At 38.2% G+C, this 204,319-nt stretch overlaps 2 protein-coding genes across 3 annotated transcripts; one reads left to right on the forward strand and one right to left on the reverse strand.

The window, feature by feature from the left end:
* Nucleotides 1-97,744: 97,744 nt before the first annotated feature.
* Nucleotides 97,745-192,947, reverse strand: hk2 (hexokinase 2). Of its 2 annotated transcripts, XM_067439452.1 has the most exons (18): nt 192,738-192,947; nt 176,585-176,747; nt 168,367-168,515; nt 164,870-164,989; nt 164,669-164,764; nt 150,046-150,145; nt 143,297-143,480; nt 138,878-139,039; nt 128,680-128,913; nt 118,127-118,431; nt 112,893-113,041; nt 112,240-112,359; nt 109,765-109,860; nt 109,447-109,546; nt 109,127-109,310; nt 103,522-103,677; nt 101,683-101,919; nt 97,745-98,796 (listed from the first exon to the last, which is right to left on the reverse strand). In XM_067439452.1, the coding sequence occupies exons 1-18, from the start codon at nt 192,798-192,800 to the stop codon at nt 98,655-98,657; spliced, it is 2,760 nt and encodes a 919-aa protein (XP_067295553.1). In that variant the 5' UTR covers nt 192,801-192,947; the 3' UTR covers nt 97,745-98,654. The 2 variants fall into 2 exon arrangements, with proteins under 2 accessions (XP_067295553.1, XP_067295554.1); XM_067439453.1 differs by lacking the exons at nt 164,669-164,764; nt 164,870-164,989; nt 168,367-168,515; nt 176,585-176,747; nt 192,738-192,947 and adding an exon at nt 151,395-151,532.
* A 5,856-nt stretch (nt 192,948-198,803) lies between these two features.
* On the forward strand, nt 198,804-202,628 carry figla (folliculogenesis specific bHLH transcription factor). The gene is made up of 4 exons (XM_067440263.1): nt 198,804-199,257; nt 200,743-200,892; nt 201,168-201,257; nt 202,278-202,628. Exons 1-4 carry the CDS (start codon nt 199,024-199,026, stop codon nt 202,461-202,463), a joined length of 660 nt encoding a protein of 219 aa, XP_067296364.1. The 5' UTR covers nt 198,804-199,023; the 3' UTR covers nt 202,464-202,628.
* The last annotated feature ends 1,691 nt before the right edge of the window (nt 202,629-204,319 follow it).

The following is a 204,319-nucleotide window of genomic DNA, read 5'->3' on the forward strand; positions in this document are numbered from 1 at the left end:
TGCAGAATACTGTAATATGATATATAATATATATATATATATATATATATATATATATATATATATATATATATATATATATATATATATATATATATATATATATATATATATATATATATGATAAATGTAATGATTTATTTTAATAGATGAATAAATAATAAGATTGCACGTGCTTAATGTATTATATATTATATACAGTCTTGTTCAAAATAATAGCAGTACAATGTGACTAACCAGAATAATCAAGGTTTTTAGTATATTTTTTATTGCTACGTGGCAAACAAGATACCAGTAGGTTCAGTAGATTCTCAGAAAACAAATGAGACCCAGCATTCATGATATGCACGCTCTTAAGGCTGTGCAATTGGGCAATTAGTTGAATTAGTTGAAAGGGGTGTGTTCAAAAAAATAGCAGTGTGGCATTCAATCACTGAGGTCATCAATTTTGTGAAGAAACAGGTGTGAACACTTGTTGAACATGCATTTGAAAGCTGAGGAAAATGGGTCGTTCAAGACATTGTTCAGAAGAACAGCGTACTTTGATTAAAAAGTTGATTAGAGAGGGGAAAACCTATAAAGAGGTGCAAAAAATGATACGCTGTTCAGCTAAAATGATCTCCAATGCCTTAAAATGGAGAGCAAAACCAGAGAGACGTGGAAGAAAATGGAAGACAACCATCAAAATGGAAAGAAGAATAACCAGAATGGCAAAGGCTCAGCCAATGATCACCTCCAGGATGATCAAAGACAGTCTGGAGTTACCTGTAAGTACTGTGACAGTTAGAAGACGTCTGTGTGAAGCTAATCTATTTTCAAGAATCCCCCGCAAAGTCCCTCTGTTAAAAAAAAGGCATGTGCAGAAGAGGTTACAATTTGCCAAAGAACACATCAACTGGCCTAAAGAGAAATGGAGGAACATTTTGTGGACTGATGAGAGTAAAATTGTTCTTTTTGGGTCCAAGGGCCACAGGCAGTTTGTGAGACGACCCCCAAACTCTGAATTCAAGCCACAGTACACAGTGAAGACAGTAAAGCATGGAGGTGCAAGCATCATGAAATGGGCATGTTTCTCCTACTATGGTGTTGGGCCTATTTATCGCATACCAGGGATCATGGATCAGTTTGCATATGTTAAAATACTTGAAGAGGTCATGTTGCCCTATGCTGAAGAGGACATGCCCTTGAAACGGTTGTTTCAACAAGACAATGACCCAAAACACACTAGTAAACGGGCAAAGTCTTGGTTCCAAACCAACAAAATTAATGTTATGGAGTGGCCAGCCCAATCTCCAGACCTTAATCCAATTGAGAACTTGTGGGGTGATATCAAAAATGCTGTTTCTGAAGCAAAACCAAGAAATGTGAATGAATTGTGGAATGTTGTTAAAGAATCATGGAGTGGAATAACAGCTGAGAGGTGCCACAAGTTGGTTGACTCCATGCCACACAGATGTCAAGCAGTTTTAAAAAACTGTGGTCATACAACTAAATATTAGTTTAGTGATTCACAGGATTGCTAAATCCCAGAAAAAAAAAAATGTTTGTACAAAATAGTTTTGAGTTTGTACAGTCAAAGGTAGATACTGCTATTTTTTTGAACACACCCCTTTCAACTAATTGCCCAATTGCACAGCCTTAAGAGCGTGCATATAATAATAATAATAATAATAATAATAATAATAATAATAATAATAAATTTTATTTATAATGCACTTTATATTAAACAAAATCTCAAAGTGCTACAGAATTTAAAAAACAAAAAAACAAAACAATGAACAACAATAAATAAATAAAACCGAAAAATAATATAAAATAAATTAAACAAGTAGCAAGTCAATTAAAAGCTCTGCTAAAAAGGTGGGTTTTAAGACCACGCTTAAAAGTATCTATAGTCTGTGGAGTCCGCAGGTGGTCAGGGAGAGCATTCCACAGACTGGGGGCTGCAGAGCAGAAGGCCCGATCCCCCATAGTACGGAGATTGGCTGTGGGAGTTTTGAGGCGATACAGCGAAACAGAGCGGAGGTTACGAGTGGCTGTTTGTGTGGTGAGGAGTTCCTTGAGATAGGAGGGAGCATCACCATGGATGCACTGGTGGGTAAGGAGAGAGATCTTGTACTCGATCCTGAACGACACAGGAAGCCAGTGGAGTGATTTTAGAATGGGGGTGATATGGTCGTATTTGCGCACCCTCATGAGGATCCTAGCAGCGCTGTTCTGAATACACTGCAGCCTCTGGAGATTTTTGCTAGCGATGCCAATAAGGAGCGCATTGCAGTAGTCCAGCCTGGAGGAGATAAAGGCATGGACAAGCTTCTCCGCATCAGCCAGTGATAGAATGGGACGAAGTTTGGCAATGTTTCTGAGGTGGAAGAAGGAGGTCTTACACAGGTGTTTGATGTGCGCTTCAAAAGTAAGCTGTGATTCCATTCTGACCCCCAGATTCGTGACTGAAGTGGAAAGAGGAATGACCTGATCAGAGAAAGCAATGCTGGTGATAACGGACTTCTGGACCTGAAGTGGAGTGCCGACTAGGATAGCTTCAGTTTTGGAGCTGTTTAGCTGCAGAAAGTTTTGCTTCATCCACGCCTTTATCTCATCCAGGCAAGTGATCAAAGTGGATGGTGTGAGGTCAGCAGAGGGAGATGAACTTGTCCTAAAGTAAAGTTGAGTGTCATCAGCATAGCAGTGAAAAGAAATCCCATGCCGGTTGATGAGACGGCCAAGGGGGAGCATGTAGAGTATGAACAGGGTGGGTCCGAGCACAGAGCCTTGAGGGACACCGCAGGTTACATTGTGTGACAGGGATGTAGCTTCTCCTAACGCAACATATTCAGTTCTCCCAGTGAGATAAGAAGAAAACCAGTTGTGGACCGAGTCAGAGAGACCAATGGTGGAATGTAAACGGTGAAGGAGGATGTTATGGTCAACTGTATCGAAACTGTATCGAAAGCTGCAGTTAAGTCCAGGAGGATGAGAAGGGATGGGGAACCAGCATCTGCCGCCATCAAAAGATCGTTTGTGACCCTGACCAAAGCTGTTTCTGTGCTGTGTCCTGAGCGGAAACCAGACTGAAATTTCTCATAAAGATGGTTATGCTCCAAATGGACCTGAAGCTGTGCAGCAACAACTTTTTCCAGCACCTTAGAGAGGTATGGGAGGTTGGAGATGGGCCTGTAGTTGTCATTAACATCTATCATATATCCAGAATGCTGGGTCTCATTTGTTTTCTGACAATCTACTGAACCTACTGGTAACTTGTTTGCCACGTAGCAATAAAAAATATACTAAAAACCTTGATTATTCTGGTTAGTCACATTGTACTGCTATTATTTTGAACAAGACTGTATGAAGACGTCAAAAAAGGTCTCTCTCTTCATCCCTGGGGGACAGTATGAGAAAGTAGCTATTCCAATACAGAGATTTATGCTTGTGGTAAAATAACTTGTGCATTGAGTTGAGTGAGAGCGAGATTGGGTGACCAAGTTTAAAGAAAAGTTTCACATTTATAGATAATTTGCAACAATCATAGGACCGTAGTGAATGGGACTTGGTGGTTCAAATTAAACCAAAAAAGAATTCCTGTTGGTTAAGTTTTATTTACCTTTACCAGATAACTTTTATCCCAGTATGTGAATATAGAAGAATGAAAAGTATTTAGCTGTATTGCACTCGTTATCAGTAAGATAGATTACTGTCTTTCTTTTCTGCATACTGCAATGAAGAACTTGCTTTGCTAAAAATAGAATGAAGGAACTGCTGTAGTCAGCCAGTGACATTTGATAACTAGTGAAGAAAATGGTTAGAGAATGGAATTTAGAAAAAGAGCTGAGTGCTCAGATACAACTGGAATTAGAAGATATACAAGTTCAATTTGATTCATGCAGATCTCTGAGTGTTCAAATTTCAGATGGCTTCAATGGCAGTGCCTTGACCACTGGAAGCAAGTTGGGAAAAGGTGAAGACACGGTTGCAGAGAGAAGAAGAGAGAGTGGGTGATGGGCTTTTTTCAGCTCCCCTCCTGAAAGGAGAAGATGACACTTTCCAAAAGGTCAGTATGGAAAAAGTGCAGGGAAGGGTGAAACTTTCACTTGAGGCTTTCCCGAGGACAGAGACAATATCCTGACATGCAAAACTTTGACAAGATCAGTCAAAAGCTAAATTGGAGAAGAGGCTGAGAAACGACAGAGCCTAAGTTCCACTCGACAACACCAGGACTTCGCAACGGGCCTTTGAGTGACATTAGGCTGATGACACATGCAGATCAACAGCCAAGCAGCTTTAAAAGACTGATGACCTATACAGAATGACTGACATCGATTCCCTGACGTGCGGCACAGGTGCGACATCTACAATGATCACTCTAGAGTCTGCTTCAAATTTGTTAGTTATGATATTCACTTAATTCATCTGGATAATTCACTGGACTCATAGCAGTTCTTTGTATTCTCTGCTAAACTAACCTTCTCTGCTTTTCAGTATAGGCCCCAGTCCAGCCCTATGTCTGATGGGGGGGGGGAAAAAGAGAGAGAAAAGAAAAACACAGTGCATTGACAGACAATAGTGGGTGTTCAACTCACCTAATAGTTACAACTGAGGCTGGATTTGGTATAGTAAGGGCAAGTATGTTAAACATCTAGGGCTAAAAGCATAAAATATGTATTCATTGGTTAAGAAAATATAGACACAAGATGTCTCACAGAAAAATATGGTAGGTAAACTGAATGTTGGTCACTCCATCTTGTTTAATACATTTAACTTTAACTAGAGCTGGATTAAATAATTATAACTCCAAAGTCAAAAACATGAAGTCAGAATGCTGTCATCAGTGGGATAACGAGATAAAAATATTATTGGCCAAGGATCCATGATAATGAAGAGATCTCCAATATTCTTATCAAAGAAGTTCATGAGCAACAACAAAAAGAAAATTACAAACTTAAAATGAGACGAACAAATTATCAAATGCACTTGAAAAAATTACAATCGGCCATCTCAACTGTATCATAACTAGGTCTACTATCTATTATATTTTGTGGTTCATGCACAGGGAATGCTACAGTGCCTATCTTCAGACCTTGTGGCATTCCTGATGTTCCCCAATTAGAACACAACCTGTTGAAGCAGAAACAAAGATACATGATGTGGGTGTGATTGATGGCCATGGGGTGTGAGTGAGTGAATGAGAGAGAGGCTGCATTTACACTGCAGTTCTTGATGCACAATTCCGATTTGGTGACTATATCCGATTTTTTTGACGACCCGTTTACATCATCTTTTCAAAAGCGACCCGTATCCGATATTTGCATTTACACTGTACACTGGCAAAACAGCCCAAGACGTTTATAACCGGTGGAAGGAAGTAAAACAGCGCGATATGCAATGGACGCAGACAAAATAATTGCACAATGTTTTGCTGTCTGCACTGTTCCACACATCTTTAAAGTCGGCAAAACATTTCTCTCGTAAGGCGGAGAAAAAGAGGAGAGCCCTTGACTGGGTTGCCAGGTTTTCACAACAAAACCCATCCAATTGCAACTCAAAACTGTGTTAAAGTAGCCTAATTCCGCATGAAAACTGCAGACTTGGCAACACTGGATTGCAGTTTGTGTCCACCTGAGTTGACGTCATTCGCCTTTTTTCAATGAAGTACGACTCGCATTTACTGGGGGATATCCGATTTGACCGCTTACATGGCAGACGCTAATGCACGCATCCAAATCATATCGGATTTATTACCACATATGAGTGAGGCCTGAATCCAATCTGAGGATATTGGAATTCATCCGTTTTTTTTACTGCTTACACGTTCTCATGTCATATCTGATCTGTGCCACATGAGAGGAAAAAATCGGAATTGGGTCACTTGAACCATGCAGTGTAAATGGGGCATAGTGTCTGAAGAGACACTAAGGCAAAAATATATTTTGCCAAACCAGCTGTATCTAAATTTAGTATGTGGGTCCACAGGGCAAATTATGCCCAATAAAATAATGACCATGGATGAATTTGGTTAATTTCAGTTAACTGGTCAATACTTTTGGGGGGAAAAAGAGGGAAAAATATTGCCACATTTGTTATAATACCATGTAACTTGAGCAAAGTGGGTTGAGTGCTTTCCATATGCATAAGAAATTATGAAAGAATAATGAGACTCAAAACAATTAGATAACTTAGAGTTGAATTGGCTTATTGTAAAGAATAAATTTGAAACTCTGGGGAAAATGGTATGAGACAAAAATGATTATGAATAGGGGTTCAAGCCCTGCTAGTGATGTAAGTTGAGAGCCCTAAAAGGGGACAGGACAGCGCTCAGCCTCACAAAAGCTTACAATGGGACAGATGAGCAGATGATTTTAATATATGTTGTTGTCACTAACAAGAAAAGGTTTAGTCTCAATTATAGGTGACAGGAGCTCAATTCCAGGAAGGAGTCCAGTATGATCCAACAAAAAGAACCAGTGAGTGTGCATTGTGATCTCATAAGAAGATTGTGCATTGATCACCAGAGGACACTTTAGTCCATGCTTCTCATCTTAAAATACATCAACCAGCTTCAGCATTCCCACATACCATGAAGTAGGGGATACAGAGCGTACTAGTGACGTCTCTCCCTTACCAACGAGGGAAAGCCCATTGCAACGACTCGCAAAGAGTCACCCTGGTGAAGAGATGCTAACAGAATGATCAAAGCTTTTTAAAGCAGATGTGGGTCAGCAAATGGAAAAAAGGGGGATAGGCTTGACGAGAGACGCACAAATGAAAGGTTGCAGAGTGTTGAAAGCTCATAAGGAGCTATGCAAAACTGAAAGAATCAACCCAGAATTTCAAATGTTATACTTTAAATCTCAACAGACTAAGTAACAACTTAATAACCCCAGTAAAACAAGAATTGATTAAAGAATAAGAGAAAGCAATGTAGAAGTGCAGGTGATGAAAACTTATGAACAAGCTTATGAACAAGATCCTAATATAAAATAGATGAATCCAGAAGTATACCTAATAAATTTCAGTCTAAAATTAAAACAAAGTTTTAATTAGGACTATAGGTATTACCACAAATTTCAATTCAAAAGCTTGTAGCTTGATTAAGTATGACAATATGATACAACTAATTTGAATATTTATCAAGTAGTGCTTACAGAACCACAACCATAATTGAAAGATTTTATTCAAATTTAATAAAAAGTAGGCCCTTATAAGGCAACAAAAGAGGGCCAAAAAGATATTTGCCATTCAGATAAAGGACAAATTGTTGCAACAACCCTTTTGAACATTCTCAGATGTGCATGGTTTGTGACATCTCAGAATGTTGAGGGGGGGATTAAGATATTATATGATAAGGAAAGATTAATGGATATTTATAAGATAAGGAAAGATTAGTTGATATTTATAAGCGATGTAAGAAAATTTTCGGTCTGAACTGTGAACATTTGTGCCAAAATATCGAACAAAAGTACTAAAAGAGAAAAGTAATTGATTGATGAACAAACACTTAAATTACACACAAGCGAATTTTATAATTATGTTATAAGCATAACTTTATAATTATGTTTCTACTTCTAATCAAGTTTTAGAGTTTTGTTAGTAGTAAAAAGGAAAAAATGATTGCTTCATGAGCAGCTTGAACTGAGCCGCTAAAGCAATCAGTCAAACTGCATTAAACTCAAATTAAAATGATATTTATTGTTAGATTTAATAATAAACAGACAAGAATTGAAACAATCTAACAAAGAACTAAGTGTATTGTGATGACAGATGCACAACAATATTCTGATCATTCATCATCTCAAAATGATTTTTTACTAAAAGTTTCATTCTTCAGATTAAAGAATTAATAAGACTTTATAAAAATAGGAATTGATCAAAAAGAAGTAAGATAGGTTACCTTGGTTTAACCAACAAGTATATGGATCAAGCAAAATTAAAACAGGCCAATTTATATTTACTATAGTCAGGAGATTTAGGGTGTGTTCACACTTGTCATGTTTGGTTCGATTAAAACGAACCCTGGTGTGATTGCTCGGTAAGTGCGGTTCATTTGAACATATGTGAACGCTGCCATCCGAACCCTGGTGCGCACCAAACAAGCGGACCGAGACCGCTAAAAAGATGGGTCTCGGTCCGCTTCCAAACGAACTCTGGTGCGGTTCGATTGATATATGAACGCAACACGGACCAAAGACATGTGAACGGACCAAAAACAGGACGTATAATGTCACAAGATGCGACGCATAATGCAGCTGATTTGACGACGCGGAAAGATCGGTGTATCCAAAATGAGTAACTTTAACGTTAGAGGGCAAACGTGGAGCAACGAGGAAGTGCCTAATCAATAGGCTATTTGGTCAGACGAGCATGTTTCGAAAATGCTAGAAAAAACACACAAAAAGCACACCTGGCTCTTCTCATCAAAGTTCCTGCGTTGCCCATTATTAGCAGGTACAGACGACAGAACGGCCGTCTCTTTTCTGCAAAACGGAGGAAATCCTGCTGCTGCTGAATGTTTTGAACATTTTATGAGCTCTTCATGAGTTCTGAGCGGGTAAAAATAATGCCACATGTACACTCATAAAATGCACGCGCGTGTAATCCGCACACAGCATTGTATTGAATGTTCGGTAAGCGAGCTCCTACGTCATATAAGCCGACCAATCAGGTTGTTACCGTCTCCCTATGTCTTTGGTTCGGTAACTTTAGGTTCGCTGTTAAAAATGCCCGTGTGAACGCTACGCGGACCAGGACTATTATGTTATGTTTTTGTTTTTTGGTCCGGACCAAACTAACCGAACTACAAATGTGAACGCATCCTTAGAGATGATGCTTTATCTGTGCTATAGAAGAACAATTACATGAAACAAATAGAATGAAAAGGCAAGATAGGCAAGACCTTAGTTGATTATTTATTATTGGTAGACAAAGTTATGATTAAGTTAAAAAGAGGCTTAAGAGCAGAAGTTAAAGAAAACTGGTTTAGTTTGAAGCTTAATTTGCTAAATTAGAGATATCTTTAAAAGTTGCAATATCAATAGGGGGTTATTGTTCTGCTGTGAAATTTTCATATGAATATCCCTAATTGTCAAAGCCATGGTTAAGCACATGGAAATGCTGAGAGGTTAAGATAATGAGACAACAATTAAGAGGGCAAAAAAAGTATATATGTTAAGATTCAAAGTCTGACAAACCAAATTGAAATGAACAAACATTGGATGTAGATTCGAGTATATCTAATGAGGACAAAGAAGACGAATATGAGAACAATGTCTGGGTTGAGGATGTCTACATTCCAAAAATAACTTGTAGTAGTATTATGCATTGATATATACTACATAATTGTGACAATAACTTACAAGGCTGAGCCAATTGTATGTTCATGCTTACAACAATAGTCTAGTGTTAAAGGGAGCAAAAGAATCTTTTACTCTCTTTGGAAAAAGAAAAAGAACGAAAAGGAAAAAATACACCTAAAAAAAAGAAAAATGTCTGAAAAGAGATGTTTGGTTCTGATGCTCATCCAGAGTGTTGTTGCATAATCTGGCCTTTGGCAATAAAGCGTGAGTGACTTAATTTAAGTCATAAGGTAGCATAACTAAGGAAGCTAGATTTTGAAGCTACACGTCTGGAAGAAAGATACAAAATTAGGGCTTCGGTAAGCCCCAGAGGGGGGAATGTAGAAGATTTTTGTCAAATAAGCTGTATATAAGACTATTAGATATCGGATATATGCTGAGGTTGTGTTTGCCCTGTATTAAGTTTGTGTGGACATTGACAACGTGCTTGAAAATGACATGTAGAAGATGCAGAATGGACAGAAAAAGATCTTGGAATGTGGTGACGTGTGAGCAGTGTTGGGTGTAATTTTATTACTTTTGTCCCTTGAAAAAGTAAAGTAAGGGATTACTCTTATTTTTTCTGTAATTTAATTACAGTTACTTCTGATGTAATTGAACTAAATACTAAATATAATTATACATAATTCAATAGTGGACTTAACATCAACATTTAAAGTCTAACATTAAAATGCATGTTTTTATGTATCCTTCTCACATTTGTAATACTTTGGTCAGTTAATAAGAGTAATTTATGTAGTGTTATATTATTTATTTGAATAAATTAAAAGAGAGTTTAATGTCTAACCTTGAATCGCTTAACTCGAGGTTGATATAGGATTTAGAAAGTAATTAAAAGTAATTAGTAAAAAGTAAGTAATTAAATACATTTTGGCAAGAGTAATTTGTACAGTAATCGAATTACACAATTGAAGATGTAATTAGTAACTACTAATTAATTACTTTTTTAGAGTAACTTACACAACACTGCGTGTGAGCCAGGAAACCAACTGGAAAACTAGCTGAAGGTTGTTACCATTTTGGGAAAGCAGCTATGGATATATGCTAGGTAGACCAAATAACTGGAGTTGTCTCCAGCAGGAGAGACTTGGCTTTGTTGATGAAAATAAAGTATTTCGGAAATCAAAAGATGTTTCGGAAATGATTTTTGCAAGAAGAAAATTTCCAACATATTATGCACCAAGGCCCAAGCCGATCGCCACCGGTCTAAGCCTCCCGTCTACGTCAAAAAGTGTGGCTTTTATCTATTCCTATTTCCGTGGCTTTCATCTATTGCATCTATCTTACGAATATTCCTTTGCATTCTGTTTCCAATAAACTTGCTCCTATATTCATTGGCCCATTCCCTGTCACCAAAATCCTTAGTCCGGTGGCAGTCCGCCTCAAACTACCTCCCGCGTACGGGAGAATCCACCCCCGTGTTCCATATTTCTAAATTGAAACCGGTATTTCATGTCAAGATTAATCTGCCTTCCCCCTGTGTTGCTTCACCGTCACCTAGAGCTTCCTGCATCTACCTGCCACGAACCACCAGAAACTGAGCTTTTTCTGTCATGTACTGTCTTACCAGTATCAATAATAAAGAGACCTTTTGCATTCGCTATTGGATCCGCGTCTTCATTTTCATTCTGTGGTGACAATGAATGCAGCAATGTACAGAGATATATTTGATGAAAACCTGCTCCAGAGTGCTTTGGACCACAGGCTGAGGTGAAGGTTCATCTACCAACAGGACACCGACCCCAAGCAAACATCCAAGATAACAAAGGAGTTGCTTTTGGACAACTCTGTGAATGTTCTTGAGTGACCCAGCCAGAGCCCAGATTTGAACCCAAATGAACATCTCTGGAGAGATCTGAAAATGGCTGTGCACGGAAGCTCCCCATCCAACCTGATGGAGATGGTCCTACCAAGGAGAAACTACCTAAAAATAGGTGTGCCAAACTTGTAGCGTCCTCTTCAAAAAGACTAGAGGTTGTAATTGGTAACAAAGTATTGAGCAAAGGCTGTGAATACTTATGTACATGTGTTGCTAAGATTTCAAACAAACTTTTCACATAATCATTACAGGGTATTGTTTGTAGAATTTTGAGGAAAATAGTTAATTGAATCAATTTTGAAAGAGACTAACATAACAAAATGTGGAAAGTGTGAAGCGCTTTGGATAATTTACGGATGCACTGTATGTTTATAACACAGGATATAGAGTGCCGTTTTGCCCGAACATCAGCACTATTGTGTGATAGCAGATTTTATACAACAGTGCAGAGTTTTTATATATATATATATATATATATATATATACACACACACACATTTAACTAAATAGAGCAGAAGAGATTCTGTGTTAGATCTTTCAAACTGGCCAGGCAATCGAATAATGGAAGAATGAATGCAATATAGCCATCTTTTAACTAAGATGCACCATCAATTGATGGAATTGTTCTGGAGTAGTTTGGACCCACACATTGCCCCGTGGACACCAGTGGGTAATTCTAGTTACAAACTAGAATGCTACAACCAGAATAACAGAAATGTTGGGACCATTTTATTGTTTTAAAATTGTTTTTTAATAAAATGAAAACCAAAATACTTTCAAATCACAAGCCAACATTTTATTCACAATAGAACATAGATAGCAACAAATGTTTAAACAAAAAAAAATTACACTTTAATCCGCTAAAGGAGCTCATTTCAAACTTGAGGCCTGCTACAGGTCTCAAAATAGGACAGGGCCATGCTTACCATGGTGTAATGGTATAAACCATTTGAAGACGCCTGGCATCAAGGTTATGAGTATCCAGCTCCAATCTTTAATTTTTATTTCGTTGCTCTCAAGCCTATCATTGCGCTGTCCAAGGTGAATACTGAATGTTGATTTTTGGTCATGATTGTAGGATAATGCATGAATAGTAGTATATAGTGCATTTATTATATAAATGCAGATATTAAGAGTGAAATATGAGTTAACATTAAAGTGTATTGACGTATTTTTTGTTTGATGATGCACCAAATGTTCTCTATAGGGGAAAGATCTGGACTGCAGACTGCAGGCCAATTCAGCACCTGGACTCTTTCTACAATGAAGCCATGCTGTTGTAATAGCTGCAGTATGTTGTTTTGCATTGTCCTGCTGAAATACACAAGGCCTTCCCTGAAATAGATGTTGTCTGAATGGGATCATATGTTGCTCTAAAACCTTTATATACATCTTTCATTATTCATAGTGCCTTCCAAAGCATGCAAGCCGCCCATATCGTATGCATGGGGTGTCGCTAGCAATGTTGGGCCCTATGAAAGAACATGAGATTGGGCCCCCTGTTGTACCAAACATACAGGCCAACCTATAACATTATTGTTGTCAGCCATTAAATTATATATACATTACTCAAACACAAGTTTGAGAATGGTATAATTTTAAAAAATGCTTTTAAAGAAGTCTCTTCTGCTCACTAAGGCGGCATTTATGTTATTAAAATACAAAAAGCTGTAATATTGTGAAATATTACTCAAATGTAAAATAACTGTTCTCTATGTAAATATATAGTAAAGTGTAATTTATTCATGTGATCAAAGCTGAATTTATCATCATCACTCCAGTCTTCAGAGTCACATGATCCTTCACTAATCACTCTCATATGATGGTTCACTGCTCAAGAAATATTAGTGATTATTATCAATGTACTTTTAGGATTATTTGATAAATAGAACATTTTTTTATTCTGTTTGAGAAAGAACTTAACTAAATTAATACATAATTTATTCAGCAAGGATCCATTAAATTGTTCAAGTAACAGTATAGACATTTAAAATGTTGCAAAAGCTTAATGCTGTTCTTTTGAACTTTCTATTCATTAAATTATCCTGAGAAAACTGTTTTCACTGATAATAATCATAAAGGTTTGTTGATCAAATAATGATCCCCATAATGATTTCTGAAAGATTATGTGACTTAAGACTGGAGTAATGAGGATACATTCAGCTTTGATCACAGGAATACATTTTATATATATTCAAATAGGAAAAAAAATTACATTGTAAAAATAACACACAATAATACTGTTTTTGCTCTATTTAGGATCAAATAGCTTACAAAAACATTTTTAAAATCTTACTGTTCTTTTGCAGTAGTGTAGCTATATCCAGGTCCTTCTCAAAAAATTAGCATATTGTGATAAAGTTCATTATTTTCCATAATCTAATGATACAAATTAAATGTTCATACATTTTAGATTTATTGCACACCAATTAATACTGATGATTTTGGCATACAGCTCATGAAAACCCAAAAGTCCTATTTAAAAAAATGTGTATATCATGAAAAGGTTCTCTAAACGAGCTATTAACCTAATCATCTGAATCAACTAATTAACTCTAAACACCTGCAAAAGATTCCTGAGGCTTTTAAAAACTCCCAGCCTGGTTCATTACTCAAAACCGCAATCATGGGTAAGACTCCTGACCTGACTGCTGTCCAGAAGGCCATCATTGACACCCTCAAGCGAGAGGGTAAGACACAGAAGAAGAAAAAACAAATTTTTTGGGCCAAAAAACGCTGCACAACAAGAAGAGGTGACCGGACCCTGAGGAAGATTGTGGAGAAGGACCGATTCCAGACCTTGGGGGACCTGTGACCGGAAGCAGTGGACTGAGTCTGGAGTAGAAACATCCAGAGCCACCGTGCACAGGCGTGTGCAGGAAATGGGCTACAGGTGCCACATTCCCCAGGTCAAGACACTTTGGGCTACAGAGAATCAGCACTGGACTGTTGCTCAGTGGTCCAAAGTACTTTTTTCGGATGAAAGCTAATTTTGCATGTCATTCTGAAATCAAGGTGCCAGAGTCTGGAAGAAGACTGGGGAGAAGGAAATGTCAAAATGCCTGAAGTCCAGTGTCACGTACCCACAGTCAGTGATGGTCTGGGGTGCCATGTCAGCTGCTGGTGTTGGTCCACTGTGTTTTATCAAGGGCAGGGTCAATGCAGCTAGCTATCAGGAGATTTTGGAGCCCTTCATGCTTCCATCTGCTGAAAAGCTTTATGGAGATGAAGATTTGGTTTTTCAGCACGACCTGGCACCTGCTCACAGTGCCAAAACCACTGGTAAATGGTTTACTGACCATGGTATTACTGTGCTCAATTGGCCTGCCAACTCTCCTGACCTGAACCCCATAGAGAATCTGTGGGATATTGTGAAGAGAAAGTTGAGAGACGCAAGACCCAACAATCTGGATGAGCTTAAGGCCGCTATCGAAGCATCCTGGGCCTCCATAACACCTCAGCAGTGCCACAGGCTGATCGCCTCCATGCCACGCCTCATTGAAGCAGTCATTTCTGCAAAAGGATTCCCGACCAAGTATTGAGTGCATAACTGAACATAATTATTTGAAGGTTGACTTTTTTGTATTAAAAACACATTTCTTTTATTGGTCGGAGGAAATATGCTAATTTTTGAGATAGGAATTTTGGGTTTTCATGAGCTGTATGCCAAAATCTTCAGTATTAAAACAATAAAAGACCTGGATCATTTCAGTTGGTGTGCAATGAATCTAAAATATATGAAAGTTTAATTTTTATCATTACATTATGGAAAATAATTAACTTTATCACAATATGCTAATTTTTTGAGAAGGGTGTGTGTGTGTGTGTTATATTGCACAATAACTGCTTCTCATCTCCATCACCTTCTCCTTCCTTCCTTACCTGCATAGTTGACCTGCACTTGTTTCATTCGCTTGTTTAACTTTTATCGTAACACAGATGTATAGTTAGCTAACTTGCACATCTCATCTCTTGCACTTTGTGACTGTTAACTAGCGTTGCATGTTTTTTTTCTTTGATTATTTGACGTTAAATGCATTATATTAGTCCCATTTACAAAAGCCAAAATTATAATCTTTTTATTTTTAGTGGTGAAAAGCATAACCTATTGAATAGACTATCGCAGTAGCCTCAGTTTTGATGACCGGACTTATATTTCGTTGTCGAACGTGAAGACATCTCTAATTTGACAGTTTACCATCTGATCTCACTCAGTGATTGTGGCTACGACGGAACCAAGCAGTAAATGGGGGGAGAGATTGTTTGCCTGACTGTATAGAGACCAAGGGGGTAATCTAGCACTCGGAAAGCGTTCCACCCATGGGGCGGCCATTGCTAACCAAGCCATCACCTGCTGTTAGCATCCCATTGACTCCCATTCATTTTTGAGTCACTTTGACAGTGAATAACTTTACATCTGAGGCGTTTAAAGACTCCATTTGTCCATTGTTTATTTATAAAGAAACACGACAATGTATAAAAGGCTCCATTACCTTGTATCACTATCGCCCCATAGGAGCTGTTTTTGTAAAAATAGGCTAACGATTGCTTCATGACCAACGCGACTCTGTCGCACAGTTGAGAAATTACCATATAGATAGGAGGAGACCCAAGCAGGCAATCTTTTACTGTCTATGAGACAGTCGGGGGGACATGGAGACAAAGTCTGATAAAGTCAAGGGAGAATAATGGGGAAAAGCCCATAGTTAGCCAAAAGCAATGGGACAAAACATTTAAACAACGTGATTCAGGTTTTACTTTCCACAACTACTAGAAGACCTTCAACTGTCAGACCGGTTGCTGACGTAACATCTACGTGGTCAAGCTCAGTCTGAGCCTGCACAGTTCGCTCAGTCAGCCATCAGGAAGTGAGTGCTTCTAATTGACCTCACTTTCCGCCGTTGAAGTGTATGGGGTCGCTGTTTCCATTTCTTTTACTGTCTATGATAGAGACAGAGCGTATTTAGGCCACGCCCACACGGGGGGGGGGGGGGGGAGACAATCCAAAGCTCTCCATTAACTTTGCATGAAGCGGTCGCCTCGTCTTTTTTTACGTATAACAAGTAACAGAACAATGTCTAAAAGCTGATATGTGACAAGGTGTGCAGCAAATAAGCTAAAAAACACATAACTCATAAAGTTTTTATAAGCTGTCGATCCCATAAAACGAGCGTTTAAGGAGACAAAAGTGCATACAGGCAATAAGACGTGAAGCTTCAGAGGCAAGAATGGGTCAGTTTTGGGATCCTGACACTCAGTATGTCTCAGTATGCCTACGTGTGCAGTAAACATGTTGTCAAATATCCAAATTTCAGTTTTATATATTATTTTTCCTGTCGCTGATTACTTTACCCTCCAGTGGGCGTAGTTCTCAGTCTAATATAACAAGTCGCGCTCTGACTCAAGTGCCTGTATCCACTTTTGTGTCCTTAAACGTTAGTTTTTTGGCTCAACAGCTTATAAAAACTTCTGGACAAGGAGGTCGCTTCCCACAATAGAAAGTCAACAGAGGCGGTTGGTTTGTTTTTCCCCCCGGTGGGCGTGGCTTTCAGATTATGACGCGTGCCACTCTGTCTCTATGCACTAATGTATCGGAGATGCAGGCTTTTGAACTGAACGCTGGAAGGTCTCCCTCCTCTTTAGCCTGGAGGACAGTGTCCGTGATTTCCTACAAGAATGTCAAATTTAGACTTGTCTGTCCATAGAACACTTTTCAAACTGCCCATTTTAAACGAGCCTTGCCCCACAGGACACAATGCTGCTTTTGGCAAGGCATGTTTGGTTTTCATTGAAGGAAATACGTTTTATCTTTTTGTTGGCCTGTGGGAAAATGTAATCATAAAAAAATACTCTGAAAAGCTGCAGATATAGCCATAATAAATTAAGGCAACTGATTTTTCATTTATTTAATGTTTATTGTTGTTTTTATAGGCAATAACTTAAGCTTTGTTAGTTCCAAGTTTAATATGTGTAATAAGTTTCCTTTCAATAAGTATTGCAATAAACAGAACCAGTCTGGCCCTCGTATATTTTCTAATTTTGGCCCACTGGGTATTTGAGTTTAACACCCTTGCATCTCTTTCTCAGAAAATAACCTTAGGGACACATTACAGAGGATCTTATCTGTTCGTCACCATAGCAATTTTAGTTAGGATCTTTAAATGTTCTGTTTAACTTGTCAGATCTGAAAGTAAGGCTTAAGATAAATCATTTCTTTAATATGACCTCCACTTCACCAATCTAATCTAATCTAATCTTTGGTGTCTGACTCTGATAAAATTTCACAGAAATGGTCTAAATTGGTATGTTTTTAAGAGTTTGATTGGATGTTTTACCTTTGGCGTTGCCAAAGCAACTAACTCCACTCCTACTCTAAACCTACCCACTCAACAATATAAAACACGTAACAGGCAAATAAATGTACACTCATAGTTTTTTATTGCAAAAACGGACCAGAAACAGTATAGAAGTATTAACTCATGTTGCATTCCAAGTCTTCGCAAGTCATACGATATCTTCATGTAGTTGATCTTAATGTTTTAATCGTTGAAATGATGATCGCGCTCCACACACGCACTCGTTCATATTTCTCATGATTCAAATGATAGAGATGACTCTTCAGCAAGACGCGATCGGTCACGAGACACACGAGAGCCAATGGCATTTTACAATCAAAGCTGACGCAGTGACGCAATTGGTCATGCAACATACAACAGCCAATGCTGTCAGACCTGACGTTTCTTCCGGCGGCAATATTTGAAATATATTAGGCTTGTTCGACTTCACCTAGCGATGCGCAGACCGATCGGCGGCTGACTTGAAGCAGTGCATGCCGGTTAGAAATTTTGTCCGACTTGAGACAGCGCCGACGGCACGTGACTGTGACGTGTGTCAAAAAAGTACCGCGAGAGCGATTCGAGAGCAGCCGGCTGATGCAGCCGCTGCAGATTCTCAAGGGGGGCTGCAGGTGGATGCTCGAGCTCTGATGACGACACAGCTGATCCACGATTGGCCGATTCACCGCATGACAGCGACCACGTGTGTTTCATGTTTATTCTAAAACCTTATGTTACACTAATGCTCACAAATCATTTATTTATAACAGTAAAACCTCTTTTCATGTAGTCGCGATGTTATATTGTAATGTTTATCAAACTAAAACTGATAAAAACCGTTGACAACACTTCAGTGTATGTATATATGTTGAACTTTAATCTTTTTCCAAGACGCTTTATTAAACAGTACATAAAGTATTGGATGAAAATATCATTTGAAACATCTGTGTATTTGAGAAATACTGCATTTATTTAACTTCAGCTGTGATAAAGTTTGCAAACACAGCTCAAGCGTCACCACGGGAAGCAGAAAGTGTCCGACTTCACGTCTCCGTTTGCAGCTCCTCCCCGCCTGCACTCGGCTACTCTCGCCGATCGCATCCATCCAGCCGCAGCCGATGTCGAACACACCTTACAATTTTCGCCGGATGGACTCGACGTTTCTGATTGTTTTGGGGGATTTTCTTTACACAAATCAATCGTTTGGCCTCGGAACACTTAGAATATTTGTAGTTTCTGAATATATTGGGCCTGCAGTATCTGTGTACCGGTATCTGCCTGTTATATCAAGTTTATTTATAATACATAAATGGGTAGGTTTAGGGAAGGGATTGAGTTACATGTTCAAAACATGTCTGAATAAAAAGAAAAAGAAATGTAAATAAATTATGCTGACTGAATCAAACTGACGGATATAAGGTGTTGGAACAGGGAATCTGTGTGTGGACCACGGATGCTGCCTGTCATTGACATACATAGGCATCACTTCCGTGAACCCATCACAGAATTTTTGGCAAATCCGTGAAACTACCACTGATTTTTGAGTTAAGGGTCCGTGCTGCTTTTACGGAAATCTGTGAGATCAGGTTGCTATGAGATCACACCAATTTAATTTGACAATCTGTGAGTGTTTCCTGAACATAATTCAATCTTGTTGATCCAACCAGTGCTCTCGCTGGTAAAATCAGTGCCCTATGCAGAGTTGACAGAACCTGATTTCACCAAGAACAACATGTTCCTGGATAAACATCTTAAAGAGTATGTCAAGTTTAGGCTTTAAACCAGGGTGCTTCTACACCGGCTATTCAACTATTATTATTTACCTCTGATTTTAGGGATACTTTAAGGGTTTAAGGGGAGGGAAATGTTTAGGATTACATTTTTGGACAGGAATGTAGTTCCAGGATTGACTCAGGAACATGTCTAACTCAGGACGTGTGCAGAGTTGCGTGAGTTTTGTGTTAAATGAGTTGTCAGTGTTTAATGTTATATTAGACATTTCAAAGAGGTAATGAAATTAGGTTTTTTTGGGTTACCATTGTGGTGAAGATGTGGGCTTGTGCTTAAGTTGAGCTGTAATAAACAAGTAAAAAAAAAATATATTAATAAAAAAAACAACTTGTCCCTGACATTAGTACAGTTATGGCTCACTGAATACAGCATCTTTGTATTTTATAGCCACCCACAGTCTAACCACAAGCTCTAATCTTCAGCACAATGGTAGCCAGAAAAATCAACATAACAGAAACTCTTGTAAACAGAAACTCTTGTAAACATAACTCAAAATTAAACATAGACAGGTCTTTACCTTTACTAAAATCTAGACACACCCTAGCAGCAGCAAATCTAATCTGCCCGTGAGTGTCGTCTAGCAAGTCTCAATACCCTTCTGAGCTGTAAACGGCAAACTCTTGTCGGGCCAATCACATCATGTATAGAGTCCGTGGGCGGGCCCATAATGACGACGGCCGAGTTGCGTATGCGTGCTTCTAGTAAACACAGAAACTGGCGAACGGCGGTCTTTCAAACCTTTGACCACGACTCTGGAAGACTTGGAGTTAAGTTTTTCTCTGAGAAAAGAACGGCACTTGAAGTCATTCTTAGAAAGGGAAGATGTGTTCTGAGTTTTGCCGACCGGATACGGCGAATGTTTAATCTGTCAATGAGCTCCGTTTCACCTTCGTTGCTCTGGTTAGTTGTAGCTCTATCCTATCGTGTGCAGAGGGAGTTTGAAAGACAACCGTTTATCCGCCCCTCAGATTGAGCCATGTCAATGGTGAATTTCCAGACCAAACATCTTGATGTGAGTCTGGCTTGTCAGGCTAACATTAAATAGCACTTAATTTCAAAATGTAGTCCTATCCAAAGCGTGTTGGAAACTAGAAATCCACTGCTTGGTTTTAGTCAATGCAACAAAAATGATTTATTCTTTTCCAATATAAGTGAAGTTATTACATGTAATTTCAGGGGGAGTATGCCCATCTACTCTTCCAATTAATATCAGAGCTCGGGTATAATATCCTCTCTGATAGCAGACAGCAAGCCAAATCTTACCACTTTCACTAAGATTATATGGGCACACAATTAACATTTTATACATTTAATTTGATGTAATGAAACTGAGTGCAAATGACAATTAAGTAAAAAATAAATTAAGTAAATTATCAAACCGCTAAAATCCTTGTGCATGATTATTGCATAGTTATTCCCTGTTTTCCACAGATTTCAGAGTTGTAACTGAGAAACACTGCTCTATATTGCAAACAACTTTTACAATTAAACTGTAGATTAGGATTGTGATTTATGGTTCCCCTTTCACACTCCATCTGCCCACAGGGCAAAAAACAAACAAAAAAACAACAACACCTGGCTTCAAGGATTCGGGGTGTTTTTACTGGACTTGCCAGATGCTGTTCTGCTTGACACTACCTTCATTTAGTATAACTAGAGAAATAGATTCTAGACTTGTTTCTTTCTTTAGACGTATCATCACTATGTTTTTTACTCCCCAGAGAACAGCAGGAACTGTGACAGTGGCCACAATAACCAGAGATCCAAAATCTCCCATCTCAAGGCTAACCCAAGAACAACAAGTCAGGCGTTTTACAGCTCAAATAGTAAAATATGTAGGTGCATTGGAAAATGATTCAATGTGAGTCAACGGAACTCATTTCAGCGCTTACTATTCTAAATCTTTCATGCTGTGATCGTGAATCTTCTGGAGGTCATGGAATAGACTACCGATCCTATTAGAGGAAGGTTATTTATTTTAGCAACCAACAGAAATCAGTTGTCAGAAATCAATTTAATTGACACAAAAATCTCTAAATGCATGTTTGATGAAATGTTCAACTCCATCAAGGTTAAAAAACATTTGAAAGCTTGAACAGGTTTGGAATGACACAGATGTGAGTATATTTCTATTCAAAAGCGTGAATTCATATTTTTTACTTTTAAATAGGTTTCATTCGAACTAACTAATGTAAAATAAAAGCACAAAATAGAAGCTGTTTTATTGATGGTTTCAGTTTTGAACCAACTGCATATCTATAAATAAGCTAAATAATTAACATAAGTAACACAATATTATATAATGGCTAGGTGCAAATACTAATCAAATCATTAATGTTCAAAATGAGGCAACAATTGCAAGAAAACGAGAAACGAGAGAGAGAGAGAGAGAGAGAGAGAGAGAGAGAGAGAGAGAGAGAGAGAGAGAGAGAGAGAGAGAGAGAGAGAGAGAGAGAGAGAGAGAGAGAGAGAGAGAGAGAGAGAGAGAGAGAGAGAGACAGACAGACAGACAGACAGACAGACAGACAGACAGATGTGTGAGCCAGAAGGTTAAAGAAAAGGATAAGTGAAAGCACATGTGTGCCCCAGGACAATAGCTCTGACACTCACTCCCAGCAGTGACTCATCTGTTAGACCCTCAGCTCATCACCTTTCTTGGACCTGTGCGTCACCCTGACGCCCCTAGATTATAGAGTACAGCAGCTCCAATCACAATGGACTTGATAGCAAAAGAGTCTCCTACAGAAACAACACAAATATGCCCATTAAGATGATTGCTCAAATCAAACGCAGACTGATTGGCTAATAATGAAAGGAGGCTCTTCCATTGACTAATATACTCAGAAAACCTCTTGAGTTATTTGTGATTTGTCTGTGGTTGTTTGTCTTTCAGCGCAGTTCTCGGTCATCCCTTGAATATTTTTCTTTTTGTGTGACACTTACAGGGAAAATAATGTCAGTGATTTTGACTTTTCTTGCTCCTTGCAGAGTGTGCAATGCCGGGAAAGAGGAAGTTAACACACACAGTTTCTGCCAATCTCATGTTAATCTTAATTACCTATAGAGTAGTATTGCATCCTTCATATCTCTGAAGAATCATATTTATAAAAGACAGATACGCTGTACCAATTCTTTCTGAAAAAAGCCGAACTTGTGAAGGCGTACAGTGGGCTGGGCTAAAGAATATTGCGCATACACTCCCTGGATAACTTTCAAGTCACTATAATATTTTTGTTCTCAAGATTATATGCACATATACGCTGACTCCCAAAAAAACACAGACATTTGGCACAGAAATACTGTCATCTGTCCAACTTCTTTTTTTGACATTTTGGCCATATTCAACATGAGAATCCAACTCTGTAAATAAGTCTGAATGCATGAAATAGCCTTAGATCCCTTAAGGAACGAATTGACAATAAATAAATAAATAAATAAATAAATAAATAAATAAATAAATAAATAAATAAATAAATAAATAAATAAATAAATAAATAAATAAATAAATAAATAAATAAATAAATAAATAAATAAATAAATAAATAAATAAATTGTCATGTCGTTCCAAACCCATTTTTATTTTCTGTGACTGATCAAACACAAAATGAGAATATCTAATCTGCTCTTTTCCATATAGCAAAAGTGGATGATGATTAATCCTTTTAAGCTTCATAAATGAGCACTCTAAAAGACATATGACAGCTCTGTGTGAGCCAAAACTCACAAATCTCATTCATGCTTGTGGTCAAAGTAAAACAGTGCCTTTAGATACATCAGACAACGCTTGACAACTTTGATGTCAAACGTCAATGGTTTTCATGTCACTTGACAAATCACAAAGCAGAAGGAGATCCGAGCGCCATGTAGCCTACCGTAGAAATGTATTTGTGAGCAGTTCAATTTTGGGCTGTTCCTCACACAAATCTACATTAGGCTGTACTAAATGACTTCAGAAAACTTGGAGTAGCACATACAGTAAGTTTTTGGTTCAATTTTCATTGGAGTATAATCATTTCACAGGAGTATAAATATGAGGAAACACAAAGGCCAAATCCATCACAATGAGTAAAACCAAAGAATATCATTCTGATGTGCAGCAAAAGATTCTTGAGCTTCACAAAACAGAAAGTGGCTGTAAGAAAATAGCTAAAGCATTGAAAATTCCCATTTCCACAATCAGGGAAATAATTAAGAAGATCCAATCAAGATGTTTGGAATCTGACTGGAAGAAGACATGGGTCTCGTCCAAATGTAAGGTGAGGAGGAGAGTTGTGGAGAGTGGATAAAGACTCCAAGGCTCCAAGACTAGGAGGCACAGCATGAGGTTTTTTTTATTTGTCTTCTTCTTTTTCAGGCTCTCTGCAATCTCGATGCAGATACTGTGTTTTTCCACAACCTGGCACTACACAATATTTTTTAGGGGTTTCTTTATTTAAATCCATCCTGTCTATGCTTGTTTTTTTTTTCACATGCAACACACACACACACACACACACACACACACACACACACACACACACACACACACACACACACACACACACACACACACACACACACACACACACACACACACACACACACACACAGGGGCGTGGGACACACACACACACACACACACACACACACACACACAAACAGAAACACAACAATAATTTAAAAAAATCAATGTAAGTTTCAGGTCATTGGTGAGCTCTCACACATCCTCTCTCCTCCTGCTTCTATCAATCTACACATTTTCAGATTACGCCCCCCAGTGTTTCTCTATCTCCATCCATCTCCCTTATAATTTTCACTTCTTGGTTTTGTGGATCTCTCACAGTTTTTTCATTAGGCACTAATGGTGGCGGGGAAAAAAACAATTCTCATGGTGTCTGTTTTAATGTCCCGATTGTATGAATGTAAAATGAGCACGTCTCTTTAAAACATTTAATGGGGTTATCTAGAAACCTAGAAAATTCTTTACTCCGTTATGCCAAAAAATCGTTTATATGATAACTTTTATATAAGGTGAAATGTTATAATTGATTGCATATATGTATGTTTCCATGTATAATTGGTTGTTCCCATTTTTTTCTAGTGATAGAGAATGTTTGATTCATAAAATGTCATTTAAAAAATGAACGGAAACTAAATAAATTAATTAGGGCCGGGACTTTAATAACGCGTTAATTAAGATTAATCAATTACGGGACTTTAACGCGTTAATTAATTACGCAAAAAAATAAATAATTTTAACCACACTTATGCTGCGTCCCAATTCACCTACTTATACTACGTCCTAAAAGTATGTACTCTTTTTGTGAAGAAAAGGTATATACTTTTGAGTGTGTAGCAGAAAAGTATGCAAGCTTTGGGACAGACTACTTAGTTACGTGCATCCCGTCACCGTTTATCTGCATCGTCAGATTCGTCACAGTTCAAATCCTCCACATTCAGATGAATCTCCTGCCGTATCGGAGAGAAATGTAGCCGCTCGTTGATCTGCCATTTGTGGGTCTTTGTGGGTCAGAGACTCTCCTAGTGAGTTTGCAGTTTAAATATAATGATGCATTTAAAAGTTAATGGCCAAACATGTCATTAAAAAAGTTTACAATGCTGCTGCAGGTGAAATATAATGTGGACAACACTGAATAAATATATTTTTGTCAGGTTAAATATTGATAGTTGGTCACTCAAACCCCTTTATCTAAACTTCTCTAAAAGGGGGGGTGAAATGCTGTTTCATGCATACTGAGCTTTTTACACTGGATTGGACTTAGACTTGGATTCCCATCCTAAACATAGACAAAGTTTCAAAAACTAATGTTGGACGTTTGAAGGAGTATTTCTTTGTCAAAAATACTCCTTCCGGTTTCTCACAAGTTTCTGAGAGTTTTTTTCGAGTATGGTCCTTGTATGGGCCATACGGGCTCTTCTCCCGGAAAGGTGCACGCACGCGCGTGACTAGAGCGAGAGAGGAAATGCACGCCCATAAACACTCGCTCAGGTGCAGATCCAGTCGTCCATGCAACACTTATGTCGTTATAGTCCGTGCCGCGCTCCACTTTATTCCTATGGGTGACATCAAGCGACTTCAACGCTTCAGCACAGCATTCCGGGAAGGCAGCGCTGCATTTGATCCACAGAAATGACAGGAAGCTTCACAACATCGCTTCAGTCGCGTCGCAAAGTGGATCTCCATGGTCACTGCTGTCACAGGACTTCACCAAATCATACCAAAGAAGTGTGTTTTTGACGGAGCGGTCCCAGCGATAAAGGTTCGGTCCTGCTTTGGAAGCAGACGGTGAGTAAAACTGCTTCAAATGTCTATGCTGTTGGCTATCGTCGCTGTTGGCATGTCCTCATAAACTGCGAGTAAACACACACAAATGTTGACACTAAATACAGTACATACCACAGAGACGGATCGTCCTGATGTTGCTGTTTCTCCTGTTCAATGTATTTCAGCCTCCGAATGATTCTGGATCATTACCTGTATTAGCTGAGAACGATAGCCATGGGTTTCTCCACGCTTGAGGACGTCACCGCTTGTCATTCTTTAGCTCCGCCCACACGATACGCCTCCAGGCGCTCGTTTTTTTTCTGAGCTCGAAAGACTCGGTACAGCCAATATTTCTTTTATAAATATAATAAAACTAAAGACTTTTCGGAGATATGAAGGATGCAATACTACTCTATAGGTACTCAAGATTGACTGAAACTGAGTGTTTCACCCCTCCTTTAACCGTCTGACTCGCACATCCATCATGTTTGTAGTTTTTTAATGCGTTTTATCCGCGTTTGTAGTTCTAATCGAATCCTCGTCCAACTCGCAATGGGTTGTGGGCAATATTAGCCGTTAGAGTGCCCATCGATCCATACTTTGAATTTGGACCGGAAATAGTAAACCATCCGGGAATCTTTGGAATACTCTTTTCAACATACTACGATTTGGGACATACTAATTCTATTTTCGAATACTATTTAGGATGGATAGTATGTGAATTGGGATGCAGGGTTATTTTTGCAACGCGGAACGTTTTTCAATGAATGAGTTTCGACGGACCGATTATACTGGAACACCAATTAGCGTTCACGAGTCACGACAACAACAAACCAGTCTGAACATGAACGAAGAAGCTGATGAGACCGCTTTGCTTGGCCCCGTGGATGGGAAATTTTGTTTTAAAAAACGAAAGGATGGAAGCGTCGACAAGAGCAGGGTTGTGTGCAAGCTATACAACAAGGAATTAGCGTATCACCGCAGCACATCGAGCCGCAAATATCACAAATATGCTTTTGCTAAACTTAATGGCAAACATTGCACTGGTCTGCTGGACTGAAATAAATAAAAAATATTTTGTTGATTAACCTTATGTATTCAGTCATTATTCAATGGTATAACTAAAAATCCATGGGAAAAATTACTTCTCATTGTTCTCAGGTCAAATATTTATATGCAATTAAAATGTGATTAATTTCGATTAATTAATTAATTAATTACAAAGCCTCTAATTAATTCGATTCATTTTTTTAATCGAGTCTCTGCCCTAAAATTAATTAAAACAATTTATAAAATGAGAACCCCTGAGAGGGGTCAAATATATGAAGATTCATTATATAAATGTCATTAAAATTGTTAAAAGCTGTTTTATATGTTATTGGAGCACAAATTTTGTATTATGTCACACACACACGTTTGTTGTTATGAATTGTGGTGACATTCCATAGCGTAATAGTTGTATAAATCCGCCTACACTGCCCCTGCCCCTAAACCTATCCAACACAGGAAACATTCTGCATTTTTACTTTCTCAAAAAAGCTAATCCTGTATAATAATACAGGATAAATCTTCAAAGTCATTCCTTTTATAAATCTATAAGCCTTTTGAAAAATGGGGACATGGGCATTGTCCTCATAAGTCATGTCATTATACACATTTGTGTCTGGTGCACTATCTTTGTGGTTACTCTCCATAGACGTAATGGTTTTACCGTACAAACTGTACATTATATCCACCTACACTGCCCCTAAACCTACCCATTACAGGAAACATTCTGCATTTTTACTTTCTCAAAAAAAAAAAAAAAAAAAAAACTCATCCTGTATGATTTATAAGCCTTTTGAAAAGTGGGGACCACTGGCTGGCCCCACAATATAGATGATCTCAGGTTTTACTATCCTTATGGGGACATTTGGTCCTCACAATGTTACATAACCACGGGCGCACGTACACACACACACACACACACACACACACACACACACACACTGCTGCTGCTGCTATTATTAATAATATAAACAGTCTCAAAGTGATATGTAGGGCCTCAGGGCAAGATAAACAAATAATAGTATTTTTTAGAATAAGACCCAGGATAAAAGCTATAAAAAAATGTCAATCATCTGTATAATATGCTAAAGGCGGAACAACAAAGGTGCTGCTTGACATGCACATTTGGTAAACATTATTGTGTTTCAGTTTTTGCAGACATAGCATGTGTCAGTCTTCATATCACTAAAGCCATATTCGGATGGTAATTTTTCTCTTGTGAGCTCATAATGTATTTTCATAATTTACAGGGGCTAGTCTGTGTGTTTATTGGCATCCGAATCCAGAATGTCAGTGTTGTTCTCGCACCAACTGCATAAAACTCTAAAATATAAAAAATCTACCTAATTACTTATTGTTTTTAGACAAACACCAAGGTCGTGTGGTGATTTAATTGCCGTCCGAATCCACATTTCTTCAAGAAGAGATCGCTTCAAAATTAAGTTTATATCCTTTTTGACCCCTGTGGAGTGTTTTATGTGTCTTTTATCTATAAAATAAAGACAGACATCTCACACTAACTTGACTCTTCTTTTAATAAACTTGTGAGTCCTATACACACATTGGGTGCTGCCCATTTCTTATTTGTGCATCCTCGTTTTCCTTTCCTAGATTTCTTTCCTCGCTTAAGGAATTAAATCAAGTGAAATGATATATCCTCGTTCCCTTTAACATCACTTTAAAGCGGCGTCAGTTAATGATGACTTCACCACTGGATTTAGTCAGATTCTTGAACATTAGAGATAACTATTTATATTGTGAGCTTCAGCCTCCACAAAATACCACATTTGTCCATATTTTAATTTATATTACCAGTTATTATTAGCAACGAATTCCAGTTATTAAATGCTCTTTATTTATTGTATAATATTAGTTTCTATTTGTTTCTCTATTTGTTATTTCTTCAGCTGTCAGTTGTTGTTATTTGACAAACATTTGTGTCTTGTAACTTACATCTAAACATAATAATGATGAATAAACTGTGGCACGATATGAAGGGGGAGGAGAATTCACGTTTAGTCGATAAAACACTTCCGCAAAGGATCCACGTGTGTATCCTCGCTCAAGACTCCTCAGGAAGTCTCACTCCTCCTTGATCCTCGCCTCCTCGCGGTGCAATTAGAGAATTGATTTAAGATCAGATGGCTGAGCTCCATTGATTTCTGGGTCATAGGACGGAGGACGGAGGAGTGAGGAAACAAGGAGGCATATTGAGAAGCACCCATTCTTTACATGAGGGCTGCGTTCGAAAACCTAGACTGCTGACTCGTTGCCTCGATGCCTCATCAGACATGACTTGTAAGGCAGTGTTTTGTGTATGAAGGCATCTCATGAAACTAATTTCGGACAGACTTTGAAGGCAGTGTAACAGTTTAATGATCTACAGCAAAATAGAGAGAGCGTTGGTGAGAACTAAACACATATTTAATTACTACAGTAGGGATTTCTCACTAGAAATGACATCAGAAGTGTAATATGTTGGTAAAAATCGTACATTACATACAAACTGACCCGCAAACGCAACTTCTGGACGCCATTTTTCCCCCCAGCTTAACTGTCACTGACTGGAAAGCACAGGATTGTGGGATATCAAAGGCAGCGAAGGACACATGTACGCTGCCTTCAAAAATCGATCAGATGAAGGTATCTCAGGAGATCTCTCGCAGCTTGATGCCTTCCTGTCTTCAAATGTGTCCTCCGAAGGCAACATTTTCCAGGTTTCGGACTTAGCCGAGGTTAACCTCCCGGTGTGCACCCTCTTCTCTGGGCCCCCTCAACAACAGAACATACAACAATAGTTCATATTGTCACATCCTTTCTCTCTCTCTTTTTTTTCAACTCAATTCCTGGTGCAAAGAAAGAACATTGTTTACTTATTACTCCTGTGTAGTAATTTAACATTTTCAATCTGACATTTTCATTTCTGACTTCCCTCTGTTTTTTTGTTTGTTCTGTTTTTTTGTTTTTTTTTAACTTGTGATATAGTCTTTTAAATATTGTGGTTTCTTTATAAGACGTCCTGCTTTTGTAACAACCGATGCAGGGAGGTCTGACTATTGAGTGTTTTCTGCATTTGATTTTCCACAGCACTAAGGTGTGATTGAGCATCTGCAGTTTCTGCCTGTTTTGTATTGTCAAAACCAACATTCTCTATTTGGTTGGAGACTCTGGGGGGGCATTTCATGATCCCCTCAGAGATGTCTCCTGTTCCTTCTTATAACACCTCCAGAATCCAATTGGATCTCGAGTCGATGGGCTCCACCACTGTCCCCTTTCTCCATATGTCATAAGGCTCAAATGGTTGTATTCTTACAGAGTCACCTTGTTTTAATGTGTCTAAGTCTTTGGCTGATCTGTTGTAGTATGTTTGTTGTGGTTGTTGATTTGTTGTCAATTCTCTCAATGAATTCTGGATCCTTGGTTGCAGAAGGCTGGGTTTTGTCAAGGGGGTAATCTAGCGCTCGGAAAGCGTTCCACCCCTAGGGGCTGCCATTGCTAACCAAGCCATGACCTGCTGTTAGCATCCCATTGACTCCCATTCATTTTTGAGTCACTTTGACAGTGAATAACTTTACATCTGAGACGTTTAAAGACTCCATTTGTCCATTGTTTATTTCTAAAGAAACACGACAATGCATAAAAAGCTCCGTTACCTTGTATCTTACACTATCGCCCCGTAGAAGCTGTTTTTGTAAAAATAGGCTAACGATTGCGTCATAACCAACGCGACCCTGTCGCACAGTTGAGAAATTACCGTATAGACCTGAGGAGACGCTCGCAGGCAATCTTTTACTGTCTATGAGACAGTCGGGGGGACGTGGAGACATAAAGTCTGATAAAGTCAAGGGGGAAGAATGGGGAGAAGCCCATAGTGAGCCAAAAGCAACGGGAGAAAATATTTAAACAACGTGATTCAGCTTTCACTTTCCACATCTACTAGAAGACTCACAGCTGTCAGACAGGAGGCTCACGTCACATCTACGTCCTCAAGCTCAGTCTGAGCCTGCGCAGTTCGCTCAGCCATCAGGAAGTGAGTGCCCCTAGGTTGACTTCATTATTTCGCCGTTTACGTCAATGGGATCGCTCGGTCCATTTCTTTTACTGTCTATGGGTTTTGTGGGTAGAAGTGTCTTGGTGTGACGGCTAAGCAACCTCTGTGCTGGGCTGGTTGATAATCCATGTGTTGGAGTGTTTCTATCCAGGATTGCTAGGTATGGATCCTGTCTTGATATTTGTGCTTTAAATATCAGCCTCTTGGCAGTTTTGACCGCTGTTTCTGCCTTGCCATTACTCTGAGGATAGCGAGGTGATGAAGTTATGTGCAGGAATTCCCAATGGTGACTACATTTCTTAAACTTGCGTAATAAAAACTGTGGGCCATTATCAGAAATGACAATGTCTGGAATACCCTGACAGGCAAAGTGATCTTTCAGCCTTCTTATGACAGTAGTGGATTTAGTCTCTGGCAGATAATCAATTTCCCAAAAATTGGAGTAGTAGTCTACTGTAATTAGATAGTCCTTGTTGTCGAAAGTAAACATGTCCGTGCCTACCTTGGCCCAAGGTCTGTCTGGCATATCATGTGGACAGTGTGTCCTTTGGCAGGACACTGCATGGCAGGTGTCATATTGCTGTACATGAGATTTGATCTGTTCGTTCATTCCTTGCCAGTACACACACTCTCTGGCCCTCCTAAGGCATCCTTCCACACCTAAACGAGAGATGTGTATTTGTAGCGTTATTTCCTCCAAAGCTGCTTAGGGATAACAGCTTGTTTGCCCCTGAAGACAATTCCATCCTGGCAGCTCAGCTCCTCTTGAAACTGGTAACAGTGACGTATTTCTTCTGGTGTGTCAGTTTTGTTCTTCGGCCAACCTTGTAATATGGCTTTAATCAGTGTCTGCAGAGTTTTAGTCCTCTTTTGTTACAGAGCGGATTAACTGAAGTCTGTCCACTGAGATCGGTAGGTGTTGTGTCATGTTAATAGTCTCTAACTCTGCTTCAACCGATCCAGTGGGTGTGCTCTCGGGCAGAAATGCTCTACTTAGAGTGTCTGCTAGCCACATCTCTGGCCCTGGAACATACACAACATCCACATCATATTTTTGAAGTCTTAGCATCATTCTTTGGAGTCTTTTAGGTGTACTCAGCAGTGGCTTACGCAGGATGTTCTCTAAGGGTTTGTGATCACTTTGTGCTGCTACTCTCCGCCCATATGTATAATGGTGGAACTTCTCTATCCCAAACCGTAGAGCTAATAACTCCTTCTCAATCTGTGCGTAGCCCCGTTCTGTGTGTGTTAATGCTCTGCTGGTGAATGCTACTGGTTTACCTCCTTGTATGAGTGCAGCACCAAGGCCTCCATCTGAGGCATCACATTGGATGGTAAGTTCTTCATCAGGATTGTAATACTTTAACACTGGTGCATTTGCGATTGTTTCTTTTATTTTACAGAATGCTTCTTCATGCTGCACGGCCCATCTCCATTCACAGTCTTTGCGGGTTAGCTGTCTCAGGGCCTCACACTGGTCTGAAAGATGTTTGAGAGGTAATTCACCATCCCTAGTAGTCATTGAACTCCTTTTACATCTGTTGGTTTCGACATGTGTGTTATTGCTCGAACTTTGTCTGGGTCTATTTTCAATCCATCTGATGTCAGGAGGTGTCCGATGTATGAGACTTCTGAGTTTGAGCTTGTCAGCATTTAGCTCAATATCCTTCTCTCCGCACCACGCTAAAAATGCTTTCAGTTTTTCATCATGGTCTCTCTCAGCTAATTCTTGTGTCTCTTCTTGTCCTGTAATGAAAACATCATCTGCAATGATATATATTCCTGGCAGGCCCTCTAGTGCAAATGTGAGCTTCCTCTGAAAGATTTCAGGGGCCGGACTTATGCCCATGGGCATACACAGCCATCGATATCTTCCGAATGGGGAAGAGAATGTGGTGAGATAGCTGGACTCTTCCTCCAGCTTGACATGCCAGAATCCACTTTTAAAATCGCACACTGTAAACACTTTGGATTTAGACAGTTCAGGGAGTATTTAATCTATAGTGGGTAGTGGGAAATGACTGCGCTTTAAAGCTCTGTTCAAGAGTCGTGGATCTATACATACTTGAGTCTGCCGCTGGGCTTTTGTATGACCACCATATTATTAATCCAATTCGTACTCCTCTCTACTGGTGCAATGATTCCTCTCCTCTGAAGATCTTGAAGCTCTTCCTTCAAAGGTCTCATCATGGACACTGGAACCCTTCTTTTTGGGAGCTGTACAGGTTTTACAGTGCTGTCAATATCAATTTTGTATTCTCCCTCTAGGCTGCAATTGCCTGTGAATACATGAGCATATTCAGTTTTAATCTGCTGTACTGACCACTGGCCAGATGCAGGGTTTTCTATTTTGACTATGCTGTCTATTGCAAGAATGTTCTCGTAATGTACTCTGATGAGCTTCATCGCTTCACTTGCTCTCTTTCCTATTAGTGGGACAGTACAGTTGTTATCTACCACCTGGAATTCTAGCCTGTACAGTTTGTGGTTTCTTACTTTCACTTTGAACTTTCCTAGTGGTCTCACTTTGCTTTGGTTGTACATTACTAGCACAGTCTTTGTATCCTCCAGTTATATATCTGGGCTCAGCAGATTAATATGAATTACATTACAACTTTCTCCACAGTCAATTTGAAATTTCACTAGATCCTTTCCCAGAAGCATCTCTGCGTACAGCTGTGTTTGCTTTTCCTTGTCTTTCTTCTTTTTGTTTATAGTCTCTGGGTTTGCTACACCAACAGTGAGAATGTCTTCATATTCATCACTATCATGGTCAGTCACTTTATTTACTGATGTATGGTTTCCATGTCTCAGTTGGGGTCTACATTTAACTGCAAAGGGATTTGCCTTTCCACACTTTTTACATTTCTTTCCAAATGCTGGGCATTTCTGTTTGTTCATTACATGCTCTTTACCACAGAATCTGCAGATGAACATAACGCTGGGTTGATGTCAATCTTGACGTACTCCTTGTCTGATGGCATGCACCTCTTCTACCGCTGCACCTGCTGCAACGGCTTTGCTGTTCTGCCACGACAGCTCCATTGCTCTTCTTATACGTATGCACGTCTGTAGTGTTAAATCTTTCTCACAAAGTCGACTCTCTCTCTCTCTCTCTCAATCCTTCGTTGTTAATTCCGCACACTATTCTGTCACGTATGAGTGAGTCTTTGATGTCTCCAAAATTGCATGTTTAAGCGAGCATTCGTAACTCTGTGACGTAATTATCGATCGACTGTTCACCTCCCTGGCCTTTCAAAAAGAATTGATAGCGTTCTACTGTCTCCTTTATACTGGGATTGCAGTGTTCATCAAAACTTTTCAATAATGTTTTTTACCGTTCGTGCATCCGCAGCTACATAACTCATGAGAGTTTCCAGCGGTTACCGACCGCTCTCGCCGATGAGGTAGTAAAACAATTTGACCTTCGTCTTTTCCTCTGCGTCCGACATTTTCAGCTCCAGGTAGGGCTGGGCGATATGGCCAAAATTTCATATCCCGATATAGCTCATTTGATATCCCGATAACGATATACATAGCGATATAGCAAATTTTCTGTTAATTCAGTTTATGAATAGTCTATACAAAATTGCAATGTGGAAATGCAGGTTTGAAATGATATCCAAAACTAATAAAGGTAGTATGGACTAAATTTTTATTTTATTTAGAACCTTTTTTTCAAGCAAGACTGTTGGTAAAGTTAACACCTGCCATTAAAATATTTCAACATATAGCAGCAGCCAACTTTTAACAGTAACACCACCCAGACTTCTCTTGCAGCACCATGTAGGTGTAAAGATGTTTCCAAGTAGTATTTTTATAGAGCAGGCAATAGAAAGCAACTCGGATCGAGTGTTTGCACTAACTCACAAATCCCGCGTTTCTCGACCGTGTATATTGAAACCATATCTTTGCAGATATGCTTGACAACAGCAGAAGCTGTTTTATTTGGCAGAAGCGCTTTTCTCTTAGCAGTGTGAACATGTCACAGCAGCGCAGAGCGAACACACAGAGTAACATCAAAACATAATTTAAATGTATCTAATATGATAAACAGAGTTGCTTTACCTTATATTCATGACTGAAAAAGTGGAAATAGTGTGCGCGCCCGACTGTGTCCCGTCCCGTCATAATAAAAGTCTTGGTGTTCGCGAGGCGGGTGTTTGTGTAACAATCGCTCCAGTGGTCGTGCTCAGCTCCACAACACTCGGCCCTGCTCTGCTTTACACTACAGTAACGTTAAAAACCGCATCTATGAACATGATTTCTGCCCATGTCCTATTTTCCACCGGCTGTGAGGTAAAGACCACATGTCCCAAGATGCTGCGCTCAAACTTGGCATCATCAAACTACGCCTTTGTTTAGAATAGGCACCCTCAAGTGGACGGAAAGTTGCATAGTGCACCTTTAAAAACAAATTTTGAAGTGTTTGATTCGCCTCATAGCTCATTGGCTTGGTTCATGACTTATTATAACAAAGACATGTAATATCACTATATGGGAGAAATGGAAAAACAAAAATAATTAAATCCGCCACTGACAAATGGGGCAGGCACTGTTGTACTCTAGTGCATACCTCAGAACTTTCATCAGCCAAACAAATTCAAGCATTCAACCCATAGCATAACTGAATACCTTGAATGAAAAGCAAATCATGTAAAGTGTCTGCCAAATGTATGTCCGTTAATTAAAAAAATTATACATTTCAAAATGGATTTGCATACTTTTGCAAGTCAGAGTGTGGAATTATGGTTGAATAATAAAATGCATATGAATAAAGGAAATTTGAAAGCAGTAAATGAAAATAATATAAAGTTACCATTATACCATTTCATATTACACCAGGACATCTATTATATAAAATATAGAAATAGCAGTCTTTATAAACTATGCTGTTAAGCTGACAAATGTATCCAAAAAATACACACAATACACTTTTGCAAGGACAAATCTACTGAAGCAACCTGGTGTTACTGAAAGTGCTTTGCTCATAGTGACAGTTCAAAGCTTGCTCCTTTCAGGGATAAAATAAGTAACTTTCACATTACCAGCTTCAGATTTAACCACTCAGCCACAAACACACTGGCCAACATTTTATTATAGAACTCAATGCCAAGATTTAACATCCAGAAAAACACACACTTTTTAATTTAATTACATTTTAAGAAAATGAAAAAATCAGGATAGTAGAAGACTGAAGAAAAACCAAACAACCAAAAATATTTAGTTTATCCTATTGATTAGCTGATTAATATTTTCTGAAGGATAACCTCGTCTCACTGAGCCTTTTAATTAAATACTATCCCATAATCATTCATTTTACATTTGCATTTATGCATTTAGCAGACGCTTTTATCCAAAGCGACTTACAACTCAGGAGTACAAGAAGCGATCCGTCAAGAAGAGGCAAAGAAACACAAAAAGTGCCCCAAATACCAAGATGTGTACACTACTCAGAGTAGCAAAAACCAGAAAAGGGAAGAAGAAAAGAGAAATAGAGGGAAGTGCGTTTTTAATGTAAGATTAAGCGCTCATAGAAGAGATGAGTTTTTACCTGTCTTTTGAATGAAGCGAGTGATTCAGTCGTGCTTATGGAGGATGGAAGATCGTTCCACCAACCAGGAACACTGAAAGAAAAAGTTCTAGAGAGGGATTTCATGCCTCTCTGTGATGGTACCACAAGCCTCCGCTCATTAGCCGAGCGAAGGCTTCTGGTGGGTGTGTAGACGCGTAGGAGTGAGTCGAAGTATGCGGGTGCTGAGCTTGTGGAAGATCCATGAGCAAGAGTCAGAGCTCTGAATTTGATTCGGGCAGCGAGTGGTAGCCAATGCAGAGAGATGAGCCATTTTGGGCTCATTGAATACAAGACGTGCCGCAGCGTTCTGGATCATTTGCAGTGGTGATTGCACAAGATGGAAGTCCAGCTAGAAGCGCATTGCAATAGTCAAGTCTAGAAATGACCAGGGCTTGGACAAGATACTGTGTTGCATGCTCCGTAAGGAACTGTCTAATTTTCCTGATGCTGTGCAACCCAAACCTGCATGATCGATTCAGTCCTATGATTTATGTTTTAGCATTAATTATTCATTTTAAATTCAACTGAAACAGATGATTCATATTTTACCACATTAAGCACATTTTTCAGCATAACTTACAAAATATATTTTTCTATTTAAGATTTTATACCCCCAGTGAGAAAGCCATGCCAACGTGGGCATGAAAAACTCCCTATACTTTTTTTTTACACTTTTCAAGTCAATTCACATGGCTGAGAAGCTTTGTTCCCTAAAGTATACAGTGCAAAGAGGAAACAGTTCTTTATATAATAGCTTTTTGATTTTATTTTAACCTCCACTTTCACTTCAACATTGCTCTGTCAACAAAACAGTGTTCTCCTTCCTCTGATTACGCAAAAATATGAGCTTTTATCTCTGTAGAAAAGCATTCATCAGAACATGTTAATAAGCACCTTGCAGAAAACGAGTGGGCCTAATTATCAGCTCACAGGAAGCGAAAGGAGAGCTAAGACTGTCTGCATACCCAGTAATGTTGAAACAGAAGATTACCAAGGCACATCTTTCCTAGTCATTAACCCCTCCTAATAATTTGATACATGGCTGCATGTCTGACTCCTAGAGATGGCTCAATCAGCTGATGGAGGAATGAACCATCAGCAGGTATGCTATACATGTCTGCCATGGCAGCCTATTACTCTTAACAAAATCATATTGTGTACAATAGTGTGCCATGACTCATGAGGCATTTACTATTGAGCTTACGCATTAGCTTAGCTACTCTAAGGGAAAGAAATATCGACCACTCAGGGTTGCTATCCGTCCTGTGGCTCGTCCCGTATTTACAGGCAAAATAACGTGTCCTGTATCAAATCAATACGGGAAACAATTTGTCACGCATTTTACATAGGTCCACGTATAGTTCAATAAACACATATGGATTCTGCAGTGTGGAGAATACTAATAGCAAATTTAAAGAGGTGATGAATTTAGAAATCAACTTTCCCTTGAGCCTTTGATATATAAAAGTTAATGGTATTATAAGTATATCCTGTAAGTTTCAGAGCTGAAAACGTCCTTGTTAGTAAAAGAAAAGCTTTTATAGACACCAGGCCCAGAAAACGAGGCTCTCTAATCAATGACATATCAGAACGGTGAAACGCCGCCTCTACAGATAGATGAGTACGCCTGCTTCTGAACCCCGCCCACCGACTCATGGAGCTAAACCAGCAATAAACATGCCGAAGATAGCAAGATAATCGCTTGAAAATGAGACAGGTCGATACGAGATTTGCAGACATATTGAGATTAAATCACAATGCTGTGCCTTTTATATTGGATCCGACAGGAATTTTTTTATATGTGATATTACCAATGTCCCGGGGCTATGTGTTTTCCAGATGGACTACCAAAACATAAGCATGTCAGCAGGCCGGTGAATCTTGAACAGTGACATAACATTCCTTTCTTGATCTGCATTGTTCACTCTCTTGCCTTGATATTTGAAGAACACGTGCCCGCTTGTGTGTGTGTGGTTCATGCTTATCCGCTGATTGGATCCGCCAAGTAATAAACAAAAATTGCGGGTGGATGAGATAAATCATTGTGTTAGTTTGATAAATACGTTTTAAAAGCCCTGCCAGAGAATTATTACGATTGTCGCTTTCAAAACAGTCCCTCACTTGAACGGACAAGGACAAGAAGTTCTCTAGATATAGGCTGAACAGAAAAATGTATCAATTGGTCTGTCCAGTAACTCATGACAAAGGCAAACTGCACACTTTGCAGAGAAGCATTTCAGGTGCTCAGACTGGTGACAGATTCATCATTTTAATGGATATTAATATAATATGCCATAAATTATAAGAGCTTGGCAGACAGAATTATTATATTTTTTTAAACATTAGATTAATGTTATTGTCATTAAATCATGTTATTATTAATTTATTATTTAGCTTTAATTAGGTTATATTATTAATACATTTAAATTGTATTAAAAATAGGACAAATAACTGCAAAATAATAATCATAATTTAAGTAGATTAATAAAAAGTTTTAAAAAAATGAATTTCAGTTTTGTCTAAAAAGTCAAAAAGTGACTGCTTAAAGGGACAGTTCACCCAAAAATGAAAATTCTGTTATCATTTACTCACCCTCTAGTTGTTCCAAACCTGTATACATTTATTTGTTATGTTGAATACATAGAGCTCCGGAGATCACGTCACCTATTCTGCTTAAGACGCCATTTTGGCGTCGTTCACTACGACCAATGAACTGGACTTCTTCTTTATAACAGAAATTTGGCTAAAGGTGGGAGATTCATCACCACTATCTGAACTGCTGCCTGAGGGATATGCATGTATAAATTCCTCTCAGCTGTCTGGTCGAGGGGAGGTCTAATGATTTATAAAAATAACTTTAAATGTCACGCATTCCCGACGGATTCCCAAGTTTTGAAGTACATTTTTTCAAATTGTAGCTACTTGTAGCTAATTGTAGTTACTGTTGCTCTAATATATCAACCCCCGAAACCAAACAAGTATTTGTGCAGGAATTTTCAGATTTTTTTAAAGCGAAATATCAACAAAATTTGACCCTTTTTTACTTTTGGGTGATTTTAATATACATATCTGCTGTGGAAATGATGAGCTTTCAAACTAATTTTTAAATCTGGTGGAGTCATTTGATTTGTTACAATGGGTCAAAAGCCCTACCCACATACAAGGGCATATGCTGGACTTGGTCTTGACTCATAATCTACAAATTGAGGATGTAAAGATCTGTGAGTCTAATTTCTCTGACCATTTACCCATTACTTTTAAGACTATTCAACCAGTGCACCAAAGGGACTCTGGGTGTTGGTCAAGGAAACAAATCAAATGTTGAATTTGCTGATAAACTTAAAACATCGTGTAACTCCACAAGGCTGGAAACGGTATTGCAGCATTTGGGTGCGGATGATCATTGGGAATTGTTAAAATCGAACTAGGTGGAAGTATTAGATTGTATGGCCCCACTAAGAATTAAAAAGCGTAAACATAAGAAATCCCTGATTAAATTAACAAACTCGTGCTTTGAGAAGGCAATGTAGACAGGCAGAGAGAAGGTGGAAAAAGAACAAATTACAGGTCCATTATGATGTTCTTAGAGATTTATTATTTAAGTATCAGAAAGTTGTAAGAAACTCAAAAAAATTATTTTGCTAATATTATTAGAGTTAATACTAACAATTCGAAGCTATTGTTTTCTATCAGAAATTCATCCACTAAAGGAATCTCAACAAAAGCGATCACTTTTTTCCTGTGAAGAGTTTCTTGATTTTTTTAGCCAAAAGATGGCTTATCAGCACTCTCAGCTACCCTTAGTGACAGTTGATTTACCTGATTATCCTTCATGCATTGCTGAGTGGAGGGTTTTTTAAAGTATAACCCAAATGCTGTTGGAAGATACAGTGAAAAAACTTAAACCTGCATATTGTGCAAATTTTAATACCCAGTCACTTGTTGAAACAGACTTTTGATTGTGTGTCACAGAGTTTAATGCACCTGTTTAATAAATGCCTATTGAGCGGTATATGCCCACAATAGTTTAAATATGCTGTAGTGACACCAAGATTGAAACGGCCAAACCTGGCATTAGATAATATGCAGAATTATAGACCAATTTCACAGTTGTCTTTTGCTTCGAAAATTTTAGTCAAACTTGTGCGGCACCAACTGCTGCCCTTTCTGAAAGAAAATAATATTGGGGAAATGTTCCAATCGGGTTTTAAAGCATTCCATAGCACAGAGTTGGTCTTATTAAAACAATTAAGTGATATCTTTCTTGCCTTAGATAAAGGTGATGATGTGATTTTGATGCTACTTGACTTGAGTGCAGCCTTTGACATGATTGATGATTCTGAAATCCACTGCCGCTTCAATATACCTGTGTATAGTGCATATATCCTTATTAACTTCATAATCAAAACCTACACACCAAAGTGTGCATTTGGTCTCTGAGGAGTGACTGAGGGTCTGGCCTAGAGATGTGTGATGTGTCACTAAACACTTGCAACAAGGTCGTGTGTTTGAGGCATCACACACCCCTAATGTCATGAGTGCAGTAACAGCGTTTAGCCTGGCTTCCAGATATGTAATATGGATTTGTCTTTCATTTCATTTTTTATATTTTATTCCTTTTATATTTGGTCTTGTGGACTTGTTGTTCTGGGGTGAAAGCGTCAACAAGTGACACGTCTGTGGAAACATGCATCAGATTAACTGACAGGTGTGGAAATTTACCATGACTGTGTATTGTCTCTGAGCCAATCAGAACCATCCACATTGCAGTAATGACGTGGATAGACCTTGAAAACGGAATAACTGTTGGGACAATTGTATGTACGATAGGGCAGGGCAACGAGACGGTGAGAGAGGGAGCGCGGCCTACGAACTCCTCGTGAGACTTGAAACTGGCTTCTGCTTTTGAAACTGCAAACTTTTCTTAAGTAAATTTTTCTTGAATTAATTGCACTCCTGACTCTTTGTCTTCATTTCTTCACTACTGGTCCTGGGTCATAAGCTGTTAACCTCTAACATCACAATATTCTTATTTCTCATCTTGAACACTTAGTGGGTTTAAAAGATACAGATACTTCTGTAACAGCCACGAAGTGGTAGGCCACGTAAAATCACAGAGCAGGGTCAGCACACTGGCACTCTAGAGCAGTGGAGACATGTGAGACTCTGTCTGGCAATCCAATGAATGAGTCTGGGTTTGAAGGTTGCCAGAAGAACAGTACTTGCCTGACTGCATTGTGCCAAGTGTAAAGTTTGGTGGATGGGGGATAATGGTTTGGGGTTGTTTTTCAGGGGCTGGGCATGACCTCCTTAGTTCCAGTGAAAGGAACTCTTAATGCTTCCACATACCAAGACATTTTGGACAATTTCATGTTCCTGCACAGAGTCTTGACTTCAACTAGGGGTGTAATGGATCGCAGTTGATCCGGGATCCGTACGGATCACAATCCACGGTTCAGCATGCACGTGACCCACAGATTTATTGCGCATTTTTTTAACTAAACTTAAAAAAAAAAAATTTAACTTGTGGGTTAATCTTAATTGTTTAGCGACCGCAGAGTAAAAGACAGTTTCTCTCCCGATATAGCTTTTTATGTAATATTATTCCTTTATACTCGATGCCGAGTTTCATTGAAACTACACGCAGCAGTCATGTATTCACGTGAATCAGTCAGCAATGACTAGAGGAGCAGAATAACTTGAAATCGCATGTCGAGAGCATTATGACTTCCCCCTAAAATATCATTATGACGGAAGAAGAGTGGTGGATAAAACTGTAACAGTAAGCACTTTGGCACGAGAAAGCCGTGGCAGTGCATCAAGCATTATCTGAAGCTACACCTGCTGACGCCGGTTTCAGACACGTACTCCGTTTGCGGTGCATATGCGGTGCGTATTTTTTTCCTACAGCTTTCACCCTGAAAACATTTTAGTGACACCTTTGTGGCTTGTTATTTGTTACATTTTACATTGGCAGCCCAGAATGTGATTGTAACACTATAATAAAAAGAGTGAAAATGTGATGTTGCACTTCAGCTTTATGTGACTTTAGTGAAATCGCTATACCTAAAGTAAATAAAATGCCTTATTTGATCCAGTGTTTCTCTGCACTCTCTTTTTAATCATTACAAATATAATGCAAACATATTTTCTTAGAATAGAAGATCTGCTGTCTCTCGCATCACATAAATTATCAATAGTTACGCATGTGGTCTTGAAGAGGATTATTTTTGTTCTGTCTCTCTTGACTGTCTATTTAGACTCGGTTTTGACTTGGACCTCTTTGGACTCTATCTCAAATCCGTCTTGACTAGAGACAATGTGTTTTTGAACAATTTTTTTCGTATTACTGTGAATATTTTTGAGGAAATATAAAAAAAAAAGAGCAAGACCAGAGCTGATCACACACACACACACACGTCTTTGTCTGTCTTGCTTTCATCATTGTACAGACAGCTTCAGGTTGCTGAATATTTAACTGCTAGCTGATGCAAAAGGTCCTGTACGTGCTACACCTGGACTTGGACTCGACAAAGTTGGACTTCACTACAGCCCTACCTCAACCCAGAAGAACGCCTTTGGGATGAATTATAGTGGAGACTGTAAGCCAGGGCTAACTGTCCATCAGTGCCTGACCTCACAAATGCGCTTCTAGAAGAATAGTAAAAAACTGCCATAAACACACTCCTAAACCTTGTGGAAAGCCTTCCTAGAACAGTTGAAGCTGTTATAGCTGCAAAGGGTGGGCCAACTCTATATTAAACCCTACGGATTAAGAATGGGGTGACATTAAAGTTCATGTGCATGTAAAGGCAAGTTAATCTACTACTCCCTTTTAGCATTCTATCAACTCGTACAGTGAAAATAGCAGCTGCACGTTCCAACCTTGGTATTGACATCTGCTTTAATGGAGCAACTCTTGTCTTCCCTAACATAAATGCAACAGCAGCCTCTTTCCGTTGGCAGATCATCTTTATTCAAGTCAAGCTCTTTGATTGTCTTTAAACTACGTTCCTCTCTAAGGGTGGACATAATGACACGACTATTACTCATCCATTTTGAAAATTGATTTCCTCCCTTGATACAAGCAGCAATACGATTCTGAGCCATATTGAGCGTTTCAGCTTCTCTAGGCAAAAACCAGAGAAACTGATAATTTTGCTGTGGTCTCTTTTTTTCCAGAGCTGAAGGTTTGAAATTTGAAGACCACAGAGCATGGACGTGTCTACCAACCATTCTTGGCCTAAAGCATGGAACAGTATGGAGCTTCTTGTTTCTATAAGATTCAGTTCTCTCAAAAGATGCTCTGTACATAAACTGGCTGAACTTCCAGGACAATGCACAAGAGTTGAGCACAAGCCTGCAAAGTAGCAAGATCATTTTTTACTGGCAATGGAAGGTGGGTGCCTTTGATTACAGACATCACAGAATAATGGGTTATTTTCTGCAACCTTTACTTACATGTCCAGTGTTCAAGCACCCATAACAGGATCTATTTTCTTTTAATATGCTCAGTTTTTCTCTGTGTGTCATGTTCTTTAGACAAGAACACCTTTCAGAATGGTAGCCCAGGAATAATACAGATAATGTGTACTTCAGATTGACAACTCTGAAACAGTATGAATAGCTGCAACAATTGCAAGACTTAGGGCTTAGCTTTGACACAAAGTGAAGAGGATGAGTGTCCACTATTTAGATCTCCAAACAATGGATCAGAAAAAAATGTTTACCTGATGCTCAATAAAATTCATTAAATCAAAAAACACGGCCCTTTTGTCGTGACACTCCAGGCAGCAGCCCTCCACTTTTCTCAAGGCAGCTTCATCACAATGAGTCGAAGGTTGGAATGGAATATTAATTTAGTCCATATGCTGTAAATATTCCATTACATTAGAACAGCGTCTCAGAAAAATTGAAAAAGACTCCAAAGCTAATGACCTTCTCCACATATGCTGCTGTTCCTTTAATTTCACTACCAAAATTTCCTTTAAGCATATTCTTTGCTCAATCATAAGCTATACATACTATACAAGAGGACAACAAAAATAGTTATAAAGCTGTTGATCAAGTTTGCATGCTTAAATCCCTCCTTTGGACGTATGATCAAATTGTCATTTTGAGATTTTGTTGCTGTAAAGGCACCTTTGGATTAGAGCATTTATTTGATGTACATGTTTTATATGCATCACATAATATGCATTCATTAGATCTTCTTCCTCACTCATTCCTTCACTTGATTCCAGCACATACAATTTAAAGTGGCGGTAGCTAATTTTGATTCTATTTGTAATTGTTCCTTTGCTATGCACAGTTTCTCCTTTTGTCTTTGGAGAACTTCTTTGGCCTCTATAAGATGCTATTTCTTTAAAGCAGCTACGAATTGCAAAAGTGCTGCCTTTTCAGCTTTAGCTTTGAGACGAGTGCAGTGCTTGAAGCTTTTGAAGAACCAGACGAGGAATGGGTTTTTAAAGCGAGATTTCAACAAAACAAAAAACAAAAAACTTTTTTTTTTTTGAACTACTGATAAACTCTTATCAGGATTTTGTGTTTTCATCATCATATACACCTCCAACATCTAATAACCATTGTTTGACATTAGTGATAAACTCATTATTCTCTTTAATTTTGCCAAAAAGCCTCCTTTGTTGCAGTTCATACTCTGTTTGAAGGACTGGCATTTCGTGAAGTGTCCAGCTGCGGCTTGAGCGTTCCTGTCATGAAACAACAATGCCTATTGGGTGTTCCTGGTAGCGCCTCATCGACCAATTGAGTGTTTCTCAAGGCACATGGGAATGATGTCATATGCGAATCACAAGGCAAGGACATACACACGGATAGCTCAAAATCCACACAGATAACACGCCACTTGGCTTTAGAAAGTGCTGTGTATGTTTACGCAAAGTCATGTTGATGTCATGTTGCAAGATGCTAGATTTTATTTTGAAGCTTCTGTTTGTGAAAAACTAGCGAATGTTGAACATATTAATCCAGACGTTGACATCTAGCAGTTCAGCATAAGAGACTGAGAAGAAGAAGGAGTTCCAGTCTGAGAAAATGGTAACCCCCGCCAGCACGATAAAGATTGGAACATATTCCGCAAGAACAAAGAAATATGTTCGTTTTCTTGAGGTGGCAAGAACAAGAACAAAGTTCGTTCTGGTAGTACATTCCATACTTCACGAGAAAAGCAGGTGCAGAACATCTGCGTTTCTCCGACATTTACCCGGGGCGTGTCTCAATCATCTCACTAGTTGAGTAGTGAGGGCACTGATCAGGGAGTCAGTCCATTGACTTATGTCCTAATCAGTGCCCTGACTAGTGGACTAGTGAGATGATTGAGACGCGCCTCCTGCCACTTTAAATGTCCAATCACACAATAGTTCTCGGACACCCGCAAGAAAGAAGTTCTGCTCAGGCGATGTGTCGAGAACAAGCTGCGAGAACTCCCAAAGCAGGGCTGTGAGAACAAAATTACGTCATTTTGTTCTCGCAGCCCTGGGAGCAAGAACTTTTTTCTCTGTTCTTCCGGAGTATGTTGTAGCCTTAACGCTCATTTGTGGCCGCAGTTGGATGATATTGGGCATTTTCAGCAACTAATTATGAGTTTCAATGGCATTTTTGCAGTGTTTGAAAACTCCTGAAATCTTTTTTTGCACATCAATCAACTGTTTCTTTGATAAAATTTCAAAGGACATTGGTCAAAGAATATCATTGACCCTTTGTTTAACTTTATTTGCTTGACTGAACTCGAGCTTGAGATAATGAAACACCCTTGTCATTTTCCTTACTGTTTTCTCTGTTTCAATAGTTTCTTTCAATAAAATCATGGTCATGCACACAGAAAAATAGGGTGTCAAAATTGTACGTTTAGCTTGTCGCTGGGGCAGTACCCTTAAAAGGACATATGTGTACCTGTTTTACTCCTAAAAGGTGCATATTAGTACCTTTGAGTACAAATGCGTACCTTGAGGTACTACTATGAACCTTTTTGTGGTAAAAATGGTACAACGTTGGTTCTTTTAAGGGTACTGCCCCAGCGACAAGCTGCTGTACCCCTAAAGGTACAATTTTGACACCCTATTTTTCTGTGTGTGCATTGATTACTTTCAACAAAATTACCTTTTCAATCATGCAGTCATCATCATTCATTTTTCAAACAATGTTTGTTGCCTAGTGCCTACATATTCCCTTAAAAGCAATAAGCAAGCCACAAAGCAAAGATAATAATACTAAACAGAGCGAGATCCACTTCAACACAACAAAATGCGGCAAACCGAAAGCAATGTCATGGCACTGTTGATGGCAGAACAACATAAGAATTTCAAATCCGCAATTCAAACTTTAAAAAACATCAATATCATAATCTCACAATGTGAAGGTGAAGGAGAGGATCACTCACCGGTGTTTCGCAGGACTTCAAGTTTGAAGCATTTAAATTTTGTTTTGTTCAGTTCAAGATGACAAGTCTCTGCCACACATCAGGTAAGCGATCCACACTCCAATAGTAGTCACTCACTCTACCACATGCGCAAGTCAAAACCTTTTTCCCTTTTCGATATACATTTCAATGCATTGTTTTCCATTTAAAGAAAAATATAACTCACAGTTTAGGATGTGGATCTATGGTAAGAACCATATGTTCCCGCCACCTCTCCCTTTTCATATAACCCACAGGAAGTTTAAATATCATGTGATATGAACAGGTGACCTACATCACTGGCACATGTGGCATCACCATCTAGTGGTTGACCAATTATTACATTTGGCTCCCACACAAACTGTTTAATTCACTTTTATAAGATGTTTAAACACTGATGTGTGTTCGCAGTGTGTGAGAACAACCAGTCCATAATGGTAAAAATCCACATCACAAACGAGCCGATTCAGATGAATCATGGTGTTCAGGGATGCGATAATTACAGACAGGTGTGTTGGAGCAGGGTTAGAACTGAAATCTGCAGGACAGTCCTCCAGGAGCAGGGTTGAACACCATTGAGAGGATCATTAAAAAATGTCTTTTCAATCAGGGTTTTTATTATTAGAAATAGCAGGCTACTTTAAGACCTTCATCTTTTCAATCACAGCCTGATCAATAATCTTTAACATAATTATGATTCAATATAAAAATAACACTATTTTACTTCCAGCTGGCCTTTATTAACTGTTTTGGAGATTCACACAGTGCTGCAAAACCTATAGTTAATTTAATGAAATATTTTCTCTCTGACACAACCTGGAAATGCAGAGATGAAGGAAGCTTTGTGCAGAGTATTTACCTTTCATGTGCTGTCCATTAGGAAGCATTTGGTTTGGCTGAAGTCCTTTGAGTTGTTCTCCCAACATCTAAAATAAAAGCATCACAAATAACAGAAAATACACAGCATCCTCTGGCACAGGGGTCCCTGTAACTCCCTCTCCAGTCAACAGATACGGACACAAGGCGTTCTTCTCTACGGGCATTTATTAGTCAAATTATGTCATCCTCGATGCCATCAAACATGCCGTGAGAACTAAATGAAACATAAAGTCACATAAGTTACAGAGATAATAATATTCTCACAGAGAATAGCACATTATTAAACAAACAATACAACTCCAGATAGACTGTTAATAAACCATCACACAGTTATACCTTACATTGATAATTACACATCAAATAACTATGCATACCTCGTTGGCCGCGTTAACTTCAGGGAGTGAAAAACAGGTAATAAAGGCACTTCTCTTCCGTGTGTCTCTTGGTGAACTTACAAATGTAATAATGACATTACCAAAGCTTTGCGAGCCGCAGTTAGCTCCGTATGCGCTAGCTGGTGCAACATCAATAATCGTCTGAACCAACCAAAACACAGAAAATAGTTCTGCTATACAAGCCTACAAAAACAAGTCAGCTTGAACACATAGTATAAAGTAAAAGAAATACAGATAAATATAAATATATTACGATATATTTAAATGTGGTAAATTATTAAATTAAACCTTTTCTTTTATGGAACTTAAATTAGGCAACTGTTTCTGCTGGCAGCTACACTCCCACCAAATCACTGGTGATTTTTATTTTTATTTTATTAACTTAATAAACATAAGATTCTAACTTAATCATAAGACTTGGTTTAAGTGAGGTAGCAACAACCAAGACTGCTTTATTCAGCTTCAATCAGGGTTACAGTCTTGTGGATAGGTCGTTCTAGGTAAGCCTGCTTTGTGATCCTCTTCCCTTTGTCATCTAGTGCTGATTCACTGATCAGCAATCGCAGCTTTCTCACACGTCCATCTTCACCAGGATACACTTCAGTGACCTTGGCGAGTTTCCACTCATTTCGTGGTGCATTGTCATCTTGCACAATCACGATATCGTTGACCTGCGCATTTCTGTGGGTTTTTTGCCATTTTTGTCTCTCTTGAAGATTTAACATGTACTCCTTTTTCCACCTAGACCAAAACTCATTGGCTAAGTGCTGAACTTTACGCCATCTTTTGCGAAGATAAAGGTCTTCCCTCACAAAGTCTCCAGGTGGTGGCAAGACTATGGAAGACTTCATCGTCAAAATCTGATTGGGCGTAAGAGGCTGCGGCCCAGCTGGATCACTCAGCAAATGTGCTGTTAAAGGTCGGCTGTTTATAATTGTCATTACTTCGTAAAGGTAAGTTCTCAAAGATGAACTGTCAAGTCTTTGGGATGCCTGATCTAGAATAGATGTCAACACACTTCGTATTGTCCTGATCTGCCTTTCCCAGGCTCCACCCATGTGGCTAGCAGACGGAGGGTTCATGACAAACTCACATCCCAATCGCTTGAGGCATTCTTGGTCCATCTCTTTAACCGCTTCCAGGAACTCACGTCTTGCGCCAACAAAGTTGGTGCCCTGGTCAGAACGAAGTTGTCGAACGTTACCACGCAGAGCAATGAGAGCACGAAGAGCATTGATAAAGGCATCAGTCGTCATATCATCAAGCACTTCTAAGTGCACAGCACGAGAACACAGACAAGTGAACAGCAGGCCATAACGCTTCATTTCCCTCCTTCCATCTTTAACGTAGAATGGCCCGAAACAATCCATCCCACAATATGTAAAGGGGGGAGTTGTCTCCATACGTTCACGAGGTAAATCTGCCATTCTTTGTTCCTCAGTACTCCTTCTGAACTTTCGACACTTGACACACTTGTAGATGTAGGATGACACCACATGACTGCATCCAAGTATCCAAATCCCGTTAGCCCTTAGCTCGTTCATTGTAATGCCACGTCCTTGGTGTTGCACTCGCTGATGGTAGTGGGCTACCAGTAACTTTGTTATGTGACTGGTCTTTGGTAAGATCGCCGGGTGCCTGATATGAGGGTGCAGAGCAGCATGCTCTAAACGACCTCCCACCCTGAGGATGCCTTGTCCATCCACAAAAGGATTTAGCTTTTGCAGGTTGCCTTTGGTTACTTCCTCATTGCACTGAAGACTGTGAATTTCCATAGAGAAGTTCCTTCTCTGGACAATGCTTATGATGGTAAGTTCTGCATCTTCTCTTTCTTCCAGGCTACTAGCTTCGTTAGTTCTTGATGTCAACCCTTTGAACTCTTTGACACATCGCTTAAGCCTAGCGATGGCTTTGACCAACCTCGTCCAGCTGGAGAACTTGAGAAAGCGTTTAAGCAGTGAATCTTCTGTTGTCAGTGTCTTATGCACAAAGACCTTACGAACTTCTGGGTCTTCAACTGCAATGTCTCCCACCTTACTATCTCCACTGGGAAGCTCTTTACACCAAAGAAAATCTGGACCGCTAAACCAGTTAGAAGCAATGAGCTCCTTTGCTTTAAGGCCCCTTGACGCATGGTCAGCTGGATTTTCTTCCGACGACACATATCTCCATTGACTTGGTCTGGTACTGTCTTTAATGCGCTGAATGCGGTTTGCCACAAAAACATGGAATCTCCTTGCATCATTGTTCACGTATCCAAGGACGACCTTGGAGTCAGTCCAGAAGAATTCCTGGACCTCTGCTATGTCCAACTCCTTTCTGAGCAGATCACTTGTACGCACAGCAACAACAGCTGCTGAAAGCTCAAGTCTTGGAACGGTTGTGACTTTCGTAGGAGCCACTCTGGCTTTGCCCATCACCAAAGCACAGTGAGTTTGTCCTGATGTCCCGATCACTCTCAGATAGCTGCACTCTCCATATCCTGTGATGCTAGCATCAGAGAAGTGATGGAGCTCATATTTCCGGTCTTCTGGAAAACTTGCTGGAAGGTAACATCGGTCTATCTTGAGATCACCTAGATTCTGTAGGTCCAAGAGCCAGGATTCCCATTGTGGTCGAAGATCATCCGACAATGGTTCATCCCATCCAACCTTGTCCCGGCACATTTGCTGAAGCATCTGCTTTCCGACTAGAACGAACGGTGCTACAAAGCCAAGAGGGTCATAGACAGACGCAACGGTCGATAACACTCCTCTTCTAGAGAAAGGTTGTTCACTCACCACTATTCTGAATCTGAACTGATCTGAGGTAATGCACCAGTTAACACCTAGAGCTCTCTCCATTTGGTACTCTCCCAAGGCTAGATCTTGATGTATTACTGTTTGAGCACACTCTTCTTTGGGGATTGATTCTAGCACCTCCTGACTGTTAGAAACAAATTTGTGAATGCGTAGCTTGCCATTGCTACAAAGCTGCCTCGCTTCACTGACTAGCTGTTTCGCTTCTTCTTCCGTTGACACACTAGTCAGCCCATCATCCACATAAAAATTTCGTTCAATGAAGCGGATGGATGCTTCACTGAAACGACCTTGCCCTTGTGCAGCAATGTGTTTCAGGCCATAGTTTGCACAGCCAGGAGACGAGGCTGCACCGAACAAATGCACTTTCATCCGAAAGACAGATGGTTCGAAGTGGTAGTCCCCATTCTCCCACCAGAGAAACCTTAGATAGTCTTGGTCTTCTGCTCTTACGTGAAATTGGTGAAACATACGTTCTATGTCGCACATTATTGCTACTGGACTTTTGCGGAAACGACAGAGAACACCTACCAATTTATTGGTCAGCTCTGGCCCAGTAAGCAGATGATCGTTCAATGACACGCCTTGAAACTTTGCTGAGCAGTCAAACACAATGCGTATCTTGCCTGGTTTTTGTGGGTGATACACCCCATGATGAGGGATGTACCAAACAGGGCTCTTGTTAATTTCTTCTTCAGGAACTTTCTCAGCATCTCCAAGCGTCATTGTCTCGTTCATGAATATTAAGTAGTCCTTGTGGTACTGTTTATCCTTCTCAAATCTCCTCCTCAAACACTTAAGGCGATGAACAGCACATTTCCTGTTGTCTGGCAGACTCGGCCTGTCTTCTTTAAATGGCAAAGGCATTTCACAGTGACCATCAGGCTTGATCTTAATTCCTTCCTCCATTATTGAAATGAAGCGAAGATCTTCTTGTGAGAAGTGAGCATCCTCCACGCTTCTTTCATTAAAGTCTGACTCCAATATCTTCACAACATTTGGCGGAGTAACTAACTCCTTGACTTGCGTTTGACATATGTATCGGACTTCACTTGTCAGATTGGCAGATGACTGAAGGCATGGCATTACTTGTTTGACAATAGTTCTGTGGCTGCATCCAATGGCATCTCCGTAGTCGACACAGGAACTACCAGGGCCAACAATACTCCAGCCGAGGTCGGTTTTTTGAGCAAAAGGCTCCTCATCTCTGCCTGACACAACTTCTCTGGGTAACAGGGCTTGAGAACAATTGTAACCTATAAGCAGACCAACGTCACAGTCAATTAAAGGAGCGATCTCGTCTGCAAGATGCTCTAGATGAGGCCATGCTCTTGCTGTCTTGGGTGTGGGAATGTGACTTAAATTGACAGGAATGAAGTCTCTTGAATAGGTTACTGGAAGAGTGATTTTCTTAGTTGAATAAAACCCTCTGATCTGCAACCCAGTTACCTTCTGACTTGGAATGACTGTACTTCTCGATGACAATGTTGAGAGTTTTAGTTGCACTGGCTCCTTCTGTGTGTCCAGAGCATCTGCCTTTTCTTTCAGGATAAAGGTGGTGTCACTTTGATTATCCAGTAAAGCATATACGAGAACTTCATGCTCTGGGCTACTTGTTGTTGACAACCACACTGGAATAACGGTGGACGTGTATGTTCCATTCATGTTTTGCACCACACGGTTTGAAGTGGCTTCCCTAGAAGCTTCCTTTGACTGTTTAGAATCCGTCCTTTCCTTTGACATCTCCTTCTCTTTGACCCGGTCTTCATGCAAACAGGTTGGGTGCTTCCTTTTACATGTGTCGCAGACACTCCTCCATTCACAGTTCTTAGAACGGTGTCCTGTCTTCAAGCATCCAAAACACAGTCCTTTAGTTTGCACAAACTTGACCCTTTCTGAAATGGACTTTTCTTTGAACTTTCGACATGTTTGAATGCCATGGTGTAATTTCTCACAAAAGACACATGTTTTAGGCTCTAGGTTTTCTTCTGAGCTGCTTACTAGCACCTTTGCACCAACATTTCGAGGCTTTGGGGTCTTAACCCTTTCACTATCACCAGACTTCAAAGCATGAAGAGATGTCACAGGGTTACATGCTATCTTGGCTTCTCTTGCAACAAACTGAACAAACTCACTAAAGCTTGGAAAATCATGGGTCGATTCTTCAACCGCCAGGACCTTTCTGTTCCATCTAGCTATGAGCCAATCAGGAAGCTTGTTGAGCATTCTTTGGTTTTCACTGCAGTCATTTAGGACTGCAAGACTCTTGATCTGCAACGATGCTGCTTCACAGCTTCGTAGAAAATCTGAGAATTCTCTTAGCTCAATGCTGTCCTTGGGTCCTATTTTTGGCCATGAAGTTATCTTATCCCTGAAGGCCTTGGCAAGCACAAAAGGGCTTCCATACCTTTCTTCCATGATGTCCAATGCTGAATAGTAGGCTGCATCCGTGCCTAGCAGGAAGTAACCCTCAATAGCCTTCTTTGCAGGTCCTCCAACATACTTGCGGAGGTAGTAGACCTTCTCATTCACTGGAATATTCTTCCTACCGATCAATGTCTCAAAGGACGTTTTCCAGTCTTTGTACCTTAGTGGATCTCCATTGAAAACAGAAGGCTCTGGTATTGGGAGATGGCTTGCGTTGATCGACTCTGTTATTGCTTTGGCAAGTGCTGTAGTGCTATCTTCTTGGTGAGCAATGGCAGCAGGTTGCACACTTTCAACAGTCTGTGTCACCATAGCAGGTTGCACATGTGTGGCGTTTTGTGGTGTAGCCACATGATGCACAGAAAGACTTCTTTGGGTAGTATTAGATTCTGTTTTCACATGCTTGCTGCTATGGAGCAACTCTGATATCTCTTCGTCCGAGCCCACTTCATGTTCGTAGACCTGTAGACGTGCTTTTGCAGCATTCATTTTCTTTACTGTCTCTAAGCGCTCTAACTGCCTGCGCTTCTCCTCTAATAAATTTTTTCGTGCAGCATTTTCTTCTTCTTGCAGTGCAAGCCTCTTTCTGTTTTCAACTTCGAGGTTCCCAAGCTCTTGTTCCTTAAGTTCCATGTCTTCTAATACCTTTAATGTGGCTTGAGTTGCAGCTAACTCTGCTGCAGCTTCCAGTTTCTTTGAAGAGGTCAGGCTTGATTGCTTGGAACTGGTGCTTGCAAACTTTGAACTTCGTGAACATATACTAGACCTTTTGGAGGTTGCGCATGTAAGCACTGAGCCAGTATCAGTCCAGTATACTTGTTCTTTGTAAGTAACTGGTATCTTTTCTCTTAATTCAAGAGAATCCTCTGCCTGTTGCAATAGCTTTCCTGAGACAGCATCACACGTGTCTACTTGGCGGCGCGTCTTGCCATCCGGAGTAGTGTGTTGGCGTAAATCTTGATAAGCTTGTTTTACACTTGTTGAAGCATTACTGATCTTGGTTATGTAGGTTTGCAGAATTTCAGTGGAGAATGTTCCATCGATTGCTTTCCTAGTCTCTTTTGCAAGAACTTTCCATTTGTCATAAGAGGAAGTAAAGCGATGTTGAAGCTTTTTAGTTTGGCTATTATACAGTTCTTGACCCTTTTCAGTGAGCTCTCGGGTTCTTTGGCTTCTTCTTAAACTTTCCTCTACAGCAGTTGGAGTTGTTACCTCAGTCTCTTTTGATGGGTGTGTATCTATATTAAGGTCTTTTAACTGCTGCTGTAAACATGTTGCTCCATTGTTAGCATCTGAGCCCTTTTCATTTGTCTCATACTCGTGCTCAGACATTCTGATATTTTTGAATTGGCACTTTAACACCTTTTGTTTAGTAGCTAAACTAAAAATGAGCTAAATAAAGTAAATGACAAAACTAGCTTAATGTTACCAGTTAGCCTTTGTTTAAATTATAATGATGTACCTTAACTTTACCTTTAGATTTAACCAAGTTTGTTTGTACAGTGTGCTCTGTTAGAAACTTAACAGTTAAGCTAACTGTTAGCTGATGTTAACTTATTTTCACTTAAACAGAATAAACACTTCTTAATAGCAAATTAACAATAATAAAAAAAAGAAATATTATGATGGTCTCTTTAAATAATTATTTACCCTTAAAATAGATCAACAGTAAATAACTTGGTGAGTTGAGCAATCACTTCCAAATGTAAACATGCACAATACAAATTAACATTTAACTTTTAGCACTTATAGAGCCCCTTTAGCAGTTGAAGGTTATTCCACTTCTTAATATTTAACTTGTTTTAAATATTCAACTTCTTGTAGGTTTAACAATGCAATGCTACCGGGTTCTGCTTGCCTCTTAAAGTTAACCTTGTATGCACAGTCTTATCTTTTGACGCTCACATTCAATGTAAACGTGCGTGCAGCTCCGTTGACGGATGGCAGGCGCGTTTCATCATCTCCCCCACGTCTCCACCTCGTGTCGAGCAGGGCGAGTTCTCACTGTAACTCCCTCTCCAGTCAACAGATACGGACACAAGGCGTTCTTCTCTACGGGCATTTATTAGTCAAATTATGTCATCCTCGATGCCATCAAACATGCCGTGAGAACTAAATGAAACATAAAGTCACATAAGTTACAGAGATAATAATATTCTCACAGAGAATAGCACATTATTAAACAAACAATACAACTCCAGATAGACTGTTAAACCATCACACAGTTATACCTTACATTGATAATTACACATCAAATAACTATGCATACCTCGTTGGCCGCGTTAACTTCAGGGAGTGAAAAACAGGTAATAAAGGCACTTCTCTTCCGTATGTCTCTTGGTGAACTTACAAATGTAATAATGACATTACCAAAGCTTTGCGAGCCGCAGTTAGCTCCGTATGCGCTAGCTGGTGCAACATCAATAATCGTCTGAACCAACCAAAACACAGAAAATAGTTCTGCTATACAAGCCTACAAAAACAAGTCAGCTTGAACACATAGTATAAAGTAAAAGAAATACAGATAAATATAAATATATTACGATATATTTAAATGTGGTAAATTATTAAATTAAACCTTTTCTTTTATGGAACTTAAATTAGGCAACTGTTTCTGCTGGCAGCTACAGTCCCCAAACGCATTCCTGGAGGGTCACTGTCCTGCAGAGTTTAGCTCCAACCTCAATCAAACACACCAGAACCAGCTAATCAATGTCTTACTAGGTTAAGGCATTGATTAGCTGTTCCAGGTGTGTTTGATTGGGGTTGGAGCTAAACTCTGCAGGACAGCGGTACTCCAGGAACGAGTTTGGGGACCCCTGCTCTGGCATATTCACTCACATTTCTTATACATAAAAGGTGAAACACTAAAAAGGTGTTTGAATCTTAGTTGGGTTGCTATGCCATTGTGGTTTTATAGTCACAGTATTGCTGGAAAATAATTGAAGTAAACAATTATATATTCACAGACATAGTGGCTTGTTTGTAGCCTGACAAGCCAGACCCACATCAAGATGTTTGGTCTGGAAACTCACCATAGACAGGGCTCAATCCGAGGGGCGGGATAAACGGTTGTCTTTCAAACTCCCTCTGCACGCGATAGGATAGCGCTACACCAACCAGAGCAACGAAGGTGAAGCAGAGCTTGCTGACTGATTAAACATTCACCGCAGGGATGGAAATTAACTTTTTGTCCACCGGCCACTGTGGCTGGTGGATTTCAAAATCTACCAGCCACTCAATGTTTTTACCAGCCACTTTCTTGTTTTTAACCGACAATGTGTAACTGCATGTGAAAAATTAATACTACAAGCTCTACAATACTTAAGCTGTTTATTTAAACTCAAATCTCAATGAAATACTGACATTTTTTCTTTCACTCTTATACACACACAAACCATGAACTGGTATACATTTCATTAAATGAGTAGGGCTCTATGTTCTCTCTCTTTTTTTTTCTTTTTTTTTTTTGCCCTGGATGTGGCATTTGGATGATTCGTGATCTTTTATGGCTTCCAGTTTTAGGTTTTTAGTACCAACAATGAAACTAGTTTTGGCATCTTCTGAAGCGTGTTGACGACACACCGAGCAGAACATTGTCAGTAGGGATGCACCAAAATAAAAATTATTGGCTGAAACCGAAGCACTAAAAGAAATTATGCCAATTATCGATTGCATTTATGGCTAATGCTATGACTGTGTAACCTTACTAAAAATCAAGGCATTGCAATTGCATTAATTAATATTAAAGTTTCAAATAATAAATCAATTACAAATTATGCAAATATTAATTTAGCACATTGCAACATCACACAGTATAAAATAAAATTCAAAGTAAAATGTTTAACTTGACCTCACTCATGTGTACATTAAATAATAATGTACAGGTCTACTGGCCTGCAGAAAGGTACAGAAATTTAATAAAGTAATCAAATATAAAATAACTGCATATTGAACTGTTTAAATGAAAGATTAATTCTTATTAAACTTACAAAAGCTATTCAATCAAGAGCAGTGAGTGATGTCCTTATCCTTTGTTTGACATTAAACATAGCAGTAAAAGCTACTGCCTCTTTAAGACCTGATAGAAGGATATGCGTCATCTTTCACGACTGTATAAAGTTCACTTAAGGCATATTCAGACTATGTCTGCTAGAATACTCATCAAGATGGACATGTTGACATACTTTTTGTGTGAGTTTGTCCGTTTAAGCACAAGACTTGAAAGAGAACTCAATATTTGCGCGCTGTGAGACGGGTGCGCGCTTCCGGATGACAGTGACGGACCTTCTCTCAGCGCGAGCGCGAGTTCTTATTCGCGTCTTCTGGCACTACATCCCGGTAATGACGGCGAAAACGACTGGTCATATTCGGACATACGGCCGCACTCGCATGCACTGAACACAGTTTATAAAGAGGGGAAACAGTATGCTATTTTTATTTACCCGCCACGGTGGCCGGTAGGTGAAGCGAGTTTACCCGCCACAACTCAAAATCACCTGGTGGCGGGTGCTAATTTCCATCCCTGATTCACCGTATCCGGTCGGCTAAACTACGAACACATCTTCCTTTTTTAAGAATGACTTCAGTGCCGCTCTTTGTTCTTTTCTCAGAGAAAAGCTTAACTCCAAGTCTTTCAGAGTTGCGGTCAGAGCTGATTCGAAAGACCGCCGCCGTTCGCCAGTTTCTGTGTTTACTAGAAGCACGCAAACGCAACTCGGCCGTCGTCATTATGGCCCCGCCCGCCGACTCTATACACGATGTGATTGGGCCATCCAGATTTTGAGGAACACAGCTCAGAATGGTATTGAGAGTTCCTAGACGACACTTGCGGGCAAATTAAATTTGCTGCCGCTAGGGTGCGTCTAGATTTCTAGGCTAGCTTGTTAGCATATTTTCTGCAGAGGTGGACAGTAACTAAGTACATTTACTTGAGTACTCTACTTAAGTACACTTTTTGAGTATCTGCACTTTACTTGAGTATTATTTTTTCTGGAAACTTATGACTTTAACTTCACTACATTTGAAAGACAAATATCGTACTTTTTACTCCACTACATTTCTATCAAGGTCCTCAAAGTCAAAAGTCATTTCTGTAGCAGCTTTTAGTCAATGGATGATTTTTTTTCTTCTTTAAAAGGTGTTTGGGGTTTTGCAGAACGCCTTCAGGAATCACTTTTGTAGGGTCACGTGAAATTCAATGATTTTCCCCAAAAAATGTTAACACTGATCAGTTTATAGCAAAATGGAAGAAGGCGGATGTCAAAATGCTAATTTTGTTGTGTATTCACATAAACAAAGTTGATTATGTCTTAAGTGAATGTAAACAGTTGGGAGAATATCAGATGTGTGTCAATGTATTGGATCTGTGCATTTGGCCTTAAAGTGACAGCGGCTTTGTAACTTTTATACAAGTATTTAAATGAGTTTAAGTTAGTCGTATGCTAGTATGTCAGTTGGAGCATCACTGACTGGCTTAAACTATGATGTCCTAGTGTGCATTTATATAACAATAATAAATTAATAATAATAATGCATTGACATGAAAATGGACATTTCCTTTTGATACCTAAATACTTTTATTACTGTTATTGTGTACTTTGTCCATCTCTGATTTTCTGAGAGGTAAAAAGGTGTGATCTTATATTTATTCTCCAGTATGATATTTGAAGGTTCACAGCAATTTCTCACGTTTTATACAGAATAAAATAAATAACTGGGTCACCTGGGTTTTGTGATGAAATAAGCTCATGATTCCAATCAAATTAATTATCTTTTATCAGCCCTGAAAGTGGTACACAATCTCTCATAAGGCAATTTATTTCAACAAATAAGATTCAATGATACATTTGTCAAACAAAATTATATATTGTAAACCTTCATAAAATAATAATAATAATAAAAAAATCTGCTTTCTCTATTCTGACTGCTTGATATACCTTACAGAACTAATTGTGCTTACATTTATAAAACTACACAAAGTAATTTTCATCAGGACAAACTTTTGACTATTGGCTTTGTAATACCTTGCTAGAAAGTTTTGAAATGTTTTTACATTTGAACGTTATATATGTCAGCTGATATTCTGAATACTGAGATAGCTATAAAGTGGTTGCTAGGGTGTTCTGACCAGTTGCTATGGCATAAAAGTAGTTGCTGGAGTGTTCTGTTAAATATGTTATATTCTTATAAATTCCAAAGAAACAAGCACACAGCCATCTTTAGAATTTTGTCTTTGAACTTAAGTTTTTTCGGTAGCTCTGTATAGTTCTATGCATCGCTGTCAACGTGTAATTAGCAGATGAAGTGGATTTACTTACTATCATTACTATCATACTTACTATCATATTACTAGCATTAACTAAAGTTATCATGAGCATTGTAATGTTTAAAGCGGACATCATAACAAATGTCAGTAGATTGGGAAGATTTTAAAATGAGTGGTTCATTCATAAATCCTTAAGAACTTACATGTGGAAATACAAACCCGAAGACAGAGCACAACAAGCACAGTGCTGAAGAGGGGAGGGGCAACATAAGGTCTACAGGATGTTCTGAGTGGTCGATATGGTGTTGCTAGGGCATTGAATTGCTGAAGTGTTCCTAATAAAGTTTAAATGCACATGCTTTATGTAATATGAATACCCTAAAAGAGAAAAAAATGAGAGTTGGTTAACATTCTGGCAAGGTTCTCGAAGTTATAAACAAACCCTTCAGCCAACTCAGAGTATGTTAACGTTTAACACGCAAGACATTCTCCTAAGGAAAAGAATGCCACGCTGTTTACCTACTTGCATATTGCCAATAATTTAATAATTATTCATCACTGTGAATAAGAACTATATATATATATATTTTGTGAGATATGAATTTTGGGTTTTCATGAGCTGTATGCCAAAATAATCAGTATTAAAACAATAAAAGACCTGCAATATTTCAGTTGGTGTGCAATGAATCTAAAATATATGAAAATTTAATTTTTATCATTACATTATGGAAAATAATTAACTTTATCACAATATGCTAATTTTTTTTAGAAGGACCTGTATATACAGTAGTACAGGCCAAAAGTTTGGACACATTACTATTTTTAATGTTTTTGAAAGAAGTTTCTTCTGCTCATCAAGCCTGCATTTATTTGATCAAAAATACAGATTTTTTTTTAATATTGTGATATATTATTACAGTTTAAAATAATTGGTTTTCAATTTATTGTACTTTAAAGGATCATTTATTTCTGTAATGCATTCCTCCAGTCCTTTTAGTGTCACATGATCCTTCAGAAATCATTCTAATATGATGATCCATTTTCAATGTTGGAAACAGTTCTGCTGCTTAATATTTTTTCATAACCTGTGATACTTTTTTATAATACTTTGATGAATAAAAAGTAAAAAAAAAAAAAAAAAAAAAAAATGAAGCAAATGTTTTAAAAATAGAAAAAGTTTGTAACAACAATATACACTGGTCAGTAATTTGGGGTCAGTATTTTTTTTTTTTTTAAATAAATCAATAATTTTATTCAGCAAGGATGTGTTCAATTGATAAAAAATGATAGTAAAGGAGATTTATATTATTTGAAAATATGTTTTTATTTTGAATAAATTCAGTTCTTTTGAACCTTTTATTCATCAAATATATTAAGCATCAGAACTGTTTCCATATTAAAATATTAAATAAATATTAAAATACACTGTAAAAAAATATTTAGAAAAAAAGTTACCTGGTTGCCTTAAAATTTTGAGTTCATTGAAAATAAAATTTTGAGTTAATACAATGAACATTTGAGATTCGACAACCTTTAATAAAAGAGTATTAAAATATTTTGTAAGCATATTGGGTAATAATGTGTGTGTTATTTCTGATGACACAGTGAAACATGCCAAATTGTGCTATTTTCATGATTTATCACATTTTTTATGTGGTTCAGATACAAACATATTTTGAGTTTCTATTTATTAAACTCATTTCCTTCATTGTATCAACTCAAATTTTTAATTTCAATAAACTTAAAATTTTAAGGCAACCAGGTTACTTACGTTTTTAAGTTAAACCAACAAAGACCACCACAATTTTTTTACAGTGTATAAAGAGCACAATAAGGCATCTTGTTTTCAGACAAGATTTTCATGAAATAATTAATGTGATTATTGCCGACTGGGATGAGGACAAACATGGTTCTTAAGGCTTGTTTACCCAGTGCCTTCAGCAACGTGATTCATTAGATGACACAAGAAAAGTCAGTGTGCAGTACAATGGATAATTAACAGATGATGAAAGCATCTGATTTTTTATTTCATATCTGATTAAATATGTTTGTTTAATAATATATCACATTTTTTAAAAGAAATTCTGTATTTTTGGTCAAATAAATGCACGCTTGATGAGCAGAAGAAACTTCTCAAAAACATTACAAATAGTAATGTGTCCAAACTTTGCAGACTGATTCTACAAACATTTGTGAAAGAATGGGTCGCACTCAGGAGCTCAGTGAATTCAAGCATGACACCGTGGGTTGCCCCCTGTGCAATAAGTTTGTGAAATTTTAACACTACTAAATATTCTATGGAAGTAATTGGGAACAACAGCAACTTGGTCACAAAGTGGTAGGCCACGTAAAATCACAGAGCAAAGTCAGCACATGCTGAGCCACACACAGAAGTGCACAGAAGTGGCAAACTTTCTGCACTCAATAGCTACAGACCTCCAAACTTTGTGGCCTTCAGATTAGCTCAAGAACAGTAAGTAGAGAGCTTCATAGAATGGGTTTCCATGGCTGAGCAACTGCATCCAAGGCTAACATCACCAAATGCAAAGCGCCGGATGCAGTGGTGTAAAGCACGCTGCCACTGGACTCTAGAGCAGTGGAGACGTGTTCTCTAGTCTAGTGTAACAAATCACGATGCTTCTCTGTCTGGTTTGGGTGGTTTCCAGGAGAACGGTACTTGCCTAACTGCACTGTGCCAAGTGTAAAGTTTGGTGAAGGGGTATTATGGTGTGGGGTTCCTTTTCAGGGGCTGGGCTTGGGCCCTTAGTTTCAAACCTTGGGTTCTGCCCTGGTTGCTGTGGCCTCTTTCAGCAGGATAATGCACCCTGCCATAGAGTAAAAATGGTTCAGGAATGGTTTGAGGGGCACAACAACGAATTTGAAGTGTTGACTTGGGCTATATATATTAGGGCTGTCAAAGTTAACGCGTTAATAACACGTTAACGCAAATTAACTTTAACGGCACTAAATCTATTAAGACGCTTTAATGCAGTGCGCATTTTCTGTTTGATTCATAGTCTGTAGTTGGAGAAATCAAGATAAGCCATAGACGTAAAGGATGCAGCAGCAAACATTAATAGGGAAAGAAAATGATTAGCCTAACATTAATATTCTAAATGATTAGCCTAACATTAATATTCTAATCCAAAAGTGCAGTTATTGCCTATAAGCTACCATATTTTCTGTTTAACCATATTAGACACCAGGTCGAAAGAAAAGTCTGTTTACATTGAGAACATTCTCTGCAGTCCGAGGGCGATGCACTGAAGATCACTTTAGCTCATGTCTGAGGTAAATCATTGACACATCACCATTTACAGTACATGCGTTATACTGGACTAAATGCATTACCATCGGCTAAAACGAATCCACAGGTTTCTTTTCTCCACAAGAGCGCTCCCGAGTCCATGTTCTTCACACTGTTCACGTGAGAATAGCGGCACAGTTCGGCGCGCACACGGAAAATAGCGGCAGTTCAATAGAGAGCGCGCATCTCTTAAAGGGGCCGCACTATATTCATACTCGTGCAATATGGACATCCTCCAGTGTGGTGTGTTACTGGGGCGCTCACAGATCCTCATGACAGCTTTCACATTACCAGTTTTTCATACAAACTGTGCCCTGTTCTGAACTAAACCGCCAGTAATACTGCCTTTATTTATATTCTTAAAATAAGAGAAATCACTGCTTATTATGAATTTTTAAGCTTAGGCTTAAGAGACATATATATGTGTGTGTGTGTGTGTGTGTGTGTGTGTGTGTGTGTGTGTGTGTGTGTGTGTGTGTGTGTGTGTGTGTGTGTGTGTGTGTGTGTGTGTGTGTGTGTGTGTGTGTGTGTGTGTGTGTGTGTGTGTGTGTGTGTGTGTGTGTGTGTGTGTGAAAAATGCTCAGCACAGCACCATGAGGTCCTCTCCTTTATGGCCAAGGGAAAATGGGAGGGGCTTGAATGGTCACATGATTACAAATGTGTTCTGTTGCCTAGATACGGGGGGATACACCCATAAGTATTCAGCCTTTGTCATGACATTTAAAATTGAGCTCAGGTGCATCATGTGCACTGTATATATAATGTTGTGTGCAAATTGTCAAACCCACTGGAGTCTTATCAATATGTCTAACATGCACTGAACACCTCTGGAGTAAACTACCCATGGAACAGAACCTGCTACTAAGCATGTTATGTCCAGAGAGTTATGTCTAGAAAAAGTTGTTATGGCTACTTACAACTTACCTTGGAAGTTACCGCCATTTTTGGAACTGCAAGTTGAGGTTTTCCACTTACTTATCCTTTAACATACCCAGGTATGTCACATAACCGACTTTATGGAAATACCCGTAGATGGTTCAGAGAACATTCAAACATAACGTTTGATAAAATTGATACAAAAGCATTTACATAACCAAGAAGAAAATGTTTTTTTAAACATTCGAAAATAATGTTTTCGTAACTTAATGGGAATGTAAATCCTTAGCATAGCAAAAACTTCAAAAAACATCTTTGTTAGTTAATTACACAGCTGTATAGAGGAGTTGCTAGGGATGTTGCTAAGGTGCATTAAATGATTGCAAGGTTAATTAAGATGTTCCTGGTTGTTGCTATGATGTTTCTATGTTATTTTGATATGACAACAGATCACATTAAATCTGGCAATAGTCTACTGGGAAGCCAAAGCATATACAAATATGTATCATCAAATCAAAACTAAATGTATAACAGTGGAAAGAGAGCGCAATAAGGCGTCTTGTTTTTAGACAAGATTTTCATGAAATAATTAATGTGATTATTGCCGACTGGGATGAGGACAAACATGGTTCTTAAGGCTTGTTTACCCAGTGCCTTCAGCAACGTGATTCATTAGATGACACAAGAAAAGTCAGTGTGCAGTACAATGGATAATTAACAGATGATGAAGGCATCGCAGATATCTGATTTTTAATTTCATATCTGATTAAATATGTTTGATATCTAAATGTTTGCTTTTACCTTATTGGAATCAAAACTGAAAATCAATAAGAATCAGAAACAACAACATGCAAATCCTACAAATCAACAGAATTGGAATAATGATACACAACCCTGCTATAGACAAACATTTTATTAACAATACTGGAAGAGCATTTGTTCATAACTTAGAGAACATTGCCAGGGCATGTGTTGGCACATCATTGAACATAAACAATTGTTTAAATAATAGCATAGCATAACATAAAATAACATTGAGACTATCCCTCCATGCATTGTTTGCTATTTGTCCCGTAGCATTTATTCTATTTGATAAGTACTGTAGGTGTGAAATAAGCGGGATAATGTACCTCCAGCCAGTTGTTATCTGCAATAACAAACAGCTGGATGTGCCTTATCCCTTATTCAAAGCTTACTTCGATGTAGACTTACATTGGAGGAGTAACATGAGCTTTGAATAATAACATCATATATCACAGTGGCTGCAGGGAGGCAGACACAGACGATGATAAATTCAAAATGATAGGTTTAAAGACACTTCTAGCAAACAGACAATCAGGCACACAGCCTGCACGCACAACAGTGAACAGACAAGGAGTGACTGAAAAGGAATAACTTATTGGAACACAAACTGTAACTAGCAAACATAGCTGAACAGAATGAACTAATAATGAAGGTACCGTGAACATACTGAACAAAGGAGCGCATGATCGAATCACAATACAAACAGATGAGACAATAATATAGCCTAGAAATCTAGACACACCCTAGCGGCAGCAAATTTAATCTGCCCGCAAGTGTCGTCTAGGAACTCTCTCTGAGCTGTATTCCCCTCACTCTGGTCGGGCCAATCACATCGTGTATAGAATCGGTGGGCGGGGCCATAATGACAACGGCCGAGTTGCGTTTGTGTGCTTCTAGTAAACACAGAAACTGCCAAACTGCGGCAGTCTTTCGAATCAGCTTTGATTGCGATTCTGGAAGACTTGGAGGTAAGCTTTTCTCTGAGAAAAGAACAAAGAACGGCACTGAAGTCATTCTTTAAAAGGGAAGATGTGTTCGGGGTTTTGCTGACCGGATACGGCGAACGTTTAATCTATCAACAAGCTCTGTTTCACCTTCGTTGCTCCGGTTGGTGTAGCGCTATCCTATCGCGTGCAGAGGGAGTTTGAAAGACAACCGTTTATCCCGCCCCTCGGATTGAGCTGTCAATGGTGAGTTTCCAGACCAAACATCTTGATGTGGGTCGGGCTTGTCAGGCTAACAATAATACACTTTGGGGTGATTTCTTTTGCAATCACCTAACACCATAGCAATGTGGCAAATGTGCTTTTGCAAAGGCAAAGAAAAGAAATAAAAAAATACAAATCAACTTCTGCTGGTGCATAATTCCAACATTTTAAACCGTGCATCAAAAATGAGGAAACCAGCATTTCACAGCTCTGCATGAGCGCTAAGCAAACTAGGTGACAGCAAGTGTCTAAAGTATTCTGAGACGTTTCTGCTCCTGACCAACTATGCAAAGCACACAGACCCTCTTTTCAAAAGCTGCCATCTGCAATCCTATTGTGTCACAGCCGAAACAAGAAAAGCCGAAGGACTTCCCTCTGTTTAAGAGATCCTCAACAGATGCAAATTATGGCGCATTCTGGAAATTGAAACTCAAAAAAATAAACACTGAGTATGAGTGATTGGCCCATTATCAAGGCCTGTTTTTATGCTTTGTTTTCATCACAAGCTGTGCCTTGTTTGTGCATATAATGATTTTTGCCTCTCTCAAACCAGATTATATGGTTCAATTAAATGCAGTCATTCTATGTTTCACTTCATTTGGATGAAACCCTGTTTCTTCCTAATCCTGTGCTCTGGGTCCCAGCCTCTGCTCAGTATTTTGTGAAATAATCAGCACACTTCAGACTTCCACTGGATCCTGCCCCCGACTGAAAAGGATGGAAACTTGCCAATTTTCCCCAGTGTCCCCTCATTATGCCTCAGCTCTAGATGTCATTATTCTACCTTACCTCCTGGAGTCTCTGTTCTTAATCTCCCAGCGGATAGCCGCCCTGGCCAGGTTTGCACTGGTGTCCTTTCTCCTGGGTGCGTGACACAGAGAAACTTTAAAAAAAAAAAAAAAAAAAATAGTGCACACCTGCCATCAAGAAAGCAAGAAAGCTCCTGTTGCTAGCATGGGGCACTGAATTTCATTGACTTGATAAAATAACATTTTATAAAAATGTATCTAAAAGCAGATTTGTGCTACTTTATTCTCTAGAGGGAGAATCAGCATAATGAGTCCACAACAAACACACTTTTGGTGTGGGAGGATTCTGAGACTGTCCTTCTCAGACACTCACACATGATAATTAAATAATAAGTGAAAATTTGTAATGAAAATCTCAGCATGGATATGTAAGGCCCACCCAATTGTCCCAACGATGGCTTCCGATAAGCAGGCTAATTTTATCTGACTCCATTTTATCATGACCTCGAATTTAGGTGTAATTTTTAGACTTACACTGTAATTTTTTATTTTTAAAATGTTATTTGGTCAGTTTTATAATAGTTTAACTACACATTTGATTATCTGTTTAACCCTTTATTGAAATGATACCTGTTTATCCGGGTCCCAATAACACTTTGAGTCTCGCACCGGCCGGATTATGAACTTTTTATCCCAAACTTGTCCGTTTTAATCATTGGAAAGACTAATATTCAAGACAGCTGTACCCACATCATACCCAGCTGTACCCACATTGCTAATTCTAGAATATATTAATCAGTCCAAATAGATCTGAATGCAGGACTATATCTAACCAGAGGCCATGACCATAACCATAGAAACAAGCGACCAACTTAACTTCATCTAATTGTAACTTCGCAAAACCATACGGTGGTTTCTCACGTATACGTAGCGTGAGCAACATTGCTCTAAACGGAAAACATATTGGGCCTATTAGCCTCTGTCTACAGTCTAAGTATATACTTAATTAATGCCAATGTGTTAGTTGGAGCTCTAGAACATCAGGCTGATGTGCCCCTCTGCTTCACCTAAACTGTGCTCTAGTCTGTTACTAACCTAAGCGTAGATTTGCTGTGTTATTGACTTAAAGGGGTACTTCAGCGCTGGGAAGATGAACTTTAAACTGGGTCATTAATGTAGTAGAAATGTGAAATTATTTTTGAATTTGGGGCCTTCTAGTCTGAGAAAAGACCGAAAATTCACAGCGCTTGTTCAGTCTGACGTTTTTTCAGTTCATGCCTTTGGAAGCTTAATTTTTAAAGAAATTAATTTGAGAAGTTAAAACACTTACACTGCTCAGCATAGCTCCATTTACATGAATGAGCACAATCATTTGAATATACTCCAGGGTTTGAATATACTCCACAATCATTTGAATCTAGCCTGTGCATACATAAGGTAACGTTGATTTGTGTATATTCCTTTAATAAGTCACAAGTTCACGCTTACATTAGGCTACACAAATAGAGCAAAGCAAATTAATTAGGTTAATTGTCTGAATGTGCTCCTCTTGATAAATATAATAAAAAATAATTTTAAGTAGTCTTACATGCATGAATTAGACCAATTTTTAAACATAGAAAACATCATGATCATGTGTAATAAACCATAATGTATGATGATTTACTCACCTTAGTTAATGTTTTAATTAAGGTATTGTTCATCCATGAAGTCATGAATGAAAGACTTTGAATTCCTGTTAGTTCCTGATCATTCATGAGATATTAATGCATGTGGTAATGCATAAGTCATGCATGAATTAAATTAAGGGTATTCATGTACCCTTACCTTAAAGTGTTACCATAATAATAATAATAATAATAATAATAATAATTATAATAATAATAATAATTATTATTATTATTATTATTATTATTTTAAATAAACGATTAGATGGTAGTCTATCAGAAATGGGGGGAAAAAACATTCTTAAATTATTGTGTACCTCTGTGTGCTAATTCAAAGTGATGCGTGGACATTATCTTTCAATCTTTCTCCTGTTGATTCTCCAGTTAAGGCTCATTGGGGATCTGGGACTGAGATGGGTCTTGTGCATGTTGCCCAATTGGGTCCCACCTGTTGACTAGTGCCATCCTATATGAAATCCATCTGGGCACATGAGGGCCATTATGGAAACCACAGAAAATATTAAGCACATGTTCAGCCCATTTCATACCCACATGGCCCCTACATATAAATGTTGTCATTATTAATTATTGTCATTATGCACCATGTGTTCATTCATTAATCTGACTCATGAATAAGTGTCTATGCCCACACTCGCTGATAGGAAATCATTCATTCATTCATTACAAGCTCATCACATTCAAAAGACTTGAGGGCCTTCTTGTCCATTTTTTTTAACTACGGAAATAGTATTTACGATAATTCCAGTAGCACGTGAAGGCAGCATCAGATTTGAGTGGTTTGAGTGATTTATCAATATATCTAACCTGACAAAGAGATATTTATTCAATGTTATGATTTCCACATTATATTCCATCTGCAACAGCATTGTGAATTTTTTGCAAAGATACGTTTGCTCATTAACATTTATGCATCATTATGCAAATTGCTAACACATGAGGAAAGTTCTCTGCTGACTGACTGATCAATGCATTTCTCTCTGAAATGGTAGAAAATGAAAAGAAATTCAAAGTGGAGATTTTAGCTGTGGCAAGATTATTAAAAAAGCAGTTTGAACAATGTACAGGATGCACTAAAAGTGCATTAATGCCATGAAATTCACTGTAATTTCGAGGTTTCAAAATGAGACTTTTCCGAGAGCTTCTACTTGCACCAGCTGAACACTGCAGGTTTGGAAGAGTCGCCAAAGAAACACTTAATACCATTTTCAACTAACCATTTAAAACAGAATAAAAGCAGCAATATTGTGAAATATTGGGCTATTAGGATTTGGTGCTCAAGTGAAAAGTTGAAAATGTTTGAAACAGTTTTGCTGATTAATATTTTTTTGTGGAAACCATTATGCATTTTTCAGGATTCTTTGAAAGAACAGCATTTATTTGAAATATGGATAGTTTTTAACATTATGAATGTTTTATTATTTTATCTAATAACGCATTATTATGAGAAAACATAATGGGAAAACTGCTAAATAGAATTATTTTCAGTTGTTGTCCCATATTTTATGGTCTGCAGTATATGATTTACTGTACTTACTTAACCTTCATGTAAGTGGGGTATTTTTTTCAGGAAGCATGGTGAAAAGACTCACACCCAAACCCAAAAGTAGCAAATGAATCCATTATGGTGAACTGGCTCAATGTCAAAAATGTCACAATAGCAGAAAAATGACAACAAAAGTAACAAATAAAATAATAATAATAATAAATAAATTTTACACAAAACCTGCCAAGAATCAGGTAACTGAATCTCAGAATACGGACAGGTAAAACACAGAAAAGGAAAAACACACAGTTCCCCATAGCAATTTTAATTTGGGTTAAAATATGCCCAAAGAGCCGGTCACAAGATCAGAGTCCCTCCTTCCTATAACAAACCATTCAGTTTGATTTAATTTCCCACTGTTCACCTACCCAGAGAGAAATGTTGTAGCATGTTAATCTGCCAGCCGTGGGTGTTTCATGCTGAGACTCCCCTCGTGTGTTTACGATTTGAATATGATTTATTTTTATTTCTAATCAAACTTATGATGATGATTTTTTTTTAAAAAGTCAAACGTGTCATTACAAAAGTTCTCAATGAAATATATATAACTCTGAATAAATATCTCACAGAACCCTCCCAAATTTGTATTCTGGGTTACTCTGGGTACGGGCCAAATTCTGAGCTCAGAGCCCTCCCCGGAACCATGCCAAACACCCATTAACTTTACTCCCTCTAAATTATTTGTAAGTCTGAACTTGTGAAATTGAAAGGGCGATTCTGAAATCCACTGCTGAAATCGACATACGTCGAACGTGACCGATTGAAAGGGAACTAAAATGAATGATATTGGAAATAATATATGTGACACTCCTATTCAAATGTAAGATATTTCTGAGGCCATTGACAAATAAAGCTCCAGGAAATGATGGTTTGACCACATAATTCTATAAGAAAAATTCAAATCATCGTTCACCATTTCTCTTCAATGTTTATTTAGAAAGCCTTAAAAAGGTTATTCTCCCACCGTTTATGACTCAGGGTGTTATAAATGGCCCTAAACCTCAAAAAGGCCAATCTCAGTTGGAAAATTGGCAACCTATAAGTCTTCTATAAAATTTTAGCCAGGATTTTTGCTAAAAAATAATAATAATTAATGTGTCCTAGATGATAATACAGAATAGATGCATGTCAATCAGGCTTTATGACAGACAGACTTATTTCAAACAATATTAGACTTGTTCTTGATACTTCTTCTTGAGTTCTTGTTCTTGATGTCATCTTGGATGACAGTTTTTTACTTTTTTTGATTCCATTGAATTTCCTTTTATCCTTAAATCTTTGAATATTTTTGGCCCTAATTTTATTAATGCAATTTAAACTTTGTACAATAATGTCAATGCTTCAATTAAATTACAACATGGTACGACTCATAGGGTCAAGGCTGCCCTATTTTGCCTTATCTTTTTCTGCTACCCATGCAACTTTTAGCCTTCCACATTCAAAATAGTCATTTGAATGGTATCTCTGTGGAAAAATCAATCAATTTTAATAAGCCAACTAGTTGATGACAACTCTTTTAAAAATTAAAAATAAAGATCAAGTTAATTTAGCCTTAGACAAAATTAGTTTTTTCCTCTCTGTTTCTGGTTTATGTCTTAAAGGGTTAGTTCACCCAAAAATGAAATTGATGTCATTAATGACTCACCCTAATGTCGTTCCACACCCGTAAGACCTCCGTTCATCTTCAGAACACAGTTTAAGATATTTTATATTTAGTTCGAGAGCGTATGCAAGTGTATGCACACTATACAGTCCATGTCCATAAAGGTAATAAAAACATCTTCAAAGTAGTCCATATGTGACATCAGTTGGTTAAGTAGAATCTCTTGACGCATCGAAAATACATTTTGGTCCAAAAATAACAAAAATTACAACTTTATTCAGTATTGTCTTCTCTTCTGCGTTTGTTTTCAAACCTCAAATAAAGATTAAAACGGTCATGAATCAGTGAATCGATTGATTCGGATCGCGTGTCAAACTGCAAAACTGCTGAAATCACGTGACACTGATGTTATATGGACAACTTAGATGATGTTTTCATTACCTTTCTTGACGTGAACAGCAAGAGTGCATACACTTACATTCAAAGGAACTAAATCTAAAATATCTTAAACTGTGTTCTGAAGATGAACGGAGGTCTTACGGGTGTGGAACGACATTCCAGAGTCATTAATGAAAGAAATTTAATTTTGGGGTGAACTAACCCTTTAAGCCACAATTTCGAACTTCGAAATAAAAAATGTAATCGTCGATGCTGCCAATGCACCAATGTCACATCCGTTGCTTGCCAAGCCAAAAAAAACACAAACATTAAAGTGCTGTGTCAACCTCTAGCTACAACCACTCAAAAGATATGTTCTGCAGATGCAGGACACCCATCGACTGAACTTGAACCCCTTCCTGTTTCACTCAAGCAGTGTTAATTTCATAGACAAATCATTTTGGAAAGGTGGAAACACGCCTCCTTCATGCTGCACACATCTAATACAGCTTTTCAGAATGTCTCAATCAATGAATAGCACACATTTATGCTAGGCAATTGTTTATGAACTAATGACTTCTGCCCATAATGGTAAGGATCGGAGACACACTGCAAGCGTGGCGTTTCTGCTGCGTGTCATTCGCGGGGCGGCTGCCTGGCGTTTCTCTGTCTTTGCACACCAGAAACGTGTCTGACGCGGCGGTGCTGCTGCTGGGAAGCCCTATACTTCATGCTAAATATAAATATATTGCCTATTGATACAGCAAAGACAACGTCGGCAGTAGTCTATTGACCATACATATCTATGGTATTGACGGCAAAATAGGCTACAGAATATTTCGTTCTGTATTGACAGGTTTAATATTTCAAAATCGATAATTATGTTGTTGTTTATTATTACAAGTAGGCCTATATCTGCACTTATATGTTAACCTAAAGACTTTCAAACATGAAAATGCCATTTATTAATATGTATTCGTGTCAAAATCTTTTCCTATGCTATTTTGCCTAGAAACGCTTCCAACACACTCCCGTGTCGCGTGAAAAATAGGCGTCTCTTCTATTTGAAGAATGCACACGTTTTCCGGGCGGCTCGGACCCCGCGTGAGCCGAGCAGCTGACGCAGGCAGTATGCAAGCGCTAACCGGTTAACATGGGAGCCGAAATAAAAACAGACACGCCACGCAGCCGAGACGCTCACGGCACGCTTGCAGTGTGTCTCCGGCCTAAGGGCCGTGACGTTTCCGGACAACCTGTGCTTAGCATTTCAGTCAATACATGAAACTGCATTTGACCATCTAACCAATCTAAGACGATTGTGTTTTTCAGAGGGATGGGCTTCATAGAAGCAGGAAGCAAATGAGCCGTTCAAAGGACAGTGGAGACAGCGGTGAGGTCAAATATAAGAAAAATACAGCGTAAAAAAAAAAAGGAAAAAAAAGAAGTATTAAGATATGTTATACTGCCCCCCATAAACACAACCAAGCCTAGAAAAAAACACCTCCCCTTACAATAATGCAAAAGCAGTAATTAAATGACAATTTAATAGCAAAAAAATGGCAATATTGATGTGCGCATGTCCAGTGCCCGCCGTTAACTCTTTCACCGTGCTGGGCAAAGTGGGATGACATCACCGTTTCGCAAAATATACAAATTGGCTGTACACACGAAAACGTTAGAGTGTTGTTTTCTGATTTATCCACTCTGGGGCTTGGTTTCAGAAAATATCGGATTCATGCTTCCAAAATGCCGGAAACATGGATGCGGTACAAAATGGCAGTGTGTATTTAGGCATTTACCTGTAATTAGCATGCTAGAAACACACTAGGAAATCTCAAGTAGAACTTATCTCACAGCTACTGTGATTTCCTTAATGTACATTAATGAAGGAGAAATGAGCAGCGCACATTTTGTTTCCTTGACTACAGATTGCTGGACCTTCAGAGAAACAGAGCTTCATGACCGTCACAGCACATTTCATTTGATTGTTTTTGTTTGTTTTGATGCAATTAAAGGTCAGATATTATATTCTTTAAATGTCTAAAATGGCATAGCAACCTGTGCTTTAAAACTAATTTAAAAATCAAGAATCAAATTGAATCGAACTGTGACCTTAGAATATTTAATTGAATGGAGAACCATCATGCCAAGCTGTTCGCATCTGAAGTGTCTGAAATGAAGGGGCTTTAAAGGGATAGTTCACCCAAAAATAAAATTCAAATTCAAATTCTGTCATTAATTCCTCCCCCTTATGACCCTTACCATTCCAAACCCACAATCCGACCAATTTTATTTAGTTGTTCGTTACTATTAGTAGTGACATTGTGCAATCTTGATGTGGGTCTGGCTTGTCAGGCTACATCAAAATCCCAATGTGAGGAAAACCAAGGTCCTTACCAAGGCCCAAATTTGTGTACATGATTTACTGATTTATGACCTATAGGGAGACAAATGACACACACCCCCTGTAACAAAATCTACTGCTCCAAAGTGTCAGTATTTACCCTGAGAGGTTTTAGCAGTCACAAATTCACAATACAGCATCACAATTGCTTGAAATCCAACAGGGCATTTAAAAGGAGCTGGAGTTCAAAACTGATATTTTAATGGATGCAATTTCTCAGAGCAGTCAAGGAAAGCCAAGGTTCTGTCTCAGAGGAGTTCATCCTCAATTCAGCATGACATATCCGCAACAGATCTGCCAGATTTCTTCTCCATTGTGGTGCTTTTGTGTTTAGTGTAACCTTTTATGAAAACCTTCATCAAATACATGACACAAAGAGCCTTGGAGTGCACAGTGAGCTCATGAATACATAACTGAATCAGCTACAGAAAATACTGGACAAGTCATTCAGGGAACCTCTTTAAAGGGATAGTTCATCCAAATATGAAATTTTGATTGTTATCTGCTTACCCCCAGGGCATTTAAGATGTGTGTTTGTTTCTTCAGTAGAACACAAATGAAGATGTTTAACTCCAACTGTTGCTCGTATAAGAGGTGGGTAGTAAAGAATTACATTTACTTCGTTACATTTACTCGAGTACATTTTTTGGGTAACTTGTACTTTTAGAGTATATTTAAAAATGGGTACTTTTACTTTTACTCAAGTACATTTCTTGTGTAAAAAATCACCAAGATGTGTGTGTGTGAGCTATGGGAGGCAGATCACCCGTTCCTTCTAGTTCATGTTTTCACTCCTAGATGTCAGAATAGTTATAAGAATAGTTTCATAATGATATAGCCTACTGTGTACACCAAAACGAACTGAAATCTCAGCATACAAGAATTGCAGCTCCAACCTGAAAAAAACATGTTGCGGTAAGTGTAACAATGTTCATTATATTTTAACACTATAAATGGTAATTTGGTAACTATGGGCACTTTTCCCTTATAGGGCTTGGGCGTCATGACGTCATTACTTGGCGTGGTGGCCATGTTGATGGCATCCTTTACTTCTACTCGGACTACTGCGCACTGTTTATAGACGTACTCCCTCTCAGTCGTGTGTCTTAATTTGATTATTTTGGCGTTATTTCAACTATGGTAAACCGTTGCTGCATTTTGGGGTGTAGCAGCTCAACACATAATCACCATATGGGAAATGTCGAAAATGGATTAACTATCCACCGCTTTCATGCTTGGAGGCGCAACCACGGACAAGAAGTAATAACAGTACGATGTGCAAAAAGCAAGAATTGTCACACAATCAGATGTTTTTCAGTGTTTATTTGCAAGTAGTGCAACCTGAGAACACAGAAATGTGGAATGCTTCAAGGTAAAAGGTTATAAAAAATAAATAAAAAATGCACACAGAAAACGGAGTGCAAGTTGTTGCACTTTATATAACGGAGTGCACTTTATATAACAATAATAAATACACTTAAAAAAAAAAATTCTTTCAATATTATATAAGCAAATAAATAGGTATCTATAAAATAACAACAAAAGACACAGAAAATGGAGGAAGTGCAAATTATAAATATAGTAAACAATAACATTGCAATAACAAATAAAAACGGAGGCAGAGCAATTTCTTATATAATAAAAATAATAATAATAATATATACGTTTCGGTTAGACTTTTTTCGATGGTCCACTTTAAACATTCTACTAACTATGTACGTTTTCAACAGCATGTCAACTAACACTAATTAGAGTATTAGTAGACTGGTAGGTTATGGTTATATGTGTTGGGGTTCGGGTTAGTAGAATAAGTTGAATTGTAGTTGCAAAGTTACTTATAGTCAGTAGAATGTCTGTTGGGGACCAACAAAATAAAGTTTTCGTCGTCGTCGGTGCTCCGCTCTTTCTTTGGAAATTCATGTGGATCCAAAACTTTAATAGTTCCGATTTTGTCTCTATAGCGGTCCCTGCCTTCCCTATTTAACTATCCCGGTAAATTCCACATCCGTTTGGGATTTTAACATGTTTTTTCTTTCTCCCAACTCTGCTTCTCCTCATTCGACTTGCTGTATGTTTACTTTCGCGAGGCCATCAACATGGCCGCAACGTCCCAGAATGCAGCGCGACGCCCAAGCCCTATTGTAATACTATTTCACACACTGTCCGTGTTTCCAACAATAATGAACACTAGAGGCAGAAAAACAGCATTTTTGTATCGCTTTGTTTAACCATAGTCCATGATTTGTAAACGAATACATTTTTGGATGTTCGTCTTTTCTTACCTATTAAGCTTGCTCGAAAGCTCAGCTGATACAGATTTGCAATGTGAAAAACTTGGGAACGAACCCTGTGAAGGACGATGATAAAAGAGCTCTAAGATGAGTTCAAAACACAAGCAAATAGATAGCCTAATTCGACGTCTTGCATTTATACACAAATCATTAAACACACACACGCACACACAAAAACACACACACATATATATAGTCTGAAATTCAGGGTTTTCGCTTCTTATCAATCAGAGTATGCATCTTTCAGAGTATGCAATCAAAGTAACTACACTGTTTTTTGTTGGTTAAACTTAAAGGGGGGGGTGAAATGCTGTTTCATGCATACTGATCTTTTTACACTGTTAAAGACTTGGAATCCCATACTAAACATGGACAAAGTTTCAAAAGTTAAGGTGGATGTTTGATGGGAGTATTTTTTTGTCAAAAATACTACTTCCGGTTAGTCATAAGTTTCGGCAAGTTTTTGAGATCATGCGTCCCCTTTGACGTTAATGGGGGCGGAATTTCCTTGTATGGGCCTTACGGACAATTCTACCGGAAGCGCGTGAGAGAGAGAGAGGGAGAGAGCGAAAGTAACAGGCTACGCCCATCAAAGCGCTGGCTTGTAGGATGCTGCACAGGTGATGTGCACATAACAATGTCACCAAAAAAGTGCGTTTTTGGTTGCCAGACCAAGACAGTCCTGCACAGATTCCCCAAAAACCCCGCGGTAAGGCAACAGTGGATGTAATTTGCTTTTCCGGATCAGCAACTGAGTTGCGCGAATGTTTATATCTGTTCGCTGCATTTCGGTGCCGACTGTTTCATAAACAAGGCCCAGCTCGACGCCGGATTTTCCAATCGCCTAATGCTGAAGGATGGAGCAGTCCCAACGATAAAGGTCCCAATGTTAGAACCGCAGGCGGTGAGTGAGACTGCTTCAAATGTCTGTGTTTTTGCCTATGCTCATCAAGTAGCCCAAACATGATCACGTATAGTTAATTGATCAATGGAGCATGCGATGTGTAGTGCGTGTACATTTGTTTAGCTGGCCACTATATGTGTAACTTTATGTTTGTGTATTGTAAAAGCACTCCAAACAACAATACACAAAGTGGGGGGAAATATGTTGAACTAAATAAGCACGCTTCTTCATTCAAATGCGCTACTATTCCGTGTCTTTCTATGTAAACACTAACTTAGCCTGCCGTGCAAAACCAGTCTGCTTACTGTCTACACAAACCACGCGTAAACAAACACACGTGCACAACTGCACTTCCCACATGTACACCTTCAAAGACAAAAATACGACGATATAATTCAAGTATAAATATGTAAATAACACAAGCCGCTAAGCATATTATATAGTTAGTGTATAACTTGTACCACATAGAGACGTCCTGCTCTAGTCGTTTTTGCTGCTGCTCCTGTTCAACTGCAGCCTCTGGGTCTGATTCCGGATCATAGATGTATGGCTGTATCTGATTAAAAGCCATATTTTTATTTTGAATAAAGTTTTTTTCCCGCTGTTAGGGATGACACAGCTTTACGACGCACTCGACTCAACACAATAGCAGCAGCGCGCACACGTCATTATTTAGCTCCGCTCACACGACACGCCCCCACCCGCTCGGCTTTTTTCGGAAAGACTCGGAACAGCGCATCTTTCTTATATAATTCTAAAAAAAATAAAGACTTTTCGGAGATATGCAGGATGCAATGCTACTCTATAGGTACTCAAGATTGACATGACACTGACTGAAACTGAGTGTTTCACCCCCCCTTTAACTTTATCTTGTTGGTAACCTGGTTGCCTTAAAATTTTGAGTTTATTGAAATAAAAAAATTGAGTTGATACAATAAAGGAAATTCGTTCAATAAATAGAAACCACATAAAAAATATGATAAATCATATCAACCAATATGCTTACAAAATCTTTTAATACTATTTTAATAAAGGTCGAATCTCAAAAAATGATCATTGTATTAACTAAAAAATTTAATTTCAATGAACTCAAAATTTTTAGGCAACCAGGTAACTTTTTTTCAAAATATTTTTTTACAGTGTATAAGTAGTAGTGGGAATTATACACGTTCTCATTCATTTTACTTTTTTTTTTTTTTGTCACTAACAATCTACAATGATTATGTAGGGAGCCAAAGTGAAAAAGCTCTAGCAGAATGGCTATTGTTTCTTACGTCAAATAACTGGTTACACTGGAAGACTAATTTATAGTTTCTACTTTTACATGCCTGACTTTCAGTTATGCAGTCAATAAAAAAAAAAATAGTGTTTGTACAGCACAGAGACTGTGATAACAGTATTGCAACTTTTGATGCAGCTATGAGAAATATTATGAGATTACAGGCGTACTGTGGTTACTTTTATTTTTTATTGCTGAACATTTTAAAAGCAGTCGTCTGACATTCCTTTAAAAGGGAAAAAGCTCGTCCTATTAAATCTCACCGACAACCTGTTATTTTATTTGACACTGTCAGAGCATTGCTTCTAAGCAAAACATCACAAATCAAGCTGGCTGCAGGAAAAATCAATTCTGTAGCACCACCAAATGTTACATTTACATTTAATAATTCAGCAGACACATTTTATCCAAAGCGACTTACACCAAGGGGAGAGCAATAGAAGCAACGAGACAAACAAGGCCAACAACCTGCAAGAGCTGTGAGAATTCTCATTTAATCGAGCACAGTACACAAACTTTTTTTTTGGACAAACAAACAGAAAATGTAACTGGATAGTTAAGTGCTAGTCTTTATTGGGTGCATTTGGAAAATATGTGTCTTAAGATGTTTTTGGAAAATGGCTACCATGAGACTCAGCAGCACAAATTGAGATCAGCAGGTCATTCCACCAGATGGCAACGGTCCAGGAAAATGATCGTGAGAGTGATTTCATGCCCCTTTGGGATGGAACCACGAGGTGCCATTCACTCGCAGAACACAAGCTTCTGGGGGTGTGTAAGTCTGAACAAGAGAGTCTAGGTATATTGGTACAGAGAACCAACGAACCAGTGCCTTGAATTTGATGCGAGTGGCCATTGGCAACCAGTGCAGTCTGATGATGACATGCGCTCTCTTTGGCTTGTTAAAGACCGCTCTCTCAAGGGTTTGATAGTGCATGCTGGAAGGCCAGCTAGAAGAGCATTACAATAGTCCAGTCTGGAGAGAACAAGAGCTTGGACCAGGAGTTGTGCAGCCTGTTCTGATAGGAAGGGTCTGATCTTTCTAATGTTGTATAAAGTAAATCTGCAGGACCGGGTTGTTGCAGTAATGTGGTCAGTGAAGTTTAACTGGTCATCAATCACATCTCCGAGGTTCCTGGCTGTCCTGGATGGAGTTATGGTTGATGAACCGAGCTAAATGGAGAAATTTTGGGTTGGTTGAGACAACAAGTAATGCTGTCTTTGCAAGATTATGTTGAAGGTGATGCTCCTTCATCCAGTCAGAAATGTCTGTCAGGCAGTCAGCGATACGAACACTGACTGAAGGATCATCTGGTTGAAATAAGAAGTAGAGTTGAGTGCCATCAGCATAGCTATGATAGGAGAAGCTGTGTTTCTGAATGACAAAGCCTAATGATGACATGTAGATGGAGAAGAGAAGTGGACAAGCACTGAGCCGTGGGGAACCCCAGTAGCTAGATGATGTGACTTAGACACTTCACCTCTCCATGACATCCCTGTAGGACCTACCTGAGAGGTAAGACCTGAACCACTGGAGAGCAGTTCCTGAGATCCCCGTCTTCTTAAGTGTTGACAGGAGGATCTGGTGGTTAACTGTGTCAAAAGCAGCAGACAGATCTAGCAGAATGAGCACTAAGGATTTGGAAGCTGCTTTTGCCAGTCTCAGTGCCTCAGTTACCGAGAGCAAGGCAGTCTCAGTCGAATGGCCGCTTTTGAAGCCGGATTGGTTGTTGTCCAAGAGGTTGTTCTGTTCAAGAAACATAGAGAGTTGATTGAACACAACTCGCTCCTTTGCAATGAAAGGTAGAAGGGATACCGGTCTGTAGTTTTCTGTCTCTAGATTCAGAGCAATGGGGTTACCCGAGCCTGCTTAAATGCTGTGCAAAAGGTTCCTGTGTGAAGAGAAGTGTTGACAATGTGAGTGAGTGCAGGAGTGATTGAAGAAGAAATAGCCTGAAGGAGGTGAGTGGGTATAGGATCAAGTGGACAGGTAGTAGGGTGATTGGAAAGGATGAGTTTAGAAATATCTGCCTCGGAGAGCGGAGAGAAGGATGGAAGCGTGTTCGTGTTAGTTGTTGAGATGTGCGTGTCAGTTTGTGGTGAGGAGAACTGGTTGCTGATGAGAGATGTTTTGTTTGTGAAAAATGCTGCAAAGTCATCAGCTGTAAGAGTTGATGAAGGAGGGGGAGAAGGAGGACAAAGGAGAGAGGAGAATGTTTTAAAGAGTGTGCGGGAGTCAGAGCAATTGTTGATTTTGTTGTGGTAGTATGTTGTTTTAGCAGTGGAGACATTTGTAGAGAAAGAAGAGAGTCCAGAGCGATGTTCACGGAGAACATCAGACAGCCAAGGTGGGGTGGGCTGGTCTGGATGAAAGGGGCCAAAAGCTGTCTAAGGAGGATGTTAGAGTGGTGCAAAGAGTGTCAGTAGCACTGTTAGCGTCCAATGCTGAGAACTGAGCAGGTGGAGGGAGTGAAGATGAAACCATAGAGGATAGGCGAGAGAGAGAGAGAGAGAGAAGGAGCGTTGAACGTTCCCTGCAGGTTATTTTTGGGTTTTATTTTATAACCTAAAGTTAAGTTTTCCAGAACGTTCCCTGCATTTTATTTTATAACCTACAGAGAACATTCCCAGAACGTTCCCTGCAGATTATTTTGGGTTTATTTTATAATCTAACCTCACTCATTGTCTCAAACATCCCTCCATACATAGCGTTTGTTCAAAGTTAATTTGAGTCTTAGGCCTATACCTACTCCAAAGCTGTTGAATGGTATTCTGCCCATAAATAAGGGTACGGGACCATTGAATGCTTGAATCTGATTGGCTGATGAACGTTGTGTGCAATAATTTTCTGGGAAACACACAGCAAACGTTGTTCCAGTCAGCTCTCTTGACCATAACTCACCTTGTTAACAGTAATAACGGAAATTACAGGACTAAAAAAAAAAAACGAAATAAAGCAACTTAAAGGCTACATATGACATTTTTTCACTAGCTATCTAATAACAGCATTGTTCAGAGACGCACACAGGTAAGATAACACATTACGTAATTCACACAAAGCTCTTGCTCTCTATAAAAAATAAAAAAATAAAAATCTCTCTCTCTCTCTCTGTGTGTGTGTGTCTGTGTAATAACTGCAGTAGAATGCTATCATTGCAATGCAGAAAGGAGGGCATTGTATAAGTCACTATTAGAAGAAAAAAAATGGCGATTTACAGTGGAGAGTACTACTGCAATTACTGCATTTGTCTCTTTGATTAATTCTGATGTTACTGAAGTATGTCCTTTTTGTTTGCGGTTAAAAGGAGCTTAAAACCTTTATTTGATATTTTGGAGAAGTTTTTTGCCTCCTTTAATGTGTTTTTCAATTAAAGTGTTTATTTGTGGGTCTAAATATGAGAAAAATATCGTCATAAGTCCCAATTGTTAAATTTCTTTTTGGGCCAAGTAAAATTGGCGATTTATACCACAAGAAAAGGAAAAAAAATGGTATGCTCCCTTGTGAAAAATAAATAATTAAATGGCACTTTCTGGAGAGTTTTGTGCAAAGAAATTGAGAAATGAGTCTTCCATGATATGTGAAAAACTGCAAGGTTAAGAGCATATACTTTGCAAGTTTGCATTGTTGTAGTAGCCTATCAACAGCTAGCCTATTAGGACATCTAGCATTTACATTACTGTTAATCAGTCATCACTTTGTATTACCATATGTTATAGTGACCCGAGGGTGAGTTGGACAGCCCATATAGCATCACCCGGTACTCGTAGTGACCTGAGGGAGTGATGAAGGCTGCCTTCCACTCGTCTCCTTTGCGGATGTGAATGAGGTTGTAGGCACTTCGTAAATCAAGCTTGGAGAAGATGACAGCCCCACGCAGCTGTTCCAAAGCTGTCGGGACCAGAGGAAGGGGATAGCTGAACTTGACAGTTTGTGAGTTGAGATGGCGGTAATCAAAACACGGCCTCCATCCTTCTTGGCCAAGAAGAAGAAGCTTGAAGCGGCAGGGGATGTAGATGGACGGATGAACCCTTGCTGGAGTGCTTTGTGCACGTACTCCTCCATGGCCTTCTGCTCCGGGATGGACAGAGGATAGACGTGGTCCTTTGCCAGAGTGGCCCCAGGCAGGAGGTCAATGGCGCAGTCCCATGGCCGATGAGGTGGAAGTTTGGTGGCCAACCGCTTACTGAAGACATCCTGGAACACCCAGTAAGCTGGAGAGATGGTCACACTGATCTGGGTTTCGGGACTCTCTACCGAAGTGGATTGTAAAGGAAGTGATGGTTGCACTGACGAAGATTATGTTTTTTTGCAGAGAGGACGATGAATACAACGATCAAAACAGTTCTCACCCCGTCGCAGGATATCTCCGGTGGACCAGTGGATATGCGGTTGGTGTAGAAATAACCAAGGGCGTCCCTTGATGGTGTCCGCGGTTGACTCCTCCAGCACCATGAACGTGATGGTCTCCTCATGCAGGTGTCCAACGTGTAATGTAAGTGTGGGGGAGAAATAGCGGACACGACCTCGGCCCAGCGGTTTTTACCTGAATGGTGGTGATGCGAAGGTCGACTGGGCAACATTGACGTTGAGAATTCAGGCTTTCAAGAGTTTGCTGACTGATGAAGTTCCCAGTTGAACCTGAGAGCTTGTGCTGAAACAGGGAAGTGGGAATTAGCAACAGAAACTGTGGTCTTGGTAAGATTGGCAGTAAGAGGTGGCAACTGGATGGTACTCACTGCTGGCCGAGAGGGTCACACCGTGCAGGTCATGATGCCATGTCCATCTCCCCCACAATGCAAACAGAGGTGTTGCGCAATTCTGCGTTGACGTTTGCTTGTGGACAGATGGTGCGTGCTGATCTGCATGGGTTCAGGTGCTGGAGGTGCGACAGATGGTGGGACGGGCGGAGGATCTACTGCGGGTGAGTGAATACCACAGGCAGACAGTCGATGTGAAACACGGATGGTCTTCTGGATGAGGCTTCCAACCTCATGGTGAGAGAGCATTGAAGCATGAACCCGCTGCAGTCCTCCGCCACGCTGCTGTATGTCGCTGGTCGGGCCATGGGACTCGCACAGGCTGCTGAAGAAGTGGTGAGTGACATAAATGCCGGTGAAGGTGAGCTAGCTGCTGGGGTGACGGTGGAAGTGTCTCAGTGAGGAGCGTACTGCGTGAACCAGAGTGGTGAAGTGGTCTGCGGTGCAGTCCCCGCCTGTGTCTGGAGAGCTCTGCATGAGGTCTGGTCTGCTGTCAGACACAGACAAGGACACAGAAGGTTATTGCTCAGTGATATTTATTAAACAGAGGTAATGGACACAGGATGAACTTTAAAGGTGAATCTTGACACAAATAGTGGGTAGACAATAACAAAAGACTTTCCTGGGTGAAGACAGATGACGAAGACGGTGATCCAGAGGATGACCATGGGGAGAACGAAGATGAACATGAGGATGATGAAGAAGATGGGCCAGTAGATACAGGTAACAGGAGTGTTGATCGGTGCAAGACCAGACAAAGACTGTGGGGATGAGGAGTGCTTTATGTGGGCCACTGGTGATGGTTCACAGGTGCTCAGTATTCAGGTGATTGGGAACGAGTGGGCGTGGCTGTGTCCGAAGGTGGTGGCTTTGAGGTTGTGACACCTACTCTTTCTGATGCCCATATAAACCCGATGGTCATGACCAAAATGTTTTATTTAGTATTGTCCAGAGTAAGATATTTTACAAAGATGATGTAGTCCACAAGGCAAAAAAATGTAGGCCTATAAAAATAACCCTTTTCAAAAGTTTATGAACCATTGATTCTCAATACTGTGAGTGGTTCCATGATCCACTGCTGTGTTTTTGTATTGTGATGGTTGTTCTTAACCTGTAAAGCCTTTGTTCATTTTCGGAACACAAATTAAGATATTTTTGTTGTAATCCGATGACTCAGAAAGGCCTCCATTGGCTACAATGGCATTTTATAACCTCTTGAGAGAGGAAATGACATTAGCCACGTTTACATGCAGACTTTTTTCATTCCGATTAAAATAATTCGGATTTAAAGATTTAGTGGACTGTTTACATTATACGTTATCTAAACCGATCTGGTGTTTACATGTGCTGACTTTCAGTCGCAATCATTTTGTAACATGCAGTTTGTTACAACATGCAACATGCGCATTACGGCTGCGACAAGGTTTTATTCCGTCCTCCACGCGGTGCTAACTCACACCGGGAGCATATCAGAAGCGGAGCGACTGGATGCGTGAGACCACGTGATTTGCCTGTCCAACGTCCATTTCTTGTCTCCTACCAAGGATATACTGCCAATATACATGTAATACGTTTGGGAGTCTGCATAGGGTGTTTACTTTGAAATTGACAGGGATTTTTGACTTTTATTTTGTATTTCTGGTGCGGCTTGAACACGTGTCCGTCAAAAATAGACTTGGGACCTATATTTAGCGAAGCGGCGCGGAGAGCCGCTTCTGGGAAGCTTTTGAAACGCGCCGCGTCGCAGCCGGTGTAAACACAAGCATTGACTAGAATGTGCGCGATCAGTTCCTGTAGCCGTGTCGCAGCTGTAATGCGCCGCACACGTGTTCAGTGTAAATGAGGGGTAAGATCCTGCGACATGGTGCTGAGCTTCAGTCCGGTGTGCGAACCGCTTCCTTTAGAAATGTCGACGCTTTCCTCTCCTGCAGCTGGAATGCGTTCACGATGCAATATCAACTCTCAACGACCACCAGGACTTATACGGTTTTATAAGAGGTGTTTATTTGTTGTAAAGTGTAATAATCATCTCAGAAAAATGATTTCTTCTGTCAGGCGCAGTTGAAGTAAAAAGTGCTTGGGACAAACGCTGTCAAGATGAGAGGGTCTAGCCAGGCTATGTCTGTGTCATTATTCCAACATTATCTTCATAACTTATATATAACTTAATAAAAAGTTTAACGTTACCCCTCAGAAAAATTAACTTTCCTCTCTTGTCAGCATTATAGCCTGTGTGTGAGCGCGGCGCGTGGTCAGTGGTGAAGGCACGTGCTGTGTATCATGTCATATAAAGACGCACACTCAAAAGTAATCGGGTCAGGTCGTTTACATGGTGATTTTTTTCATTTGATCGGTTCATGGAAAGGTTTATCCCACCTCTCTCAAACCATTTACAATTTCATTCGGTTTGAGCATTTTTATTCCGATTGAGTTGTTTATATGGAGCATTTTCATTCGTATTTGACTTTTAAACTGATTACAGTGCTCCATGTAAACGCACCTAATGTGGCCAATGGAGGCTTTTCTGTGTCATCGAATTACAAAATATGTCAAACCTCAAATATGAAAAATTACAAATATATCAAATATGTTACAAATCCAAGGGTTAGTAATTTATGAAAGCATTTTCCTTTTTGGATGAACTAACAAGAGCAGGGGGTTTAAAGCTTTTGAATAGGATGAAGCTGGCCCAATTTTTCGTATTATGTCTAAATATCATTAATTTGGTCCTGCCCTTTGGAAGCAACAGAAGATAATTTCGTGTTTCCTGGAAGACAAATTAAGTACAATTTACCTTGACCTTCAAATCCCCCGGCTCTTAATGTGTTGTTTCCTTCTGGAGCAGTGAATGTTTGAACCTTCTATTTAAAGGTCCCGTTCTTCGCGATTCCATCTTTCAAACTTTAGTTAGTGTGTAATGTTGCTGTTAGAGCATAAATAATACCTGGAAAATTCTAAAGCTCAAAGTTCAATGCCAAGCGAGATATTTTATTTAACAGAAGTTCCCTTTCAAAGCCTACAGCGAACGGCCGGTTTGGACTACACCTCTGCACTTCCTGCTGTGATGGCATCACTAGAACCATTTGTTGACTAACCCTCCGCCCAAAAGTACACGCAAAATGGGTGGCGTGGTCTTGTTGCTCTCCCACGTGGAGAAGAGCACGCATTCAGCGCTTGCATCTCCCAATTATGGTAAGAGGTGGGACCTTTCCGGGCACTAAGCTGCTGTCCAATCACAACACGGGAATCAACACGTCCAATCAGAACTCGTTACGTGTTTCTGAAGGAGGGACTTCAGAGAACAAGGAAATCATCAGGCCGTTTTTAGGACAGAGAAAACAGCGCTGTACAGATAAGTAAATTGTGTGAAAAATACTGTGTTTTTTTACACGCGAAACATGAACTCATGTTAAATTGCACACTGTAAACATTATCAAAGCTTCAAAAACACGCGAAGAACGGGACCTTTAAATTGTGTGTCCCTCAATTGTCCTCATCTCATTACCATACAGTCACTGCTTAAAAGGGTTCAAATGTGCAAAACTGAAATATTTTCGGGACCTGGAGGATTTTTCTGAAGAGCGTTGAGCAGTTTAACTGCTCAGGACAAACAAGGAACTCATGAACAACCATCAAAAAACAAGTAAAAATCATCCAACTTTTCTATTATGCAGGTAATGACACATATTAACCTCTGTGCCACTGTCCTTGTACAAGAACATTATATTTTAGTGAATTTCTAAAATTCAATTAAAAATGAGATTCATTGGCCTGCCGGGCTTTGCGAGCCCTGGCCCATACATGTTACTAGCTATAAAACGTTTTACTCACATAAGTGTGTTGCACCATTCCTGACAAATTCAAATCCAGCATCGACCGGAGATTTGTTTACAAACGATCCCTCAGTGAACTGAAGTGAACATGTCTTCTCCACGTGAGCTGGAACTTTAACTTTAAAATTAAAGTTAACATTAAAAATAAAGTTCAACCACTCATTCCTAATATTAGCATCCGAAGGAAGCTTATGCAGCAACTGTGTTCTTCCACCACCAGGAATATTTCTTGGGTGAAATAATGAACACAGCAGTCGTTCTGATGTTCCTAAAACCGAACATTTGATTCAGCTGCTCCTGAATAAAGATCTGTAACTTACCAGCTCTTCGTGTTTATGCTGCCCCTCCACAAGAAGTTGAAACACTTCACGATGAACTGCAGCTAAAGTTTACAGGGAAACGTTAAATTACGGCATGCTTTCTATGTGTGATGTTCTCAATATAATTCATAATCTCACATCTATAATGAACAACACGTTATGGTTATTGTGTTATTACAAACTGTGTACGCTGGTTTTAAAGTTAACGTGGATGTGGTACGTTAACACTAAGCTTAATTATGATGTTTATAACGGTGTCTGTTACTGTCTAAAAATAAATCGTGTTGTTTTTTCAATGCATTGATAATGTTACACATCAGTGACAAACTGACATTAACAGAAAAAAATATTTTATTGGCATTAGGTGTAACCTCAATCTGTCAAAGAACTAACTTATACATCAGTAAACACATAGCATTTGCGCTAACATTACCCTGCCAGTACATAAAGATAGATCAAAGTGACATTACGTTAACCAACCATTCAGAAACGTCCTGTTTAGCCTAAAATGTTGAATTTCGTTGGAGCTGTCGTCTTGTCCCGGTCTGACTCCGGTTCAAATTGATAGAGTTGATCTTTTTTACGGTCTATGATCTGTCCTCAGAGACTCAGGTAGCAGTTCTTTAGCCTCTGTTGTCACGGGCAACACTCCTCACGGGTCATTCTTCATTTAAAGCTGTATGCAGTGAAATGGCTTAGTGAAAACAGAGCTGTGAGAAACTGTGAGAACAGTTTTTTTTTACAATACTAATGAGATTTTTTTTATGTCAAGGTGACCAAAAATTCTAGAAAATGAATTAAAGAATACTTTTCTGATGTTCTGCAATTTATTGAAAAGGCAAAGGCTTTTAGGAGTGATAGAGATTTACTAACCAGGAAGTGTATCGGCTAAAGAAAATTCTGGCTAAACTTAAAGGGTTACTTCAGCGATTAGCATATGGCTTTGTATCAGCAGAAACCCTGGAGTATATTCAAATGATTGTGCTTTCCCCCCTCATATCCCCCTGAGACAAGAGATTTATGCATTTTATTCATGGAAAAATTCCTCCTATGATGCAAATTGACGATATTTGCATCATAGAAGGAATGTTTGGCCAGAGGCTAAAGACTACAGCCAGCAGAGGGAGCCATTTCCGCATGTTTTGAACCCGCGAATGAGGGATGGAGATTACACTCAGAGCTCAGCGCAGCTGCAGACACTCGTTTAAACGGAGCTATGGTGAGCAATGTAAGTCTTTTAACTTCTCAAATTCATTTCTATGAAAGTTAAGCTTGCAAAGGCATGAACTGAAACGCGCCAGACTGAACTCGCGTTGTGAATGTATGCCGCGAGTGTAGTTGCGATTACCTCAGCTCTCATCACGAGAGCTCATCAGCTCATTTATCTCACTCCTGCAGAGTGAGATAAATACATACATTTTCTGTCTTTTCTCAGTCTAGAAGGCACCAAATTCAAAAATAATTTCACATTTCTACTACATTGATGACCCAGTTTAAATACAGATTCATCTTCCCAGCTCTGAAGTACCCCTTTAATGCCCAACCAAGACTCAGTGCTAGTACTGAGAGTACATAAATATCTTCTCCTTTTTTTTCTTTTTTTTTGGGGGGGTTGTGCTCATTTTGTTTCTTTCCTTTCTTATTTATGGGGGACATTTTTGTGGCTTCTCTGAATGTGAATGGAGCTAGAGACATTGGGAAGAGATTTAAATTATACAAGATAATTAAATAAAAGAAAATTGATGTACTACTTGCTCAAGAAACGCACAGTGAACTATTAAATGGTGCTGACTGGGCTAAAGAATTTGATTGGTTTTGAGCCATTTGACTTCAGTCAGTGGTGGGGTTACCTATTCTCAAAGAATTTGATTCCTCTTTCGTATCAGGTAGAGGAGATTACAAAAGGCAGGCTTTTGTAGGTTTTTGCCCAGTTTGAGAATCGTTCTTTTATTTTCTATTTGTGTGTATGTTGCAGTTAATGCTTTGGAAAGAATGTTTTTTATAGATACTCTGGGTAAAGTATTATGTAATTGTAATCTTGAGGATTTTTTCATTGGGGGGGGGGGGTTCAATTGCACTGAAATCATCCTTAATAGAAATCATGTTGAACCACACATGCCCTCACAAAATGACTTATTGAATTATTAAAAACTTATGAGATTGTTGATGTTTGGAGAAATTTTCACGGCATTCAAAGGCAATATACTTGGGCCCATGCTTGTGATAATTTGTTCTCACTGGAAAGGTTGGATAGATTTTATTGTTTTAAACACCTGTTTAATCTTTTTAGAAGTTAATCTTTTTACAATTTGTCCAGTGGGTCTGTCTGATCATTGCCTGTTACAGTGTGTTGTATCTTGTAGTCCCATCAAGCCACAAAGTGCTAATGGGCACTTTAATAGTAACCTGATATGTGACAAACATTTTAAAGATATTTTTAAAGAGTTTTGGAATAATTTTTGAGCTACAAAAACTTCTTTTCAGTGTTTGCAGCAGTGGTGGGATATTGCAAAAGTACAAATCAAACAGGTTACAAGAGACATAAACAATTGAGAAAGAATTAGTAGAGTTTCAGTCGCTTGCTGAAAGTACAGGTAATTTGGCTCATGTTGATAACGTAAATAAGAAGAAAAATGTTTTATCTAAATTATTAGACACAGTTACACAAGGAGCCCTGGTCAGGTCACGCTTTCAGAGCATAGAATTGATGGATGCACCATCAAAAATTTTCTTTAAAGGGGGGTGAAATGCTGTGTCATGCATACTGAGCTTTTTACACTGTTAAAGACTTGGATTCCCATCCTAAACATAGACAAAGTTTCAAACACTAATGTTGGACATTTGATGGAGTAATTCAGGGTGCGCGCGCGTGTGTGACTAGAGCGACAGAGGAAATGCACGCCCATAAACACTCTCTCAGGTGCATATCCAGTCGTCATTATAGTCCGTGCCGCGCTCCACTTTATTCCTATGGGTGACGTCAAGCGACTTCAACGCTTCAGCACAGCATTCCGGGAAGGCAGCGCTGCATTTGAACCGATTTGAACGCAGAAATGACGGGAACCTTCACAACATCGCTTCAGTCGAGTCGCAAATTGGATCTCCACCGTTCACTACTGTCAGGACTTTACCAAATCATACCAAAGAAGTGTGTTTTTGACGGAGCCGTCCCAGCGATAAAGGTTCGGTCCTGCTTTGGAAGCAGCCGGTGAGTAAAACTGCTTCAAATGTCTCTGCTGTTGGCTATCGTCACGTGAGTAAACATCACTAAGCAACACAATCGCGTGCTTCGTCATTCAAATGCGCTAACGGACTCTATTGTTGTTCTATGTATAACGTTACACTAGTCTGACGTGCAAAACCGTTTTGCTTGCTACTGCTAAGGTTTAGTCGCATACAATAGTCCATAAACCGAATCATGTCCTCATAAACTGCAAATAAACACACAAATGTTGACAGGCCACTAAATACAGTACATACCACAGAGACGGACGTCCTGATGTCGCTGTTTCTCCTGTTCAATTTATTTCAGCCTCCGAATGATTCTGGATCATATCTATTAGCTGAGAACGATAGCCATGGGATTCTCCACACTTGAGGACGTCACCGCTTTGTGCTCTCGTCATTCTTTAGCTCCGCCCACACGATACGCCTCCAGGTGCTTGTTTTTTTCCAGAAAGACTCTGTACAGCCCATATTTCTTTTATAAATATAATAAAACTAAATACTTTTTGGAGATATGAAGGATGCAATGCTACTCTATAGGTACTCAAGATTGACATGAGATTGACTGAAACTGAGTGTTTCACCCCCCCCCCCCCCCCTTTAATTTGGAAAAAAAAATGGCCAAAGAAGATTTATACATACCTTAAGATCTGAGGGTGGGTCTTTGTTGTCACAGACCCCTCTGACATTCGAAAAAGAGCAGTTCACTTTTATGAAGATTTGTACAGAAGTGAACTTTTGCATGAGCAAACTGCTGGTAATGTCTTTTTTGAGAACCTACCTCAGTTATCTGAAGAGGCTAATGCGGAGCTCAGCAAAGCTTTAACTCTGGAGGAGTTAGAAAATGCTCTTCAAGGCATGGAATGTGGAAAAGCACCTGGAGTTGACGGTTTGTCAGTTGACTTTTATAAGTCTTTCTGGCCAGAGGTGGGCCCGAATCTGTTAGAGGTGCTGAAGGAAAGTCTGGCCAATGGGCGGCTACCCACAAGTTGCCGTAGAGCGATTCTCACCTTGTTGCCGAAAAAGGGAGACCTGAACGACATTAAAAACTGGAGACCAGTCAGTTTGTTGTGCAATGACTATGAATTGCTTTCCAAAGCTCTGGCCAATAGATTAAGAGAAGTTTTGAAGCAGGTGATTCATCCTGACCAGACCTATTGTGTACCTGGTAGACAAATATTTGATAATATATCTTTTATTAGGAATGGTTTGGATCTTTGTAAAACTCTTAACTTGGATGTTGGTTGTTTATCGCTTGACCTAGAAAAAGCTTTTGATCGTGTCGAGCATAATTATTTATGGGATGTTTTAGGTGCGTTTGGGTTTAGTTCTACTTTTATCTCAATGATTAAGGTTCTGTACAGTAATGTTGAGAGTATTTTGAAGGTCAATGGCGAAGTATGTGCTCCTTTTAAGGTTTTTAGAGGTGTTAGGCAAGGGTGTGCTCTTTCAGGCATGCTTTATGATTTAGCAATTGAGCCTTTTTTAAATAAATTAAGAATGAATTTGTATGGATTGCATATTCCAAATTGTCCAAATCTGTTCAAATTATCAGCATATGCTGACGATGTTGTTATTTTAATCAGTTGTCACAATGATGTTGATTTCTTGTTAAAATTGTTACAAAATTTCAGAGTGTTCTCTTCTACTGAAGTAAATTGGTCCAAAAGTGAAGCTTTTTTGGTGGGGAGATGGTTAAATGGAGAAGTAAATCTTTCAGATGGTTTATCTTGGACTAGGGAGGGGTTCAAGTATCTTGGAGTGTTTTAGGTAATGAAGGGGTTGTACAAAAAAACTTTGAAGGAGCTGTTGAAAAAATAGATGTCATATAGGGGCCGTATATTGATTATCAATAACTCCTGCATCAAGCATCCTCGCTCTGGCATTGGTTAATGTGTGTTGATCCTCTACCAAGTTTCCTATTCAAAGTTCAGTCAATTTCGATTATGTTGACAAATTACATTGGGTTCCAAAAGCTGTTTTATATCTGCCCAAGGAAGAGGGTGATCATGGTATTTTGTAGAGCAGAACTGCAGCTTTTCAGCTTCATTTTGTACAGAGACTTTTGACTGGACCAGTGGACTTGAACTGGAGATCAATAGCTTTTATGGTTTTTCAGTCTTTTGGAGGCTTAGACATGGACAAATCTCTATTTTGGTTGAATCCTAAAAAGATGGATTTATCCAAGCTTCCAGTTTTTTATCGTAATGTTTTTTTAGGTTTGGATTTGTTCATTTTACATTTATATTTACATTTATGCATTTGGCAGACGCTTTTATCCAAAGCGACTTACATTGAATTCAAGGTACACATTTTACATTTTTTTCTCAGTTCTTGCTTTCCCTGGGAATCGAACCCATGACCTTGGCGTTGCTAGCGCCATGCTCTATCATTTGAGTTACAGTGAAAGTTGTTCACTGTGCTAAGACCCTACAACATAAGTTCCTTACACTGGTTGTTAAATGAACCTTTAGTCTGTGGTTCACGCATGGACTTATCTCTTAAGGGCCCCTTCCACGCACTCAATGGGATTCTTCTCTCGTCTAGAATAACAACTCTTGGGCATCTATTACAGTCAGCTGGAAAGGGCTTCAAGAATGTTGATTCAGTTGCTGGACATTTGGGCCTTCACTCAAAACGTACAGTCACTAAACTTACAGCAGAGGAACTAAAGATGCTGGAGAAATATCATGAGGGGCTAATTGTTCCAAACTGTGAAGATCCTTTTCCTGTTTTGTCATTATCACCAAATAAAGATGTGACACTAATTGGTCAAGAGCCAGCTTCTGGAATTAAGTTGCATAAATTGGTGTGAAATCCTTGAACAAAATATTTTCAATAATAGAGTGGATACTCCCTGGCGGGATATTTTACTTTATCTCAGTTTTAAATCCGGATGTTAGTTTTTTTAAACCCTTTCTGTCTGTACAGAGAAACTGTGTTTCATACATTTATGCAGTGTTCTAGACTTGAGACCCTGTTCCCTGTTTTACAAACTTTATTTTTTGTGTTTTGGTCAGACCTTTTCTATTAAGATTTTTAATAGAAAAATCTGTGGGTTTAAATATGCTCAGAGAAAACGGTTTAAATGTCAACTCTTGAATTTTTTATTGGGTCAAGCTAAAATGGCTGTCTATGGTACTAGGAAAAACAAAACTGAGCGGAACATGAGTTAAAATTTATTGGCATTTTTTTTCAATTCGGCAAAAGCTAGAATCCTTATTGATTTTCGCTATTTTAAAGCCATGGACGATCTTTCTTTTGACTTGATTTGGTGTAATGGTGGGGCTTTGTGTGAGGTTGTTGAAAATAACATTGCACCTATCCTGCATTAATATTGTGGTTTTTTTTTTTTTTTTTGTCTAGATAACGTGTTAATAATTGTTATAAAGTTTTTTGAAAATCAAAAATATCTCTCTCTCTCTCTCTCTCTCTCATTGGGGGCCTTCTCTTTGGCTCTTTCTCTCTCTTTCCCTTTCTATCCCTCAGGCAACAGGAATATATTTTTATAATCTCATACTATTTTGTAACTCATCTATTTCATAACTATTTAAAGTGCAACCATAACCAGATTTAAATTCATTAAGATCATTAAATTCTTTCAGTCACAAATTATTTGCTAATTAGTTTTGATTTGGCATTGACTTTAAAGTGTTACCTATTACAATATAGTCACAGTAAAGCAACGCTCTCCCATATATTTTGCTATTGTAACTGTGCTTATTTCCGTTGTTGGTATAAGCTGCAGTGGGTGGTAAAGACGAGAAATGTACAGTTTTCTACAATCTTGCTGATTTTAGACATTTTAGTCATTCAGCAACCCTGCAGCCTGAACCACTGTAGGCGATCCACCCTTACACTCATGTAAACATCTTTTATGTGAAATATATTATTCTGGACAGTATATAAAAATAATATGTTTTTATTTTATTTTTTATGAGCCCTCTCGGTTTGTTAAAATTAGTCACATTTTCAGCAAGGGGTTCACATACTTTTTTTTTTTTTTTTGCTACTTTAACTGCTTTCTATTTAAATATATATTGAAATATAATTTATTCATGTGACAACAGAGCTGGATTTTCAGCATTATTCTTCCAGTCTTGAGTGTCACATGATCCTTCAGAAATCATTGCTGATTTGCTGCTCAAAAAAACACTTTTTTTGATACAAATGATACTGTGTGATTGCATAGCTTTTGTAAAAGAAAATAAATCAATCTCTGGTGATGCAGACACCAAACTCAATGTTTGTTACAAAACAACACACCATTAACATTTAAACGGCATTTGAGCATCATGCACATGTATGGTTTTTGTTTCCAGGGGGCTTTACTTAAAATACAATACTTACTAGAGCTGTTGACCAAGTGTTAAAGGTCAACCCTACAAATGTGATGCACATCACCTTTGCTTGTCTATAGCGTCTTTGAAGTGGTCTTTAGCATGCACACACTGAATATGTAAAAAAGGTTAGGTGCAGGTTCCTCAAAGAACATTTAAAAGCTGTCGAATATCAGACCTGATTTGACCTTAAAAATTCATGAGTTATTGTCCATGGAGCCCTAAAAGAATAAGCAGACTGCTCACAGTCACTGAATGGACATGAATACTGAGCAGAAAATCTGTTAGTTATTCATACATTCATACGAATCAAATCTAAGTAACTAAAAGTCTTTTGAGAAAATAGATGCACGTGTCAATGACAGAAACAAATATGCAGCATGCAAAGTTCTTAAAAAAATCAACAAGATTTATAAATATTTCATATTGAATTTTTAAAATGCTACCATCAAAGCATTCAAGATGCTGATATTTTGTATTTGTTAAGCAGTCAGATTCATATGAACAGCAATATGATTATAGGTTCATAACAAATTTTTAATTATTTCATTAATTAGGGAAACACTTGGTAACATGGTGATTTGACTGTGCCCTTGTTATATGTTGCATGTACTTATTGTGGTAATAACGATTATGCATAATTACATTAAAACCAAAATGCATGTTTAAGCTGTTTTAACTGAAAGCAACTTTAAAATCTTAAAATATGTCAGTGCCATTGTTTTGTCTCAAGAGTCACACCAGTGGTTTTTTTCCATGTAAGCTAAATCCTGGCTTAATCCTAACCCTGTCTGTGAAACCAGGCTGTAGTTGATGAAGAAATGTCTAATTACTGAAAGAGTAATTACCATATCAAAAGTGTTTCCCTTTATTTTACAGTGTTAGATACACGTACTTACCATAGTAATTACAGTAAATTATGCATAATCACATGCAACTAACCTCAACAAAACCCTAATACTTTGGATTTGGTACACTGTAAAAAAAAAAGAAAGAAAAAAAATTGGTTGGTTAGTTTTTGTTGGTTTAACTTAAAAAAGTATTACTTATTGGTTGCCTTAAAATTTTGAGTTTATTGAAATAAAAAATTTGAGTTGATACAATGAAGGAAATGTGTTTAATAAATAGAAACTCAAAATATTATTGTATCTGAACCACATAAAAAATTTCATAAATCATGTTTCACCGAGTCATCAGAAATAAAACACACACAATTACCGAATATGCTTAAAAAATCTTTTAATACTATTTTAATAAAGGTTGTCGGATCTCAAAAAAATGTTCAGTGTATTAACTCAAAATTTTAATTTCAATGAACTCAAATTCAAACTCTAATTTTTTTTCGTAATAATTATTTACAGTGTATAATATAATAACACTGTAATGACGACACCTTAAAATAAATTGTAACCCTTTATTTTAAGGTGTCTGTTACTACATGTACTTACTATAGGATACGGGTTTGGTAGAGGGTTAGTTGCATGTAATTATGGAGTATTTACTGTTTTTACTGGAAAGTACATGTAACATATGTAACAAGTACACTGTAAAATAATGTGTTACCAAATAGTGTTTTAATGTGATTTGAATATAGTACATGAATCATATGAACTACTGTTATTTGTTATATTGTTTGTAGTATTCTATATTTTTATTTGTTATTCATTTTTTGTTGTTACCCCCCCCCCCCCCCCCTTGTTGCACTTTGAGATTCTTCGGAATGAAAAGTGCATTATAAATAAAATCTATTATTATTATTTATTATTATTATTTTAAATTTCCCTAAATGGTTGGTTCTAGGACTAGAGCTGCATGAAGATTGTTCACAGTCCTTCTTTTGTTGTACTGATATAAGTTTTAGAACAAAATTTTCAATGAGTAAATAATGACCCAATTTTAATTTCTGCGTGAACTATTCCTTAAGTAAGTATTAAGGTCAGTCTAAATTCCCAAAGTAACCTCAACGGTCAAAATGTATATTCAAAAGTTTAGGGTCAATAAGATTTCCTTTTAAGAATGAAATACTTTTATTCAGCAATGGTGCCTTACATTTTTTAAAAGTAAAGGCAATCTATCCATCTATAGTTTTTAAAACTTCTATTCACCAAAAAATCATGAAAAAATGTGCACACACATACATGCACAAAATGTATCATTAAAAATGTTTTTTTGAAAACCAAATCATCATATTTCTAAAGGATTATATGATGCATTATATTACACTGAAGATGGAGTAATGATGCTGAAAAATGTGTTAAAATTGCCATTTTAAATCATAACATCTCATAATATTACATATATATATATATATATATATATATATATATATATATATATATATATATATATATATATATATGCATGCATGCCTTTGTTTGCAGACTGAAATTACTTAGAAAAGTAGATAGCCTGACATTTAGTGGTAGACAGCATCAATTCAGTCAATTGTTAATGCAGTCAGTGGTTATGTGTCTTTATTGTCTGACACCATTCTGATGAGAATTAATTTGTGCATTAATTTACAGAACTGTAAAATGAACCCAAACTACAACAAGCAATTCAATTATGGAGATAAATATGTGAAATCATATAAAAAATAAAAATACCAACTTGATCCTTTGATTACCAGACTAAAAGTCTGCAGAAGGTTCGTTACTGACAGTGACAAAATGGCACTCGCTCAAAATTTGCTGAAATATTGAAAATTGAAGATGAAAATTACACCTCACACCCTGATATTATCCACAACATGATAAACTGCCACGAACAGCTCTGATCATCAATTACATTCATCAATAACAGATATCTCACCGGGGCTGCAAGAAAAGACACAATTTAATGAATTCACTTTCACAGCGAGTCTCTTCAAATCTAACGGTGATAATTCCGCCTGTCATTTCCAACCCAAAAAGTGTCAACGCAATTTACAGTATATCGTACATTTAAAAATGGAAAGCCAGATTACATACTTCACTATTTATATTTTGGATTGCATGCACCTTTTAGTAGACCAAAATCAGTTTAGTCATCCCACATAAACTTACACTTAAAGACAAATTTCCAGCTCAAAGTGTCAAGTTAGCCCTCAAAAGGCTTTCACTTGACCGCGTTCTTTAAACCAGCACTGGAGCTTTTCAGAAAACTAATGAAATTAGCTTCAACTCAGTCTAGTAGCAGCAGGACTGTACTTTTGTAACAGGAACAGCAGCACGGACAAAAATTAAGATAACATCCTCACTTGAGAATTATCAAAAAATGTATTTAAAGTTAACAGTTCACCCAAAAATATAACAATTCTCTTTAATCACCTGCTTTACTTACAATTATTCCTTTAATCACATACATGCATTCTAGTTAGGTACAAACATAAAATACATCATTCACGAGTCCAAAGGTGAATAAAATCTCTTTGTGCATTTTTCAAATCAGTAACAATACGAATATATATCTGCAAGAGGATCTAGAATAATTATTTGTTTTTCTTCTGCTTGATTTTCCCTTTTTTTTTTTTTTTTTTTTACAAACAACCCCACCCCAGCACATTCCAAGCCCTTGCTAATTATGTCCTAAAGAAAAAAATAAATAAAATACATTCTTGTACAGACAGGAGTGTTGTTTCAGTAAGGTCACATTGTTGCACAGGAAAAAAATATATATATGGAAGCTCAGTACATCATTTTATTTCTTCCTCGTTATCTTTTTCCCTACATATTATTTTGTTCAGTCACTACTTTCTTGCATCTCTTAATCGACAAGCCACAGCCGTGATGAGGGCGGCACCTTTTCCGCTGCCATCTTCTGATTGGACGAGAGTGACCTCACATTTGGGCGCCAGGTCTCTTAAGGTCTCCCGCATGATGGTGGCGAAGCTGATGAGACAAAAGAGGACACAACAGGACTTTATAGCATTAGCAAAATCAGTTCTTTTGTGCAGTTACTGGGATGTTTTTGGTTTTCTTAGAGCAAGTACATTAAAAATCTGCACTTTTTCCACAATTCAATTTCTCAGTGTTTTTAAAGCATTATGTATATACTATTATAGAGAATTAATATGTTGAATTGGCTATTAGATATACATTTTTGGGTTTTAGTATATTATAGTGTTTATTCATATGCTGAATAAGCTATTAGTTTTACATTTTCAATTTTCATTTTAGTTTTAAAAATTCTGTTTTGGGATTTTGTTATCCTTTTATAAATATTCATATTTAGCTTTGATTATTATTTCATATTATATTAACTCCATCGAATGGCTTGACAAGTTGAAGCAGGGAAAGCACCAATTAACTTTTCCATTTTTAACAGCTAATCTAACCTTTAATCCTTTCTTTTTTCCCAGACTAAAAGCAAACGTAAATAAAGTTGAAACTGACAAGTCAGGACATATGCTTGACAAATCAAAACTCATCACAGACTCACTTTATTACAAAGCCTAAACAGTATGAAAGCGTCTCTTCTATAAAAAAAGATACTTTTTTTGCTTTTTCTTATTAAAAGTGCTCTTTTAATTTTCTTATGAAAACTTTTACTACCATATTCAGTACTGTTTTCTCAGCATCCAACAACGACTTGTCATTTTTGATTTATAAAATACCTATTTTCTAAAGTAACTTAAAGAGGTAGGTAAGCAGGAGGCTTTTTAAAACATTATTTTAAAGCACAGTATGTTCCTCCAGGGAGGTTTTAGGCTGTTTCTTTTACTCCTTTGATTGAAAACTTGACTTTATGCAGACATTTACACTTCCATCAAATTGTTAATTAAACTCCTGACATCACTGCAAGATAGCAAATGATTTAAAGGGATAGTGCTATCTAAATTAAATCTTTTCCTGCACCTTTTGAGGCCAGGGGATTGAGGTTTACTCGTACAGCTCTTACTAGCTGGCCTCAGTTACACTCACCCCCTAAACCTCACTCGTATCCGGATCACGGCACCAATGCAACAAGTCGTACTCGACCCGCTCCAAGCTGGATTCGAACTGGAGACTCTAGTGTCAGTCACTAGTATACCTCTGAAGTGGAAGTGAGGTTTACTCATACAGCTCTTACTAGCTGGCCTCGGTTACAGATGGAAGCTCAAAACCTCACAAATACTGTACAGTCTAGGAACGTCTGTTATTTATGGCTAAGCTTTGACACCTCTGCTACATTAACAAGCATCAATTTTAGATTGTCATTTCAGGCTATTGTGGTATAATTAAATGTTTCTTGCCTGACATGAGCCACAGGTGCTGGTCATATAATTAGAATATCATCAAAAAGTTGATTTATTTCACTAATTCTATTAAAAACGTGAAACTTGTATATTACATTCATTTATTACACACACTGGTATATTTCAAATGTTTATGTCTTTTAATTTTGATGATTATAAGACCAATACAAATAAAAAAAGATTGGAAATCTTGGCCAACTAAAAAGTATGTGCATGTACATATCGCATCTTCCTTTTCACAATACCCCATATATTTTCTATGGGGTTAAGGTCAGGCGAGTTTGCTGGCCAATTAAGAACACGGATATCATGGTCCTTAAATCAGGTACTGGTTGCTTAGGTACTAGTTGCTGTGTGCAGGTGCCAAGTCCTGTTGGAAAATGAAATCTGCATCGCCAAAAGTTGCTCAGCAGCAGGAAGCATAAAGTGCTCTAAAACTTCCTAGTGTACGGCTGCGTTGACCTTTGACCTCAGAAAACACAGTGGACCAACACCAGCAGATGACATGGCACCCCAAACCATCACTGACTGTGGAAACTTTACACTGGACCTCAAGCAACATGGATTGTGTGCCTCTCCTCTCTACCTCCAGACTCTGGGACCCTGATTTCCAAAGGAAATGCTAAATTTACTTTCATCAGAGAACAAAACTTTGGACCACTCAGCAGCAGTCCAGTTCTTTTTGTCTTTAGTCCAGGCGAGATGCTTCTGATGCTGTCTGTTGTTCAAGAATGGCTTGACAAAAGGAATGCGACAGCTGAAACCCATGTCTTGCATATGTCTGTGCGTAGTGGTTTTTGAAGCACTAACTCCAGCTGCAGTCTACTCTTTGTGAATCTTTTTGAATGGGTTTGGTTTCACAATCCTCTCTAGGGTGAGGTTATCCCTATTGCTTGTACACTTTTTTTTACCACATCTTTTCCTTCCCTTCGCCTCTCTATTAATGTGCTTGGACACAGAGCTCTGTGAACAATGACCTTTTTGTGTCTTGCCCTCCTTGTGCAAGGTGTCAATGGTCATCTTTTGGACAACTGTCAAGTCAGCAGTCTTCCCCATGAATGTGTAGCCTACAAAACTAGAGAGACTATTTAAAGGCCAGCAGGTGTTTTGAGTTAATAAGCTGATTAGCGTGTGGCACCAGGTTTCTTCAATAATGAACATTTTCACAATATTCAAATTTTCTGAGATACTGAATTTGGGATTTTCCTTAGTTGTCAATTATAATAATCCAAATGAAAGAAATAAACTTTTGAAATATATCAGTCTGTGTGTAATGAATAATACACAAGTTTCACTTTTTGAATGGAATTAGAGAAATAAGTACATTTTTTGGTGAGATTCTAATTATATGACCAGCACCTGTAATTTTTTCCTCTCTTTACTCTACGTCCCTCACAAAGCCCACATGCTACAAGTAAGATGTTAACCCAGAGTTAATATGGAAATTTAACTAAATCATTAGTGGCCGATATTATCTGCCAAAGAGATTAATGGTCTCTCTTTTTCTCTTATCCAAGCATCCTGCTGTGTGGCCACTCACTGTGGGTGGAGTTTGTAGAGCGTGCCATCCACTCCTACTGTGATGTTGAGTTGCTCGAGCCCACGGTTGCACCGTATCTTGTCCACCACAGCTGCCAGACCAGCTCCGCACAACTGCGCCGCCCGTTTGGACACCACACTGCAAACCTCCTTCACAAGAATACTGTCGTCGCACGTACTGCTGGTCAAACCCAAGTGCTGCAGGATGGAACGGACCTGCCTCAGTGCCAAACGATCGCTGTGAGAAAGAAATGGCTCAATTATGTTGATTAAAAAGAGACCCTTTTCAAAGGGTCTACTAAAAGAGGTTTTCAGTCTTGAAAGTTAACAAAACGTTTTCACATATTTGACATTATTGCAGCACCTCTGTTCACATCCTGTCAGTAACTGTTTAGTCGTTCTCTCTGAAGCCCCTCCTTTTGAAAAGCTAAATGTGCTCTGATTGGTTAACCACTTCAAGCGGGTTTCAGAAATGTCTCCTTACCTAAACAACGAGCTTCAACACTACTAACACAACTCAACATTTTTTGCATTTACCTTTGTGGGAATTACTTAAATGTGGAATATTGTAATGCAAATATTTTTATAGAGTGTTAACGAAGCGTTTCAGAAAGTTTAAAAGAGATGACTTTGGCCTGGTTTACATCTGATGTTAAGAGGTGTTTTGGTTGATTGGATCACAAGAGGCCATCACTAAATACAGGCATAAATGGGGTCTAAACTGTTTTGAGCTCATCCACTTTCGACTGGATTGTTTTTGTAGTGTAAATGCTCATGTGGTCAAATCTATTCAAACAGCCACAAAAAACCATCTACTGTCAGCCTACTGACTTAATGCGTAAACATTATGGGTAATGTGCTGGCTGGATGGGATTTAAACTTTATTTTCAGAAAACTAGTTTGGTTTAAAAATGAAAACGTACCAAACACAATGTTCTCTCACCATGCCTGATTTCTAACACACACACACACACACACACACACACACACACACACACACACACACACACACACACACACACACACACACACACACGTTGGTCTATGTGGTTTACAGGGACTCTCCATAGGCGTAATGGTTTTTATACTGTACAAACCGTATTTTCTATCCCCTTACACTGCCCCTGCCCCTAAACCTACCCATCACAGGAAACATTCTGCATTTTTACTTTCTCAAAAAAACATCATTCAGTATGTTTTTGAGGCCATTTGAATTATGAGGACATTTGATATGTCCTCATAAACCACATTTATAGTGTAATACCAGTGTAATACCCATGTAGTTATACAAATTTGTGTCCTTATAAACCACATAAACAGACACACACACACACACACACACACACACACACACACACACACACACACACACACACACACACACACACACACACACACACACACACACACACACACACACACACACACACACACACACACACACACAGAGAGTTCTCTGTGGTATTGTGGCTGTCAGAGCAGAAACTTAAGCTGCTCATCTCCGTAGGTTTTTCCATTGCTTCTTAGCGCATTCACATGTAAATTGTACAAACATGATCCTATCAACAAAAAATGCATCTTAATACCAGGTGTAAACAGGACCTTTGAGCTTTGCAGCTTTATATAAATAAACAAAATTTGCAACTGGTCCTCAGTTGGAATATTACCATTATAATTAAGCTTAACAGAAAACAGCAAATTTAATTATACATGGTAAGACGCTTTAGGCTCATCAAATAATATTGGGCATAATCAGCATGCTAAGAAGACAGAAGCCCCTGGGGCTCAGACACCATTGTAAAAAATTCATGCAGTCCTTTGCCGGACTGTTCTCACACACCTTTCAATCTGCGACAGGAACTTGGTCTCAAAGATACCTCGAGTTTTCAGTCTCTCTGAAAGTTTGCCACGGAAAAGCAGACCTTTGGCAGTGAAGTCCAAGAGAACGTTTCTGACTATCTCTCCAAGATACATCCCACTTATCATCTTCTCATACCTGAAAATGACAGAAACAATCAAGAAAATTATTCCTTGTCCCTCAAAATGCATATTGCTGTAAATGTTTGATGTGATGCATAGAAATATTGGATTACAGCTTTGCACAGGAAAGATTAGAAAGCGATGGCAATTCATGTAACATATAATTTAAGACATTACCACATTTAAGACACTGCGGCTATACATTTTAAATAGTGTATATTTGTGTAACATACAATGGAAGCACATTGGCAAGGCAAAAGAGGTACCCCACTGTTAGCACAAAAAATACACCTTAACCATAAATTCATTTCTGTGGTAATAATGTTATTGTTGATACAGCTTTGATTGTAAAGAACCTGGAACCATACTTTAATGCTCCACAGTAACCAAACCATTTTCATAATAAAAAAGGGCCATTTAAGCTTGCTTCTCTATTCGAATTTAGTATAATATTCTAGAGCTCAAGTACAAAAAAAAAGAAAGAAAAGATAACCAATTATGCTCACATTTAACTAAAGCTGACATTTATTCATAAAAACCAATATAGAGGTCAGAACATAACACATTACATTAATAAGAGTTAACAAGAATGAAATAAATAAATTAAATAAATGAGAAAGAAAATAATACTGTCAAATAAAAAACACTTAAGACTATTGGTTACCTTGAAGATGGGCTACAATTACTGAATTCAAAAAAAGGTTGAAAAAGGTCAAAAATTTAATTTAATGGATTCAAAAGAATTAAAAGAAGAAGAAAAAACTATATACAGCAGTTCTAAGAAAAAAAAGTATATGAACCTTTGTATAACATGTTTTCTGCATGAACTGTTAAAAAAATAGATTTGATAAGTCACAAAGAGAACAAATTACAACAAAAGAAAAAAATTACACATAAAAATGTTTTTGTTTTGTTTGTTTTTTTAATGCAGACTGTATAATAATATTCACCGATCAGGCATATGACAGGTGAAGTGAATTACAGTGATTGCCTCTTTATCACACTCCCTGTTAGTAAGTGGGATATAGGGCAAGCGTAAGAATTTGAGCAAGTTTGACAAGGGCCAAATTCTAATGACTAGATGACTGGGTCTGATCATCTCCAAAACTGAAAACCTGGTCTGCAGTGGTCGGTATCTATCAGAAGTGGTCTGCCACAAAGCAAGAATAGTTCAAGAATGGCTTGAGGAGCACAAAAACGAGTTTGAGGTGTTGACTTCAAATTCCCCAGATTTTAATCCAATCAAGCATCTGTGAGATGTGCTGAACAAACAAGTCAGATCCATGGAGGAACCACCTTGAAACTTACAGGACTTAAAGGATATGCTGCTAACATCTTGGTGCCAGATACCACAGCACACCTTCAGAGGTCTAGTGGAGTCAATGCCTTGAGGGGTCAGGGCTGTTTTGGCAGCAAAAAGGGGACCAACACAATATTAGGAAGGTGGTCATAATGTTATGTCTGATCAGTGTATGTGTGAAAAAGTAAAAAACACCCTTTAGAATTGTATGGTTTTGCGCATCAGACCATAATAAAAAAATCATGTGGTGGTTAGCAGTTTTAAGTTAAATTAAGTTTTTTAAAATCTGCTGCAGAATTTTTGTCTGGTTGATGTCTGGACTTTGGGCCTGTGCAACACCTTTATTCTTTTTTTTGGCCATTCTGTTGTAAATTTGCTGGTGTGCTTGGGATCATTGTCTTGTTGCATGATTTAGCCAAGCTTTAGCTGTTAGACAGATGACCTCACATTTGACTCTAGAATACTTTGGTATACAGAAGAGTTTATAGTCGATGGCTGCAAATCAAGCAAAAATCATCAACCGTCCATCAGCGTGATGGACAGTTGGCATGAGGTTTCTTGTATTTAGATTTCGCCTAACTTGGCCCTGTGCATTATGGCCAAACATACCCACTTTGGGTCTCTCTGTCCAAAGGACACTGTTAAAGAAATCTTATGGTTTGTTCAAATGCAACCAGAGTGGGAAATTCATTTTTTTGCCTACCATCCACAGTGGCTGTTGGATGCCCAATTTTACCAGCCACTTATATTTTTTACTAGCCACTTTTTCCAGAATTCCCAGTTCATTCCCTTTTTCCCAGTCATTTCAATGACAGAAATCAGAATCACTAAACACACAAATGTAGCCTTTATCTCAAACTGTCTGTGACTGTCAAAGTGCAAAATGGCTACAAATTTAACGTCAGCACAAGAACAAAATGTATGCAACTTAAATGAAATGCTCAGGAGTCAGGATTAGTCTAAAGCTTCTATACAGTAATTAAGTACATTCATTTGTGTGTATTTGACTATTTCAGCACAATTTGTACTTGCAAGCTTTTTGTGAGATGGCTCGTGTGTGTGTGTCTGCGTGTGCGTGTGTGTGTGTGTTACGGTCTCTTCTTGGAGAGCGTGCGAGTGCTGAGCAGTTTGGCTGCTAGACTTAAAAATGAATGCAAATGATAAACTTTAGTGACTGCCTCGATTGTGCAAGTGGCAACTCGTGTCAACTGTGCAGCTCGATGTTAGTTGCAAATGCGATGCGCTAATGTGAAGCCATTTGAGCACTTTGAGAGTGAGAGAGAGAGAGAGAGAGAGAGAGAGAGAGAGAGAGAGAGAGAGAGAGAGAGAGAGAGAGAGAGCGTGCACGCGGTGATTCACTCGCACTGTTTGTGAAATTACGTCTCACAGAAAGTTTTCAAATGACTTTGTAAATTATTTAATACAGAAGTATGAATGGTACCTCACCTTCAGCATTTTAATTATTTTACCCGCGCCGGAAAGAGAACTGTGCCGCTGCATGTCATGCCCTATAGCTCTCACGACAGGTGCGCGTCTTTGTGTCGTCAGCATTAGATCGGTTTCTTAGATCGGCCTTTTTAGACACCACTGATCAATCATCCCAATGCGATTATCGACCGATTAAGATCGTTTGCCGATCGATCGGAGCACCCAACCAATAAACATGTTTTACAACCCACCCGCCACTGTGGCTGGTATACACGGCAAAGTCACCCGCCACTTTGAAAAAATACCCGCCATTGGCTGGTGGCAGGTGCTAATTTCCCACCCTGAATGCAACTTTGAAAGCCATGCTGCCATGTTCTTTTTAGAGAGAAAAAGCTTTTTCCTGGCAACCCTTCCTAACAATGCATACTTGCCCTGTATTTTCTTAATGTACTGCCATGAACTTTAACATGAGTCTGAAGGGTGTCTTGTGATTTATCTGAGCATTACACTGTCTGACCTTGGGATGAATTTGCTGGGATGTCCACTCCAGGAAAGACTAGCAACGGCCTTCAATTTTTTCCACTAGTGAATAATCTTCCTCACTGAAAAATGATGGACCTCAAATTGTTTGGAAATGGCCATTTAACCCTTCTCAAATTGATGGCAGCAACAGTTCTTCTCTAAGATCATTGCTAATGTCTTTCCTCTTTGACATTGTGTTAACACACACATGAAGGCTTCAGACCAGCAAACTGCTAGAACTTAAGCTTTTATACTTGCCGGTAATCAGTTATATCAGATAAATTTTATCAGCAGCGCCAGATGGCTACTTACCCTCTTAATTCCTATGGAAGCAGCAAGGGTGTACTTAGTTTGTCACCCATGGCTTGTCCATTTTGTCCTCATTTTTGTTCAATAAATAAAGAAACAGTGTAATATGTCATGTTTTGTTTTGTTTTTCATCTGAGGTTGTATTTACCTTATTTTATGACCTGCTAGAACCAGATTTTTATTTTGTCCTGATGCATAAAACCATATCATTAATAGGGTGCCCTTACTTTTTTATATGACTAAATTACAATGTAAAATATATTTAAATAGAAAATAGTTATTTAAAACGGTTATTTTGGAACAGTATTTTAAACAGTTCTACACAGTATTTTAGATTTACTGTACTTTTGATCAAATAAATGCATCCTTGGGGAGCATAAGAGACTTCTTTCATTAACATTAAAAAATAAAGTCCAACATTTAGCTGTTCAGTACTAAGAACACAACACTCTTGTCTGTTTGTGCAGAAATAACATCAGTGCAAACTGATTTGGTAGCTGAATGTAAGGGCATCTGTCTGGCAAATGAATCCCAACAGAAGCTAAATGATGCAACAGGACAACAAACCAAAGTACATGAGTAAACCAACAGCAGAATGGCATCAACAGAAGAAAATACGCCTTCTGGCAACCTGACCGAGATGTTGATCTCAAGACAACATTTAAACCACATTTACACTACAAGTGACCCAATTTAATTTTTTTCCTCCCATGTGGTACATATCAGATCAGATTATTAAATTGAATTTAATTAAATTTCAGTTCAATTAAACATCTCTAGTTGACTAGCAGAGTATTCATTTCATTCATTTGTGTTAAATAAGAGGCGATCTGGAGCAGAAATGTGTTGCTTTTGAAATCATCCCGCTGCCGCTCACACTAGTACACACTAACTTTTACAGCGGATTTGTGTACAAGAATTTGTACTATATAATGATTCTGATACGACTCAATGTACTATGTACTTGAAATGGATATCTTGATATCATAATGTTAAAGTTTCGCCAAGTGTAGTGTAAATGCATATATTATATATGGGTCACTTTTAAAATAATTAAAAAAATAAAAATAAATAAAAACCACAGCTACATTTTTTATGACCAATTTATCAATCCATCCAATTCAACATTTTCCAGCATCTTAAAGGGACAGAGTTCACCTAAAGTAATAGTTTAATCATATTTATGTTGTTAAAAAGAAGTCTGATTTTTTTTTTTATATTCATTGGAAAACTTTTTTCCTAAACACACTTTGATTTTTTTTTTTAAATCATTCCATTACTCTCATCTCATTCCCTTTTGGTATGAATGTGTACATGTGATTTGATGGCAATGTCAAGACTTACTTACTTGCTTAATTATTTATTATTAACATATTATTACTTATTTACGTATCCATCTATATGTAACTATCTATATGTGTGTCTAAATGTAGCTTGCATAAGTAAACTAATGCTAATATGGAGAGAATGCAAAACTATCAAGATGAGTTTATAGTTTAGACCTGAACCTGACTACTTTTGGGACACTGACATCTGAGATCCTCTTGAAGTTGGTTTCAGCTGCGGGCAGTTTAGTAGCTAAACGCTGTTTCATCATTTAAAATGAACTCTAGGCACTGCACTAAGCTAACCTGAATCGAATGATCTAAGAGGTACATTAGGTTTAAATTCTGCAAGCATATCCATAATATATTTTGACTGAGTCATTTATAAATAAGTAATAGCTCTTTAAAAATCTATTTCATGTGTGACTGGAAGTCAGTGCAAAACCTAGGGTGATTGAAAACAGCAGAATTCCACATGAGCTACACCATCCTGGGCCTCAAATCTGAAACCCCAGATATGGCAAAATCCTCTAACACCAAGCTGACAACATTGCATGACGGATCCAGTTTTGAACTCTCACCGCTGTTTCCCAGGGTAAGTGGACTGATCATCCACAGAGCGATCAAACGCTGTACAAACGTCATCCAGCTCTCCACTGTCCCCGAACGCTCCCCACTCCATGTTCACACACATCAGGCCCTCATCTCCATCCACCAGCTCAACGTTTGACATCTCCTCCATGTAGCATGCGTTAGTCCCTGTGCCTACAGGGTAAAAGAAAAAGAGACACTTAAGCCGTACACAGATACACTCTCTCACACTTAAATATTTGGAATGATTTTAGAAGCTGTACTCAAACACATTTACAGTGTATCTAAGATATAAAAAAATCACACCCACCAACAATGAGACCAACTTCACATTGTGGGTCCTCGTACCCACACGTCATCATCGTTCCCACAGTGTCATTCACCACAGCCACCACGTCCAAATCAAATTCCTTTTAGGAAGAAAAGACAGACAGCGAAAGAGAGGTATTACCAGCGAGGCAGAGCAAATCCACCATCACTGCCTTTCATGACACGATTCATCTGACTGAACATCTACTAATTACATCTTGCTATAAAAGGCAGCATAATTGTGGCTAATAACTGCAGAAATTGCTTTCGCAGCAGTGCTGGCATCAGTAGAGTGTCAGCAGTAAGTGATAGTGCTCACCTCACTGCGATGGATGGCGTCTTTCAGAAGTGTGGCCACATCCTCTCCCTCGCACCCTGAAGCCTTGAAGCCCTTCGTCCACTTTATCAGGATACCCTGTGAGGAAGAGAAATGGAATATAGTGGACACAGGACATCACTGTAGACAAATTATTTTGAAAGTAAAAAAAAGTACAACCAGATAAATCTGATAAAACCTTATTTTGAGGACGTCACCTTTAATACAAATTACTTAAATAATACACATGCCACTTTTCATGAATAGGGTACAAATTGGTGTCCCATAAAACTGTTAATGTGAAAATGCACACACACACACAGATCAGGGATACCATTGTGTTGTTCCCGCTTTTGGTGCCCAAACAGCCCTGACGCCTCAGTGAATGGTGTGATGTGGTATCTGGTACCAAGATGTTAGCAGCAGATCTTTTAAGTCCTGTAAGTTGGGAGGTGGGGCCTCCTTGGATCGGATTTGTTAGTTCAAAACATCCCACAGATCCCCAACTGGATTTAGATCTGGGGAATTGGCAGGCTATGTCATCACCTCAAACTCGTTGTGGTCCTCAAACCAACAAACTGCGATGCGCTGTGTATTCTGACACCTTTCTATCAGAACCAGCATTAACATCTTGAGCAATTTGAGCTACAGTAGCTCGTCTGTTTGATCGGATCACATAGGCCAGCCTTTGCTCCTCACGTGCATCAATGAGCCTTGGCCGCCCACGACCCTGTCGCCTGTTCACCACTGTTCATAAATGCAGCATATTATTATGAAAAACGCTTTTCTGAAAAAGAACATTAAATAATGAAAAAAATTGATTTTTAAACATAGCAAAGTGTGTGTGGAAGAGGTATTAATCTGTAATAAAATTTTACAAAATGGATGATGAAAAATAATCCAAGGAGCTCTACAATAATTGTAGAATTGAAAGACAGCATCAACGGATGTCATGCCACCCCCACTTCATGTGCACAAACTTTAAATCCAAAAATACAATATTTAGGTTACAGCTGCATCTGGGGTGAAAAATTACTGACTTTATTAATTTATTATATTGTTATTTTCAGAGCTTTTAATATACTCCTATCATAAAAATAACTATTAACATTTATTTATTTTCAACAAGAATCCTATTAGTAAGGAGATCTCCTTACTAAAAATCTGAAACCAGAAAGAAAAAAAAATAGTTTTTGCTCAAAATGGTGTTGTTTCCAAACAAAGGGAAAAAATAAACATATATCGGCATCGGCCAAAATGAGGTGAAAAATATCGGCATATCTGAAATCGTCAAAAATCCAATATTGTGCATCCCTAATACTGTGTTTGACCCCCTTTCACCTTCAGAACTGCCTTTATTCTACATGGCATTGATTCAACAAGGTGCTGAAAGCATTCTTTAGAAATGTTGGCCCATATTGATAGGATAGCATCTTGCAGTTGATTTGAGGGATGCACATCCAGGGCATGAAGCTCTCGTTCCACCACATCCCAAAGATGCTCTATTGGTGGCCATTTTAATACAGTGAACTCAGTCATGTTCAAGAAACCAATTTGAAATGATTCAAGCTTTGTGACATGGTGCATTATCCTGCTGGAAGTAGCCATCAGAGGATGGGTACATGGTGGTTATAAAACGGTGGACATGGTCAGAAAACGATGATAAACGATGCCCAGTTGGCACTGAGGGGCCTAAAGTGTGCCAAGAAAACATCCCCCACACCATTACACCACCACCACCAGGCATGATAGATCCATGTTCTCATTCTGTCTACGCCAGATTCTGACTCTACCATCTGAATGTCTCAACAGAAATCGAGACTCATCAGACCAGGCAACATTTTTCCAGTCTTCAACTGTCAAATTTTGGTGAGCTTGTGCAAATTGTAGCCTCTTATTCCTATTTGTAGTGGAAATGAGTGGTACACAGTGAGGTCTTCTGCTGTTGTATCCCATCCGCCTCAAGGTTGTGTGTGTTGTGGCTTCACAAATGCTTTGCTGGATATCTCGGTTGTAATGAGTGGTTATTTCAGTCAAAGTTGCTCTCCTATCAGCTTGAATCAGTCGGCCCATTCTCCTCTGACCTCTAGCATCAACAAGGCATTTTCTCCATCAACTGCAAGATGCTATTCTATCAATATGGGCCAACATTTCTAAAGAATATTTCAACATTTCTGCCGCACACTGGATGTGTTTCCCTTTTCACACCATTCTTTGTGAACCCTAGAAATGGTTGTGCGTGAAAATCCTAGTAATAAATATATATATTTAATAATAATATTTATTTATAACTTCAATATAATTGAATGTTAAAAAATAACAAACAAATTGGAATAGAAGAGTTTAAACTCCATTTTGTACCCTATTCATGAAAATACAACTTTCAATGTAAAATCACCAAAATTCTCATTTTTAATCTATGGTTTGTCCTCATTTGGCTAGCTGGATAGACAAGTATGTGTGTATGTGTGGACTTGCCTGATCCAGTCGGGTCTGATGGCATGGAAATGAGAAGGTGAAACCAAGAGGCAGGGATGCCCCCTTCATACCCATATACTCCAAGAAGTCAGCTATACAGTGCACTATGTGATCAAACAACTGCAGAGAACCATTCGCACAGACACACACATACATACACAGGTGAAGACAAAGGATCATTCATGCACAAAGTCCATTATCTATGACATATATTTGTCATAATCTCCATTCATGCCATGCCGATATGTAACCAGAAATCAAGTAATTACAAGAGAACAAGTTTTGCTGCAACAAGTGTTTGGTTGTGCAATTTCAATCCTACAATATATCACTATGTATGCAGCAGGAAGCTAGATAGTACTACTCAAGTGCTGCCAATGACCACTTTCAAATAAATTGCAAATAGTTCCTTTCAGGTTCAAACACAGTGATATTTTATCAGGTGCATATACCTCTAGTGTGCTTGACTTGCAATCCAAAACACACAATATCATGATGTAATATGGTCCCTTTCCTTTCATTTCAGGAGCTCAGTTGACTTGCATTATTTTTTCACTGCAATGTCATCCTTTGGAAATGAAAGGAATCCACCATGTACCTTATTCGCATCTTGAATGGGTTTTAATGAAGTGGATTATGATTAGTGGATGTACCTCCTCGCCGGTGCCCTGCATAATGTCTTGGGGGATGGTGTAGATCTTATTATGCATCTCCACACTCCGTCGTTTCCCACTTCGAACACGCACCAAGAGCACCCTGAAGTTTGTGCCGCCCAGATCCAGTGCCAAGAAGTCACCACGCTCTGTAGAGCATGCACAATAGATTTAGAGACTGTAATGACTCACACGCGCACACATGATAGCGCACACACCAGCTTGCTCAGACGTGCACCAACACACCAATCTACTGTTCAACTAGGTTCTGAAGATTTAGAAAGGTCAAATTACAGAGATGGTACAGAGTAAATACAAAGGGGAAATTGATTTTTCTCATTCCAGTGAGGGTATTACTTACATTCCATTTTATATACTATATACTATATATATATATATATATATATATATATATATATATATATATATATATATATATATATATATATATATATATATATATATATTATTTGCACTATATTGGTCAATGCAGTTTTGTTGTCTTATATTCAGATTGGTCACAATTCTCCTATATCACGCCATCATGATCACATTATGATTTCTAGGAAATAAATAAGTACACTACTGTTCTCAAAGTCTCTCATGCTCACCAAGGCTGCATTTATTTGATCAAATTACATACAGCAAAAACAGTACAGTTGTAAAATATTAGAATGTATTACCATTTTCTGTTATATTAAATGTTTTTAAAGCAGCACTGGGTAACTTTTGCTCTCGGGGTCCTCCTAAAGTGGTGAAAATATAATGTCCTCAACTACTGTTGTAAGCTGTCATCCTACAACAGGGGATGCCATCGCGCGTGCATTTGTCGACATGATAACCCTGATAGCCCTGAACTAGTGATGTCGTCTCATAACCCGCGGACCCTGTATGTCTATTTAATGGTCGTGGGTGCGGGGCGGGTTGTAAAAATATATACAGTGGTGCGGGGCGGGCCAAATAACTTCATAAAAGCGTCCCGCGGGTCGGTGCAGCACTAACAGTTCCCCTGAACACTACAGGAGGAGTTCACATGCAGGTGTTCTTCTGGCGTCGCGTGTGAAATGTCTTCATCCCAGGTACAGTCAGTGGCATATGTTTCAGCATGTCATATGAATATAATTTCATGGCTTTTATTTTTTTCACATGCCAAATAATCGCGATGCTCACATTTTACAAGCCAGCGTCATTATAGGAGTCTATTGGTTACCGTTTTAAAGAATCTATATGATACTTCAATTCAATGTTTGAGTGGTAGGTAATCACCAAAACAATGACAGCATCGGTCGGGCACGCCTCCTTCAGCTCACGCAAACGAGCAAACGCTGGTCCAATGTTTATCCTCGTCCTGCCTTTAATCACATCACTTTTTCGTTTCCTCTTATTGCTTTCCTCCAACAAAACCTTTTCTTTCTTATTTGTCTCTGCTGCTTCGGACATGACTATATTATCCGACGAACAAAGTTGGGCTCGCACGTCCGAATTTAAGGAACTGTGGGTGTTGGTGGAAGTGGATGCCGTAAAGCAGTCGAATTTTGTAGTTCTTTTTGTTCTCATGTTGCTACCCGAAACCCGAAGTTTAAAAGTACGATTAAAAACTATACAGACCCCATCAAGGCATGGCAGACGTGTCATTCAACCTATTGTAAGTCGATTTATCATCACAAGAGTCTTGAAAATATATTATGAAGGTTAAAAAAGTTACCTAGAGCTGCTTTAAAGCAGAATTTTCAGCATTATTACTCCAATTTCAGTGTAACAGTATGCTTAAGATTTTTTGTGGCAACTGTGATAAAAAATTGTGGATTATTTAAGGAATAGAAGTTTTAAAAGAACATATGACATATACTGCATACTTTTCCTCCAATTTAATGCATCCTTGCTAAATAAAAATATGAATTTCTTATTTTAACATGTTACATTTTTTTGCTTTCATCGAGGTCGCTCTAAACATTAATCTAAACATAATGCTGAAGATGTATGGAGGACCAACCCTGCACAAATTAAAAAATAAATGAATGAATGAATGAATAAGTATGTAAATTAATAAAAACATAAATAGATAAATAAATGTGATAATAGGAAAATAAATAACAGAATAAACGACTTGATAAAATAAATATGATTCATTTTTAATCAAATACAATTTTGTATTATCTTATTTTCTGTTTTTATAAAAAATAAATCTTTTTAACTTTTATTTATTTGTTAATTAAATGTAACATTTATTTTTATATTTATGTGTTCATTTATTTTTTACATTTATTTTTCCCTCATGTATTTATTTTTACATTTATTGATCGATTGATTCATTTCTTTTTCTTTTTCCGTGTGCAACATGGAAATGAGGAGGGCGGTCCTTGTGCAGCTTCAGCACATCATTGGTTGAGAGCTCACCACAGTCTATGAAGCTCACGCACGCAGAATCAGACCAGCTGAGGAGAGTTGTCAGTAAATGACGGACGCATAGTTCTTTCACTAAACAAACGTATCGATGTTTCCAACAGTTTGACGCATTGAGAGATACGTTCCAGTTGTCCCGTCCTTATAGTAGTGATTTTGAACTCGGCAGGTTGTAAGCTCAGCTCTTGCATGTGTATACTATGGCGGACGTTTCACAAACAGCTAACGTTAGTTAGAGAGTTGCGCTACTTAGCGAATGAAGTCGAAAACAACGCATCAAATTACTGTTGTTAAAACTAGATGTGCTTATCGATTCTTTAGGAGGGTTATATTCCGATATGGATGTGGAAGTAAAGACTGAAATGTCGCCGCGATAATAATAGACACGCTGCAAAACACTGTATGTCCCAGCACATTCAAAACCCGTGAGTCAGACGGTAGCAAGGTGGGACGACCATCGCACTTTCTTCTGATAAGTACCATTGAAACGTATCTCTCAATGGGTCAAACTGTTGGAAACATCGATACGTTTGTTTAGTGAAAGAACTATGCGTCCGTCATTTACTGACAACTCTCCTCAGCTGGTCTGATTCTGCGTGCGTGAGCTTCATAGACTGTGGTGAGCTCTCAACCAATGATGTGCTGAAGCTACACAAGGACCGCCCTCCTCAGTTCCATGTTGCACACGGAAAAAGAAAAATAAATGAATCAAACGATCAATAAATATAAAAATAAATACATGAGGGAAAAATAAACGAAAAATGAACGCATAAATATAAAAATAAATGTTACATTTAATTAACAATTAAATAAAAGTTAAAAAGATTAAAATTGTATTTGATAAAAAAGAATCATATTTATTTGAGTGGTGTATATTTAGTGGTATATATTAATTTTCCTATTATCACATTTATTTATCTATTTATGTTTTTATCAATTTACATATGTGTATATTTATTTATTTATTCATTTATTTACTTATTCATTCATTATTTATTTATTTTTAATTTGTGCAGGGTTGGTCCTCCATAAAGATGATGATCATCAGGTTTTACACAACTACTACAAGACTATGCAAAAGGCTGACGTACAAAAAGCCGGGTGTACAATGTGCGATTTATAATAGTCCTTGTAATCGTGTTCCTTGTCAGACTGTACGAACCTGATCCCCGATGTAAGCCATGTCACACTGTAGGATCTCAGTGTCATTAATATCAGACTGTACGATAGTCAAGGTGCGCTAAAGATGGACGCACATAAGAAAACTCGTCCGGAGTTTTATATCATCAATCAATGACACGTTAGGTGACAGTGAGCTGCATTACACGCAGGATTGAGATGGTGGCTACAAAGCTCTCATTTGGTCATAGTTTGTCTTGAAAAACCGAGATATTTGAAGGTTGTCGTAGGAGAACTCACACTGCCGGATTGTGCGGCACTCACACTGCCAGAATTTCGTCTGATTTTAAATTTGGCTGCCGGAGAATTCAGTTTTTACTCAAATTATAATGCTAATAAAACAATATACAGTCAGACAAATGCAACGAAGATGTATTTTTCAAGTTTTTTTAAATCCTACAGTGAGTGGTGAATGAGGCTGAAAGTGTTTCTGCTTCACTAATGTCAGTAATCATTTTGTTGATGTAAACAAGCAGCAACGTGATACAGATACTACAATGGGAGTGAAGTGAGATCTGCGGTCTAGTGCAGGCAAGACAGAGGAGCAGTTCATGTTACCGTGAGCACTTTCTGTTCTTCTGTATGCTGGTCTCTGCCCACATATACTGTACACAGTCAGGGATGACATTTTATGAAATTATGCATGGAAACATTCTCAGAAATTGCTGTCATTTTAAGCAAGCTTGAATCGTGCACTGATAACTCTAAGTATAGGACGCTTTACACTTGGCAGCAATTTATATTCAATCCCTTTCCCCCTCAAATTCTCTGATTTTGTGGCTAGATGGAATGACATTCTAACGTGTGATCAGATCTTCAAAGCTGTTGCAACTGTTAAGCATACATTTTTGCAGATGTTTCCATAGAACAGATCATATAGTGGCAACATCTATCAATGGGTTTCAAGGAGGATCAGGGAATCAGGATCAGGCTCAAAAAAATTATGCATTGAATCTTCCAGAGCTTGTATGTAGCTGCATAAATGTCCAGATTAGAAATAAATTGCAAAACAAATCAATTTTTTTTTTATATTTATCAATCAATATTAATTACTGCTTATTGATATTAGTTAGTAAGGTAGTATTTAAGTTTAGGTATTGTGCTTTATAAGTAGTAAATAAACAGCCAATAGCCTAGTAATATGCATGCTAATAAGCAACTAGTTAATAGTGAGAATTGGACCCTAAACTAAAATGTAAAATGTAAAACAAATAAATCAATTAAATTCAAACCAAACAAATGCAAAGGAATTGAATATGTAAAGTGCAAAATTAATAAATCAGTAAGTAAAATGCAAATCAAATAATTCAATATGTAACATGCAAAACAAATAAAAAAGGTAAACCAATAAATAAATAATATATAAATAATGTGCCAATAACGTAAAATTATTAGGCGACATGCAGTATATTCCGGTCATTCTTCACACGTCAGTATATTTGGAATATAGTGTACTGTAGTGTACTGTTCATGTAATTTCATTGTGCTTTATGTTCATTTAGGAGCTCGGCAGATGATGCTCACTATGGATTGTTGTATGGATTACTAAGGTTTAAAAAAATATGTTTTCATAAAAAAATATGGTTTTGGAACACGCTGGTGAATCAGAGATTATAGATTTTTGACTTCTTTTAGTTTTGACTCGCTCTAACCTGTTCCATCCGGAGTTGAGCGCACAAAGGTGGGCAGCATTTTAACAGAGGCTGCGAGGTGTGTTTTTTTAGCCAGGCCTCGATTCATCTCCCCCTCCATCCTTTTCTTCACCCCCAGGAGCTGATCCCGATTGAGGCGCAAGGTGTCCAGGATACGCTGACGTTCTGCATGCTGCTTTGCCAACCGGTATGCCACGGCTGTAACCATGGCAGCCCCCTTACCGCTGCCATCCTCAGAGCGCAAGAAACGCACGTCGCAGTCAGGCACCAATGATCGAACCATTTTATTCAGTCGCCGGGCAAACCTAGAGAGAGAGAGAGAGAGAGAGAGAGAGAGAGAGAGAGAGAGAGAGAGAGAGAGAGAGAGAGAGAGAGAGAGAGAGAGAGAGAGAGAGAGAGAGAGAGAGAGAGAGAGAGAGAGGAGAGAGAGAGAGAGAGAGAGAGAGAGAGAGAGAGAGAGAGAGAGAGAGAGAGAGAGAGAGAGGGGCACAGGAATAAAATAACATTAGTTCATAATAAAATAGCAGATTGCATGGTAGAGTACATTTAAAGGTCTAAGAAAGACTACTTTGAGTGGTACTGTAATGTTTGCAATAGTAGTTTTGGTGAATCTTCAGCTATACAAAATGATATATGAACTGACGAGAAGACGTGAGGACCTGGCTCACAGTCTCTGCTCTAATTCATCCCAAACGTGTTCTATCAGGTTGAGGTCAGGACTCACCAAAACTCACTCATCCATGTCTTTATGGATCTTACTTTGTGCACTGGTGCGCAGTCATGTTGGAACAGGAAAGGGCCATCCCCAAACTGTTCTCACAAAATTGGGAGAATGAAATTGTCCAAAATGTTTCTTTCTCTGGGACTAAGCGGCCAAGCCCAACCCATAAAAAAAGAAAACCGTTCTCCTGGCAACCACCAAACCCAGACTCGTCCATCAGATTGCCAGATAGAGAAGCGTAATTGGTCACTCCAGAGAACGGTGTGCCTTACACGACTGCATCCGACACTTTGTATTGCACTTAGTGGTGTAAGGCTTGGATGCTGCTCGGTCATGGAAACCCACTTCATGAAGCTCTCTACACTGTTCTTGAGCTAATCTGAAGGCCACACAAAGTTTAGAGGCCTGTAGCTATTGACTCTGCAGAAAGTTGGCAACTTCTGTACACTATGTGCCTCAACATGAGCTGACCCCGCTCTGTGATTTTACGTGGCCTACGACTTTGTGGCTCTTTGAGTTGCTGTTGTTACCAAATGCTTCCACTTTGTTATTATACCACTAACAGTTGACCGTGGTATATTAATAAGTGATTTGCATGTAAACAATGAAAACTGGTTATTTCAATAAACTGATATTTCTGAGTTAACAGCTTACTGGTGTGCAAACTGGTGTGTAAACGTGCTCAATGATGATCTGGAGGAGTGTCCCAATACTTTTGGCAATATAGTGTATAAAATAACTGTACATATGTACAAGCTGTACAAGTGACAAAACTACTGTCTTCATTGCAATCAGTGAAGTTGTTTTCACTCTAATCAATATGACTGGCATGTGATGGCACTTGTGCACACTGCACAGCCAATCAACACAGACGCTTCTTGAGGAAAAAGTAGAGTCATCTCTGAAAGTGCCATTCACACCTTCAGTTCAAGCTGTTTGAACTTGATCTCTTTCTATGAATACATGTTTTGGCACCGCAGGTGATAAATCTGTGAACCCAAGTTGGGCCTGCCAGATAAAAATAACACCAGTAATTAATGTTGATGCACGTGGATTGCTTTAATTCTGCAGCAGATAAACGTCAGCAATAACCTAATCGCTGCTGTTGGTGTCTCACGCCGGTTTCACACTGCACGCGTAAGCAGCGCGTATTTTTTCGGCGCTCATGTTAACAGATTAGTTCAATCACACCGGCAACAGAGGCAGCGCTGCGGCGCATAGCAGGAGCAGAGCAGAAGCGTCAGTCCCGCGATCGTTTCGGCGCCAGGTCTATATTTGACGCGCTGCTCACGATGAATTAAAGCCACAGTACATTGTTCTGATCAAAATTAACCTGGTTAACATTAAAAATATCACATTTAACCATGAAATAATTTAGTGAAGCGTTCCGTGTGTTTCTCAGTCACCATATGACATCCGGCGCTGTGAAAAAAAACATTCTACATAAAAACCTGTCACTGCCATAAGTTTCTGCCTGAACTACAAAACTAATTTTAAATAATGTATGCCAGTTTAGCTTAAATTAAATATGAATTAAATTATGTATATATTATAACTATATGCTGGCATAAAAAACAGAAACAATAAACACAAGCATGTGGTGTCACAGGCAGTGTTCTTCAGAGTGCACCTGGAAAGACAGCACTGGACGGCACTCGTCTCATCGTGGAGGTTTAGAAGCACATAGTTCTCTATGATCCACACAATTTGCTTTATAAAGACTTGCAAGTGAAGGAAAAAGCACGGGAGGAAGTTGCAGCGGCTCTTGGTGCTGATGGTAAGTCGTTTTAAAGTGTTTTTGACAATCTTTCGTTGTCTCACGAACGAACAACTAAATATAGGTAAATAGAATATACACACATGAATATAGCACACATACAGTATAGACATGTAGATAGACTATGATGTGCGTTATTTTGCCATTTAAAAAAAACTTTTTTTTAGATAATTTGCTCATTTAGCCTACAATATATCATTAAGAAGTTTCCTCTTAGTTATTACAGTCATTTATGATTTATCTTTATGATGGGTAATGCATGTAAATTTGATGCCTATCCAATATTTCAAGACAACTTCCTGAAGTTTCTCTTTTTAGCAGTGTGCTTTTCATGGACATATAGTGCGATGGTCTTTCTTCTATCAAAAACTCGCACTAAATGAAATAAAAAAACATCCAAAACAATTGTTATATAAACGATTTTTTAAAATAAAATTAGCTTCATGATAAATCTTTGCTTTATTTCCATTTCAAATACATTAAAGAGAAATGCAACTACCCATTATAGAGTACTCTATACACAACCCGCGGTTCAACTGCGCGCGACAAACGCTGCCCGTGTGAAAGCAAAAAGTGTGCGCGCTGCTACTGCTTTACACACGCGCTGCTTCGGCGCTGCCTACGCCCTGCTTACGCGTGCACTGTGAAGCCGGCGTCACAGCAAAAATGTTTCATAAAAAAATATTTCATATTTTGGGGATTTTTAGCATCTTTTCATCTAATAATGAAAATGATTTTCATTCAGATGCAGCTTCTGAAGAAAACAAAATCCTAATTGATGATTAAACCTAATTGTTTATGAGTTATAAATTATATGTTTAATTAAATAAAATATTTCTTTCTAAAGCTATTTTTTTCTCATCGAACCCAATAATATCTTTTAGGGGTAATTTCTCAGCCAAACTGGATGTGTGATTCATTTGTGATTAATTAGATTAATTGGTGGATAATGGATGGATAGATGAAAATTTGCAGAACATAAAATAACATATTTTGGAGAATGCTGGTAACCAAATGTTTTTGGTCAGTAAATACCTACATTACCTACGTACATTGACGTTGTAGCTTAAAAGTTTACATGTAATACATTTTATGTTTAAAAAAAACAATTATTTCTAAAGCAAATTTTTGTAATGTCTGTTATATTTTTCTCATGTCACACAATAATGACTTTCTTTTACAATAATGATCTTTTTTGGGGGATATTTCAGATTAAGCAATTTTAATCGATTAATAGCCCTAATATGTGTATGTGTGTACACACAAACACACACACACTGCCCCTAAACCTACCCAGGAAACACAGGAAACGTTCTGCATTTTTAATTTCTCAAAAAAACTCATCCTGTATGATTTATAAGCCTTTTTAAAAGTGGGGACCGCTGGCTGGTCCCCACAATGTAATATAAACATGGGCGGGCGAGCACACACACACACACACACACACACACACACACACACACACACACACACACACACACACACACACACACACAATGCCTTTTATTTCTAAATGATGACAATGTTTGATGTAAAAAAAACTTTCTAACATTATAAGTGCAGCCCAGAAAACATCATAAAACAATAAAACAACGCAGTTCATGACCGCTTTAAAGACTAGAAGGCGATACAACTACGGGCACAGGGTATGCGCACATCAATATTGCATCATTTAATTACTGCATTTGAATTATTGTAATGGTAGGTTTAGGGTTGGGGTAGATGCAAGCAATAATGAAACAAAATCTGGTAAGTAGCAAATTTACTCATTATTTCAACGTGAGATTTCACCTCACATCCTACCATTGTTGTACACAGTCTAGCCCATACACAGTAAAAGAAATGGACACAGCGACCCCATAGGCTTCAACGGAGAAAATTGAAGTAAATTAGAAGCACTCACTTCCTAAAGACTGAGCGTACTGCGCAGGCTCAGACTGAGCTTGACGTGCTTGAGATGTGACGTAAGCAACCGGTCTGACATTTTTTGTGCAAATCTGTAATGAAACGCGGCTACTGAGAGAGCAGTCCAAACTAATTCAAGTGGATTCAGGCCAATAATGTCCTACAATTTGCTTGTCCTGCCACTCTTTTTTCACGGATAAAGAATCCAGCCGTATATTGTACATAATGTCTGGAGAAAGCTTCTGGCTACAGGACTGTCTCCCATACAGAGTTCTCTTTTCTCCTCGTGTAATGAAGGTTACGGATTTTCCCCATTTCTCAGTCTTTATCCCCATGAAATGTTACTATCGATATAGCCTCTGATATCTTACGGTCCAACTCGTCTGACACCAGTCCGATACATTCTTCCTCTTCTTCATCTTCACCCAGTTGTAGATTAGGGATATTATTCAGTCTTATTATGCCACTTTCATCGTCGCACAAGTAAGTAGGCATGCTTCCCTTGGAGGTTGGGGAAATAACAAAAGCCGGCGTATCCAGTATGGAAATACACACAGACAATAACACGCCCCTACTGCAAAATAGAATCTCCGAAATACAAGCCAATTTAAACCTTGAAATATACGCTTTTAAATATACCAATACTGCTATCTTAACCACGGAGAGGCTTCTTTGTGATTTCAACTAACAGATTCTGCAACAAAAAAATATGCAAAAATCACCTATTTTGGAAAACAAAATGCTTCTCATTTTGCTCTTAAGTAGTGCTGCCGACTTGTGTCATTCCATGATGGGTCACAAATGTTGAAGGTGTCTGAATAAATTTTGGTTTGACTGTATATACAGATCTACATTTAATATAAAATTAGCAATAATAACTAAAAATAAAAACATTAAATCATTAAATGAAATTCCAAGAAAGTAACACAAATTTATAAAATCACTTTTCCTGGAATATGTCTATCCATATTGTAAGGCAAGAAAAACTAGCTGATGCTGAAATGTCTAATCACTCTGAGAAAACAAAGGAAATTAGCATCTGAACTCATTCATAGTTAGCATCTCTGTCCGAGACGACATCATGAACCATCTATGAATGACACTAATTTACAGGCCTTTCCTTTCACATGAAACTTCCCCCAAACTTGAGATCACCTGAAATGCACCAGAAATAGCTCAGGGTTCGATACTGTATTCAGGTCAGCCCGTAATGCTGGAAGTTTTAAACCATGCAGCATTATGTAACCTTGATAAGTCAGGTACAAATTTCATTCTTTACTTCAGAGTATTTGATGGATTGCCTTGAATTGATTATGTAATTGGTATTACACATTTACCTAACTGTTAATAAATTGTTACACTTTGATTGATTCTGACTTGGTCTGGAATTATTTAGGTTACGAACGGACATAATTTCAACAAAGGGTTTAACGGAATAATTAAATGTGTATGTAAACTATTAAATATAAATGATCAAATAACCAATTGGCATTCTAACCTAAATTCTAAATTATGATTAAATTGAGTGAGATAAAAAAAAATTGGAACAAAATCGTTTATGCCCAACTGAAAACAGAACGTGCAGCGACCTTCACCCGCCATCGTTAGCCTCCATTGGGACGATTTGGTCGGGCTTACAATATTGATGCACAGCACCCACTAGCAGAATGCTAGCTAATTTTTAAGTCATACGCTTCATTTACATAATCGCTGAGGAATCAGAGGAAATCGATGCATGCAGCCGCGTCTCAGTGGGTGGTTGTTAAAAGCCCCCAGAATTTCAACTCCCTGCTGCGTTTATGGCCTTGCCAAACTCTCTAACAACATCCAGAAAGAATGAGTTCATGAAATGAGTCGCTGACCAGTGAGAGCAGGACAACTGACGGACCGCTGTCCTGCTCTGCTCTGATCTAAAATTTTCACACAGCAATTATTATTTTTAACAAAAAATGTTCTAGCATTGCCAAAATAAGTGATAAGATTTCAATGCGGAGACAGAATGATTATGTTTCTTTTTAACAGTAAATCATCTTTGAAGATCAGTATAGATCAATCCATTGCGGTCAGTCTATTTTCAGGGAAGAGAAACAACAAAGGTGGTTTAGTCCATCATCTTCAATCAGGGAGAATGACAGCTCAGATCAGTTACATTTTTGTTCTCATCATTACTAAGTGTTCATTTTCTTTTAAACCCCAACTGAGAAATCCAAAGGCAATACCAGTATGGAACCAAACCTCCATCAGGTCACAGTAGTGGAGAAAAAAAACTGCAACTGTATTTCTCTATCTCACTATTTCTTCTTCACTGTCAAACACAAGGCACAAACTAATTTTAATCACAGCAGTAGTGAGTATGTCTCAAGAGATTTACTGAAACCTGAGCATTTACCGCCTACAAGGGGTGCAACCTTACAGTAATGAACTGATTTATTTTGTTGAATTAGAATAATCTGAACAACTGAGGGGGGAAAAAAAGTGAAAAATGTGAAATTTAACATCTACAATACATTTATTCACATCTAATATGACTTCTGACTTGTAATGTTTCCTGAATCATAATCATAAACTGTTTGTTCGTTGACTGAGCCTGGTTTCTCCTAAAGTTTTGTTTCTTCATTCTGTCACCTGATGGAGTTTTGGTTCCTTGCCACTGTCACCTTTTGTTGCCTTTGTTTGGGTTAAATGGGGACAGTAAATATTCAACTATATAACTGATCTGCCCGCATTGACACTATATGATAACTGAAATGAGCTGGGTGACATCACTGTTTTCTTCAGAGCGGCTGAATCATATTCTGTTGGATTATTTTCCTGTTAACACTAGCCACGTTGAAAGATTCAGTGGACCGTTTACATTACATTATCTAAACCGATCTGGGGCCATATCCACAAAATTGTATCTTACCATTAAGAGTTCTTAGTTACAAGTTTTCTCTTAAAATCTATTCACAAAGCTGATGAGAACAACTTTTACTAAGGAATAGAGAGAAGTCTTAAACTGAGAGTAAGGGCAGGTTTAACTTCATTGCTATGGATGATGTCATCACGCTTGCTAACTATGACCACAGTGATTGGCTGATAGGGGAGGGATTTTTGTCAGTGATTTAATTATAGAAATATTTTGCTGAACAAAGTTTCATGTTGCTATATTGAATGAATGAATGAATGAAATCATTTTATTTTGAGCTATGTATAAGGACACATAAAGGCAATAAAGAAGCATTTTTATAAGTCAGTACAACTAGTTAAATTTAAAACTGTTGCTCGAAAAGGAGTGGGTAGAGGACAACTTATTTAAACCCACCCAAAAAAAAAAAAAAAAAAAGCAACAAAAAACAAACAAAAAAAGAAATTCCTTAATTGTTGACATTATCCAACATTCAATTACAACTTAATATTGTACAGCACAACATTCCTTAGACACACACACACCCTATATTACCGCCAGTAGCAATTCTGATAATACCAACAATGATAATCAGAATACCTACCAGGTAAGATTACACAGACTCTGTATACAAGATTTTACGCCACACAATTAAACCACGCACTCCTTGTAATGAGACCATCTGGCAAGACCACCTTCAAACTTCTCCTGGTGGTTCTGAACATAGGTATTAAAAAGTTCCCATAACCCCTCAAACTATATAACTGCTCTCTCTGCGTAAATAACTTTTGTATGTTAGCAGGTAATAAGATGTAAAATGCTTTAAATAAAAATTGTGCTGTATTAAATTTAACAAGGCCAGATATTTTTAATAATTTTGATTTAAGAAAAAGTGGATTAGTGTGTTCTAGGTATTCAACCTTGTGTATGGTAAGTATAGCCCTTTTTTGTAAGATAAATAGTGATTATATTAAGTTAGTATAATTATTTCCCCATACATCCACGCAGTAAGTTAAGTACAGTAGAATCAGGGAACAGTACAAGGTACGTAGTGTATTCTCATCAAGGACCAGTTTGGCTTTATTTATAATCGCCAGACTTTTGGAGATTTAAGATTCTATGTGTCTGTTATGTGAGTTTTCCAAGTTAATTATTGTCTATCATGACTCCTAAAATTTGATGGGAGACATTTTCAATTTGTATCCCATCAATCTCAATTGTCTTATCCATATTTTTCTTATAATTACCAAATAATATAGCTTTAGTTTTGTCTAAGTTTAAAGATAATTTACTATTCATCCATTTTTTTATATATTCCTTAGTTCCGTATTTACCCCATTGATAACCTTATAATAAATCATAATTGTCATCATAATAGAACATTTTGGCATCATCTGCAAACAAGTAGTTTTGAAACATTAAATATATAATTGATGTACAAATTGAATAATTTAGGGCCCAATACTGACCCTTGAGGGTCACCACAAGGAATTACACGACTATCAGATGAGGACTCACCCATCTGCACATATTGCAATCTGTCACTCAAATAACTTTTTACCCAGTTACCAGCCACCCCTTGTATCCTATACCTTTCAAATTTCTTAAGTAATATTGCATGACTGATCATGTCAAAGGCTTTTTTTCCAAGTCAATAAATATTCCAATAACAAATTTTGTATTGTCTAATGCATTTGATTATTCTTCTGTTGCATCAATTATAGCCATAAATGTAGATCTTTTGCTTCTAAATTCATATTGACTTTCATTAATCAGATTATATTTATCAACACATTTTCTAATCTATTCAAATAAATACCAAATAATCAAATAAAATGTTTAAAATGAAAATGTTGCCCTATTCAAATAAAGATTTAAAAAAGTAGGCTAAGTGTCACTAATTAAACTAGTATATGCAGAATTGCAAAATTCATGCGAAAATTATGTTTTATAAACTAAGTTTGTGAGGAGCACATTTAAATGGTCTATCTAATCAGGGGCGAGAGGAGGTACACAGCCGAGAGCTGACTCACCTAACGTTAGTTACCTCCACAGTTTTCTGCATCCCTCCGCCACCCTATTCTCACTCTTGGTCTGCGATACGGGGCAGAACTCTGGGTCTGGGTCTGGGGCTAAATTCCGAGTTCGGAGCCCTTGATCACTTCGGACAGCACGTCAAATGTTATTTGACAGCTCGTATTATTTACTTACGTCAGTAAGTTAAAAAAAGTAATTATTCTGTCAGGTACAGGTGCAGTTGAAGTAAAAAGTGCCGGGGACAAACGCTGTCAAGATGGTGTAGCCTTGTCTGTCATAATTCCAACATTATAAGCTGATATGTGATAAGGTGTACAGAAAACCAGCAACAACAAAAAAAAACAAGAAGTGTTTATAAGCTGTTGACCCATAAAAAAAACATTTAAGGACACAAAGTGGATACAGGCAATTGAGACTATTACACTGTGAACTACACCCACTGGAGGGGAATGAGTCATCGACAGGAATATAATATAAAACTGACATCTGGATATTTGACACAAGGATTACTGCACACGTAAGCATACTGAGGCATACTGAGTGTCAGGATCCCAAAATTGACCCATTCTTCCTGCTGAAGCTTCACGTCTTATTGCCTGTATTCACTTTTGTCCCCTTAAACCCTTTTTTGGGGGGTCGACTGCTTATAAAAACTTAATTATGTGTTTTTTAGCTTGTTTGCTGTACACCTTGCCACATATCAGCTTAGACATTGTATTGTTTTCTGTTGTAAGTAAGAAAAGACAAGGCAACCACTTCACGGAATACAAAGTCATGGAGAGCGGTGAATTGTCCCCCCACCCGGTGTGGGCGTGGCCTAAATATGCTCTGTCTCCATAGGCTCTGTCCCAATTCAGGGGCTGCATCCTTCGAAGGCCGCATTTGAAGGCTGTCCCAATTCAAAGGGAGCCTTCTCAAACCGACTACAATTTCATTCAGTTTGGGCATTTTTATTCTGATTGAGGGGTTTATATGGAGCATTTTCATTCAGATTGGACTTTTAAACCAATTACAGTGCTCCATGTAAATGCACCTACTGTAAAACTGCTTTGAAACAATTGCCATTGTAAATAGCGCTATATAAATAAAGGTGACTTGACATTTGCCATGGTATTCGTAAGTACAATGGAGTGTAAATATCCATTAATCAGGGGCGAAATGATTGCCAAATGATGCATATGGCAATCATTTGGTACCACAAAACAATTCCTGGACAATGGACTCACTGTGGGTGGTTTTTGTAGACTGATCCATCCACGCCGATAGAGGTACGCAATTTCTCTGCAGCTTTGTTGTCTCGGATCTGCCGTAGCACAGCAGCCAGCGTGGCAGCACAGAGATGGGCCGCACGTGTAGACACAATCGTACACACCCGCTGAGTGGCCACACAGTCTTCTGGGGACGGGTCCAGTCCGAGTCCTCTCAACACCTGCTCTGCACTCACCAGACCTTCGTTATTCCTGCAGAAGAGACAACGTTGCTTCTGATTAATTTGGAGGTTGGAATGAACATTAAATTAAATATCCCAAGCAAACCAAAAGCCTACAGCATGTAAATGGCGCAAATCAAAACCATCACAGGACAGTTCTGCACTTAAAGGAACTGTATGCAAGTAAATGTTTTTTAATTAATCATAAAATGGCCCTGATATGTCACTATACATTAAGAAATCATGTTAATTTCAAATAATTATATCACTGACATCACTTAATATGATATCACTTAAAAGTTGTTGTTGCAGCCCTCAACTGATGTTGATGTTGACATGTTGTGTTTTGGCCTGAAGCCCCGCCCTACACCTATCTACCAATCACAAAGTCAGTAGTGTTTGGGCATCCGGGTTGCCAGATCTGCTCTAGTAACCACAGCTGCAGCTACAAACGTTCCTGCTGATCCTGCAGCCTATCTGGCAACCTCCAGTCAGAGGGGAGGGGGAGAGGGGATACACCGCTCTACAGTAGACATTAGGGGTGTGCATTGGCACTTCCTTCACGATTCGATTCGATTACGATTCACCAGGTAACGATTCGATTCGATTCTACGATGCATTGTGATGCATCAAAATTCTACTGCACACAAAGCAAATTTATCATCAGTCATGAGGCGATACAAGCAGATATTAAACAACAGATTGTATTGGCTGCTATGTGTCTCTGCTATGTGTGCAGCTGTATCTTTGACATAAAAGTTATTAAATAAAATAAAATGTAATTGTGGCAAGGGGGGCGTGGTTCAGCGAGGTCTGCAGCGGGAGAGAGAGCCGCGGGACAAGCGGTAAGTGAGTGGGTTGGAAGCAGATTAATAACACCTGTCTCTTGTTCTAGTAATGAGCGCGGAGAGGGTATAAAACCTCGGTGGAACCGGAGATCAAGGAGAGAGAGAGATCGGACGGTTGATACGAACGCACAGAGACTGAGTTACCGGAAGCCGGAAGTGCCGACCCGGAAGTGATCGAGTGTCTATGAGAATCCACACCGCAGTGTGTGTTGTTGAAGTTTATTACAAGTTTTGAGTTATAATAAAGAAAGTATCAACCGTCCAGCCGACCCCCGTGTCCTCTTCCTTCCTTCCATTATCGAACCTTACTACAGTGGTGCCGAAAACCCGGGAAGGAAGTAGGACCGCGCCGCCGCCATGACAACACCAACACCCTCCGCCACGCCGTTTGCGGACATCATCACCTCTCTCGCGGCCCTCCACCAGGAACAACATCAGTCCATGCTGGACCTGCGGGCGGACCAGGAGCGCCGCTTCGAGGCCATCGTCCGCGGCCAGCAAGAGGACCGCGAGAGGTTCCGGAGCTGGATAGACCGGGAGGTTCGCACCGAAGCCGCCGGGCTTGCCAGCGCACCGGTCCACGTGCTCCTACATAAGATGGGGCCACAGGACGATCCCGAGGCCTTCATCGAACTGTTTCAGAAGGCAGCGGAGGCCTGCGGGTGGCCCCGGGCACAGTGGCCGGTGCGCCTCATACCACTGCTCACGGGAGAAGCCCAGGCGGCCGCCCAACAACTGCCGGCGAACCGGTGGCGAACCGCAAGGGCGGCGGGCAGGCCTGGGCTGGCCTGCTGGCGGTGCGGCGACCCGGACCATTTTGTGGACCGATGTCCGATGATGGACATCGGGACAATGATCCGGGTCCCGGACTTCCAGCGGACCACCCCTGATCAAGCAGGAGAGTACCAAATTCCTGTGAGTATCAAGGGGAGTACATATCAGGCCTTGGTGGATTCAGGCTGTAACCAAACCTCGATCCATCAAAGCCTGATGCAACCGGGGGCATTGGATACAAGCCGCATGGTTAAGGTGCGGTGTGTGCACGGGGATGTGGTGGAATATCCGGTTGTCCCAGTCACGATACAGTTTAGGGGAGAAAATCATAGTGTTGAGGTGGCGGTTAGTCCCCACCTCCGGCATCCGCTAATTCTGGGGACAAATTGGCCCGCCTTTCCGGCATTATTGGGGTCGTTATGCGCGGATGCCGCTTGGGAGAACAAGGCTAGGAACGGGGCGGTGCGAGTGCAGGTTGGCGAGACTGATACGGGGCCCTTGGGAACAGCTTCAGAGGAACCGAGCGGGGTCGAGAGACTGATTCTCTCGGACCGCGATGACTTCCCTCTGGAGCAGTCCCAAGATGAGACTCTAAAACATGCTTTCCAACAGGTCCGCACTATCGACGGTCAGTCCCTCCAACCCGCCTTGCCCGTCACGTATCCTTATTTTGCCATAATTAAGGATAGGTTGTATCGAGTGACCCAAGACGCTCAGACAAAAGTGGATACAACCCAGTTGTTAGTACCGAAGAGCCGCCGGGAAATGCTTTTCCAGGCAGCTCACTCTAACCCGATGGCGGGCCACCTGGGACAGGCGGCCACACTGAATCGTTTAATGACCCGATTTTTTTGGCCAGGCATTCATGACAATGTGCGCAGGTGGTGCGCGTCTTGTCCGGAATGTCAGTTGGTAAACCCACTGGCCGCTCCAAAAGCACCATTGTGCCCCCTACCATTAATGCAGGTCCCCTTCGAAAGAATTGCGATGGACCTCATCGGGCCATTAGAGCGATCCGCACGCGGACATCGTTTTGCGCTAGTTATCGTGGACTACGCAACACGATATCCGGAAGCAGTGGCTCTCCGCAACATCTCTGCGAAGAGTGTTGCGGACGCACTGTTTCGTTTAATCTCCCGAGTGGGGATTCCGAAGGAAATCCTCACCGATCAAGGCACGGCGTTTATGTCACGCACGTTAAGCGAATTGTACGGATTATTGGGCATTAAATCCATTCGAACAAGCGTCTATCACCCACAAACAGACGGCTTGGTCGAACGATTTAATCGCACTCTTAAATCCATGATCCGTAAATTCGTACAGGAAGACGCCAAAAATTGGGATCGGTGGTTAGAACCCCTCTTATTCGCTGTGCGAGAGGTCCCGCAAGCCTCCACGGGGTTTTCCCCCTTCGAGCTTCTCTACGGACGGCAGCCCCGGGGGGTGCTGGATGTCCTACGAGAAACTTGGGAGGAGGGACCTTCTTTGGCCAAGAACGAAATTCAATATGTGCTGGACTTGCGAACAAAACTCCACACCTTGGGGCGGCTATCTAGGGAGAATTTGTTGCAAGCCCAGGACCGCCAAAGCCGGTCGTATAACAGGGGTACGAGACTACGCAAATTCACACCGGGAGAGAAAGTGCTCGTATTACTCCCTACATCGAGCTCTAAATTAATGTCGAAGTGGCAGGGGCCGTTTGAGGTCGCACGACAGGTTGGGGACCTCGATTATGAAGTGATACGGTCCGATAGGAACGGGGCACGTCAAATATACCACCTCAATCTCCTTAAGAAATGGAATGAGGTGGAATCAGTGTTGTTGGCGACGGTGATCGGGGGAGAGGATGATCTCGGGCCAGAGGCGAGCATCAAAGCACAATCGGTCGCACTGGCCCCTGGGGGAGATCACCTCTCACCATCCCAACTCACTGATCTCTCTAAACTACAGGCGGAGTTCGCCGACGTGTTTTCGCCCCTACCGGGACGTACCAACTTAATTCAGCACCATATCGAGACCGAGCCGGGCGTGGTAGTTCGCAGCCGGCCGTATCGCTTACCTGAACACAAGAAAAAGGTAGTTCAGGAAGAATTAGGGGCAATGCTCGATATGGGAGTAATAGAGGAGTCCAACAGTGACTGGGCGAGCCCGATCGTTTTGGTCCCTAAGACCGACGGCTCGGTCAGGTTCTGTGTGGACTACCGCAAGGTGAACGCAGTGTCGAAATTCGACGCGTATCCAATGCCGCAGGTTGACGAGTTGCTTGATCGGCTGGGCACGGCTCGATTTTATTCGACATTGGACTTAACGAAGGGCTATTGGCAGATCCCCTTGTCTCCATTGTCCAAAGAAAAGACAGCTTTCACCACGCCGTTTGGATTGCACCAATTCGTCACGCTTCCCTTCGGCTTGTTCGGGGCACCCGCTCCCTTTCAGCGCCTCATGGACCGGATTTTGCGGCCCCATGCCGCATATGCTGCTGCCTACCTGGACGATATCGTGATTTACAGTCACGATTGGCAGCGGCATATGCAGCATGTCAGGGCGGTCCTGAGGTCGCTGAGGGGAGCGGGTCTCACGGCCAATCCGAAGAAGTGTGCAATTGGGCGGGTGGAGGTAAGGTATCTGGGCTTCCACTTGGGTCATGGGCAGGTGCGTCCCCAAATTGATAAGACCGCCGCAATTGCAACCTGTCCGAGACCCAAGACCAAAAAGGAGGTAAGGCAGTTCTTGGGGCTGGCGGGATATTATAGACGGTTTATACCAAATTATTCGGACCTCACCAGCCCTCTGACTGACCTTACTAAAAAGGGGCTACCAGATACGGTCCAATGGACGGAGCCGTGCCAGCAGGCCTTCACCCGAGTTAAGGCTGCTCTATGTGGCGGGCCGCTTTTACACTCCCCTGACTTTTCTCTCCCTTTTCTGTTGCAGACTGACGCGTCGGACAGGGGGCTGGGCGCAGTTCTGGCCCAGGAGGTGGAGGGGGGAGAGCGGCCGGTGCTGTACATTAGCCGTAAGCTCTCGAAGAGAGGCTAAGTACAGCACCATCGAAAAGGAGTGCCTTGCCATCAGGTGGGCCGTTCTCACCCTCCGCTACTACCTTCTGGGGCGGGAGTTCACCCTCTGTTCGGACCACGCTCCTCTCCAATGGCTCCACCGCATGAAGGATACCAACGCGCGGATCACCCGTTGGTATCTAGCTCTTCAGCCTTTTAAGTTCCAGGTGGTCCACAGGCCGGGTGCTCAGATGGCTGTGGCCGATTTCCTCTCCAGAAATGGGGGGGGGGGGGGGGGGGGGGGGCTGCAGGCCGGACGGCTCCCCGGCCTGAGTCGGGCGGTGGGGGTATGTGGCAAGGGGGGCGTGGTTCAGCGAGGTCTGCAGCGGGAGAGAGAGCCGCGGGACAAGCGGTAAGTGAGTGGGTTGGAAGCAGATTAATAACACCTGTCTCTTGTTCTAGTAATGAGCGCGGAGAGGGTATAAAACCTCGGTGGAACCGGAGATCAAGGAGAGAGAGAGATCGGACGGTTGATACGAACGCACAGAGACTGAGTTACCGGAAGCCGGAAGTGCCAACCCGGAAGTGATCGAGTGTCTATGAGAATCCACACCGCAGTGTGTGTTGTTGAAGTTTATTACAAGTTTTGAGTTATAATAAAGAAAGTATCAACCGTCCAGCCGACCCCCGTGTCCTCTTCCTTCCTTCCATAATCGAACCTTACTACAGTAATTAAATAAAATGCAATTAGCCCTTAAATGCATGACTGTTTCACCAAACATTCTTACATATTCAGGTCGTTAGCGACCCAGATCTATATTTAACATGGATAGACCTCTACCTGTCGTGATAATAAAACTCCTGATTTTAGAGTAGCAGCTACAGAAGAATAAAATAAAACCTATTTCGTTACCTTTTGGAGCTTGGAAGGATTCAGTTTTAACAGCAGATGTTTAATACCATCATCCTATGACCTCATCAGAGCTCGTTTACCAGTATATTCAGCATCTGCCTCATATTCGCGATCTCCAGCATATTCTCAAAACTCATTTTCAATGTCTTCAAAATCAATATTTTTATCGCTGACAGCTTCTTGACCTCATCCATCATCAAGAGACAGTGACACTAACATATGATTGTGTTTAGTACTTGCTTTCTGCGGTAAATCACTGAGCCATTTCAAGTTTTGCAGATTATTGTTTCGTTTTCTGTCAGAGGTAACTATGAGTGAAACGTCACTTCATCATTGCGTATCAGACATTGCCACCTTGTGGAATAAAGGTGAATTGCGGCATTTTTCGTCATTATAGATTCATTGATTATTGTGCAAAAAAATATACGTACAATCCTATACACCTCGGGTCGTTAGCGCGTTTTTAAGAACCCGTCTATCGCGGTCCTCTCCCTCTGCCTCAGCTCTTGTTGTTGTTGTTATTCTCTCGGAACCGGAAGTATTTGAAACTTCCGCCAGAAAATAAACAGTGACATAATCGATTATGGCACTTTGCCGCATCGATGCTGAATCGTTCATGCCCCGCATCGCGATGCATCGCCGAATCGATTATTGTTGACACCCCTAGTAGACATGTGCCGATTTTCGATAATGCGATTTATCACGATAATGAATATGCACGATATTGTTATCGTGGGCACTTTAAAATATCGTAAATAATAATTTATTAACAATTTATAATTTTTTTTATAATGCATTCAAGAATACTTTGCCCATCAACCATATAAATGCTCAACACCGCTGTTCTGCGTCAAAGGGACACTCGCTCAGATATAAACAAGCCCAACGTGCGTTTGCACATGACTGAACGAGACGCGCTGCTGAAGTGCCGCTCAGTGACAGCAGAGGGCGCTGATGAACTGCAGAATGCGGCTGTTACCCCGGTAACCCCGCAAACAAACAAAAAACGCGTGAAGATTTTAAAACATCCATTCGTTTTTGTAATCTCAATGTTGTTCATCAAAGCACCAAATACTTAATACTTAAAGACTTAATAGGCTATTTATTTTCAAACTTAAACATTTTTATGTTTTAATCTGGACTACAACATGCCCTAATAATTAGAACGTTCTGTTATTGTTCAGTAAAACTTTGAGACGACTTCATTAGTTAACATGTTAATTCATTTTTCACCAAACTGACAATGAAAAATACTTATAAAGAATGAATCATTCTATGTTAATTTCTTAGTTACTGTTTAATAACATTAAAATCAAAATCAAAAAAACTTTGTTAATGGACCTAAGATAAAACTAACAATGATCAGTATTTCTTAACTAACATTAACAAAAACATTATACTTTCTGTACCAAATGTAGCTATTGCTCAATCTTAGTTAATGCATTAAATAATGAGACCTTATTGTAATTTGTTAGCCTACCTGTTGTTCTTTATAGCCTAATTCTTTTGCACTTTAATCTGTTTAAAAAATTGTACTTTTACAGCTCTGAAAAATATCAACTTAACATTGATTTCTCAATGAGGGGTCTCTTAATTTTTTTCCAGAGCTGTATATTTTTTTGGTGCATTATTGTATTTAAACATTCAGTTATTTTTGTTCTTACAAAAATAGTTCTTAAAGCTGTTATGCTATGGCAACACTTTTTTTTGCAACTTATTTAAATATCATGATAATATCGTATATCGTGATAAAACTTCATCAATTAATCGCAACATGAAAAATTGATATCGGCACATGCCTACTCTACAGTCATTTGAAAGTGATTGCAGTACCAGTTTTGGCCACAATCTTACATACACTTCCTTTAAGTGCAAAAGATTTAAAGCGCAAATGCAGATAACAAAAAGCCTCTTATTGCTGAAAGCTATCAATCTAATTACAATGCAATCAAAAAACTGATTAATTTAAAAAGAGATTTGAAATGTTTCTTGAGCCCCAAATCAGCATATTAGAATGAAGGATCAGTGAGGACTGGATGGATTCATAAGGATTTGATCTAACTTGTGAAGTGTCATTAAAGGTGAACTTTGTAAAAAAAAAAAAAAAAAAAAAAATACATTTTGATTGACGAATCCAATGCTAAGACAGCTTTAGGCAACAACTTTTCTAATAGTTGGCACTATGGCGAGTGATAAAAATGCATTCCAGTGATGGATGTTCAAAAATCATTTGAAAAATGCACATCTAGAAAGCTGTATTTAACCTCAGAACGATCTCAAAGTAATGTCTGATTTGGTGGTGGCTGTACTTTAAAATTAAATTATTCTATTCTTAATTCAAGTGATTTTGAAAGTCTGACAGTAATCCGTGTTGAGTATTACTGTAAGGTTAACCCTGCCCACTTTAAATGTTTAAAATGATTAAAACATTCGTTAGAAATTTAGAAAATGAATCACAAAAGTAATCAAATGTAATCAGTTACATTACTTTAATAAAGTAATATAAATAGTTACCTACTCATTACATTTTAAATCGGGTAACTTGTGATCTGTAACCTTTTTAATTAGCTCATTGTTTTTCCACCAACTTCAAACTCCAAAAAGTCAGATATCTGAACCGCTTAATAATGTAAAACCCACAGAACAAGTTTAACACTCATTTGTGCTCAGCCTGTGACCTGATCTGCTCTGGTAATAAGGTAATTTTGAGAAGCAAATTACTTCTGTGGGAAGTGTTCTCCAGACTGCTGGGTTTGCTGAAGAGAGAGCTAAATATGGGGATAGTTACCTGATGAAGGGAAACAGGGCCCAATTAATCAGATTGCAACATATGATGGCTTTATTTGCCACTCTCAAGAACAATTTGCCGGAAATTACCGTAGCAACATAGTATTACTGTGTTCTGAAGAAATGTCACCAATCAGGGCTCAACGTAGCCAATGATGTAAGACACTGATATTGTCATATAGAAAGCAATTCCTTTAACGTATTGCTTATAAAAGTGGCTCAACAAGCAATTGAATCATTGGTGTACTTAGTTTGTCACCCATGGCTTTTCCATTCTGGCTTTTTTTTTTTGTTGTTAAATGTAATATGTCAAGCGTTGTAGTTCATCTGAGGTTGTATTTACTTAATTTAAGATCTGCTAACCACCACATGATTTTTATTATGTTCTGATACACAAAACCATAGAATTTAATCGGGTGTTATTTCTTTCTCACATGACTATTATATATATATATATATATATATATATATATATATATATATATATATATATATATATATATATATATATATATATATATATATATATATAGTGTTTGTTATTACACTTTAAAATAAGTTTTCATGTCATTAACTACACTATAAATGGACGTTGAAGAACAGCATTTGTTGAACTTCTACAGCATTTGTTGATATTAGTTGATTTTAGTAATTTCAACATTTAGTAATACCTTCTTTAAATCAAAAGTTGTATTTGTTAAAGAGCCTCTATTATGGATTTTTAAAAATTACTTTTCATGTCGTGTGTAACAGTTAAAGTGAATGAAAACAACCGGCAAAGCTTTAAATCTGAAAGTGCACCATATATTAAGATATTGTCTCTCAAATGTAAGAGTCGACTGAGTCAATTGAATGAAACGTTTTTTAAACGCAGGCCGTTTCGTTGTGACGTCAAGACGAGACATTAGTATATTCCCTTCCTCCACTTGTTGTCAGCGCACCAACACCTTAAACTCCTCAAACACTGCAGCTGATTCATGTGGATACTGGATAGCATCATGACGAGAAGACCCTGTGCTCTACATTGTGTTTGTTGTGTTTCATATTGTGCAAGTACATGGCTAACCGGCTAACTTATGTTATTAGGGTCTTACTGAAATACTACTGTAAATCAGCTGTGGGCTGCAGTATTACCTAAAAACGGTGTCCATTAATGCAGATTGTCTGTCATTCTTCTTCTTTAAGTAAAGATAAAGGATGGAGCAAGATTTTTTTTGCAAAACTTAATGTTGACTTACATCAGTCATTCAACATTAGTGCTTGGCTAACGTATCCGCCGTTATTGCACCGCAATACATTAGAAACACAAGCACGCACACAGGTTTGTTGATGGACACATGTTAATGCTGATGGTGAGGAACTACAGTTGAAACATATGTACCTCAAAACCGAGTAGCATCACTGAGAAACGTGCTGCTCAAGGATCGGGTTAAATAATTAGCATTTTCAATGCTAATTTAACTAACATGAACAATACCAATGAATAATTGTATTTTAATTAACTAACATTAACAAAGATTTATAAATGCTGTGAAAAATGCTTATTGTTAGCTAATGCATTAATAAATAACACCTTGTAAAGTGTTATCTTTTCAACTAACTTCATCAGATTCCACTTATTTCTGCAGCCCTATTGGTAGAGCTAGAAACACACAGACACAAAAAGGTACTGACTTTTTATTTTCGATGGCAGAGACAAAGGAGGTCTGGAAGTGGCCGGTGGTGAGCAGATCTGGAGTGGTGTGTCCCTGGAACAGCAGACCGTCTTTGGCCATCTTCACCAGGATGAGTCTGACCAGCTCCCCCATGTACATCCCACTAATCATCTTCTCAAACCTGCATGAAAACAAAACACACAGCTAGTAGAGCCAGGCTGATAAGCATGCTGAACACACGTGTCATGATGCAGTGTGGCGGTTTGGGGTGATGGTCGCCTAGAGGTTATCGATGGGGAAACCCATGAACCCAAACATTATTATTCACTGAGCTAGACACTTAACTCTTAGGATGCTCCAAGGGGATCATCCCCACAATCAGGGGTGTAGGGGATATTTGTGAAAAAAGAAGGGTGCATTTTAGTGAGGAGAAGGGTACATTTTAGTGTATTGTTTTTAAAATTAGAGACATGACCTTCAAAGTAATTAATGTAGATAATACAGGTCACCTACAACAAGAAGTTAATGTGACGAAAATATGACATAAATATTAAGTATTTTAAATATTTCTAAAGTAGAATTAACAAAGTCACCATGAAATGATTTACAAAATTTTATTTTTTTAATAAATAAAAAAATGTTCCTGCAACAACATCTCTTCTCTGATGATGTGTTTATTAGCATGAGGGCAGGACAACCTGTCACTTACAAGAGATCAACCAATAGCAAACCACAACCACCCAATCGATTCCCAAAGGGACAAAATCAAATCCCGCCTTACATTTTGTTCTTGTTTGGAAAGCCGTTTCACTAGGATATAAGTCACAAAGGGAAGAATATGCTATAGAAACATTATTTAAATAAAAAATGCACTTTAACTTGATTTGATATCTTGTTACCTTTGTGTCTTAAGTGTCTAGCAAAAACATTTTCAACATTGCATATTGCACGTGACACTGAAGACGACTGAAAACTTAGCACTGCCAACTAACACTAACACTAATATTTTGTTCTAATATTGCTGTATTGACTGTATTATGACAAATAAATTCAGGCTTGGTGAGGAAGACTATTTTTTAACCTATAGTGTCTATGGTGTTTATATTACAGTAGTCTGTCAGAAAATGAAAAACACACACCAGTTATGTTTTGCTTTAAATAAACTGGAAACGTACTGTAAGTAAATTAGGACTTCATATTGTGGTTCACTGTACAACACATGAAAACCACTATGGTCTTTTGGTCCGTGTTGTTAAGAGTTCTTTTGGGAACAAGAACATGATAACGGTACTCGATCTGGTCATAGTCTAAACATTTATCACGTCTCGGGGAGCAGGGTTTGCAAGAGATTAATTGTTTGTTCACAGAACCTAGGATCTCTGCTGTAAAGCAGCTCTAAAAAAGTGTACTATATGTGCAAATCTAATAAGGCAATCATTTGCAATACTTCACTACTCAGGGTATTTAGAGAGCTCAGCCACAAGCTCTTGTAGAATAATGGCATTTGATTACAGAATGTTCTGCATTTTAGGAGCTTTCAAATTGCCCATTTTTCACAGTGAAATTAAAACACCGGTGGAGTCACAGCATGAAAAGGACAGGAACAATAACTTTAAAACTCCCAAAATCTGTGACTTCTGTAGGCTAATGTACAGCAAACAATGGCATAACCCATAAAATAATGCTTCACACATACTTTGCAGCATATATTTTTTCCGCACAGAGACGCAGCCCAGCAATGCATGCCAAGAGCGGTGCGTCTGCAGCAGCGATTGTACTCTCACCTAAAGGATTATTAGGAACACCTGTTCAATTTCTTATTAATGCAAATATTTATTCAAGCAGTTGCTTCAATGCATTTAGGGGTGTGGTCCTGGTCAAGACAATCTCCTGAACTCCAAACTGAATGTCAGAATGGGAAAGAAAGGTGATTTAAGCAATTTTGAGCGTGGCATTGTTGTTGGAGCCAGGCAGGCCAGTCTGAGTATTTCACAATCTGCTCAGTTACTGGGATTTTCACGCACAACCATTTCTAGGGTTTACAAAGAACGGTGTGAAAAGGGAAAAACATTCAGTATGCGGCAGTCCTGTGGGCGAAAATGCCTTGTTGATGCTAGAGGTCAGAGGAGAATGGGCCGACTGATTCAAGCTGATAGAAGAGCAACTTTGACTGAAATAACCACTCGTTACAACCGAGATATCCAGCAAAGCATCTGTGAAGCCACAACACGCACAACCTTGAGGCGGATGGGCTACAACAGCAGAAGACCAAACCGTGTACCACTCATCTCCACTACAAAAGAGGCTACAATTTGAACAAGCTCACCAAAATTGGACAGTTGAAGACTGGAAAAATGTTGCCTAGTCTGATGAGTCTCGATTTCTGTTGAGACATTCAGATGGTAAAGTCAGAATTTGGCGTAAACAGAATGAGAACATGGATCCATCATGCCTTGTTACCACTGTGCAGGCTGGTGGTGGTGGTGTAATGGTGTGGGGGATGTTTTCTTGGCACAATTGAGGCCCCTTAGTGCCATTTGAGCATCGTTTAAATGCCACGGCCTATCTGAGCATTGTTTCTGACCATGGCCATCCCTTTATGACCACCATGTACCCATCGTCTGATGGCTACTTCCAGCAGTAGAGCATTTGTTGCATTTGCAGTTGCATTTGAATGAAACGAGACAGCGTGTCCATTGTGATACATGGAGGTGCACTGTTATAATGCATTGCTATTGACGACAGTCATTATAAGGAAGGAAATGCACACAGAATTGAATTTTGCTTTAGAAGCACAGAGCTGCTCGTTTTTTTGTTGATTTTCAAATATAAAACTTGTTAATGTTTTCAGTGTGTGCATCTGTTCTTTTTGAACACTTTCATCTAATTTGAACAAAATCGTGATAATATTGATAATCAAGATAATTTAGTTCACTAAAATCGTGATATGAAATTTTCATACCATTCCATCCCTAATATGAAAAAAAAAGCCCATATAAAGGTTAGTGTAGGTTCTCCAGACTTTGGACAAAGGTGCTATTTAGCGTCATTTTAAGCACTTAGAGGAGCTACTGTGGCCGACACAGGACAAAGATGTCATCTGAGACAGCAGAGAGCAGCTAGCAGTTTGTCAATTTAGGGCTACTGTAGAAACATGGCGGCGCAAAATGGTGACTTTGCTGTAAGGGTACCTGCAGTGTATGTAAATAGAAATGCTCATTCTAAGGTAATAAAAAATAACGGTTCATTGTGTAAGGTCTTTATATACCACTGAAAACATGTTATGTATATTATATTGAATTTCTGTCAATAGAACCTCGTAAATACTACACACTGTACCTTTAAACATTGCTGGGCCATCTATTATTCTTATCTTTTTCTCAGGCTAGTTAACTTATGTTCACGTTTCTCTAATTCATTTGTTGTGCGCCACCTCAAGGAGCCATGACGTAGTGACACTGTGAGCAGGGAAGTCTATTAAGACCGCTTTATTTTATTAATGAAAATATAGAGATTTGCTGCCAGCGTATCGATTCTCGTATCGCACAGAGAAGGACAATGATTTATTGCCCTGTCAATATTTTGTCCCACCTCTAGGGTTGATGTGAAAATTTTACCTGTCTACGGTGTCAGTCAAACAGCTTTTTGCCCAGGGTAAAACAAGAAAACCTACACTTAACCTAATTTAGATAAACGAGGCAACATAATGGATGGCACTTGTCACTTTGTGGAGGTGGGAGAAAAAATGTGTTTTTTTTTTTTTTAAACCTGCATGCTTCATATAAGAAGATTTGAAGGCATGAGAGTCGGCTGTTTGTGTCAGTTAAAAATTAAAATCTTTATGGTTTTAACATAATTCTATATGTTTTGCCACTTGCTTGAGTGTCTTAATATGTAATTCTATACAGAAGTAATGAATTGAATAATATGTTGTTTAAATTTAGTGCGTTTAAATGTGTATACGTCAATGAAAGATTGTATTATGTACATTTTCATTAACTTTTGGGTTTGAAGTATAATTAATGAATAAATGTTGTGTGGTATACAGCTGTGGATCAGTTGCTCCCTGTAAACATGTCATATGTGAAAGCATAATGAGCCTGTGCTGCTTCTGCACACCATACATACTACAATATGTTCTGCAAATTTATTAGTTTATTAAATGATTCACTTTCTAGCTGTTGCAGCAGGAACATATGGTCCACTTAACAAAATTCACACTTGGCTTCTAAGAACAGAAGTGTGGGCAAGAATGTGTACTCCACCTGTGACTTGGTGTAGCCATGGTGACAACCTTGTTACCTGTTTCTGTAATTGCCTAGTTGTACAACTGGCTGACAAAGCTTCCCTCCAGGGAAAAGAGCTTCAATGGCTTTTTGTGTCAACAAAAGAACTGTCGGGAGTGGCACTAACTGTCAGGTGCAGGACTGTCACTCACAGCTGTTTGCCCGGGTTGAGGGAGCCAGCATCAATCTCTCGGTCAAATTCAGTGCGGAGGTCATCGAGGGCGCCATCGTCGCCGAACGCGCCCCACTCCATGTTCACACACATGCGACCCTCGTCGCCGTCCACCAGCTCCAAGTGCCGCATCTCCTCCATGTAGCAGGCGTTGGTGCCTGTCCCTGTGAACACACAACACACTTGTTTACATTGAAGATTGCTGGATTTTTGCAATTAAACAAACTGGAATTTCTAACAGGCTTTTAGGCAGTTTTCAAGTTCTTTGGTTAACTTTACTTTAAGCGAACTGAACCCTGCTGACAAAACAGGTTTTCAAGACACTTGAAGCAGGGTACTCACCATTTATGACCGAAGAATTTCCATGACTTTCTAATGTAGTTCATGATTAATGTATAAGTACTTAAAAGATTTTTTAGGCATTGCTGGGGATCTTTTCCCATTTGTATGTATAAGACATAAAAAAAATTATATATATGTAGAGAGAGAGAGAGAGAGAGAGAGAGAGAGAGAGAGAGAGAGAGAGAGAGAGAGAGAGAGAGAGAGAGAGAGAGAGAGAGAGAGAGAGAGAGAGAGAGAGAGAGAGAGAGAGAGAGAGAGAGAGAGAGAGAGAGAGAGAGAATAGAGAGAGCACAGGAATAAAATAACATTAGTTCATAATAAAATTATCAAATAACTAGAAATTTACATTTACAATTCCATTCGTTTTTCACAGTTTTACATTTCTATCACTTTTCCAAACCTAAGATTTTACATGACTGGGAACCGCGTTTCAAACCCTTATTCTTGCCTGAGATTTCTCAGGTGTTCCACCACAAAATATTAGTTTTAAAGGTGTCATGAACTGGCTTTATTTCTTTTTTTTATACTGTTGTCTAGGGTCAACTAATAGCATCACGTTTGTGTGGTTTTTACATTCAAAAACATCATAACTAATAAGTAATAGGCTAGTTACTACTCAGGTTTTGAGGCGGTCTTTCTGAAGGCTGGGTTTTGATGGGTGTGACGTACTGGAGACTTGGAAGTAAAATGCCCACAGCTAGGATTGGAGAAGATTTGCATATTTAATGAGCTTTAGCTCCGCTGTCATATCTAGCCCCTGTCAGTTCAGATCACATGAGGGAGAGATTATTTTGAAAGCAGCAACTGCAACTTGTCTTTATCAAACAAACACAATTATTTATTTCTCATCCACCCGCAAATTTTATTACATGGCCCGCACCCGCACGATCGGTCGATATAAGCGCGAACCGCACGCTCACACACACACACACACACACACACACAGGTGCGTGCCCAGACCAAGAAATAATTTCTGACGACGGGTGTATTGCTTCATAAAATGATTGTAGAATCACTGTAGTGAGATGGGCTTTGTAACGTCATCTTTAGTGCCTTTTATGGGTCTTGAGAGAGGAAATGACATTGGTGTCAATGAAGGCCTTTCTGAGCCATCAGATATCAACACTAATATCTTCATTTGTCTTACGGGTGTCGAACGACATGAGGGTGAGTAATTAATGACAGAATTAAAAATTTTTGAGTGAACTAACCCTTTAACAACACTCGGATCCCAGGTCATATCCGAACCAGGTGTGTTTCAAGTTTGGGCATATTATAATAATATATTTGTGCAAATAAGAACAATACACGTCTGATCATGAACACGATAGCACAATCAGTTATTATGATGCACAGAAAGACAGTGACGTTAACCAAGATTTCAAAGGAAAAAAAATGGACAAAAAAGTAACTATGCCTTCATTATTTTCTTAATTGTTGTCATTTGTTCTAGTAAATTTCCTTCTTTCTCATTTTATATTCAGACCATAGCTCAACAATGTTTAAATTTCTAAGAATAATTTATCAGAAAGTATTTGTTCATGATAGTTGTTAGTAGTAGATAATATTTTTGTGAATTTGTAGTCATAGGGTTATGTTTTTAAAATGGATCAATGTGCCCCCAACACATTTATTATAAAGTAATTTTGACCTTGGATGCATGTAGATCTATTCTAGGAGATCTCCAAAACAAAATTAGGATCCTTTAAAATTGCATATAAAATTATAAATCACAAGTGCTATGTATATATCCTTTTCAATGGAACATACTTCAAACAATTCTACGAACCCCCGCAGATTTCGCGCTCGCATCTGAAGCACACACACATACCGTAATAAAGCCGCCTCTGACATACAAGTGCAAATATTTGCTTCTTTTTCCAGCTTAGTATTGGTCAAATACACTCAAACAAAAATTCTCAGTGCACATTTTGAAGAGTATTAATGTAAAACACAGTCGTAAACAATTCAGGAAGAAATGAAGAATGAGTAACAGGAAACAGTGTTCAGGATCCATGAGTGCGGCAGTTCTTAAAGGGACAGCAGTTATTCAAAGTCAAACTGCAAAAAGACAAACGATCACACTGCTCTTGACTGATCGACGTGTGTAACTTTAATGATTTAATTAGCCACTTTGCGTTTTTTTTAATTCAGTTTCTTACCTGAATGTTAGACCTACCTGAAAAAATAAAGCAGTCTATTTCATTTATATCTTTTATTCTATTGTATTTATTTGTGCTATTTTTTGTAATATGTTTATTTGTTCTTATTTTATTACTGTTTAGTCGTCTTTTTAAATTCAATTAACCATTCGAAATCAACCTTCCTTGTGCTGTGTATAAGCTATTGCAACACAATTACCCCGTTGTAAAAAATACAATGAGTTAGCAAATATTTGCGAGATAATTTTAATAGTAATTGATCAATGTTTATATATGAAAGCTTAAAAGCTTTATCATATAAAGTGATCTCTTCAGAAGAAATTTTTGATTGCCTAGACTTTCAAAAGACAGACAAAAAAAATAATTATATAAAAAATATCTAATTGACAGTAAATGCAGCGTTTTTCCCCCGTAGCATTGAAAATAGCATTGAATATCGATGTGACATGTTTTGACTCCACCCCTCAAAGAATCGGAATCGAAAGTAAGAATCGGAATCAGAATCGTTCAAATCAAAACGATGCCCAACCCTACTCTTATCCAATGAGAAGAAACCAAAGTCATTAAAATGTCTAGCCGAGTGAAGTGATACAAATCCATCATCACATCCCATTATAAGAATGGTTATTGGTCGTCTCTGCTTTGCATATGTGAACTAAAGCAGATAACAAAACTGGGAAGTTCAAAAAAATGGCAAAAGTGTGTGACGCATGTTGTGTGTCTGTCCTGAACTTTATCCTGGTGATTTGATACAATATAACATTACATTTTTTACTATTACTCGAACAGTGCAGTCAAGTCATGATTTGTGACAACACCACTCCTTTCTGTTGACATTTTAAAACGCATGCACATGCAAAGTAACGCACATCTTCTGCAATGCAATTCCTCTTTAAAATCCACTGCAGTCTGTGTGTTTTCTAAGCACCATCTCAACAGATTCCTGCAAATCCTTAAATAATAAAAACACGTGTTCAAAGGTGCATGCAGAGGAATTTACTTCATTAGATCTTTATATATTATATCAATTGCACACTCAACAGTGCTGGTCTGGCTTTGTGGAACATGAAAGGGGAAGCCTTGGGTAAGCTTGTTTTATTAGCCCAGCCATCAGTAAGCCTCCTATTGTCTCTCAACACTGTATCGAAATCAAAATAAACCTGCTGCCTTCAAATATACAAAACTTTCCCGTTTTGCATGATAGTAACTATGAGGAAGTACACGGCCCTTGTTATGTAAAAGATGAGTGGTAAATAAATCAAGTTTTTATTGTTGTTTGTATGTCAATGTCTCAAAAACATGGTTTGAAATTGTCAGCATTTCTCATCAAGTCAAGTCACCTCTATTTATATAGCGATATTTACCATACAAACTTCACTGTTAAATCCAAAAGCTGTTCTTACTAAGAGTTTTTAGTTAACTTTACTTAATGTCCAATAATTTGTACACATTACTTGACTGGTTTGAGTACCATTTTGCCCAAAAAAAAACAAAAAAACAAAGCAACCGGGTGGCCGGGCAAAGTGATTTTGAGGTGGGGCAATTTTTATTAGACTTTTGACTCATTTCCCCCACTTCTTCTTAACATAATTTGTGTTCCCTATGGTTGGGCACTTGGAACTTCATCACACATTACTGAAAAATTATTCCTATTAATGCAGTGATGCAACAAGAAATCAGTTATCTGATTTCAAAGGAAGGGAAGTAATATTATATATATATATATATATATATATATATATATATATATATATATATATATATATATATATATATATATATATATATATATATATATATATATATATATATATATATATATATATATATAATATTACTTCCCTTCCTTTGAAATCATATATATATATATATATATTAGGGCTGTCAATCGATTAAAATATTTCATCATGATTAATCGAATATTGTCATGAGTTAACTCGTGATTAATTGCAATTTAATCACACATTTTTATCAGTTCTAAATGTACCTTAAATTTATGTTTAATATCTGTTTTATATGTTTTTATAAAAAACTTGAATTTAAGCAAGATCAATTTAATGGAATTAAGTAATGGTTACTTAATTGAATAAAGGCAATGAGTTTGAGTAAAATGAACAAATTAGTTTTCACATGTTGTTGGTCCAGCACTAGGGCTGCAACAAACAATTATTTTGATAATCGATTAATCGAATGATTATTAGAACGTATTATTGTTGATTATTTCACAGAAATAATATTGAGTAATATATAAAAAAGCAAATCCCTTCAGTGTCTTTTAATTAACATTGATCTATCTGAATTGATCTCCTTCAGGTTTTCTGGCCTCCTCAGAAGTCGTCAATTGTCCTACTGCTACAATGGCTATGTTTCCATCCCCCTGTTTTTATGCAAATTTTGGTATAATGCATTAAAAATCTCTGGATGAAACAACAAGATATGCATACATCCTGAAAAAAATGTGCATAGGAAACTTGTGCACTCAATTAATGTAGAATTCTGATAACCTAAGAAAATATGTGCTTAAACTAATATGAACAAAAAAACTCATGTGACTTTGCCTCATTAATGTATGCGAGTAGATAACTGGAGTGACCATTACAGCTGTTTCACACCGCAAGCGTGAGCAGCGCATATTTTTTTCGGCGCCCATGTTAATCAATGAGTGCATTCACACCGGGAGCAGGAGCAGCGAGTGAGCATCAAGCAGGAGCGTCGCGTGAGCAGCAGTGAAGTGGGGGTTTCGGTGGTGAGCCTATTTTTGCTGCGCTCCTGACGCTCAATTAAAGTGAAAGCACACTTTTAAAGGACAAAATAAATATGATTTCAAACAAAAAATGCTTAAAATGCACACAAGAAGCATGTGTAGTGTATTTTAACAATAACTGGAGTATGTCAAAAAATATCTGTAGAAGATTTACCCATTTAAACTTGTTTTAATTATTCAGTTTGGGTGAAAGTATGGTTATGATTATAAAAAATAAAGTAAACAAGCCAGAAAATATGATAAACTTTCTTTTATATAGGCTCTAGCAGCTGCAGTCACGGTGTAAAGTGAAAGCACACTTTTGATGGACAAAATAAATATAATATCACACAAAAAGTGCTCAAAATGCACACAAGAAGCACGTGTGGTGTGTTTTAACAGTAACTGGAGTATGTCATTAAAGAAAACAGAGAATAAAAAATATCTGTAGAAGATTTAGCCTACCTTTAAACTTGTTTTAATGATTCAGTTTGGGTGAAAGTATGGTTATGATTATAAAAAGTAAAGTAAACTAGCCAGAAAATATAATTAACTTTCCTTTTAGTATGTAATAGGGCTCTAGCATTGCGGTAGCTGCTGCTGTACAAACACTTCCAGTGTGAATACTCTCGCGGGTCTGCAGCTGCAGTGACGGTGTAGTTACACTGAAGCGCTGCTCAGGCGCTGCTCACGCTTTCGGTGTGAAACAGCCATTAGACCAATTTTATTGTACAGGGTCTCAAAAGTAGTTTTGAGCATTCTGAAATGGTTGAGGCAAAGTCTGTCATCAAAATGATTTGACCCTGTCAGCCGGTACATTACTATAATATTAAAGTTTAAAATGAACAACAATGCTTTTAAAATGTTCCTCTGTATTTGTATCTATGTATACAATAAACAGTGTATATTCAATTCTAGAACGATTTTCTTCATACCACCACTTTCACACTTTTCAGCTGTCCTCACTCTTCAGCTGTTTTCCACATCACCAAGAATACATTTAGCCCTGTAAGTGTCATCTAATTTAAGAAAAGTGTCAAAAGTGTGTACAAATTAGAGAGTATATTAACAACTGAGGCTGTGCATGGAACAAAAAGTTGCTGTGAAAAACTCAAGGAGCATCTGCTCTAGCCTCTATAATTACACATATCTGACGCACTATTGGGGAAAATGAATCAAAACAATTAGTTTGTTGAGTGGAGTGTGAGGATTATAATTGTCAAGATGCCGCCAACATTATTTTTTTAAGCCATAATAATAGGCCTGAACGGGATATAAAATGCCTGAAATGTGTGCTTTGGAATTCCCTCAACCAATAACCTAAACAAATGAAATGACAGAACAAAAGGCCTGTGTCTGAATAAAGCACCTTTCATTCACACCAAGCAGATCATTTGCCTGATAATAATTGCTGACACCCTGGCTGATATTTCCCACCGATATCAACTAGAATATGAGTGAAAAATTAAGACATTGACTCACCGACAATGAGGCCAATCTCACAGTGATGGTCGTCATAGCCGCAGGTCATCATGGTGCCAACGGTGTCATTGATCACAGCAACAATGTCAATGTCAAAATCCTGCAGAGAAAAATAACATGTTTACTTGGTATTTGAAACAAGCTGAAACATCTATAAATAAAGCACATGAAGCATGTATTATGAATAAATAAAGCATGTGAAGCTATATATTACAGCAATTTTAATGGATTTTGTATTAATTACACAGTTAATATAGATTCTGTTACTACACCTTATGGAGATTTTAAAAAAGGTGTCATGAACAGGCTTTTTTTATACTGTTATCTGAGGTCAATTTATGACATTTATGTGCTTTTTACATTCAAAAACATCATAATACATATGTAATAGGCTATTTTCTACCCTGGTTTTAAGGCTCTTTTATTAATTTTTTTTAATACTTGGCCTGCCCGATTGGTGGATATAAGTGTGAACCGTGCATCACACACACACGCGCATGCACACACGCCAAGTGCGTTGAAGACAGACTGATCAAAACTTCTCTGATTGTATTTTTCCTTCAAATATCAAGTCAAGAGCATGAACCGCGCATCTCAAGAAAGGAATGTTATTTCACTACTTAAGATAGCCTGTCAGCAGGCCGTGCTTACGTTTGGTAGCCCATCTGGAAAACACATAGCCCCGAGACGTTGGGCTTTGCGAGCCCTGGCCGACATACCCGAGTCTGATCCTGAATCGCAATGAACCAACAAATAAAGGATTCTCCAGCCTGTGACAGCATGCTAAGGTACGTTCTGTTGACACGAACACACAATAGATGTCAAACTTGCCAAGGGACTACAGATGAAAATTAGCTCTCTATAGCTAACTCTGGCGCATCTACATTTTAGTGTAAAACAAAAAATGTTAATTAATGTGCATTGTCCCTTTTAAATAAAAAAACAAAAACAAAAAAAACATATGTAACAAAGCAATACTATCACATATAAAAAAACACATATAGTGGTGGGCCGTTATCGGAGAAGAGTGAGACTCTTATCGGGCGATAAAAAAAATAACGCCGTTAATCTATTCTCTATAATCTATAAGTTGGGTTGGGACTTGGGAGCTGGGTCTGACGTGAGCAGGGGTGCCGTGCAAAAGGTGCACTTGCACCGCGGCTCATCTCACATCTTATGACGCATCTTTAATATGGGCTATAACTTGAACATAATGCTTTATGTTGGCATTAGGTGTAACCTCAATCTGTCAATGAACTAACTTATACATCAGTAAACACATAGCATTTGCGCTAACATTACCCTGCCAGTACATAAAGATAGATCAAAGTGACATTACATTAACCAACCATTCAGAAACGTCCTGTTTAGCCTTAAATGTCGAATTTCGTTGGAGCTGTCGTCTTGTCCCAGTCTGACTCCGGTTCGAATTGATAGAGTTTATCTTTTTTACGGTCTATGATCTGTCCTCAGAGACTCACGTTTCGCCTCTGTTATTAATGGCAACACTCCTCACGCAGCCCCACCGAACAGAGGGGCGGGGCCATTCTTCATTTAAAGCCGTATGCACTGAAATGGCTTGGTGAAAACATCTGTTTTTGACCAGGTAAAAATAGTGTTTTCTTACAATACTAATGAGAATTTTGTAATTAAAGTATATTACAAAGTTTTCATTTAGACACTAAAGAATCATATTAACTTGGTAAAAATGGCATTATATGACCCCTTTAAGTGAAGAGAGTCGAGAAAGACGACACATATCCTTGCATTGCGTCTTAAAGGGGCAGTAGCCTTTACTGCTGTCTGTCAAACAAAAGATCACTCACTGCTCTTGATTGAATAGCTTGTGTAAGTTTAATAAGGATTAATCTTTAATTTAAACAGTGAAATATGCAATTATTTTACATTTGATTACTTTATTCAATTTCTATACCTAAAAACTAATGTTAGACCTACTTGAAAAACCTGAAAAGCATTGTTTATGTTATTAGTATCTTTGCTCGATAGTATTTATTTGTGTGTTGCTTTTAAGTTATTTGTTCTTATTTTCTTTATTTTTATTTGACAGTTGTCCTTTTTTTCCCTGAAAACAGTAAATACAGAACCGTACCGAAACCGTGAACCTAAAACCATGATACAAACCGAACCGTGAGCGATCTGTACCGTTACACCCCTAGCGTAACGTATGTGAGAGGGTAGCACACACATTCTGAAAGTCTTCATCAGAATTCAGATGAATCATTTTAATCTAGATTAATTTTTAAATTAATTTAGATTAATCTAGATACAAATAAATACCTCTAGTTTTTACTCACATTAGTGTGTTGCTTCATTCATGTATTCTTATCCTGTCTGCAAATCCAGTCTCTTGTTTACAAATTAACAAGTGGTAAAATGAAGGAAGAAATGTGCAATGTCTTACCCACGAGAGCTGGATAGTCATTCAAAATAAAGTTTATCCATGCAGTCATAATATTGGAATCCAAATGAAGCATATGCGGCATGTTTATTGCTTAGAAGTTCGATCAGGTTTAGCTCTATGTAGGCTTATGTCATGTCAGGTACGAGTCGGTGGGCGGGGCTACAGAATCAGGTGTTGTTCATCTTATGCTCCTTTATGGCGGCATCCATTTAATAATTTAAATAAATATAATAATTTGCACACTATATTCTTATTGCATTCTATTACAGTTTTTCTCAATTGCTAAAACACTATTTCTGAAACCTTGCTCCATTTTCTGAAACCATTAAACACAAAACCTCCTCTTCAAGCACTATTCACAAAACCTCTGACTTCTCTTGCAAAATGAAACTTTCGCCTCAAAACAGTTTTACCTGTGTTCAAAATCAAACACTGCTCTCAAATCATAAACAAAGTGATCAAAATGATAAACACTATCAAGCAATCAGTAAACAATAAAACAATACAGCAAAAAATAGAAAACACATTGTTCAAAAAAGTTCTCAGGCAGAAGTAAATTTTTAATCTTAAAACAAATTTCATATTTTTCTGTCATTGTCTTGTGATGAATGAAAACATGTTTCATCATAGTAGCTCAAAATTGGTCAGAAATTATTGCTACTCTGCTTTGCTTTGCATTTTTTTGTTCTTCCTCTTGCTTGTAGCCCTATTTTTACCAACTCATTCTCATGAAATGCATATACATCACAAATTGTATTTATTGTGCGATTTATACAGCACAATTATTTTCTACGTGCATATGATTTGCATTGTCACCCCATTGGGTAGGTTGAGTTGTTTGGAGTACGTGCACATAACACAATATAAAGGACATATCATATGCACACGAAAACTGCGTAACATATGCTCATAAAAACTCATTTTGGCATATAAATCACACAATAAATACAATTTGTGCTATAGATATGCATTTTCATTAGATTAGTCTGATTTTTACAGTACTGTACTCTGCATCTCACAAACTTGTCCTTTGTTTCTGTGATACTGTAATACTTGTTCTTTGTTGATATGAACCTGCAACCAGTCAAAATCTATTGAGCAGTCAGTACTATAAAGAAATGGAAAGCAACATGTTCAGGGCAATAAGACTTGTTAATTGTACAGTATACAGCCTACAATGCACTGTACTTATATTAGTTGTGTCTCATCATTTGAAACAGGTTAAATCAGTTTTGAGTGGTTGTGTTCATTAAATGACATTGTGTTCTCTATTTGTATTTGATTGTTGCCACTTGTGTTAACCCGTATGAAGGCATGTGCATTAGAGAGCAGTATGTGTCTTGACAATGAGAATGTGTTTAGAGATTTGCTGAAAAGTCTAAGTGAGATCTGCAAATTGTGTTTTATGATGTGAAATGGTTTAAGGTATTGAAAACAGACTGCACAATTAGATAAATGAGTTCAGGCAACTGAGAAATTTGTTCAGCCGATGGGTTTTAGTGTTTTAGCAATTGAGAAAAACTGTAATGTACAACAATACTGAGGTGCAAATAGTATCTGTCAAAACAAAGTATAAATTACATGTAAATACTATTTATATTGCAACAAACTGCTACTTTAATATGGTTTAAACAGAATATATCACAATTTTCAGTGTAAATAGAATCTAGTTGCTATTAACACTTGGTGACGTCAAGGAGTGGCATATTCTGAGATTGCTTGTTTTCTGTAAATAAAAGCTTTTCTTTGGCTAACGAGGAAGTTTTCAGCTCTGAAACTAACAGGATATTCTCAAATTTCTTATATTGCATGACCTTTTATTTATCAAAAGCTCAAGGGAAAGTGTCTATTCTCACCAGGTGCAAATAGCGTGCCTTGTTGGCAAGTGCTATTCACACTAGCTGCGCCTAACAATGCCTGGCTGTGCCAAACAAGATTTTTTTTTTTTAACACTCGTAATTCAATGTTTTCAGTGGCGCAATCAATAAGGTGTACGGCTAACGGATCGTTGTTTTGATGTGAACAACACAGGTCCGAATCTGCCTTTTGCAGAGCTTGCTGTTCTCTCTTTTCTCATTACAAATCACATCGGAAAGGCATTTATATTCAATAAAAATTACAAAATTGTTCTAAATGTGGAAATAAAGTGCCTAATGAAATGTTTAATAATAATAAAAGCATTTACTGTGTAGAGTTGGGTAGGTGTAGGGAGGGCTTTTAGTGTTCCTTTAAGGCGGCATCCATTTAATAATTTAAAAAAATATAATAATTTGCACACTATATTCTTATTGCATCCTATTAATGTACAACAATACTGAGGTGCAAATAGTATCTGTCAAAACAAAGTATAAATTACATGAAAAATACTATTTATATTGCAACAAACGGCTACTTTCCTATGGTTTAAACAGAATACATCACAATTTTCAGTGTAAATAGAATCTAGTTGCTATTAACACTTGGTGTAAATTAGGCTTGGGCGGTAATACGGTAAAATGGTATACCGCGGGATCTAAAAATAGCAACGGTATCAGTTTCAATACCGTCAAACCGTCAAAAAAAAAATTCAGATCAACTTACATATTGCTGATCAACAATTAATTATTAAATATTTAATAAGTTGAACTAATTAAACTATTTACATATTAAATACTATTTATTTGTTAAATGCCTAAATATGTGTATCCGTTGTTGTGACAGCGTGGATGAGAGAGAGAGAGGGGAAAAGACGGCGAGTCGGGCACTGAGTTATTCGGTCTCGAAACTTCTGCAGTTTGGAAGTATTTTGGGTTTTGACGGTAAATACAGACGAGGCAATTTGCAAATTGTGCAACAAAAAGATGACCGCGAGAGATGGAAATACCTTGAACCTAAGGGCGCATATCCGTTAACCACCATCCACTCACTGCTGCGTGGATGAAAAACCGAGCGCACCCTCGGACTATGCTGTAATATTGCCGAAGCCTTTTGTCACACAGCTGGCAATGTAAGCAATAAGCATGAACTCCACAAAAATCAAGTGGACATGGGACTCACAAAAAAAAAATTCAATTGTCTGACAATTGTCTCATAACGGTAAGCATAAAACGTGCAGAGTTTCTCAGGGGCAGGGGCTCAAATGTAAAAAATAAAATAAAAATATAGGCCTATATATATAAGCCAAGCCAACAGTTTGTTGACGCTGTCTGAGCCTTACATCATAATGTTTTAATTATTCACGGTAATACCGTATACCGAGGTAAAATAGGGAGGAGGTTTGACGGTATCAAAATTTGGATACCGCCCAAGCCTAGTGTAAATAGCATACAAACTGTATGCAGACATGTGCTCGAGCAATCTTCAAATTGTTTGCTATACCTGCAATAGGGGTGTAATGGTTCACATTACTCAGTCACTGTTTCAGAGGGGAAAGGACTACTGTCAAATACGAAGAAATAAATTAAGAAGAAATAATAAAACTGCAAGGAATATAAATACAATAGAGCAAAGATACAAATAAAAATACATTTTTGCCTTTCAGGTTTCAACTAATGACAGAAATTACATTTTTGGCTGAACTAACTAACATTAAAACACAGGTAACCTCCCAATTACAAACACTAGCAAGTACAACACCCCCTAATATTTATGCCATGGTTAATGGAAACGTATAGAATCAGCTTTTATAGGCATTAGTTCCAGTGCAAACTGAATGGACCAAATTTCAACCAAATTTCAGTGCAACATGACAAGCATGGTTCATTTATTTTGTGCATGATTGCCATGCAAATTACCGCGTTCACTTGCGCACTCCAAAAGTGTGACAAGTTAAGCTTCAACAAGCATGTGTGATGATGCCTCAAACGATTATTTTGGAAAAACAAATAAGCTAACAAATAATTAAATAAACCTCACGAAGAAGCATGCCCTGAGACCCCACTAAAATTTCAAGCCCAGTGCCATTGAGATAAGTGGAAATGCTAACAAGCGATTTGAAACACACAACCACAAGTCCTTGCTCTCAGAAATATCTAAGGGGTACCTTAGTACCCTTCACCACTGGCAAAATAGGCTTTTAAATAAAACTTGGCAGTCTATGTCAGGGTCCTGCACTGACGGCCTTGTCTGTACATTTCAGAAATACAGAATATTTGCAACCTTTTCTCCTGAGGGTTAGAGTTCACACCGGTGAGACCACCACGGTGAACAACTGATAAGAGCTGCCCTTTCGGTAACATGTGAGAAACATCAAACAGCTACTGAAAGCAGAACGGAACCGAGTTACCCATTTGAGCTACGCTGTGCGGACCTTTTATCAGCTTGGAGTAATAATGGACATCGCAGCGCAATCCACGGCCGATCTCGATCACGCAAAACCGTAACTACACAGCGCTGGGAGAACCAGTGAGAAAGCGTTTGAATTCACCACAAAATTAATGACATCGCTACTGCAAGATTTAGTGGGAAGCTTTCAAACGAACTCTGGAGCGGTTCGTTTGTGGTGAGAGCGTGATCCGACCTCGTACAAAACCAACTGCAAAAGTACTGATCATTTTTGGACTAAACCAGCTGCCGTAGTTAGCTGCGCTGACATTGTGTGCATGATATTATTACCTGATAGATCGTTGGCAATATTTTCAGGAAGATGAGCATGTCAGTTAAGAATAATTAATGCACGCCTCCTCTTGAAGTGACGAGTGATGCGAGCTCGCCTTTTGCAGTGCATTAGAACGTTGTTTTCACGTCGCATCCGCGCTTCATTATAGAAATGTATTGTTTGCATACTGTGGTAAATACACACAGTGTAGTAGATTATGGCCAGGGACAAAACTAGCCTGCGCAGTCGTCTCTTCATAGTGTTATTATAGTTTGCTGGCTTTGCCTCTTCTGTTGGAGAGACGGTGTTAACATTAAGTGACATGGCATCTGACGCACAGGAGCCAATGGCACATGTCGCGACACACGCAGTGGCACTTCCGGTTCTCATTGGCATATGTCAGTGGATAGTGACATGTGTCGCGACACCCGCGGTGGCACTTCCGGTTCTCATTGGCATGTGTCACTGACACTGTCACGAAACGCTGACACTGGCAGTGACACTGAGTCGCGGAACATGTCGCTGTATGTGACACTCACTGGCAGATGAGCTGAACAACTATACTCACGTAATTGTGGCACAAAAGCCAAAATAAATATCCTATTTTCGTGACTTTTTTCCCCTCTTAAATAAATGTTAATCTTACTTGTTAAATTTAGTAATATGTGTTAGTTTGTGACAAGCAGTATCTGAGTGGCATGTGCCACTGAATGATTTATGCAATGCCAATATTGGTGCCAATGTTGTTGATCACGCAAACTGCACGTCCTAGAAAACACGTACAAACCATCATAAGTCATTACAAGCATCCGTTACTGTAGTAAAGCTTTAATTTTGCATCATGCTGCACGCTCTCCTCTAGGTGTCAGTATAGCCAGCGCAAGATACACCATAACTTAAGACAGTTGAGGAACATCAACTGGTGGTGCATTTGACATTTTGTTTGCAAGTTTGATGGTAGCAAAAACAGTATCTGATAGTATCAGAGTATGATATGTTAAGGCAAATTTGTAAATACTTTATCAAATTTATTTTTTGCATACTTAGGCCTACTCAGTCATGGCTTTAATATTTCACAACTAATTTTATGGAATTATGTAATGAGAAATAAACACAACTTTAAAAATGTGAACGCATTCCTTCTGGAGTTCCCTAAACGTCACACCATGGCAGACAGCAGCATGTGTAGGCAACTGGACGTGACACAACCCTATGGACACAATACACAGCGACATGTTCCGTGACAGTGTCAGTGACACATGCCACTATCCACTGACACATGCCACACATTCTAATGACACATGCCATTATCCACTGATGTTAATGTTAATTAATTAACGTTAATGTTCCTCAACTGTCTTAAGTTATGGTGTATCTTTGCGCTGGCTATACTGACACCTAGAGGAGAGCGTGCAGCATGATGCAAAATTAAAGCTTTACTACAGTAACGGATGCTTGTAATGACTTATGATGGTTTGTACGTGTTTTCTAGGACGTGCAGTTTGCGTGATCAACAACATTGGCACCAATATTGGCATTGCATAAATCATTCAGTGGCACATGCCACTCAGATACTGCTTGTCACAAACTAACACATATTACTAAATTTAACAAGTAACATTTATTTAAGAGGGGAAAAAAGTCACGAAAATAGGATATTTATTTTGGCTTTTGTGCCACAATTACGTGAGTATAGTTGTTCAACTCATCTGCCAGTGAGTGTCACATACAGCGACATGTTCCGCGACTCAGTGTCACTGCCAGTGTCAGCGTTTCGTGACAGTGTCAGTGACACATGCCAATGAGAACCGGAAGTGCCACCGCGGGTGTCGCGACACATGTCACTATCCACTGACATATGCCAATGAGAACCGGAAGTGCCACTGCGTGTGTCGCGACATGTGCCATTGGCTCCTGTGCGTCAGATGCCATGTCACTTAATGTTAATACTGCTACTGTTGGAATTTTCCCACACATAAATTCTGACCAATCGAAAAGCAGTTTAGGAAATACGCCATGGCCAATGAGTGATGTGGATGTTGTCACGTGCTTGCGTTTTGGTTCGTTTCAACTGGTTCGGACCAAAGCAATCAGTGTGGTGTGAAAAGGAACCAAAAATGCAACAATGTATAATTGTTTGCCCTTGTTTCGGACCAAATGAACCGAACTAGAGATGTGAAAGCACCCTTTTTTTTTAAAATAGGCTCATTTTCCATGTCCCTTAGAGTTAAACAGTTGAGTTTTATCGTTTTTGAATGCATTCAGCTGATCTCTGTATATGACGGTAGCACTTTTAGCATAGCTTAGCATACATCATTGAATCGTATTAGACCATTAGTATTGCTCTCAAAAAGATTTTTCTATTTTTTCAAAGATAATATTTTTCCTATTTAAAACTTGACTATTCTGTAGTTACATCGTGTACCAAGACCAATGGAAAATTAAACGTTTCGATTTTTAGTTAGCTTGAACAACCAGACAGCACTGCTGTTGACTTTAGCTGTTACCTGTGAATGCAATCACTGAGTGTGGGGGTTTTCCACGGCCATTTGCTTTATACAGTATATAACATTAGTAGTTTTGTTGTAGAGTTCTTGTGAGATAGTGTATAGTTTGATTAAAATAGAATGTGGAATTGCTGGGATTGTTTATCTACACAGTTTGTATGGTACAAAATACTACGATAGTGATGTTACGTTCTGTGCCGAGGCTTCAGAGCGTGTCTCCTCTTGCATTGAAAATGAATTGGTGGCCGCCAAAAAAATGTTTGTCCCATCAAAGCCCCAAAGTACACCAAAGTAAATATCTTCTGCACCAAAGTAAATATCTTCTGAATCATCTCTCACAAACATCTCCAGGGTTGCAAGGCACGCTCTCTGTGCAAGCAGATTGTCACGTTGGTTATGTTGACGGAAGTTCGCCTATTTTCAGGCGCTGTGCAATATCATTCCGCCTGCAACCAAAACGCCCGCAAAGTTTCTAAGCAGGAATTAGAAAATAGTTCCTAGCTATATTGGCCTAAAAACAATTTCCCAACTTTTAATTTTTCGTTGGTCTTAGTAAAATATGTAACCACAGAAGAGTTAAGTTTTAAATAGGAAAAGTTTTGAAAAAAGCCTTTGGTCATTTTTTTGAGTGCGATGCTTATGGTCCAAGCCGATTCAATGACGTATGCTAATCTATGCTAAAAGTGCTACGGCCAGATACAGAGATCGGTTGAATGGATTCAAAAACAGTAAAGCTCAACTGTTTAACTCTAAGGGACTTGTAAAATGAGCCTATTTTCAAAAAAGTGGAGTGTTCCTTTAATGTGGTTATTTGTAAAACTAAAAGTTTAAAGGTATAGGGAAACAAACTCTTTGTGGCAAACATGAAAAAAAATGAAATGACCACTTTAACAGTAGTTGGCGTCAGAGGAGCACTTATTTGACTTATTAGCCATTTCCCCTCCCCTTTCCTAATATATGGGAAAAAAAGTATGGCTCGTGGATAAAAATGTGTTTTTGGCTGTTGTTAATAAAAGATCATTTTCTCAGCTCAGTGCTTCACTGTTAAATTCCCAATAAATGTACAACATGTAATATTATCAGTAACTGCATTTATAATACTGCAAAACAATGTATTATTAAAATAACTTGATGATACATTTCCTCTAGCGCCACCATCTGTAGAACTTAGTGGCACTGATGCCACTGCTCTCAAAGTCTGGAGGCCTGAACTTAGACACAGTCACCTCTGATAACAGATTACTCTTAATTGTAATGTAGATGTATGCATTTTAGATGTAGATGAAACCACATGTAATGGGGAAAGCGCTATACAAATACAGTACAGGCCAAATGTGTGGACACACAATACTATTTGTAATGTTTTTGAAAGAAGTTTCTTCTGCTCATCAAGCCTGCATTTATTTGATCAAAAATACAGAAACAATGTAATATTGTGATATATTATTACAATTTAACATAATTGGTTTTCAATTTATTATACTTTAAATGACCATTTATGTGATGCAACACTGAATTTTCAGCATCATTCCTCCAGTCTTCAGTGATCATGATCCTTCAGAAATCATTCTAATATGATGATTCATTTTCAAAGTTGGAAACAGTTCTGCTGCTTAATATTTTTGCATAACCTGTGATACTTTTTTAATAATACTTTGATGAATAAAAAGTAAAAAAAAAAAAAAAAAAAAACCAAATGTAAAAATAGAAATCTTTTATAAAAACAATATATACTACTGGTCAGTAATTTGGGGTCAATCTTTTTTTTTTCCTTCTTTTCTTTGAAATAAATCAATAATTTTATTCAGCAAGGATGTGTGACTTGTGTCCAGTTTGCGCACATTTCTGCTTGTTTAATTTTAGTTTCTTTTGTAAACGAACACTCTCTGCGTTTAAAACACCGACTAGCTCTTCTGGCACTGCAGGGTTGTATTATTGAAAAAACAAGCTCTAGGAGTCGCACGATAACTACGTACACGTTGCGGCATTTGTTTCGGCTTTTGTTCACACAGCGCTCGTCCCGGGTCGAATACCGCAATATTACTAGGTCCCTGACCCGGGTCGAATTCGGTAATCAATTCGGGGACGTGGTTGCTTTCACACAGAAGGAATTCCAGGAATATATTCCAGGAATATTGCAGGTCCGACGTGCAGTGAGAAAGGGGCTTATGTGAGTTGAATTTTGTCTTTGTTTCATGTTTCTGTTTGTTTGTGTTGCTCATGTGCTCCTCTCATCCCTTCTCCTTGTTTGCCGTTATCACACCCCCCTATCTAGTCCTTGTTTATTTCATTAGTTTCAATTTTTTTGTTGTTGTTTTTTTTCTCCCAGTCAAATTTCAGTCTGGTTTGATTTAAATTTTGTTGCTATCAGTTTATATATTATTCTCTTTCATTTCCTGCAGTCTTGTTTTATTTCATTTATTTTTAGTTCCAGACATTTACTTATAGAAATAAATGATGTTGACTTCTTGTTTCCAAGTTAGTTATTTCTTTTGTCTTTTCTTTCCTTTTCTAAATCCAATAATATTTCTCGTTCAATTTATTTCCTCTGGTTATAGTTTTGCCCGTTTTTATTTGGCTCTTCTTTCCTGTGTCCTGCCTGGTCCCTCACTTGCCTGACCTGGCAGTCGACTCGTTCATCTCCTCGTGCCAGGTCTCTGGTTCCCTGAGCCACTGCCTTATCTCCACTGTTGCCTTGGGCAACTGGAGCTGGCTCATCCCTAAACAGCCTGTTCTCCTGATGTGCACCCTGCCACAGTTTGAACTGTGTTCTGCCTCACCTATCTTGGGCTGTGCCTTTTGTTAATAAACTATCACCTCCCTGCTCTCTCACTGTAACAGAGCCCTGACAGCCAACACAGTAGAAATAGTATTAAAATTCATTAAAAAGTATTTAAAATATATTTTACAGCTGAATTGTAATACTTTTTAAAAGGAATTTGATTCCTGGGATGCAAAGCTGACTTTTCAGCACCATTATTCAAGTCTTAAGTGTCACATGATCCTTCAGAAATGAGTTTAATATGCTGATTTTATGCCTGAGAACGTTCGATTTTTTAAAAAGAACATTTATTTGAAACAGTAAAAACTTTCAGTGTAAAAGAAAATCTGTCACTTTTGATGAACTTAATACATCTTTGCTGAATATTATTAAAAAAAAGTTTCATACTGACCCCAAACTTTTTGGAAGTCGAATGGTAGTGTATATGCTACTAATGTGTATTCACATCTGCCAATGGATTCAGTTGATAAAACATTTTTAAATTAAAAGCAGAAGCACAGTTATATGTATGTGAGCCTGGACTACAATCATAAGGTTTTTTTATTTTATTTATACACCATTTGAAAGCTGAATAAATAAGCTTTAAGTTTCCATTCATGTACAGTTTGTTAGGATAGGACAATATTTGACCAAGATACAACCATTTGAAAATCTGGAATTTAGAAAAATCTAAATATTGAGAAAATCGCCTTTAAAGGAACTGTATGTAAGAAATGTATTTCAATGAATCATAAAATGGCCCTGATATGTCGCTAGACATTAAGAAGTCATGTTAATTTCAAATACTTATATCACTGACAGCAGTAGTTGTTGTTTATGTTGACATGTTGTGTTTTGGCCTGAAGCTCCACCCTACACCTATCGACCAATCATGAAGTCAGTAGTGTTTCTGCATCAGGGTTGCCAGATCTGCTCTAGTTACAACAGCTGCAGCTACAAACGTACCTGCTGATCCTGCAGCCAATCTGGCAACCTCTAGTCAGGGGTGAGGGGGAGAGGGGATACACCGCTCTACAGTCATTTGAAAGTGATTGAAGTACCAGTTTCGGCCACATCCTTACATACACTTCCTTTAACAGTTGTCCAAATGAAGTCGTTTAGTAAACAACACAGTATATTTGTTCTTTAATGTAAATTAAATATACTCCAGTAAACATTTTCAGAGAGAGAGGACCCACCCACTTTTTTTAAATATTTACAGGAGTGCATTTATAAAATACCTTCATGGAACATGATCTTTATTAATATCCTAATAGTTTTTGGCGTAAAAGAAAAATTGATCATTTTATCCCCTACAATGTATTTTTGGCTATTACCACAAATATACCCATGTGACTCATGACTGGTTTTGTGGTCCAGGGTCACATATTGCCTTACAGACATTTTAAGCATTTGTGGGACTGAACAAGAAAGACTATGGGCCAGTCCCCAATGGTACCATAAACACTTGCAGTCTTCCCACGTGTCCGCACTGTCGCAATGTAACGCTGCTTTGACTGTCGGGAATAAAAATTCTGCGGAGTTCGCTTCAGTGCGGATGCAGCAAAAGTGTGCATGGAGGACACATAAGCCCCTTTCACACTGCGATTCCGGCAAATACACAGATAATGCGACGCGGCATTTGTTCCCGGGCCGCTAGATTTGGCCTATTCACACTGCCAGTGAAATACCGTAATATGTGCGCTTTCACACACAACCCGTAACGGTCCCGGATCGAGTTGACACGTGACATCCGGATGTGACGTATAATGGCGAGCGATCTTAGCTTCAGCGCGGATAGTAAGGAGCTCCGTGATCTCGACTTGTGTCCAGTTTGCGCACATTTCTGCTTGTTTACTTTTAGTTTCTTTTGTAAACGAACACTCTCTGCGTTTAAAACACTGACTAGCTCTTCTGGCACTGCAGGGTTGTATTATTGAAAAAACAAGCTCTAGGAGTCACACGATAAGTACGTACACGTTGCGGCATTAGTTTTGGCTTTTGTTCACACAGCGCTCGTCCCGGGTCAAATACCGCAATGTTACTAGGTCCCCGACCCGGGTTAAATTCGGTAATCAATTCGGGGACGTGGTTTCTTTCACGCAGAAGGCGACCCAGCAATGTTCTGGGAATATTGTGGGTCCGACGTGCAGTGTGAAAGGGGCTTATATTAACCTCAAAGGGGGCGCGCACAAGACACCTAAAATGACAAATGAGACACCAGACGGCCATGTGGACCTCACAATCACGCAGTGGCCCTTGTAAGTAAGTGCAAATTAAGTGTGTTCCATTTGGGACAGGGCCTATTCAATGGCTTTAGCACGTAAAATCATGACACACTGGCTCGTTATACTCACCCCTCTCTTCTTGATGGCTTTTCTCAAAAGACCCACAACATCTCTCCCCTCCACTCCACTCGCCTTAAAACCTTTGGTCCATGATACCAGAAAACTCTGTACAGAAAAAAGGGCAACCATAGAAACATGGCACTCTCACTTAAAAACTGAACATTTTAGTGTTTTCTTCCCCCTTTAAATATTTTTCCTCGCTTATCTCACCTCATCTAGTTTGGTCTGCTGGCAAGGAAATGAAAAGGTAAAGCCTAGAGGCAGCTTCTTCTCTTTGATGCCCAATTTTTCAAGGAAATCGGCCAAGGATTCTGCTATATGATCGAAGAGCTGGAGAAAAAAAAAGAAAAGACAGGATTCATTTTAAGACTGATTTAAATGCCAAAATGTATAAATATAGCCCACTATGTTCAATAGCAAACTAGGTGGACCAAGTCTATGTACAAGAACCAAGTGCAAGTTAGTCCAAAGGTGTCGATATTTTCATCTTTTAAGTATGACATTTCTTGGAGACTAGCTACAATCATAAGCACGGTATGACTGTTTTGAAATAAAAAGCTTTTTGAATTTAACTAAAGTGGAAACAAGCATCAGAGACGCTTTTTAAAGTGAAAAGTTCCTATGTAGAAATCCACTGGGGGACATACAATCAATACATTGTGCAGTCTCCCCGGGACGTAGATTCCATATTGAAATTACAAAGCCATATTGCCATGGGATGTGAGGAACCAGGTGCAACTCATCATCATCTGCCAGCTGGGTTCCAAATGTACCTTCCACCTCCTGGTCATGCACTCTTATAAAGGACTCTTGTGGCCAAATTGCAATGATTGAAGTTCAAACAGTGAACACATACACTAGCCAAACTAACACGTAGAAGCAAGGGTGAAGTATGAGGGAAGAAATTTGTTTGGTATTATGTTTCAGTTCCCAGCCACCTAAGAGGCACTTTCTTGTATTTTTATTCAGCACAACGTTTTATTTATTTAGTATTAGCTTTTTTTTCTTTCAGTGTATACGATTTTTTTTTTTTTTTTTTTGCCAGTGTATACGATTATTATGATATAGTTTTGTATATAAGTATATAAGTATATAAGTTTTGTTGTAGTATCTCAAACTGCTTTAAATTGTTTACTAAACCAGTAATATGCAACTGACTGCATTATTTTATGGAACCAAGCTTATTTGTAGGAAAAAATATAAGATATAAAACAAACGGATACATCTGTTTTATATTTAGGATTTAATTATATGAAATGTGTTTAATTGTCTAACAAGTGTAGAAGAAAAAATATGCATTACATGTTTTAAAATAGTAACATCATGCACATTCATTTGGCCTTTGCTGAAACTGGTCATTTCAGGCAGACAGATGGTGTGTTTTTACATACAGGCCCAGAGATAAAAACAGATCGCTTGTGCGTTGTGGGTAATTGGCTAAATGCTTATGTGCAGATACAGTGGGTCTCATTTACTTTGTTCTTAGATGTTAAAAACTTTCAGGTGCATATGCACAATAAATGTTCTTACTCTTACTCTAATGTTAATGAAAGCTGACTACATACTGTAAATTAGTCCTAGGCCTCTAGACTATATGTGTGGTTGGCCGATTGTTATTTACATGACATTAATGCATTGGGCAAATGTTTTTATCTAAAGCGAATTACATTGCATTCAAGATACACATTCACGTTTTTATCATTTCCTGTTTTCCATGGGAATTAAACCCATGACACTTGCATTGCTAGTGCCATGCTCTGCTGTTTGAGCTTCAGAAAAGTTATGTAGAACCCTTACCAGAACATGTATATGATAAAAACGTACGTCAGAATAGTGTTGTCACGATACCAAAATTATGACTTCGATACGATACCAGACTAAAATATCGATATATCGATACTAAATCGATACCACAGTAAAAAAAAAAAAAAAAAAAAAGATAAGATAAGATAAGATGCTTAATATGACAACAGAACTTGTTATTATTCATTGTTATTTTTTACAAAAAATTCATGTGGCCAGCATGTTCCTTAGGGTTGGGCATCGTTTTGATTTGAACAATTATTGATCAATTACTATTAAAATTATCTCACAAATTTTTGCTATCTCAATGTATTTTTTACAATGGGGTAATTGTGTTGCAATAGCTTACACACAGCACAAGAAAGCTTGATTTCAAACGGTAAATTGAATTTAAAAAGACGACTAAACAGTAATAAAATAAGAACAAATAAACATATTACAAACAATAGCACAAATAAATGCAATAGAATAGAAGATACAAATTAAATAGACTGCTTTATTTTTTCAGGTAGGTCTAACATTCAGATAAGTAACTGAATAAAAAAAATGCATAGTAATTACATTTAAAACAACATTTGATAATGTTCTTTGTAAAAAAATTCAATAGCGTATAGATGAAACTATTAAAGTTACACAAGTTGATCAGTGAAGAGCAGTTGATCGTTTGTCTTTTTGTAGTTTGAATAACAAATGACTGCGGTCCCTTTAAGACTAACGGACGCATGGCTATGTGTGTGTGCGCTTCAGATGTGAGCACGAAATCTGCGGGGATTAGTAGAATTAATTTATGTGCAATCCCGCGCGAAATTCAGACCGATCACAAACTAACACTAACACACTGTCATGAGGAAAAAGTCCAGCAGAACGTGCGTTCGCCGTGCTCAGAGGTTAACCGGGCTGAGTGAGAATATGCTGGTGTGTGTCAACCCGCTGACGGTCAGAGAGGAGAGCGCAGCTGATATCTATACTGTAAAAACTGAGAATCGTATCGTTTCAGATATTCCAGTATCGATACATATCGAAATATGGATATTTTTGACAACACTACGTCAGAACTGAACCGACGAATTGGGATCCCAATTCGTCGGTTCAGTTCTGACGTACGTCGAACGTGACCGACTGAAAGGGAACCATAGTTGTTACTGTAGAACAGGGATAGTTCACCCAAAAGAAATTTGTTAGTTTTGGTAACCATCGACTTTTACTGTCAAAATTTTGTCTACTCTTAAAATCTCTTATGTTCCATGGAGATATAAAGTTGTATAGGTTTGGAAAAAATAAGGGTCTGTAAATTACAGAATTAAAATTTTTAGGTGATTTATCCATTTAAATGTATCCACCCAATTACGACTCAAGATAAGAACTACCTTCATAAGAATTTTCACAGACAGGTTTTTAAACATGAATATGTGCTTAGCAAAGCTAGACCCAGAGTAAGAAAGACTCAAAAACAGAAGACAAGCAACAGCAAGAATAAAACTTGCTTGAAAAAGAAGCTTGCGTTCTGCGAGTGAACAGAGCCTCGTGGTTCCATCCCAAAGGGGCATGAAATCGCTCTCACGGTCATTTTCCTGGACCGTTGCCATCTGGTGGAATGACCTGCCGATCTCAATTCGTGCTGCTGAGTCTGTAGCCATTTTCAAAAAACATCTTAAGACTCATCTTTTCCAAATGCACACAATAAAGACTAGCACTTAACTATCCAGTTAAATGTTCTGTTTGTTTGTCTCAACAAAAAAAAAAAGTTTGTGTACTGTGCTCGATTAACTGAGAATTCTCACAGCTCTTGCAGGTTGTTGGCCTTGTTTGTTTTGTTGCTTCTATTGCTCTCCCCTTTTTGTAAGTCGCTTTGGATAAAAGCGTCTGCTAAATGACTAAAACAGGCTTGCGTTCACACTCCTCACCTCAGTGCCACTGCCTCTCATGATGTTCTCGGGAATGGCATAGATCTGGTTCTCCATCTCCACCTTCTGCTTCCCATTAGTGGACACCCTGACAAGCAAAACCCGGAAATTGGTTCCTCCCAAGTCCAGGGCAAGAAAGTCACCCGTTTCTACAAACAAATTGAATGTAAATTTTGAACAGATTTCAAGAATACAGACAACATTACAAGAACAAAGCAGTCATGTTTTGAGAATATTTTTCATTAATATTTTACAAATAGTCCAAGTTTTGACAATGTCAAAAGATCAAAACAAAGTATTTTTTGAATAAAGGGTTACACTGTATTTTATAGTAATATTTTTACAGTGTATTTGCACAAATAGGTACTGAGTAATAAACAAATTAACAAATTATAGTAGTTTATACAATGCAAGTGATCATAGACATACATACACGTATAGTGGATAGAAAAACAAAACAATAACAAAGAGAGGAAAACCACATATCCACGTATAGATGTATTGGGGCGGCAGTGGCTCAGTGGTTCATGTAGGTTGTCTACAAACCAAAAGGTTGGTGGTTCAATCCCCGGTTCCACCTGACCAAGTGTCGAAGTGTCCATGAGCAAGACACCTAACCCCAGCTGCTCCCGACGAGCTGGATGGCGCCTTACATGGCTGACATCGCCGTCGGTGTGTGAATGGGTGAATGTGAGGCAATATGTAAAGCGCTTTGGATGGCCATAGGGTCTGTTAAAAGCGCTATATAAATGCAGTCCATGTATACAAGGACAATTTGAGATGCTCATAGTAATAGTAATACATTTATACTTGAGTTAGTATTCATAACAAACAATGATAACAGATAACAGTAACAGTAGTAACAGTAATGGTGATAGTAGTGATAGATAAAAGTATCAGTAGTAGTGACAGTAATAATTGTAATAGTAGTATTGATTGTAGCTAATAGTAATAATAGTAGTGATAGTAGCTAATAGTAATAGGAGTAGTGATAGCTAGTAGTGATAGCATTAGCTATAATACACATGACAATAATAATAATAACAGTAATAATAATAATAGATGTAATGTTAGCATTAGTAATTCAAAGTAATATAAATCATGATAGTGATGAACCGATTAGACCAGGCAATCCAGTTATTGTGGAGGGACACTATGGTCTAGGTCTGGAAGCCGCTCTAGCGCTGCCAGTGAGCACCACCAACAGACCCCCCTGGACACAGACACCTCCATCTGATCCACCCGGGACCCTCCCTGCCGCCAGCGACACACAACTCAAATGAACCTCTGTGCTCCCTTGAGTCCTTCTTCATAAAATACACTGGGGCACCATAACAGGCACCTCCAAACCAGGCTCCCCTAGTCTGGATGTGGCCTGATATAACAAAAACAAAAAAAATTGTAATCTGTAGTATGGACCTTGGTGTGCACCGGTTAGCTCCCCAGCCAGAGACACCACATTCAGCCCAGTTATTGACAATAAAAAAAATGATTTACATGAGAGGAGTGATTTGGAGGTTGAGGTGGCAAAAGGGAGAGGACCCTAGCCAACCACCGAGTCTGTAATGATGAACCTGCCAGCAGGACATGTCAGCTGCGCCCACCAACAGCACCAGAACAGCAGCCCAAATACATACATTTATATTTTAAAAATTCAAGAAGGCTACCCAAAATGTATACATAATGTCTTCTTAAATGTGATTCATGATAGAAGTGATGAATATCCATATTCCTACTACCACCATCACCAACAACAAAAAGTAGTTTTAATATGCAGCTTTACATGTATAGATAATCATTTAAAAGTGCACTATGCAACTTTCCGTCCACTGGAGGGCTATTCAAAACAAATGCGTAGTTTGATGACGCCAAGTTTGAACGCAGTCTCTTGGGACATGTGCCCTGCGTCCCAATTCGCATACTATCCATCCTAAATAGTATTCGAAAATAGAATTAGTATGTCCCAAATCGTAGTATGTTGAAAAGAGTATTCCAAAGATGGTTTACTATTTCCGGTCCGAATTCATAGTATGGATCGATGGGCACTCTAACGGCTGATATTGCCCACAACCCATTGCGAGTTGGACGAGGATTCGATTAGAACTACAAACAAAGACAAAAAGCGTTAAAAAACTACAATAACCGGCAGTTAAACGGTGACGGGATGCACGTAACTAAGCGACAGAGTCCTTTAAAGATGGCGAAGTAGTCTGTCCCAAAGCTTGCATACTTTTCTGCTACACACTCAAAAGTATATACCTTTTCTTCACAAAAAGAGTACATACTTTTAGGACGTAGTATAAGTAGGCGAATTGGGACGCAGCAGTGGTCTTCACTTTACAGCCGGTGGAAAATAGGACTGGGGCAGAAATCATGTTCATAGATGCGGTTATTAAATCATAGGTAGTTAAATCATCTTCTATTGCTTTCAGTAGTGTGATTAAATTGACATTGAACAAGTCAGAGAGGTTCTGGGATATGTTTATTCCTAAGTATGTAATATTATTAATTTTGAACGGTGTGTTCCGTATACTCCTGTCTTGTGTTTGTATATTCAGTGGTAAAATTGTTGATTTGGAGTATGGAGTTATGGAGTATTTGGAGTTTATGGAGTAGTCTGATATGGCAGAATATTCGTTGATGAGTTTAATTATTTCTTTAAGTGATGTTTCAGGATTTTGTACAAATAATAGGATGTCGTCTGCAAACAGTGAAATTTTATGATTAGTTTTACCTGTTTTTGAGCATCTAAGACTCGACTTAAATTACGGCCATTTGCGTTGGCTTGCTTTACTAATTTGCAGCGATGCGTGATCAGGTAGCACCATCTATCTGACTACAACATAACACGCTCTCAAACATGTTTATTTTTTAACCACACGTGATTTAAACAACCAGATAGATTTACACTTTTCCGGTTTTGTCCGAAATGCTTTCAGACCATTTTCTGAATTGGTTTGTTTGAGTAATCGGAATTAAATACGTCTCGAAAGAATCAATGAAGGCATTAAGGCCTACTCCTGGTCATTTCGCTATCAGATCTGGTCAGAGAAAATGAATGAAGGAACCCGCTGTAAAAAGGCCATAACTCTAGCAGCTGCTGAAGAAACGCGCACTGCTCCTGGACTCTGTGTGTGAGCCATGTCTTGACAGTCAAGTAAGTTAATCTATTATGGTCTCATTTTGTTTCCAGCAGCACAGCACATCTCATTGTTTCTTTTAATTAATAAAATAAATATAAAACGAAGGAGAAGCCTAAAAAAGGCCCGAAGCCCGGCCCGCGTTTAGGTATGACGTGAAAATTGTCCCGAAGCCTGGCCCTATAGGGGCGTAGAAAAGTCGGGTCCCATCGGGCTCGGGCATAAATGCAGGGCTCTAGTGTGAATCTAGGTTCTGTTGTTGAGCTGTTCTGTATTCTGCTGTTTGCACAATAAAATAAACACATGAAAAAAGTCTTTTTAACGGGTCACAGACACTCATCAATTGTATTTTTATGTGAAGCCAATTCAATATTATAATCTTACCAGTTAACGGTTAATAATCGATTAATGAGCATCGGTTGACGGTCGAGAGTTAACTCACGATTAATGACAATTTAAATCACACATTTTTAGCAATTGTAAATGTATCTTAAATTTAGTTTAAATTAAGTTTTTTAACTCTAATCAACATGGGTATGGACAAATATGCTTGCTTTATGCAAATGTAGATTTATTATTAGTGAAACCATACTTATTCAATAATAATCAATACAGCATGAAGACTAGACGTATCAAAAGTCATAGATGTTTATCTAAGAAATTGTTCATGTCTCTTAAGCCTAAACTTAAAAATTAAGAGTAAGTAGTGATTTCTCTCATTTTAAGAATATAAAGGGAGTTTTTACACTGGCAGTTTAATATAGAGCAGGGCACAGTTCGTATGAAGAATTGGTCATGTGTACCAGTGAGCGCACCAGAACCACACCATACCCGGAGGAGGTCCATATTACACGAGTAGGAATATAGTGCGGCCCCTTTAAGAGATCCGCAGAACTGCCAGTATCTTGTTCAGAGAGTGCTTGTTCAGGAAAGTATGAACGTATGAAATTGAAAAGTAACATGAAAGTAACCAGAGAATGTGCTCAGTGAAAAAACGCACTTTTCTTTCTGGAGTCTAATAAAAGTTATATGGTAGCTTATAGGCAGTAACTGCACTTTTGGTTTAGAATATTAATGTTAATGTCAACCCTTTTCTTTCCCTATTAATGTTTGCTGCTGCATCCTTTGCGTCTGACTGCTCTCACTTTCTCCAACTACGGGTATATTTTTATATACATACATACATACATACATACATACATACATACATACATACATACATACATACATACATACATACATACATACATACATACATACATACATACATACATACATACATACATACATACATACATACATACATACATACATACATACATACATACATATATATATATATATATATATAAAAATATACACACACACACACTCCTCCTGTTGTTGATTAAATTAATTAGCTTAGGATGCTCCACGTGTGTTTAATTGGGTTTAATTATCTGGATGTGCTTCACTTGGACTTAATTAGGTTACATTACCTGACATGCTCCATTGTTTAGTTGGGGTTTAATTATCTGGGCGTGCTCCTTCTGAAATGAGTTAATAAAACTTCACATAGACCAGCATATGAATCTATGGTGTTTGAACAATGGTAACATACTTAATGCTAGAATTCATGCTGGGAGCCCTGAGTTTTATACTGTGGTGGCTTAGTAGGGTTGGAGCTAAATTCTACAGGACATCAACTCTCAAGGACCGAACTTAAAAAGTACAGAATTGTACCTTTTAAAGTACAAGTGGCCATCACTAGGGTACCCTACCCTTAAGAGTAATATTTTGTACCTCTATGTACTTTTAAGGTACACTTTTGTACTTTTTTGAGAGAGAAATTGAAGGAATTTCACATTTTTGAAAGCTCACAGTAATTTGAATTTTCAGCACTTTTTATTTCCAAAGACGAAGGGAAATGGGGATTTCTCACAATATAACCTCTTCTGAACTAGTCGCTGCATGCTTTTCTATGCTTAAAACACCTAAAAAGGTCTTTCAGAAATAATTTATTGAACTCTAAATGTAAAGTCAGGACGATGTCTGCCAGCTCAGGCGTGACCTTTTGCCTTAATGTACAACATCACTATTACGTCAGGCTTTATGCACCCGACACTAAGGTTTCCCTTCAAAATGAAACGATAAACATAGTCTTTGCAATCAAAATGTTATGCAAGAAGGAAGTTGTTTAAATCCATGTCAACAAGAAAAGTATCTCTTCAAGAGAAAGCAAAAGGTGTTGCAAACAGGAACCACTGAATCATGACATGAGAGTCCCTGAATAAGGAGGGATGGCAAACATCCATTTGGACACAAATCCACCTTGATCTCACAGATCAGTATCGTTCCCTTGGCAACATTTCCCAGCACCCTTTTGTGGCTCGCACCCACGACTACTTTTCTGTGTGCAGGCATTCTTTCTATGAACCTGACAACAGTTATTCTTTTCACACGCCACTTGAGACATTGTCTCATCCCACGTGCACAGTCAAACACTCTCAGATGCCAGTGACAGCATTGGGTTGGTGTCAGTCACTGTGACAGAAACACTCCAACAGTGACCGGCGATAATAACACACCTGGAGATCTGGATCAGTCATTTCTTCATCTCATCTCACAACAAAAGGGAACCACTTCCAGGACATAGCAATGTGTGTTCCACAGGATGCTTGCTATTTGGATCAAGCTAAAGACAACAATATACCTCCACCCATGACTTGACCCACATGGAACCTGATGTCAACAGAGTCCCACAGGATATGGATGCTTTTCATTCACAATATATAAAAAAAATTGTTTGTTTGTTTCCTTTCCTCATTATAACACCCGTAAGACCTCCGTTTATCCTCAGAACACAGTTTAAGATATTTTATATTTAGTCCTAGAGCGTATGCAAGTGTATGCCCACTATACTGTCCATATCCAGAAAGGGAATAAAAATAGGGCTGAACGATATTCGGTTTTAACATCGACATCGCGATGTGCGATAGTGAAGGATAGTAGCCCATGGTGTATTAAGAGAACGGTAGCACACAGTAAACACAAGTTGGTTGCTGGAGTGACATGCACGTTCCTCATGCCTGCACAGTGATTGGTTCGCTGTGCCGCTGCTCACCGCTCACGGCCAAACATTCACTGCTAAAATGCATGAAAATTGTTCTTTTTGGACCAAAATGTATTTCCGATGCTTCAAGATATTCTAATGAACTAACTGATGTCACATATGGACTACTTTGATGATGTTTTTATTCCCTTTCTGGATATGGACAGTATAGTGTGCATACACTTGCATACGCTCTAGGACTAAATATAAAATATCTTAAACTGTGTTCTGAAGATGAACGGAGGTCTTACGGGTGTGGAACAACATGGGTGAGCCATTCATGACATCAATTTAATTTTGGGAGGAACTAACCTTTTAAGCCACACTTCCAAAACATAAATGTTATTATATTACATATCACAACATTTTAAGCAAAACATTTCACAAAAAGAAAGTTTGAAATTATAACAATGCAATTTGGTAACAATGAACTTTGCTTTGAATGACACAACTGTTCAAAAGTTCAGAGTCAATAAGATTTTATAGAAAGAAGTTAAAGGCACAGTATGTAAGTTTCACCTTTAGAGGTAACTTGAACGAGGTTGCATCAATGAGTGTGAGTTGTTGTCTTCACAGGCGATGGAAAAGAATCATGTTCAGGAATGAGCTACTGTATTCAAGTTTTATTAACGTCTCTCAGCTTTTATTTTGCTTATGCTTAGCATTGCAGTTGGACGATTCATACTAAATACATTTGAGTGAGTTGAAAGTTATGTTTACTGTGTGCATTCGCTCAGTGGCTGGTATAAGAGACTTATATCTGCACTTATATCTAGATCGATATAAGAATATCATAATAAAAAGGATTACTAAATAACTGTTGCTAAATGAGGTTAAATTAATTTTATATATTTTTATTATAGAGAAAGCTCTCTCTGATCATGCTATGTTAGCCACTAGACAAAACAGTCTCTAGACAAAACAGTCCAAACAGTCTGTTGTCTCTAGGGCATGGTAAACACACTGTGAATCAAGAAAACAAGCAATTGAAACAATAAGACTTACCGTCTTGTGCTGTATAAACATTTTTTTTTTTTTGTGATAAATGTACAGTATATCTAACAGTATATCTATATCTAAATAGTTGCTCACCTGTCTAATAAAATACATACTATATTAAAGTATCTTTAGTGTTTCCATGGTTTCTCCAGAAATCAAGGGTAACGTGGATATGACATCAACAGGCCACATAAGGACATTTATTATCGGAATCATTTGGGTAAGTCAAGAAAATATATAACATTATTCTAGCTATTTGGATATTTTAATCTAAAAATCTTACATATTGTGCCTTTAATATTTTATTCTGAAAGGATGCATTTAATTTAAGATTTTGTTTCGACAAAAATATTAAACTGCAATACTGTTTTCAATATTGAAAATAAGAAATTTGAGCAGCAAATCGACATATAATGTTTTCTAAAGGATCATGTGACACTGAAGACTGGTGTAATGGCTGTTAAAAATGTAATATATTTTTAAAATAGAAAACAGTTATTTTACATTGAAAAAATATTTCACAATATAACCATTTTACTGAATTACTGAAAAAAATGCAACCTTGGTGATCAAAAGAAAAAAATATTTAAAATATTTAAAACATCTCTAATATTTTGAAAGGTAGTGTAAACCTGTGGTTACTCTGCTGAGAGACCTATGTGAACTTGAGGAGAACAGACTTCATTAAAATAAAAATGACCTTGAGGTCAGTTAGTTAAAAATAAAAATAAAGTAAAAAAAACTCTTGCATTACATGTTTGTTTGGCTTCATATTTTTCCTTTTCAAATGCATTGATATTCAATGTATTCAGCTGAACTGAGCTGAATTGGGGCACTTTTTGAAAATCGGACTAAAAGTGGCCTATTTTACCTGAATTCATACTACATTTCTAAGTGCATTTTAAGTGTCCTTAATGACACGTTTTGGGATTGCAAAAAGCTAAACTTAAATGTCTATCTGTACATGTCAAAATGATATTGTCATCACCTGTGCCGTCAGGTGTGGAGCGGACGAATGTGGGGAGCATCTTGACGGCTGCCGTTGGGTTAGTGTCTCTGCCTAGTCCTTTATCCATCTCCTTCCTGAAGCGCCTGGAGACATCCATCAGGTTCTCATCGGACAGTCGCATGTGATACAGATATTTATCCACCTGAGAAAACCAAATGAAAGGTGAAAATTCACTACATTCTCATATTTTCCTTATAAAGGAATATATATTCCTTTAATATATATATACCCCACATATATATATATATATACCCCACATATATATATATATATATATATTAAAATATTTAATTAAATACATAATTTGCTTCTATGGTTTACTCATAATTATACTATTTTTATTGTTAGTTAAAAAAATTACATAACTATCACTAATACATTGATTGATTGATTGATTGATTGATTGATTCTCACACAAATTATACTACAGATTATACTTATACTACATGACATGAGGTATGATCACAATGGCAAACTACTGTACTATACAGCATGACATAAACTCTCCATATTCTGCAAGCATGGAATAAGAATAACTAGAGCGCCCTGACATACGCAACAAACTGCGATGCGCTGTGTATTCTGGCACCTTTCTATCAGAACCAGCATTAACTTCTTGAGCAATTTGAGCTACAGTAGCTCGTCTGTTTGATCGGATCACATAGGCCAGCCTTCACTCCCAACGTGCATCAATAAGCCCTGGCCACCCATGACCCAGTCGCTGGTTCACCACTGTTCCTTCCTTGGAGCACTTTTGATAGATACTGACCACTGCAGACCATGAACACCAAACGAGAGCTGCAGTTTTGGAGACGCTCTGACCCTGTCGTCTAGCCATCACAATTTGTTGGCCCTCGTCAAACTAAAATCCTTAAGTTTGCCCAATTTTTTCCTGCTTCTAACACATCAATTTTTATTAGACAAACATTGACAAAATGTCCACTTGCTGCCTTATATATCCCACCCACTAACAGGTGCCATGATGAGATAAGCTTTGCGTCGGGGTCCTGATCACTCTTTCGGGGTTTATTCTGCGATAACAACCGGCTGGGTGTACATTAACCCGCTGTAATACGGTTTGTAGATGGGAAGGAAGGAGGCGGGAACCGGCGAACGTTTCAAACATTTATTAACTCAAAATAAATAAACAAAACGAAAGTAAAACCGCGGACAGCCCCTCACGGACGACTGCCCGCAAACACACACAAAATAAAACGTGGGCAGCCCCTCACGGACGACTGCCCACAAACACATAAACAAAACATAACATAAAATTCCAGGCCTGGTCCTCTCTCCTCTTCCGCTGCCATGTTCCTCCTTTTATGCTCCCGTCACATGGCCGCGAGACGAGACCGGTGTGCCACGCAGCTGGCACTCGTTGACATTAATCACCGGCCCGCTCTCGCGGGCCCTCGCCCCGCTGCTTGCCACACCACACCCGCTTATTGCACGGCTACTAGTCTCAAATAAATAATTATTAGACACAAAATATTGTCTCGAGATTAAATATTTTATTAGCTCTTACGCAAAGCTTCCGCGAAGGAAAACAGTTCCAACCTGCTTTAAGCCTTTATCTAATGCTGAAGATTTGCCTTATGCCCTTGCTAAATGTTGAAAATGAATGCTGAAAGGGTTAGTTCACCCAAAAATGAAACCAAGCCTATGATTTACTCACCCTCAATTTATCATAGGTGTATATGACATTCTTCTTTCAGACAAATACAATCGGAGTTATATTTAAAAAGTCCAGGCTAACGTTAATCCAAGCAGTAGTTGTAGTTGTGTTTGAAGTCCTTAAAAAATGCAGCTGTCCGTCAAATAACGTGCTCCACACAACGATGGGTTAATAGAGCCTTCTGATTCGAATCGATGCGTTTGTGTAAGAAAAATATCTATTGTATCAGTAGAAACCTTGGAGTATATTCAAATGATTGTGCTTTCCCCCCTCATATCCCCCTGAGACGAGAGATTTATGCATTTTATTTCTGGAAAAATTCCTCCTATGATGCAAATTGACGATATTTGCATCATAGGAGGAATGTTTGGCCAGAGGCTAAAGACTACAGCCAGCAGAGGGAGCCATTTCCGCATGTTTTGAACCCGCGCATGGGGGATGGAGAGATCACACTCACAGCTCAGCTCGCAGCTCCAGGCACTCATTTAAACGGAGCTATGGTGAGCAATGCAAGTCTTTTAAATTCTCAGCTTGCAAAGGCATAAACTGAAACGCGCCAAACGGAACTCGCGTTGTGAACTCACGTCTCAATTACCTCAGCACTCATCACTCCTGCAGTTAGTGCTCAGTGCTGTTATACTCGCGCGGTGAATCACTCATTATATTGAACAGACACGTTCAGTTTTTAATTGTAGTGTCTGTTCTCTAACTCAGTCACAGTAATCCAGTTAGTGGCTTTGGGAATGGCCTCATAGGGCAGCAAAGCATTCTGGGAATTGTAGTCTTTCATCCCCATGGGACAAAAATACATTTTCTGTCTTTTCTCAGTCTAGAAGGCAACAAATTCAAAAATAATTTCACATTTCTACTGCATTGATGACCCAGTTTAAATACAGATTCATCTTCCCAGCACTGAAGTACCCCTTTAAAGTCTTCAATTGTAACCTACGGCTGTTTAAGCCACAAGATGGCGCCAGCGTTAAGCATAGAAGTAGTACCGGTCAAGATAACTCGTATTACCCGTATGAGCAGTTGTTATCTATTACATACCGCTGGAATGCGCGATTGACCAATCAGAATCAAGTATTTCACAGAGCCATGTAATAATCAGCGTTATTCACCTCACCTGTCAGTGGTCATAATGTTATGTCTGATCTGTTGATCTGTGTGTATGTGTGTATATATATATATATATATATATATATATATATATATATATATATATATATATATATATATATATATATATATATATATATATATATATATATATATATATACACACATTTATACACACATACACACACAAGACTGCTTTAGGACTTTAGATCTGACACTGCCAATCACAAAGGCCAGCTTTTCTTTGAAGGCCAATAGTAACCTGAGACCATCAGCTAATTCGTACAGCCCTGATACCAGCTTGAGAATCTTTTACAAGAAAGGGAAGCTGGAATGTCCTGTACTAGATTTCACTCAAAGGTCAGATGTTGACTTCATAAGAGAAGGTTTCGAAAGCTATTATATTAGATGAAGAAAGAGCATCTTTTAGGCAACATTCTTCTTAGTTCTCAGCAGCATGTTTAATGATTCAGAATGGAAGTAGTTTTTTTTTTACTATTCTAGCTCAATAATGTTTCGATTCTATGTTCTGAATTCACCCTGGTGAACAGCATGAACAGAGCACATATACTGAGGCACAGCACAACTTATTCCATAAGACTGTTTCTAAAATATGACATTTGACACAGGGGGACAAAATCAGTCACGAGATCACATATACACAGTAAACAAAACAACTTATTTTTCCCTAGAGGGTTTAATGGAGCTAAAGGTTCCCATAAAAAAAACATGTGTCTGATACTTAAGAGCATGAATATCAAAAATATATTTACACTGCCATTCAAAAGCAAATCTAATATGATGATTTGCTGTTCATGAAACATTTATCATTATTATCAAGGTTTAAAACAGCCGTGTAAAAAAGAAATGCAGGGTTCTTTGATGAATAGAAAGTTCAAAAGAACAGTTTTTATCTGAAATGGAAAGCTTTTGCAACATTGTACTACCGTTAAAATGTTTGAGTCAGTAAGAATGTATTTATTTATTGGTTTATTTGTTTATTTATTTATGGAAAGACTTGAAGAAATGAACATATATATATATACATATAGTCACACACATAGTCGTATAGTATCTGCATTGTGGAGTAAAACTTGTCTCAAGGTCCTGTCCTGTCCTTTCTGTAACAGTACACAGTGCTATGATAAGTATATAATTATCACGCTAAGACAGAGATAGATGCCATTCTGGTTTAAACTTAAAGACCAAACATAGCATTGCCGTTGGTGTGTTTGATTTAGATCTGTGAATCAACTCTTAACTGTCTCCTTCTACAACAAACAAAAAAAAAAGCTATTTTAATTCAGTGAAACCCATATCCTGATAATTAATTTAGTAATATGTGATGATATAAATGATATTAATTTACAATGAATAATATTTATTTATCTTTACAACACTGTAAAAAAAAAATCAGGTCTCTAAATGAAAATTATCTCGTGACTAATTAAATTTTTAAATTAATCTAATTTTTTTAGTTGACAAAATTGAATTTCTGTGAATTAAATTGTATAAATTCACAGAAATTCAATTTGGCCCACTGAAAAATGTAAATGTGTCACAAGAAAAGAGGCCTGACATGTTTTACAGTGGACGAGTGTTTGGTTTAAATGAGGGTTCCCCTGGAGAAAAAAAAAACTTTTAAAGGATCAATGCAAAAAAAAAAAAAAATACTAAGATATACATGAGATATGATCAGAAGTGGGAGGTTAAAGCTATTGTTGACCATTTTTGTCAGAAAAAAACAGATATTCAAAGAAACCTAGTTAATTCATCCTATTGTAACATAAGAGGTTAAGAACACTAATCAATAGGCCTACAATGTTGAAAAAGTAATTATTTCAATGAATGTATTTTCTGTTTGGGGCTGAACTCAACATCTTTCCAATTACATGCCAATTTCAACACCAACCCCTCGTTTCACCTGCTTTTGTCCCCAACACGTGCAAGGACAAACAGAACTTCAGCGAGGTTCAGAATGGATTGTCATACCAATGGAGAAGAAAAGAGGACCCTTAAGAGGACGGAAACTCTTTTCATTTGCACAAGACGTTTCAGAACTCTTGAACGCAAGACAAGTGTGTAATTATGAGGATATGAAGAAAGTGTGTGTGTGCATTGATCAATCTAAAAAGAATCTGAATCCTGGTGGAATTTTTACCTTCATGTATAATAAGCTCCACAACTACTGCAGACAACATGTTGCTTATGTAAGTCTAAATTGAATGGGCACGTTAGTGTTAGAATAGTCTCAGTGTTAGAATGGGCTCTTATACACATTACTCTCACGCTGGCCTCAAAAAGCAATTAGAAATTTAAAAACCAACTAGTTTTATTTCATTAAACCTTATACACTGTAAAAGAAAATATCCAACTGACAAAAAGTTAGGCTAATGATTATGTTTTAGTTTACTGGACAATTAAATGCAAAAAAAAGTTGTCTTAACCAGTGAAAAGAAGTTGGTTCAACAATTGTTGGACCAACTTAGTATTAATTGTAAATTCGATTTGTAATTGCAAGTTAACAAGCATACAAGTTGCAACAAGTTTACAATGCATTCTGGGTGCATCATTCAAAACTCATCCACGGCTGCCAGCATGCATTGCAGCATGAAGTATGTCACCATTGTTGAGATTCATTGGCTGACTCTTGATGTCTGTGGGAGTAAATCTCAAAGGAGGTCAAAGTGCTTAAAGGGGTACTTCAGCGCTGGGAAGATGAATCTGTTTTTAAACTGGGTAATCTATGTAGTAGAAATGTGAAATTATTTTTGAATTTGGTGCCTTCTAGACTGAGAAAAGACAGAAAATGTATTTTGTCTCATGGGGATGAAAGACTACAATTCCCAGAATGCTTCGCTGCCCTGTGAGGCCATTCCCAAAGGCGCCTACTGGATTACTGTGACTGAGTTGGAGAAGACACTACAATTAAAAACTGAACGTGTCTGTTCAATATAATGAGTGAGTCACCGCGCGAGTATCACAGCACTGAGCACTAACTGCAGGAGTCAGATAAATGAGCTGATGAGCTCTCGTGATGAGAGCTGAGGTAATCGCGACTACACTCGTGGCATACACTCACAACTCAAGTTCAGTCTGGCGCTTTTCAGTTCATGCCTTTGCAAGCTTAACTTTCATAGAAATGAATTTGAGAAGTTAAAAGACTTGCATTGCTCACCATAGCTCTGTTTAAATGAGTGCCTGGAGCTGCGAGCTGAGCTCTGAGTGTGATCTCCATCCCCCATACGCGGGTTCAAAACATGCGGAAATGGCTCCCTCTGCTGGCTGTAGTCTTTAGCCTTTGGGCAAACATTCCTCCTATGATGCAAATATCGTCAATTTGCATCATAGGAGGAATTTTTCCAGAAAAAAAAATCATAAATCTCTTGTCTCAGGGGGATATGAGGGGGGAAAGCACAATCATTTGAATATACTCCAGGGTTTCTACTGATACAAAGCCATATGCTAATCGCTGAAGTAACCCTTTAATGTACAATTGGTTTTAAACCTTATTCAGATTTTCTGATTAAAACCATGCTGGATCTTTTCTACAATCACAATAAAACAAAGTTAATATAGTATATTATAGTTAATAGTATATTGCTCTCATTGAACTCAGTGCATAAACTCTTATTAAACTCTTCAAATCTTCCCTGGTGAAAAAAAATTATACTTTATTGTATTTCAAATATATTCTCTTTTCCGATAGTATATTAGAAATATACTTATAAAAAATGTATCATTTCTAAATATATAACAAATATATTAGCATCATATTTTCACAATACAACTTTTAACACACTTTAAAATAATTGTATTTTCGTATATTTTCTAAAAATATATTTTAGAAAAATATACTTTAAATGAAAGTTCAGTGTACTTTTGTAAAGTAAAGTGTACGTATTTGAACATTAATATATTTTTTGTATATTTTAAACTTATGCTCAAAATTGTCATTGTTAACAATGCACTAAAAGCATATTTTAAAAATAGCCTATATAATAACATTAAGCTGTATATAAAGTTAAAAATGTTTAAGGTTATTTATTCATGCTTAACTGTTCAAGCTTAAGCATGAATAAATAAGTGATAATAAATTTTTTTTATATAAATAAATTATTATATGCACTAAAAGCCCATTTTTAAATATATGCAGTGTATGCTATAAGCCCTACTTTAGTTGTGATTTAAGTGTAAAGTTTAATAAGTTTACACTGACAAAGAAGTATCGTGTTACAATCGTACACACACATCTATATTAAACCAACAGCACACTTAAAATTAGAGGTGGGCAGATCGATACTAATATCGATAATATCGATACCAACGTTGGTATCGGTATTGATCGATACCAACGTGAAAATATCGATACTTAAGTTTCAGTTTCTCTCGTTTTGCGAGCTGGCCGTGTTTGTCAAAATGCTGCTGCTGTCACAGAGCAGAGGAAGCTCTCAAGAGAGTGCTGCTCGTGCTCGACACTGCTCTCCTCCCCCTCTCCTGTTTTGTACCGTCACGTGACTCACCACTAGCGCTACCACCGGCAGTCAGGCGCGCGCGCCGCTCAGCCGCGCATTTTAATTTTCAGCATTATATCGTATTACAAGGAGAATTTGTTGTACATTTTTTATATTTATTGTGAAGTAAAACTTTGTGACTTTGTTTATTTAAGAAAAAATCCTAAAAAAAGAATTGCACTAAAGAGGAGAGACATTTTTTGTTAACATGCTACTTGAAAAGAGAATTTGTTTTTACATTTTTTATATTTGTGAAGTAATCATTTTGTAACTTTGTTTATTTAAATAAAACAAAAGTAACCAAAAGTTGTTTCTGAACAAAAGCTTTTGTAGTACTGATTAATAACCCAAATTGCAAATCACAAAAACAAATTAAAAATCATGAAAATTCATTTAGATTTAGGTTGAAGATGCATCCCCCTAATTATTAAAAAGTATCGATATTGGTATCGGTATCGCCGATACTGGCCCTGTATTTACTTGGTATCGGATCGATACCAAATCTAGCGGTATCGCACACCTCTACTTAAAATACAACGCAAGAAAATATGAGTTAAATAGTTTCTTATCGGAATTCAAATGTCTCATCAATTGGTCTGTGACCAATCAGATTGCGTTGCTCAATGCCTGCCACCAATCAGAGGCAGAGCTGCTGAAGGTACTCGCTGACGCTGACACTGGCTCACTCGCGGGAGGTTTGGAGCCTTGCAGGTGAAGTACAATGTTGCTTTACGTTATTTATTTAATAAAACACTTGAGAGCGGAAAGTACATTGCTCATTCTTTGTACCAGTTTAATTACGTCACATCGCTGCCCGACCTTGATGGTGACGATAAACTGTTTTGGAATAAAATGGCCTAACATTACGCGATCCCGAAAAGAACCGGAAAAAGTTCTGCTGTTTTGAGATAAGTAATATTTAATGTCACTAAACGTAAATAAAAAGTTGAATGAACATGCACCTGACCTTTTCTCGTATATTCTGTAAACAGATTGCGTTCTTCACAAGTGTTTGCTGTCAACTGTCCCTGATGATGTGTAAGCGGTCATCAGACGCAAGTGTACTGAGGAGCTCATCAGAAAATGTAATATAATGTGTAATTTATATTTATGTATAGAGATGGTCAGTGGAATTAGTTCAATGATATGTTTTCCAACATCTTCCAGTGTTAATTTAATGAAAAACATAGTAAGTTCATTTTGTTTAGCTTTGCTGAAACCATGTGAAACCATTTATAAAAACCGTTGGGCTTGTTTAATGAAATGTCTCTTCATTAGTTATGTGTGTTAGATTTGATTTAATTTATTGTAATGTCCTTGAAAACAAATGCATTCAACGTTGTGAAAGTAAGTCAGTAAGTAATTCATTAAAATGTAAGGTAGCACATTAAAATACTGTATTGTGTGACATGTAATTCAAAGTATATTGTACAATGTGTACTTATGTGTAATAACACATTGTATTGTTATTGACTACAAAGTGTATATTTTTAGTCATTTGAATAAGTCAATGTAAATAAAATATATATTATATTCATAGTATATTGCTTGTGTGTTCTGAAGATACTGGTAAATTAATTTGTAATTTACTTAAAACATAAATAAAGTATACTATAACACAAATAAAGTATACCTATAATACAAATAAAGTATACTATACCACAAAGTGTACTTATAATACAAATAAAGTGTACTATAACATAAATAAAGTATACTTATAATACAAATAAAATATACTTATAATACAAATAAAGCACATTTAATATCACTAAGCACGTAATTAGTCACTATACTTAAAGTGTACTAAGTATACTTAAAGTTGTTCCAATTTAGCACACAAAAGTATACTAAATACACTTAAAGTTGTGCTTTAACACAATTTAATTACAACTTAAATATACTTAGTACAAAATTAGTTGTGTCAAAATCATTAACACACTTCAAGTATACTGAAAATGAGTCTGGCCGCAAGTACTTAGCATACTTTTTTTTCACTAGGGTTATTCAGCAGCCAGAGAAACATATCATTAAAAAGTCATCAAACTGCCCAACTAAAGAAAACCCTAATCACCATGATGGTGACAAAGAAAATAAAATAAAAATTCAACACAAAATAAAATAAAAACAATAAAAACTCAGTCAGCTGCACAAAAGATCTTAAACCTTACTCAGTTAATGGAGTTGAGTGACCTACTTTGTGTAAAAGTTGAGTGAACTCAAAAACGCTGTGCATCAAGTTGCCTTACAATTTTAAGTTATGTCAACTTTTCTTTTTGTACAGTGTATCAACTAAACTTTCTTAGCCAGTATTGAATGATTTCTAACGAAATTATAATAAAAGATTATAGATATTGTGATGAGACGCTAATCATGGCAACACCTGGCAATCCCAGGTGACGACCATGACGCAAATCACTCAGAGGGAAATATAATGCTGCGTTACTGTCAACCCTAAAGCTTGGAACATACTCTGCATACTCTTTGTTTTCTTTAGATGGCAATAACAAGCACAAAGTTTGCTCTGGTCAGTACGTTCCATACTTCACGAGAAAAGCAGGTGCCGAACATCTGCGTTTCTCTGCATCAACCACGCCCACTTTAAATTTCTGACCAATCACACAATAGTGGACACCCTCAAGAAAGACGTTCTGCTCAGACGGTCGTCTCAAGAACAAGCTGCAAGAACCAGGGCTACGAGAACAAAATTACGTCATTTTGTTCTCGCAGCCCTGGGAGCAAGAATCTTTTTCTCTGTTCTTGCGGAGTATGTTGTAGCCTTTAACCCGTGTTTTTCCAACCTTCTACCCAGGAAAGTGCACTGGAATGGAATTCAAACCCGTGACTTCCCACCCGTGAAAGCGTACTAGATCAATTTACTCCCATGGTCCACCTTGCTTTGTTTAAATCTAGCAACCACAATTCCTCGCGCTCAGGCAGTTTTGCTTGACTTTGCCTGAAACGCTACAAAGTTGTGAGTCGTGGCTTGAAGTTGTAACTTACGGACTGGAAAACCTGCCTGGAACACAGCATAAGCATAAGAACAGAAGAGGGCAGTATTGAATTATATTTATTTTTCAAGTAATTTTTTTTTTCTAAGTATATGTACTTTATCAGTGTTCTTCTTTGGACGTTTACTTTGTGTACTTCACAACATTCCAAAACATAATATTGTAATTCTTACTGCAATACATTTCATATTGAATATCATTGATTTAATACTTAATTACATTTTTTTTTAAATGTATACTCAAGTAAAAGTAAGTTTTACAAGTAAGAAAGTACTACATATTTATTATTTAATGTAATTAAGTATTAAAGGAACACTCCACTTTTTTTGAAAAAGGCTCATTTTCCAAGTCCCTTAGAGTTAAACTGTTGAGTTTTACCCTTTTTGAATCCATTCAGCCGATCTCTGTATCTGGCGGTAGCACTTTTAGCATAGCTTAGCATACATCATTGACTCATATAGGTCCATTAGCATCAGTGATCAAAAAAATGACCAAAGACTTTCAATATTTTTCCTATTTAAACTTGACTCCTCTATAGTTACATCATGTACTAAGACCAACGAAAAAACGAAACGTTTCTATTTTTTTAGACTGCACAGCGCCTTCTTCTGTCAACATAACCAGCGTGACGATCTGCTTGCTCAAGAGAGCGTGCGATGTAACCATGGAGACGTTTGTGAGAGACCGTATCTATTTGAATCAGAATAACAGTTACACTGAAGATGAGCTTTTGAAATGTGACTGAACAGACTGGGGCAGAAGGGAAGAGGAGAGCAGATTCAAACTTGTGAGTCAGAGAACAGTCACAATTCAAGGAAAAAATGGTCTGACATGGATTCGGTCTAAGGGATATGGAAAATGAGCCTATTTTTAAAAAAAAGTGGATTGTTCCTTTAAAAGTAAAAAAAAAACTTGTATTTATGAAATGTAGTGCAGTAAAATGTATGACATTATATGTTATGCTTTGGAATGTAGTGAAGTAAAAGTTTTCCAAAGAAAAACACTGATACTTAAAAATTTACTTGAGTAGAGAGTAAAAATACTCGACAACTGGGTGCCTCTGGCATTTTGGTCTCTTACCGGGTCCGTGACTAACCTCTGTGTCACTTTTCTTAGAGTGATTGACTTCCCCTAAGTGAGTGTGGATCACCCAGCTAAGTTGGCTAAACATCCCTCTCTTTGCAGGGGAAGGAAGAACTGCACTTTACACTACAGAACACTTAATCAGCACAAAACACAAAAACTGAGTTTGATTGCACCTAATTTTGCACTCTTTAAAGGTGCCGTAGAATGAGTTGAAACAATATGTTAAATTGTTCTGTGCTATCTACATTGAGGGTATGTGGCTAAAGGGCAAAAATTGTCCAGACACAGTTTTACAGGTCCATTTACAACCCTAGAAATTGTCCCCAGGATGTAATGCTCTGTTTTTGCCTTATTTGGAAGAGTAATGAATATTAATGAGCTCTGCTCGGCTTATTTCAGCCGCTCTCAGCTCATAGCACACAGCACAGCAGTTCAGCGAAGCAGCTCGTGAGTCCTGACCGTCCTGACAGAACACAGACAAGTCTAAAGTGTAGACTGAATGACACTTTAAGCAGAACATCTCAAATGGAGATGGCTAAAATGCAGCCTACTTGTTAATTGGTGAGTTCAGATCATCCACTCACGAGAAAGAGCTTGCGTGCTTGCGGTTATATAGCATATATGTCATGCCCTCTAAACAAGAGACAATTGTTGATGGTAAAATTATTCCATCACTGCAGCTGCAATTAGAAGCTCCGGTTCCAACCTGAGACTCGCACTAAGGACTTGGCTGGTCTAGCCTGGAAAATACGATTTATTTTTACCGCTATTCGAGCATGAAAAATAATAATAAATAGATACAATTTTTGGAAGCAGTTTTTGAGATTTCCTTGAAAGGGATTATAATTGTTATAGGATGAATCAGGGTGACTTTGGACATTTCGTAATCTGGGACGCAGTGATGTGCACATCTTGCTTCACCATGACAAAATTTAAAGAATGTTGACCCGGCCTTCGTGGTGGAATTTTTTTTTCTACTGTTAAGCACAAAGATATTTAAAAATGTCCCTACAATTTCCATTCATTGTATAGATAAAAGCAGTTGGAATATTTTGAGCAACATTCTTCAAAATATTGTGCTCTGCCTCTTCAGCTTTGCACTGTTTTCCTTCAGGCAGACAAAAGCGCAAGTGTATGATTCCTCAGTTTGACTAACAACAAAGAAAATATTTCTGTATTCTGTAACAATATTTAGGTTAATATGCAGTTTTAAGGTTACTAAATGTTAATCATTTTCAAACATGTAACCTCTTAAAAAAACAGAGATAGTTATATTTAGTTATATTTAATAGAAAACGCAATTCTAGATCATTTTACTGTAGTAAATAAATGTTTTTCTTGTTCTGTTTTATATGTGTATAGGCAACCCCTAAATCAGCTGTCCTGTCCATAGACTGTATAAAACAATGGATGTAGTGTCCATGACATTACCCATAGGCTTCTGAAGAGCATTTCTGAAGCCCAAAGTGGGCCATCCGTCACTATCTTGGCAGCCGCTTGTCACTCCCGAGGCTTGTTCGACTTCACCCAACGATGCGCAGACCGATCGGCAGCTGACTTGAAGCAGTGCATGCCGGTTAGAAATGTTGTCCGACTTGAGACAGCGCCGACAGCACGTGACTGTGACGTATGTCAACAAAGTACCGCGAGAGCGATTCGAGAGTTAGGCGGCTGATGCAACCGCTGCAGATTCTCAAGGGGGACTGCAGGAGGCTGCTCGAGCTCTGATGACGACACAGCTGATCCATGATTGGCCGATTCACCGCATGACAGCGATCACGTGCGTTTCCTGTTTATTCTAAAACCTTACGTTACGCTAATGCTCACAAATAATTTATTTATAATAGTAAAACCTCTTTTCATGTAGTCGTGATGTTAGATTGTCATGGTTATCAAACTAAAACTGATTAAAAACTGTTGACAACACTTCATTGATAGTTTAGGTTTATATGTTAAACATGAATCTTGTCCAAATAGACGCTTTATTAAGCAGTACATAAAGTGTTGAATGAAAATGTAATTTGAAACATCTGTGTATTTGAGAAATATTGCATTTATTTGACTTCAGCTGTGTTAAAGTTTGCAAACGCAGCGCAAGCGTCACCACGGGAAGCAGAGTGTGTCCGACTTCACGTCTCCTTTTTCAGCTCCTCCCCGCCTGCACTCAGCTACTCTCGCCGATCGCATCCATCCAGCCGCAGCCGATGTCGAACACACCTCTGGATAACCAAAAATGGGCAAAGCGGCGGGATGGGGGTGGAACTAACAGCAGACAAACAGCTATTAGCGAGAACAGTGGTAGTCCAACTGTCACTCAAGTGACCACGCCCTTAATTATGCATAACTTTAAGGCTTAAAATAATTTAAACGGATGACTTATAAAAACTCACAGGACAAAACTGGCTATTTCGACCAAAACCACTTTTTGTACCACGCTGTAAACATATCTTCTGCTGTAAAGTTGGGCATTTTAACATTGGGGAGATCCAGATTTGACTCCAGATTTGGAGCCTGTCTCTAGCAGCCAATTTAACGGCTGCTAGAGACAGCTGCTCCATTTGTTTGATAGGTTACTTTTATTTTTAAATTAAATGCAAATGTGTTATTTTAAACAATTTTGTAATTAAACGCAATTCTGTTACATGTAACTAGTTACTCCCCAACATTGCTAATATGTAACAACACGAGGTGGTTTCTGCGAGGAACACCGTGATGAGTTTAACAACACTCGCAAAGTGGATCATAGTTCATAAACGTTCCAGAGCCAGCATGTTTCAAATCAATGACATATTTCATACCTAGTGCAAGCATCAAGTATGTGCACTTACTAGGCCTATTTCAACACGTCTTATTCAATTTAAATGTACTATATACTGTGATACGTCTGATCATGTACGCAATGACATAAAGTCACTAATCTCATACACAGAAGACAATAATATAGACTGAAAAGTCAAAACAGTAACTATGCCTTCATTCTTTCCGTTAAACTTGTGCTACTTGTTCAGAGACTGTAGTGCTCATAAACGCAATGAAAATATAAAGTATATTACAAAGTTTTCATTTAGACACTAAAGAATCATATTAACTTGTATAAAAATGGCATTATATGACCCCTTTAAGGTTGAACCACTAGAGTATTCACATAGATAGTCACATAGACTATTTTAAGAGTGCTTTTACTACCTTTCTGGGACTCAAACGTTGAAATTACATTGCTGTCTAAGGGGGGTCCGGAAGCCCTCAGATTTCATCAAATATCTTAATTCGTGTTCTGAAGACGAACAAAGGTCTTACAGGTTTGAAACGACATGAGGGTGAGGAATTAATGACAGAAATTTCATTTTTGGGTGAACTAACCCTTTAAAATTAGCCTAGAAATCTACTTTAAAATATATGTTTAGGAGATAGCCTACTCTAGGAACATAGTTCATTTAATATTAAGAATTTGTGTTTGATTCTGGAATGTCCCATTCGGCACTGTAGCCTACATATCATCTGATCCCAGCGACTGTTGAATATAAAAATGCAACTTTTACCCACAGTATATTCATTTCATACAATTTGTTGTTTATACATTGATCCTATTAATTTTATCATTTGTTGATAATGTAAAAGAGACTAAAGCTGAGGGTAATAATAACCCGACTTGGCAGCCAACAAACCTTCCAGTGCAGCTCCATTCACTTAGCACTAGTTAACCAAACAAAGGCGAGTCAGCTCACTAATAGAATATAGTATATATAATAGGGCTGTCAAATGTCAAATTCTGCTACAGTGTGAACAAACAGATTACACGTTGACACATATCACAATAATAATGATGCCATATGTGGGAGTGCTGGAGCATAAAATATAAATATCTTGGTAAAGGAACACCTTTTTAATTTCTGAGTTGGTCTGAAGAGGAGGACGTTACTTCAAATAAGCAGAAATCAGGTGTCGCAAATTAACTTCATTCTTTCGTGACAGTATGAAGTATCAGAGGTCACAGAAGTCACAGAACGATTTTGTCATAATGGAATGTACTGAAGTCGCGCGCCGAAGGTGACGCACGTGACGAGCAGGGCGCTCTTGTCTCAGGTTACCAGAGCAACACTCGCTCAGTTAAAGCTACGTCGTGGCAGGAAGCGCCACAAAAACTCGCCCAGCTAGTTTATCCAATATCATTTATACCTTTATTATATCATCATGGATTTTGTAGACCATTATTTCACGCTAGCGGCCAGGCGGTTGCCGTTGTATAACGTTATGTAGCCTATTATGCACAATAATTTCATCTAATGTTTTATTGGCATGGAGCAGCTCCCAACTTCCAAACTATAGCCTACGCGTGAGTCTTCATACTTGAAGAAAAATGCGGAAACTGGCGGTTTGCTGCTGACGCACGAAACTCATGCAGTAAGGGAAATACACCATGTGGGAACATTTTGAAGGAGAAAAAGGAAATCAATTTAACGTTAGACCGAACGGAATACAGTCTATAATAAACTACAAGACCTCAACGCCTGTTATAAGTAGGATCGTGATATTATCTTGTGTCAAGTGATGTATCACTGACCTCGCTGTCACACACGCGTGTAGTGGATGTGAAAAGATGTGAACGACTTACAACAAAAGAACATCTTAACAGACCGATAATGACCTTCACTCACCCATCGGGCCGGTTAAGTCAATATACAATGCGAGATAAGCCGGCTTTTAGCGCGAGCCGGCTACAGGCTACTTACTTTCTGGACGTGGTCATGATGAAGCTCAGTGAAGTAGTATGCCAGTAAATGAGAGGCGATCATCGTCTTCTGTCAGCTTGGCCTGTCTTAAACTTCTTAAGTGTGTTGAATGTGATCTGAACTGATTGAAAGTCACTTTGGGTGCGTGCTCATGTTCTTAAAGTTTCTCAAACTCTTTCTTTGACTTGCGCTATCCGGTACAATGATGATGCGAAGTGATGTCACTATTAATTCCACCCACTTCAAACTAGTAATTTGAGTAGTTTTACGTCACTAAGATTATTGCCGCTGATTGGCCGCGAAAAAGGCGTGTTAAACTACAGACTCTGGGACCTCCCCATCCAGACTCTCAACCAAGCCGAGCATAATTTGTGATGTGACAATGGACCACAAAACCAGCCATAAGATTCAATTTTTTGAATAATGAATAAATGTACGTATTGTTTGTTAGGATATGCCATATTATTTTAGCGAGATAAAATGATTTGAAAAATAATTAAATATTGAGAAAATCGCCTTTAAAGTTGTCCAAATGAAGTCTTTAGCAATGCATTACTAATAATGATACATTTTTATATATATTTAAAGTACATTTTATCTTCATGGAACTTGATCTTTACATAATATCTTAATGATTTTTGTCATAAAAGAAAAATTGAAAAATCTTTATTGGCTATTGCCACAAATATACCCGTGGGACTTATGAATGCATGGTTTGGGGGTCTCATGATTATTTTAATAAAATGTTCTGTGAACATGTCTAAATTTTTTGGCAGTTTGATCAAGTTGTGAAACAAACAAAAAAAAAAAAAAAAAAAAAAAAAAAGGCAATTTACTGTACTTCGAGAACATTTGTCAAAGCTCAGGCTAACCCGCACAATGGGATCTGGTTTTCATTAAGCCCATTTGATAGGAAAGGAATAAAATATAGTCTAGGTTGCAGCAAGAGTAAGTGCACTTCAACTGAATTTGTTTGTTTTGTTTGTTTGACACACAGATGTAATTGTGCAAATAGGCACGTAGCCTACATCTTGTATGACACAGAAATAGTTGCATTATGTCTTAATTATTTGCAGTATCTTGACTTCTCCACCTACACATTTGGGGGATGTTTTCCATAACTCAGAGGAGAGTTCAAAAGGTCAGAAATTACTGAAAATGTAGAACAAATGTGACTTATTAAAAACCATTTGACCATCTTTTACAGTCTAAAATCAGAGTATTTCTTACGTACTTTGACATACCATTTTGTCACTGTATTTTATATTATTAGATTTAAAAAAATAATAAAAAAAGAAGCAAAAAGAGGAAAGGAAATTAATGACTAAGTGACTGTTGTCAGTGCTACTTCTTTCATTGAAGCACACTTTTGAAATTGCCTACAAATTTGGGTTAGTATGACTATGAATTCACAGAATGTCTTTGGAGGGAGCTGGTCCACTGTTATCAGATTATTGAGTTCCTGGCATCCCACGGGCACATTAATGTAAGACAGCGGCAGCTGATCAGATTCCAAACCCACGATTGTGCCTCAATTGTTCACAAAATCTTGATGACACCTACAGTCTCTTGAACAATTGAAATACACGAGGGCTCTTTTTGAGTTATTACATTTTTGTGCCATAGAATAAATGTTTATTTTTTTATATTGTTATTTTTTTGCTTTTTGTTGTATTTTTTATTTAGTAATTTCATCTCCATGGTAATATCAAACAACTACTGCTAAACATTATGTTATGGAACAAACAGAATTGTTTGATTACATATAATATACAATATAAGTTTAAAAACATTACTATTTATATTCTTTTTGAAAGAAGTCTCTTATGCTCATCAATCCTGCATTTATTTGATTAAAAATGTTGAAAAACAGAAATGTTATTTCTACACTGTAAAAAAATGTTGTTTTTTGTTGGTTTAACTTAAAAAAGTAAGTAACTTGGTTGCCTTAAAATTTTGAGTTGATACAATGAAGGAAATTTGTTAAATAAATAGAAACTCAAAATATTATTGTATCTGAACCACATAAAACATTTGATAAATCATGAAAATAAATAAATAAATAAATAAAACACACAATTACCCAATATGCTAACAAAATCTTTTAATAATATTTTAATAAAGGTTGTCGAATCTCAAAAAAAATGTTCATTGTATTAACTCAAAATTTGAATTTCAATTAACTCAAAATTTTAAGGCAACCAGGTAACTTTTTTTCTAAATAATTTTTTACAGTGTAACAAATGGTATTCTTTTCTTTTTATTCATCAATGAATCCTGAAAAAGTATCACAAAAAAATATTAAGCAGCACAACATAACTGAGTATCAAATCAGCATATTAGAATGATTTCTGAAAGATCATGTGACACTGAAGACTGGAGCAATAATGCTGAAATTTAACATCCACATGGCAGGACCCAAGGACCCTGTATAACACACTCAAAGCATCACACTTTCTCCGCCGGCTTGCTTTCTTCCCAGAGTACATCCTTGTGCCATGTGTTCCATTTCCATTTCCATTTATGCATTTGGCAAATGCTTTTATCCAAAGCAACTTACACTGCATTGTCAGTTCTTTCTTTCCCTGGGAATCGAACCCATGACCTTGGCATTGCTAGCGCCACACTCTAATGTTTGAGCTACAGAAAATGCCCCTGTTACCAAGTGACGCACAGACCCCCGGCCATTAACGTGTTGTAAAACAAAACGTGATTCCTCAGACCAGGCCACCTTCTTCCATTGATCCGTGGTCCAGTTTTGATGCTCACGTGCAGACTGTTGGTGCTTTGGACGGTGCATAAGGGTCAGCATGAGCACCCTGACTGGTCTGCGGCTACGCAGCCCCATACGCAACAAACTGCGATGCACTGTGTATTCTGACAGCTTTCTATCAGTATCAGCATTAACTTCATGAGCAATATGAGCTACAGTTCACTCCCGAGTCCCGACATGCGTCAATGAGCCTTGGCCACCCATGGTGCTTTCACCGGTTCACCACTGGTTTCTTCTTTTTTAATATATAAAAAATTATTAAAAATTAGAACAAAGCCAAAAACAGACTTTGCGGACAATGTTATCCAAGGCATGGAAAAGTAGGACATTAGCCTATTAGTTGTGAAGTATGGATATATTACTATCTAGCAGATGAGACATTGTTTGCTTCTTTTTTATTTCGTTTTATTATGTTCAACACCAAATGAGATAAGAAGTGTGATTAGAGTTCTTTGTTGTTTGGAATGACAGCATATAATACACTGAATCAAACCCTATACAGAACATTTAGTTATGCCAGACAAATGTATCAATAAATTACACACACACACAAAACATATTTTACTGAAAACTGCAACTCAGCCTTACTGACTAAACTCTTTATTGCCATTCAGACCGATAAGAACAGGACAATATTCATCACTCTTAATCTGGTGATTTCATAATGCATCATTAGGTTATCTATTCAGGACCTAAATGTGGTGCTGGATTTAGGTGTGGCTTTATGGGAAAGTAATAAAGATGAACAGGATGTTTACATTGGATTATTTTCAGACTTCACCACTTTCAGATGTACAGTTATTTTTATCATTGATCTTTGATAGAAATTATGATCTCTGAAAAATTTGTATTGTTTTTAAAAACACACAATTAAGTAATAAAGACAAATGACTCCCCAGTAAGATGCATTTCCACTCAAATGTTCACAAAGGATGATTTCTTGCAATAAAGAATTGGATAAATGGGATGTTTTCAGCACAGTACCACTCGTTCAGACTGAAGGCTGAGCATATTTGTGTAATTATTGTCAGTGAATATATGTTTATGACCAGTGACACCTACCAATAAGTGGGATCCCTTACGAAACAAAAATATATTGCAGTATATTGGAAAATATCATGTAATACATTAGGCAATATATTCACATAATATGGGATTTAATATTTATATTCTCCAATAAATGCAATATGAAAGCGGCAATCATTTGTATATTTTGCAATATATTACAGGAATATATAATATATTGTATAATACCATCAATATACTATTCCATGTATTTAATAGGAATTCAAGTTCAAGTAATATGTATTGGTAAATATACTTTCCTTTCGTAAGGGATAGGTCTAAAGTATAACTACTGAAAGGGAAGAAATGCAATAAGAAATAATGAATGAATGAAGATACAATGTTTATGCAAATGTAATCTGCTGCATTCATGATTGTATTAGGTCTGAAACAAAAATTGATCTGACAGATCTGAAGAGCTTTTAGAGAGTAGCCTATGTTCGTTGTTGTTGTTGTTGTTGTTGTTTTATGAAAAATGAAAGACTGTTGTTGAAAGTTTGAAAAAAAAAAAAGAAGCTCATCAAAATGAATAAGACTTGATTCAATTTTAATTCAAGTGCTTGTAGGCTACACGGTACACCCTTAGGTGCCAGGAAGAACCAAAAATGGGGTTTCACAGTGATGCCATAGAACAGTGTTTCCCAAACATTTTGTAGCACGCACCGCTTTTTAATGTTTGATACCTGTTAAACACTCTCCCACCACCTTATTTCGGATAAACATCAAATTTTTAATAGCAATAACTAAATACAAAAATATCCTCTGTATATAAGAAAAAAAATCAACATTTCAGTTGTAATATACAGCATAGAGTTAGGGGGGTTCGGGGGCATGCTCCCCCAATATTTTTTTTAAATTTTCTGATCTACATATGAGCATTTTAAGACATTTGAAAGCCAAAAAAAATATGAGAAATAGCTTTAAAACTAAGTCAGTGGGCAGTAAAGTATTTGTCAATTCCTGCTCTGCTATTTTGCCCTGTCTCTTCCCCCCCTTATGCATTCAACAAAACATAGGATACATTTATAGTTAGAATATTTTTTTATCTGAAGAAAACTTAATCATTAATGTTTCTTGTCCTCTCACATTGACAGTATAGTTAATTATCACATTATAAATTAAACAAAGGTTTATTAGTTTGCCTGATTATTTTTATCGGTGGTTTAACATTTTAATCCTAAAACTGCTGACAAATATGAAATGCTTAGTTTAGCTACCACACCATACGTGGAGGAGGTCCATATTCCACGAGTAGGTGTGGCCCCTTTAAGAGCCACGCGTTCCCCATTGAACTGCCGGTATTTTGTGCACTAAATATTATATAAAAAAAAAAAAAACCTTTTTTGCACTAAAAAGAACCCTTTGTGCAATAGAAAGGTTCTTTGGATATTGAAGGTTTTTCTTGGAACCTGTATACACCTAGCCTGACGTGGTCATACTCAATTCTACTCAGAATAAGAACTGCCCGACCTATTTGTATGTAAATTTCACATTCAAAGATGCAAGTTTAAAAAGACTTTTCATAGTCTTTGAAAAAGAAATCAAAATGTATATAGATGTGATGTCAAAATCTAAAAATAGTAAAGCAGTTAAAACGATTAATATATGCTCCTCCTTGAACATTTTCACAGAAAGGGAAAGTATTTAGTGGTGCTTACATGCAGAATATTTTCTCAATCTTATCATTGAATTATAATACAAATGTAATGATATGTAGGCCTATAATATGTAGGCCTATATGTAAACTAATGATTATGTAGGCCTACCCTCTTTTTTTTATTTTGTTTATATGTTTTTTGTTTCTTTATGTTGAGGCATGTGAAATGTGTCTTGTTATACAATGATATGGACCTTTTTACATGCTTTTTGTTGACAATAAAGCATTTTTTTTTTTAAATTTAAATGGGGCTAAATTCGGCTGGCATCCAGGCTAGTATACACCCTGCCAAAGAACCATTTAAGAACCTTTATTTTTAAGATTGTACAAGTCCCTGTGACAACTTCCACATGTGACATATTTCCCGGCCGTCCCGTCCAAAATAAAATAATGTATCACGATATCAAAATTACTGCCAGCAGAATAATAGAGCTTCTGTCGAGCTATGTCGTTTCGTTTCCAATCGTCCAAAATCAGTAGAGTAAAATGCTTTTTCATGCAGATTCAACAGATGTGACCGTGCACTGCCATCTAGCGGTAAAGGCTGAAAGAGCACCTAGCGAACCTAATCTACATCGGTTAGGGTGGAGTTTGGCGCACAGGTGCTTTTAGTTAGAATTAGATTTTGATTTATGATTCGGTTGGCCAACTTCTAGACCAATAGATTCTACACTGATCAATCAAATGCTTTATCTCTAGACACATATCAGTTGCTTTACCAATGTTATTTTAGACTATAGCATAGGCCTGCTAAACAATTTTCTCATGTAGCATTTTTAAAGAAACCACGAATGTCAGGCGAAATGTCCGGCAGGAAGTTCAGGGCTCTAGTTGGCCTCATGAAAGTCCCAGAGCGCGAGCTTATGGGCGATATTTTGTTGCGCGAGAGCGTTGAACCTTCACTTCCCGTTCACGTGAATATCGGTAAATTTGTCCGTTTGGATGACGGACAGTACATCGATACGGAGGACCGAGATAAAGCTGTTAAGAGACGACAGCTTGCAAACGCAAAGGAGAGACTGCGGGTGAGTCACGGCAATAAGCATCAACGTTTGTTCCCAGGATTTGTACATTAGTGCCCTCTTTTGGCAAGTCAAGCGCTGCAGGTTTGCATTAGTTCTGTAGTTTCCCAGTTAACCTGCTGCTTTACTTGGCATTCGATGGAAACGTCATTTTAAAACATTTCTCAAATTAATCAGCAGACTTGCATGAAAACCCGACACATCTACATTTCCCCCGTGTTGCATAATTGTACCATATACAGCTTGACTTAAAAAAAATTCAAGTCAAAAATATTTTTCACCCCCCCCCCCCCCCTTTTTAACATAGACGTGAAAATGAAGTTATAGAAGTTTACATTTACTGTAAAGTACTGTAGCCTTCTATAAAGTTTGTGCCAAATTTGAAGTTAATCACCTATGACTTGAGCTTCCTGTGAGATTACCTTTGGCAATATTACTTATATCACAAAATAACCATTAACTATGCAAAAATACTGTAAATAACCACTAAATATGCAACAAAACAAAAAAGTCTTGATTTTGTGATGGGTTGTCATTTTTTTTAAGATTAAAGTCTTAGGAGCAGGATGACATTTCCCGTTTTTAATATGAAGTGGGCTTTATATAATCATTCAGAGTAATATTCCTGGGACATTTAAATGGCCTGTTATTAAAGTAAACGCGTTCGTTTTGCTTCCTCTCTTCTGCAATTAATTCAGCTCCCGTTAAGCTTCATTTGAGTAACATGCAGACTTCTTTAAATAGCCTACTTTTGTTAACCTCAGCATTTGATTATTGTTTTTATATGCTTTTAGAAGATAATTTTTGGAGAAAATGTTTTTCAAATCTCTAATTGACTTGCACCTGAACGTTTTGCTATTCAGAATCTAGTTATAATGCAAAGGCCTTCCTGCTTCAGCTGGAACACTGGCATTTCATCGTACTGGTAATTATTTCACTAAATGCATATCTATTTTAACAACTACAGCTTTGAAAGAAAGAAATATTCAAATGGCAGGTTTTTTTTAATATTTTTAGACTGACTATTGACCATGGACTTCTAATGTATGCGTAATTGTTTCCTTTGTCAAGCCTGTGATCTCTGAATAGATGCGCTCGGCATTCAAAATGTACCATTTGCAATTATGAAAATGTAGGCTATAATTGACAAGGCTAACTTTCTCAGAGTTGATCTAATGGATTGTTGAACCCATTCACTTTAATTAGTCCATGATGGTCGTTCAGTGGGGCTGGGCTACAGTAAGCTGTAGCATTTGTGTTTGTAGGTTTTGTAGAAGAAATGTAAGTAATTGTGGGTTTGGGCTGGGAGGCTGGTGGAATTTTCACTATTGGGTAACTGCTTATTGTATTCAGGGCTGTGTTTCCTGAAACCATTGTGAGGCCAGTTTGTTCCTCAGCTCAATTGTCATGTTATTTATTTGGCTCGTCTAAAGGTGTTGGGGTTGTGAAGTTGCACCTGATAATGTTGTCATCTGCTGCTCCTCTCAGGTGAGGAGCCTGAACAGCATGTTTTCATACCTTCGACGTATTGTTCCAGTGATGCCGCGAGATCGAAAGCCCAGTAAAGTGGACATGCTGAAGGCTGCGACGGAGTACATTCGGCTCCTCTCAGCGGTCCTCAATCACACTTCTGCCACTGTGAGTCAAACCCCACATCATTCCCTTTTGTCCTAGAAGATATTACGGGTGTGTTTTTACCATATGGTGTGGGTGTGTGTCCTAGGATGGAAATATCCAAAACACTTTTCCTTGTATTAATGTATAAAACATAAATTGCAGGAAAACAAAAATGCAGAAAGTTTTGTCATGGTTAGTGTAGATGGTTAGGGGATAAAATATACAGTGTGTAGAGTATGAAAGCTGTTTATGGAATGTCAGTTTAAAACATGAAAACAAAAACTTGTGTGTGGCAGGGAGATGGAAATGCAAATGTTTTCCTGGACACTGGAAACAACTACTCAAGCATGGAGAGTGACTGCTCTGATCTCTGGAGCATTGAGGATGTGAGTTCACTTTGACTTTTTAGTCAAGAAATATGGAATGTTTTAAAGGGTTAGTTCACCCAAAAATTAAATTGATGTCATTAATGACCCTAATGTCGTTCCACACCCGTAAGACCTCCGTTCATCTTCAGAACACAGTTTAAGATATTTTAGATTTAGTCCGAGGTCTTTCTGTCCTTTGAATGTAAGTGTATGCACACTTGCTGTCCACGTCCAGAAGGTAATGAAAACATCCTCAAAGTAGTCCATATGTAACATCAGTTGGTTCGTTAGACTGTCTTTGATTTTCGTCTCTTCCGTGTTCCTCAAATAAAGATTCAAATGGTCATCCTGATTTGGATTGTGTGTCAAACTGGCAAACTGCTCGAATCATCATTTGCGATATGAATCGCGAATCAATCTGCTGATTCGCGACCGTTTGATTCTTTATTTGAGGTTTGAAAACAAATGCGGAAGAGAAGACAATGCTGAATAAAGTTGTATTTTTTGTTATTTTTGGACCAAAATGTATTGTCGACGTTTCAAAAGAGTCTAACCAACTGATGTCACACATGGACTACTTTGATGTTTTCTTTACCTTCTGGACGTGGGCAAGTGGGCATACACTTGCATTCAAAGGACAGAAAGACCTCGGACTAAATCTAAAATGTCTTAAACTGTGTTCCGAGGATAAGCGGAGGTCTTACGGGTGTGGAACGACATTGGGGTGAGTCATTAATGAAAGAAATGTCATTTTTGGTTGACCTTACCCTTTAAGTTAATACTTCCACGCTAACATTCAAAAATTTGAAGGTTTTTGTATATCTCTCGAATACTCGAAAAGGTTGCATTTAAAAAAAAAATGGTACAGTAAATCATTATTGTTGTACAAAAAATACAATTTAAAAATTTTTTATATAACCAAGATGCAAAGCTGAATTTTCCGCATCATTACTCCAGTCTTTTGTGTCACATGATCCTTTAGAAATCATTCTAATATGCTTAATGCCTCCTCTGTATCGTTCACCTCGATCTCCTCAGGCCCTGGAGATGAATCCCTTTCTATCCGAGACGGGTGTGAGCATGGCTGCCCCACTGGTCACCATGGCGACTGGAGCTGATGATGACATTGATCTCAACAACATGACAGTACAGTGTGTCGTACCAATGTACATTGTTCAGGTCGGCTCTGAACAAACAGTGGTAACGAGTACACAATCGTCTTAGTGCCTACTTTTGGTGCCTTGAATCACTCACGTTTTTCTATATGTGCCTTTAAGGTCTGTTATACTATTTTGTGCCCTTTATCTTTAATATTACTAAAATATTTGAAATGTCAACCAGGATGAGGATGATGGTTGGCTTGGTGCTGAACTTTTTGTTGGATTTATTTATTTTCTCATAAATGTGTATTTATTTTCTTATCAATTTTATGAGTTTTCTCAATAAAGAAACTGTATTTATGGGAGGAAAATCTCTATAAAGCTTATTTTGAGTTTTTCAGCTGATTTATGGCTTACAAATATGAATAAATTGTAAATGCTAATGAATGTGTTATCAGTTTTTCATCGTCAAGGTTAAAAATGCATACATCAAAGATAAATTAGGATGTTATATACGATTTTAGAAAATAAGTCTTTTTATTTTATTTTATTCATATTACTAAAAGACAAACATTTGTATGAAAAAGTGGTGTAACCCCCTCCCCCATTTTAAAAAGTACAAAAGCGGAGGAGAAGTAGGATTTATAATCATGCATAATTACATGGTGATATGCAGAATGTCACAAACAAATGGGAAAACGTGTCTCATCTCATCGCATCCACTTCCTGTAGGAACTACTGTGATCATTTAAAATGTATTCTTTCACATTTATTTTTATAGCGCGTTTCACAATGCATATAATTACAAAGCGGCTTCACAGAAAATGCATATGTCTGCATTACAATTTAGAGTGATTTGTTATCAGAGGAGACTGTCCAAGTTATGGATTTCAGAAAATATGCAATCGCACAGTTAGCTAACAATGTATACATAAACTATGTAAAACATTTAAGGAAGAAACAATGGGCTCATTGAAGTAAAGAATACATGTTAACGATGATAACGGTATCTAGGAAAGGTTTGTTGGTGGTAGAGTTGGAGTCGCCTCTTCACAGGTGTTGGTCATCTGAAGTCTTCATAAGAGGTAGGACTGGAGCTGACATTTTCTAGTTACCTTGGGATAGGCCTCCCGAGATAAAACGGAACGGGAAAATAATTCGCATAATGTTTTGAACAGCCAGCTAAGCAAAGCAAAAGTTATGAGATGCATTATGTGAATGCTTGGCTAAAGAGATGCGGCTTTAATCTAGATTCTGAGCCCCGGACATTATCAGGAAGTCTATTCCAGAGTTTAGGAGCCAAATGTGAAAACATTCTTTCTCCTTTAGTGGACTTTGATTATACTAGGTACTACCAGAAGCCCAGAGTTTAGTGTTTTTAAAGAGCTGATGGGTTGTAATGTGATAAAAGGTCAGTTAAATACACGGAAGCTAAACCGTTTAGGCCTTATAGGTCAGTAGCAATTCTTTATAATTGATACAGAACTTAATAGGTACCCAATGTAGAGATGATGAAACTGTTGTTATATGATCATTTTCTTGACATCGTAAGAACTCTAATAGCTACTTCTTGAGCTAATTATAGCTTGTTTATTGAGGATGCAGGAAGGCCAGCTAGTAATGCATTATAGTCTAGAGGTCATGAATGCATGAACTAATATGTGGACTAGGCCTGAGCTGCAGGTCGAAATCCAGTTGCCGGCAGATCAGGCTGGATGTACCCAGGACAGATTTGTGGATCTTAATCTATTTATTCATTTTTGTAAATCTCTTTACATTTATTTGTCAATTCTAACCCCATATTAGACCCCATTAAAAAAAATATATATATATAAAATATATATTCATCTGCATATGTGATGGCTCGTCTTTATCTTGTGTAAAACGTCTCTATATTTAATGAAGCGCAAACAAAAGACCTGAATCAGAAGCCCTGTGACCCGTTTTACAGAGTACGCAAGTTTACAGCTGCATCAGAAA

This window comes from Pseudorasbora parva, chromosome 3 (genome assembly GCF_024679245.1).
Source record: "Pseudorasbora parva isolate DD20220531a chromosome 3, ASM2467924v1, whole genome shotgun sequence".
Lineage (NCBI taxonomy): Eukaryota > Metazoa > Chordata > Actinopteri > Cypriniformes > Gobionidae > Pseudorasbora > Pseudorasbora parva.

Excerpts from the sequence above, each read along its gene's own strand:
- hk2 (XM_067439452.1), bottom strand. The coding sequence starts at position 192,800 with ATGATCGCCTCTCATTTACTGGCATACTACTTCACTGAGCTTCATCAT. Across the intron at positions 168,516-176,584 it reads CTCCACACCTGACGGCACAG|AAACGGGTGACTTTCTTGCC; the intron begins GTGATGACAATA and ends ATTTGTTTGTAG. Across the intron at positions 128,914-138,877 it reads TCTGCCATCGAAAATAAAAA|GAATAACGAAGGTCTGGTGA; the intron begins GTCAGTACCTTT and ends TCTCTTCTGCAG.
- figla (XM_067440263.1), top strand. The coding sequence starts at position 199,024 with ATGTCAGGCGAAATGTCCGGCAGGAAGTTCAGGGCTCTAGTTGGCCTC. Across the intron at positions 200,893-201,167 it reads TCAATCACACTTCTGCCACT|GGAGATGGAAATGCAAATGT; the intron begins GTGAGTCAAACC and ends TGTGTGTGGCAG. Across the intron at positions 201,258-202,277 it reads ATCTCTGGAGCATTGAGGAT|GCCCTGGAGATGAATCCCTT; the intron begins GTGAGTTCACTT and ends CGATCTCCTCAG.